Source organism: Anser brachyrhynchus (assembly GCF_964034855.1).
Source record: "Anser brachyrhynchus genome assembly, chromosome: 2".
Classification (NCBI taxonomy): Eukaryota; Metazoa; Chordata; class Aves; order Anseriformes; family Anatidae; genus Anser; species Anser brachyrhynchus.
This window is the reverse complement of record NC_137695.1, coordinates 65813484-66101841: the sequence shown is the minus strand read 5'-3', so window position 1 is coordinate 66101841 and position 288358 is coordinate 65813484. Positions and strand designations below refer to the sequence as shown.

General features: G+C 41.6%; 5 protein-coding genes and 6 long non-coding RNA genes across 54 annotated transcripts in view; 8 read left to right on the top strand and 3 right to left on the bottom strand.

Annotated features, from left to right (window-relative positions):
- Positions 1-9151, top strand: part of LOC308189735 (CLIP-associating protein 1-like) — a 107498-nt gene extending 98347 nt beyond the window's left edge. For 8 of the 18 annotated variants that reach the window (XR_013946545.1, XR_013946546.1, XR_013946547.1 and 5 more), the window contains 2 exons: positions 1-7401; positions 9016-9151. The exon at positions 1-7401 is cut by the window's left edge and continues 1652 nt beyond it. The gene's annotated coding sequence lies outside the window, so the exon portion shown is untranslated. The remainder of the gene's footprint in view (positions 7402-9015) is intronic. The other 10 variants (XR_013946555.1, XR_013946559.1, XR_013946560.1 and 7 more) reach the window with 6 other exon arrangements.
- Positions 1-19373, bottom strand: part of ADTRP (androgen dependent TFPI regulating protein) — a 33600-nt gene extending 14227 nt beyond the window's left edge. The window contains exons 1-3 of the mRNA XM_080580150.1: positions 16071-19373; positions 9027-9161; positions 7513-7614 (exon numbers count right to left, since the gene is read on the bottom strand). Coding sequence (XP_080436276.1) covers positions 7513-7614; positions 9027-9161; positions 16071-16223 — 390 coding nt within the window. The 5' untranslated portion in view covers positions 16224-19373. The remainder of the gene's footprint in view (positions 1-7512; positions 7615-9026; positions 9162-16070) is intronic.
- Positions 19374-73460: 54087 nt separating this feature from the next.
- Positions 73461-77044, bottom strand: LOC308190102. The gene is made up of 2 exons (XR_013946891.1): positions 76955-77044; positions 73461-76494 (listed from the first exon to the last, which is right to left on the bottom strand). It is a non-coding gene; the product is annotated as an uncharacterized lncRNA (long non-coding RNA).
- A 79-nt stretch (positions 77045-77123) lies between these two features.
- On the top strand, positions 77124-78866 carry LOC308190100. Of its 2 annotated transcripts, none has more exons than XR_013946888.1 (4): positions 77124-77212; positions 77635-77693; positions 77774-77887; positions 77993-78866. It is a non-coding gene; the product is annotated as an uncharacterized lncRNA (long non-coding RNA). The 2 variants fall into 2 exon arrangements; XR_013946889.1 differs by having other exon boundaries at positions 77142-77308.
- Positions 78867-88517: 9651 nt separating this feature from the next.
- On the top strand, positions 88518-212327 carry HIVEP1 (HIVEP zinc finger 1). Of its 6 annotated transcripts, none has more exons than XM_080581060.1 (11): positions 89198-89468; positions 91292-91438; positions 156881-156934; positions 173496-179431; positions 186001-186134; positions 187415-187590; positions 189529-189633; positions 198856-199373; positions 202221-203294; positions 206097-206203; positions 210039-212327. In XM_080581060.1, exons 2-10 carry the CDS (start codon positions 91399-91401, stop codon positions 206103-206105), a joined length of 8046 nt encoding a protein of 2681 aa, XP_080437186.1. In that variant the 5' UTR covers positions 89198-89468; positions 91292-91398; the 3' UTR covers positions 206106-206203; positions 210039-212327. The 6 variants fall into 6 exon arrangements, with proteins under 6 accessions (XP_080437182.1, XP_080437186.1, XP_080437185.1 ...); XM_080581059.1 differs by having other exon boundaries at positions 206097-209806; XM_080581056.1 differs by lacking the exons at positions 89198-89468; positions 206097-206203; positions 210039-212327 and adding an exon at positions 88518-88662 and having other exon boundaries at positions 202221-204329.
- LOC308190101 lies at positions 131157-143956 on the top strand. Its single transcript, XR_013946890.1, has 2 exons — positions 131157-142987; positions 143554-143956. It is a non-coding gene; the product is annotated as an uncharacterized lncRNA (long non-coding RNA).
- On the bottom strand, positions 204058-236470 carry LOC308190097 (uncharacterized protein; the record flags this gene model as incomplete). Of its 19 annotated transcripts, none has more annotated exons than XR_013946878.1 (4): positions 204058-204234; positions 230337-230429; positions 231268-235958; positions 236217-236355. XR_013946878.1 is itself a non-coding variant. In XM_080581062.1 (4 exons), 4 exons carry the CDS (start codon positions 236350-236352, stop codon positions 204164-204166), a joined length of 357 nt encoding a protein of 118 aa, XP_080437188.1. In that variant the 3' UTR covers positions 204058-204163. The 19 variants fall into 19 exon arrangements, 8 of the variants coding, with proteins under 8 accessions (XP_080437188.1, XP_080437187.1, XP_080437194.1 ...); XM_080581062.1 differs by having other exon boundaries at positions 235897-235958; positions 236222-236352; XM_080581061.1 differs by lacking the exon at positions 204058-204234 and adding an exon at positions 214163-215030 and having other exon boundaries at positions 235897-235958; positions 236222-236352.
- Positions 236351-240995, top strand: EDN1 (endothelin 1; the record flags this gene model as incomplete). Its single annotated transcript, XM_080581069.1, has 5 exons — positions 236351-236621; positions 236725-236866; positions 237819-237977; positions 238244-238351; positions 239700-240995. The coding sequence occupies 5 exons, from the start codon at positions 236351-236353 to the stop codon at positions 239836-239838; spliced, it is 819 nt and encodes a 272-aa protein (XP_080437195.1). The 3' UTR covers positions 239839-240995.
- Positions 240996-249634: 8639 nt separating this feature from the next.
- On the top strand, positions 249635-255549 carry LOC308188662. Of its 2 annotated transcripts, none has more exons than XR_013945673.1 (3): positions 249635-251091; positions 252732-252880; positions 254226-255549. It is a non-coding gene; the product is annotated as an uncharacterized lncRNA (long non-coding RNA). The 2 variants fall into 2 exon arrangements; XR_013945674.1 differs by having other exon boundaries at positions 254083-255549.
- Positions 255550-260343: 4794 nt separating this feature from the next.
- Positions 260344-265895, top strand: LOC308188660. Of its 2 annotated transcripts, none has more exons than XR_013945671.1 (3): positions 260344-260771; positions 262339-262469; positions 262605-265895. It is a non-coding gene; the product is annotated as an uncharacterized lncRNA (long non-coding RNA). The 2 variants fall into 2 exon arrangements; XR_013945672.1 differs by having other exon boundaries at positions 260352-260771; positions 262640-265895.
- A 10424-nt stretch (positions 265896-276319) lies between these two features.
- On the top strand, positions 276320-287832 carry LOC308188659. Its single transcript, XR_013945670.1, has 6 exons — positions 276320-276570; positions 276709-276777; positions 283637-283781; positions 285058-285252; positions 285801-285902; positions 286452-287832. It is a non-coding gene; the product is annotated as an uncharacterized lncRNA (long non-coding RNA).
- The last annotated feature ends 526 nt before the right edge of the window (positions 287833-288358 follow it).

The window sequence follows — 288358 nt, the reverse complement described above, 5'->3', positions numbered from 1 at the left end:
GCAAGTTTGTCCATTAGTGGCAAAATCACAGTGGAATTTCTACTGAAACAAGTATGTTTACAAGAACAGATGAGTTCCTCGTGATACATATTTATACAGCAGATATCAGAGGAATGCATGGTTTGCTACTGAGTGTGGAGCTTGCCCTTTGCCTACGACACGTGGTTAGCTTTCCAAATGACTTCCCTCTCATAGCCGATAGACGTTGGTTTTGACAGCATCATTAGTGATAGATGATGTATCATAGCTAATCTTATCTGCTGAAAGGCTTTAAAGACTTCTCACATCTTCATCAAAAAGATATATTTTTTTCTCTCTCATTATTTTTGCCATAGGTCTCTAGTTCATGGTTCATTAAGCATGCTTTCAACCCTTTTTTGAGTATGCTTTGTATTGTTAAACTGATATTTGACTAAAGAGTGCATTATTTGTATGGGGCCAAATTCAAACACAGAGTCTTGCCTCTTGCTTTAAAAAAAAAATTAATCATTAAGCTCAGATTGACACAGATCAAAATATTGGCAAAAATTGCTGGAAACAGTGACTCACTTTTTATTTCAATTAACAGTTTCTCAGTTTCACATATAAACAGTGAAACTGTCAAAAATAATTATCACAGAGGGAGAAAAAAATATTTCACTGCAAGATAAGGAAAACTGGGTAAAACAATGGTTGTGTGCACTGTTCTGGCTATCAATGAACTGAACTGAATAATAGAGCCTTTTTTTTCTCTTGGTAGGAAACCTGTTAGTACTTATTTTTCTGTTCTTTTAAATATTAATATACTTACTTGTCTAATAACCTCTGCTTGTTGAGAAAAGCTTTTAGTGTACAAATTTTGTGGGAATAGACACATTTTCAATGGCATTTTTTTATTTGTATAGTGGAAAGATGAAGGTTATGGGACTTTCAAAATTATCATTTTGTTAACTAATCAGATTTATCGTCTGAATCCTTTTTACTATCTTTTGACTGAAAAATCCTCTGTGGTTCTTTTTGTCACCGATGATTTTCAGCTTGGGTTTGGCTTCTTTGCTCTTATTCTGACACACTCAGGTGAATTTGAATTAATTATAAAATTGTGAAATTATTCATGTTTCTCATGAACTTTGGCATATCACTACAGGGAAAAAAGTTTCTTGAATGTATGCCGAACTCCATCTGAAATATTGGCATGTTAATTCATCTTTTCTGCAGAGAAAGATGAAATTATAACGTTTTCCTGTTTCTCTCTTTTTTGTTCCCTACCCTATGTTGTAAGTTGTTTCCTAGGATACATTTCAGGTTCATGCATTTAAACCGAGATAAACAGACCTCTCTGGATATTATTTCCGCTGTTGGGTGAGACCACATGGAATTTTTACTTCCCATACTTATTATTTTGAGTAATTTGCCTGTTTATTCAATGTTATATACTTGTTTTGTTGTTGAGAATATAAGTAAAAGCAAGTTTCCTAGGGCCAAGAAGACAGGGTTGGGTAGAGCTTTGTTCAGCTGCAGACTCCAGCCTATGCTGAGTTTTAATCACATGAATAATCTCCCCAGAGCTGCTGAGATCACTTGTATGCCTAACACATGCATTTCAGTTTGACTCAGTTTGACCCTGTTTGACTCCAGAGTCAAGGAAATGATGCCATGATTGACCATAGTTTTTTGTTTCTCATTTGTCTGCATTTACATACCCTCCGTGTCTGCTTTCCATTAATATGTGAGATTTTAGCAGGGGATTTTTCACAAACAGTTACCACTGGCCAAACTAAACTTCACTGGGCACAGTCAGACACCATCAAGAGCTTTTGAAAAAATGCCCATCTTTTTCAGACAAATTCTCCACAGAGCCTGTGTGCTGAAAAACTCTTATGGTAGATACCCATGTTTGTATCTTCTCCACAAGTATGTCACTGCCAGTAAAAAGCAAAAACCCGCTTCAATGTGGTCTTCTGAGATGCAAAAATCCAGTGTTCACTGATTGACTTTTGAAGTGTTTTACTCAGTTGTTCAGCTCATTTTTGGGAAAATTCCTATTGTCTCTTAAAATTTCCTTGGGTTATTATTATTATTTTTTTAATAAATATTTACAGTATGTTATCTGAAAATCATAAAACTAAATGGCTTACTGACACCATAGCTTCTATCTAGTTTTATGCTCCTCATAATTTTCTGGATCCCTGCGTGCTGTCACCCTTCTTGGCTTCATCTTGGGGTAAATTCCCTCTTTTAATTTATTTTGCTATTAAACTGTCTTCATTAAAATGCCTCCTTTAAAATTTTATTTTGTAGTTTGTCCTTATGCATTTTTTTCTTCCTCTCTAAACTTCCCCTTCTTTTTTTAGGGCGTGAGGGGTTTAAGCAGCATGGTTCACTTATTTATTTAAAAGGTACACTGTTTTGATTAAAATACTTAGCTATATAACTACTCTTCTCTCAGAGAAAAGCTGTCTCTATCACCTTTCTCTTATATTCTCAGACATCAGTGCATGTTCAGGAAATCACAAATTATTCAAAATTTTATAGATGGAGCAGGCTGTACAAGGAGCCCCATTACTGAGCAGGTGTGGTACCAAATTGGTTGGGAAGCTATTGCTCTATTTAAGTCCTGCAGCGCTCCACCAAACTTTCAGCTACTACTTGTGTCTGCCCTTTCCAATTCCACTTATGCTTGTATGTCTTAAAGGCATTATTTTTTCTGTGTTTTCATAGACGTGTAGGTAGTTTGGGAGTGTGATTGGGAAAACAGATGAAACATCAGAGCAACTGTACAATCAAAAGTATAGTGGCGTCAGAGGTAACATTTCCTGCATGCATGTATGCATTTCTGTAAAGAAGGTCCTGGCTGAATATCTGAATGCTTACTAACAAATGTTTTGTATTGGTGTAAAAGACAGAATTTTAATTACATTTCTCCCTGGCAGTAGATGCATAGTCTAGGAAGCTAAGGTTGCACTGCAGCTGGAAGCTGACATGGGACTGGAATGACACATCCTTCGCTGCGGAATACTTTTCTCCAGCTGTTCCTTCACAGAGTGGGTTATGGGGACAGCACCTGTGCGTGCTGGGGTAGCAGCAGCCAGGGAGGATTCCCTGCCATAATATTAGTCTGCGAAACATATATTTTCTCCCTGAGGAAATGGGCTTATGTCAACAAAAATGGAAACTTCAAAAAACATATGTAGTGCTGGGAAAAGCTAAGTATCTTTGCATTTAAAGTATATGGGGTGATTAATTTAATGTGCCATATCCCTCACATGCACATTCTTTTTCTTTGCCAAAAGCTGAATATAATTGGAAGCTTATGAATGTCCATAGTTGCCAGACAGCTTAAATTTGAGATACTGTGAAATACAAACAAATGGAAATGTTTCTCTCTTGTGTAAATATATAAGAATTATTAAGAGTTAAATACTGTTGTATAAAGAATTATTTGAGGTGATCATAGATGAAACTGTTCTTGTGTACATGCTTCAAGCAGGAGTCTGGTTGGAGTGGCCTGGACAAGCAGGTTTTACTCTATGCATTGATTTTGCACCCCTTTGGCTGGTTAGTGTTGCAGCAGCTTTCCAATGCAGTTATAGAAAGATATAATCCTTCATATAGGTGCCCTCATATATGAATAAGAGTGATTTGTATTCATACAACTTGTTTGCTTTTCTAGGTGGAGGTAAACCATACTGATACAACACCACATTTCTGTTGATGCAGTTGTGTCCACACTAGAAAGGCAATGGAAAAGGAAAAGCTAGATGGATATCAGAAAAGCAGCTTGTAGATTCCAAAAAGCTCCAAGATGAGGAAATGCATGGCACGTCTTGCTGGTGTTACTGTCAGGGCATCAGTGCCTTGCTTCAGTGAAGGTCAATTATACTTATCCACACAGGTTTTTCTTTGACTGTCCTGCTTCTTTGTTTTTTTTCTTTTTTTTTTCTCTTTTTTTTAACTTTCGGGTACTGCTTAGCTACTCTTCATCAGGGCAAAGTGCTCATATGCTTAAGAGGCTCAGACAATACTGCCTCTGTTGTCTTTGCTGAAAGGTAAGTCATTTTTCTTCTTTGCCTCTATTTGCCATTGTTTCTTTTTTATTCTTAGCTATTTAGTTTACTAGATCTTCAAGACAGGAATTGTTCATAATTATGTGTCAATAAAGTGCCTAGGACACTAAAATGGTGAATTATTTTTTTTTTCAAGGAGAGGGAGTAGTATGGCTACAGAATAACTTGGGAAAAAAAAAAAAAAAAGCTAGCTAAACCAAACTTAGCTATGGCCTAAAAATAAAGGAAAACGTAGTTTTTACAAGAAAATATGCATTTTACAGGAATTGTGCCTTGCAGACAGAAAATACAAACCTCGTTTATGAAAAGACAATTATACCATTACCATCTTGTGTATGCATCTGGGAGTTAATGTATCTTTTGTATCATGTATCTTTTCTTTTGCTATAGATTAAAATGCTTTGAGCAATCTCTTCTGATCCGCCATTGCTCATTTTTGTTCAGCATTCAATCTTGTCAGCCCCTTCAAAATGTAGTATTCCCCTCTATTGCCATTAAGTTGAATAATACATGAATATGATTTTATCCAAGCCACCTCCAGCAGTTAGTGGCCTTCTGGAGAGTATCCAGATGTTGCTTGAAAAGAGATGACTAGGAAAGAAATAAACAATTTTGCTTGACAAATGTACCAGTGCACCTTTGTCTCAGCCATCTCAGCCATTCAAAAAAAATATATTATTGTGTTGGAGATATAAGTAGGGTTTTTTTGTGTTTTTTTTTTTTTTCCTTCATCTGTGAATCTTAAAGTTTTGTATAAAGACAGCAAAACATAATTATCCCAGACAAGCAGAAAAGGAGACTGAGACACAACCTTTGTGGTAAACTCGGTAGAAAGGCAACAAGAGAAACCTAGGTATCTGCTCCTTTCAGCATTAGCCATCCTCTCTGTAGAACAGGGAATGTTTCAATTGAGGCTGCAAAAACATGCCTGAAATGTAATGCGCTAGATGACTCTGGACTACCTGGTGGGCAATGACAGCTTCCTACTTTGAGAGCAGCGAATGTGAGAAAAATAAGTGGCTAGTTCATTTTTGGAAGGAAAGTGCTGAAGCATCACTGTGAACTCAAGAGCTTCATATTCCTGAAGTGTTTTTGTATGCTTATTTTTTAGTTTTACTCTCTGGTTGCATAACAACATATGCTTTCCCTATTTAGAATGTTAAAATAGATCAAGGTAAAAAAAATTACTCCTGCTGCAAATGATATGGCACTGACGTATATTGCTGATACACTGATGTTTTTTCCACCAAAGCCAGATAGCTGCTGCCTCAATCTGCTATGAAATGTCTGTAATCTCAGAGCCATAAAGCATAGCAATGTGCAAGAAAATGAACCCCCCCAAAAAAGACATCTGCCTGGCAATCAATACTTGGAGATTGTCCCTTAGAGTGTCAGTAGCTCCCCATATCTTCACAGTGAATATTTTGGATTGGAAGAAAGAAATACCTCAGCTAAGACTGAAGATTTGAATGCTGTTGGGCTGGAAAGAAAGCTTTCTGCAATGCTAGAAGAAAACTTCATTCTAAAGTGCACTAAAGATTTATTTTCAAATCTTTATCATAGCATTATTAGAAGATTTGCCTTCAACAAAAACAGCTTTGCTACCCAGCAGTGAGGAGGAGGTGGTAGGACTACCAAATACTTTCATGGGACTGAGCAGGTCATTTCTGAGTGGCTGGTTGGTGCTGTGGCTGCACCCTGGCCCTTGCTTCAGAGCCGTGCAGCATAGCATGTTATAGCCTGGTAAGCTAGTGTACAGGTGATTTCTAAGGTGCTCTGCTGTGGAAAAGTGTCCCAAAACATATGGATAGTCCATGCAGGTAACAGTCTGAACTCATGGCAGGTATCTTGCACTCAGTAGCTACTGGAAGGAAAATTTCCCACCTAGGAACTGTCAAGCACAAGACGTATGCAGTGTATTAACAGCTTTAGAAATAAAATACTAGGTTGTGATAGAGGTTTGCTTTATGTGAAGTTTTCTCTCATCAAAATAATTTTGAGGAAGAATTGTTTTCCTTTTTTAACACCTGTTTTTGACATTTCTGAAATGGAAAAGCTTTTTGTTGTTGTCAAAATGACTCTGTTATGAAATGTAGATGTAGGTAGGGTAAGAAAGAAGTTATAATGAATACATTTTAGGAGTTTCTCTGAATACTTCTTCCTCAAGAAATTAAAATGTAAGTTCTAGCACCTCCTAACCTTCCCATGTCATAAACAAATGTGGAAACGGAAAGGGCAAATTCTCAGCTGTGCACCAGGGTTAAATAAAAAGCAAAGCCCATCTCCTCTCATCGTTATCCTGTGCCCTCCCCTTCCCCAGTTCATCTTCTGCTGTGAAGATTTTAAACTTTGACCAGTCACCGATATCAAACTCTGGACCTGAAAACAGTGTGATACTGAGGGCAAAAAGAATCTTTTCTGGGGGATGATGGTTTTAAGAAGGAGCAGTGCCTTTTTGCATCTGTTTGGAGGTTTGGATTGCTTAAGAGCCCCAGTGGAGATGTGTTGGTGAGCAGAGAGCAGGTGATAAGGTTAAAAGTGCACAATGACTGCAGTTTATCACCTGGATATCAGCAATGCGGACATACCTATGTGTTTTTGGATTCCAAAATAAGCTTATCTCAATCAAAGGTCTGTTAGAGACCTTTAACAAGTTTACCTTTCGAATGCCTTGGGAACTGCTGCAGTGAGTTGCAAAGTGTTGTACTTAAGAAATGAAATCTGGAGGGAAATAAGACTGGGACTTCTGTGTGCTTATTTCATACTTTATGGCTCCTCTGATTCAGTCTAGCACTGAACCTCTCCCTTCTCTCCCCCTTCCCATTAGACTTATGAAGCCTCCCTGACAATCCACCCACAGTTTCCATGTTACTGTCATCCTTCTTACACTTGACTGATGAGAAATATGTGATTATTCAACACATCATAAAAACAGCCAGAGCAAATGAAGGAGAAATCTGGAAAGTATTTATAGAAATCTGTAAACAATCATTTCAATTCAGCTATTCAAATCTGTGTACACATTAGCTTGTTAGCTGTTGAGCTGTCAGACGTTCTTTGGTTCTTTAACCATTTTTAAAAATTAAGAAGCACTTTGTTATACTCCCATCCACTTTGTATTTCATATATTTCTGTTTGCAGACATGATTTGTTTTTTGAGCTACAATAACCGAGAAATTGTTTTGTTTTTTTTTTTTCCCTGTGACTGCACAGCATTTCAATGGCTTCAGAGGTTTGACAAGCAATGATTCACTGACATTCCTGGTGTGCTAAAAGGCTTCTTGAGGGAACTTCAAGCATGCATCTGTTTGTTGTGTCAGCTCAACATCAAAGTCAGATAAGTAGGAAGGAGGAGGTGAGAAAGAAGAAGCTGTGAAACTTTTCCGGAAAGCTACCTAACACAATGGTGGGACACACATTGCAAAGTCTCTCTTCTGAGCAAGACGCAGGGGTGTTTCTTACTCACCATAGCATGATTTAACCAGAGCGGAATGACTCCATCAAGGCTTTTGGGGTAAACTAGCTCTCGGTTGTAGGTATACAGTGTCCAAAAGGATATAGACACAAACTGGAAACAAAATACAAAAAGAAAGATATTGCAAAATGAGAGAAATGTAATTGATGGGATTTGGATAATGCTTTCATTTCTGAGAAGGCAAATATCTCCTACATAGAAAATGTTGATATTGCCAGATAGTCTCCTGTATCTCACCTTACTACATAAAAAAAAAGGAATTTACGCTGAGGTGCCGTGTTCTGTATTGATATTATGAGAAAATGCTCCTTTATAAATTGCCAACACTGACATTTTCTGTGGAACACGTGATTAGCTTTAAACTTTTTTTTTTTTCTGATAGAGTTTTTGAATGGTCCAAAAGTTCACCTTTGAGGGATTGGCTGTCAAGCCACAGCATTTGTTCAGCTCAGTAACAAAGTAAAAACAGCCCTTGATAAGGCAGATCACCTAAAACTTATTTTATCTTCACAATCCATATGCCTAATTCCCGATTTGCAAATGCAAGTTTCATGGTGGGCACCCATCTTTTCCAATAGAGATTTTGTAGTGGGAGAAGCTAATGGGAGGAAACACACTCTGGTATCAGCTACTAACACCTGGAAGCTGATCTGCATTTTCATGGCCTGGCTTTGTGTTTGAGCACACTTTGTGCCTCCTGGAAATCAGGGGTTCGAGATGCTGGAGAAATGAGACCACCCTGTGCCTCTGTCCTGGTGAAGATGCCCGGGGGTTAGGATAGCAGCATGATGAATACTGCTGTGCAGTAAAGATAAATTACCAATCGCACTGTTTCCACCTCTGGCAGGATTTCTTTACTGAGCCAGCTGGCTGAGCTGCTTGTGGACCAGATTTAAGAAGTGCTTCTTAGCTCTTTGAGATTCAGAGGTGATTGCAGGCTTCACTCATAACCAGCAGCACCTACATGTTAAAGTAAACCATTGGTTCCAATGCCCAGCACCAGATGAGCAGCACTATCTGTGAGGGAGTGGGTGATCCATGATCTGATGAAGGCTATGACTATAATTATTGTCCTGTGAATCTGTTTCTCTCTAATGCATATTTAAAGTCATACTGGAGTCAGAGAAGGAGCTGTCAGCTTTTGCTGCATCCTAGGCACCGTCTCATATCCTCCTGGCTCCTGTTGCCCTTCAGAGAAATGCCCTAAGTGGATAACTCCAAAGCTGTTTGGGATATAAGATTAACAGAGAGTTTGTACTTCACCCTTTGGGGTCAATCTCTGTTCATTCAGGGACAACCACCCTGAAGTTTTTACAAGAGGCTTTGCTTTCAACCATGAATGCAAAAGGTTTACACAAAGATCTGAATACCGTCTCTTCTTTTAGATGGTTCCAATCCATTTTGAAAGGGTAAAAGAGTCTACAATCCTTATCTGTTTTACGTATTTGCATGTTTTGCTATACACATTTGTGCAAACATTATTTTTATTTACAGAGGTTACTTACTGTGGACACTGGGAAAGCCAGGACACTGAAAAGAAGGTCTCTGCTGGAAATTATGCACTTAGCACATCGCAGTTTCTTAATTAGTCTCAACACATCAGCCAGGAAGGACACCCCATAGAAGACAGCCTGCAAAACCTAAAGTAATTATATCTAATGAGGGAAACTCATCCAGCTTTAATTAGCATGTTCCTCAATGAACTCAGTTCTTGCTCTTCAGGGAGCTGTTTTGTTTGTGATCTGCAAGCCCACGTGAGGGAAATAGCTTTTGGCTAAATCCTTTTTTTTACTAACTGAAAGTGATTAAATAAAGTATTCTGGAAGATAACTTTAACAGTATCTTGTTTAATAGACTGAACAGAGATGTGTGATGTGATTCAGATGGGAGGGGTGTATGGATATGTTGAAAGCCAGCTTGTTCGTACTTTGTATGTTAATTGCTGTGTTCAATGTATCTGAGGAGGACAAAGAGAGAACAAAATTTGGAATATGATAGGAAATGCTTCCTGTAAGGGAACTGCTAGATAGCTTTTCCCATGGCTTAGTCGACATAGGGCCTTCTTTCTGAGGACTCACGGTGCAGCTGATCTTGGAATCGTACAAGCCAAGTAGTTCAAAATGCTCTAACACGAAAATTAATTGCAGAAGTTACCAAAACCAAAACCTCTTTTGCTGAACTCAGGGGGATTCAGAAAAGTTGTTTAAGTTTTTAGAAGGAGAGATACAGACTTTACTAACTAAAACTGAGTAAGTCAAACTATTTATAACTAATTAATTTTGGGGTGAGGAGGGGTCTTTAAAGCATTTGCAAGTTGTAAGTGTGGGGATGTTTGGGGAGGGTGCTAGGAGGATTTTGTAAATAATCAAGTGCACTATGACAAAATGGAACTTTGTGAATTTTGTATGAAATTATGCATGAAATTGTCTGAGTATTGTGGTTTAAACCAATGTTGCTTTTCTGATTACTTTGTTTTCTCTCATAACGCTACACAGCGAATCATGCAGAACCAGATGTGTCAGACACACAAGAGCCTACCAGAAAAACACTTCTTCTGCTATCTTGCATTCAGATAGCTGAGTCTAGTTTGGTTCTCATAACTCATAGGGTAGCCTCTTCTTTTTAAGGCTTGGTTGGTTCCAAGTGATGCAATATGGGAAATTCAGCCTACTGCAAATGCCGGATCAGACGTTGATACTTAACTGGAAAGAGGCTGTTACAGCTTTCAGGATGAGATCTCTTTTGCCATGATCTTACTCTGAATCAGATGTTTATTTTGAGAAAAGTATCTGAAATTGTGGTTTATTACTTCATTCATTCATTAATTTCTGAAGGAGCAGAGAAGAGTGGTGCTTGGGAGGGGACAGAATTAGTGCAATGCTTTTCCATCAGAAATCCCTTTTATTGAAATGTCTGAGGGAAGGCAGGGTCTGATTTCACCATGCTCATCTTTGTACAAGGGCTTCTGCAACCCTTTACAGAAAGTTTTAGAGACTGAGTCTTCTTGGGGAGCAAAACAACTGTAGATAGCATGACCAAAGCATCCCTGCAGTTAACTGCAAGTTGCCCCATCTATTTCCTAGCTTCCTGGCAAAGAGGAAGAATGTATCCTTCCTTCTCTATCCTTTCCACAGTACAGATGGTCATTGTGGTAGGCTGCAGCTGGGTGCCAGCAGGGTGGGCTGCTGGAGCATCCCCCCTGCCTTCATGCACCCATAGCAGTGCAGGTACAGACAAGACAACACAGGCTGTGTGCTTTCTACAGGGTCACTCAGGACAAGGTATCAGAGGTCATGCACCACCCAGTTCAGCTGTAAAACCTCAAAGTTTCTTCTCAGGAGCATGGGGTGAACAGCCACATTTTTACATAAAAATACACATATGGTTTTGTTCAATTCCAAGGCACCCAAACCAGCTCTTTTGTGGTTTTCTCTCCATTATCACAATTAGCCTCTGTAACTCCAGGCACAATTTCAGTCCCTGAGGATTCAAGCCTCCAAGTCATGGGTCTGGTTCAGAGAATTACACACTGGGGTGCAGTGTGCTTAGAGCCAAGCATGTGTTCAGCACAAGCACGTGCCCAAGTGCTTGGCCTCACCAGGACACTAAAACAAAGTCCTTGAAGAGCTAAGAAAAGAAAAAAAAAAAAAAAAAGGAAGAAAAAAGCTCTTGTTACACCCTGTAGAGCCAGTAGTAACTTTCTGTAAAAAGCATGAAAAATGTACATGAGGGTGGTGACAGTGTGGTGACACACAGTGACTAAATACCAATAAAGCAATGAGGGAGAGGCATGGTTCCCAGTGGATGGGGCTATTATTATCTTGTTCATGGTCAGCCTTACATTAATCATGGGACAGGGATAGGCTTCTTCCCTCCCATCCCTTCAAAATTAACTAAAACAAATGTCTCTGAAAAGAAACAGTCCCAAAACAGCCCCATTCTCAGTCATATGCAGGGGAGGACAATGTTATCTTCTGAATGGAAAATATTTTCTAAATATGTAACCTGACCCACTTCTCTGGCTGAGCATTAAGAAGAGCATCTCCTGAAGAAGTCGGAATTTAGTCTCGGCAGCTCATTTTTGTGCTGCTCATAGCTCTACCCATGTCCAGCAGCGTGGATTCAAAGGGTTTCAGTCACTGTGTGATCACCCTGTATTTTCAGGAGAAGAATAAGTTTCAGACCAAAAAAAAACCTATCTAGAATCATTCCTCTGGCAGGATGAACCACTGGTAGGCTTGAATCAGAACTCCCAGTCTGCATTCTTCCAAACTCAGGCTTATTCCTGTAAGAAAGGTATATCCAAATCTTGCAGTCCTTCACTAATGGGAAAATGTTGACATTATAAACAAACAAACAAACAAAATGAAAACCTTAAATTATTCCAGATGTCCTGTGAATTTCCCAAACAGCAGTGCTGGCTCTCACCAAGACATTGCAGATGATTGTAGACTATAAATCCACTGGCTGTAAATAAAGAGGATCCCCTAAAGTATTCCCACATGAACAGAAGGAAGACTGGAATCATTCAGAAAGCTAACAATTAACCCAAAGAGGAGAATATGGTTATGATTATCCCTTTTGGAGAGATGTTGTTTTCCTCTACAGACCCTGTACAACTTCACGGCACTAGGTGCTGTAGAAATGCTTCATTGACCAGTTTGATTTTTTTTGCAAACTAAGAATCATGGTGACAAAGGAAAACCTTAATTTTTATCTGTTGCACTGATCAAAGGGGTGTTTCTGTTTAACTAACCTGTCACGATTTGCTTTCACATCTGAGATCTAGCCATGTGTGTATATTGAATTCTCAAACTAGTACAAATAAATTGGGCTCCAAGCTCTTTATACTTTAAAGGGATATAAATCTAATATTCTGAGGGGGCTATTAGATATAACAGTCAACATTTAGTGTAGACAGCCATGTATTCACAGGACAACAACCTGGAAAATGTGTGTACTAAATGCTGGGTCTATTTGGAAGTAAGTAAAAAACAGCTTTCAGGAGAATTGAAAATATTTAAATTATATGAATTATATGAGACAAAAGCATAAGGAATAAAATGGGACAGGAATGCAATTAATAGTTTTTAAGGGTGCAGTGTTCACATTATGCAATGATTTACTAATAGATTTACAGCAGCAAGCAGATTTTTATGAGCTCAGCTATATAAGGCAATGAATGATTCAGCTTATGCTGTTTTGTATCACAGACAAATGAATACAAAATTCTTTTTATCCATTATTTCTGCTGGTTTAATAGTCAGTCAATGAACTTCTTTGGTAGAAAGTCCACATATCTTTTTTTTTTTTTTCCTACAAAAATATTTCCTTTCTGAATCTTGATTGCTGTGATCATTAAATAGACAAATGAATCTGAAGTAACATCAAAGCTGTCACCCTCTTGGGAAAATCACATGGTTAGCAAGGCGTTGAATGAGGTGCTAGAAGAGAATCATATCTAGAAGAAATTCCTCCAGCATCCCTTCAGCAATGCTAGGAGTCAAACTGCATTTCCATCCCCTGGAAAAACTGCATTTCCCAGTATTTCCATTTCAGATCAGAGTGAGCTTGCTACAACAGCTTTTTTCTGAATGGGATTTCTTGCCTTTTTAAAATGCAATTCCAAATTGTTAGGAGGAAATTTTTGGGAAAATTTCCAAGCGATTCAGCTGGCCAATGCGTGAAGCTAGGCAATCACGGTATGGCAGGAAACAGACAGAAGAGCCAGACCAGAGCTCTAAGTGCCTGGCTCTGGGAAAGCTTCAAGGGCATGGCCCGGCCTGGTGGCTCTACTGCATAGGCACAGTCCATCAGGAACCTTTGAAACACAGCCCAGCTGTGGGCTCCATCCCATGCAGCAGAGGGACTACCAGACTTGAAAGAGTAATCTTGCACCTTTCTGTGTCAGAGCACAGCAGTGTCTTCAGCTCAAATCATCTCCCTGTTGGCTGACACCTCCATTTTGGAGTTAGAACCAGATCAATAAGTGGTTAAAGAAGGGTGACAAAGGACTGGAGAAGTGCAACAAGGCATTTAATGAGACCTGAGCTGTTCAGCAGACTTGGAAATGAGCTGGACAACAGCAAACAACAGGCAAAAGTAAGTGTTGGTAAATGCAATGCAGTGCATTTCAGGAAAAAAAATATGTATATTTTGGAACAGTGGTTTCTAAATTAACTATGATGATTCAGGAAATAAATTTGGAGCTCACTCTGGATAGGTCTCACACTGATGGCTCCTTGCTCACTGTTTATCAAAAAAAGAAAGTAGAGAGTTAATATTTTTTAAGAAGAAACAAACAGACTAGGAAACACCTTAGGCCACTGTATAAATACATGCTGTGCTCATAGCTCAATCACTGCAGGCTGCCCTACTTACCCCTTCCTAAAACTAAAAAAATGATGGAGAAGGGCAACAAGGATGCTTTAATGAAAGGAGCATCCATTTGTAAAGAGAGATAAAAAAGACTGAGACTTTCAGCTTGGAGAAAAGAATAATTGGGGGAAGGAAATCTTGCAGAGGTCTCTAATGAGCAGCAAAGAGAAAGTGAACAGGGACGGACAATTAAATTGTAACACAGAAGTGAAGGGTCACCCTATTCAGCTGTCAGGAAGCAGGTTTACACCAACAAAATGAATTGTTCTTTCACACAAGGCACAATTGTGTTGTGGAACTCATTGCCACGGGATATGGAAGGTACCAGAAGTATAAAAAAGAAAGTTTATTCAGTTAGATAGATGAAAGGTAGTCTTTGAATAAGTACTAGTTCTCTCAGCCTGGATTTACCTTCTGTCTGGGTCAGTCTGGATGCCGTTGGAAGGCAAGCTCAGAGGGTAGAACTGTGGAAAGATTATTTTACACCTACACATACTCTTGTCTTGTGCAGCCTTTACCTGATCACTGTTCGTCACTAAGGGAAGCTGGATACTAGTTTCAGTGGATATTTCTGCTTCCCAAAATGCCAAGACAAAGGCCACTTGCTTTCTCCTCTTGATCTGCTGCTTTAGGGCTCTGTCATATACTGGGTGGTAGATCTCATTATAACTGTGCCTGGGGATGTGGGATGGAGGTGCTCTTTTGCCTGAGGGTATGGCTGGTGCTTTAGTGGAGACAGCTTTACCCAAAAACACAAGGAAGAGGAGCTAGACCTACAGGGAGCAGCCTGTCTTCCATTGGACTTGACTGTTAGTGTTTTAGTCTACTGACATATGTTCCAGCAGGAGGAACTGAATATTCTTAAGGTTGATGCATCCTTTCCATTCAACTGCCGGCATTTCAGAAAATAATAATTTCTGAAAACTTCACAAAAAGTCCAAGTGTTCTGTTATGAAGCTAATTAAGCAACAAACCACACATAAGCCATCCTGACTGCAGTGACATATATGCCCTCATGCTTCCACAGGGTGTCTACTGAGAAAAATCCCACGGGTCCCTGAAAACTGGGCTGGTGTTGGCCACCTCTTGTGCTATTCATTGCAAATATTTCCCAGAATCACAGAATGGTTGAGGTTGGAAGGGACCCAAATTTCCCAGATCCCTGAGGGTGTCTGAAAGCCAGGGACCCCTTAGACTTCCACTGAACATCACCATGGTGTGTCTCCTTCTGAGGAGTAAAAGATAAATACAGCCGTACCCAGGTCTCCCACTGGTCTTTAGCTCTGACAGTCACACACAATGGACAAAAGACCAAAGGGACCTTCATCCCTTGAGATTAGCAAGTGTCCCAGAAATTTGTTCCCTGAAGAAACCCTCTCACCATGCCCAGTCTTCCCCCTCCCCCCACTGCCACCACCCCAAGTCACTGATGTACCATTTGGACTGTGAACACGCTCTCCCCCTCAGACTATCTCACATCCTTTCATTTTGATTTCTTCTTCATGAAATGCTAGCGTAACAGGAGGACACATTATGGTCCACATTTTTCCCTGTAATTTTAGGAAATGTAGCAAAGAGTTGGTAACACTGTTAAAACACATAATTATGTCACAAGCATACCTCTGTGGACTAGAATTTGCTTTGCCTCATGCTCTAAACTGATTTTCAAACTAAGCATGTACTCTGACTGGCTAAATTAGCACTGTACTTTGCTTTGTTTTACCTTTTCTTGAATATACAGGTCACACACAACCTTTTAGAAATGGAAGACAAACTGCAAGCAGCATTATAATGTGTATTGCTGTTGCTTAACTGTTAATTAACAAACAGTTAGACAGCATGCATCAAAGTCACATATCTTGGCTGAACACGTTCTACCTTTGTGCCTCTGTTCTCACTGATAGCTCATCTCTTTTACAAAGAAGCAGCTAGCTCTGGAGTACATACCCTTTAAAAATCAGCAGCTTGCCAACCCGTATTCTTTCTGCATAAAACCTGTGAATACATTTCACTGCACAAGCATAGATACCTATTTAGTTTCCTTTGGGGTATAAACCTTTAAAGGAAGCAGTTTAACAGCAGCAAATCTACCAGCTGCATGTATCTTGAGGCACAGATGGCAGACAAACAAATAGACATATTGGTATCACTGTACAACACGATTTGCTTACCAGATTGAGGACTGTCAAATATTTCCACTGGCCACCATAAAGGAACACTTCAGATGGCCGTTCTTCTGTTCTTAGACATATGATTGAATAGATGACAAAAAAATACCAGACAAAAGCAAGGCAATGGTACATTGTGAGAGTAGAGATTTCCATGCTTTAGCTAAAAGCAAGTGATAATCAGTCCGAAAGAAGCTTTTCTCTTAAGGTCCTCGGTGGCTTTGCATGGGAAATGGCAGGACAGGAGAGTTTGCTTTGGAGCGGACTCGGGCCCCTTTGCCACTTCGCTCTCAATAGGAATATTCACAGCACTGTGACTTTGCTCCTGTTTTTTCCCTTTTTACTGCAAAGATAGGGGGGGGAGAAGAATAGGCTTATTCCCTGGATTTAAATGCCTTGCTCAAGATTAGTGAAGATTAGTTGCAGAATTACATAAGTTTTTTAGACTTTTTTTTTTTTTAAGAAGACGGGGGAGCTTTGCTACTTATTTTGTGTAACTGGCTGTTGTGCTCTAGGCAGTGAGTGAAAATAAGCAGCACTTTACTTGCTTGTAGCTAGCAGTGTAGGCACGTCTCTGGCTTTGAGAAGCCTTTGTGACTCTTTTCCCTTGTGCCGAAGGAAGAAGTGGGAAACACAGCGGTCTGTGAAAGAAGAAACTGAGCTGTTAATAGGCTGTGGAGGTGGAAAGGAAGCTGAGAGGATTAGTAGGCAAAGGTTCTCCGGGTTGAAAAACACTGTGAGTGTTGACATTTTTTATGGGAAAAGGCTCGGCCTCCGTGCTGCTGTGTGCAGCTGGAGTCCCTCACAAATGTGCGCAGCAGGGCTGCCAGAGCCTGAGTCACTCTGAAACTCCAGCAGGAATGGAGACATGGGGTGAGGGCTTTGGGTGACAAAATCTGAGCCCTGAACATGGCTTCTTGCTACAGCCTTCTTTTCTTGCTGTCTTCCATTTTCAGACAACCCCTCTTCCCTGATATGACTGGATGGGGCAAGGGTAAAGCAGAGCAAAAATAGTACTCATACCATGATCCTAAAATTAAGTTCCCATGGAAAAGCTCATTTTTCCCTCCCCTTCCACCCTGCCAGGCTGCCCTAATTAGCACTGGAAAATGCACACAGCTTTTCTCATCTGGGCCAGAGTCCCCGTAATTGCAGTGCTGTTGGCAATATTTGCCACCCAGGTGTTTTGCTGTGCCCAAGACTTGCCCACACCTTCCTGTGGCAGGACATGGCACTTGGGTGCTCCTCACACTCTACAGAGGCTGTCCCCCTGGGCAGGGCTCAGCTTCAGCCAAGCAGACTGCATGAAGTGATCTCTCTCTCTCTCTGTCTCTCTTTTTTCTTCTCCTCTTTTTCCCCTTGTAACTAGCCTGGAGGGAGCATTGAGCAATCTGCTGTGTTTTGGGTTGTTTTGGTTTTTCTCTTGGATCTTTTTTCCCCCCGATACTGGACATAAGGCTCCACGTGGGATGATTTCCTATGAACTCAGACAGTGACGTACGTGCGTGTCGGGAAACAGCCATCACATTAAAGCATTTAAACATTCTCCCGTGCTTCACTGACTTCTCCCCTAGTTCAGATTACCTGCATCCCAATTCCCCAGGCACTCCAGCCATCACAACCCAAATGGAATATTTCTGCCTTATGCAGGAAAAATAAAGATGTAGATAGTCTTGTGGTTGCTTAAGGATAGATGAGAAAATCCCTTGCCAAAAAAAAAATAGTGAAGAAAAAAACATGGGAATATGTTTTGGACTCTGACAACGTCATTGGCCTTTTCTGAGGAAATCCAGCAGAAAATAGTTTACAATTGCTTTCACGGGCTGTCTGAGGAGAGGAAGCACTGTCATGAGCTGCTTCCTCTGCTCCACCTGGTTAAGACTCATCCCTGTAACAAAAGGTAGGAGCAGAATAGGAGAATGGCATGGAAAGGCCATTTTTATTATCCATTTGCAATATCAATGACACCAGGCCTTCAGCACTTAACAAGTTATCTTCACACCAGTCTTTTTGATGGTTTTACTATAGAACAACTTTAAAAACAGGAAGGCATGTGGTTCTCCTCAGCAGGTGCCTGAGATCACAAAAATGAATTTAGATGCATGCAAAATGGCAAGGTATGTTTTTCTTTTTTGGAGGATTTTGGCCAGTAGGGCTGAGAAGGTGTGAAGTTTGGTGATAGTTTTGTGATGTGGACACCTGTCCCACAGACTGAAACCATCTGCTTTGTTTTCCCATATACAAGAAGCAGGATACATATCCTTCAGCTTAGCTAAGGGATGAAGTTCCGCTGTAGAAAAATCACAAAGAAAGGATGAGTGCCAGATAGGCCTGAAGTCTCTCATGCTATGCTTCATAGAGCCTATCTTATCTCACTGCCAGTGGGACGCAGAGAGCAAATACACTGGAAAAGGGATTTGCCTTCTCCCCATTGGTGTGAACATCTACTCAAGGTTCAGTGGTACAGGAAATTAAACCCAGAGCCTTTTTCATAAGGGATGAAGGGACCTTCCTTTCGCAAGGAAGGAAGAGGGACCACATCAGGACAAAGGCAGATGCACTGCTACAGATTAGGTGGGACGGGTTGGGGAAATCCATTTTCCATCTGCTTGATACCACACCCCAGCTCAAATGTGCTGCTCCCCTGCAGCTGCGCCACATTATTGCACCCTGTCAATGCTCCCAGACTGCTGTAGGTGCTCACCTGGTTGGAGCAGTGATAGTTGACTTTGTACTGAAGCAAATTCAGAGCTCTCACTTGGTCCATTAATGTGATTCAGCTGCAGCATGCTAACAAGTAACTGGAGTTGTAAATCACCTTATTCACACAAAATAGCCTCTGCTCATGCCCCCTTCTAGGAGAGAGAGTTTACCCCTCTTTGCCCTGAAATGGGCTCCACTGATTGGCATGGTATTTCTGGGCTACCAAGCAGTCCCCTTAAGCCCTTTATTACCATGCAGGGCCTGGTTAACACTTCCACCAGTCTAATGAGACTGAAAAAAAGGAGCGATGAACACTCATCCCCATGATGTGTGTGTGATTATGTATGCAAATGGCCTGCAAGGTGTAATGCACAGAAGAGGCTCTGCTCTGGGACCTGGAAGCTGCCCCTGATGCTAGAAACAAATATTCCTCCTTCCTCATGGGCTGGTAATTTATTTAAAGAACAATGAGGTGTCTGTCAAATATTTTCTGATATTTTTGTGCTGGCTTATTTTGCTTTCTGCCAGGGCTGCATCCATTAATGCAAAACAAGTAAGACCAAGGCAGAAAATTGCAGGCAGGTGACTGCAGTTAAGGACAGGTGGGAGGAAAGGATTCAAAACCAAGACTAGGAAAGTGGTTTGTGGTTTTTGCTGTTGTTGGTTTGTTTGTTGTTGTTGTTGTTGTTGTTGTTGTTGTTGTTGTTGTTGGGGGGGGGGGGGCGGAGGGGCATTGGGGGAGGTGGAGGTGGAGGTGGAGGTGGAGGGAAGGAAGGAAGATGAAAACAAAGCTTTGTCTTTGTGTCTAGCTTCTTTTTTTAGGTGGTGTGCTCTAAGAACCAGGGACTTACATGGAAATGGAACTTGTCTTAGGTGGATTTTATTACGTGATTTTATTACGTGAACAAGACATGATGAGGGGGGCAAGTACAATTTTGTCCAAACTTTCTGACACTTGTTTCTATCATTAATGCAGTTTTATTATCCTATGCCTGGATTTAATTGCTTAATTATTTTTTAATTTACTGCTGTCATAAGCTGACTTGTGTTAAGGGTGGTATTCCTTGAAAGCGGAACCCAGGGCTGTTCTTGTACAGCTTCTTCCGTATGTTATGTGAGCATGTCCAGCACTGATAGAACACGTCTCTGCTCAGTTCTGGTGTTGTTATGGATAATGCAGGGGCAGACACAGAAGAAGCATTTTCTGATGAGTATTAGCCAAGAAAGCTTTTTAGCATGTAGCAGGAGGCTGCGTGAGCCTTGTCCTTAAGGCTGTTTGTAATAATGGTTACAATAATGATTCTCTGACTGTCCCAATGTATGAAATGAAATTCAACAGACAAAATTGCAAGCCTGGTGTAGTCTCCTCCAACATTCTCAAATCTTGAGGCAAGCTCCCAAAACTCATGTGGTTAGTGTAATTCACAAGATTTAATTCTTTCCAATCTTATTTGTCTAAAACTTTGGTAGCTTCTAGGGGTCTGAGTTTTCTAGCTCTTCTTCACGGTTGTGTGAGTGACAAATGTAAAAATGCTCTACCTGCTAATAAAAGGCAAGGGCCTTGCCTAACTACATGGCAGTGTTAGCTGCAACCAATAAAAATATGCTGAGAGTTTGCTCCTTCTCAGAACTTCACTGAACACAGCCACTCCAACCTGCTGTTTACGGAAAGCAGAAAAGTTCAACTGTTGAAAGAAAGCTTATGCAACTTTCTGCATTGGCCTCTCATCTTTATCTTGCGTGAGATTTTATTTATATGTATATTTAAGGCCAAGACAGAAAGTGATTTATATCACAGAATCATCTAGGTTGGAAGAGACCTCCAAGATCACCTAGTCCAACCTCTGACCTAACACTAACAAGTCCTCCACTAAACCATATCACTAAGCTCTACATCTAAACGTCTTTTAAAGACCTCCAGGGATGGTGACTCAACCACTTCCCTGGGCAGCCCATTCCAATGCCTAACAACCCTTTTGGTAAAGAAGTTCTTCCTAATATCCAACCTAAACCTCCCCTGGCACAACTTTAGCCCATTTCCCCTCATCCTGTCACCAGGCACATGGGAGAATAGATCAACCCCCACCTCTCTACAGCCTCCTTTAAGGTACCTATAGAGAGCGATAAGGTTGCCCCTGGGCCTCCTCTTCTCCAGGCTGAACAACCCCAGCTCCCTCAGCTGCTCCTCATAAGACTTGTTCTCCAGACCCCTCACCAGCTTCATTGCCCTTCTCTGGACTCTCTCAAGCACCTCAATGTCCTTCTTGTAGCAAGGAGCCCAAAACTGAACACAGTACTCGAGGTGCGGCCTCACCAGAGCCGAGTACAGGGGGACAATCACTTCCCTAGTCCTGCTGGCCCCACTGTTTCTTATACAAGCCAGGATGCTGTTGGCCTTCTTGGCCACCTGAGCACACTGCTGGCTCATATTCAGCCAACTATCAACCAGTACTCCCAGGTCCTTCTCTGCCAGGCAGCTTTCTAACCACTCATCTCCCAGCCTGTAGCACTGCTTGGGGTTGTTGTGCCCCAGGACCCAGCACTTGGCCTTGTTGAACTTCATACAGTTGGCCTCAGCCCATCGGTCCAGCCTATCCAGATCCTCCTGCAGAGCCTTCCTTCCCTCGAGCAGATCGACACACGCACCTAACTTGGTGTCATCTGGAAACTTACTGAGGGTGCACTCAATCCCCTCATCCAGATCGTCAATAGAGATATTAAAGAGAACTGACCCCAGTACTGAGCCCTAGGGGACTCCACTAGTGACCGGCCTCCAACTGGATTTAATTTCATTCACCACGACTCTTTGGGCCCGGCCATCCAGCCAGTTTCTAACCCAACGAAGCATACACCTATCCAAGCCATGAGCAGCCAGTTTCTTGAGGAGAATATTGTGGGAAACGGTGTCAAAAGCCTTACGGAAGTCAAGGTAGACCACATCCATAGCCTTTCAGCCTTTCCCTCATCCACTAAGCATGTCACTTTGTCATAGAAGGAGATAAGGTCCGTCAAGTAGGACCTGCCTTTCATAAACCCATGCTGACTGGGCCTGATCGCCTGATTGCCCTGCAAGTGCCGCATGATGACACTCAAGACAATCTGCTCCATGAGCTTCCCTGGCACCAAGGTCAAACTAACAGGCTAATAGTTCCCCAGGTCTACCCTCTGGCCTTTCTTGTAGATGAGTGTGCCACTTGCTAACCACCAGTCAACTGGGACCTCCCCTGATAGCCAGGACTGCTGATATATGATGGAAAGTGGCTTGGCCAGTTCTTCCGCCAGTTCTCTCAGTACCCTTGGGTGGATCCCATCCAGCCCCATCGACTTGTGTACATCTGAGTGCTGTAGCAGGTCGCCAACCATTTTCTCATGGATTGTGTGGGCCACATTCTGCTCCCCATCCCCTTCCACCAGCTCAGGGTACTGGGTAACCAGAGAACAACTGGTCTTGTTGCTAAAGACCGAGGCAAAGAAGACATTAGTCAGACATCCTCAGCCTTTTCCTCATCTCTCAACACCACGTTTCCCCCCGTATCCAGTAAAGGATGGAGATTCTTCTCAGTCCTCCTTTTTGTGTTAATATATTTATAAAAACATTTTCTGTTATCTTTAACAGCAGTAGCCTAATTGAGCTCCAGATGAGCTTTGACCTTTCTAATTTTGTCCCTGCATATCCTTACAACATCCTTATAATCCCCCTGAGTGGCCCGCCCTTTCCAAAGATCATAAACTCTCTTTTTTTTTCCTAAGGTCTAGCCACAACTCTCTGTTCAGCCAGGCCGGTCTTCTTCTGCGCCAACTCGTCTTTGGACACATGGGGACTGACCGCTCCTGAGCCATTAAGATTTCCTTCCTGAGGAGTGCCCAGCCTTCCTGGACTCCTCTGCCCTTCAGAACTGCCTCCCAAGGGACTCTGCCAACCCGTGTCCTGAACAGGTCAGTCTGCCCTCCGGAAGTCCAAGACAGCAGTTTTACTGGTCCCCCTCCTGACTTCGCCAAAAATAGAGAACTCTACCATTTCGTGGTCACTCTGCCCAAGACAGCTCCCGACCACCACATCTCCCACCAGTCCTTCTCTGTTTGTGATCAGAAGGTCCAGTGGGGCACCTCCCCTGGTAGGCTCTCTAACCAGCTGCATCAGGAAACTATCTTCCACGCTCTCCAGAAACCTCCTAGACTGCTTTCTCTGAGCAGTATTGCATTTCCAGGATATGTCTGGGAAGTTGAAGTCCCCCACGAGAACAAGAGCTGACAATTTTGCAACTTTTGCCAGCTGCGTGTAGAATTCCTCTTCTGTCTCCTCATCCTGGTTTGGTGGTCTGTAACAGACCCCCACCAGGATGCTTGCCTTGCTGGCCTTCCCGCTGATCCTAACCCATAGGGACTCAACCTTATCATTCCCAGTCTCAGTCTCAAGTTCCACGACATCAAAACACTCTCTAATATAGAGAGCCACACCACCACCCCTTCTGTGCTGCCTGTCTCTTCTGAAGAGCCTATAGCCAGTCATTGCAGCACTCCAGTCATGGGAGTGGTCCCACCATATTTCAGTGATGGCAACCAAGTCATAGTTAGCCTGCTGCACAATGGCTTCCAGCTCCTCCTGTTTGTTGCTCATGGTGCATGCATTAGTGTAGATGCACTTCAGCTGGGCCATTGCCTTCTCCCTGAACCCTGACATTGTTCCCCCAGCACACCTTTAACGAGCCTTGTTTCATCCCTGTTCCCCTTCTTACCTAGTTTAAAGCCCTCTCAATGAGCCCTGCCAGCTCCTGGGCTAGGATCTATTTTCCCCTTAGAGACAGGTGGGACCCATCTGCAGTTAGCAGGCCAGGTGCTGAGTAAAGCGCACTGTGGTAAAAAAAAAAAAAAAAAAAAAAAATTCTGTGTTGGCACCAGCCTCTGAGCCATGTGTTTATCAGGTGGGCTTTCTGGGTCCTCTCTGTACCCCTCCCTGCCATAGTAGGGATGGAGGAAAACACGACCTGTACTCCTGCTCCATCTACTAATTGTCCCAGTCCCCTAAAGTCCTGTTTGATAGCCTTCAGACTTCTCTCTTCAGTAGCATCGCTGCCAGCCTGGACTATCAATAGAAGATAGTAGTCAGAGGGGCAAACCAGGTTAGGAAGCTTTCTGGCAATGTTCCTGACCCTGGTCACAGGGAGGCAGCAGACTTCCCTACGGGTAGGGTCAGGCCAACAAATAGGGCCCTCTGTTCCCCTGAGAAGGGAGTCGCCTACATCACCCTTCTTTCTTTCTTAGTGGAGGCAGTCTTGAGGCGTGGAGTTGACTTCCTTGCCCTAGGCATCCTCCTGGGTAGACTTTTCACTTTATCCTCACCCACCAGTCTCTTAAATTCCAGGGCCTCAAACCTGTTGTGTAAGGGCACCTGGGAAGGCAGGGCCAGTAGGGAGGGAGGTTGTCTGCGACGTCCTCCTCATCTCCTACGTCCCCTCCCTCTGCTCGACAGGGCAGGGGGTCTGCCACTGTTTGGGGTGTCTCACCCCGGTGCCTTTCCTTCAAGCCTTGCAGCGAGTTGCTCCACCAGTCTATCTCCCGCTCACACTCCCTGATGGCCCTCAACCTCTCCACCTCCTCCTTGAGCTCTGCCACCAGGCTGAGCAGGTCATCCACCTGCTCACACCTCACACACACGGTGCCTCTGCCGCCCTCAGATGGCAGCAACAGGCTCAGGCACTCCGTGCATCCAGAGACCTGAACTGAATCATCTTGACAGGCTTCTTCTGAATTGTTCTTAAAAAGTTGTTCAAAGTTCTCAAAGTCCAGAGGAATTTTTCAGTCCTTCAGCAATGATTGGTGTGCCAGTAGAAGCTGGGTGCAGGGGGTGGCAATAGCTGTTTAGATTTCAAAGTCAACACAGTACGCTGATTTCCACAGGCTTTTTGTACATTTAGTCAGGCTCCTCAATGAATGTCACTTTGACCATGAAACAAAACTTCCTGTATCACAATAACTTGACACATGTGACTCCTTTAAATTAATAAAATAATAAATAAATGAATAAAATAGCAGAACCTTTCCAGAAAACTACTTTTTTTTTTCTTTTCTTTCTTTTTTTTTTGTGGCACTAACAGACATGATTTAGTGATGGGACTCAGTAGGTCAGGTTGATGGTTGGGATTGAAGATCGTGAAGGTCTTTTCCAACATAGATGATTCTACTTTTAGAACCCATTTGACTGCAAAAATGCTTGCCTATCCCATTATCTCCATCTCATACTGGAAACGAGTTATTGTTTGCCTCATCACTGAACTCCAACAGCATCTTCTCTCTTGGCAAGATGAATACTGCTTATAAACAAAAGGCATGGTTTTCATTGATTTTCAGCAGCTTCCAAGAACCTGTATACTTGAAGAGATATACAATATTGTTTCTCAGTTTTTACCTTTTCCATTTTCTCTCAGAGATGAAAAATTAATCTTTGACTGTTTAGGAAGATTGTGCACAAACAGCTTAAAGTTCAGAGTGAAACAAACTGTTACATCACAGCACACTAGAGAAGAAATGCCAAGGTAATTTCTGTGTGTTAGGAACACAAGGTATAATGGCTAGTTCTCATTAGACTTTTCCTGCTAAATAATTGTGGTGTGTGAGCAAAGTGTGCTTAAGTTCTTTTTTTTTTTTTTTTCCTTGCCCTTTCTAGACGAGGACAAGAGTGTATCAATTGGTCTTGCAAATAAATATGCATTAAAAAATGTGCTGCATCTCAAAATTATTTGGGGATATTTGAGTGGGATTTATTCATCTACCTCTGAAATTCAGCAACTTCTAGGGAAGAAAACAATAGATTTCCAACAGTTTGATAAGAATTTATGACTGGACATAGAGAAAACCTTGCCTTATAAGTCACTGTTCCTTAGTGACTATACAAATATATAGCTTGTGTTGCTGACTTTGTGGTGTATGTGTAATCATAAATAACTATTTGAAGTACAAGGCAATAGAGAGTCACACAACAGTGACCCCATCAGTCAGTACTTGCTGAACAGGTGTAGCTTATGTGCAAATCTACCTTAAATATATATATATATATAGTTGCAAATGGATAATGGAAAAATGAAATAAAGGCCCATCTATAGCCTGTGCTTATGTAGTCCCTGAATCTGTCTCAGCCTTGAGTATTTACAGGGACTTCCTTCCCCAGGAACACTGATATCCTTAGTACATCAAATCCATGTTCAGTTCCTGTTTGTCCCCTAACAGTGAAAAGAAAAAAGTAAAATTTTTATTATGTCATAGGCAAGGGTAAAATAAAGATTAAAATGTTTTAATGATGCTAACAATGTGATGTCAACAATATTATGAAATTTAGTGGCTTGGTGGAGCTGCCTGCCTAGCGATGGGGACAAAAAGTGGGTTTCTTCCTGGTGTCTAACAGCAGTCACTTTCTTGTGGTGGTCTTCACATAAGATATCAACAGGCTCTGACACAGCCTGTAGCTTTGTATCCTACTTCTGTAATGAGAATCCAGCTGCCAGCCATTCCTTACTGAAACAGGGGTTAGTAAGAGGGCTGTGCAAGTACCAGCGGTACCTCAGTGTCTTAGCTACTGTTCTGCAACAGCAATGTGTGAATGGTGCTGTTGAAGAGCTGGTAAGTTGTTCCCTGCTACCCATCTCCTTCACCTGGAGATTTCCCCTCTGAGTTTTCTTGGTTCTTTGTTGAAGATGAGATAAGAAAAGATTGTGTTCTGAGCAAGTCTCTGTGCACATTCATGCCTGACTTCTCCAAGCTGAAGTGGTCTACACCTCCTCTCCATTTCTTATCCCGTTCACCAGGACTGACCCCCACTTAAAGATGCTGGGGTTGGGCTACTTCCCCTGGTTTCCTCTCAGCTCTCATTCATACACTTGCTCTCTGTAGTTTTTAATTTGCATAGATCTTACTGTCTGTGTGTCTTTTCCCTTTCCTACCTCCTCCAAATTCTGTGGTAAAACCCGTGTTATCTAAATAGCTGCGCTAGGTAGTAACAAGTTCTAACACAGGCACCCATCTGCAATCTGCATAGGCAAAGGCAATGGTGTAGATAACCAAGGTGACATTAAGAACACTTTGTCTCCTTCCTCAGCCCTGCTATCTCTGCTTGTAAGCTTTGGGAAAGAGAGACCAGCTGTATTACCTCTGTACCTGCTGTCAGGCCCTGCTTTATTCATGTGCTATATCAGGATCTTGAGGACTGGGTCAGGTTGGTGGTGGCTTCTCAAAGGCAGGTTGTCTGTTTAAAAGTTTTTTTAAGGTTATTGTATGTAGAAATGCACTTGGGTTCAGGGAAGAGATGGGAGAAAACAAACAAAAAAATCAACATTTTTCCGTCCTTTTTGACAAAATCCACCTTACCTTTCCTATTGTCCCTACTGGTATTGCTGTGTGAAGCACAGTGGCATGCTTCCTTACCTTACAGCTATTTTCAGTGCTGAGGAGAACTGCCTTCAGCTTTTGCAGCACTTCACTTGGTTTTTGGTTAGATAATCAGACATATCTGTGAGAAATCTGAGGTTGGAATAAGGCCATCTGCTACAAAACTCTTGCGCTGAGCCCTTCCTTCCCGCTGCCCTTTGAAAACATGTTTCATAAACACTAAATGCTGCACAATATTTGAGGGGCCTGAGCTTTCTCGGTCACATGCTTTAGCTTCTTAGTGAAAACCAAGGTGCTTGGTAGACCTGTCTGTGTCCTGGACCAGCTGCTGGAATGTGGCAGCATTTGCTGTAGTCATCTTGTTCATACACTTGGGAGCTCTCTTACATTCTTGCTTCCTGAAAGTGGGGGTGGAAGAGAAACCAAGAAACTTGCCCCTGCCAAATTCAAGATGCTGGTTATCAGCTCATTCTACTGTTTATTGCTTATGCAATTAAACAACTGCTCACATTTAGCAGTGAGCTTGAGTTCATCTGCAGCCTGCAGGACAGAGCTGCCAGCTTGTTTTCATCAGAAGTTTTCTTCTCTTGTTTAATTGTAAGGCTAAGGAGAGATCCATGGTTATGCTTTCTGCTTGCACGTTTTGAGACACTTTAAAAAGGGAAGGCATAGTCACTCTCACTTTGAAGAAGGAAACCTGAGATCCTGGATGAGCTGTGCAAGGGTTCTGGTCGCAAAGTATTAGGTGGAAATAGGTGAAAAGACAGCAGTTTGGAGTTGAGAGAATCCTGTATCTCAGAAAACCATGCCCCACAGCAGTGGCATTGCCTGCTTTTGTGTTTGCTGACCTTGAGTGCTGCTGCTGCTCCAGGTGGCTGTGAGTGGGGCTCTGACCAGTGATGATTCGTGCTGGTGCCTGAGGCAGAGTAGCAATGAGATCAAAAACCCTCAGAACTGGCTGAGACTCTTGCTGGTTACCATCAGCATCAGCTTCACACAAGCAGAGCTGAAATTTGGCTGGGATGCTCAGGCTGAAGCTTCTCGCAGCCAAGCATAGCAAGTGCAGGGCAGTGCCAGCTCCCGGCGGTGCTACTCTGTCCTAGAGAGGAGTGCTGGTGCCACCTAATGAGGTGCCAGTGAAACTTCCTTCTGTGTCCTGGGCTGCCAAGAGGAAGTGTCAGCCTCTGCGTCATTAGTGACAGCTTCATGCTGTTGAACGAGCCTTTGATCCCTTCCTCCTCTGTAAAACTGCATGATGGGTGGTAAATTAATCCCTGGAGCTCAGCCCAGCATGCATACAGAAAGCACAGTTGAAAAAGGAGGTGATCCTGCAATGACACTAAAAGCCAGGAGCTCGCCTGTGCTCTTGGGTTCAGTTTGTTGTTATTCCCCTGGCTTTGGTGGCAGAAGTATTCATTTACATAGAAGTACATAAGCACGGCCTGTTTCTTTCCTTTTGTCTGTGAAGGGGTTCATACAATAAACACGAATCAAGATGTTGCTGCTTTTCTGGTTAAATGTGCAGTCACTGTGGAATAAAACAATGTGGTTCAGTCTACTGTGGCTTCAAGGAAAGGTGATATATTGTCAGCTGAGTGGGCTCAGTGTTTTGAAATCAGACACTATTTTGTGCATGCTTCATGATGAAACCAGGAGCAGGGCGGAAGAGAATCCAGACTGTCTGAAAACTAACGAATAACCAAACTGCAAATGTCATTAGTTAAGGGAAAGGACCTAAAGCTCATACCAGAATGTTGGGGGACAAATTGCTATGTTAAAAGGATGGCCATTCCCAGCTTCGCTTATTTTGTTCTCTTATCTTTTTGTCTCTATCCTCTCCACTGGGATGCAAATTTCCAAGCTCAAAAGCTAATGTTATTATGTTATTTTAGGAAACTTAAAGGGGAGAGAAGTTTTGCTTTGTATGTGACCACAAAACAGAAAAATTTACGCTTACCATGTAAAAGGTTGTAAAAGTTGTGATCTGATAGCCAGTTTGGTGTTGGAGCTGAGGGAAACTGATGCTGTGCTAGAGGAAAGGCTTTGCTGAGAATACCAGTGGCCAGATCAAACCACTGTCTGCTGAAAATGTTGAGTTCAATCCTCCCTAGCAGTAGATAGGATGTGGCACATGACTGCGGCACATGCTGAGGATGCTTTGAATTGCTTTTTTTTTTTTTTTACTTTTTTTTTTTGCTTTTTATTAAGAAAGAAAAAAAAAAGAAAAAAAAAAAAGAGCGTAAAACATGCAGTTCAGGAAGGCCAAGTATCATGTGTGCATATTGCTGACTGTACTGAGCAGTGGTGAAGGTCTATGCTGAATGAAGTTGGGCCTCTCTGGTTCTTTGCAGATATTTCCTAAGCTCCTTGAACAGCATATCTTTGCTTTCCAAAACAGTTTTCCTGGTTTAGCAAATGCATACTCCTCACAAAGAGTGATCTATATACCCTGGAGTATATTTTCAAGTAAAGCTGCATTTCACTTATTCAGCCATAGAAGTTAGGCTGCGTATGCTCTCAGAAAGCTTTGTTCAAGGCAGAATAGCTACTCTAAAGATGGTGCCATGTGATAATGACTTTCAGACTGTCCAGAGCTGCATTCCTTCAAGCTTCTCCATCAGTGCAGTAATAAAGGCTCTGCAAACCACCTGGGCTGCATCTGTACTGTGTGGGAGGTAGAAACTGTGGTGCACTCCACAGCCCTGCTCCCCTAGCTGTCCAGATGAGCTTGCTGTTGTACTTCTCCCTTGCTGCATGCCTGAGTCTCTTTCCAGTGGAGCCAGGAAATGCAGTGTGACAGTGTGCATGCACACACAACAAAATGTGACGTTGTGCAACTAACAGGGGCTGAATCATGCAGGTGAAGGTTTCTACAAGCAGAGCAAAAAGCAATTAGGGAGGGTCCGCAAAGGATCAGAAGGGTCTGCGTTCAGGGCAGCTGAAGGGTCTGTGTTCAGGGCAGCTTGCAGATTTAGGATATGAAGTTACCAGAGGGATTTGCTAGTGTGGTTTTGCTTTGCTTTACTGTTGCAGAGGAGATGCTCTTGATCAGCACGAAGCTAGTGCATAAAATAAGCAGATCTTACATGCACCAAAAATGTCTTACACCTTCATGATATAGGAGCTTGTTTCCCAAAGACAGGACAGGCAAGGGCTTTTCTATAGATTGAGAATAATGTCCGTGCGGAGCAACTAGTTAACAAAAAACTGAGCCACATGTCATTAAAATCCCAAGCTCTTTCTTCCGCAAAACTCATTTTTGTGGCTCACCAGTGACTCCACAGCATTTGTTGCTTTGTTGGACTTGTAGAAGCCATTCCAGCAGTGACTCAAGCTTACAGGAGGGATAAGGTAGCAGCTTTCATTAGTATGCCTCATGCAGTGGGAGGAAGCAGACAAACTCTGAGAACAAAAGCCCTTGTTTAGATCTGAAACAGGAGCCTTCTGCTTCAATGTGGAGGTACTCCAAATATGTACAACATAAAATTGGGATATGCTGTTTACTTTTTTTGTCCTATTTTTTACTATATATATAGTGAAAATATGAAATAGAGCCAGGAAACACTGTGTGGAAACAGGAGAATATAGGTGAGTTCTTAGAGCTGACTCAAGAGTGCAATGGTCTGAGCATCTTTAAATGATGGATTTGAGGACTGCTGTCACAAATCTATCTAGCTGCATAAGTCTGTAGGACATGTGCAGACTTTTAAAAATGTATTTGAAATGTGTTTCTGCAGTGGAGGAAAAAAAAGCCCTCCTTCTGTCCAGTTCTTTCTAATTGGTCTCACAGAGTTCACCTTCGCTTTCACAATGAGTTTCAACGGTTAGTTTTGCATTTAGGCCATGGAGACAAGTCTGGCAGGCAAAAGAAGATGAAGGCAAGGAATGAAAAATATTCTGTGATCTACAGGAAGAAAGTATGCAGAAGAAAAGAGGCATAAAGGAATGGAAACAGGAAATGGCAACCAGCTTTCAGGAAGCTGGAGTATAATTCTTCAAACTGTTCTGCTTTTCAAATGCAGAAGATACCTGTGCAAATAGCTATTGGGAGCAGCAGTTCTGAGTGGCCTTGTTATCTTTGGGTGCTATCTCCTTAAAGGATGATAAGCTATGAAGTTTGCTGGTTTAGAATCAAAAAATGGTTTGAAGAAAGGAGGAGGGATTATGTCTTCTGGATTCCCTCTGTGTGTGTGTATCCATGTGATTTTGACCACCTGCTGAATGACCTTACATTGTTGCTTCATTTGTCTCAGAGCAGCTCCATGATGGAGGAAGGGATGTCTCTGAATTGTACTTCTGTATGAGGCCCTGATGTTGGTTGCTCTTCTGGCTCACTGGTTGCATTTAATGTGTGGGTTGCTTATTATATGCTTATGGCACTGCCTAACTCAGGGTGAACGGAAAAGTTGGGTAAGCCCAGTATATTTCCAGTGTGCTGCTTGGTACCTGTAGTGGTAACTGGTAGCTCTTTGACATTGATGAAAATCACAAAGCATCAGACTTATCCCCAAAACCAAGGTCCTAGTTAACCTCAAAAGCTGGTTTAAACTAAGATGGAGACACACAGAATGAGCAGAAAAGCAATGCACAGGAAATAGTTTTGAAGATGTCCCTGTTGAGCTTTTGCTGTCGCCAGCAAGTCTGCACAGAAACAGCTGGAAGTCCCGCTAAGGCCATACATCTCTTCTAGCTGGGGAGTTGCATTCATCAAAACATCTCTTGCTTGCATGAAACTGCAAGCTTCTCCATGGACAATACACTAGCCTCATGGAAAATCATAATTCATCACCTGGACTCTCCCCTCCTTTTCTTTGCTGCAGGCACGACACTCGGCCGAGTGCAGTCTCTTCTGCCTGGAGCATCCCTAGGGATGCTGTAGTTGTTGTGCAGACAGCCAAGTTGGTTGTGCAGACAGCCAAGTTGGTTGTGCAGCCAGCCAAGGCGATGACTGCAGCTGCCATTATGGGAAAACGGGCTTTTAAATGGGGAAGGCATGACAGGTCTTTTCCTTCCCCTTCTGTTTACTTTTTTTTTTTTTTTTAAATATGGGATTTTGAGTCTGGCATCTCTCTAAGCCATCATCTCCTGGTAGTTACCATTTTTATTCTGCAAATGATTGTTACTGGTTTAATGCTGCTTCTCATCTCTACCAACCTTCTTGTACTTTAGTCTGTCATATCCATCCCTGCTGCCTTCCCTTTTGGACAAACCACCACATGGCTCACCTTTTAAGAGAAATCAGGGCAGGCAGGACTGGTGGGCAGGGCTCTCACCCCCTCGCTTGGAGGGCAGTGAGGAGGAAACGCAGCCACAGTCAAGTTCTTTTTGGAGACAACCCAGTGGTGCCCAGTCCTGTGCCCTGCCACCGGGCTGCAGCTGTGCCTGGGTCAAACTGTGGGACTGCTTTTGGCAGAGGGACAAATAGTGTGGAGTTCCCCTGTGCAAAAAGGCAAATTGTTTCTTTATTTCAGCATGGGAAATGCAAGCCTTGTACTTTTCTTTTTTTTCCCCCTCCCGTTTCTCTATTTTGATTTAGGGCAGAGGAGAATCCCCAGACCTAATTAAAAAAATAAAAAAATAATAAAAAAAAAAGCACAAGCATTCCTTTCATTTTCACATATATGTCATGATTTGGATATTCCTGTGGTTCTACAATAGCCATTCTTGGATGCGTACAGGCTGAGGAAAGCCGGGAACAACTGGTACTGCTCAGTGCGAGGACTTGGATTCCCAGAGCCAGACCCTCCTCTGGGCTTTGTTTTTGCTTCCCCTGGGTGCTCCAAAGGGGCTGATGCCTGCAGTGGTCCATGGGCTTGTGCAACTGCTGCAAATCATCTCCTAAACCCACCCCCAGCCAACTCCAAGAACAGAGAAATGTGTGCTTTGGTTTTGTTTTGCTTCCCAAAGTGCAGCACAGTTGGCAGGCTGCTGGGTGAGGCACTCAGCCCCATAAATTGTGATGCTTGAGGGCAGCCCCACAGATGAGCCTGGCCAGGGCTGGTGATGTTCCTCCTCCTGAAGCCAGGACATTCCCTGTCACCATATGCTGGCGGTGGTTAAGGATAAGGCAATGTTTATTTAGAGACCATGCATCTTTGGGAATACAGATGAAAACCAAACTTTTTTTTTTCCCCTTCCTGCTTAAAAGTCCCCTGTTGCTTCACCCTCCCTCGTGACACTCCCACAACTCCTCTGCCAGCACCTCCCTCAAAACCACAACCCAGTGATTACTGCCGCTGCTCCCTGGGGATGCCCTTGCCGCGGGGTCCCGGGGGGGCCTCTCTGCTTGCCTGCTGCTTGGGTTTAGCGATGTTGCACTGGGGACACCCCACGTGGCTCCAGAGCGGGAGGGAATCAGCCGAGAGTGCATCAGCCCTCGCATGCAAGGCGCTGCAGTGTGTATATACTTGTGCCTATAGAAAAGAGTATTTAGCAGCAGAAACCCTCATTAACAGCAACGGGGCTTGCATGGTTTACAGCCCCAGGAAGCTATTTGATAGTTTACTCTTAATTTGCAGATCCTTGAAGCCCTTTTGCTGTACCTGGTGATTAGTTTTTTAGCAATAATCCAGTGCCATGAAAACAGAGGCCTCTCAATGGCTTGCATGAAAAGGCTCCTGAGTGAGCGGTATGATTCACAGGCCAAAAATAATATGCTGCATTTAAACAATGTTAGCTCTGTGATAAAAACTGACAAAAGCCAGTAAAATTTAAAGGGACCCTGTCAAAGCAGGTCTAAAAATAACTCCAGACAGCTGTGTTTTGGTGAGTGGGCGCATGTACTCACATGGTGCTGTCCCTCTGCTCTGCCAATTTTTGTTGTTGTTGTTGTTGCTGTTTTCCTGAAACAGGCTAGTGCAAAGTGGGAGCTTTGCCATCTGGTCACCCGGTGTGTGAACCAGCTCTGTCCCAGGAGAGAGGGCCCAGTGCTGGCACAGGAGAGGCCGAGTATAGTGTGTGCCACCTCCCCTCTGTGCTGGAAGCAATCTGCTGGTGTTTCCAACAGGGTGAAGGCTGGGCTCCGGACTGCTCAGCCCACTGTGCCAGCACCAGGGATGCCCAAGCAGCTGTCTTCTGCAGCAGACCACAGCCATGCACATGCAGATGCAGGGAGTGAAGGCAATATTTATTAGGAAGCCTCCTGGTGGGCTTGTCTTTGTAACACAGCTCCTGGATGTAAGACAGGGCTCATTTTGAAATTGGGATTCCCTTCAGAGCTAACAAACCACACTCCCTGCAACACAAACAGATGCAGCTCTTCCAGCTTGCACCTTGTCTGACCTTGCTTTGTTCTTCTTGTGAAATGAATACAGGCTTTGTATCTTTAAGTGGCACTGTTCTTCTTGCCTTGTCCTCCTCCTGGACATGTGGAGAAAAAAAAAAAAAAAAAAAAACAACATAAGGTGCATGTAAGTGTATGTACATGGTGCAGATGCTGCAAAGAGCAGAATCAGGCTTCAGTTGTTTTTTCCATCTGAAGCACAAACAGGAGTTGGAGGGCTGGGTATTTTTCAGTGTCATTTACAAACAAATTTTCCCAAGTCCCCATTCTTCAGTTGGAATTGGTACAAAAAGCAACTGCTGGGGAATCCCCACCCCGCAGAAACCTTGGTTAGGGACCTTTGCCATGTCCCCAGCAGCAGCTGCCGTTTGCTCTTCCCTCTCCCACATGCCCACCCCCTTTCCTGTCACCTTTTCTGCCTTCTTGATGTTTGCATCGGGGAACTCCCTGCCCCTGGATTGCTGGCTGTAGGTGGCTGAGCACCTCCTTCCCTTGTGGGCAGAAACTGCAAAACCCCAAAGCTCCTTAGACCTTCCCTGCTGGGCAAAGGAAAGAGTATGAGTGCAAGCAGCGTCTAAACTCCTCAGCTCTGCCCTTGGGTGAAGGAGGGAGGAGCCCTTCTACAATAATTTCTCAATTGTTTTTTCCAAGTGTGATTTCCTGCTGATTCAGAGAAACAACCCCAAATTGCACAGTTCTTGACCAAAATAATAGCAAAAAAAAAAAAAAAAAGCCCCAAAACCATCTCCCAGTATGCCTTATGCCTCAGAGCATTTCCATCCCTCTCTTCTTTTCTTGTGGTCATAGGTAAGGATCGTAACCCTGAAAAGTGAAGGAGAGGTTGTTTGGAAATGCAAACATTAATTCTGTTTGAGCATACTGAAACTGTACAACACCATCTTTTTGATATTGACAACATTTACTTTTTGGTATTATTTCCAAAATTAATTGTCAGTGAAACCTGGCATCTTGGTATGACTTTATGCTTCTTTGATTCTGTTGGAATGCTGTTTTCCAAGGGAACATATGCTTTTCATGTGGTTGTTTTCCTTTATTGATTACTTGTGATATCAGTGTTCTCTCGTGTGATGTGATTTGTGTATTTTGTTGTAACAACATAATGCAGTTGGTTACAAATTTGGCTAGTAATAGGATATTTATAGTGATGCTTGCTATCTAGCAGTTGGGGTTATTTTCTAGGGCATCCTTCCTTGGCTCTGGGCGTACAAGTGTAGTGGAGGACAGTAGTGTCCAAGGATGAAGAGGACATTTGCTACAAGGGAAAACAAAGGGAACTAGGAATATCAGCCAGCTTCTGATATTTCTCCAGGCTTATACTTAAAGGGGCAGGGGGGAAGGTAAGAAACCCTTCATTTTGATCTCAGTACTGGCACCGAACAGGCAATGCAGTTCAAAAGATTTTTCACCTTAAAGAAAGAGGAAATTTTCAAGATATTCTTCTGAAAATACTTAAATGGAAGACCCCCAGTCTACGGTCTTTCACATCCATTGATCTGATCCTAGGCAAGACAGACCAGAAAAAAGATCACTTTAAAGCACTTTGACTTTCAGTGTCAGCAAATTGTCCACAGCTAATCAGCATAGATTCACTATTTGTCTGAAGAATCAAGGGTCAGAGCAAGTGTTGTAGAGAACTTTTGTAAATAAATAAATAATTGCAACTTTTACAACAAACTACTGGAATACATCCACCTCTTCTGTTTATTTTCTCTAAATGGACATACTGGTGAGAGTGCTGTGGATTTTTAGATTAAATAAGAAAAGACAAATATCATAGCTGTCCCCCCAAAACCAAATTCTTACTTCATAATAAACATAGGCATTTTTCCTCCCCAATCATTAAAATACAGCAAGACACTGGCTGATTTGTGTGTTCAATCAAGACTAATCAGCACAGCTTGAATTTTGAATATTAAACGCTTGTGGAGTCTGCTCACAAATAATCTGCATGACAAATTATGCAGATAGTTATTTGATGAGTTATGTTAGACAACACATGCATCCAAAGGCTGGTGGACAATCTGCAATTGAAAGAAGAGAAAGATGTGAAGGAATACAGGATATAATTTCCTATGAATAGTTTATTCATTTCTGAGCATGATTCTGAGGTCTGTGGTTCTTAGTTTTTCAGCAATACCTTTTGATGTATGATGAGCATTTGGCGTGTTTTTTTATGTTGTTTTGTTTTGTTTTGTTTTTACACCAGATAATATTTATGAGGGAGCCAACTCCCTTTGAAGTTAAGGCACCAGAAGCTGCGAGATGCTGCTAGGTTGCAGAGCATCCTCCTAGGAGTGGTGTAGCTACAGCCTCTTTGGTCTCCCTGTGGGAGCACTGCAGCAGCTTGCACCTGGCAACATTATCTCACCTTGTGGCTGATTGCGGCCACGTGAGGTAGGCAGAGCTAGGAATGATGCCATCAGCAGCTTGGACCTCGAAGAATAAAGCCGGTGTCCCAAACTACTACATAGTGATGGTGGTTGATGAAGTGGAAATAATGAATGGGGAACCAGCTCGCTGGACCAGAGAGAGGTAATGGCCTGATTTAAGGAATCAAAGTGAGTCTGCAGGTGAGAGCCAGCAGAGTGCAGGACTCCAATTGGAGTGTGAAGTCAAATCAATTAAGTGGTGAACGACAGAGCAAGCATGAACAATGAAAGTGCTGTGTAAAACCTCAGAAAAAGACCCAAACAGTGTGATGTTGCACCCACAGCATGGGGTGGGTTAAAATGACATGTTTTAAAGTGTGGCTAAGGTGCTCTCACTGTGCTGCACAGATGGGGTGAGCTGTGTACTGATGGAGCAGGGCTGAGTGGTGTGCCCCCCTTGGAGGTACTGGCTGTTCCCTGCAGGGATGCGTCTTATCACCACTGAGATTTGCTTATAGGATATGTTGGTGCTCCCAGTGGAGGAAGGTGCCTCTTGCTACGATTCCCTTCGTTTGCTGCGCAAAGCTGGCTCTTGTTTTTTTTGCCTCCGCTCTTCGGCAGGTTGGCATTGTTCAAAAGGGGATATTTTCTGTTTGGTACCCAGGTATCACAGCCCATCTGGGGCATGAAATAACTTGAAACATGTGAGTTCAGACTCTCCAATGTATTTTATGGGGTTAAAGAGAAGACTAATGCTGTGTTTTGGACTTGGATTGCTTAGACAATAGACTGCATAGTTAAGTTAGAATTTCTAATTTTGGCACAATCTGTGTTTGTGGAAAAAGCCTGAAAACAGCCTGATGCAACAATCATGTGTATATGGTAGGAATGATAATATACATGATGTCTTTGCCAAAACGTTAATTTGAAGTCATTTTTGTCAAACTATATTTCACCCTAGATTTCTGTTAAGGGCAAATCCTAAAACCTTTGAAAATATCTTTGTAGAGGGACCCTGGTCCTCCCATTGCCATCATCCTCCTGTGACCTCCAAGAACAATGAGTCCCTTCTGACACTGTCATCACCTTCTTCCGTAGGAATGTGTTTATGATTTGCTACAAATTAGGCAATGATAGGAAAAGAAATGTAGAAAATGTCTCTCATTTTTTAGGAAATTCCAATATTAGCAGCTGGTTTTCATCCACAGCTCTGTCCCTTCCCTGTTTCATCTTTTGCAACTAAATCCCAACAGTGAAATTTAACCATAAATAAAAATGAAATCATAAACAAAAATGGAATCAATTCAATTATCCAATTTGATAAAGGTACAAGAAATGAAAAGTATAAGCTGGCACAAATCAAATGGATTGTGCTTGCTTTTTTCTTCATTAATAGTATTTTCAATTACTAACCTGAGCAGGTACATATAATTTGGGCCATTAGAGTCACACTGTATTGTCAATGAAGTCTTAAGTATGGTAACAATTGGGGTAAACAAAAATGTAATACAAGACAGGATCATCTAGGAGGTTCATGCATGGTTGTGCCTCAGTGCCAGGTCTCTCTGCTGGAGGTGAGAGGCCTTCAGCCCTGCAAGAAAAACATGCAGTTTTAGTTTCCAGCCGCCCAGCCACCCTCTCAAGTAAGAGTCACTTGCATCACAGGGCAGCTCACTGTGGTAGGTTTTTCAAAATGTCTCGTCCAGGAAACTGGAGATTTCATTCTCAGCCAGTTGAAGCCCATGAAGATCTCTCCTAATTATTTCAGCTGGTGCTGGAGAAGGGACATAACTGATCATGACAGGAAAATGAAAATGTTCTGGGGAATTCACAATAGTTTCCAAAAAGTACATAGCTGTACTTTTGTACATACAGTGAAGACGCCTTGCTAGATGAGGAAAAAAAAAATATGCGAAGCTTGTTACCACTGCAAGTCAGCAAAGTCCTGAAGTTAAGTTTTAATTAAAAAAAAAACACAAACCAAAAAAAAAAAAAAAAACCCACAAAAAAAAACAGGGTAGCTGCATGGATAACAAGAATGTTGCAGAACTGCGCTAGTGTGCGTTAGTTCATCATCCCCATTGCACTTTTTGATGGGATAAGGTGCTCAGAAAGTTGGTTGTGTTGTTCTTGGGTGTTTCAGAAGAGATGGATCCCTCAGTCTTAGTAATCCTCCTTCAAGGCCCATGCAAGGTGCACATGTATGAAGACATCCTTGTGAAAAGGTGAAGAGAGAAAGGGCTGAAGAGGGAAAATTCCTCTGGATTCAAAGAATTGTTGCTCACAGGAAGCAAAATGTATGGTTGCTCTTTTGTGGGGGAACTAAAAGGCTGTCCTGACCATGCAAGATCACCAACCACCTTGTCAGTACCTGCAGGCTTGCTTGATCTTCCCTTCCACAGGGACCTATCCATTACCTGGGCGATTTGTTTCTTGTCATAAGGATGGTTTGGGTAAAAATAAGGCACTTCATACATTTACACAAAGAAAACAAATGTTTCAAAAGGAATAATCTCAATTCCTGGAAGTATTCAAAAGCTGTCTAGACGCTGTCTGGAGCAAATGTCTCTAAGTAATTCTGCTTGAGCAAGGCAACCTCCTCCAGAGGTCCCTTCTGACCTCAACCATTCTGCGACTTTGTCACAAAGTGGGTTAAGGATGATACAAGTCTAAAGGCATAGTTCAAATTTGTGTCCTGTCACTGCCATCCTGCCCAAGTTTGTTGGTCTCTCTGCATGTGCTAGAGAGCCTATATGAAGATGTTTGTTCATGCTGCTTAACAGCTAGCTCTGTTTTGGATGGCTCCAGCTGGCTCTGCCCAAGACACACTACTCTTTCTGGGGTTACCCATGAGGCAGCATCTGCTTCTCTGCAGCAGGACAGCGGTTCATCCCCAGTGCCCTCTTCATAACAAAGGTATAGCCAGTTTCCAAAAGATTAATTTTGTCAAGAGAGTAATAATGAAGTGAAGAATGTCAGAGCCTTTTCAACACTTCAGGGTAATGAAAATTGAGCTCTTTGTTTTAGACCATGCTGTAATAATTGTGTGCGCTTTCTCTATTGATAAATGTCTCCATAACTCCAACTGCAACTTCTCATAATGGGTAATATCAGTGAAAAAGACTAAATACGTCTAGCGGCACACCAAAACAACAAAAATATCTCCCAAATGCAGCCTTTTCCAACCCAAAACTTAGAACACTAAAGGGAAAAACATGCCAGAATCCCCTTCAATCCTTTAAAATCCATCCTTTCTCTACAATTTCACCCATTCTGGAGCAATTACAGGAAGAACAGGATTTTGACTTTTTAAGCTTTTTTCAACCTTAGATTCTGTCTATCTAGCTCTCCTCTGATGCTTGCAGTGCACATGGTGCTCATTAAGCTGGAGGAAGATAACAGTGTGATGCTGCTTATATCTGACATGAGCAACAGCTGAGGTAGGTAGTTAATGGGTAGCTGCTGGTATTGGCTTCTTCAGTGTTTGTGATGCTCCATAAATTGCCAAAGGCCCAGGAGACATTGGAGTAGTCTTTTTTGAGGAGAGTGCAAGGCCAGCACTTTATTTTGGTAAGCCAAGGACTAATTGGAAAAAAAATAGTTTGAAGCCAGGATGAAAAGCTGAAACCCTACTAAAAGCACAGAGAGTTCTTGATTCTTAGTTTTGCAAAGAAGTTTTTCTCCAGAAGTCTGGCACTGCAGCATCCCGAGCTCTTTTGTAACTCTGTGTATCGCCCATTTCCTCTTCCCTAAAGGGAAAAAAAAATATATATATATAAAATCAAGCTGTCTCTTAAGGACAGTTGGGAGTTCAGTATCATTTTTGCTTTCTTGCTGGGGAAGTATGAGATGTGGCAACAGGGAACAATGTTGTATAATGACTAATGGGAAGGGAGATACTGTAATTTAGTGTCTTGCATGGCACACAAGCAGTTGTTTTAGATATGCTTTTTCCACATAGATGAATGTCAGCATTGCTAGTAGTTCTTTCTTCTACTGTTCTAATCAGCACTGTGACAAACGCATAACTGTATTCACAAGTGACTATATGTATAAGGATGGTAAACAATAGATGCACAGGCTTGAAAATAAAATTCAAAGAACCAATCATCCTTGTGATTGTTTTTGTTAAGAAACAGTCTTACGATGATGCCTGTGTTTTACAGAATGGGTGATGTGTTTTTTCCCAAGCTGGGGAGGGGATGAAGCTGCTCTGTTGCTGTTTTATTTCCCCTGGAAATGAGATGTGGAGTTTTCCACCTTGCAGATCAATAGCTCTTCAACATTTTCTTTTTTTCTTGTTTCCAAAATGAACAAGGCTACATTACTGCACAATGCCCTTGATTTGTGGATGTTGGGTCACTTTTTAATGGCAGCCAAGTGACCAGAGTCAGTATCTTGAAAAATATTCTCCATAGCTGGCATTTCCAAAACACTGCACATGGTATAAGGCGTCACACTTGGCACTACTTGTTGCCCTTTGCAAGCAGTTCATTTCTGTATGCAGGTAGGACTGTTGTCTAAGGGCTGTGCAAAGCTCCCTGGAAACCCCTGAGATTGCTGGGACAGGTGGGTCCGTCCATGATGTGGCAGCATCCATTGGTGGGCAGGGACTTGGCACACAAAGATGTGTGGGATGGGTCTGAGAAATAAGCAGGACTGCTTCACATGGACCCCACCAACTCCTCAGGCTTCTTCCGTAAGCTCTTCTCCTTAACCTTGCCCTGAGGCATAGCAGTACCTGCCTGACCCTGGGGCAGAGGAGGGCCAGACCATCCAGTGGTGCACCTAACATCAGCTTACTGCTAATGTCTGCTAGTAGGTATTTGGTATTTGTACCCCCTTCTCTCTTTTCTTTCTTTTTTTTTTTTTTTTTTTTTTTCCTAATGACATCCAAGGAATCAGGACAGCAGCAGATCTTGCCTATCGCTGCTGGGTACCAAAGCCATGAAGGAGGGAGAGTGGGGTGAAAGTCATGGGTCTGGGCTTCTCAAATATCTGGTGGCTTTGAGGACCCAAAAGGGAAGTGATATAAGGAGCAATGGTTTTGAGCAGACTCTGGGGTGTTTGAGGCTCATCAGGCAAGACTTGCAGCACTCCAAGTCACTGAAGTTTGTATTTCCAATCTTGGCTATGCTTTATGCTAGCCTTCACCCTGGATGAATGCTGCCTTTTATTCAGGACAAGTTGTCTTTTCAGCAGTGTTTAAATGTATTTTTAATGTGAATTATCATGTTTTATGGTACAGCCTCTGAAAAAGAAAGAGAGAATTTGAGAAAGCTTTTTGCTGGCAGTAAATTAGATTCAAGTTTCTGTGATAAGCTGTAATAGCTCTTCAGAGCAGATGTGTTTTATCAATTTAAGAACGCAGACTCAGAAAACATGTACTGCGTTTAGGCTTTTAAAAATATATTTTCATGTTAGCATGTACACAGTCAACAATAAATCTATAGAAGCCATTACTTTCAGTTAAACATGATGCAGATTGCACTGTGTCTATTATTTACATATAGGATGATAGAGGAGCTTTTTGAGTCACGTACTGCTTCTTATGAATGGCTACTGATAGGCTACTGAACCTGGTTCAGTCGAGGGAAAAAGCATCCTACAAGGCAGATAACCCTCCCACACGCTGTTGTATACACCCACAGAAGAAGGCTCTTACAGTTATTTGCAATCCAGTTCCCTGGCAGAGAAGCCTTTCCGGCTGCTGGGGTTGCTGCTACATGTGGTATGAGGCATATCACTGACACCCCCCTCTTCCTCCTCTTCCTCTTCCTCCTCCGAAATGTCTGGCTCTCACCCCTGGGGCAGGGAGCTGGTGCTAGCTGCCAGCCTGGGCTGAGCTGAACCCCCAGCAATGCCCCTTGTGCCAGCACCTCACTTCACTCCAAGGGACAGCCCTGCATGGTGCAAAGTTTGTAGGTGGTGCAGAAAACGTTGGGTAGATTGTCCAGCCCAGTAATGAGAGTCCACTGAGAACTCAATGCAGTCCCCATCTGCCAGGTGCTTCTGTGGCAGATCATGTTTGTCTAAAGTTTATTTATTATTTTTTTTTTAGAGGAACAGATCCACCTTTTCTGGGTGTTGTGTGGTAGGTATGGAATATGGCCCTCTCCATTGCCAGGTCACCTTCCTCCTTCACCAGAGCATCAATCTGTAAATGAGGTGTTTTTACTCACCTCATATATACACTATACAGCTACGTATCCTGATGAGCGCTGCCAAACAAAGTTTGTTAAATTTTTTTCTTGAAGATGATATCTCAGACAAGGCTGCTCATTTCTGCACAAACATACCTGTTTTTCAACCATGCTCTGAAAATTGTCAACAGAATTTTCATATTTTCACCAGAAAAACAGGCAAATGAAGGAAAGCTTTGCTAAATGATGCATTGATTTCTTCACTACTCTAGAATACAGGGCTCCAAAACAGAGGCCTTAAATCTTTAGGACATTGCAAATACAGACAGCGTGACTTCATATTTTCCAGTCCTTCTGGCAAACTAGTTTGCTAGAATTAGAGAACTAAGAGACTAGGACAGCAGCTACTTGAATTTTGTTTTCTAGCAAGGTTTTCCTAAGGAAGCAAGTCTTATGCTATTGTTTTGGCTGCCTGGCTTGGACCTTTCAGTGGTTGAATCCTTCAGTTACTTTTGAGAATATTTTTTATAGAGGAAAAATGTCTGAGACATGGTTAAATTCCCTCTGTCATGTGAAAGTTAGAGCCCAATAAAGTAAAAAGGCAAGATGCATGTCCTAGTTCAGGCAAAGCCTGCAACATGATCATATATGTTACTAACTGCACAAGTACCCACATGAGAGAGAGACTTTGAGTGTCTGAACCACAGGAAAAACTTCTCTGGAAGCTTGAAGTCAACCACAAGACACAGATCTGCAAGAAGCCAGAATTTGTTGGGTTGGAGTGTGTGAGGGACAAGCTTTCAAACCTCTGTTTCTCCTTGCCAGCACTATCTCTATATGGTTTGATTCCTTTCTGAAACTTGTTCTACAGCCCTAAGAATACTGCTCAGATCTCAGACATCCACAAAAGCTTTCCCAAGTAAGGTAGTGGATGCTGGTGGATGTGCACTTTCAGAGCACAGAGGGAATTTTCCAGAAACGCCTGCTGAGCTGAGATAAAGTGAAGCAAGTAGATATTTTCTGTCTTCATTGCCCCATTCAGTTGTCTTCGACCTGCAGAAAGGCCTCTAGGGTTCCCAGGATAGTTCCACCGATGTGACATTATGCTGGCAGTGGTTTTTTTCCTCCATTATTTGCATGTTTTTCCATTTTATTCTGTGGATGGACTGAAACATGTTTCCCATGGTTTGGGGTTTCCACCTCAGTTCCTTCTTTCATCACAGAGGAAATTCTCACCTTCTTCTTACAGCATGACATGATGTGGATTACGACTTTTTGTGAAAACTGTTTCCTAGTGCTATTCCACCTGGAGCTTCATGACAGTGACAAAACCTGATAGTTTCACTGTTACTTGTTTGCACAGAATGGAGCAGCTCCAACTGGAATTACCGAATCTGAAGTCAGAAGAGCCAGCAGCCCTGTGGTTCAGGCAATGCTGGGGAAGGCCTATATTAACATCCCCAGTCAGCATGATTTGGAATGGGAACCTGAAGTGGGTCTGCCTGCTGGAGTACCCTTACATCAGACATCCCCTTTGTGTTGAGAGTAATAAGTTTTAGATCAGGTTGGGTCAAGACCAGAGAAGCTGGTAAATGCCAATGTGGTGCTTAGGAGGAAGTGGCTGTGCCAAAGAAAGCCAAAGAAAACACAGCTTCACATTACCTCGTCTCTACTCCATCCATGTACTTCAGCTGCTGGGCTAAGTCATCCTGGGGCAGGTTTCCTTGACAGTCTGGGCTTCTTGTTTCCTCTATTTAGAGTCTGGTGCTCAGTGTTATTTCTTATTACGAGCTTCTGTAGGGTCTGTGACTATAGGCATCATTGTGAGCTAATTGTGAGACCAATTAGCTTTATTCCAAAATGAAGAATAACAGTGCTCGTAGAGCCTGTCAGTTGCCTGTGGAGTCCTAGCAGTTGTCTAACTAGGCTTGGAAGGAGATATTGTAGGAGTTGCAGAAAAAAAGTACTTGCTTCTTTCTGGGTTGAACAACCTTCTGGGTGGCCGCGAGTTGTGCTGGCAGGGAAATGTTACATTTTCCTCTTTCTCTTCACTCGTTTGGCCCCGAGAGATGAGAGCCAGAGGCTGCAGTTTCTGCAGCTGGTGATTCAGTTTCCCTGACTACTGTCCTTGACAGACAGGTGTATCTGCTGACTTACTTTGAAACATGGTGATGAGGTTCTTGTCCATCAACATGCTCTCTAGTACAGATTTGCAAAATTCCATTTTCTATTCAACATGAAGTTTGGAGCAGGAATTTAATTTTCCCTTACATGAAATTACTGTTTAAAACAAAACCACTGTGTACAGAACAAAATCCTGACTATGGGTTGCAGAAGGAGGAGGGGAAGACTAGTCATATGGACATAGTTGTACAACCGCATTAGCTCTACTTGCTGCCACAACCACATAAGGCTTCTTGTTCTCAAGCATTAAATTCCTTTCTAACATGTCTAGAAGATAAGAGCTCAGAGGTGTGGCTGAGTTACTTGAGAAGAAGAAAGCTAGAAAACTTCTTCTTAGAAAGGCTGGCTTTGTGCGTTATTCTGTACCCACCGCTCCAGAGAAGGCCATTTACTTATTAAATGCCTCCAGTATCGAAGACGGTACTGTTGCTACTGAAAGGTTTAGACTTGCGCCAGAGTTTGCATACAAACCCCTTGACTAGAACAAGTGACATGGTAAATTAAAAACAGCCAAACAAAATTCTTGGCAAAGCCACAAGTTGTTGTTTTTGTCTGGGAAAATTTAAGGACAAGTGACCTCAGGTGCAGGGGGGAGAGTGAGAGTTCCTCTTAGAAAAAGGAGTAGCAGATCTCTATAAGTTTTCATTGCAAATATGGTCAGAAGATGACTGAACACCAAGCAAAACAGAAGGATCTTTCTGGACATGTTTCCATTCTCAAGCTCTCCTACAACCACCTTTCTATTGAAAACTCCCTGAAAAATCTGGGTTATTTTATGGTGCTTAGCCTGACGCTACCCTGTCAGCTTGTATACGATACATTTGGCTTTGCAAAAGCATGGCTCAGCATGTGTGCATGCAGCGTCTCTCCTCCAGGAGTGCTCTGCAAACACAGGAGGTGTCGGGGCTGAAGGAGCCCTGGCTGCTGGGTGTTGCTGTGTCACTGCTGCACAAAAAGGTCCTCTGTTCTCACAAGTGGGAAAATACTTGTCTTGGTGCTGTTTGGGCCTTCTGTAGCTCAAAGACACTTGCAGTGTTATAAATAGCAGTGGTGGGGCTTCTAAAGAATGCAGGGCTGTGACTAATGATCTGTTTGAATAACGTGCCTTCTGCAGCAGATATATATTTTTATTTCCAGTGTACTTCCAGCATTTATAATTTTCCCATCCTGGAGTGCATGATGAATTTGGAAGGGAGAAACTTTGCTTTCTCTTTCTGTAAACTGGAATGACCCCAATACATTGGACCTGTTGCAGATCTCTGCCCAAATGCTTGGTGCATTTAGTAGCTTAGTGGGTAGTATTGGTGATAGGAGGACAGTTGGACTAGATGATCTTGTAGATCCTTTCCAACCTTGTGTTTCTACGATTCTATAATTCGAAAAAAAGGAGTCCAGATCATACATTATTCAGCAAATATTCTTGGTTTTGTTACATAATTTAGCATTTTTTCCTTCAGTTCATCCAAAATTTACGTCAAGGAAATTAATTTCAAGAGCTTTTCTCCTTCAAATCTTTGAATGACTGAGTGCCAATACAACTGCAGATTTCTGATTCATAAAAGCAGATAAAAGGTAACAGGAAGCATAACCTTCTTTGTGTCCAGCTAAAAGTTAATGGAATTTCATTGTTTCACTCTCCTATGGTTATAAAAGTGCTGCCTTATATTGCAGTCTGCAGAAGTGTAAATAGATGTGTATTTATACATGTAGATGGTCACATAACTTTACTGAGTAAAGCTCAGTGTGAAATAAAGTTAAAGAAGTAGCAAAATAGCAATTTTCGCTACCCTGCTTTAAAATGTCCAATGTGTGTATTACTGGAGACAAGAAAATAGGGCTTAATCAGTATTTGCTCCAGTGTATTGCAATAGGTAATGTTGGAATATCTCAAAATGTAATTGCTTTTTTGTTGTTGTTGTTGATTGGGATATGTTTTATCATGGCACAAGCTTGAGTAAAGAATGTACTATGGATGATATCTTAATTGGTATAGCTTGTAATCAATTTACCAGCTACTTTGATGTGTATGACTTCTGCTCCCCCTGGTCAGGCAAAGTGTAATCGGAGGAATAATACTGCAGTCTTCCTGTCTGAGCTGATTTACTGCTCTGGTAAGTCTATCACTAACAATAGAGCAACTGAAGCCAAGAGGAACTGTAAGGCAAAGCAGGGATTTACAGTAACCAGAAAGCAAGGGTTTAAAGGAGCCGGGAAAAGAGATAATTGCAAGTTGCAGAATAATTAAATCTTAATATCAGGTGTAAAACATTAAGGAGCTAACCTAGCAGTGTGCATCCATGCAGATTTGCACAAAACACTTGCTGGTTTCCTAAGGGCTTTGTTGGCATCACCTCAACAATCCCCAAACACAGTCTGAGCATAGATCTAATTCAGCAAGGACACACTTGGAGGCTGAGAACTCTCAGCATCTCGCAGTGTCAATCTTTCATTTAGGATTGATCTGAGTACTCAAACTTCTGTTAAACATGCTTTGTTAATAGTCCCATTTGGACAGACGAGAGTTTTATTTACAAGGCAGACACTCGTCCTGTGTTATGCACTTTCTGAGTTTGTGCATGTGCAACTCTGCAAGTTATATTGCCACTGGAGAGGGCCACTGGAGAATACCACGTTTAGTGGAGGGTTTTGAAACAGATGAGTTATTAGTAAGTTGGGGGGGAGAAGCAAGGAGCTCTTTTTTTGTAGCTTTTATTCTGCAGTATTAGAGCTGAATGCTAGTTTCTGATATCTGGTAGAGTGCTGCTTGAGGCTGCTGTTTTTTTCTGGTTTGGGTGATGCATGCTTGAATCTTCTGCTGAGCTTGTAAAAAAAAAAAAAAAAGCTTTTAAATGTGCCCCTGTTTTTCCACCTATCTTTGGGGTTTCTGCTATTCCACATATATAAAAGCAATGGTTTTTTAGCTTAAATCTTCAGTTAAGAAACAAAAAAGTTGTTGAGTTGCTGTTGCTATGCTGGGGTAATCTAGCTACTACAGATTTAGATGAATTTCAAAAATATTTACAGGCTGTTTGCCTTTGAGAGGCTTTCAGACAAAGAGCTGGAGAAAGAGAGAATAACAATGTGAAGATTTAAAGGCATAAAACCCATCTCCTTAGAAATGTTCTCCACTTTTAGAACTAAAAAAAAAGACTGTCAAAATAATATTTTTTTAGCTGGGGCTGCTGTGCCATGCCATGTCATGGCTTGGAAGACAGTGTGGGTGGGAAGTGAATGGCGTGGAAGGACAGGGTGCAGGACCAGGGCTCAGGACCAGGGCTCCTGTCCCCTTGGAGCTGGAGTGGGCCAGGCAAAAGCCTAAGTGCCCACACCTGCCATGGGGCCAAGCCCCTGCATCTGCACCTCACAGCTGATCTCCCGGAGCACTGAGTCCCTGAAGCTCCGTAGGAAGCTGCTTTGATTGAGCATGAGGCAATCCTGTGTTTGCTCAGCAGGGCTGAGATTATAGATCTATTTTTGTTGCTGCTAGGTGTCAATTCCCTATAAGCTATTGAGCAGGGCAGAAATAAATTTCTTCCAGGAAAAACAACTCTGTTGCACTTTCAGATGCATGAGAGCTGTGACCTGACCTCTGGTCCAGCATCACCCTGTTTTCCCAATGCTGGGTGTAAGCAGTAGAGCTGCTGAACTGAAACTTTCTCACTCAAGTGTATCAGGCCACGTACCAGCTGGTGATGCTCTATCCAAAACGTATCTGAAGGATTCTTTGTCCCTGAAATTATTAAATCTGTTAAATTAACCCCTTGGGCAGTACGCCATTTCAGTGTTTCTGGCCATTCAACAATTATCTAAATATATTAGCAAACTAGTTCTTAAATCAATGTTTCTTTGCCCCATCTTCACCTGGAATATATGAGTATGATTTTATCTGTTTTAAAGCAATGCTATTTTATACCAGCCAAAATAATGGCTCTTTCTTTCCAGCAAGTGTTCTTGAAAGCTTCATTAGATTGAGCTTACCTGGGATGTACATCCCAGAAAATTTCGACAATCATTCATGCTCTCTTAATCCAGAAACAAGGAGGGGTTTTATGGTTCTTGTACAAAGAAAGTTCTTTTGTTTTTATCTTCTCAGAGTGATTATTGCACTTGACTATCATGCAAGGATTTCATCTGACATCGAGTTTAGGTGTACCTGAATTCATTATACTGTCTAATTTATATTTGATATAAAATGACAATAGCTAGGAATTGTATTGACAGATCTTTATTGAAGATAATTACTCAACAGGAATCATCCTGAATGAATTAATCAGATTGAAAATTTGCTTCAATTTTACAGCACTCCAGCAAGAAGAAGTGTAGCTATACACATTTTCTTTGCTAAATTGTAGCTATAATTTTGTTTAAGACTCCTTGAATTCTTTCAGGTAAATTTGAGCTCCCCAGAGAAGCCTGTAACACCTAAGCTCAACTTCTGAGATTTGATTAATTCACAATTGAAGATGATATCGCTGCAGGCAGGTGTCTCAGTCATTTTCCTGCTATGGCAGGTTGTCACTTGTTCCAGGGAGATGGTTTGGTGGGAAGGCTGGGAGAAGCTACCACCTTCCTTGCTGGCATCAGGGAGCGGTTTTGTTCCCCATTTGTGCAGCAGGTTTCTCTCCTTCAGCCAAACCCTAGGGAAGAGCTCAAGGCCCAGGTTCCACCCCCCAGCCAATTTTCTCTGAAGTTGCTGACCTCCATAGGACTTAGCCATAGGCTCACATTTAAGCATGCACATAAGTTGCTTTGGGACTTCAGAAGCCTTATGCTCAGTACTTTGCACAATCAATCTATAGATGTATGAAATAGTGCTTCAGTGTGACTATGCACATTTTACCTCAATAGGTTGTAGTAATTTTTTCTCTCAGTTTTGATCTACCTCCACTTAAAAGAGTTGTCATAAGTGAAAACCTAAAAATATTCCTTCCATTTTCTTAAGTTATTAAAAATCACTTGGAAATGCAGGTCACATGTGTGATATAGTGGTTGATTCTATCTTCTGTTGTTTGGCTGGAAACAGGTATGTACGGAACTGGCTTTCCCGTAATTACCTTCTAATGAAGTTTTCTAGAAATGATATCTAGCCAGGATATAAAGCAGCAGGAAGGAGAAAAAAATCTAACAGTAAACCTTGGTAATGAAGGAAGAAAGATGAAAAATCGACAATGCATCTGAGGTATGGCTATGGTGTGCTCACACAGAGGAGGCATTCAGTGGTCACAGTAGCTTATATACGCTTGACCTAGTAAGTGGTGTAATTGCCACTCAGACATATTGAACTGGTATTCATTTTGTTCATATTTAAAAATGAGTTGAGTCATAAAAGTGAGAAATGAAGAATACTGAAGATAGAAACATACAAGTAGAAGGCAGACAAAGAGGGAACGATCATGCTGAGAAATTGTATTGGGTGTGTGCGCACCATGGATAAGTTAATTCTTTTGTAGACTATTAATTAAAGGTTTATTTCTTCATGTTGAAGCCTCATTGTCCTAATGTGTTTAGACAGAGAGGAAGAAAAGGAGAGGATGGGGTGGTCATAATTCACCATCAGGAGAAGGAAGCTGCTGAGTGTAATGCAGTCCATCCTTCCATATGTTCTCCCTCCCCTCTTCCACTAACACATTTTTGGATTCTCCTCTACATCTTGGAAATCATTTATTTTATTGTGCTTCAGCTGGTTTATTTGTATTCATTTTCCTCTTAGCCAAATGGGATTGTTTATTGGGAAGCATTACAGCACATCGCTGTGTATTCAAGTTATTTTAGTTTGTCTGTGTTTGCTTCCTTCAGGTTTCAAAGGTTACTAGCTGCTTGTTCTCAGTGTCTGAGCCAGCAGAATATTAGTACCCACCTTAACATCGATTTCTAGGACTTCATATGGCTCTTCAGACACATGTACCAAAGGCTGTTGTGATTTTCATGTAGCTCTACATATCCATTGTACCAGCCATGGGACATCCTTCATAGGTAACTGTGTGTGCAGAAACACTCTCTTTACAGAGAGGAGAAAAAGGTAGTCATTGCCTCAAAAGCTGTGCAGACACTTTTTCCTCATTCTTCGCCCCAGGAGGTGTAAAAGACAAAGCACTGCTGTGCTGGCAGTCTGTGCCAGGTCAGGAGGTAGCCGTTCTTCATGGTGGTATTCTGACCTGACCTCTCACTCCGTCTCACCCACAAGGCTGAGTCCAGACTCTGTTAATTAACATCAGCTAATTAGTGAGTGCAGTTCCATAGAGTCACATCTCAGCAATCCCTTTTCTCACTTTGCTTGTTTGCTTATATTTCTGGTGTCAGGTGAAGTACAGAGTGAAACAGCAACTGGGAATGCTGCTGGAGTGCAAATCCTACAAGGCAAAATGATACGATGAGGAGCCTCTGCAGAGGCACCATGTGCCCCAGCAAATGTCTTCAGTATTGGTGGAAATGGCAGTCATGAAAGCTGTACAGAGCTGGTCTCAGTGGGGATGCCTCTTCTTGAGGGGCTGACAAAGACAGCTGACAGATCCTCTAGACCCAATTCATCCCAACCCAAGGGGAAAGAGGGCTACACTGCACGTTGCTGAAAGAATGGTTGGAATGTGCCCATTGAAAAGGTCGTTTTTGGTATCCAGTCATACAGCAGTTGTTGCTAATGGAGGACAACGTGGTTAAAATCCTCTTGGAAAGTGCTTGTGGGTTTCTGTTTGGGAAGAGCCAGGCCAGCTGACCTCCTGCCAAGGCTGTGGCAGTATCTGGGGCAGAATGGCTAGCAGGTTGGGGCCATTGTCATTTGCACCTCTTTGTTACCATCCTATGCAAGCACTAAACTGCAGGTGCTGCCGTGGTTGCTCAAAGCTCTGGGAAAAAATATAAGAAATCATTGTCTGATTTTGGTGCTGTGCTTTGTTTCTTTGTTCAAGTGCAGATGGCCACACCAAGTGATCTTGAGACATCTTAAAAATAAAGGGACAAGTTCTCTGTTTCTCCACTGATTTGTATGAGAAGAGAATCAATCTCATTACTGCAAAAGGTGCTAACAGATTTGCGTCACCTTACATCAGATTTATTTTCACGTCCCTGTTATAACATTTCTTCCTCTGTGCTTTTATTTAAGAAGGATTTAATATGGTTTAGCAGGATTTCCAACATACTCTGATAAACCAACTAAAGATATTTCATGAACTTGCTCAGTCCTTTTAGGAGAAGAAATAAAAATATTGTGTAAGATTATGCTAAGGAATTTTCCATACATTTAGGCTAAACACAGGTGTAAAAACAAACAAAAAAAAAGAAGTCTGATGTGGGAAGCTGGCTCCCTACTTTTGCTCTCTTTCACAACTGTAGTTACAGACCTGTGAATTAGATGCAGGGGAAACTACATTTCTCAGTTGTGTTGATGAACTCAACCTCATGCATGAAAATACTTGGCTAGCAGTAAGACATGAGTTATTATATAAACCCCTTAAACCATCTAAAGGAAAAAGTAGAAACCTCATTGGAAAAAGGTGTATGTGTGTTGGCCAGCTGTTGTCCCACCAGGAACTGATTTCTTTCTACTAACAATTCGTGTTGCAAAAGATAATTTGGAAGCTGCTGAACTTTTATCCATGTAGATTTTGCAAATATAAGGTGAGGGCAAATGGCCCATAGTTCAGCAGGAGGTATTAGCCTACTCTGTGGAAGACAGGAGTTGATGGGGAATTCCCAGAAAGTGGTTGTTTTTTTTTGTTGTTGTTGTTTTTGTTGTTGTTGTTGTGGTGGTTTTTAAACAAAAAATAACAACAACAGAAAAACATAGTAGTCATTGTCTATTCAAGTATTTGACATCACACTGATATAGTGTAAGCCTGGCTTCAGCAGAACTTCAAACTAATAATTTTCTACATCTTTGGGTAAGGAAATGTAACATACCTTAGCCTAGTAGCATTGTATTTTAGAAGTATTTAAATGTATTTAATGTATTTAAAAATAAAAATAAAAATCAAATAAGCTTGAATATCTATTAAATCCTACAGAAACAGCAGAGAAAGGGGAAAACAAATACACAAAAACAAAAAGACCCCTACCAGAATAAAGCCTTAGAAAGCAGGAATATCACTGAATTAAGAAGGGAGCAAGGACTCCAGTATACCTAGTAGGCAAGAGCTAGGATGTTATTTTAACCATCAGAAAGTGAAAATTTTAGTGTATCAAGCCAATAAAAAGAAATTAAACTACAGCAGGAGAAATGTAAGGAAGAGTTCAGAAGAACTGTAATGGAAAAGGCAAATGGTACAGATATCTGGGGGAAAGAAGCACCGAAAAAAAAAAAAAGAAAAAAAAAGTTAGCAAGAAGTCCTTGATATATCAGGAGGACAGAACTCGGAAAAAAGTTAGATTTTGGATGGTTAGAAGGATCACTGCAGAAACATGAAAGTCACTGAGCCATTGAAAAGACACCTAATCAAGAGTGATTCTTTTCTTTCCTGAGGTTGGCCAGTGGTACTGTTCAAAACTACAGAGAAGAAAAGGTCTTGAAAGAACTGGAGAAACTAGACCATAGAAATTCTCCAGAGCTCTTAGGCTTGGTGAAAGATAAAAATGATAAAAGGACTGAGTTAGTAGAAAGAGCATTTATCTGACTTACATTATTTTGGACATCTCAGAGGTGTCACAGTGTCCTTGATGTTTGAAAGTCTCTTCTGGGAGGTAAGACAACTACAAACCACAAAGTTGTATTTGTGAGCTTACTAAATTAAATCATGAAAGATCACAGAACATCTTGAGGATATGGTAATTGCATAACATGATGAGCAAGTAATGATATTGTATTGTAAGAGGTGATCAACAGGAAAATCATAAATGGGAGTAAAAGGTAGGTGAAATGGTGGAGAATGAACTGAGCAGGTGGATTTGGTCTTGGAGAAGGCCTTTGCAAAATAGTTCTCACTTTTAGGATGTAGAAGCTGAGCTTTTCAAATTGTCTTTGTTTCTCTGTGTTTAAACTTCTGCTGATTTACCCCCACCAGCCTCAGCTAGTCTGGGGCAGGGAAGGCAATAAATAAATAAATAAATAAATAAATAAATAAATAAATAAATAAATAAATAAAAATGGCGCTGCAGTGATGGAATGTTTGCGGAAAGGCTGCAGAAAATTAGAACATTATGGTGGCATACAGACAGCAATACCATGCTGCTAGCTTTTCCTGGGCTTGGCATTTGGTGAAAAGAAGCTCAAGAGAACCTAGTGTACTTCAAAGGATGAATGGGAGTTTGTTGTTGTTGTTGTTTGTTTGTTTGTTTTATTTTATTTTTTTTAAATTTGTACTTGGAGGAGAAGACTAGCAGAAAACTGCGGTTTCCATTTTTCCCATCTTGCATGCTTGTAATAGTGTGTTGTGGTAAGTGAAAAAGGTTAAAATTGCAAATGATTTTAGAAGAATGTGAATGATGGATATGCCTTCACCAGTGTTACAACAATGAATTTTAGCTACCTCTTGTCTAAAAATACATAACATATAGATTTCAGGGAGAGAAGAAGAAAACAGTGAATTCTTGTCAAGAATAGAGATTCTTCTTCTTCAAGACATCTGACTGCCAGAGCATTAGAAAACAATTTCTGTAGCAGAAAATCATCCATTAACTGTCCTTTACAGAATTTGTCTCCTGTGGACACTACTTTTATCATAGTTATACAACTTTCATCAAAGGCATTTTGATGGCAATGTGAAGGCATTGGCTTTTTTCACATTTTATGTTTCCACTGAATTACAGTTTATGCTGCAAAGAAAGTATCGTGACAAAAAGTAGAGATTCAAATTGCACCCTTTACTTTTCTTGTTCAGTCTGTTCTGCAGCTCTGCCCAGGTTAAATTTGCAAGATTAAGCTCTGGGTTACTCATGCTTTATGACAAATCTGAGCCTAGGGTTGAGGTTTAGGGCTTTCATCCTTTCGCTAACATTCTTATCTTTCAAGGGCTGCGATAAAAAGCTGGACTTATCCAGGGTCCCCTACATCATTATCTATGTTTTAGGCAAGTCATTCTTTGGAGTGCGGGTAAAATTCTACATGACTTCAGCATGAGTTTGCCCCTTGTTTTTAGTAGAAAGAGCATTGGAATCAGTTTCTGTTCTGAAGCATTTTATCTTGTGGTTGAAAACTGGACTTTTGAATTGTATATATAGATTTGCTTAAATAGACATCATACTGTACTTTTGAAATGTTTTTCTGCAAATTCTTTAATTTACCATTTAAAGTAACCAACAAGTTAAATCTGTGAGATCTATAATTTCTTCATGTTGACACATAGAGGAGCAAGCTCATCCTGTGAAGTAAATCAAAGGTAATTTGTGTTTTAATTCTAGAAAGAACATAGCTGCCAACAAAGTCACTGGTGTTATCTTACAGTATGCTGGGCACACAGTGTTTCTCTGGACAGTTGTGAAGGTACTCTTTCTTGTCTTGACTTGCATAGAGCTATTCCAGGAACTGGAGGGATGAAGGCCAGGTACTGAGATCAGATAGTACTAAGGATGTGTAACTATTGCATAACCCATTGATTTCATAGAAAATAAAGGCCAATTAAGATAGTGAAGAACATCTGTGCTGGAAATGTCCTCTCATCTGATCTAGTTTTATGGTAATGCATAATTGGTTAACTTGCAGATTTTTTCCAATGCAGTTATGCCAAATTATCAATCAGAGGCATGTAGTTTTAGTTTAGTAGTATTCAGACAATGCATTCAAGGTGTACCAGCCCTGAGGAGTGTAGGACCATTTATTAAAAAAAAAAAAAAAAAAAAAGCAGTTCCTCATGGACCTTCTTTCATGTTCCTTAAAGAGGCAAAATCCTTTAAAATCCTTTATTTGCCCTAGCTGGAATAAGGGCAAACTGCCAACATAAGAAATATGGGGCTGGGTTATGTATATGCTACCAACCTCCCCTCACCCTCACCTGAAATGATCTAGTACATCAGCTCAGCTTTTCTGGTAGCAGAAACTTATGAGCTGGTTTTGTATTGCTTGACCTTGACATCAACAAATACCACTGCCCCTGGGAGGGGCAGTTAGAGGGAGAGAATAAGATAAAGGCCAGACCTAGAGGTGTGTAAGCTGAAGAAATACACCTTCAAATTTTCCGTCCTGCTCTGAGAACGCAACTCTTAATCCTCCTACAGCCACAAGAAAGCGTGGTCACCCTTCTCAGATAAAGCAGTTCCCACTGACCCATTATTTATTTCACAAGTTAGAAAGTTGTCAGCATTGCATAACAACCATCATCATGAATATTTGATGACCACAGCTCCCATAAGCATAACAAATCTGATATACTGCTAGCAGCCATTAAATATTCTGTTTACTCCATAAATGTACGATTTTAGAAACCTATTGAGAAACATTGTCCAAAGAGATTTGAAGCTGGTATTTATTATGAAGCTTAGTTTTGAATATAAATTATGTACTTCCCTGAGAGTCTAGTCAACAGTTATATCCTCAGTACATATTCTGACATTCAATGAATGCTTAGAACACAGCACCAATTTTGCTTCTGACTATTGTGCAATGAAATGCAATGGCTGTTCACTTTGCACTCTACTGGAATGCATCTGAAAGCCACATGAATGGGCCTATATTTTAATAGTCACTAGTAATTTATAAAGGTTGAATCATTTTATAGTGTGTTTTATGCAAGACATGGTTGTAATTGCATAGTTTTGCAATTTTCAATCCTTTTAAAACTTGAGCAGCTTTGTCTTTATGCAAGAAAATCTCCCTGGATTTGCAAGTGAACTTTGTGCTTTGCTATCTGTTTAATGCAGAAGAGATTTGATTTATCTGTGCCGAAATGTATGGCTCCAGTGACTTATACTGTGAATAATGTCCGCTCTTTTTCTGAAGTTTGGAGTTCCTTCTAGATAAATAAATAACTTTGTGACCTGATTTGGATTATAGTTATTTCTGTTACAAACCTCAGAAATCAGTTAATGATTACAATTAGAAAGCCAGACATTGATGAGTGTTCATTAGGGACTGGTACCCAGCTTGTGGGATATTTAAGTAAGATGCCCAACTGGGGCAGCAGGAAGGAGAAAGTCTGTCTCTCAGCAGTTCCTCCATAGAGAAGCTGTTGAGCTTTTTTTGAAAATCTAGCCATTTATTTTAAGAGAGATGTTGGGTACTAAATATTTCTGAAAATAATGTCCTAGTGTTGGACATTGAAGGGGAGGTAAGTGGGGAGGCATGGGAGTGTTCCCCAAAGAGGTTACCAAGGAAGAGGCAGTTGACTCTACTCATTCAAAATGCCTCTGCCAGGAAAGAAAGAAGGGTGGTTGTGGTAGGTGACTCCCTTCGCAGAGGAACAGAGGGCACCATTTGCAGACCAGACCTGAGCCATAGGGAAGAGTGCTGCCTACCTGGGGCCCGGGTCAGGGACATAACTAGAAAACTCCCGGAGCTGGTTCACCCCACTTATTACCCATTACTCATACTTCAGGTGGGCAGTGACGAAATAGCTCAGAGAAGCCTGCAAACTATGAAGAAAGATTTCAGGGGTTTAGGGCGAATAGTTCAAGGAGCGGGAAAACAAGTCGTGTTTTGTTCTATTCCTTCTGGGGAGCTGAAGGACAGAGAGCAGGCTAGGAAAACACACGTAATGAATAATTAGCTGAGCGGCTGGTGTCAAGATAGGAAGTTTGGGTTCTTTGGCCATTTTACTTGACCCCTGGCCTGTTGTCAATGGATGGAACTCACCTGTCTCAAAGGGGGAAATGAATCCTAGTGCAAGAGCTAGCAGCACTTGTTGAGAGAGCTTTAAACTAGCTATGACAGGGAAGGGGGTAAAACAGGGCTCACCAGAGAAGTGCCTAGGGGAACAATGCTGAAGCTGGGGGTGAGGCAGATGTCTCATCTGAAGTGCATCTACACCAATGCATGCAGCATGGGCAACAAACAGGAGGAGCTAGAAGCGATTGTGTGACAGGCTAACTACAACCTAGTTGCAATAACTGAAACATGGTGGGATCACTCCCATGACTGGAGTAATGTGATGGATGATGGCTACAAGGGATAGACAAGGTTGTGGTGTGGCTCTTTATATTAAAGAGTGTTTTGATGTTGAAGAGCTTGCGGTTGGGAATGATAAAGTTGAGTGTCTATGGATAAGGATCAGGGGGAAGGCCTGTAGGGGTGACATCTTGGTGAGGGTCTGTTATAGACTGCCTAATCAGGATGAAGAGGTGGATGAGGCATTCTATGAGCAGCTTGCAAAAGTTGCACGATCACCAGAACTTGTTCTCATGGGAGACTTCAACTTCCCTGATATATGCTGGAAGTATAATACTGCACAGAGGAACCAGTCTAGGAGGTTTCTAGAGTGTGTGGAAGATAGCTTCCTGACACAGCTGGTTCAAGAGCCTACCAGGGGAGGTGCCCCGCTAGACCTGCTCTTTACTAACAGAGAAGGACTAGTGGGAGATGTGAAATTTGGGGACTGTCTTGGGCAGAGTGACCATGAAATTGTAGAATTTTCTATCCTTGGTGATGTCAGAAGGGTTACTAGCAAAACTGTTGTCTTGAACTTCCGGAGGGCAGACTTTGACCTATTCAGAACACTTGTTGCAGGGGTCCCTTGGGAGTCACTCTTGAAGGGCAAAGGGGTCCAGGAAGCCTGGACGCTCCTCAAGAAGGAAATCTTCTTGAGAGGCACAGGAGCAGGCTGTTCCTGAGTCCCGTAAGGTGAGCCAGAGGGGAAGAAGACCGGCATGGATGAACTGGGAACTTTTATTGAGACTCCGGGAGAAAAAGAGTTTATGTCCACTGGAAGAAGGGACAGGCTACTTGGGGCAACTACAAGGAAGTTGCTAAGATATGCAGAGAGGAAGTTAGAAAGGCAAAAGCCCAGCTTGAACTCTGGCCACTGCAGTAAAAGAGAACAAGAAATCCTTTTACAAATATATTAACAGCAAGAGAAGAACCAAGGAAAATTTCCATCCTTTACTTGATGCAGCAGGGAATGTGATCACTGAGGATAAAGATTAGTCTGAGGTTCTCAACACCTTTACATCTGTCTTTAGTAGTCAGAACAGTTATCCCCAGGGTACTTTATGCCCTGACCTGGACGTCCCCAGTGATTCGGGTAGAGAATCGCCCCCTGTGATCCAGGAAGAGACAGTTAGTGACCTGCTCCTCCATCTGGAATGTCACAAGACCAGACGAGTTCCACCCTAGGGTGCTGAGGGAGCTGGCGGAGGTAATTGCCAAGCCTCTTTCCATGATCTATCAGCATTCCTGGTTATCTGGAGAGGTCCCAGAGGACTGGAGGTTTGCCGATGTGACTCCCATCTACAAGAAGGGCCGTAAGGAGGACCCGGGGAACTACAGGCTTGTCAGCCTGACCTTGGTTCCAGGGAAAGTTATGGAGCAAATCATCTTGGGTGAGATCACACAGCACTTGCGTGGCATCCAGGGGATCAGGCCCAGCCAGCATGGGTTCATGAAAGGCAGGTTGTGCTTGTCCAACATCATCTCCTTCTATGACCGTGTGACCAGACTGGTAGGTGAGGGAAAGGCTGTTGACGTGGTCTACTTAGACTTCTGCAAAGCTTTGAACACGGTCTCCCACAGTATTCTCCTGGGAAAACTGACTGCCTGTGGCCTAGACTGGTATACTCTTCTCTGGGTAAAGAACTGGCTGGAGGGTTGTGCCCAGCAGGTTGTGGTTAATGGAGTTAAGTCCAGCTGGTGTCCCGTTACAAGTGGTGTCCCCCAGGGGTCGGTACTGGAGCCTATCTTGTTTAATAGCTTTATCGATGACCTAGATGGGGGGATTGAGCATACCCTCAGTAAGTTTGCAGACGACACCAAGCTGGGAGGTAGTGTCGATCTGCCTGAGGGTAGGGTGGCCCTTCAGAGGGATCTGGATAGGCTGGACTGCTGGGCTGAGGCGAATGGGATGGCATTCAACAAGGCCAAGTGCCGAGTCCTGCACTTTGGCCACAATAACCCCATGCAACGCGATAGGCTTGGGGCAGAGTGGCTAGAACACTGTGAAGAGGAAAGGAACCTGGGAATGTTGATCAATAATGCTCGGCTGAACATGAGCCGGCAGTGTGCTCAGGTGGCCAAGAAGGCCAATGGTATCCTGGCCTATATTAGAAATAGCGTAGCCATAAGGAGCAGGGAGGTGATCATCCCCCTGTACTCAGCTTTGGTGAGGCCATTCCTCAAATACTGTGTTCAGTTTTGGGCCCCTCACTACAAGAAAGACTTTGAGGCCCTGGAGCACGTCCAGAGGAGGGCAACAAAACTGGTGAGGGGTCTGGAGCACAAGTCTTCTGAGGAGTGGCTGAGGGAGCTGGGATTGTTTAGTCTGGAGAAGAGGAGGCCCAGGGGAGACTTCTTGAACTTTACAACTTCCTGAAGGGAGGTTGTAATGAGGAGGGGGTCAGCCACATCTCTCAGATAACTAATTCTAGGACTTAAGGAAATGGCCACAAGTTGCACCTGGGGAGATTTAGATTAGATATCAGGAAAACCTTTTTCTCTTAAAGAGTGGTGAGGCACTGGAATGGCCTGCCCGGGGAGGTGGTGGAGTCACCATCCCTCATGGCGTTCAAGAAGCGCCTGGACAAGATGCTACGAGATATGATTTAGTAGCTTAGTGGCTACTAAGTAGCTTAGTAGCTACTTAGTAGCTACTTGGTTTAGTAGCTTATCGGTGATAGGAGGACAGTTGGACTAGATGATCTTGTAGATCCTTTCCAACCTTGTGTTTCTATGATTCTATGAAATCTGTCCCTAGAATGGAAATATTTTGCCTGGGAGTCTGGGGAAGCAGGGAATAAAAATGGACACCACAGAGCCAGGAGGCTGGAGCAGGCAGGGCTGGTTTTCCATGGGTTACCAAAGAGAGCAGCACACACAAACCCCCAGTTTAAAGGGGTCTACATTCCCATGTAGTTTAGCTGTGGTTCAGGATGGAGTTTTGTGTGGAAATTGTATTTTCTGCTGTATCTGTATTTTTTCTCCAATTGTACAAGACAGAAAGGGAAAATAATCTAGTGATACTTAATCTGCAACTTTTACCATGATAGATGAAAAACTTATACATCTAATGTTTCTGTATTTACAGACTCCACAGATTGCCAACTTTTCCAGAAACTTATATAAACTTTCTAACCACACTCCCTGCTTCACATACTTTTATAGACTTTTTTGACAGTATTTATGGTAGACATTCTTCAGCTAATATCTGAATTTCTACAGCTTTTATGTGAAGCCTAGTTTAGCTAACATGCAATTGGATGTATATATTCTAAAAGCCCTCAACAATGAGCAGAATTACCTGTACCTTATTCTTAGCACTCACTGAAAGAAATAAAAAACTCCATGGTTCAAATATGTCTGGCAAAAAGCAAAGCAATGGTGGCGATCTGGAGCCACCAAGTCACGTCTTCTCACAGGAATGCAAGCTTTTATTTTTTTGCCAGCAAAGATTATGTATCTGACATGAATATTTTAAATCTGCACCTTAAAAAATAAAATAAAATAAAATAAAAGTTTACACCACTTTAATGGACAGGAAAAGTTGATGTGAAATGTTCAGAAAAGAAAATTAAATATCAGTTGAACCTTTTAAAATGTTTTTCTTCTCCTTGCCAATGTGTATAATATCACTGTAGGAGTCTGAAATTAAACCATTTCCCTGTTGATTTGGGTTGGCTTTTTCCAGTTGGAAAGAAAGAAAGGAATACGTTTTTTTTTTTTTTTCCTAACATTGCAAACACTCCACAAGGATTCCCTTCAAAGAAATCTGATCAGTGATTTAACACAATATAAAATGTTATATAAAAGCACTAAGAAATATTCTCATGGAAGCCATTTGGGAAGAAAAAAGAGACAAAAACAAATGTTTCAGCCAACATTTCCAAAGGAAGATCTATCATTTTTATTATTATTTTAGACTTTTTTTTTTTCTCACTCCAGCATGTGAAGAATTGGCTTTTCATATGTGTCTTGTGCCAAACTGGGAATGAGGTGCCTGTCTGCTATTCAGCATTTGCAGTGGTGGAGTTCAGGATCCTGAGGGGAGGAAACAAGACTAAATGCAGGATTACAACCCTGGACTTCAGGAGGGCAGGATTTGGCCTCTTCAGTTTCTGCATGGAAGAATCCCATGGGAAATGGCCCTGGAGATGAGGGGTTCAGGTGAGCTGGTTGATTTTCAATGATCACCTCCTCCCAGCTCAAGAAAAGTCCATCCCAGTGAGCAGGAAATCAAGACAAGGTGGCAGGAGGCCTGCATGAATGAACAAGGAGCTCTTGACAAAATTCAAATGTAAAAGGAGGTGTACAGGTGATTGAAGCAGGAGCAGGTGATCCAGGAGGAATATATGGACACTGTCAGGGTGTGCAGAGATGGGATAAAAAAAGCCAAACCCCACCTGGAGTTGAACCTGGTGAGAGATATGAAGGGCAACAGGTTTCTCCATTTGCACAATCTAATGTGATCAGTGGCACAACTGGAGTGCCCTAATGGGTGAGACAAAATCCAACACTGAATAATCTCCTCATTAATGAGCTGGACGATGGGATATAGTACATCCTCTACAATGTTGCAGTTGAAGCAGAGCTGGGAAAAGTGATTGATAAGACAAAAGGTTTGTGTTGTCATGTGGAGGGATCTCAACAGGCTGGAGGAATGGGCTGACAAGAACATTGTGAAGTTCCAAAAAGTAAAATGTCCTTGGGTAAGAATAACCCCATGCACCAGCATGCGACGAAGACCAATCAGCTGGAGAGCAGCTTTGCAGAAAAGGTTGTAATGGTCCTGATGGACAAGTTGACCATGAATCAGTAAATATGCCCTTGGCACAAAGAAACCCAGCAGCATCCTGAGCTGCACCAGGAGGAATGTTACCAGCAGATCAAGGTGACCCTTCCCCTCTGTTCAGCCACGGTGAGGCCACCGCTGGAGTGTTGCTTCCAGTTCTGGCCTTTCCAGTACAAGGGAGATAAGGGCACCGCCATGGAAGGTGATAAAGAAACATTTCCTGTAGAGGGCTGTGAGAGCTGGGACTGTTCAGCCTGGAGAAGAAAAGGCTCAGGTGGAAAGTCATCACTGTGTGCAAACATCTGATGGAGGAAGTAAAGAAGACAGAGACAGGCTCTTTCCAGTGGTGCCTGAAGTCCAGGGTTGTAATCCTGCATTTAGTCTTGTTTCCTCTCCTCAGGATCCTGAACTCCACCACTGCAAATGCTGAATAGCAGACAGGCACCTCGTTCCCAGTTTGGCACAAGACACATATGAAAAGACTTAAGTCTAAGTAAGAGCTTTTCCACTCTGAGGGTGGTTGAATGCTGGGACAGGTGTCCACAGAGGCTTCATCCTTGGAGATGTTCAAAACCCAATTGGAGGTGGCATTGAGCAACCTGCCCTAGTTGTCCCAACTTTGAGCAGGGAGGCTAGACTGCATGATCTCCAGAGGCTCCTGCTCACCTCAACAATTTCGTGATTCAGTGACATCCAGCATAGCCAGGATGCAGAACAGCACAAGCTGTGAATGCAAAATATCCTCTCGTTTGCTGTTACATACAAAGGAGGGCTGGTGCTGCTCCACAAGTACCATGGGCTGCAGTAGTATCAAAACCTGAGTGCAAGAAGCTTTCCCACATTGTGGAGAGCAGAGGTGGATGTAGCTCCTTGAAAGAAGCACCCTGCTTCAGCACAGGGTAAATATTATTTCATCTAGTAAGATTCCTCTGGATAGCTTTATGCCGTTATGAAAAATAAAAAGTAAGAGGAAGTCTGCCAGCTAATTTTGGACAGTCACTACTGAGAGAGTTAAAACCACAAGGAATTTTATTGGCCTATTGTGGTACAAGTTAAATATAGGGGCATCAGGAATTTCCCTGCAGGCCAGATAAGTCCCACATAAAATATTTGAACTTTCTCTTATGGGATGTGCATGCCTGCAATGCTGAGCATTTCATCTGAGTAATAATATAATGAGGGCCCACTCGCCAATACTGCAGTAGTCCTGTGCAAGAGTAGCTAATTCCTTTTGTTTATGTATTTCATTCTGATAGCGCTATGGATGAGATCTGTGCACCGTCCTCCTTACTTCTGGTTGTGCACTTCTCTTCTCTGATCCTTCCCAGCACCATGGAACCAAATTTACACTAACTCCATTGTGTGGCATTACTTCAATAATTACAAGTCCATAGTTTGTTCTCTCATTACTTAGAACTGTGGGAGGTGTTTGTTTTGCTTGGCAATCAATGTAAAGATAAAAAATTGGGGGGGGGGGGGGGGCGGGGGGGAAGAAAAGGAAAAAAAGAGAGTGAAAAAGAGAAGAAAAGCTACCAGTTTCCAGGTAATCGATCTGTCCTGGAAGCAATCTTCTTTGGATAGATCACAAAACTTCACTCTGTGCAAACACCCAGAAATCCCCAGAGAAATAACTGTTACTGTTCCAGTGTAAACTACTACTCACATGTAAGTACTCATGGACAGCTTGCAGCCTGGAGAGGAAGGGAACAAAAGATGTCTGGTATGAAAGAGCAGGTCAATGGAATTATTCCTAGAAACTTTTGAGATGTTTTTAAAATGAGCTCACTGTGTTAATTACTGCTGCTTTTTCATGGTTGTGCATGCTGTTAGGGTAGAGGAGGAGCATGCTATGGCCAGACACTTGGGTTTTCTATGCTTTACAGCCCTGACCAAAGAGAGAGACTCTCCTGATTTTTTCATTGATTATTTAGGGTTTAATGGAGATCACAGATTCCCCTGAAAAAGATGTGTATTGCTCCAAATAGTACCTGTCTTGGTAGCAAGATACTAAGTGGATTATACGTATAATGTTTCCCAATGGAAAGAATATGCTTGTAACAGATACGACTTTTAAAACCTAATACTTGTGGGGGATAAAGGAAGGTATGAACAGTTCCCTTCAGCTTTCCTCCCTCCAACACGCAGATGTCAAAGTGAATGAAAGTTCCCAAGTAATTAGATACCACAAGGACACAGTGAAATTCCTAGAGAATATTGATTTTTAAGACATGAACATATTTTCTTGCTTACATTATATAGTACAGACTTCCCCTTTTCTCCAATAGCTTCAGTTCTGGCTGCAGAAAAGCATATTTTTGGAAGCATGTTTTTGTCTGCCTTGGCCCTAATGATGTCTGTGGGGTGACATGGCAGAGATGCCTAAGACAAGTGCTCTGTTTCAGGGTAGGCTGTGGGTCTTTGGTCCCCCCATGGGGCTGGGGAAATGAATGAATGACATGAACAAATAAGGAAAAACATAGCAAGCCAGCAACACCACCAACAAAAAGGACAGCATAGACATGTAGCTAAGCTTAAAATTTCTTCCAGAGGTGAATATAAGGAAAAAGTCATGTCAGTATATTTCCTTGTATAATAGGCTATATTTTCTGAAACACATCATTTAAAGTTTATGCTTATTCTCTTTTAATCTTCTTCCAATAAAATATGAAGTAAAAATAAATATCTTCAGCCTTTTCTTGTGCCTCCAGCTTTTGGTACTTAATGGAAAGGGAGTTTACAGTAATCATCTTGTACAACAAGGGAAAAGTTGTATTGTCTCAATCATGTCTTAGAGCTTTTCTGTTTCAGAAATATTACTCTGTAGCATTATCCTTTGCCTGCAGATATTAATAAGACTGTGTCATTCAGATCGGAGTATCAAATGAATTTACCAAACTAACTGCCCAGTAGAATTAATTGAACCTGTCTCACAGCCAAGTATCTTATCATCCATATGCAGCAGCTAAGTTGGGCAACTGCTGTAAAAACTGAAGCCACGTGCATGTGTTTGAAGGTGATAAATAGAAGTAATTGTTGTGCAAAAACATTTGATGCAGCATTCCTTCATGTACAGAATTCCTCAATCCTCAATTTATATTTCCTCTCCGCCTTAAATCAAATACTCTTACTGGGGGAAAATGGGTGATTAAGACAAACGAGCAAACTAGAAACAAGTCTGCCAGCAGCCTCCCAGCCATCGAGGCTGCCTGATGGCTGATTAGCACAAGGGAGCATGCTGCAAACTTCCCGCAAAGTACAAAGCAAACGACTCCTCTGAGCTCAGCTGTAGTGTATGCAAACAGAAATGGCTGCAGTATTGCTGGCTGTAGCATGAAAACTTCAGAGCTGAGAGAAGCAGGTACCTGTGCATGTGTTGAGGGAGATCGGGACAGAGGCTACCACCACAGTTCAGTTGGACAAGACAGGTTGAGAAAGGGAGGTGCAGGCTGTGTGACATTTTGCTGATGCTGTATCTGATCTGTTTGGTCTTTCTGCCTTTTTGCAAAATTGCAAGCCTCTGTTTTTGCAGTTAATTGTGTTCTTGAAAGTGACAGACCAGGAAATTCTGATTGCAATAGCCATTTAGAGGGCTGTTCTTGGTTAGATGCAGTCTACATCAATCAGCAAAGCTGTGCCATGAAAAGTCATTCGATTTCACAGAGGATTCTGATCTTGCAAAATCTGGTTCCTTTCCAGATTGGAATGAAATCTAAATTTTAATTTTTTCTATGAAAAGGAAATCCCTTGGGGTTGCTTCATTTCTGGCAGGCTGCTGGGGGAGGGAGGGTGCTGAAAACTGTGGTTCATGTGGCTCACAGGACCAGGGCTTGCAAGGTCTCCCACCTTCCTGCAGAGCTGGAAGGTTGTGGGCTGATGATTCAGCTCATCACTCCCCAGCAGTCTGCATGGTGAGCTCTGGAGAGCTTGGTGCTGTACTCTCAGTTCTGCTCTCTCTCCTCTCTGTGTGAGTTGGTCCAGTCTGCAGTACGCTTGCTTCTTGGCTTTGGGTTTCTAGACATGTTCTCAAAGTACTCCCAAAGCGAGCATCCCCTTCTGAGAAGTGAGACCTTGGCATCCAGCTCAGTAGGGGTTTTGGCATCTAGCACCAAATTCATGTGTGTAAAAACATTGTAGCTGGTTTGTCTTTGGTGCCAGCTCAAATCTTTGTTAGCGTTGAATTTGACCTCCATGTAACTGTTTGCTGTCACTGATGCAGGTCCTGAGCCTGATATCAAGTCTCAGAGACTCCCTAATGACCTAATCAAACCCTTTCCCAGAGCATCAGTTCTGTGGGTATTCTGGCAGATTGCCTCTTCAGGGACACATGATAGATGAAACTTATAGTGCGGTCTTTGCAAAAGGTTTCCAACCACATCCCCACACCCCCTTCCTGCCCCCTCAACACTATATATTTTAGGCAGCATGAGAGCAATACAGATCTAGACAAAATAATAAAATGTCTATGTGCCATAATATGCCTCAGTTTTCTCACCATGCCAAGATGTTCTTGAGTGCTTTCCTGGGCTATGCTCTCAGAAATACAGAGCCTCTTCTCCCTGGACCTCAGCCTGCACCATGGACCACAGCAGTTTTCCTTTCCCTTTTCTGAGTTCTACCCTTGCCTCTCTCCCTCTTCCAACATTACCATCAGACAGTCAGACTGATGCCACTTAGCACTATTTTCTTTAGCACACCTATCACACTGTCAAAATGTATTGAAAATATCAGTGACCCATCCAGTCCCTTACCTAAAATAGACCTGTACCTCTCTTTCACTTATATACATCCACACTTCATCCATCCGTCCATCCATCCATTGCCCAAGCACTAGCCCCAGGAAAGATCTCTAAATGCAAGAGGTCATGTAACAATCAACAGCTGGACATTTTCTGTAATCAGAGTCTCTTTGGAGCATTTGGTGTAGATGAGTCAACATTCTCCACTGGGGAGAAAATACTTCCTTCAGGCAGTTTCTGACCACAGACGACCATTAAGTGTTGTACTTGTGATTTACTCTGAGAATGAACATGCCAAGTTGAAGTGACTGCAAGAGAGAAAAAGGTTTCTAGGGATGTGAAACGTAGCCGTCGTTCTCTATTTGAAATGTGCCCGAGGACATTGGGTGTCCTGTTAGAATATTGTAGGAATGTAGACACTCTACATCTACCTCAAGAGCCAAATAATCATGCTTTTAAGGGCCTAGTCTGGGCAACTTCAGCTCCACCTGAGTTCAGAAAGAGTTGATGATGCTTAACATTTCTGAAGAATAGGCTTAACATGCACTGGGTTGTGTTGGTGTTTAGCCAAGAGCTTAGGAAGCACAGTCTTTTCCCTCCATCCACAGCTTTGGGGCAATCTGTTTTCTTGCAACAACACAGAACAATACTAAGAATATATTTTTTTTTTGAACGATGGCAGAAACTTGATGAAAATCTCCATATGTAGGTCTGGATACAGACCTGGATTGTTATTTTCTCTCTCTCTCTCTCTCTCCCTCTTCCTTCCTTCCTTCCTTCCTTCCTTCCTTCCTTCCTTCCTTCCTTCCTTCCTTCCTTCCTTCCTTCATTTGACTATCTAGAAACTTCTATAGGAGGAGACCAGAAGAGCTTAGCTTGTTTACTGAATCAAAACCCAGTCTGCAAGAGTTTATAGGTAGTAAACAGTGGGAAGATCATTGATGCTAAAGGACAATGTTGGCTAAGAAAAGATCAAGCTGGAAATTAGATGCTTCTAAATGGTGAGCATCTTTTTAAGGGAAATTATAGAAAGAATTGCCCACCCTCTTCTTTTTTAAAGAGAAAGCTTTATCACTTGCAAGTGGTTCAGATACAGTATGTCTACCAGGCACAGCAGGGAGCAAAAATCAGACACCCAGAAAATCTTTCCAGCTCTAAGGTCCTATAAGTATTCTTTCTGCACAAGCTTGTAATAATGAACTCATAGAAAGCTGCCAGAAAAAGGAATGCTGTTTGAGCTTAAGCCTGGTCATGGTGGATTCATTTGATAATTCAAGCAGATGATTTCAGGGTAATTATTATTATTATGTTGTTTGCTTAGCTGCAGCTGTGATTTCCTTTTCTCATAGTGTAGATGGAGCTTTACAGAATGTTTCTCAGCACCTTCTGTGATAATTGACAGCTATATGTAAACCCTACCTACTGTTTCAGATAGCACAACATGTTCTTAATTGCATGTTTCAGAACAGAAACTGATTGAAAAATGAAAAGACAAAGCAAAAAAGTCTTTAGAATTTGTTTCACCTGTTCACTTTTTGTAACTGCCCTTGGGTTTATTCTCCTCATCACATGCATGTGAACCCAACTGGTCTCTAATGGAAGCTTTGTGAAAAAGCTGAGAGAAGACCATGTTTCTCCAAAATTCAAGAGGTTGACATTGGTAGTATATGAGTATATGAGAGATTTTTGCTATCCAAAGGAATATTCTCTGTCTTGTTTCCTTTGCCTTAGTATCTCTGGAGATTATTTATCTTTAATAAGATCATGGTACCAAAAAATGCAGGGCTAGAGTGTGCAGCAGACTGGTACATAGGAATGTAATGGCTGTTTTATCTCAAGAAAAGGTCCCACGAGCTCACAACCTGCCCCCAGATGGTTGTTTGTAGGATGAACTCTGAAGACACACAGGCCCTCTGCAGAAGGTAGCTGTAGGAAAGAGAAGGGCAGGTAGTTACTTAAGATAGTAAGCTGTAGGAGATAAAGAAATTGTGTCCTCTAGCACAAGAAGGAGAGGCCTACAGGACCTGACAGCATTGGTCAAGACTCCATGCCCAAGCTAAATTGCTTCAGCAACAACTGCACAAGTTTACCTCAGTGCCATAGCTAATCATCAACCTAATTAACCACAATAGAGACTTTGCTGAAGTAGATTTGAGGAGAACTGTTAAATGTGTGAAAGTAACACAGGGAGGAGACCTGAGGAGACAGTGGAGATGATATAAAGATTTGGATGCAAAGTCCCTCCTCCACTAGGAGAATTATTGCAAAACTGGCTTGAAGGGAAGATGGAAGGACTTATTTTAAATCAGAAAGCAAAATAAAGGTTGAAACACCATCGCTAACCCAGTGGACCAACAATAATCAGCCAGATAATACTCTATGACACTGGGAAGGATTTTATGCAGATGATATCATTCTTTGTTTGAATGAGTGTTATTCATCTGCATCTAAAGCGTAAAACCATGAGGTAATGGAATACATTAATTTCTGTAAGCTTCCAGTGTCTTGAGGCCAGTGGTTGCCAACAGTTTTGAAGCAAGCCTCTTTGCTTTGGAACTTTGACTTTTTTCCTCCCGTCCCCAGTGGATAACTTCCACCTTTGTCACAGGTTCTCACTTCAGCCTCCAGCAGCCCAGTCTTTGCTGCTGCTTTCTCTCCTGTGTCTCAGCTTCCCATGCTCCTGCTGCTTTTTTGCTGCTGCCAGCTCCAGAAACAAGAGTGCAGACCCAGCACAGCTTATTTGGTTGGCTCCTGAGCTCTGCTGAGCCACACCTGCACTGAGAACATACCTCTCTGGTTGGGAAGGGAAGTCCTACACTGCCTGAACTGTTTCCCTAGCTCAACTGCCATGGTGAAAAGGAAGAAAAGGAAGGTGAATGCAGAGAATCTGAGTGGCTTTTTTTTTTTTTTTTTTTTATCACAAATTAAGCAAGTGTGTGGGAGCTCTTTGGTTCAGGTGGGGCCTCATTGCTTTCTCCAAGCTTCTCAGTTTTTGCTCATGGGGAAACCTCAGGGGATTTTCAGGGCCCCATGTAAATGACCTTGCAGAGCAAGCTATTAACGTTCACTGAGTATGTCCAATGGTAGGAACTTATGCTAAGGCAATAGTTTGAGCTGTAGCACTTCCATTAATGTCGAATTAGATTACACATCCTTTAGAGCAGATTCTTCTGCATCTAATGTAAGTATGAGCAGACAACTGATACTCAATACTTGGTTTATAGCAATGTTTTAGGGTTAGAAGGACAAAGATAGACGTGGCTATTTTTACAGTGGTGTAAATGCCAGGTCTCTAGCCCCAAGGTCTGGCCTGCCATTCCAGAGGACCAGAGCTCAAACCCTGTATCATGTGAGCTGTATGCAAGCTAGAGACTTTTTATTTGTGCAGCTGACATGCTAAGATACTTAAGGTGTCTGAGATGAGGTTAAGATGATTGTATGGACACAGCCAACAGGGGATCCCACTGAGGCCTGAGGCAAAAGGGATGAAAGCAGTCTGCTTCTGTAGTTCCTGCTGCAGGCTTTTTTGGACAGAGCAAATTACCAAACTCTTCAGAGCCCTCTTCTCTCCATCACTGATAATCCATCCACGTGCCAGCAGACAAGCACTTTGGAGTGAGAAGTTGTGGAAGAGGAGACTGGGAGACAGGTTTTAAGGGGATATATGAAGCTAAGAGGTAGTAAGATTGCAAGCTTTTTAAGGAGATGGTGCCCACCCAGTGGGAAAGGACGGTGAGAAAGGGGTCCGGGAGAGAAGAATCACCCTTGGTCCAACAATGTGGGGCTGACTGGAAAATCAGTCTGTCAGTGGGAAAGGGGAAAGAAAGGGGTCAGGATGAGATGATGCAGAAAATTGAGTTTTTTACAGAGGGACCTCCATGGGCGCAGACACTTTTTAGGAGCTCGGGAAGGAAAACTAGAAGAGCATGGGCCTCTTGTAGCACATATTTTTTGGTTCATACTTTCTGGTGGATAGCACTGAAACCCACAAGCAAAGTTTCTCTCTCACACACACAGGGATCCTGGCAGATATACAGGGCAATGGTCAGACACCAGTGGAAGGTGTCCTTTAGCTCAAGTCGCAGACATCTTCAAACCCACTGTGCAGTTTCCTGTGTGCTATTGACTGTGGCTCCGAGAGACAACAAAAATACATTTCTGGGCTTTCAGGGTGCTTTTATAACAGAAGGAAATAATAATTATATCATTGTCTTTTTTTCTTTTATTAATGTTTTAAAAAACCAAATTCCTAGTATTTGGGTTCTATTAGAATTAAGGTTGCATATGCAGCAAAATCCTCTCAGAGATGAGATTTGTGCCTTTCATTGGATGACCATACTTGCTTTTTCCCTGAGGGCTCTGCTGAAGGTGCAGGATGGATCTCTCCTGGAGCAGATCTGGGCTTTTTTCCTCTGCTTTTTTTGACATAGAAATCAGCAAATGTGTATTACATGAGACTAAGGATCAAGGAGGGAGACTACAGTCTGTCAGAGCCATGCCTTGCCTTGGAAAATAAAAATCTCTTCATGGTTCTGCTCTAAATCCTATATGATGCTAGTTGGGTTTTGACAGCTTATTTTAAAAAATATATTTCTTATATCCTACATTCCATACCTCATGTGCTGATGCTTATGCTTGCAACAAAAGTCAACCTAAGTTGTTCCCTGATCAAACAAAGTGCTGTATAATGCTAAAGATTCTGAAAAAAATAATAAGTAAAAAAAAATCAAATTGGGCATTTAAAATTAATGAACAAATGGGTACTTGTGATACTACAGTGGTGGGTGTTGTAGATATTAGCAATGCTGTCTCCACCACAGGGTTTGAAAGGCACCATTACTAAGACTTTGGTACCATGCCTTGAGCAATACGGTGAAAAAGAAATATTGAACAGGAACTCATTAATGGTGTAGACACAATGTTCTGGCTGCATCAGATCCTGTCTTAGGTTGCTAACCCCTCAGATCTGCTGGCAGAATAGCACTTCTAGCTGCTTCTCTGTTTGCAAAACTGGTCTGACTTGGTGGGGGGATTTGCCTGACTTTTATATATATATGTATATATTTATACCCAAAAAGAAACCACAAACCACAGGTCATTTGACAGAACTTGCGTTAGGAAATTACTGCAGATGGAACTGTTCTGGCAGATCAGAAAGTGTGATTATATGCCTGGCAGAGAAGGGGTGGTGAGCAGCTGGCAGGAGGACCAGGCAGTAGACTCTTGCTTGGGATGAGCTGTGATCAAAACACACCTGACTCCACCTCTGGAGTGCCACCCCCAGACGCATACCGTGCATGCTGTGGCTTCCCCCAGAGCCAAGTAACATGAAGTTGGTCTGCTGTACTCACTGCTCAGGACTGAGCCAAAGCAGAGTGGACAGTCTTTCTTGTAGGGTTTCCTGCCTACAGAGTGCTGAACTTTACAGTCTGAGTAATGTTTTCTGTGCAGGTTTTTGTGCCTAAGTACACATAGAGATACATGTTATGTAAAATATATGTGAATCATGTGTATGCGTGACTTTCCACAACAAACTTTTTCCTATCTTTTCTTTGCCATGCACCAGGAAATACTCAAGGGGGAGATGAATCAGTCCTATAGCATGACCAAAATCACAGTGAGTCTATCAAGTGGCCCGCACAGGGAACATTTAAATCCCATAGGTATTTGAGAGACACTTAGTAAATTCTGATGCTCTTTAAATATTAACAGCTGGTCTGGCCTTTTGGATGAATGATAGTTCGGAAAGCTTTCTGTGCAGATCCATGACTTAACAGTGTATCAGTTGAAGAGGAATGCTTCCTTTAATCGAATCATTGTGTAACATGTCTGATTCACTGTGTTACTAAGTTACTAAGTGTTGTGTCCCAAGTCTCTGGCTGCAGTAGATCAGCACAAGGCATCATTTTGGGGGTGGAAGTGATAAAGGGAATTTTTAAAATTATTGTCCACAAATCCACTGTGAACAAAACTGTTTTCCCAACCTAAAGTGAAGACTGAAGGCTTCTTTGATTTATGCTAACTGCTGGAGGCCCCAAGAACAGTATGAAAGGAGAAAGCAAAGGGGACAAGTGCAGCAACTCAGCATTGCCTGGTGGTGGGGATGTCCTAGTCCTAATCCTTACATCATCCTCAAATCTAGAAATTGCTCTGCTCACTTTGTGGTACCAAGTTAGGCAATTCCCTCAACATGAAACTGGATAGCTTTCAGACTGCTCAGGGTTGTCTCTGTTATTCCATCAGGCTGCAATGATGATATATGGACAGCTAGCAAACCCACTCCTCTGCTGTGGTGTGATATTTGTGTACAAAATGCTTGTTTTGATTAAGAAGGCTTTTCCAATGGAAAGGAGTTCTAATATTGTCAGAACTCTAATTTCTACCAATTTTAGGTCTTCTCTGCACTGAAGGAAAGATTGAAAGATCCATTTTGTGTAGACAAAAAGGTGCTAGGCTACAAGTGACATGGGTGTTGACTGTAGATCTTGAGGTGGCTTACAAGACCAAGAGGGCCTGGGACACATTACCAACACCTAAACCTTCCCTGAGGAAGCTAACTTTGTCTGTGAGGAGAAAAATAGTATATTCTCCTTTGAGAAAGAAAACTTGGTTTAAAAGTGGAAATGGTCTTCTGATAAACAGTACTACAAAGCTGGAGAGAGCTTTCTGTGACACGCTGGATGTGATAACCTGGAATAAAGGTCAGTCAGCTGAAGGGGTTATCCACACAGAAACAATTTATGTTATGTACAAGTTGTGCAATTGATTTTTGTAATCCCAGAAAAAAAAGTAGACTCTTCTGAATCATTGTCAGCCTGTGAAAAGCTTCCAAAGACCAAAACTGCTGCTGAAAAGCCATGGGGTGGCCAGCTTCCATCTTGGCATCCACTCTTAATATTCCATCTACCTAAAATTGCCATTAATAGTTAGAAAAGGCATTTTTCTTTTTCTGTTCCACACTGATGTGTGGAGTTACTGTGCACTATTAGCAACTAAATGCCGGTTTTCACTTCAGGAACAGATGAGGGCTGGATCCTGGCAGCTCATCTGTAACTGTGGAGATGGAAAAAGGTACAAGAAGCTGCCTGTTCATAAATGTATAAGAATGGTGTTCTTTTCATCAAGTTTTCTTTTTTGTTTGGTTGGTTGGTTTTTTGTTTTGTTTTGTTTTTTTCCCACTCCTCAGCTTTAGTCTCCTCTCCACCAGCAAGACCATGCTTATGTAGTGTGAAGAGGAGCCCTTGCTGCATCTCTTCAGCAGGTTGCTCTGTAGTTTCTGAAGCATTTTGGACCTCCTCTGATTACGCATGCTGAGGAACAGCCAGTGTCTACAGTTCAGAGCATGATAGCTGCTCCTGGTGGCTGGAGTTCAGTGTGAGTCTGGTTCATCTTCTCTGAAGTTGCTTCAGAAAGTGAAACTGCCCTTCTCCTCTCCCTGGATAATCCCTTTCTGCCAATGGTCATGAATCATCCTCGATGAATTCTTCCGTATAGATGGTTTTGAAGTTCTATTGAGTCATCTGTGCAATCCAGGATGGTTTGCTGTTTTTCTGGCTCCACACATATGCATTTTCCAGAACAACCCAGAGGGAATTGCCCTGTGCCATTGCTCACCAAATCTTGTAACTCTCATATGCAATACCCTGCACAGCTCTTCTTTGCCACCCCCATCTCTCTTTCCAAAGCTTAACACAGCTCTTGCAGTATTCTTGCTTTCCTGGTTTTAGTTGAGGTAGGTGACAAATGCATGTTTGCTTTGCAGTTATCTCTGCTGGTTGAAGATGTTGCCAACCCAGGTATTCATTATCGTTCCTGTGCCAGAGGTCACCATTCCCACTGACCTGCCAGCAGCTGGAAATATGTTTACATATGCTATTTGCTTCTTTAAAAATTAACTCATTTAACTTAAACCACTAACGAAGGCAGTCTAAACTAGCCCACATGCAGTGGAGCAGCTTGGGGAGTGTCCACACAACCACTTCTGCTGCCAGAGCTGGAGTAGTAAATTTCATGTGGGACACTAGTGCACTTAATTACATTAAAAAAAAAAGAAAAAAAAAAAAGAAAAAAAAAAGAAAAATGAATAGAGGATATTTATCCACAGACTTGAAATCCAGCTGACTTCTGCCTGTGCCATTGGTGAAGGTGATGCTAGGGCATGGATGGGATTTTAAATATTAGCAAATTCCAACACAAACCACATTAAAATTTAATTACACAAATCTGCAGTGAAGAGGAAAGAATAAATACAATATCTCAACTCTATTAAAGGATTTGCATTTGTATGGGAACATTTGCAAAACTAAATGTTTAAGAAAGATTGTTTCAGATGATTTGGCCAGGAATAATTATGACTTAAAAACAGACTATAAATACAGAGAAAAACAAATTAAGCTGGGACATGAGGTAGAGGAAGTCTGTAATGAAAGTAATTGTTTTATATTTAATATATTGTTTTCAGCAGCCCTGAAAGGTCTTGCTGCAGGATCATTGGGATCTAATCCTTGTCCCAGGAAACCCAACCGTTGCAAACCTGATCCTGTGTGTGTGCGTGCATGTCTGCGTGTAAGCTGCTTGTAACAACCCAGCCAATGGCAAGGGCAAGTTCTGGGAATGCAAATTTTTGTCAAAATTCAGGCCATTTCAGGATTCAGTGCAGGGTGCAGCCTGGTGTCCGATACTCATTAGTGAGAGCAGAGAGAAGGCGAACAGCACATGAATGATTTTTTCAGTAGATTTTTAACTTTGATGGACTACAGGTGCCACTGAAGACCACAAACAATAGAGAGCAGCTTGGAAAGGTTACCCCTGCGGACTGGAAAGATCAAAGGGAGAATTAATTTGAGGAAAACAGTTCTAGGAGTAAACATAACAGGTAGCAGCAGAATTAGAAAGCAGTAATGCAAATAAAAAGAAAGGGTGTAGGAAATATGCAGGAAGTGCAAGAGGAGTCTCTGTGGAATTATAATACTTTGGAGCAAGGCAATATAAAAAGTCCTTGAAGAGATTTTAAAGTAGGCCTTGATATAATTTTGAATGCAGGACATATTAATTGAAGCTTGGAGTTTGAACTGAAGTTGCAATCCCTTAGCTGTGTCTTTCTTTAACTTTTCAATCTTTTTCTTTCAGTGTGGCATAAGACACATTTTTAGAGTTAGGGACTATTCCAAGCCTTAGAGGATCTAAAATCATATGCCAGGTGTTTGGAAATGAAGAGAAAGTGTTTAAGAAACAGAGTATTAACATGATGACATTACATTATATGTTATACATACATACAGATATACAAGTACGTATATGTAAACAAGTGTGGTTTGCAACTTCTTTTACTCCTTCTGTTGGGGCCCCAAGGCCACTTACAGGCCTTAATACCCTGACCAGCCTCACCTGTGTTCTCCACCTACCTTAAACAACCCCTCAGACACCCTTTTAAGCTTAGCCTGAGACCATCAGCCCCTACCTGAGCTTTTTGGAGGAGTGCTGGTCTCTAGCTCAGCTGTGCCTGGCTGTGGAGTCCTTTCCTCCTGAGCTTTGTATGCAGATTGGTCTCCCAGCTTGAGCTTGGCTCTGCCTCATCATCACAGCTCTGCCTGGAATTTACTAGACCTGACCCATAGACTGGCTTCCTGGTTTGACCTTAGACCTGCCCTATCACTATGCTTTTGGCTTCTGACATGGGCTCTTGGCTGGACCTGGTTACCATCTCCGGGTCTGTCCTGCTCGGTTCACTCAGGTGGTGTGGGGCAGGCCATGGAATCACCTCAGCTCCTTGCCTCCTCTTCCCTTGAGGAGAAGACCTGCTCTTGCTGCTCTCTGACACTCTCTTAAAATATGTTTGTTAGTGTGTAGGGATGAGCTAGTGTGGCTGTCAGTACCTAAGCAATAGTAGATGGTGATTCCTGTCCCCTCTGCAGAAGCTTTCTAACTGAAGTTCTCTTTTTGCCTAATGAATAAGGAGTTGCTCCTTACTGGCTCCTCTTTCCCTGGAGGCAGCAAAGCGGCAAAGGATGACAGGTAAGGAACAGAAACTTCTGGTGACACTGCCGTAACATTTCCACTACTGAAGAAAATCTAGATAATGCTTTTATTTTCAGACATGAAGATTCATGGTTCAGTTTTGTCTAGAGGACTTTGCCCACAAATAAAGACAATCCCATATTCAGTGTTTCACCTCATTGGATTGAGCCTGCAAAGTACTTCTTATCTAGGTAAGAAGCATGTGCTAATGCGGTTTGTGTGAGTGTTTCCAGAGCCTAGTGTGTAGGTTGTAGTCACTGTCTTATCAATCAGACTGATGCTCTTTTATTTTATAGGTCAAGAGGAATAAGACTGAAACTGGATGGTGTTTCTGCAGTAGAATTCCAGAAACATCATTTTGACTTACTTTTGTGTGTGTGTGTGCATGTGACTGCATCCAGTCCATTCCACAATATTAAGGAATTGGTTTGGCCTCAGTATTACCAGGACTGGGTAGCAAGTCCCAAATCTGAAAACAAGGAACAGCTATCTGCACTTGCACATCCTCTCTGTGCTCCCATGGTGAGCTGCCTAAGAGGCATGTACCAGATGGTCAGCTAAGAGGGTGAGATGATAGAAAAGTTGGTGAAGGAAGCTTCAGTCCTTCTTCTTCCTAACCTGCACCTTCTCAAAAGATGCATTCGGATGGGGAGGAAATAAGGTGGAGCATATATCTCCTTATTCAACATGGATAGGAAGAAGGCCCTTTGAAGTTGGGAGAGTAGTGTGGGGAGGAAGAGGATAAAGAGACAAAACAAACAGCAACAGGATAAGTCCTGGGAATGGGTGAGTGGAATGAAGAAGTAATTAAAGTGTAAGTCAAAAGGATGTTTAAAATAACAAAAGCTTATAGGCAGCGTGCAGGAACAAAAGAGGAAATGTACAGTGGGTGCCATGAGTTTGGCTTCCATAAACCAGACTGAAGCTATCTTGTTTGCTTCATTCTACAATCCATAGCAATTCAGGGAAGTAATTCTGCATCTCTTGACTTCCGTGTGATTAAAATGTTCTTGGCATCTGCTTCGTTTTTAATGCGATTGGTTTTGTAACATAATTAGAATGGATTTTACAGCTTTGTGTACTTTTATTTAAGAAACAACAGAACTAGTACACAGTTATGTGTTTTTTTTTTGTTGTTTTTTTTTGTTTGTTTGTTTTGTTTTGTTTTTTTTTCCTAGAGAAGTATCTCTAAAGCATTATACCAGAATGGCACTACAGTATTGATAATAAGATCATGCATAGCAAGCGTTGCAGAACAGACTCTTAATTTCACCACACAATGCTTTTGACTCAACAAAAAGGCACAACCTGTGTTTTGTTAGCCCCACCGATCTCAGTGTGCAAGCTGTTCGTAGGATCAGATGTACAAAATGAAGGCTGATGTTGGTGGGTGGGGTGGGAGGTGTGTATATGGGTTATGTTAAAATTATGAGCTTTTATGACTCTGTAATATGAACTTATTTTTTTCTTCATTTGAAGCTTACTGGTGAGACCATAGTAAGACTGTTAGGTACACTATGGTTGAGTGGTCCCACTAAGCCAACGGGATTAACTTGTGCATTCAAATAATGCCTGTAAAATTTGATACAATAAGCACTTAAGCATATGCTCTCTCTTCCTGAAAGCATGCTTGCTGGCATTAGTACGACTTAACAGGCACACAAACCCTTTCCCGAAGATACACACAGGAAGAACTGTTCCACAAGGCATGCCCCTCTCCAGAGAGGGGTTCATACTCTGCTACATACTCTTCCCCCCTTCTCTGTATCCTAGTGCCCGAAGCCTTCATGGAGCTGAGTTTCTTCTTTGTAGGTTCCTCCCCTATCTGTGTGCCAGATCCTCCTCACCTGGCTAGGTCCTCTTATCTCAGCAGGCCTGGCATCCACGCTGGGTTTCTTCAGGTGAAGCACTGACCTGGGTGTTTGGCAACCATGCCAACCTCAGTGCTGTTATGAGGTGCCTGCATGCCACGTTTGAGGTTTCACAGGCTATCCAGCTGCTCCTACCGCCTCCAGTAGGATTTTGATAGCAATGGTATAATTTACATATCTAGCTATGCCAATTCAAACTCAGGGAGGATCTGATGTCTTAACTTCCACTTCTTGATTTACTATGACCATACCTGCAAGCCTAATTGTGCACCAGTGTCAGATTCTCCTCTCCGCTAACATGCACACATTTAATTCATCAGTATGATTGTTTCACTATTTGGTCAAAACACAATATGTGTTCTATTTTTGTGACATAGGAAAGGCCTTAGCACATGCTGTAAAGAGGGGCCTGGAGAATGATTCACCTCTGAAGGAAATGAAGTGCTGTTTTTTCTGTTGTAGCATGTCTTTAGCCAATAGATGAGCAGATTTGAGGTTTCCTATTGTAACCAAGAGTACATTTTGACATTGCATTTTAAGACATTGCACTGTTTGCATCAGAAATTGGTGGTCAGAAGGACTAGGAAAGTGATTGTTCCCCTGTACTCAGAGCTGGTGAGACCCCACCTCAAGTGCTGTGTTCAGTTTTGGGCCCCTTGCCACACACAAGATTTGGCTTGCTTGAACGTGTGCAGAGAAGAGGACCAAAAACTGGTGAGGAGAAAACAAGAGGTGTGAGGAGCAGCTGGGGGCCCTGGGGTTGCTCGGCACAGAGGGGAGGAGGCTGAGGGCAGAGCTCCCCGCTCTCCACAGCTGCCTGACAGGAGGTTGCAGCCAGGAGCAGCGTGTTGCTCTCCTTGCTCAGGTGACAAGCGACAGGACACAAGGTGACAGCCCCAAGCTGCACCGGGGGGGTTGGGCTGGGTGTCAGGAAGGATTTCCTCACAGAGAGGGAAGCCAGGCCTTGGAAGGGGCTGCCCAGGGCAGTGGTAGGGGCTCCATCCCTGGAGATATTTAAGAGATGTTTGGATGCAGTATTTGGGAAAATGTTTTAGTGGTGGACTTGGTAGTGTTAGGTTGATGGTTGGACTTGATGATCTTAAGGTCTTTTCCAACCTAAAAGATGCTATTCTAAAATATAGTCAGGTCTGAAAAGCTTTGTCCCCTCTTAGAGAAAAGGAGCTTTGCAGCCAGGATGTGACAAGCCTATAGCACAACCTCCTGAAAGGGGTACAACCGGACCTAAAGAAGTCCTGACAGAGGTGGCAAAGCCAGTCTGACCACTCTCTGTGTGACCAAGACCAGGGTATTTTTCTCAGTACGGCTTAGCACAGTGACAAGCCAGCCTTGAACTAGGTATCCTAGTTGTCATTGTTGCTCTGTATGCCCAGTTTCCCTCTGACTTTTATGCTACACAGGTAATCGTTCATCTGTGTGTGAAAAAGGGTATATGATGCAGTCATGCTGCTGTGATAGGATTTTGGAGAATGAGATTTAGGGCTCTTACAGCTTTGGCTTTGTGAAATTTTGGGACAGCTGCAAGACAGCAAATGCTGTGTTTTCAACTTGCATTTGTTTGCTAAAGCATGTTTTGAAACTTTATGCTCCTTAGCATTGGGGCCTGACACTTGTTAGCCTTTGTTTGTTTTTAAAAACAGATATAAAGACTTAACAAATTCACTGACCATAGCTGGAGAAACTGATTTCTCAAGAGATCCCTAAAGGGAAAGATTACATGGCAAGAAAGGTATCGAGATCACCCAAAGCAAAATCTGTACATTTAGTTATTGCTGTAGTCCTTCGGATTTAAGGGGGACCTGCTGAACTTAAATGATTAGAAATACCATAGCTTATAAAAGGTTCTACATGTCTGGCTTGTGATGCATCATTGTGAGTACTCTCTATATTACTTGAATCTCATTTCAGTCAGGAAAACAAGGCTAGAAGAACTTGAAGCTTCACTCTTGATCTGTGCTTACTTATTTGCATTATGCCTGGCAAAGCAAACATCCCAGTAATCAGAAATTTTAGCTTGAAATTTTCAATACAAAGTTGGCTTTTTTTTCCATATTTATGGCTTTCTTTTATTCACTTATGTACTTGAGAGTGTATGAGAGAAAATGTATACAGGGAAGAAAGTAAGGAAATGAATAAAATGTCATCAACCCTGCAAACTTTGAGTTGCTAAACTAATTTTATGTGCTCAGAATGTGATATTTAAAAAGAACTCTCTCATACATGTCTGTGGCAAACATAATGCTAGACTGCCGTAGAATGGCAAAAATACTTTCAGAGGAAACCACAGGGCGAAATGCTTTTCAGTCATTCAGATATGTTAACATGTTTATGGACAGATGTAAAGAAAAAGCATACCATAGTAAACATCTTGGCAAGGTGAACGTGTCTTAAGTGCATGTATGCCTTCTGTTCCTTTAATAGATAAAATAAAAGGCTTTGCAAAAAAATGCTGGTAAACCACATTCTATTTAAATGAACTGTTCAGAACCTAGAACTACTGGAAAAAAAAAAAAAAAAAAGAAAGATCAGAGCAAACCCGCGAGCTGATGTGAAGGGAGATGCAGTGGAAAATGTGAGCAACTTTATGAAAAAGTTCAGAGATGGCAAAAAACCTGTCTAGCTCAGTTGAGAGTAAAAATACATGGTTGGAAGAAAGTAAAATGGTTGCAAAAGTACAGAACCTGCTGAGCTATAGAGAAATAATTCTTTCTGAAAAGACAGAGGCAGTCCTCAGTGGAAAGCCAAAAGCTCTGGGACTTGCTTTTCATGGATGCATCTACTCTAACTTCAGAGCACCAGCCCAAGCTTAAACTTGTCTTGTGTGTTTGGTCACAAGACTGTGCTCAGGGCCTTGCGTGAGCTCCATCTCTGGGAGGAGGAAGGGAGGCTGAGCTGTCTCAGCCCTTTAATGTAACCCCAATGGTATCATATCCTGCATGGCACGTGACCCTGTGCCTTCTCCAGAATCTTCCATTGCCCATCTCAAAATTGTGTGTGACCATAGCTCCCTTCCAGAAGGGGCTGGTGTCACATCCCACAAAGCCCTGCCGTCATTGCCGTCACGGGGGGTTTGGCTAGGCAGGGTGTACAGCCAGTCTGCAGAATGCTGAGGAGGAGCCTTTTGCTCTTGGTCTCATCATGGTCCTCTGCAGGGAGGCCTGGGTCTCATGCACGTGGCTTGGGCATGGTGCTACAGCCTCAACAGAGCTTGTGGTACTGAAGGAGACCTCACAGGGACTCTGCGAGAAGGTGTCCTCCTCAGCAACTGCTTCGCTCCGTGGCTGATCTCAGGTTCTGTGACCAGATATATGAGACCTGGTGTGCTGGGAAGGAAGAAGAAAGGCTGAATAAATGTCCGCGAAAATGTCTGGTTAATAATACCTGAGAAGGTTTGAAGCTCTGTCAGTAAATTATGCCCTGTATCACTTCATTAAGCTGGAGCTGGACAGACTTGCCCAATTTCTTGATGGCCATCACACACAGCTGCGGTACACAGGAGAAGTAAGAAGTAAGATTGGGCCAAAATTCCTCACTGGAGCATTTTTCCACCGCATAATGCCAGTTTGTCCAAATGGGAAGGAACTGAATCAATATACAGGACAACAGAAAAGCAATGCCCCTTTCGGACACCCTGGGAGTGGAGATGGGGGACACTGCTGCCAGGCCCTGAGCAGGGAGGTGCTCAGAGCAGAAGGCATGTGGCCAGGCCCCTGCTGGCGTCCCTGCCTGCCCCCAGGAAAGCGCCTGGCTGCTGCTGACAAGGGCAAGGTGCAGGTATCTGGGGTGACAGTTACTGCTGGAGAAAAGTGGAAAAAATGACTGCCCCTGGCAGCAGCAGATGCTGCCCTATCTCTCCGGCCTTGCTGTAGGAGTGCAGCCCTGGAAATGCTCCAAGCACCAGCTTGTACCAGGTAAGCCACGATCCTCCAGTTCTTCTGACTGATTTGGGCTGAATGAGGAGCCTCAGAGCACAAGCTATTAGATGGCAATTCTCTTAACAAACCCTTTATGTTAATTCAATAAAGGCTGCTTATGTAATTTCCCTTCTCTGAGAAAATTTCAACTTTTATAGAGAAATGGTGGTCAGTCTTTTTTTCTTTCCTTTTCAGGACTTCAGAAGTTACCTCAAAAATTCCCTGAAGCCTTAATAATAAAGATTCTCCGTCATGTGTCGGGATGTAATGTACAATATAAAATTTTCACATTTGATGCTCAACACAGTTAAATTTACCACAGTGCTTCGCATTCAATATATACCAAGAATTCTAGCAAAATCACATACTGTTCAACTAGAGATTTATCACGGGGTGCTTAACAATGAATTATTTAAAAGTACCTAATGTATCATGGTTTCTTGAGAGCCTAATGTGTGCATGTGTATATATTTATACATAAAATACCTGTGAGCCATTATAGAATACCAGCTTCTGAGCGTAGGGGTTTCAAGTGTAAATCTAGAGGATGTTTAAAAATAGGTACCCTCCTGAAAATGCAGTGGAGTTTTAACAGGAAAAAAGCCTTAATCTTCACTGTTCAGATATACATGCAGTCATTTAAAAGGAATCTGTATCCTGTAGGGCTTCTTTTCGGTGAGATTTTTAAAAGTATCTAAATTCTGCCATGAAAGTTTTTTTCAACATGCTTACTGATGTGGCATTTTAGATGTTGCTGAAAACTTTTTAAAAAAGTTCTCTCATTTGCAGGTTTGAGAAGATTACTACATGCCTCCTACCAGCAAGCGTACATAGTACTTTTTCCCAACGTGCTGTGCTGAGTGGGTATGCACTTCCTTTTTACTGATGGAAAAACAGACAGAAAAAGATGAAGTGATCTGCCCAAGCTTACACGGCCAGGAAAAAAACAGCCCGTTATGCTGTCTTTTCAAAACTTTCCCAGGGCTGCTCTGGGGAGCAGATTTTCTGCCACCCTTGATATGAACTGGAGACTACTCTTTGGGTCCTACCCCTGCTCAGTCGGGGTGCACAGGCTGAGGAGCGGCAGCAGCTCATGGCTGCTTCTCTGGCCGCTTCTCCAGGTCATGGTGGGAACAACCTCATGGGGTCAGACTTCCAGTTCTGTGTTGTGTCCTCTGACCCAAATCACCTTTTTTATGTTCTAACTGGCACCATTTGATAAATATGAGGACCCCACTGTCCTCTTCTCCCTCATCAAGGAGCCGCTTCCTATTCGCCACCTCACTGGGTTGCTCTGGAAGGACACTCGTGCTTGTCTGCAGAGGAAGGGCACTGGTTATACCTCTATACATATCGGTGAGCAAAGAGGGATGGATTTTCACATTGCTGGATGGGATGCAGTTTTACTTCTTTCACAGTTTCCTGCTGTCTGTCGTTCCATCTTGCAGGCCAGAGCATCTGCGTTGAACTTACTCAGGACCTTGCAAACAGATGGATGGCCTGGGACTTCCTTTGGCACCTGCAACAGCTGTGGTGGGTCCTTGTTCTCAGGCTTCTTATGTGGAAGGGCAGTATCTGATTCTTCCTCCCTTATGACATGGTGACAACAACCTGAAGCTTTCCGGCAATGGGTAGAATAGGAAGGAACAAGATGGGTGAAGGACAGCTAAAGATGCCAAGAGGAGGTCCAGAGCTAATTTCAGAGGTCACTTGAGCTCAGGTTTGTGACTGGTCAGATCTGGTGGACTAGTTTCAGCTATCAGCACCTGGGGGGTCAAATTCATCATATCAGCGTGCTCAGGCTAATGGCAATTCTGTTCTTCAGCAAGTCAGAACCCTAATTCTGAAAGCCAGAGGGGGAAGATGAGGAAAGCCCCTCTCAAAGAGTTCATCTTTTTCTTCTCTGACAAGAGGCAGTGGAATGGAGTATTTTTCCTAAGGAAAAATACCTGATGTAGCTGGTTAGAGAGCCTACCAGGGGAAGTGCCCCGCTAGACCTTCTGTTCACAAACAGTGATGGACTGGTGGGAGATGTGGTCGTCGGGAGCTGTCTTGGGCAGAGTGACCATGAAATGGTTCAGTTCTCTATTCTTGGCGAAGTCAGGAAGGGGACCAGTAAAACCGCTGTCTTGGACTTCCGGAGGGCTGACTTTGAGCTGTTCAGGACACTGGTTGGCAGAGTCCCTTGGGGGAGGTTCTGAAGGGCAGAGGAGTCCAGGAAGGCTGGGCACTCTTCAAGAAGGAAATCTTAATGGCTCAGGAGTGGTCTGTCCCCACGTGCCCAAAGACGAGCCGACGCGGAACTAGACCGGCCTGGCTGAGCAGAGAGTTGTGGCTCGAGCTTAGGAGAAAAAGGAGGGTTTATAATCTTTGGAAAAGAGGGCGGGCTACTCAAGAGGACTATAAGGATGTTGCGAGGCTGTGCAGGGACAAAATTAGAAAGGCCAAAGCTCATCTGGAGCTCAATCTGGCTACTGCTGTTAAAGGTAACAGAAAATGTTTTTACAAATACATCAACACAAAAAGGAGGACTGAGGAGAATCTCCATCCTTTACTGGATGCGGGGGGAAACTTAGTTACAAAAGATGAGGAAAAGGCTGAGGTGCTCAATGCTTTCTTTGCCTCAGTCTTTAGCGGCAAGACCGGTTGTTCTCTGGATACCTGGTACCCTGAGCTGGTGGAAGGGGATGGGGAGCAGAATGTGGCCCTCGCTATCCATGAGGAAATGGTTGGCAACCTGCTACGACACTTGGATGTACGCAAGTCGATGGGGCCAGATGGGATCCACCCAAGGGTACTGAGCGAACTGGCGGAAGAGCTGGCCAAGCCACTTTCCATCATTTATTGGCAGTCCTGGCTATCAGGGGAGGTTCCAGTCGACTGGCGGCTAGCAAACGTGACACCCATCTACAAGAAGGGCCGGAGGGTAGACCTGGGGACCTATTGGCCTGTTAGTTTGACCTCAGTACCAGGGAAGCTCATGGAGCAGATTGTCTTGAGTGTCATCATGCGGCACTTGCAGGGCAACCAGGCGATCAGGCCCAGTCAGCATGGGTTTATGAAAGGTAGGTCCTGCTTGACAAACCTGATCTCCTTCTATGACCAAGTGACGTGCTTGGTGGATGAGGGGAAGGCTGTGGATGTGGTCTACCTTGACTTCAGTAAGGCTTTTGACACCGTTTCCCACAACATTCTCCTCGAGAAACTGGCTGCTCGTGGCTTGGACTGGCATATGCTTTGTTGGGTTAAAAACTGGCTGGATGGCTGGGCCCAAAGAGTTGTGGTGAATGGAGCCAAATCCAGTTGGAGGCCGGTTACTAGTGGAGTCCCCCAGGGCTCAGTGCTGGGGCCGGTCCTCTTTAATATCTTTATCGATGACCTGGATGAGGGGATCGAGTGCACCCTCAGTAAGTTTGCAGACAACACCAAGTTAGGTGCGTGTGTCGATCTGCTCGAGGGAAGGAAGGCTCTGCAGGAGGATCTGGATAGGCTGGACCGATGGGCTGAGGCCAACTGTATGAAGTTCAACAAGGCCAAGTGCCAGGTCCTGCACCTGGGGCGTAACAACCCCAAGCAGAGCTACAGGCTGGGAGATGAGTGGCTGGAAAGCTGCCTGGCGGAGAAGGACCTGGGAGTACTGGTTGATAGTCGGCTGAATATGAGCCAGCAGTGTGCTCAGGTGGCCAAGAAGGCCAACAGCATCCTGGCTTGCATAAGAAGCAGTGTGGCCAGCAGGTCTAAGGAGGTGATTGTCCCCCTGTACTCGGCTCTGGTGAGGCCGCACCTCGAGTACTGTGTTCAGTTTTGGGCCCCTCGCTACAAGAAGGACATGGAGGTGCTCGAGAGAGTCCAGAGAAGGGCAATGAAGCTGGTGAGGGGTCTGGAGAACAAGGCTTACGAGGAGCGGCTGAGGGAGCTGGGGTTGTTTAGCCTGGAAAAGAGGAGGCTCAGGGGAGACCTCATCGCTCTCTATAGGTACCTTAAAGGAGGCTGTAGCGAGGTGGGGGTTGGTCTATTCTCCCACGTGCCTGGTGATAGGACGAGGGGGAATGGGCTAAAGTTGTGCCAGGGGAGGTTTAGCTTGGATGTTAGGAAGAACTTCTTTACCAAAAGGGTTGTGAGGCATTGGAATGGGCTGCCCAGGGAGGTGGTTGAGTCGCCATCCCTGGAGGTCTTTAAAGGACGTTTAGATGTAGCCCTTAGTGATATGGTTTAGTGGAGGACTTGTTAGTGTTAGGACAGAGGTTGGACTAGATGATCTTGGAGGTCTCTTCCAATATAGACGATTCTGTGATGCTCTTTGAGGGTCCCATCCTCCCATGAATCTCTAATTAACAATGGCAAGGAACATCACCTCAGCCTTACTGTCCGGCTGCAGACTAGCCTAGCGGGTTGCAAATGGATTATCCTCTTGGCTTCTGCCTCCAGCAGGGAGCCCACCACTGCTGCAAGCCACACATGTTTTCAAGGTGGAGATTAAGGGACCTGAAGAGGGAAAAAAGGCTGAGACTGTGACCAAAAGCTCTGGTTTCATGTCTGTACCCCGCTCTGCAGTGAGTGACTGCCTCTCCCCACCTTGGTTTCTCCTGTGTGAAAGGCAGCACTCGTGAAAGCCTCCCATGATCAAATATAGCTTGAAAGAGGGCCCCCTGCAAAACTGGGGGCTCTCTGGAAATGGTGGTCAGCAGGGGCTGGTCTGGGTGCTACAAACTTCCAGGCGAAGAGGCTGCTGGGCGGCTGGAGGCCAGGGGAGTGCAGGCGTGGGAGCGGGAGGAGGCATTAAGTTATTTCGTTGGGGTTTTATACGCTGAGGGTGGTGTGCGCTGGGGCTGACGGAAAACTTGAGTGGTTCCGAAAAGCTGCCAACACCTTCCCCCCTCCCCCCCCAATAAAATAAAAATAAAAAAAGAAGGGGGGGGAGCACAGACACCCCCCCAAAGACACCCTCCTCTCGGCGCTGAGAGCCCCGCCCTCCCTGTCCCTCTCCGCACGGGGGGCCGTCCCCATCCCCCACCCCCCCCAGTCCCCATCCCCACCCCCGCATCGCTCCCCCGGGCCAAAAAAGGGGCAAGCCCGACGCGCCTCCCCCTCGGATTTCCTCCCCCGCCCACTGGCGGCGGCGGAGGGGCTCGGCGCCGGCATGGAAAGTTGGGGGGTGCGGGGGTGAGTACCCCGGAGGGGCGCGGGGGGTGACGCCCCGGTGGGGACGGGCGGGAGGGCGGGCGGACGGAGGGAGGGAGGGAGGAACCTCCGGGGTCCTCCGCGCTGCGTGGCCGTGCCGGTGCCCCGGGGGCCGGCAGGAGGCAGGGGGGAGCGCGACCGACGGCAGTGGGTTTTTTTTTGTGGTTTTTTTTTTTTTTTTGGGGGGGGGGGTAACTTTTGGGGTGGGGGGGTGAATGGTGAGGGGGCATCTGGTGCTTAATAGGGCTGCTCTTGGGGGGGGGTCCCCCATTATAGGGGCCGGGGGCGGTCCCCGCACCGGGAGGGGAGGGGAGGGGAGGGGAAGAAGTGGGGGGGACAGGGTGTTCGCCGCCCCTCCCCCAGCGGCCCGCGAGGAAACCCCCTCGGTGACCCCTCCCCCACCTCCGGGCTCGGGGGGGAGGGAGGGCAAAGGGGGGCGGGGCCGGGAGACCCGGTGACGTCACCCGCTTCCTGCAATAGAAAGTGAGGGAGGGTAACGCCCCCCCACCCCCCCGCGAGCATCCCCCCTTCCCCTCCCTTCCCCTCCCTGCCCCGGTCACGGCGCGGCTCTCCCCGAGGGGAGCCCGGGGGGGCGGAGCCTGGCGGGGGGGCCACGGCGCGAGGAGGAGGAGGAGGAGGAGGAGGAGGAGGCAGGCAGGCCGTGCGAGGCGGCGCCGCTGGGTCATGTTTGTGTTTGAGGCTGTCAAGTGAAGGAGGCTCCCGGCCTCCCCCCCCCCCACACACATCCCCCTCCCGCCGGCCTCCCCGCCGCCATCAGCCTCCGCCAGGTTTGCAGCGGGCCCCGGGAGCGGGAGGGGAAAGGAGGGAGGGAGAGGCACCGATAGGGGTTGGGGGGGTACTGGACGGGCTCTGCTTCCCACAACCCCCCGTGGGGCCCCCCGTGTTTGTTTTTTTTTTAAATTTAATTTCTATGGTGCTGTTGTGTCCTCCCTTCCCCCCTCCCCCCCCCCCCCCCCCAAGTGCCCGGCGTGTGCGCAGCGCTTTGTTCGGCGCGGCGTTGCGGAGGGGTTTTCCCAGGCTCCTCCCTCTCTCTTCATTCATGTTTTTTTTTCTTTTTTTTTTTCCTCCTTTCTCATTTCCTTTCCTCCCCTTCCCCTCCCCCCTCCCTATACCCCCCCATTCCCCCCTTCCCCTATATCCCCTCCACTTCTGCGCCCCCCCCTCCATCTCTGTCCCCCCCAAAGTTTGATCCTGGTTTTCCCCTCCTCGAAATGTCCCGGCGAGGAGCCCCTGGGGCAGAGCCGGCAGCCCCCAGCCCTCCTTTGTGCCAGCCTCTTCCCCTGCCTGGCTCCTCTTCCTGCTGCAACAGACAAAAGAAGCGTTAAAAATTAATGCTCGTGCTCCCCAGCGGCCTCTAGACCGAAGGGGTGGCGGCGAGAAGTCTGCTTGAAGGGGGTTTGAATTTCGTTTTTATAAAAAAACAAAAATAAAACAAACAAAAAAAAACTTCGCCTGGCTTAACGCCCCCCCTCCCCCCCCAAGTTAATGCTTAAATGCTAAAAATCCTACATGCTTCCTCCCTTAAGTAGCTCTCTGTAATCATCTTGTCCATATTAAGGGCCATTGAGGGGTTTGTAGAAATTCAGGGAAATTCTTCCGTGTGTTAATTAAGAAAATCTCACTATCCGAGGTGGTATTGCTATAAAAAGAAGTGATCGGCATTTCGATTTGTTTAGCTGGAACAGGGGGATTACACCACTTGTTTTCTCTTTCATAAGATCTGTGTAAGTAGTTTGCTATAGGTCTGGGGGGATTTTGGAAATTAAACAAACTGCTCTTTAAACTGGGAGTAAATCGTAAGAACATCTGAAAAGTGAGAAAGCTTTGTTAACGTTGAATAAGGTGTAATTTTGGGGATGCACATGTGGGTCGGTACCATTTCAGTACAAAATCTGGTGCGTTGGCTGTTGAAAAAATATTTAAAAAATTCCCCCATCTGTGGGGTTTGTGCATGCTTGGCCTTTGCTGGCTGCAGCCTCCCGCAAATGCGGGGACTGTTGCAGCTAGCTGGGAGGGTGGCAGGGCAGAAAGTGGCTATGCAACAGCTTGTAGCTGGGTCAGGGGCCCATGTGGTTCTGTTCTGTTCATGGTATTTTACCAGAAACCTCCCCTGAGGAGTTCCTCTGGACCTGCAAGCCCCAAGTGGGGGAACCCGAGGCTTCCTTGTGTTGTAGATAGGGTGGATTATTGTTGCTGCAGTCTGTGTTTGTCCTTCACTCTGCCTTCTCCCCGAGAGAAGAGCGTGTATTATCTTAAAGCCTGATGTCAAATTTTGTTTAGTTTTCCAGAATTATTTACATGGGGCACAAGTTTTTGGAAGACATTTTCTGGCTAGAAAACAGCTGACGAATGTGGAAAAGTATCTTAGTTTTCTCATGCCTCCTGAGTAATCCCAAAAGGAGTTTCACCCTCATTTAATTTTCTTACGGTAGTGGAACATCTTGCTCCATAAAGGGATGGATACAGAAATATTTCTTGGTCATCGCTAATTTCCATAACTGTTTTAGGGTGAAAGGGAGCTGATAAGTATCTTTGTTTTCCTTCTTAATGCTGTATACATCTCCTAACTTCTCTCTTTTATTTTTTTTAGCATGTGGATTAATTTACCCCTTTGACAAGTTTATGGCGCTGCCATCTCTCTGCTTGCTGTACTCTTCGTTTCTGAGAGGAAAAAGTGGTATAAGAGATTAGAGGAAAATGCCGCGGACAAAGCAGATACATCCAAGAAATCTGAGAGGTATGTAGCTCTCCACAGAGAGAAAAAGTGTTTGCGAAACTTGGTTGCGTTTCCAGTTATGAGGCTGAAGAAATGTGTACTTATGAAGTCTGTTTTGACCCCAAAATATCTTGCCAGCAAATTCTAGGAGTAATCCAGGATGCTTCTCTAATATTGAGAGAAATAAGTGGGATCTGTTCTTATTGCTGTAGTGTGTGTGCACGACTGTGTTCTTGATATCCTCCAGATTAGAGCAATAATAAGTAGCTTGAACTCTGAAAAAGCAAAAGATGACACAGTTTCCTTGCCAGAAAATTTACAGTTGAAATATACCGGGAGATTGGAAGTGTTTGCAATGTAAAATGCAGCCTGAGATCTGGCTGCCAGTCATTGTTTTTCTTGATAGTAATTGGTTTGGCTTGCTTTGGAGGGGATCAGTCTCTCCCGTGTGTGCCTTCCCACTATTTATCATCTCTGTCGTCCATGCTACCACAGGAATCACTCGGTATGACCTTGGTCTCCTCGCTGGCCTGCCTTCACGCAGCTGAGCTTACTGGCTGCAGAAGGGAGCAAGTGTGTAACGGACATGCTCCGCAAACTGACAGGCTGAGATGTCCAGGTGGCTCCTGGAACAAAATCCTGGCATGCTTAACAGAGCCCAGGATGGGCAGATGAATGTGAGCAATCCGATCCTTTGATTATTTGTTGCTGTCGTGGTCAAAGTGGCCCTGGGGGAATTAAATGAGGGGAAAAATATAGATTAGTTGAAAAGCAGACATGTATGTGGAAGGAAGACAAGCTTCCACCGTCGGCCTCGTATGTAGCTGTTGGGAGAACATGTTTCCACGTGCACCCCCCTCACGTGGCTGTCATCAGCTTTCTTAAGGTGAATTTCACTGCTGTGGTAGGCAGGGAAGCATCCCTTCAGAAAATAAAAGCAAGGACAGAACCACAAATGTCAACATAAACTTCTAATGGCAGGAACAGCATTTGAACTTTTTTTTAAAAAAAAAAAAAAAAAGCTCCAAAACCCAACAGTCATAAGCACGTGTTTCACTTAGTTTACAATTGAGAGGCTCTTAAGTGCTAGTGTATACAGCTGTATCAAAAACCATGGGGGTCTGTGAACTGTGTCACTGCTACCAGTAAGCATCTCTGCTGCAGAGGATGTTTTTGCAGTGCCTTCACTCAGGAAATGTGGAACAGGGTGATGGATAAACCTCCATCACGGATCAGGAGAGGGGAAAAAGCAGCAGTGGGCACCTTGCAGTGCCTTGCATTTAGGTGATGCCACTTACCATTCTAACTGAACTTAAAGCAATAAATTAGACCCCAAGTTTCAGTATTGCTGCTTACCAAGTTGCTGATGTAATTGATGTAATGTTTGCCAATCAAATATAAAAGTGATCTAATTTTAGTGCTCTGGTATCCACTCTTGTACTGCTTTGAACTTAATAGGAGTTAAGTCTACTGTAAAGCTTTTTTGTAGCTTTGTATTCATTTAACTGAAAACATTTAAAATAAATAATCTAATTAAACTCTTAATCGTGTAAGAAATAAATTACTTATTTTTTGCCTTGCATAATTTCCCCAGTCATTTAGCTTTTATCACCCCTCTAATAGCAGTTTTTATCAGTTTCTGTTTTTCTACAACTAGTAGAGGTTTTTGAATAAATTAAGGTGGGTTAAATGTTGGGAGGGGAAATAGAGGTATACAGTGAGCCCATAATTTGAAATGATATTGGAACCTCTTATTAACAGTTAAAAATGATTGTTGAAACTACATAGGTGCTGAGAACTTCAACGTGTTGTAAGCATTTATTGCTACCGTAGGTTATTAGAGGTGAAGTGATTTGAAAAATCAGTTTACTTCTCATTAGTGATGCCCTATTTCCATTTTTAGTCTTGATAATGAGGAAAACTGGATTTCAGTTTTAGTTATTTTATCAGTCTCTGAGAATACTCAGAAAATGCTGAAAACCTCGGGTTTTGATGGATTTTGAGGAGGCTGAAAGATTGTATAGCTCTGCTTTCTGGCAGTTTACATTTGTGTATGGAAGGTTAGACCAGACTTAAATTGGGAGTCTTAACCATTAAAACTTTTAAGTATACATTGTAGATGTGATGTTTAATTTATGCTGATTGGTACAGATAATAACTAGATCTGCAAAAAGAATACACGTCTGTGGTCTAAGGTGGAACTCAGCAAACTCTGAAATTTTATAACCTTTGGAAGACAAAGATGTAAGGTTAAGTAGCTTTTATTTTTAGGATAAAAGTTATGTTTACATTGTCTACACCTAATTATTACTATCTGAACTATGTACAAAGAACACGGTAACCTTACCTGGCTTCTCCCTTCCTTGTCTCAACCCCTCTGGTTGCCCCATCGCAGTCAAGTTGCCAGTAGCTTTACCATGTCTGGAGCCCATCAATGTTTATCTTTTCTAAGAGAGCGCTGCTGAACAACCCTTGACACTGTCTATCCACTCTGCTGTGCATCAGACGAGTTACTTGGTTTGTACTTGCAGTCCAAGTCTGCCTCGAGAGTAAGCAACCAAGTCCAAGAACCTAAAGTATGTACGCAAATTCTAAAACAAACGCAAACCCATGACTTTACTTCTCCCCACCCCGTAAAAAAGTTAATTTGTGATTTTCATCAGCACAGAAATAAGTTTTTTAAAGTTTTAATATTGCCTGTGCTTACTGTAAGCAGCTTTATTGTCTGGGGAAAATGAAATGGCATTGCTTAATACGTAGATCTAAATGTAAGAATTTGGCAAGTAACCTGAAGGCTCTTCTTTTTGTGTCATGGCTCTATTTTACTTATTTTGTACGCTTTTGAGAGAGCAGACAGTCTTTGACAAATTAGAAGTGTCCCTGAAGTGTTCCACAGTGAAGATCAAGTTTCTTTTTGTGTGTGTGTGTGTTTTTGTGTGTGCTGAGGTCCCCTACCCTCACCCCCTATCTTGTCTTTTGCTGTCTGTTTATAGATGAGTCAATACAGTATATAGTATAGTTAGTATACTAACTAATTTTACAGCAGGAAAAAACAAAACAACAACAACAAAAAAAAAACACAACAAACTGTTATCAAGAGGGCAGGATATAGGAAACATTTCTTTGTAAATAAATTAAAAAAGAAAATGAAATTAGTTGGCTCTTTGTTTTCATGACTGTGTGCTTGTCACATGGTTTTAATGCCTGACTGCGGCTGAACGAGCGTGTTATATCTGATGCCTTATGTCAATAAGGCATCTGCTGTGCTGTGCTCGTTTCATTATTTTGTTTAGACGTGTCAGTCTTCCCGGCTTCTTGCTGCAAATACATCCTCAAGTAAAAAATGTTAGCATCACCAGTGGACTGCCTTGGTAAGGGCTGTTGTGCATGGTATCAGACTTGCATGTCTCCTGACTAATTTAATAATAATTGTAGCCATCCCCAGAAGTGGCTAAAGTTGGAGATAAATTATGTTTTTGCGGGTCTCAAAAGGATATGATTTGAATGCATTCAAGTTCCAGAAAATACTTCGTAGTTTCAAAAACGAAGGCTAAAGGCATGCCTGGGAAAAGACTGGCATCTATCTGAGTTACCAGTCAGCTGTGCAACTGAAATGGAGCAAATAAGCAGGCGTTCCTGACCTTGTTTTAGTCTCTTAAAAAAAAATAATAAAAAAAAAGCTAATCTCAGACACATTATCATGTTGTTAACGAAAAGCATTGTCATCTCCCCCAGAAAAGGAGTGTGTTGTGAAAGAGGAAAACATCCATCTCATTCAGGAGGGAGGCTGGAGAAAGTACTGCTTGCCAGACATCCAGAGGTCATTGGTCCTAAATTTACTTTATTTGTTGTGTTAAGTTTTACATAACTTGTAAAAGACTATTTTGCATGCAGTCACACCATATATTTACATGGCCAGTTGATACACGGATGTAACAAAACATTTCACAGAAGCAGTAATGTATTCCCAGAAGTACAGTTACATTAGAGAATCATGCTTTTAGCAGAGCTGAGTGGGCTTGGTTTTGTTGTCAGATGGTTCTGAGGATATAGGAGGAAAAACAACTCATGTTTTTGTTTACTTAGGCATACCCAATTGCAGAGTTCAAATTGAAAACTTACTTATTATCTGTGCAGTGTTCAGCACAGTGCTCTGATGCACTAGTACAAAAATGTAACAAATATTTTTAACTTTGTCTTTTTCCTAGACAAGCTTCTCTTTATTTTTAGGAATATAAATTGTTGCTGTTTCTACTTTTTCTTCTCAATCAAATATTTCCATTCCAAACAAATGGTGGATGGGCCCATAAAGTTCAAGATCTGTTTTCAAAGGTTTTAACGCTTTGTAGTTGTTAAAGAAGTGCAGGTATAATATAAATTGTGTTGTTCAATAGCTTGATAGCTTTGCTGTAATCTGAAAAGTGTGCCTAAGTTGGCTGGAAAGCTGGATACGTTCTGGGTCCGATGATTTCCACAAGAATGAAGTATCTGATACTTCTTAAGTGTAATTTAGTAAAGGCTCTTGGAGTTGGTTTAAAATTTTAATGTGCTTTCAGTAATGAAATAGGCCTGTCTACATTGAAAACTGACAGGTTAACATTTCTCATTAGTGTTTGGTCATGTCATCTATAAAACCTGAGAAGTGATCATTGTGCTGTGCTTTAACTCATGATTTTCATCAAAGGATTTGCAAAGTCTTCATTTTTATTTTTTTAATATTTTTTTAAGACTCACTTCTGTAACTTGCGCTTGCTCAGTTCAAAAGAAATGTTCAGGCATTATATTTGACTTTTGGGCCATAGTGCTGTTTCTGACAGAAAAATGCTTTAGGGTATTTCTGAGGCTCCGTTGTTGTGGTGTTGGTACACCACAAGTGCTGGTGTGTTGTGCCCTGTAGCGTACCCATAGACATCCCTAAAGACACTGTAGAGAAAGTCCAGATAAGTATTTTGCTCAAACTTATGGAGCATGTGTGATGCAGGTGGAACAAGAAGTCAGAGCTTTGACTTGGTGACTTTATTATAGAAATCCCCATTCATTTGGCAGCAGTTATGGTTTCTGTGTGTTGGGTTGTTTCCAATACCTGAACAACTAAAAAGCCAAAATCTCCCTCATGAAGGTAGAAGGTACAGGTGGCTCTGTAGGTATGCTGTCAGCCAAAGTGCCAGAAGATCCTCCCACAATGCAATGCATAGACTTTGCATGTATCTCTTGTAGGCCACGGAAGTAGTCTCTCTGTGCCTCGTGTTTCTTGTCTGGGGTGTGGAATGATAATATTTCTCTATTTTTGCGGGGATTTGTTTTACCTGTTTGGAGTGTGAGAACTTCACGCTGACAGTTGTTTCCTACTGTGCTGTATAAATGTCCTTGCACCTTAGAGAGCTTCTTGGCTGCAACCCGTAAATTCTGTTGTAATGTGAATAATATACATCTTTACGTTTGAAAAACTGTCTGAAATACACTGCAGTGTATAAAGGCTGGATTTAAAGCTGTGGTTTGCCACCCTTTTTCCCCTTACCTGTCCTGTCCCCATCTCCCTGTTATATATCCCAAAATTTGATCATCTAAGTGTTTTTTTGACTGGGTCTAGTCCTATTTGCTGTGCAGGATGGTTGGGCCCCTTACATCAGTGGTCACAAGCAATGGAAAAATGTCTGCTGAGAGGGGATTGCAAGAGAGGAAAGAATGGTAGGGTGGATAAGACTGTACTGCCTTGAGAGAGCTGCGTTTTGTTCCTGCCTCTGCTTCCAAGCTTCTTGTGTGAGGCTGAGCAATTCTGTTAAACCAGATTTTTGCAGCCAACTGGTAATCGTGTTCTGCATTTTGCCAGAGCTGAGATGCCAAGGCACAAATTCTGAGTTTCTGCAACTGCAGTTGGTCCGCTTATTTCCAAGTTGTAGATGTAAAAGTGCTAAGTACCTTTAAAAAAAAAAATCATGGGCTAGGTGACCTGAGATTAGTCAAAACTTTTGGCAAATCTGTTAATCTCTCCATGCTTTTGTCTCTTGCCTGTAAACTGGAGATACAAGCACCGCATCAGCTTCTAAGGGTTCGAAAGATAAAGTTGTCAGTGTTGTGAAGCAGCTGCTCGGTGGCTAAACAACAGAAAAGATGATGAAGAAACTGGTAGTCTTGTATTTGGCGTGTGCTGTGAATAAGGCCCAGAGCCAAACTGACTTCGTTTGGGTAAACAACCTTACTTTTGGCATTCTGTGACTTCTTAGCACTTGGCTTCACCATCTTAACATTTAGAAGATGTTCTTAAATTTGGCTTCTTAGCTGTTAAAATAGTAAACTGGAGGGGGAAAAACAAAACAAAAAACCAGAAAACCCAAGAAAATCCATCTTATTGAACTGCAGCACTTCCCATGTGAGTCACCACCACAGTGGGACCACACCATGTGGGCTGTGTACCACAGTGATGTATCCCCCGTGGACCAGGCATGAGGGAGCAGAGGGAGAAACCTCTCCCATTGGTGAGCTTTGCTGCATTTGTTCCTGGTATGAGAGCTGTTAGGGCTCTTACAGTTTTTAAATGTTTATGCCGGTTTCTGTAATATCCTTCTTCTTGTGTGTAGCGTAATGTTGCAGAGTTTGGAGCTGCTGCTGAGAAAGCCCCTGCAGTGAGGAGGGAATACTCAGTGCAGGAAAAGCCTTCAGAGAGGAACATCTTTAAGGTCATAGTTTCCCAGGTGGTTTCAAGATCACTTTAGCTATGCTAACACCGAGGGCAGGGGGTGCCTATTATGCTGGATCAGATCCCCGATGCTGCGCACCCTGAAGCCTGGGAGGGAGGAGCATGAAGACAGGCTCAGCTCAAACCCCTTCTTGCACCCCAGTGGTTCTGTCGCTTGGGCTCACAAAAGCCTGTGCCAGTGTAAGGGTCGGAAAGCCATGGGGATGGAAATGGAGGGCCCAGAGTAGGTAGAGTTACAAGATTGCCTTTCTTTCTCCCCCCTTGCCCCCCCCCCCCCTTTTTTTTTTCAAAGCTTGTATGCCAGCTTGAACTTGTGAAACTCTGCTGGAAACCTGTATTTGCTGTGTATAAATGGTAAGCTTTTTGGGATTCTTAAATTACCCAAAAATAGGTATGTATTTTCATCAGGATAACATGAGATCTATTCCTTATTCCTATCTTGTTCCCCTTCAGAAACCCCTTCTACTGACAAAATTCAAAATTGGGAAGCAACAGAGCTTCTTAATGGAACGACTTAAAGAATTTTAGTAAACCAAGAGGAAACTGAACTTTTCTTAGTTAACACATCAATTAAAAACATAATAATAATAAAAAAATGCCCCTAAAATTTGGCATACAGCTTTTATTCAGAATGGACAAAGTATGGCTGAGATTGAAATTTAAAAACAAACAACATTTAAATGCAGCTGGCACTGTCATCTCTGAATATGTGTATATTATAGATTGCTGCTTATGCATGCTAAATATTAGGAGAAGGGGATAATGCAAAGTGAGCCTGCTTGATGCAGACAGTGGCAAGAATAGGTGATTTCAGAGGGTGTTAAAATAACATTAGGAAAAGGGATAAAAGAATGGTGTTCCAGGTAAAAGGATTGCAAAGACACACCTGCAAGGATGACTTTGATAAAAAGAATGGAGGAAGCAGCTTGGTTCTGCTCTCTTGATGGCAGAAAAGAACAAATTGCTTTTTAAGGAGTAGAAATCATATCATTGTGGTTAGAATCAGGCAGAAGCTGGAAGAAATTAGTGAAGGGTCAGGTTAAAAAAAAAAAAACACAACACAATTGAATTCCTACAGACATGAAAAAGCAGCCATGATCTGGGGCTTGAAGATATCTTATAAGCCAGTTAGATGTCTTTGCAAGTAAAGTGAAGTTGAAATAATGCAGATATATAATTGTGCCTCACCTTCACATTCTCTATCTTGTTTATTTTATTTGAGCAAAGAGTAAGAAATATTACAGAATTTGGCATTTGCTGAAGTATGAGCCACAGTATGTTAGGAATGTCTCGGGGGGAAAAAAAAGAGGTTATGAAAAGAGAAACAAAAAGTAAGATTTGTTCTTAAAAAAGTAAGCAGTTGTTCTTTCAAACATTTCTATTACAACAGACAGTTGGCTCTGGGATGAAACTGAGTCAAGTTTTTTGGGCTCAGGAATAGCTACATTTTATGAGAGTCAAGCTTTCTCAGAACATTCAGAAGGATGACTTTTTTTTAAATTCTTGCAACTCAGAATAGATTTTGGTTTGCATTGAGATGTAAGGTATCGGTTTTAACATTCTGAGTGGATGGTGAACTTCCCTAAAAAAAGAAAAAGCTGCTTCCAGTATGCAACTATTAGAAATTAAAATGTAAATAACAAAATCCTAGATAGGCTACAGAGGCTTAGTTATCAGAGCCTCCTCGCAGATTTATCATCATCGACATCTTAAATGTCTGCTAGGAAAAAGGCAAAGGTTTATGGTCTCGCATTTTCTCAAATTATCTTTCTAATACTTTAAAACTATGCAAGTTTATCTGTTGACACTCATGTCAGTATTTTCAAACTCTGTATGCATCAGTCCACCAGAGTTTGTGGTTGTGTGCTGTGTTACTGCACAGGCCTCTTTTACACAGCAAAATAAACTTTCCAAGAGCATTGTAAACGTTTAAAAATATCTTGCTACAGTGAATTCTTTGTAAGTAAAGAATTAACAAAGGAATTTGTAGCCTAGTAGTGCTTCCTTCAGACTTTACACTGAGCCTACTTTATGGTGCTCGAAAGGGATTGTAAGGTAAGTACATACCTGCTGCTGCAGGCAAGCATTGGCGGGCTGCATTCATTCCCTGTCCTTGGCAAAGGGAGAACGTGGGCAGTGCCTCCCTCAACTGCCTGTAGGTAAGTGGGTGACTTGCTGAAGAGGTGGGTGAAAACTGTTTTGTTCTAGCCACAGTCATTTGTTATCACCAAAACAGTCTGCATGTAGTCTGACTTCATGCATTCAGGAAGTTGAGAAAAAAAAAATAGCCCTCTGGTTTTGGGCTTTTTGTTTGTTTATTTTTTGTCTTGAAACGACTCCCTTTTGGTGCAGTAGGCATGTAGTTTGAGTTTCTTGTGATCAGACAATTTGATTTAAAATTGCAAACTGCTCTAAATATTTATGCAGGGAGACATAAACGAGACTTTCTAGAGCTACACATTTTCAAGGAGCTGGTTATACAAGTATGTGTTTCCTAGACTTGCTTATTCTTTGGTATGTTGGACTTCTATAGCAAGAATTTTAGCTCAGTAATGGCTTATGAGACTACGAAGAGAGAAATGCAGGCTCTCTGCTCAGTTGGAAAAGTAAGGTTTTCCTTTCTGTGTTAAAGGAGATGAATCAACTGGACTTTAAATTTCCATGTGAGATGAATTGGGCAAAGTGCGTGGTCTTTCCCTCCACTTGTTTAAATGTGTCATAACTCAGAATATTTACATTAAGAAGAAGGAGGGAAAAAAATTACGGCTGATGTTTGGAGCCTTCTGTGACGCATTTGTAGGGGAAGTGGGGAAGCTCTTATTTAGTAGGGTAGGCAGGACTGTTTGGTTTTGTACAAAAACTTTTAAAAGGTCCTTAAAGATTCTTTCAGAATGAGATTGCTCAGAGAACATGCTGATATAGCAATTTGCTTATGACCTTTGGTGACTGAAAAAGAAGTGTCTTTTTAATGATCCACAAGGTGTGAAAAGTGGAAGACAAAGTTGAAGAAGTCTTTGTACTTTTCAGTTTAATCTTTGATTTAAGGTTTTGTTGCATCTGGTTAATGAATTAAACTGCACTTAGCATCTTTGATATCCTGCAGAAGCAGCGAGCAGAGAATGTCTTAAAAAGGACCATGTGCTGGTAGGCTAAGATGCCCTGTGAACATTTTTTCCACAGATTCCTGCGTGTTTAAAAGATAAGTTCATGCTAAGTCCCATTTGTAAATCCCAGGGCAGACCACAGCGGGCTGAAATTGCAAAAGGTTTGGAAAGAGGTGCAGAGGGAAAAAGCAGTGGTTGAGGAGGATCCTGTGGCCTAACGTAGCTACAAAACAACAGTGTGTGTGTTCTTAGTTACCTATGAAATATGTGGCTCAAGTCCTGCCAGCAGTGGTAGTCATGGAATATCCAGAGCACACCGCATGATTTCCTCTGATTTTTGGCTTAATTTTGGGGGGCGGTGAAGCAGGAGAAGTTAATGTTGAGCAGTATTGTTTTTAAATACTGAGTGCTGCTAGGTCAGAGGGGAGATCACACACTTGTTCTTACCCTAAAGATTGTGATGCAGACACGATACGGAGCCAGGAAAAAGAAAGAAGTGTTTAGAAATGGCACAGTTTCTGGGGTAGTTTTCCTGTTCCATTACCTCTGTGGAATCTCTAGCAGTTGTGCCTTTTGAAGAGGAGCATGTCTTTCAGACAGTAGGTTTTACCGTTCTCCCCGCTTCAGGATTTCTTACAGAAAGAAGTATTTCTGTCCCAGTTTTATCAAGGAAACACGATGCTGTATGTAGTACTTATGTTTAAAAAAATGTACTCTATATTTTTTATTAGCAAAATACATATGTCAAAATGTTCCTGTAATTCTCAGTTGTCAAGAGGCAGAGCTAAGTATGTATGTTGTGATAGTTTAGTGCATTGAATCTTAGAAGAGAATTGTCTTCTTCAGTATGAGGACAATGCTTCTGTGACTGGGGTAGATTAGGAACTATGAAAATACTGAATGTTATTACAGGGATGATTTAATAATTTTCAGAGTAAATATTTATGCAGTGTACACAGTAAATTTGTCTCAAGTATTGCACACATTTGTCAAGGGGTGGGAGAATATGTATCCTTTTTCATGGTATTGATTTATGGAATGTTTCAGTAAGTTCTCCCCTGGTATTTTTTCTTTCTTTTAAACAAAGTATATTTCTGTGCCAATGAAATCATACATTTATTTTAGAACATTTTTAATGTATGTTAAGTCCAAATATATGTCCATCAGTATGTTTGAAAATAGTATTTTCTTTATGTGCTTTTTCCTCTTTTCCTCAAAATTCTGAAATATAATCTGAAATGGTGATGTACCTTCTGGAGATACCAGAGGAGTTGCTGTGTAGGCTGAGGACGATTGTACTTTTTGTCAGGCAGTCCCAAATACCTCTTCAACATAGTTTCCTGCCAGGATTGCTGCACAATCTGGCTGCTACCCCAAAGACATCCATTGCCACAAGGGTACCAAGAGCGAGCCAGTGTTTGTTGCTTGGCTGCTGAATGCAGATCTGCTTCCCTGCTGAAATGGTCAGTCTTCTGTCTCTTCAGCTCCTTAAGCAGGCCAGTCAGGCTTGCTCTGAAGCTCTGCAGTGCTTCAGAAAACCAGAAACTTTTGCTTGTCTCAGTGTATCATCTGCATATGCAGGAGTACTCTGGAGGCAGACCCTGAAGCTCCTGGATGGAACAGCTGGAATCTCCTGCTTGGGGCCTTTGCTGGAGGGATGCTGTCCCCTCGAACGGGAAGGCACCCTAGGTGGATCCAGGCATGTTCCAGGGCTCATGGGAAGCTTCACGGAATTCAAGGCGGGAAATGGCCTTGACACAAAACAGGTTTTAACTATCAATGTTTTTCTGGTATTGTAAGGCTGGTTTCTACCATCTTTTTTTTTTCAAAAAGAATAGTGCATTCCTCATCAAGACAATCATTTTAGCTTTTTTTTTTTCCTCATAGCTTTTTTTTAAGGTAATGTTTCTGTGTTTTTCCTCCTTCTGTGTGCTTTTTTCCTTCTCTTATTCTTTTTTTTCCCAAAGCAACTTCCAGTTCTCACTGTCCTTGGATAGTGCTTCTCTGCCATTCAGTCTGCTAGTATAACTATTATCAGCAGTGTAACGGGCATCTGAAATACAGGAAAATTCATAGTATCTTTTTATTCCTCCCTAATCTGTTCTGAAATTTCACAAACCTTTGATATTGCTGACATCTTATGTGTTATGGTTTGTTCACTGAACAAAGTTTTAGATATAAAGACATTTCTACAGAAGCAGAGTAAAGCCTCTACATGGCGAGGCTTTAAAAAATACAATTACTATGTTATGTTCTCAGAAATAACATTTTTACAGTGCAGTGAGAAAGCAGAACAAGAAATCGACTAGAGAAACATGGTGTATTAAGAGCCAGGGTTCAGGGGTTTGAAGAATGTGATATCTGTCTGTAACATGCTCAGAAAGCATTGCTAAGTAATGGATTTTCAGTGTATCTGGAAATTGACCCTATTATTTTAAGTAATATTTCTACATTCTCTTCAAAATAAAAGAGCAAGCCTGTGGATGGTTACATCTATAGTACATTTGTATAAACACACTTAGAACTGCTTGTAAGTGCATGAATATTGAAACATTTTCCCAACTTTTACAATAACTTTTGTACTTTTTTTTCCATCCTTTTCTTTTTGTAAAAGTTCTCAATTTCCCCATTTAGTTGTAGATTCACACTTTGGCATCTTTTCTTCTGAATGATCAGCCTCTATGCTTCAGCAAAAGGCTGACCATATTTGCACTCCAGCTTCTGTATACTGGCTTGAACTGTCAAAGGGAACTTCGGTAAAGAAAAGAGGGTGTGTGACAAGCAGACTGCTGTGCCACATGTGCCTTGCAGCTTCCTTTCTGTGCTCGTTTGTAGAATCAGGAGTGAAAGAGAGATTGGAACCTCCTTGGGTATTTTCTAGGGAATCTTAATATGCCACCCAGGGTCAGATATTAAAAGCTTAAAAATGCAGCTTACAAATTTCTGATTTTCAGTTTGGCTGGGAAATCATGATTTGCACCTCATGACCAGCAATAGTCACAGCTCACTGATGCTGGGCTTCTATAGCTGGACGTGATATTTATAAAAAGCTACTTAAAAATCTGTAGAAACAGGAAAGAGTCTGAAAGTTAAGTTCCTTTTGGCAGAAGAAAATGGGTTGAAAAGCATGTAATGGTCAGTGTTTTCCAGAGCTGAAAGTTTCTGGTTACCCACTTATTTTTGTGAGGGCATTCAGAACTGTAAAATGCTTTAAAATATACTGATGTCAGGGAAGGGGCACCAGAGGAAAAGTCTATTTTGGAATTAACAGAAAGGGTTATTGTAGGTGCACAATTATACACTAGTTACCTGCAAGTTAATTTGAATATTGCATTTCTAGTAAATGCTAACATAAAATGTGTCTCTTGAGCCAGTAGGATAACTAATGAGCTTTTTCCCCACCAGGCTTTAAACAGTAACTAAGATGATATTTTCCAGAAGAATGCCCAATAAACGGAGGGAAAGCTAGCAATCAGATTTGATTAACAGATCTGCATTATGTTATTTAAATGTTTATGTCCTGATTAGTATGTATGCTCCATTTAAATATGGTATTTTACCTCTGTTCCCGATGCCCCAAATTCCTCTCAAGTAATCTTTCAAGCGCTGAAGACTGTGGATGTGAGGTAGAAATGCGTGCCTGCCCCCACACCGGTCTTGGGAAGTGATGCCTGTGCAACTGATATTTTCACTTAGTTGTGGGATTATAGGGTTTCTTAATCAGATGGGGTAAAGGAAAAGGTGTCTGGGATTGGTGCTTTTGTTCTGTTTCGATCCAAATTCTGTGTAGTCTAGGATGGGCTTAAATTAAGTTTTAACTGAAGTACTGAGTTAGGGCTTTTGGTAACAAGGTAAATGTCTACTGCTCCTTATTTCTTTAAAGCCAAAGAAAGTTGAGCATGTGCAAAAGTTTGAGATTTTCTGATTTATGTTAAGAATTACTAACTTCTGATAGTATCTGCTCATTTAAATCTGTGTTTTCATTGTGATATTTGCTTCACAATGCATATGCAGAATAGTTACTATTTTTTATGTTGTCGATAATTCTTTCTTGTAAAAGCAATGGTAATAGTTGTTAGGTTCCATAGTGTAGTGGCTTGCTTTGCTGACCCACCTGTGTTGTGAAGTTGAGACTTTTGGCCATGCGAGTGTGTACATCTTTCTGGGTTGCAGATTCTGGCTTCAGGAGAGACTGACTGATTCAACGGAAGGGTTGGCCTGCCACGTAAGCGCACAATAAAAAATGAGCATCTGACAGCTCTGTGGCTTTAGTTAGTGGATTTGACACAAGCATATGGAAAATTCGTGCAACAGGGATACTGTATCAAAACAAATTCTGTAGACAGGCAAAACCAAAGCCTTTCCCTCCCTCCATCTCTCCACTGCTTTTCTGCCTTGTTTGCTTATCTTTTGCATTTGAATGATCACTCTTTAAAAATCAACATCTTACACAAGTGCTGAATGCTTCCTCATAGGATTTTAGGTAAAATGATTGAAGGGAAATTATCACAGGGAGATAACATCATGGAGGTGAGACGTGTTGGAAAAGCCATGGTTTCCCTTCCGCTCGCTGTCCCTGTCCAAAAGGAGAGAGAGCATACTGTGCTAACGTCTGGGAAAGAGAAGTCCTGTGTACAATAATCTGACTTTCTTCTGAATGTTATAGTTTACATGCATAGTCTTCCAATTGACACTTGATTTTATTTCTGTGCCCTCTAACTGCTCAAACTCTGACCCCCCCCCAGGTATATTTGTTGTTGCATGAGTTTTGACATGCTGGAGAAGGTTTTGAATTCCACCTTCCACCTGGGCATAGAGAGCAGAGAAGTTTGCACAGAAGGGCTCCTGCTGTTTTTGGTGAACTGGCAAAGGTTTTGAGAACTGTGAAGGTGTACGAAGAAAATACAGGCAAGCAACAAATAAAACAATCTTCTTTCATAGTGAGCAAGTCTATTACTGATCTTGCCAACTTTTGTTTTGCAGGCATTTTTTTCCCACCTCCCCTCATGCCTTAAGTGTCTTTAAAACTGTTAGACATGAGCAGTACCACAAATAAGTAATTTGCGATTGTCAATCTTTATGCATACGTAGTATCCAAACTACTCGATGCTCTGTCTATTGCATTGTTGGTACAGTACCATTCATACAGCCTGTTTTCTTCTGTCTCTGCTAGACGAAAAATGAAGAAAATAACTAGAACTGACTTAGGCATTAATCCTGTCATTTTTCTCTATCATCCTTGAAGAGGTCTGAAATAAAAATAGTTGAACAGTAACATTTTTCACCAACTCTCATCTGGGCTCCCATATTTTTTTTGTGTTTTGTTGTGCTTTCTTCAGCAGGCCTTTCAAAATAAGGCAGTACTTATACTTTGTCTACTGCAAAGGTGAGGAGCTGAGGTGTGTTGACATCTGATCTTCTAAAGCGTGAGGAACTGTTGTGTCCAAAGGCTTTGATGTATCTGGCCTTGGAATGGTCGTTCAGGGTCTTGATGGGGAATAAAGCCAGATCTTTTCTGGCTGTACTGGATAGCAGCATTCCCTGTTGACCTGTTGTTTCCAAGCAGAACCCTTTCCTTAAACTTTTGAGCTGTGTGGCTTCTTCACAAGAGTCTGTCTTTTTCTTCCCATTTGTGCTCCTCCAGTCCGCCTGTTGTGTGCTTGTGCCCAGTGCTCCTGGGTGTAGACTAATGGGGTACAGGTCTGCCTGCCTGAAGCGTATGTGGGTGCCCGTTGCCTTGCTGTGTACGCGTGGGACACGGCTGGGTGAGATGCACCACGTGATCCAAGAGCTGTTCAGCATGCTCTTCCTTCTTACCATTCTAGGGTTTTACTGCATTTCATTCGAGGGAGGCTCTTCATGGTGAATGAATTATTGAAATGAAGTGCCCGAAGGTACAGTTAGGCTTCAGTTCATGCTGGAAAGTAATTAACAGCTGGATGTTTCACCACCGAGAATTAATTCCCTTCAGTAGTACCCAAATCCTCCTCCGTGTCACTGCAACTACGTTTGTGCTTCTTCAGTTGAGTTGGGCTGTTGTAAGAGATGTGGCAAAGTCTTTTTTTTTTTTTTTTAAGGGAAAAGCTCGTGCTCTTTCTTCTGTTTGGTTTCTGAAGCAGGTCCTGGGGAGCCTGGCCTCAGTGAGCATGGCCTTTGGGTTCCTAATCTGGCTGCAGCCTCCACGAACCCTAACCTAGGAGCCACAAAACATGAATAACGGGGATTAGATTCTTATGGGAAGATAAAGGGAATAGGCTTCTGGCTGTCTAAAGGTAGGAAAGGTTTTTCACCATCACTGTTGCCATCTTTGCACACAGGAGCACTAAGGAATTTAGCATGCTGGTGTGGTGGAAGTCATCGTGGGCTTGTTCTTTATGTATGCCTGTGTGAGAAAAGCATGGTTACTAAATGAATTTTAAAATGCCTGTTTTGCTCCTTCTGCTTCATATGTGGGAACTGCATAGATATGTTGCTTAGTGTTTTGAAGTTGTACAAGGCTGAAGATGCTGCAGCATGGGTGAGTGAAACCATGCTATAGCTCTTTGTGTCATTTTGCTGACCAGCTGTTAGCAAACCATACAGGAGTCTGCTAGTGGGAAGGGTAAGGGGGTAACAGCTCTCCTGGTGTGCTGCTCCTTTGCCCCCTGGGTAAATCTCTGACTGACATGCAAATAGCTTTGCTTATTTTTGGCTCTGACAAATTATCCTAAATAATTGTTGTAATAACAGCATGGATTTTTTCCAATGGACATTTTTATGTAAAAAGCTGCGTTTTTTTCCAGAGCTGGATCCGACCACCCCACCCCTTTTCTCTCTTCAGAAACTACAGCTCAGATTGTTATATGGTAATGCTTTTCCAAGTCAAACTGTTTCATCCCATTCGTACTTCCTCACCACCACAGCAGCAAGGCTAGTGAAGTAATGCTCTGAAACTCATCATATATGAAATCCTTGATACAGTAACAAAAAAGTATTAGTTTGCCATTAAGTGGATAAATGTGTGCTGGAAAGAAAACCTTGTCCATACCTGTCTATAGCTGATGCTAATGTTAGTGCATGCAGCAGAGGGGGGGGGGGAGGGGGAAGAGGTGGGTAAATATTTCAGTTGAGTGTTCTTTGCTTCTTTCTGAGTATCCCTTTCCATTCATGCTCAATGCCATGGAAATGCTTTGAATGTATTTCCTTAGAGATAATTTCACTTTTTTTTTTTAAAGTCGTGAAAAATTACATATAGAGTATCTTATCCTAAAAAAAAAAAAATTTAAAAGAACTACTGGAAGTTACAAAAGCAGATTTGTGGCTTTTTATTAAATATTGGTTCATTTAATGTGTACTTCTGTCCCGTATTGAGCTGGAGCTTTTTTCTTTTTAAAAAACTATGCAGAGCAGAGAAGCATGTATTCATGTCAAGAGCATAATTCCTAGTTGTTTTCAGCAGGTGCTTAAACACATTCATAAGTTCCAGCTCATAACTGAGCAATTCACCTTCTACCCCCTGTATGTAAATTCATAGTGGAGGACACAATGACCAGTTTGAGTGTATAAATGATACATTTTTTCAGTGTGGAATTCCCATTGAGAGGCCAGGTCTAAAAATACTAAACGTTTCAACAAACAATTCCTGTGCACAGCGTGTTGAGTAATACAGCTACAAGGAAGGAGAGCGCTTCTACTGACAATTTCTCAGCTGAATGCAGGAGTCCAAGCTGAGCTAGTTTATATATAGTTTTTTAATATTGGTCATATGCTCTTACCAGAAATCCAAATGCATTTGAATCATGATGAAGATTAGTGACACAAAACGATTGTTTGGTGCAGGATGGAAGTTTCTTTTGTGTAGCACAGATGATGCAGTAACTTCCAGTTAATAACTTCAAAAATATTTTCTGGAATGCAAATGAGCAAGTTAAGGCATATAAACAAGTTGCCAGACTTATTTTCATGTAAGATGTGTGAATTATATGCTATTAAAACATGTGACTTGATTTACAGAAGTACGTTTGTATCAGTGCTATACTTTTTCAGTGAAGTATTTGAATAAATCAATATTTAAAAAACACCCACAAAGTATTCTCATTAAATAAAAGGGAAATTCAAAACGTAAGATGTAGGGGGGATAAAGGAAGTTTGCAGGACAGGCAAGAGTCATTCTAAAATAGAAAATCTTGTGTAAGGGAACGTGAAATGCTTCATTTTAGAAAGGTTTCAAAATGGCAGAAATTTGAGCGTCTGCTAAATTGAAATACCAGCTTTTATACTGAACTTCATATAATTATGAGTTCAGGTACTTGTCAGTGTTTGTATTCAATGGTAGCATAAGCGTATTTCTGCAGTGTTACTACCCTAAATTTTTCTTTTTCCTGCTGCTGTTGTACAGTGCTTTCTTTGGTAAAATCCTGGTCAAGTAACTCTGGAGTTTCTCGTCAAAGTGCCCTCTCTCCAAATTAAATCTCTGCAGAAGGAGGCACATGACATGGGAAAGTTGTTTACAAGGGACATTTCAACCAACTATGCATTTTCTTGTTGCTTGGTGGGAGAGGCAGGGTTTTCACTCATCTGAATCATTTCCTCATTTGGAAAAGAAATGGTTGAGAGTGCTGCTTTCACAACTGCTTTCACCAATGTCTTTCTTCACCTGAAGGCATTCTGATGTGTAATCTGTAATCTGCAACAGCCTGGGAGATTTTAGTAGCCTCTGAGGACTTCCAGAGGTTTTTTTCTCTATTTTGACATAGTCGATTCTGCTCCTAAAGTGTCTGAGTGACTCTTGTGGAATATCCTTTGGCACTCAAGTCAGGAGCTATGGGTCAAAGTCCACCCAGGTCTGATATTTCCAGACTGACAAATCCAGTTTAAAACCAACATCAGGTACTTAAACTAGCAGCTGTTATAGTCAGTAGCATGGGTAGCAGTATTTTTCACTCTGAGTATGTGTTTGCAAGTTGTCTAAGCTGCAATTAGTGCTTCAACTCTTTCTAAGCTTATTTCCAGCTATTTTTATTTCCAGCTTATTTCCAGCAGCTCATTCCACAGTCCATGACAACGGTCCAAATATTCCACAAAAATACATCCTTTGGGAACACAGAAAAAGGAAAATGTTTCCTCCTCCCCACTAAATCCTATATGTGATCAGTTCTGGCAACTGTTCATTCTGTTTGCCCATATCTCTTGTTAGTGACCAGTCTAAGTTGTATTTCTGTTTCCATAAGAATATATTTCAAATTTACAAAGAGATATTTGTTTCAAGGTCCTGTTAACCATGAGAACTCTTGTGGGTTTTGTATTTTTTTAATTATTATTCCTATCTGTAGGATTACATTTACTGTTTCTTCCATTTAGAATCCAATTTCTAAACGTTATTGGAATTGCATTATAATGGTTTCCATGAAATGTCAGGCTGACATTCATAAGAGACACATTTGTTTTTTATTTTTGGTTGCTTTTTCAACCAATGGCTTGTCTATACTAGGGGCGATTGCAGCTGTTGGGCTAGAGGCACTGGTGGCAATGCTGGGGATGGTCAGATACCTTCTCTGTAGCCTTTAATCATCATGGTAGTTAATGGTGTTCTGTTTAATCCTGGTAAAAACTTACTGAAAATACTCATAAGTTCTGCATACTGGCATTTCTTCTTTCATATTTTCATATTCTTCTTTCATATTTTCTCAAAAAATATGATGATAGGAATTTCTTTGTTCCTAAGGCAGACATAACATTGCTACAGACTCAGTGTTAATGTCCAAAGAGAAAACACTTCTGTTTTATGTCATTCCTGTGTACGCACCTATATACTTACATGCTTGTAGTATTCTCTGGAATTCCCCCAGGTTTCTGCAAGCAGCTTTACTATTAAACGTGTGCTTTCTGAACACTTTTCTCCATTTGGGTTATCTTCAATATTGTGGTGATAATTGAGGTCACACCTGGCAGCAGGACAACCCAGGTCATATATATGTGGGGGAAAGGGAGAGCGGGGTAGGGAACAGGAGCAATGCAAGGGGCTATGGAGGAATCAGCACTGCATAATTTACTTACCAGTATGGGAAATGTCTGTATCTACTTATAAATTAAACTTCCTTAGATCCTTCCCCAAACCTGATTTTTTTTTTTTTAATTTGCTTGAAATAAAGAAAGTGGAGATAGTGGAGAGAAATGTGGCATTGCTATGGGGCAGATTCTCATATGAGTATAGATATTCTGTTCTGGAGATATTTTTTTTTAGGTTATTGATATGCTTGAACAGCAGCCCTGAAAATACACAGGGGAAAAAAAGCTAAGAACAGGGACAGACAGTTGATGGTAAAACAAACGAAATGCAAACAAACAAACAAAAACACACAAAAAAAACTACAAGCCAACAAAACTGGATCCAGATGGAGGAAGTGGGATCTATATTGTTTAGCTATGGAAAGACTGTCCCCTGTTTATACCCGTTTCCCATTATTTTTAGCACAATGTGAGGAGCTCTGCTACATTTATGTATTAGAACCAAGAGTAAGAAAGTAGTAATGAGTCTGTTGTCAGTTTGTTGTGTTTTCTTTAATTTATAGCAGCATCACTGTGTTTTGCTGCCATGAAGGACAGAATATATCCTTTGTCCTTATTCAACATTAGCAGAGCCAACAATGATGCATGCAATTGGCAAAGACTTAACAACAAAGTCTCCATTCACTGTTGCAGAGTAGTTTGTTTTAGCTGTGTGCATGGTGCCTCTGTTACATAAGCCATTTGTGGTATAATTTGGAACATTACACAGAATAATATTGGGCATGGATATCCATCTGTTGTGCTGCTGCAATTGGAAAAAATACCTTATTGCACTCCGTTGTTTGGGATAGGCCTTCAAAAGCTTGCAGGACTGAAATATTATGACCCATTCCTTTAGCAGCATCATATAACAAGTGCTAACAGCAGTAATGCACAAGTGCAATAGATGTCCTACTTGCACAAATATATATGGTTTTACCCTCTCTAATGTCAACCTTGACAGTTGGATGTAGAGCGGATAGGTAGGAGAAAGCTTTTCCTGAAAATACTATGTGAGTTACCAGTCTCACGGTGTAATAGTGATGTTTCAGTGGGGCTGAAGGAGCTACAAAGCAAATAAGATTTTTGTCATTAAGCTCTGAAAAGTTAGTGCCATTCGGTGCTGTGTTTCCTGAAGGTAAATCCACCTGCCTTTTGTAATTAGCATTCTCTGTATGAGTATTCAAAATAATATGAAGTAGAACACTTTTGACTGCAATGGAAAGCAGTGCTAAGAAGGAAAAATGAGTACCTGAAGTACGTCAGAAGAGGATGATACTGAAAATATTGCCTTACCATCCTGAATGTTGTCTGACAAAGAAGTAAAATGCTATATACAACTCTCTTCAGTTAAAGTGATGGGTCTTTGCGTTGTGTTTTGGAGAGCTTTTTAAAAAATAAATGAAAGCAGACATTTTCCAGAGTCATATATTGCCTATGTTTTGTCTGAACTTTACTGGGGAGGCACTGGGTATGTTCTACTTGGCAAACAAATCTTTTTCTTGGCATTTGTTACTACTAGTCCTCAATGTGATCTTGCAATGTGACTAGAGATGCTGGAGAGACTTCAAGCAAAAACTAATTTGTGATTTTATTTATTTATTTATTTCAGCCAAGTGGTGGATTAATTTCTTCATCGCTGAGTAAACAGAAACAAAAATATACAGTGCTAACAACAAAGTATAGACTCAGACTATCATCGTGTATTGTGTTCTGCCTGTTTCTCCAGTATTTTTTGTCAAAGGTATTTATAGCTACAGAAACCTGAGGGTCCATTTCTCTGTAGGTGCTCTTTATAATACTCACTTTCAAAAGCAGAATTAAAGGAATAAAATTTTGGATCATGTTTCTGTTGATTTTTTTTTGAGCTCTTTTTTTCTTTGTTTTCTTGTCTTCAGTTATGTGGCAACCAATATACCAGCAGTGTGTTATTCTTTAAACTTATCTCGGATCAAGTCTTCCTGATGAGTAAGAGGACACACAATTCTTGTGTTTTACCTCTTAAGGACTCAGTTACATCATGTAGTAGAAGAGTTTTATTGAATCATGCATCACTTTGTCTTCTAGAGGTGTAACACTTCATAGCAACTATGTATGACATTAACATGCACTGTTAGTTTTACTTCAAGATCATATGTTGCAAATTAAATCAATGACAGACTTGGCCTTGGAAGAAGATACTTGTAAACTGTCTTCAGCTACTATCCTGTTCTACATTTAGTTACTTCTGGGAGCTCTGTCCATCACAGTGGTGAATTGTAAGTAAAATCTGAGAATCTAGTTCCACTGTCACTATAATTTTTCATATTCATAAATACATGTGGGTGGGAAATGTTGATAAACTTGTGTAGGTCATCTTCATGTATTTGGGGGCTTCTTTCAGTTGGCTGTAAGACTGAAAATACCCAGTTGGATCAGCTTAGTGGAAGGCAGCTTTCATTCCTTATAATGTATAACGAAGTCTTCTGTAGTTGGGCCATACAAAAAAAGAAAATAGGGCCTTTTTGCATTTGGAAGCTAATTTGAATTTAAAGGAGGTATGACTGTAAAATTCAGAGAACGTTCCAGCTCCATGGACAAGCTTATTCTGGGACAAAAAAAAGTGCTCTGTGTCTGTTCAGCTTTACCCATTTTTAAAACAGAATATTTAATCACAAATAGCTATTAGCTGTGTGTAGCTAGGCTTTGAGTGTGGAATTTGGTCTTACTTGGCTTCCTAAAGGGGCGATACCCAGGTATTATTGAAGTATCAGATTTCAGGCTGAGTATTTTTAGTCATCTTGTTTTGCAGGCACCTAAATTTACCGTAACTGAGAGAAAGGAAACAAGCTGTAGTTTGTGCTTTTGGTAACAATATGTATGTAATCAACACCTCCTGTTAAATGAATTAGTTGACTGTTTCTTTCATACATCAGTAGCAGGGAAGACTGCTGAGATAATCAGCAAGTATTGGCAAAGGGATTTGGCAACATGTATAAGCTAATATTTCCTTTAAATAGTTTTTATGTAGACTAGATCAAAATTTTGAATGAACCCCACTATGTGTCTAATTATTTTCCAGAAACTGAGTCAAGTCAAATATTATGATCTGTACAGTATTTAATTACTTTCTTAAACCTGAAGGAAGCACTTTGAATGGTTTTGTTTCCCCTTTACAATACAATCACAGTCTGCAGAATAAACTTTTAATTTTGAGTTAGAATTTAACATATTTGAATTTTTTTTTCCTAAGAGTTTTTCTGTACTGTCCATATAAATATGTTTTTCTTGAGTGGTGATAAGAATACATTCTTTATACAGATTTCTGTTGTGCTCGAAACACAGTAAGTACCTGGGGCCCAACCATGTGTTCAGAAGCTCTATAACAATTCAGAAATCGTTGTTTACAGTGCTTCCAGAATTCAGGTATAGAGAGCTGTGTCAGCCCAAAATATTTTTTTTCCTTGGTCGTGGCTACTGAACCTCAACAATATGATGTTCCAGAGTCCAGGCTTTTCTTTCAATGTAATTTATTGCCAGCTGGACTGAAAAACCGTTGGAGAGGAGCATGGGGCCATTCCCTGAGCAGTGAACCGCGAGGAAAGCGTGGCTGGCCACGAGGTGCTGGCTGCCATTCCCCTTCCAAAAGGGAAGGCAGCAGGTGAGGAGTTGAGGTTCAGGTCATGGGGATGCTGAGTGGTGTTGGACAGGAGCTGAGGACAGAGAGGGGCCCCTGGCCAGCAGAAGGCTTTGCTAGCCATGCAGTGTGGCTTTTGGGAGGATCCAAGACCTCTGTGCAGCTCTGACGTGTGCCAGTAGTTTGAATCATCTTGGCGTTACCTCAGCTTTACGTTGGGTGGTACAGGCAATTCTCGGTATGTTCTGGTGGTTTTGTGTTACCTCTCTGCTTTGTTGGAAAGCCAGTGATAACTCTTATTTTCTGGTCATCAACTGTACTTTCCTTCTGTAGGAGTTTTTTTTATCATCTGGTTAAGGATGACAGTATTGTTGTCAAATGTCCAGTAAAGAGAAGTTAAGATAATTTCTGCTCAGAATTGGGGAGATATGTTTTGCAAACATCATTTTCTAATACAATAATGTGCAAGTATTTTGCATTTGAAAAAAAAATAGACAGCAAAAGTGACTGTAGAAGAAGTTGTGATCACCGCAGCAGAAGCAATGGTGCACAGAAACTACTTGAAACTGTTGAGTCTGACTGTGTATGTGTGCTCTTCCCGTGTCTGAAGGCTGTCAAATTCTAGATGCCATCTTTCCTGGGAACTAACCAATGCTCTCTGGCATGATTTTAACTTCCCCTTATGTCTATATTTGAAAAAACATATGTGTAGTCCTTAAATGAATTTAGTGGTTAACAAACTATGGATTACAACCCACAAAACATATCTTCTGAAGTAAGTTTCATAATGGCTAATGGAAAACAAATACCAGAGCTACTAAAACAAGAGTAATGCTATACATGCATATATTTCACATATGAGAAAAGCTGAAGGAAAAATCCCTTTCTGAGTTGTTTTTTTGTTTGTTTGTTTGTTTGTTTTTAGCATGCTTCCTCCTGTTAGACTTAAATTCTAGAGATCTGGGGAAAGAACCTCTTCTTTGCTACACTAATATATTTTCCCTGGTAGGGCAGGACACTAGTGTATGGCAGCAACCTCTGTTTGCTTTCACTATGCCCCCTGTGTTCCCCATAGCATCTGCTGGAGGTTCTTGGAAAAGGTGAGGAGCAGACCTGGACTGGGAAGGAGTGTGCTGGTGTAGAGCAAATTTTTCCACCGTCTTCATCAGCAAATTGCCACACTTGCTTGCAGTTCTTTGTTGCCCAACTTGGGTAGCACTGAATGAGGGAGCTAATTCAGCTAGTAACTGCTAGCTTGAACACAGTGCAAAATTAGGGGGTTGATTACAAAAGGCTTATGTTAGTAGTATTCTTAACCTCAGGTGCTCAGTCTTGAGCCAGGGCTTTCAGAAGTTGGCTTAAACTATACTTTTTTTTTTATTTATTTAAAAGGAACTTGAAGTGCATTTATGTGCCTTCTTTCATCTGGTACCTGCACATTCACTTCTTTCACATTATTGTACTGCTGTGAAGGTTAGGAACTTGAGAAGTAAGGTTTCTGTAACCTTTTGATTCTTCTGTCAAATCCCTTAAGAAATTATCAAACATTGCCAAGGTTTATGAAGTAATTAAAGACTTACTAATACATTTTATAACTGCCTAATTCTCCAACTAGAAGAAGGAAAACCCAGTTGCAGAATAATGTGTAATCACAAGTATACCAGCTTACATTTTGAAAAACTTTTTTTTAAATTAACTCCTGTAAGCCTATACACATACTCTTAGTTCTAGTAGGATCAGTGGAAATTGTTAGATGGTCAGCACTCCTTTTGATCTAAACTGTACTTTTTTTTTCCCCTTGGTTATTATTTTCTCAGTACTTTGTTGATCCTAGTGCTGCACTTGGTATTTAGGAAATGGGAGGTAACTTCCATATTAGCTGCCTCTTTTTGATACAGCTGCTGCTGCAGAACATCTACCCATCTTGCCGAGTTCAAACTTTTTCTATTTTGTGTGTAATAAAACAGTTTCATGTATGCATGCATACCTAAATATATATTTTTATTCGTCTAAGAATATCTTAGCTGGTTGCTAATGTGGGAAGTTTGTGGTTTTCTAATATATAACTTTATACAAACCAGAAAGAACTGGCCTTTCTAATTTCAAAATGGATTGAAGCATGGCTCTTAGGTACTTTCCAAATGAGTATATCATGACATCTTGTGTAGCTAGCCAGTACAAATCTCACTCCATACCAGCTGTTGTTACCCTGTGAAGTACATCTCATGAAGCCAAAGGCCATGTCTGCCATGTATTTGTATAAGGTTTTGGCTACTTCAGAAGAACTGAGGATTGCTGTGACTAATAAAAGTATTACCACAGCTTAACATTTTGTGTGTTTTTCTTGGGCTTTGGAGCATGTGTGTGATATATGGATATACAGAAACTTTTTTCCATCAGGCAAAGCCCAGCATTATAACAATTCTATTTCACCTACATGGAACAACAAATGGAAATAAACTTTCCAGTTAAGGCACTTTGGGTGCTATCTGTACTAAAAATAAGGAGTGTTTGCCCAGTGACAGTTCTGATAAATTGGTTGTCAAAAGCTGTTGTATTTAAACTCAACAGTTGCTTTGCGTGAGATGCAACTTCAGAACAAGTTCCTGAAACTTAGTGGTGCATGTACTGTGGGCAAGGCTTTGGTAAATGGAAAGTATGATAGTAATGTAATAGCTGAGGTGTTCTGTGTTGTCTGAATTATTTCCTCAGAGGGCTTCAGTTCAAAAAACCATACAACTTTCTGTGTTGCCAGTAGAAGGAAAAGCCAAAGGAGTGTGTAGATATGATGACTGAGATCTTTACCAGGACTGCAGTCCTTTCAATTTTCACATAAACCTAGAATGGTTTTAATGGGGTCTCTGTAATCTTCTGGGCTTGTAGAACATGCTTCATTGCTGGACTCCTGATGCAGTCTGTGCTCTGGAAGGCGGGAGGAATGCATCAGGGTCCCCCTGCCTTTAAGGCATAATGGTTAGTACACAAAACTCAGCATAAAATAGGGACCTGCAGGCATCCAGATTATGTTGAGGCCCCTCCAAGCTCTACAGCAGTCCAAAGACAGGAGAACAAAAAATGGTTTTGAAGCCAGCTATATTGTTCCCTGGTCTACGCTTTGTCCCTTGGGGGCATGGTAGTTTGTGCCCCTGCTTTCTAAGACATCACTGCAATGCCTTTGTTCTTAACAGGTCTAGTTATGTGTTCTGCATCTTCCATAGCTCTGTCAGGCTTGCATCTTTTTTCCACCCTCTCTGTATGTGAAATATTTCTTGGTTTAGTCAGCTTTGATAGCAAAATCTGATGTTGCTATTATGGCTTATAGGTAAGTGAAGCTTGGAGACCTTTGCTTTTAAACGTTTGGAGGAAGCAGGCACCAGGAGTGTCCCCATTTTATTGGAGTTCAATGTGCTTGTCCTACCACTTTTCTTCACCCTGCAGCGTAGTGTAGGGAAATAAGAAGCAGCAATGAAGAAGAATAGCTAGTGGAAACCAGAAGAGGTTGGAAAGAGAAAAGAGCAGAGAAGAAGAAAGGGAAAATGAATAGATATATTTAAAATAAAATAAATAAAAGAAAGCAAAACTTAGTTGTTGGACAGGGAAAAGGAAGACAGGTTAGCCCCAAACTTCTAGCTGTAGATAAATCCCAGTGAAGTGAGAGATGGAACTCATTTGTTTGGGCATCTGGTGGGTGATGAATGCATGTACTCCAGCTGAGAGAGTTCCCTATTTTACTAGGAATGGTGTAAATAAGTAAAGGAGTTTTTAGTCCACACTGCTAGTAGTTTTTGTAGACAAAATATACATACGAGAGGGAAAAGCTGTGTGGTTAATTTAGTAGTAGGGTTCAGAGAGGCTAATGCCAGCAGACAACGTGCATTCTCTGCTGGTACAGCGAAGAGAAGTCAAAGGTGATGTTCCAGTAGATTTTTGCCCTTTTCTATTTGTATACCTCTTGGCATCAAACTGTGAACTGCTTTCTGTTCTCTCTGTAGCACGTTACATGGACTTTGGTTTTTTTTTTTCCTTGGCTCAGGTGACTCGCAGTACTCCACACAGCTGCGTCATTGTGTGCTGTTCTGCCCTACACTTGCTGCTGAGGGCCAGGTTGTACCTGACCTTTGTCCAGGATTACCAGAGACAGCATGACCGTAGCCTCTTTTCTTTCTGTATTTTGAATTAAAGGGACTGCTCCTCTCATGGGCCTATGTGGGCACTTGGTGCTGGGAAAAGGGTGAGGAGGTTTGCATACGTACAGAGTCACAGGGTTGAACTGGATCCCCAAGCAATGACCTGACTCACTCTAAAACAGCTGGCTAGGGCTTGGTCACTTCTGACAGCCACTAGCATCTTCATAATCTTCATATATAGATATATATTCTTCATCCTATATATATATAGTATATATGTATAGTATATATGAAATAGCCAAGACTGACTGACTCTCTCTTTCTCCCTCCCTCTCATCCTCCCTCACCTGGCCCCATGTGATATGTGTGTTCTGTTCAAGAGCATTTCTTTCTGTCAGAAAGCTTCTCTTACTGTTTTGGTAAAGTCTTTCATGTTATAATTTAATTAGTTTTTCTGCTGGCCCTGGATGATGAAAATAAAGAGTTTGTTTCCTCTTCGTATCATTTTTCTGGTCCATTGAAGAGTCATACCTTGGCTCTCTTCAGTCTTCTTTTGTTTAGGTTAGATATGTAATGTTTTCTTAGCTCTTCTCTGAATATCTTGTGATTTGTGCTCATCTTTATTGGACTGCAGCAATGAAACTTGACCAAAATTCTCCTGCTGACATGCCAGTAATGGTGAGTGCAGCAGAAGGCTTTCCTGGCAGACCTCCTTTGCTGTCTGTATGTTCTGACACCACGTTAGCTTTTTTGCAAGAGTGCGGTATTGTTGATGCACATCTACCATAATAATGTATTTTTATATAGGGCTGTAACCTCTAGGTCTCTTCCACAGAACTTCTGCTTAGCTGCAAGAATGGAGGTAGGGTGGTTGATAAAAGGTGGAAAATTGGTTGTGATTGTAGATCAGATCATGAAATGGAAGGGAGGATAACAATTACTTGGAAGGAAACTACTAGACTAAAAAGACCACAAAAATATTTCACTGAATTTATTATGAAGAAGGGGGGGGGGGGTGGAGACAAAGCTTGGAAGACTTTATAAATATTTTTTTTCCACAGTCACTAAATCACAGTATCACAGATTTCTAGGTTGGAAGAGACCTCAAGATCATCGAGTCCAACCTCCGACCTAACACTAAGTACTCCACTAAACCATATCGCTAAGCTCTACATCTAAACGTCTTTTAAAGACCTCCAGGGATGGTGACTCAACCACCTCCCTGGGCAGCCCGTTCCAATGCTTAATAACCCTTTTGGTAAAGAAGTACTTCCTAACATCCAACCTAAAACTCCCCTGTCGCAACTTTCGCCCATTCCCCCTCGTCCTGTCACCAGGCACGTAGGAGAACAGACCAACTCCCACCTCGCTACAGCCTCCTTTAAGGTAACTGTAGAGAGCGATAAGGTCGCCCCTGAGCCTCCTCTTCTCCAGGCTGAACAAGCCCAGCTCCCTCAGCCGCTCCTCGTAAGACTTGTTCTCCAGACCCCTCACCAGCTTGGTCGCCCTTCTCTGGACTCGCTCGAGCACGTCCATGTCCTTCCTGTAGCGAGGGGCCCAAAACTGAACACAGTACTCGAGGTGCGGCCTCACCAGAGCCGAGTACAGGGGCACAATCACTTCCCTAGACCTGCTGGCCACACTGCTTCTTATGCAGGCCAGGATGCTGTTGGCCTTCTTGGCCACCTGGGCACACTGCTGGCTCATATTCAGCCGACTATCAACCAATACTCCCAGGTCCCTCTCGGCCAGGCAGCTTTCCAGCCACTCATCTCCCAGCCTGTAGCTCTGCTTGGGGTTGTTGCGCCCCAGGTGCAGGACCCGGCACTTGGCCTTGTTGAACTTCATACAGTTGGCCTCAGCCCATCGGTCCAGCCTATCCAGATCCTCCTGCAGAGCCTTTCTGCCCTCGAGCAGATTGACACACGCACTTAGCTTGGTGTCATCTGCAAACTTGCTGAGGGTGCACTGGACGCCCTCATCCAGATCATCGATAAAGATATTAAAGAGGACCGGCCCCAGTACCGAGCCCTGGGGGACACCACTAGTGACCGGCCTCCAACCAGATTTGACTCCATTCACCACAACTCTCTGGGCCCGGCTATCCAGCCAGTTTCTAACCCAACAAAGCGTATGCCAGTCCAAGCCCCGGGCAGCCAGTTTCTTGAGGAGAATGTTGTGGGGAACTGTGTCAAAAGCCTTACTGAGGTCAAGGTAAACCACATCCACAGCCTTTCCCTCATCCACCAAGCGCGTCACTTGGTCATAGAAGGAGATCAGGTTCGTCAAGCAGGACCTGCCTTTCATAAACCCATGCTGACTGGGCCTGATTGCCTGCTTGCCCTGCAAGTGCCGCGTGATGACCCTCAAGACAATCTGCTCCATGAGCTTCCCTGGTACTGAGGTCAAACTGACAGGCCTATAGTTCCCCGGGTCTGCCCTGCGGCCCGTCTTATAGATGGGCGTCACATTGGCTAGCCACCAGTCAACTGGGACCTCCCCCGATAGCCAGGACTGCCGATAAATGATGGTAAGCGGCTCGGCCAGCTCCTCCGCCAGTTCTTTCAGTACCCTCGGGTGCATCCCATCCGGCCCCATCGACTTGCGCACATCCAAGCTCCGTAGCAGGTTGCCAACCATTTCCTCATGGATAGCGAAGGCCACATCCTGCTCCCCATCCCCTTCCACCAGCTCAAGGCACTGGGTATCCAGAGAACAACCGGTACTGCCGCTAAAGACTGAGGCAAAGGCGGCATTAAGCACCTCAGCCTTTTCCTCATCCTTAGTAACTAGGTTTCCCCCCGCATCCAGTAAAGGATGGAGATTCTCCTTAGTCCTCCGTTTCGCGTTGATATATTTGTAAAAGGATTTTTTGTTGTCTTTAACGGCAGTAGCCAGGTTGAGCTCCAGATGAGCTTTGGCCTTTCTAATTTTCTCCCTGCACAGCCTCGCTACATCCTTGTAGTCCTCCTGAGTGGCCCGCCCTTTTTTCCAAAGATTATAAACCCTCTTTTTTCTGCTAAGCACAAGCCGCAACTCTCTGTTGAGCCAGGCCGGTCTTCTTCCACGCTGGCTCGTCTTTGGACACGTGGGGACGGACCGCTCCTGTGCCATCACGATTTCCTTCTTGAGGAGCGCCCAGCCTTCCTGGACTCCTCTGCCCTTCAGAACCGCCTCCCAAGGGACTCGGCCAACCAGCGTCCTGAGCAGCTCAAAGTCAGCCCTCCGGAAGTCCAATACAGCAGTTTTACTGGTCCCCTTCCTGGCCTCGCCAAGAATAGAGAACTCTACCATTTCGTGGTCACTCTGCCCAAGACAGTTTCCGACCACCACATCTCCCACCAGTCCTTCTCTGTTTGTGAAGAGAAGGTCTAGCAGGGCACCACCCCTGGTAGGTTCGCTGACCAGCTGCGTCAGGAAGCTATCTCCCACGCTCTCCAGAAACCTCCTAGACTGCTTTCTCTGTGCCGTGTTGTGTTTCCAGGATATGTCCGGGAAGTTGAAGTCCCCCACGAGGACAAGCGCCGACGATTTTGCAACTTCTGTCAGTTGCCTATAAAACTCCTCATCCGTCTCCTCATCCTGGTTCGGCGGTCTATAACAGACCCCGACCAGGAAGCTAGCCTTGCTGGCCTTCCCACGGATCCTAACCCACAGGGATTCAACCTTATCATTCCCAGCCTGGAGTTCCACAACATCAAAAGATTCTCTAATGTAGAGAGCCACGCCACCACCATCTGATCCAGCAGGATTGATGCCACCAAATCTGATGCCAGCAGGATTTCAGGAATAAATGTGCTGCAGTTCTGCAGTTTAGCTTGTGTCTAAAGGATATATAACCTGACTGAGACTAGCAGATAGCCAAAATAATCTGTTTCAGTTGTATATATGTGACAGTACTATTATTAGTATTAGTGTTAGAAGTATGAATGTTAACATTTGCTTGCTTGCCTTGGTGTATGTCTGAAAGTTGTCACTTTACAGCCCAAGTAGCTTTTCTCTGTGACCTTTTCCTATTCTTTGTACAAAAAACTTCTGTTCAAGTAAGTTTTATATAAAGTGCTAGAGAAACTCACTTGTTTTTGTTTGTGCATATTTTCTTTTGAACAATAGTAAATTTGTAAGTTTGAAGAAGTGGTACTTCACAATTTTCTGTTGCTCTTTTGACCCACATCTGGAATGCCAAGGTTGCTGCTGTGTTGTGGTCCAAAGTGAGTACACGCCTGGATGTTTTGGGCTGTTTAGGCTGTGCCACACATTCATGTGCTCTTTCTTAAAAGAGAGGAAATCCTCACTCATTTAAACAATTTGCCTTCCAGATAGGACAAAAAGCTGTGGGTCTTTGTAGTGTGCTAAAAGCCTGCAAAATCTCACCACTGTATTTTTTCCAGTAATCCTAAGATTGTTCAGCTGCTTTTATTCAGTGTAGCACTTAATGTGAATATTTGAAAAAGGTGGCTAAAGTGGGGAACTTTTATTTCTTTCACATATACCTGTAGATTCAAACTCATTTCCATGTTCACGTTATTTATTTTGTGTGCATGTGTGGAGGAGTTTGTTCTGTGTGTGAGCACTCCCAGGAGGGATGTCAGCAATTTGTCTGAGTCAGCAGAAGTTGTCAGAAAATGGAAAAAATGGACAGAAGTGCAGCAACTACTGTGGTGAACAGTAGTTGCTGTTGAGGTTCACTTTGTATAGTGTGATCTTGATTATGGGCCTTAAGCCCATACTGAGAGGCATAATTCCATTGTTTCTGAACCTGCTTCTAAATGCTTTCTTTTGGAGATGCAACAGCTATACACACAACAAAATGAACACATGGTTCATTTTGAGGTTTCCTCATTAGCCTTAAGGGGACTTTCCTGAAACCTGCGGCCCATGTGCCTTCTTTCATCACAATGAAAGTTCCTAGTTGACCAGTGCTGGCTTAGGGACTGGTGGCTATGCTGGGCCTGGGGGCAGGAGGAGGAACTTGAGGGAAGGTTCTCAAACATGCCTAGCTCCCTGAAGGAAAGAGTGGGCTGAGACTTGCTCCCTTGTTGACTCCTGCCTTGATAATGAGGGAAAAACCCAACCATTACCAAATGGGCAAAGACTGAGTTGAAATCATGCAGGGATCTGGGAGCTCTAATTTCTCTTTTAGTGCTTCACTTCTGGCAATTTTGAAACGAAACTTCACATGTTGACAGGAAATACTTTGTCTAATTAGACGTTTTATTTCCTCTCTTTTTCCCGCAGAAAAAAAATCAGCTGAATTCCCGAAGTAGTACACTTGATCAATCTCTGATACTTGTATCCTTGAGCAAGTGTACTACTCTGAAAGCTTGTGCAGGGTGTCATGGGTTGTAGCTAAGGGGCAGTTGATTATAGATTTGTCTTGTACCATGTCTTTTAAGGCCTGCACATTGGTGAATGCATTATTTGTTCTTTAGCATGTTTTGTGATCGGTGCTGAAATTCAAGAGTTGCGCAGTTTTCAGAGATGCTGAGTAACTGCTGCTTCTCTCTTGTTTTAAATAATTCAAAAAGATGCTTATACAAAGCTGTGGGCACCCTACTGCATAATTAATACTACAACAAAACTACAGCAGTATTAAAATAAATTAGTCAAAAAGGAGCTCTACCTTTCTGCTACCTACAGAGAAAATTCTGTCCTACCTTCTTAGTGTCCTAGAAACATACTTCCAGGTCTCTCTAGGAGCAGTTTAAAATAGCTTGGCTGAAGTCCCTGCATTGAAATTTAAGAAAGCATAAAAAGAACAGGAATGAAGAGGACACGCCACTAGAGAGTTCAAAGGCTACTCCGAAAGGACCAGTGGATGTGAGCTGAGATTAAGGCTTTGATCTCAGTAAGACGGGGTCTGCATTCTTTGGTTTCAATAAAGGCGCAGTAGGATTTAAGCTGCATGCAGGCAGTGGGTGGGACGCAGTGAGATCAGGTGGGTGCTGGGTGTCACCCTGGTGAGTTACATAACCATCTTTTCCCAAATTGTTTGCAAATGAACCCAATATGATCTCCAGATCATAGCTGAATCATGAACTTTTTTTGGATATGTATACTGAATACTTTCAATACATAAGTTGAAAGTTAACAATGATTCCTTTGTGTAGTGGTCCCTTTTGAAGTAAAGAGCCCTGTATCTATAAGAAAACATTATACAGAGGAATAAATTCTGCTTTTAAGTCTGTATTTTGTATATAGATGGCTTCTGAATCTTTTCAGCACAGTATATGTTAACATGAAGATTTACGTATTTTACATATGAAAAGAAAATATAATTTTGAACTATTTATTTGAATATGCAAGTATACTGTCCTTGTTTGATGTTGTTTTCAAATAATCAGCAGAAAACTATAAGGCTTTGGCATTTCATGCTCTTCTCAGTAAGTTCTCCTTGAATGCTGATACTTGGTTCTGTCGTAGTTATTTGATAGTGAAGTTTCTCAGAAAGCTTTTACATCTGTATCTGCTGGTCTGGCGCTTTTCTTTTGTTTATGGGGTGGTGGTTTGTTTTTTTTTAAGTCCCCTTCTTAATGTCTGTCACAACATTTCCTACACGATTTCACATCTGGCTTCAGCTAGAAAACTGCTGATGGTTCTCATCTGTGCCTGAACATCCCAGTGTGTAGCCTGCAGCATGGTGGTGGTGCTGTGGCCTGGTGAGGAGCTGGTCTGAGAACATCAGCAGTGGCAATGGTCACCACTCCCAAACCCCATTTAGCACTGAGCTCAGGTGGAGGATCTGCAGCCGTGTCTGGCCCTTCGAAGGCGGTGTTGTCTCTGTCGAGGAATTGTTTGTTGGTCACTTGAGGCATCTTCTCACATTAGCAGCCTACTGGCCTGTCTTCTTCCAGCTGAGCCTCAAGGCTTATTGCACCAGCGCTCAGGAGACAGGTGCCTGCCACAGCTGTGTGCTGATGCTTTTGATCAGGCAGTGGCGATGTGTAGTAACAGGCTGCCCTTGATCATGCATTATATGCCTGACTTAATAAGGGCCCAGGCAGGGTCTAGTTCAGGAGAGTAATGTGTGCGGCTGCCACTTGGTGATGCGGTTGAAACCTCATCCCGGTGACGGTGAGAAAAGATACTGTTTGCTGGTTGCCCACAGTGGACCCATGACAACTGATTGTGATACACCAACAGTGTGTTGTAATGAATCCTGTGAGTCATGCCGTTACTTTTTGGAGTATTGGTTTCCTTTAACTTTGCACTGAAAGGGAGCACAAATGCCGCCACAGGGATTCGTCCCTTCTTCACCTCCATGTAGAAAGCAGCTCTGTGTGGTTTGGGCAGCAGGATGCTGTTGTTGTGTGAAAGAACCTTTTGTACACGTTCAGGCAAGGTTCATACAAGAACCTGAAAGATTTTTGGCCACCTAAGGGGCGAACACCACAGAAATCCTTCATGGATAGTCAGCATTAGCACAGGGTGAGCAGTCACTCTGTTGTCATCTTCCATGAAGTAACCAAAAAGTTGTGTAGTAAATATCTGTGGTTTTGATCAGCTGTGCAGAATATGTTGTGTAACAGACAGCCATGCTTAGGGGTCTGTATCTTCAGGATTGTGTTGAGTCATGCAGCTGATTATTTAAATGTATATAATAATTGACACACTTGAAAATTTGAATTTCATTGGGGGGGGTAGATTTAAACATATGAGTTATTTTTTACATAACACTGTAACGTGCTTACTAGTTTTGACAAAGAGTTCCCCCCCCCCCCCAACACAGAGATGGCAGATAATAATAAGCAACTAGACAAGGTTATACAACAAGGGAATATTTTAATCATCTTCGTTTTGGAGGAGACAGGCCAATGTGAGTTAGCTCTTAGACAGTCTACTGATACTTTGCTTCAGCAGACTGACAACATCTTGGAAAAGAAAATAAGTATTTGCTATTCCTGTCATAGACTTCTTTCAATCACTGCGACAGATGTTCCAAGCATGTTGTTCCTTTGTTAGGTTTCTCTACTAGTAAAAATACTGTGGTCTTAATATAGTTTAAACTTGGTGGGATACATTGTTGGAGTATGCTTCAAAATTGCTTTATACCTGGTTTAAATCAAACGGTAATGGGACAAAACTATGAGGGGGAAAAAATGGGAAAGACTACTTGAGATTTTTTCAAACCCAGGTAGGAATTTTTGTGCAATTATATTTATAGCAGTTCCAAGAAAGTACTATTTTTTTCTAACAATTTTTCTTCCAAGTGCAAGAAAGTGCTTTCTTTTTCTAAACAATCTTTCTTGCAGTCTGACTTAGGATGAAGACTACATAGCTTAGTGAGTTCCTATTTACAGGATTCATTGGTTAGAAATGGAAAATAGAAAAAATAGCTAAGTAGTTCTCTCTTCCTATATCTTCATTGTTGTCACTTATGACAGCTGTATGTTATGCATCAGAAAAACACAAATTTTGTTTTCCTTTTTTCAATTGAAGCAGAGTTTAGAATTCAGCAGCAGTCAAAGTAACTGAGAAGGGAGGGATAACCAACAAGCATATGAAATGTACTCATGTTTAATTTGGGGAACTCAAAAGGTGAAAGAACTGTGATCCTCACAACCCTTTTTCCCTCCGTCAATGAGGTGCAGTTCAAAGCTCTTCTCTGTTGTCTCTCCTGCTCACGCAGTATTGGAGACCACTGGGAGAGCTAACAAAATGTCGCAGGCTGTGTTCTGCTGGACAATAGTAAACAACTCCTCCTTATTACCCCCCTCACTTCACATCCGGATGACTGCTTGCTGTTCATGAGACCCGTTCTTGGAGACCACCACTGGGTAGCTGCTGCCACTGGCTCTGCCTGGAATTGGGTTACGGGGCTTTTCCAGTAACTGCTCTGGGTTCTTCTGTGATTGCAGGTGAAATTCCGGTCAGTGGCATTGATCAGGGAAATGTTCTCATTTAGCTACTGGCTCTCTGAAGGCTTTCTGCTCTCTCTTCATAACATCTGTCATCAGGACACGTGTACAGATTAAATTGCTAAATTGCGGCGTCTGGGATGAGGCACTCATTCGTTTTCCAAAAGCGATGAGTAGTTCAACAGTAGGGCACAGTTCAAGGTTTGTTTCATCACTTGGACTTTTGCTCCAGTGGAAGAGATTGAGATTTCAAGTTTAAAAAATGGGGATTGTCACTTTGTAAATGTGTTTTTGTTTCATTACTAGATAATTTTGTAATAGGCCATAACAAAATACTTGGAGAAGGAGGTAGGGGAAAACAGGTGCTGTGGTCTCCAATTCCAAATTACTGAAAATAGTTTTCATCCTTTGTTTTGTGCCCTTTCTTGGGGGAGGAGAGAGAAGCTCATGTGGTAGTTCCATGTTGTGAAGCTGGTGGCTGTAGAAACACATCTTGGTGGTCCTTCTGAGTCTTTACAGGAACAAGTAGTTTGTATGTGCTTTGTTGTGAAGCCCTTTGGGCTGTGCTATTATCTCATGTAGGGAGAATACTTCTTCTGGGTTTGTTTTACAAATTTTGAGCGAAGTTCATTCATACTATCTGTCTTTTTTCTTGGTTTCGAGCTTCTTTTGCAACAGTGAACAGAGGATTGTAGTTATTTACTTATTCATTTCTTCATGCTACTTATGGGCACTAAATCAATAGATGTAATTAAGCTGTGAGAACAGTGGGAAAGACTTTGAACATCTAATTTCTCCCCCTTTTTGCAGCATTGCTCTTCTGATTTAGCGGCAGTCCTGTTTCACTTGCCCCAGGAGGTGCTTTATGAAGTTCTTGGGGTAATTTTACTACTCACAGGCTGCTGAATGAACTTTTTTTTTTTTTTCAGGGTGATGGTGGCCTTCTCTTAAATGTTTTTATGAAAGAAAATTCTTTATGCAAGAAAATCATAACCTACCTCTTGGGTTTATTCACCCATCTGAAGAGCCTAGAGGGGTATGTTGGGGCGGTTACAGCATGGCAAGACCATTTTTTCCTGAAAGGTAAATTGTTCATTTAGGGACAGATGCCTGAGATTCTTCTTTAATTCTTTGTCCTTACCCATTTCTGACAACAAGGTTTGCAGCAAGGTGATGGTGCCTTTATCTTCGTATTGAGGAGTGCTAATTGCTGCAGATGAGGAGAAGAGGTAAAGTTTCTTGGGGGTGAATAGTAAAGCTGCTCCTGCCTGCCATAGCATTTGGATATAGCTAACAAGAAGGGGAGATACCATGATCTTAACATAACCTTCTGGCAGGGTGCTCTGCCATCTGTCTCGAGACTTGCAATAGGAGATTAGATTGCCTCTCACAAGCTTTCCTATCAATGCTGTCTCCCCAAAAGGCAAAAAGGAACAGAATAGTTACATAAAAATGTTTTCCTTCAAAATTCTCCAGTATAAAATTCATCTAAGACTCTGATTTAGCTAAGTCTAAAACTGGTGCAAACCATTTTCCAAGGTCCATTTTTCTGCCCGTATAAAGAACATAAATAAAGCAATAGTTTAGTATATGGGGCACAATATTCCTAAATAACAGCAAGGAGAGCCAAAAGCATTGATTCACTATTTGATAAGATTTCTTCCTTCAACAGGGGGTACAGTTTCTTTGTAAGAAATCAGCAGGTGAGAGCTCTGAGGAGAGGTGGTGAGCTGTGAATGAGAAACAGAAGCAGCTGTAGACATGAAACCTTGCTGCTGAACATTAATGAACTGTAACGTTTGTATTTAAGGTTTGGAACTCATTCTGTGTGCTCAGTTTGTCAAAAGTTTCTGGGGGCATCAAGGGCAGGCAGTGTCAGTTGTGCAACAGGCGAGGACCTCAGCCTGTGCCCCTAATAGCGACCTCACTTGAACTGAGAAACAGACGTCTTATCCACAGCCATTAATGACTGAGACGTGTTCATAGTCTACAGCGTTTTAAAGTTTGCTTCAAAAGGGTTCATCAGTGGATAAAACGTATGCACACGCTGCTCTGTGTGGTCCCTTCTGGCTTGCAGCTGCACATCAAGGGAGTTGCGGGGCTTGTAGAGGGGCAGGGCAGTCCTTCTGCTGTGTGCCAGCTTTCTTCCTCATGAAAGGTGCTCGTTCATAGGGATGTGTGGCATTGTGCAGCCTGTTGATCCTACAGGGAAAAAAAAAAAAAAAGAAAAGTTGGGTTTTATCCTCCTAATGGAAAGTGAAACTTATTTTCTGTTTGTATGCTCTGATTTAATCTGAAAGAAGGCAGAAGCAATATAAAAATTTAATGAGGGCAGTTCATTCTGTTGGTTCACAGTGGCTTGGATTTGGGGAAGAAAACTCGTTAATCAGCACAGTACTTAAGGACTCCCGTTTAAGAATGCTATGCTTCAGTGCTATGTTTCAGCAGATGCTTACGGGCTGCCCTGAATAGTAATGGGTTTAGGAACATGCTTGAGTGTTTTCCTGAAGGAAGACCTAAGTTATCTTGGCAAGTGTTGTATTATGGCTGCATTTACCTTTCCCATAAATCCCGGTACCAGAGGCAGAGTTCCCTTTCATCTCTTGAAAGGGAACCGGGTCCGTAGATTTTTCCACTTCTACTTGGCTGGCTTTCCAGGGCTCTGTTGCAGCAATCTGATCAGACCGGCAGAGGTGCCCGCGCTGATCCGATTGCACGATCAAAGTCCACGCTTTGCCTTTCATCCCCCTGTCCCCAGCCTTCCTATGGTTATTATTTATTTTAAGGCATCGAATGCAACGTTTCTCCATTTCACTCCCCCCCCCCCCCCCCCAGTTTCTATACTCCCCTCATCACTCTAACTGGAAGCAGAGCCAGACCAGCGAGATGCCAAGTGGCTGGGCTGTTTTTCATTTATTTTTTATATTTTTATATATGGTCTGGAGGGTGTGTCAGTGGGTTAATATCAGTGAGCCGGCACTCGGTTGGATGCCTGGTGCACCCTCCTCACGCCTCCGAGGCGGGCCGGACCGGGCCGGGCCACGTTGCCATGGCGCGGCGGCGGCGGGGGAGGGCACCCGGGATGGCGGCCGGCCCGCGGCCTCCGAGGCCGGCGCTGGCGGGAGCGGCTCTCAGGGAACGGGTTTGCAGCGGTTTTTACGCCTTTAATGATAATGCCGCTCTGATGAACGCTTCCTGACATCCGCCTTCCCCGAGCAGAGCCATCGGGTCAGATCCAGCCCTCGGCGGGGGGATCCCTGCTTGCATGGAGGGGGTGCCGGAGGGAGATGGTGGTGCCCGCTGCGGTGAGTTTGCTTTTGGTTCCCCCTTTGCTGTCGGTGCTCCCGGCAGTGGGGTGTCTACTGCCTGCTGGCCCCTGCTCCGAAAATGCTTCTGAGGAGAGAAGAAACCCTGCCCCAGCTGGTAATGATGTGGTGTCATGGTTCGTTGCCTGAAAACGAAATGCACAAGCAAGTTTAACGTAATAAAGGTATTTCATGGCAGCGCGGTGAGAAATGTGTTAGGATTTAAGAGAGTGCACTACTGGGAAATGAGCTTGCATTACACCCACAAAGCATTTACTGTACATTAGTTATAACCCTGTTGTTTTTGTTGTCTGCAATTGAATAATTTCTTCCATGACTGAAACTGCAGGTTAAGCATGTTTGCTTTGAAAGACAGTCTTCCAAATCGAGACTGCTTCCGCACTTACCATATTAACAAGCTCTTGTGAGGCACATTTTGTATGCTGTGAATATGAATTCCTGAGAGGTATCGGTGGGGGTTAATTCACTGTTACATAAACAGCCAGTGACAGTGTCTCATTGTACTGGAATTGCTCTAAAATAGTTATTAGCTTCCAGACTATTACTGGGGGGAAAGGCTCTGTTTGGTATACATGAGCAAAGGCATTTTGCTGTTTGCAAATATGATTTGTAGGAAAAGGCAAAAATGAACTAAGATAATTTTTAAGCACTAAAGTAAGGATGCTGCTTTAAAAATAGGGAAAGCGTAACGTTGGGCTGTAATGCAGCCTTAGTATTCAGTTTTACAACTTTGACCAGATCTTTATGTCCTAAGTTGTACAGGCAGGGATGAAGCAAAATCATGACCAAACTGATTTTCAGGGAGCTGAGTACTGTACGAAGACGTTTCCAAAGAGCATTGTTGTTTTCACTCGTGAAACGTGGTCTGCCTGGCGCAGGTATGTGTGCAGGCATCCTAAAGATGCAGAAGTTCTTGTACAGCAGAATAGCATCGCCTTGCCGAGATGCAGGTGCACGAGCAGCAGGGTGAATTGTAACCTCAGGTTTATCGAAGCAGCATTATGCGATAGTTGAAATGCTCTGGGCCACGCAGGGAATAGCAGAGAAATGTGTGCTGGGAGGCGCTGTGGCAGGGAAGCAGGGGTGCTTCAGCCCCATTGGGGGTGAGCAACCGTTTCTGATCGCCTTTTTTTTTTAAGCTTTGAAGCAGGAGGCAGCTAGCTAATTTCGTTGTTTGGTTGGCAAAATAGGCCTGCTACCTGTTGAAGGAGCCTGAAAAACTGATGCTGTCATCTTCGAATGAGAGCAACTGTGTTTACTCCCAGAGCTTCACATGCTTGGGTACAGGAACTTTGCTGGCATGTAGGTGTTTTCAAATGGCTGCGGAATAGCGTACAGCTGTTTTTTTCAAATACTGGAAATATTGCTTCTTCTGCATTTATGTGAGAAAGCACATCTTTTTGTTTGTTTAATTCAGCTTTTTCATTTGTCTGGTGCTCATTAATATTGGTAACTACTTTCTAAGGGATAAGGTGACTTATGTTTTGGTTGTTTCGGCTCTAGGGATTTAACACTTGTTTATTTTAAAAGGCAGCATTGCTTTGCATCACCAGCAGTTACTTATTTAGGCTTGTAAGGCAAACATATGACTTTGCGTTAACCTTTATTTCCCTCCTGCCTCCCCTGACCCCCAAGTATTTCAGACTGAAACTTGATAAGTTAATCGTAGTTACCTTGGCAAAACTAAAAACAAATGAAGATGGATGAAGGTTGACTTTAAAATTTTTTTTGGATAGGCTGGGCACATGCAGCTGAAAGAATTAATAGCTGCTGTTTTGTCAGCTCCCTTTGACAGTGTAGGATTTCAGCAAATACTTCCTCTGTGAAGGAAGTGACACATGCCCTGTCTTCTCCTTTCTGAAGCTTGCTGGATTTACAGGGGGTCTTTAGCACAGTTGTGTACATGTGCCTTTCAGATGTTTGTACATCCGTGGCACATAGCTAGTGTCAGCTAGTGTCTGGATCTTCATCTTGGTATACGTATGCTTGTCACAGGGAATTAAGTGTTTGTGCACAATTTAAAAATGGCAGACCTTTAGTACAGTCAATATCATTATGCAGGAATTAATGACATTTTCAATCGAGAAGAGTTTTTGCTCCTTTGTCTGTTATGTACTGTGATTTGATTATTAATCCCAGCAGTGCCGATGGCTTAGGAGATGCTAGATGGCAGGGCACTGTATGTCATAGAGAATCAGCTATTAATATCAGCTCATCCATTCATGGCTCATACTGTGAAAAAGCATTGAGAAGGCACCTATGACACAAGAGTGGGATTTATTTTGAGGGAGACTCCGCAAGAAAACCCAAGCCCAAGTTTTCCCATTAATATATTTGGAAATCTTTTCATAATATCAAATCTGAAAAGGTAAGTCCATGCAGCATATTTTACGAAATACGAACTTCAGCAAGCTGTCTTTCATCTAGAAAGTGGGTTACAACAGGGAGACTGAGAAGCAGGGAGGAATCTTTTGGACCTTCTCTTTGCCGGCATCATTCTGCTACCTGAGCCAGGGGAGGTTGAGCTGGTTTTAAAGCAACACGCAGGCTTCTTTCAGTGTGGTCCAGGGGTCTGCTAAGGTGCTTTATGGGTGCACCCTTCTGTCTGGGTCTTGACTCAGTGTATTATAAAGTGAATGGTCACAAACGAGCTTGTGCTGACCACAGTAAGATTTTATTCTGGTTGAGCATACCTTTACATATATGAGGTTTTTATGGCCACTGCAAGATAAATGTCTTTTTTTTTTCTTTATAATTAAGTTTTATCTTTAAAGATCATTCTCAAAAAGATAGAAATAGGTTGTTACCACACTTGGAAGTTATGAGCGTGATTGTCAGGAACGCATGGGAGTTGACTTGGATGAATGCTGTTTTCATTGGTGGTAGTTTTACAATTGGCTTCTGTGGGAAAATTAATTAAAAACCCATCACCAATGACTGAGTGCCTTTTGAAAATCCTCAGCTATGTTATTAAGATTTTTGACTTTGGAATTAATTGCTGCAGGTCAGAAGAAGAGGGTATTTTCTAACTGCCCTAATTTTGCACTGTGTGTGCAATAATTGCTTACACTGTATTTAGCAGACGTGCAGAAGTCAGGTGTTCTTGCAAAAAGGGCTTTGGGCAGCTTTCTTCGCATGGGTCGGATGTGAGACAATTTAATAGGGTCTGATTTTTAGAAAGTCCCTTGCTGAAAAGGAGGCCGTTTCAGGAGAACGGTGCTTGGGCACCTTGACTTACTGGCTGCTTTTGCAGCTATTGGGCCAGCTGTTTAGCAAGACCTGTCAGAGTGCATCAGGGCAGGGGAAGTTTGTGCCCCTGCCTTGGGTGCAATAGTGGTATGTGGTGAAACAGCAACAACTCATCTTCCTTTAAATCTTTGTGCCATTGGAAAAGGAAGCAGTAAATGAGAAGATGTTCAGGAAGGTATGTAACGGGTTAACTCAAGAGCATGTTTTATGTGAGCAGTTGGCAGCAAACTATCTAAATATCTCCGTAAGACTTCATCTCTGCAGCATCTGTGTTCCTTAGAAACACACAGTAATTCATCATTGCAATAAATCACTGAAGCATGAAAGCGTTGTTGCGGGTTGGAGCTGAGGCACATGGGAAGGCTGCAGTTGGCCAGCACTGAACCTCCATATTCCAAGACCATTCCTTAACCTTGAGCCCAGGCTTTTCCTCCTGTAAGTATTCCTTATGCTGTCTCACCCCACCTCACCGACCTCATCCTGCATGTTTTCCTCTGCCTGCCTGTCACTGAATTGTGCAAAACCAAGTGTCCCCTTCCCCGTTTTCCATCTAACAGGGGATTTTGTGCTACTGGTAGACACATTGCTGCTACCTGCTGCCATTGCACTGCTCCTGGATGCTTTCCAACACTGTCAGTCCTTGCTTTCATCTATGCCCTGGGATTCCACAGGAGCTGTGAAGAAGCAAACCTTTGTGTGAGATTTGGCTGCTTTACAGAGTCGCTTGCCACAGTGGAGTGGAAGTAATAACAAGGGAGTTCCCACAGATGGATGGATATTGTGGGGCTGTGCCAGGATGTTTGGTTTCCTAACAAAATTGTGAACCATTGGAATTCTGGTTCTCTTAAAATCCTTCGTAGCTTTACAGTTGGTCTGAGAACGGTCTGGATTTCAGTGAAGAAGTACAATTAACAAGTTAACAATTTTCTGGTACTCAGGCTTCCCGCTGCTCCAAAGATGCTCGAATTCAGAGCGTGGGCTTGTTGTTCAATGTCCTTTGGTGGTGGTGTCTTGGCGGAGGAGTAGTGTGCGTATCTCAGTTCTGAGGGTGGGGTTAGGGAAGGGATTTTGACTTCACCACATTTATTCCACAAAATACAGAGAGAGTTGTCTGGGTGCAAGTGTGAAGGACAGGAATACAAAGAAAAAGCCCTGTGTTTCAGGATCCTTAACTAGGTTTGTAGGTTTACAATGTATACAGTGCTGTTCATGCAAAAAGCAAAATATATGCCTATTAGAACCACTTAAAACTGGAGTATTTTCAGAGTGAATCCTCTGAACATTACCAAATTCATTAATTGATTTGAATGCACAACAGATGTTAAAATCTACACTTAATAAGCATGTACCAAACCATTCCTTGTGGGTATGTCAGATTATTGTAATAGATCTCAAATCTATTCCAACATCTGCAATTAAAACAAGCTGAAATTAGATTCATAGGTCATTGTTGACACTACTCTTAGAAGTGTGCCTCTTTTTCCTGTACAACTTCTTAAAATGTGAAAACTAAAATCTCTACTCACAACTTGCCATGCTTCTGTAATATGAAATTAAAATAAGTATTAACTTAGAGTATTTAATTGTTATAAATTTAAAACACTTTGTTTTGAATTTGACTTCGTACAGTCCACATGGCTTTTCTTTGTGTAGATTAAACAAGAGTGAAACAAAGCTTTAGATAATACATGTTTTTTCTTTTTTGGTTGGGAACCTGGGAAACTGTCCTGGAGAAATATGTCATAATGTAAAACTTGCTGAAACTCCTACTTTCTACAAACAGCTTAGCTTTTGGTAATGTATTTTCCGATGGAAAGAGGTTTTTGGTGCGTTTCCTCTAAGCAACATCCTCTTGTCAACACAGAAGCCTACAACTTTCCTGGCAAAGCAAGGCATCAGCCCAACCTAGGCCATTTTAAGCTATGGAAAATTTGCCAGCTACTACTGCCAAACAGTGCCAGCTGTGCCCTTTGGTAATATTAGTATGGGAGAATAGCTATTGGGTCACTAAATAAAATTTAAATTTATTTAGAGTTTTGAAACACCATGGTATCTTGATGATTATTGACTCCCATGATAATAAGGCTCTGTTCGGTTTGCACGTGTGCCTTGACAGTGCACTTCCCAACAATAACGTGTTTAAATTTACTTTGCACAGATTTTATGGATACATGTTACTTGGTTTGGGGATAATTCTGGGGATAATGTGCCATATAATGCATTTTATTCTCCAATACTAACATACCAACCTCTGATCTTAAAACCTAGTTTTTATATGGCAATTTTAAAGGACAGTATATGGTTTGACATGCTTCATCCACTTCTTGTTACACAGGATTTGCAGTATAATACTTAAAGCCCCTTTGATAATACAGCACAGTTCTTATTGGCTTCTACAAGGTATTCCCAAAGTAAGTTTATTAGTGTGGTTTATTGCAGCCTTCTGGGTTTTTCTGGCACTATGCCTTAAGGAAGCTTTTCTGTTGCACTGTTTGTTTTCAAGTGTTACTTAAAAATGCAAATCAGACATGATATATTTATAAAGCAAAATTTTGTGAACTTAATGTGACCAGCCATCTCAAATCTGAACTAGAAATATTGCAAATAAAATTTTGGTTTGCTTTGCTTAAGTCTCATTAATTTGTACAATAAGGGGGGGGGATATCATTTCTCATTGCATGTCTTTGGCAATCAATAGTATAACAAAAGTCTGAGGAGTTTTTCTCTCTTGTAGATCTTAAGTTCAACAACATTAAAGAGAAGTGTAGCATGGTTATTTTTAACATACATTTATTGGTCACACAAAACATGAATGTTTTATGGAGGTTGTATTTTTAAATCCTGCCAGCTTCATATTTGTTCTTTTTCCTATTAAAATGTTTAATTTCACTTGGACAACTGAACATTTTTTGTTCCACTTGAAGTAATGGCAAGGGCAAACAGGTGATGGGAGAGTGGCCTCCAAGAGCTTTCCTTACCCACGCAAAGCACAGGGCAGGTTTTTCAAAATGCAGTTTCTGCCTGGGTTATGCTCAAAGAAGGGTGCAAAGGAAAGGAGGAAAAAGCTACGCATAGCTAAAATTTCAGAGTATGTTTGATTACTAATCCCTGTACAGTCAGTTGTGCTTATTTTTAACCTGTCTCAAAACTCCTTAGCCTCAATTTCTACTCTGCCTGTCTGTAAGCCCTTGTACAGCCTGAAGGCAGCCCTTGAGTCTTTGTGGAAACAGAGCTCTTGCCCTGGACTTCACTCTACTGAAAAGCACAGAGTCGAGGTGGCATTGCAAGGAGCAGGTCAGTCAGTGATGTGTATTGTGCCTAGCTTTCTCCTAGCATGGTGTGTATTGTGCTGGACCTTTTGGCTGTAACAGCGTGCACCTTAGAGATGAAGTCAGGTTATCTTACAATACCTGCAAAGACAGGATGTTTATAAAATTTCACCACTTTGCTTTTGGGTAAAATGACTGAAAATAGTGTTTTGGATGAAAGAACGAATGGTACCTCAGCAGCCACAGTGACTTAGTGATGATGTATAGGACCTTGAGCAGAGAGATGGCTTTGGGGATTCAGCAATGCTTGTGAAAGAGTCACTATTTTAAATATTTAAATTACTTCAGACTCCTTGGGAAAAGGAGAAAGTGAGGTAACTCCCCCTTTCTCCTTTTCATAGCTCAGTAAGCAGGGTCCTGATGCTTAGCTGTCAGGCTGGGACACAACCAGCAGTAATTTCCCTGCACAGCCTTTGGACCTGTTGGATCATACTCCTACATCAGCACAGGGGGTGCTCTGGATTCCTTCATGTTTCTAAGTACACGGGTTGCCATCTTCCATTTCTACTTAGAAGCGATCAAAGATCTCTTGGATGCTGCCTGGCAGAGATCTGTTGATGATGGATGTGATTTGTATCTTCTCAGCATGAGTGTGCTGTGTCTTTTCCTGAACACGTACCCAAATGAAGGTTTCCATGCTTGTTGAATGCCTGTTAGGAGGGGGGGATGTATTTTAAAGAAACTGGGGCAAGTACACATCCTTGCCATAAGGCTCTTGAGGGCTGTGTATATGCTGCCTGGCTGATCTGTATTTGACTTCATCGATGGTTTTTCAAATGCAGAGTCCAATTTTCTATATCTTGCTGCAGTTTAATATGGTGTGTTGTCTCACTGCTGCCTGCCTTCCACACCCAACACAATGTCCCATTGGCTTTTCGTGGGCAAATACTCCTTTAATTGTTTGTGTCCTGCTCTTTGCCACTTTCTTTCTCTTGTAAAATGAGTTAAAGGCTTTCATTTAGGATAAATAGTCAGATAGCTGGTGCTGTTCTCTCTCTGTGAAATGACAGAAGGGGTGTTTGTTCCTGGTGGTGGGGCTTGCTGGCATAGCTAGCTTCCTTTTACATCTTCTAGAAGAATGTTCAGTAGAAACTTGATGACCGATGTAGGCGGAATAAGTTGCACGGGTGGAAATAGAGGAAGTTCTCATGAACATCAAGGTCTCTTGCAAGCCTGGAGCTCGGCCTACGTTCCCATACGTAGAGGGAGGGAAACACAGCCAAGAAGTTTATACTTTATTGGGATACTGAGCTGAGGGTCTCGGTGCACCACATTCAGAGCACTCGCATGGCTTTGCTTACAGGCCTAAGTTTGAAAAAAATCAATAAAAAAAAAATGTTCCAGCTAGAAATAAACTATTTTATGTATTAATTTTTTTAATTAAAAAAAAAAAAAAGTGCCTTGGAGTGCTTTGGGTGTATTGGGTAATTGTGTACTCAAGAAACGAAGTTATCTAAGTGAAGACACTCCTGTAACTCTAGCCTGGCAGGAAGACACCATAGAGAGCTCACTCATCACCAAAGAACCCCAGTAGCTGGGAAATGGGAGAAGTTATAGCTTTTGCTCTGTGCTTTGTCAAAGAGAGAAGCTGTCCTGGGCATCTCCACCTGGCCTCGGAGGCATCCCGGTTGTTATCCCATGGAGCTGCTCTTTCTCCTTGGTGTTGCGAGCCACAACCCCTTACCCCCGCAGAAGGGGTAAGGTGGGCATTTTCCACAGATCGGCACCCAGCTCCTGTTGCCAGCTGCAACAGCTCAGGTGAGCTCTTCCCGGAGGCAGGGTGGGAGGTGGAAGCAAAATTTGGGGCCGCAGCTCTGGCTGCCCTCCCAGTGCTGCCTGCGGAGGAGAGAGGAAGGGTGAGGATGGATGTAGGGGCAGCACCTGGAAGTGGTCTGTGCTTTGCATTCCTGGGTCAGTAAGGAAGACAAATAGCAAAAGACAGTAAGTAAATCTTAAGTAGGGACCAATGATGTCCTGCTTTAACTCCCACTTACCAGTGTGGTTTAGAGGAGTTTAAAAAAAAAAAAAAAAAAAAGGCAGCAGCCAGGGCAAAAAATAACAATAATTCCTAGGCCACACTGTATTTACTAAGTAGGGATGCTTTCAGTTATCTTCTTTTAGTTTATGAAACATATGAGCAGGCCCTAACAGCTTACATTGCTTGGGGTACATGTCAGATTTAAATGGATGTGGAACTTTTCCATGTATTTCTTGTGATTATTTCAATGGCAATTTGCTTTTACAGTGAAAACATTTCATGAGTTAAGTCTGGGATGTGCAGTGGAACAGCAAAGATATTTAATACTTCTCTTAATTTAGAAGAATGACCTTTTAGAGAAAAACACTATGCATGTCAAAAATATACTGATGAGTTAATTTCTTACGATGTCAATGTGTTAGTTGACTTCTGAGAACAACCTTGTAGATAATGAGTTTTATTTTTACCTTAGATCTGATTGTAGTGTCTCTCACAGATCACTTAATGGTTATAAATACATAGCAAAATTTGGAAGCAAAAAAAAGATAAGAAAAAAACAAACCACCAGCAACAAATAGACCACCCAGGGCTGTCTGACTAGCATGGGTAGATGTAATTTGAAATGTTATTGCAGTTTTAAGACCAGCTCACTTTCCCACCCCTCCACTCCCATCACCCCCAAAAACCTACCTTGCAATGCTATCTGGAGATGGTTTCTATTAGGGCCATTTAAAAGCAGAGGAAAGGTATGCTATGCTATGTGCGTTATCAACCTTGCATTGCATTAGAAAATATTAACTGTTTCCACAGACTAAGGCAACAACTTTGTCTGTAAAAATCCGCAAGAAATTTTGCGGAAACTTCAGTACTTTTCGGCTTCTGACTGCTTAAGTTGATTTATGTTGAGAAACTAATCTGGCTTGCTGTGCCAGTCAAAGTCAGCAACTTCAGTGGGTTTATTTGTGCAAACAGTGAGAAAGGTTCTATGTTTGATACGAATGCTTTTAGCCTTCTGGTCCTCAAGAATTATTTTCTTATAGTTAATTACGCATCCTTAAAAATGTATACATCTGTATGCATATGTGGATAGAGAGATGGCCCTTGGGTTTGCAAACTGCTGAGCCTCTCTTTGCCTATCAGTGGTTTTAGCGTTGGTTTGAGTCAGAGCAGCCTCCGAGATGTGAAGACAAACTTGGATTGGGAGACTTCTAAGCCAGGTCATGTAATAACGTAAGTTGAAGCATGTGCTACATACAGGCGTTGATTTCTGGAGCACCATTGCACCTCATTGTTCCCATGTGCTACTTTGCATGCCACTGCTGGGCTTGCTCGCAGCAGTGTCCGGGACGTAGTTTGCTTGGGCAGAGCCTGGGATTTTCAGGAGCCAGCTCAGCAAGGACAGTCTTGTGAATGGGTTTATATGGAATAAAACATGGCAGATCTCGGAGGAGCCTGCCAACAGAGATGACAACAACAACAAAGTCACTGCTGAAAATAGGAAAGCTCGCGTTGCTATTTTGATGGGCATTTTTTGCTTGGATCAGTGGGCAACAAGTTACTGTAATATTTTGGTGGTTACAGTCAGGTCACTCCAAAGCAGACGCAGCCAAGCATTTTTGGTAATATTGAGAACATGCTCCGAACTTTGCTACGGCAAACTTACTGTAAATCTGCAGTGACCTCTTTTTGGGTGGTAGTTTCTTAGAATAAGTGGCAAGTCTAAACTGTACTACGCACATGTGGTATTATTTCATATGAAACAAAACAAAGGATGTCAGTGTCTAAAGCAGCCAAAATTATTTTTAACACTTTTCTCACTTCTGTAAAGCAAAACCAGACTGATTTACCAGTATCCTAACAGTGCCCTTTGCAAAGTGATTTGGAGAGAGAATAGCAAGTGCTTCAGTGGGCAATTTTGCAAGAAATGGCTGTGGACCCTGGGGTTTTGTTTTGTTCTGTGGCTTTTTTTTTTTTTTAAACTTTCATGCCAGGCAATTAGTAGCTGGGCGGTGCTCTGAAAATCATGTTTGATCTCTGTCGAGAACATTATCTGTTTGCCCTTACCAGGGAATGTTTTTATAAATAATAGGAGTGTCGAGATTGTCCTGTATACACCTTCAGAACTTCGTGGCAAAAGCCCAAAAGCCAATATCTCATTGTGTTTAAAAGGATTTCTTTTCAATGTCATCTGACAGAATTGATCAATGAATTCATTTGCAGTGGGAACGCTAAATCTAAAACACATGTATTTAAAATATCTGCCTGAAAGCAGGGAGGAAATGAGAGTTGAGATAAATTGGTTAAACAAAGCCTTTGGGAAGTTCAGCTGCTAAGGCTTACATCTTGATATTGCACATAAGATTTATGAGTTTTCAATTTGTTCTTTTTTTTCCCCAGTAGTGCACAGTTTGACCTTCCCTAAAACATTTATTATTTTATATACCTGTATTATGTCAATTTTTTTCCACTTCTACATAAATAAAACTGCAGTGATCTTTTAGACTTTTCTCATCTAGAATCTTCAGCAGGCTCCTAAGTAATCTTATTGCCTTTTGAACTTTTTCTGTTTCTGCTCTTTTCCTTTCAAGATAAGGCAGCCAGCATAGAACATGGTTCTCACTCATAGCACTGCAGTAATTATATTATTATTGTCTATATCTTTTCTTAATGCAACCTGATATTTTGTTCATCTGCAAATGCCCCTTCCCAAAGCAATCAATCAAAACAACCACAAAAAACAGGTGATCCCTGTGCATTATGTGGCTGTTTTCAGAGAATCATCAAGAACTGTGGGTCAGTTCCTCAGTGCTGTGTACCAGAAGGCTATGAATTAATTATGTGAGTAGTTTAAACAGATAAAGGGATTTGACCTCTTTATTTCCTTCTATATTTCATGCTTTGATCATGGCTTTTTCGCTTAGCATACTTTTAGGACAGCCTTCTAGGTAAAAACATTTTTCTATAATTCACAATTTAGGTTTTTAATATACTAGTTGGGTCGCATTGCTCTTGCTGTCTTACGAGGAGATGACTCCCACGGTGTCATAAAGTAGACTATATTTAAATCATGGATTAAGTCAGGTATTTACACTGTTTGCATGCTCAGAACTATGTCCCTGTAATAATTTGAAAATGTTTTTTTTTCCCCATTTCAGTCGTGCTTTTAGAAGGGTTTTCTTTCCAGTGAGCACCATGAAGTTTGTCTCTGCTTTTCTGCTACATTTGGAGTAACAATTTCCAAATCTTTTGTTTACCATATTGTGTGAGCTAATGAAACTGCAGCCATCAAAATCTTCAAAATTATCTACCAGGAGTGCGAAAGCATAAATTTCATCCAGCTGATAATTAGTAATTAAGGTCAGATTCTGCTACTGAATTCTGTCTTGAGTTGATAATGAATACCTCCTAAGTATTTAATTTGAATAAAACTTAATTTCTGGAAGTTCTTAAAAATAAAACAGTCACAGTTTAATACACTTGGAAGCAATTACTAAATGGGATAAAACAAATGAAAACTAATGTATTTAAACTGCCAAACCATAAACTTCATCTGAGTTGATAGTAGTGTGTTTTGTTTTTTTGTTTTGTTTTGTTTTTTTTTTGGAGGGGAGGTATTACATGAAGCATGAATCCAAAAGCTGAGTAGCTGACTACATAAAAAATTGATTAATCCTGAGGCATACAATAAAAAATTTAAATTTGGTTTGTGATAATCAATTGTAACCGCAGAAAATGAGAAACTGGACAGAAAGACTGCCAAAGGTGAGAAGACAACTGGTTATCTGCTGTGAAAGTGTATTTTTGATTAATTTTTGCTACCTGTAAGATAGTGTCTAATGTTTTTTTCATAAGGGAAAAGAAATAGAAAATCATGTGTTCAGTGTTTTCTTACTTCCTGTGATTCCTGCTAAGTAGAGTCCTCAAAGCATAAGCTGGTCTATGATCTTCAGAGGAGGCAAAAAAGAAAAAGAATTTCAGAGTATAATTTCTGCAGTGCATATGCCATTTGTTGGCTTTATTTTACTTCACCGTTTTAGCCATACATGATTTTTGTCTCAGTTGTCCTTTCTCTGGCTGGAAATGTGGAAAGTTTGAGTGGAAAGTTATTTTAGCTGAACTATTTAAAAAAAAAAAAAAAAAAGGACCATATTTGGGAGACAGTGGGATTTGGCCAACCTCTTTTCAGTGGTTTGTGGGGACAGGACAAGGGGCAATGGACACAAAATGGATCACAGGAAGTTCCACACAAACATGCGAAAGAACCAAGAACCTCTTCACAGTGAGCGTGACGGAGCACTGGAACAGACTGCCCAGAGAGGTTGTGGAGTCTCCTTCTCTGGAGATATTCAAGGCCCGTCTGGATGCCTACCTGGGCAGCCTGCTCTAGGGAACCTGCTTTGGGAGGGGGGTGGGACCTGATGATCTCTTGAGGTCCAACCCCTACAATTCTGTGATTCTGTGACCATTTAAAAGCTTAATAGTTTTAGAAATTTGGGGTTGTTTCCTAAGGGATGAATTTTAGCGCTATTGAGAAAATGTCAAAACGGGCATATTAAAAAGAAAAACAAAGTATTTCCAGAATATTATAGTGGCTTTGAATTTTCATTGTTTCAGTCAAGTAGCACATTCTAATTTCTTCTCCCATTCACCATATTTTACAGAAGCCATTGTTTCAATGACAAAAATAATAATGTAAACGAGTTAAAAAGTCAGATGCAAGTCTTTCTATGTGGCACAGGGCTAACAATTGCAAAACCTTCTTGTTGAAGAACAAAAACTATGTGAATACTTGAAGTCCCTGGATGCACAATTGGGCGCAGGGCTCGCCAAGCTCCATCGTTTGCTTCCAGACACAGCGTGCTGTGGCTGCCTGCCACGTGTTCCTCACCGCCCCCTCATCTTCAATCAGACAACGCAACATGGAGCTTGAGTGCTAAGTGAAAAAGGCAAAAACACACAGGGCGGTGTTAAGATTGCATCACATTGTCGTTTTGTGGGTGTCTAAGAAGCAGATAGTTATTTATCTTCCTTAAACTTGCAGTAGGTAAAGAAAATTTCCCCAGTGTACCCAGGAAAAGGAGGGGAGGAGAGCTAGGTTTGTTTCAGTTTAGATTTTACTTGGTTTTACGATTTTTTTAAAAAATTGTAGTGCTTTGTTGTTCCACGGGAATAGGAACTGCACTTCATTTGGGATGATTTATAAAGTGGTGAAAACAGTAAATAATGTGAATGGACCTATAGTTTTTGCTTTGTTTTTCAAAATACTGGTTAGCATATTAATAAAGCGCTTAAATAGCTATGAAGTAATACTACTGTAATTTGCTTCCTATTCTTTATTTACTAAATGAAGCCTTCTTAGTTTCTTGTAATAAGTAGCTTTTTGTATAAAAATTAATGAACTAAATTTGCAGTGTCAGTGTTCCATTTTTTTTCCCCAAGAGCTTCTTTGTTGTTCAAGGGTATCTTGGAGATAACCAAAGAGGGAATGCCAAGAAGATAGTTCAGCCTACTTCCTTTTATTTCTTGGAGAGAGAAGGAGAGAGAAAACTTCTTGTTTTTTCTTCAGATTTAGTGCTGCTTAGAATCTAGGGCGCAAGGCAGATTTCTTTTATCACCACCAACGTATTCCCCTCAAGCCCCACAACCAAAAAACCCTCCAGGTTTCATGGGGCTTGGGGGGTCATGGTAGGGGACCTCTTGCTGTGTGGTGTGGGGCACTCTGCAAGACCAGCATGCAATTTCTGCTTTCATGAGTGAGTGGTGACTTCATAACAACTTGTTTCTAATGGTTCTTGAAGGTAGTAAAATAAAAAAGCTGCAGCATTGTTTGTAATTTCAGGATGTCCTGTTCTGCTGGAAATGTATTGGTGAACGCACGAACCATTTTTGTTTCCTTTCAGCACAAAACTCCTCCCTGATGTGTCTCATTTCCTCTACGTGTGTCTGCCAGATTGCCCCCTTCTCCCCCAAGTAGCAGCTTGGGATGTGTCTGGTGAAGTTGGATGATTTAGACTAATCTGCCCACAGCTTCCCTTCTGATTTTCATTTTCTTTGGTTAATTCCCTCTTCTTCCTCCTGCTTGACCTATATTTTTCCATTTGGAGCTGTTCTGCCCCTTGAAGCAGGTTGCTGAAGGAGCGCCCGAGGGCACTGCAGGTTGTGTCACTGCTCCCCGCGGGTCTGGGGGAGTTCCCATGCCTGGGCTTCCAGATCACCTCTGCTTTGCTACTGTCTGCATCCCCAAACCCAGGCATCCCATGCAGCGTTCCTGAACAGAATATCACATTTTCATCCTCAAAATTGCCATCTGCGGTCTAATTGTTTGCCCGGAGAAGCGAACATGAACTCCCCATGGCAAGTTTCTGTGGGTAAGCCTCTTAGAATGGCAAATACCATGTTTGTGGCTAGAGCGCCCTGCTAACAAGAGAGCATCGTATCTTTGTGCCTTCACTTAGGTTTTGTGTTTCAGGTACATGTGATCCTGCATCAGCTTGTAGCTTGACCAGCTTTCAAAGCATTTTGCTTTTTGCCAATCCAATATTTGTTGTTGTTTTTCCACTTTAAAGGTGCAGTTCATAACATTTCATGCAACATTTAAAGGAAAAAAAAGGGACAAAAATAGAAGATTACTTTGGAAAGACAAACTTTAGAAGTCCACAACTGAGCAAGATCTAGCGTAAGAAGTTAATTGTGGATTTTTTAGATGCTTTGTTTTTTCAGCAGTAAGACCCACTGATGTCATTCTGAGTGGACTTAAGTTTGATTCATACACTTCAGTGTGTAACATTAAGTCCTGTTAAACTCTTGGAAAAACAAGCAAGCAAAAAATTCGATATGTTAGTTTGAATAATGGAAAGCTTTAACTTTGCATTTAATGCATAGTAGTACTAAAGAGGGCTTTTGAATTTGAAGGCAATTGTGATTCTGCAGCAATGTTCAAAGTGGATTTACCAAATAGCTTAGAATTTAAAGTTGAGATGTTTTTTGGAGAAGCAGGTATTGACATGTCCTCAGAAAGCAACATTGAGGTTGAGCAGAAGAAAGGATGGAGCAGAGCCAACTGGATGTTGGTCTAGAAGAAGACCACAGGCTGTGTTAGAGCCAGCTCAGTTATAAGGAAGACTTATGAAGATGCTGGAGTTTGGTAAGGGATGGATGGGCAGTGCGACAGGGGGACAAACCACAGGCATGTTCTTTGAGCTGTCTGGTGAAGGCACAAAGAAATTTGGAGAGAGTGGCTTTTAAAGAAGATAGAGTATTGAGTAAGCCCTCTACATGCCGCCCCCCCCACAACCCCTCTTGTGTGTAAATTCATTGAGAGGCTGATACTTACATGTTTTGCAGTCTATACCTGTTCCGTAGTAGACAAATGCCGCCTGCCATTTTGTAGTTAATTTAAATGTGCATCTGTCAATTCTGGTTCTTCGGAGTGATCCAGGAAAGAGCACGAACAGTGAAGTGACAGCATTGCTGATTTGATGGAGTTATCCGTGGTAGTAAAGATGAAGTTGCAAAGCGAAATGCAAAACATTTAAAAATTAAATTAGGTTATAAAATGACAAATGAAATCCAGTGCAGATAAATGCAAAGTGATATCCATAGGAAAGATATTCTAACCTTTCATTTAAATTGAGTTGCTAGTTTACACTTAGGTATGAGATCTTGAGGTCATATATTTGTGTGGAGAAGTGAACTCTATACTTGCTAGCTGTCAAAAAGCAAATAAAACATTGCTAATGTTTATGGCAGCTGTAGAGGAAAACATACCTGTCGCAGTACATGTCTGTGGTGTGCCTTCATCTTGAACAGTGGGATTCATTCTGACGTCTTACTCCTAATTTTCTTTCCCTTCCTCACTTCTACCTCCACTGTGGAGGTCATATGAAAAGCTTTTTTTTTTTTTTTTTGAGCCTCATCAAATATATTTAGTTTTTTTTTTCTTTTTTTTTTCATAGCCACTGGTACTATTTATTTACTTAATATCTGATAATTATAACAACTTCAGAATCTAAAGTCCTCCTAAAGATCTAATCTTTTCCACCATTTCTATCAATCAGGGTTTCGGGATCTCGGTAAAGAGATCATTTTTAAGGTATGCTAAGCTTAAGAAAACTAAGGTGTTTTTAACAGGGTTGCTGGTGCTTCGGGCTCCCGAGTGCTGAGTTTATATCTTTGCATGATTTCTGCCTTGTAAACTCAGTAGTGCTTGAGGACCTCCAGAAGTAGAAGGAGAAATTAAAGAGCAGTTTGACCCTTCAGAGAACTTGAAGAAAGTCTCTGAGCTATTGTTTCAGATGATGAAACACAAGCTTTCTTGTTGCTCTGCTTGTTGAACCAGTTCTGTTCCTTGCTGGGTTTGGTAAGCACTCCCTCAGCAGCTGCAAAGCTGAGTATGAGGGCTTTTGGAGTACCAGAAGGCTTAATGGAAAATTGCTCCCTGTTTGGCTGGGGAGTGGCTGGCTCAACTAATTGCTTCTTTGGTATAGTCTGTATTTGAGACAGTATAGAAATTAAAGAAATCTTTTGTGCCTCGTGTTATTTTTACATATGTTTCTGGTGAGTGGAAAATTTGAAGAAAAAACACGCAGGGGTTTCACTGGCATTCATTTAATCTTTGTGTCAGGCTTTAAAAAAAAATAAAAATAAATGAAAAACACATTTTTTCTAGTTTTGGGGCACAAGATCAAAGGACAGTGAACCCACGGGGGGGAAAAAGGAGAGGGACCTGCCTCGGTACAGAAGGCCTGAAGATGCTCATGGCAGCACCTTGGAAAGGTGGTGAGCTAAAGCAACTTGTTGTCAGCTTTAAAATTTTACTTTAACTTTTAACCCCGATACTGGGGTAGGTATAGAAAAAAACATAAAGCTGAAATGAAGCCTGGAACAGTAAATACCCTAGAGGCTCTTAAATAGTTGTTAAGCAGATTGCAGTGATAGCAATCACCTTGTCCTAGGTGGATAGGTAGAATCTGAATGCGCAGAACAATGCACTAGACATCAGCATAGCAATGTTGTAATTATTTTGCTAGATGACTGATTAGAAGTCATGCAAATGTAAATGCAATCAGTACTGTTTCTAGTTCGTTACAGAAGTGAAACAATGTGTAAGTGAATTATCTCCTTGGTCAGGGCTCACGTGTGTCGCAGAAGTAAAAGCGGGTGGAAGGATGTCCAGCGCCAGCAAACCATTCCAAAGAGCTGCCAACCTCTGAATTCTTGGGCTAGACAGTTACTGAGGTGTCTCCTTCGTCCTATATCCTTTTGGAAGAAAATGACCATCCAAAAATCCTCCCAACCATGACCCTTGTGTGCTCAGCTTTTGATAAGTTTCAATGCTGCATAATAAAAAATGTCCTGAAAAGTTGGAAATTCCTCAGTAGTGACTCAGCTTGGGTTCCTGTGTGAAGCGTATATGTAATTTATGCGCATACACCCTGTCAGTCTCATCAGGAGTCCTTGCTGTGCTTAAGTAATATGTATGTGATGGCAAGGATAGAGCTGTTTGTATACATAATTTATATATATCCTCTATATCGAGTGCTTTATTGTATGTATATACAGTACAGTTGACCACTGGTGATACTAATTTAATCTCCGATTTACAGGTTGTATTTTCAAATATGCAAGCTTTTTTTTTTTCTGCTTGAAATTAAAAAGTAATAGGAGGATTTTTATCTTCTATTTTTAAGGGGGTTATGTAAAGAATCTGTCATCAGTTTTTCATTTTTAGATGCAAATAATTATATATGGCAGGGAATATGATGAGCATTCAATGTTAATATTAAAATGAAAATGTGTAAAATTTTCCTGAAAAACTGATGAAATAAGTCATCAGTGAAGGTTATAATGACTAGTAGAACACATTAAGATGTTTTAAGTCTCATTTGAAATGTTTTATAAAAAAGAAGTTCGTAGTTTTTAAAATGACAGCTGTCCCTGCAACTTCCCACTAGTTGCTAAGAGCATTAAACTCACATTTCCCAATTTTTAAGAGATCTTTATTTTCCCCTCTTTTACAGCTTCATGAGCAACCTTCAAACCCAGTACCATCTGACAAACTGGGATTTAATCGTTTCACCTTGCGTTTGTGGTGGGGTGGGATCAGCACTGCTATCAGTTGTCATGCTCAGCCTGTGTTCAGTAACCCACTGAGCCCTGGGGCTTTGATTCTCCAAGTCCCGAGCTGGAAAGGAGAAACCATGAAACAGAATGTGTGCCAGAAGGTGTCAGGTTCCCACACTGTAAAATTATAAAGATGTAGGGACTGCTTTTGCCTCATCTGATCTTTTCCTTTTAATCTTGAACGTTCCTCATTAAATGAGAAAAAAGAAACATTTGGGGACAGAAGAATGTTTTTTAATTAAAAGTAGATTTAAATTTGAATGTCATATAGGTTTTGTGAAATGTCTTTTTGCTGCTGTTTGCCAGCCTCACAGGTTTTAATTTTGCAGCAGGAAGGCAGCGATGGGAATTTGGGGCCATCAAAGGAATCCTTAGCGCAACTGGTTTATCTTCTGCCAGCTCTTCCACCTACTCACTCAGAGATGAGCTCATCCTTGCAGCCAGGACCGCTGCTGCCAGCCCTCCTTCCCACTCCAAGTGCAGGGCATGCTTCTCCTGCATTGGCAGGTGCCTCTGAGAGGCAGAAAAAACAGAGGGGCCTCCTGTTTTCTCCATCCCTTTTCCGTGTCCTTCATCCTACTGGCCTTGCCTGCAACAGTGTTCAATTTAGTGCACTCTCTCTTTTTTTTCTCCCTTTTATAATCAGCTAGTTAAGGGAAGTTCTAGGGTTCATCTCAGTTAACATTTAGGAATCATCTCAGTTACCTTTTGGACTAAATGATGACTGTGTTGCTGAGGGAAGTGCTCATGGGTATCCCTCTGTCATCCTGCAGAGAATCAGTCCAAGCTTGGTCCAACCTTCAGCTCCCACACCCCTGTGTGAGCGTTAGGGACATGAAAACCTGAAGGCTTCCCTTCGGGGGAGGTGGGAAATGGCTCCAGTTGCAGCTGGGTTCTGGCTACTCCATGAAGCACCTGAGCTCTTCTTCATGCTTAGCACCTGTCTGCAAGGTTCATATTGTGCTGTGTTTTTTTATTATTATTTTTATTTCATTATTGTTTTGTTAACCTGGTAGTATTCTAATGCTTTCAGAAGCAATGCTCATCCAGTGAGATGCAAAGCACTGACATACTGGAGTTTTACTCTGTTGGGTTCAATAGACAGAAGATGGAGATTTCCACACAGTACCTCAGCCTCATGCCCCTTGTCTGTAAGTTCACCTCCCCAAAACACAAGCATCCCACCCAGCATTCTGTTTTCAGTAACACTTCCCAATGCATGTAGTGAGATTGCATTACTGTACTTTAACTGAAGAATATTTTGTAACTGTGGTTTTCTTTTCTGCTAGTGATCTAGATGATCGATACAAGAAAAAATAATTAAATTGATGTCTTCCTTTGTGTCCACTGAAAAACATGAAAAGTGATCTTTAAAATTATCTTCAAATGCCTTATGATAAAGAAAGGTTGAGTGGTTTTCTTCAGAAAGCCACAAGAAACACTGCTGTCATATGAAGCTGTTTTGCTGGAGGTATTTTTAGGATGACCCAGGAGTAAGGCCTGGGAGTTCTCCCTTTAACTAAAGTGAAGAAAAGCAGATATTTTCCTTCCAGATGTTTTGGTTAAAAAAAAATGAATACAAAAACCTAGCCTTTCAGGCAAAAGAGAAATTCTTATTTTTTGAAGTTTTGATACAGTAGTCTAATTTTAGCAGATTTGTACCGTATTAAGTGCTAATCCTCCAGTTATCTGTAGAGAAGTATATCGATTTAAAAAAAACACACTTTTTTTATAGAGAAGTTATAAATTTTCATCAAGAAGCCTTTTTACAGTGATACAGATGCATGTAAACATGTACAATGAAATGTATTGGGCATTTTGCTTACGTTTAATGAGCATTTACCACCTCCCACCCTCCCGTAAACTCTCCTGGTGACTTAAAGTGGGAGTTTTGTTTGTTTGTTTTTAAAAACAACAAAACACACAAATGAAGCGGAAAATGGAAGATTACATTTGCTGCAGTTTAAACTGCTGTCAGAAGTTACTGGTTTCATATTTTTCAAACCTCATGCTTTTCAGTATTTGGGCTTTCCTTTCCAAAAATCCTAACCCCTTTTTTTTTCTTAGCTGATCATATAAGTAAGGCCTTTAAAATTTCTCATGTGTAAAATGAAAATTCCTAGTGCACTTCTAATACCTTAGCATGTTTATGTTTGTATATGTTGATGTCTTAAAAAAAACCAAACAACCCAAGGTCTTTTAAAACTACATTCTATTTGTGGTGTGTGCAGTTAAATCTGTGAGGTTATATCCTTGACGAATACCAAGAATAGAGAATGTAAAGTTGTTGAAAATTCTGGTTCGTTTTTGCATTTATTTTTCATTCACCACAGCACTACCTTCTCAAACTAACTATTGGTGTCCACTTAATGTTCTTCCACAGCAGGAGGCATGTAAAACAGCAAGCATCTTTTCCTGTGTGCAGATCTCCTTCCTCACATTCCTAGAAAGCATGGTTACGTTATATATTTAAAACCCCCAAGGAATTTGCTGATATTTCCATGCAGTGGACATCTGTTGGGAGAGCTGTATTGGACAATAGTGTGAAAAGCTTTAATACTTGAGTTTAAAACAGAAGTCATCCTGTTGCTGCAAACACTAATAAAAATGCAGCTCTACTTGTTTGAATGGGTTGTGATGGTGGTGGCAGGGCAATGCTCCTGAGCAAGTTGCATTCAGAGCTTGGGCACTTGGATTGCAATATTGCACAATCGGTGCAAAATAGTTGAAGTGTCTTGCTGCAGGGCAGTGGGCTGAATGCAGTCAGGACAGGCGGACAGCTGGAGACTGGAGAGGGTAGTGGTGCTCGTTCTGTGCTGTAGTTCACAGGTGCCTGCAGATACAGCCAGGCTTTCTTGGGAATTGCTGCATCTCATAGGTAGTCACAGACTTTTTTTTTTTCCCTCTCTCTTGTACCCATGTTGTTTCGCTACATCTTATATATATTACTATTATGCTGTATTACCTGTGCTTTGTTTTTTTGTGGTATGCACCTACTTCTGATAACCAAGAGTTGGTTCCATGATGTGCAAGGTGATGTGTGGCATCGTTGGTCTCCTCTACTTGGTGGATGCACCACGATTTCCTTTTGTTATTGTTCGCCTCTAGCGAGCACTTAATGAGAAGTGTCCTGCCTTAAGCAAGAGTGTGTCTTCACATGGTCATCGTTTGCTTCTAGATGTGTGCCACTCAGAAGGATGTCTGCTGGCAGTACTAGAATGTGTCTTACAAGAAGCCCACAGCTCAGCTAGGCACTGTTCTGTCATTGTATGAGCAATAAAAAGGGTGCTGTACCTGCAATGTACCAGAAATTTCCAGAAGTAATATTACTTTCTGTTATCCTAGTAAAAGTAAATAGTATTCTAGTGATACACAAATGTCTCCTTTGTAGAATTTCAGGTCAGGCAGTATCATCAGTACTGTGAGTTTAAAACTGAAAGGACGCTAAATCAAAGTTAAGTGAGTATTAGATCAGATAATGTTATTTCCTGACATTATTTTGAATTAACAGTGGACTTCGCAGCTTTCAGTTCCTCCTAGGTTTTGCAAGATGATCTTTGTATAAGGTATTTTTGTTTAAGAAGAGTTTTCAAAGGTGTTTACTCTTAGAGAATCTATAATACAATTATGAAAGAAAAGGTACATTATTTTAAATAATTTGCCTGAAAATGTTTCACCTAAGGCTAATTAAAAGAGACAAAAGGGAAGGAAATGACTAGATGATATAAATGCTCTGCTATTCAGCAAGTTATTTTTGGTATGCTCGTGAGTTTTCAGAAGAATGAAGGGAAGCTGCGTTTCGGTTTAGCTTCAGTGAGTTGCTCACTCACCTCCATGGTCTTCCCTCCTTCTCTGCAGCGTTTTGGGGTAACCCACTCCTTCCTTTGAGCCAACAGTGTTTTGGGGTAACCCAGTTCTTCCCTCGAGGCTAAAACCATCGTGAACCATTCTAGGAGGCAGCCATCAGTGTAGCCTCTGGAATTGTAAAACACAGACCAGATATAGCACTCATCCAGGTTTAGCACTGGGCTGTGAAAAATGCCTCGGTGTCCTAATGAGAAAGGGCAGCTACCTGGTAAGGATCATTACAGGAATGTTGTGCCCAATGAAGGTGCTAGCAGGTAGACCTCTGTTAGTACCTGTACTACATATATTATCAAAATTGGAAGTATCTGGTCTCAGTCAAGATTTAGCAACACAGTGCGGCAGCAGGGGCTTGCGAGGCATTGCCATGCATGATTACAACTGGGCAGACCTTGCCCAACTGGCCACCAAAGTCCCTTTCCTGGTGGTGTTCCCTCTCTGTTCAGGTCTTTGCTTGCTGTTCGGCAATCCACAGCCACTCCCTGAGTTACCAGAAGCAATATTCACATTTTGCTGTGCTCATGGTTCTTGAAACTCTTCTGCACAGATACCTCTACAGGTAGAAAGACACGTATGCAATTGATGTTACTCACTGGGGAAAAGATTTAAGGAGATTCAGGAAGTGTAAAAGATTTTCTGGCTGCGTACGAAGCATATGGTTACCTAGTTATTATTTTTGTTATCTGTGGTTCTTTGTTTGGGATTACAGTCTGACAGAGAAGCAGTTGGGAATTTCTGATAGAAACTCCTTTATTTTCTTATTTTTTTTCTTTTTTTCTGTTTTTAATTTAAATGAGAAATTGAGTTTAGGAGATCAAGATACTTTATCTTTCTGGCAATTTAATGTTGCATACTTCCAAAATACATAAGTAATTTTTCTCTATAAAATAGAATGATTGTGAATTTAAACACTTGAATTTATTTTACCATTTATGTGAAGTATGCAGGTAATTCTTTTAATAAGGAAATTGCATTTGTCTGTGTGCTTGTTTATAAATATTTTGGTGACAAATCTTTCACATCCTCTCAAGAGCTAAACACTGCCTCTTATATATTAGATATATTTCTAAACAGAGGGGATATGAATTTGATAGCCAGTCTGTGGTTTTGATTATTTGCTGCTTTTTGGTAAATCTGGGTTGATTCTTCAATGTTTACTTTTTCCTGTGTGTTCACATAGCTCATCCGGTATTGTGCCATTCTGTAAGTAGCTTATTCCATCACCTTTCTATAAAGAACTAATCTGTAGGAAAACAGTGTAAGATTGTTAGATGCTAATATCATTAGTGGCATGTGTTTATAAAGGATGCTTTGTTTTCTTTCTGCTAAAAAATGTCATTTACAACCCTATCTCAATAATAATAATAAAAAGTATAGATGCATACAATATTTTATCAGTAGCTTAATCCAGAAAGCTGTCCAACAATGAAGACTTGGAGTGATTTAAAGTGAGCCTGTGTAACAGGGTCAGTGATGAGCTAGCAAAGGGTTGTTCTCCTTCTGAGTCACTTACATTTTGTGGTTAGCAGCCAGTGAATCAGTACAGAAGAAGGTGCATATATAAAAAAAAAAAACAAACTTTGCTTTAAATACATATGTATGTCTTGCTAACTCCAGAGGAAAAAGGAAGACATTTGGCTTTTAAAGTTGTGGGGGTAGTCTTTCTCATCAGCAGCTCAGTTCGGTTTAGCTCTGGAAGCCCGGTCGGTAACCACGCATGTGGGTCAGTCTGTTGTGTTCTTTGCATGCAGGAGAGAAATTACCCAGCATCAGTGAGAAAAGGAGCCAGGTGCTAGGTTTGAGAGGCAGAAACACAGGACTGGAGGAAGCTGAATAGAACTCAGGCATAAATCATCTGAGAAGGGTCTAGTTAAGTTACAGTTCTTTAGTTCTACTGAGAATATAATGAAGTCTGAAATTGTTTTCCCAACTGTGAACAAATGATTCCAACATCCTTCAGTGGTTCAGCTCATAAATATTAGAAAAGTTGTTTAAAACCACTGATTTTGAGTCTGTTGAAGAAAGGACCATCTTCTAGAAACCTTGCATTGCCTCTGCACTGGTGAACAAAGAGGTGAAGCCTTTGCAGGCCCGTCTTCCTGCTCAGTATGGCAGCCAGGAAGCCTGGTATTTCCCAAACGGTACCAGTACAGTCAGAAAGTTTAGGGTGATTGCAGTTCTGTTCTGTTCTTTCAATTTAATTTTACAAAAACTGCACCCCCTAAAAAGTTTTCACGTGTATTTTGGGAAATGATCGATGATGTCTGAAAGCCATGTTCCAAGCTCAGGTCTTGGTCAGTCAGGCCATGGTGCAGCACAGGGCTTGGCCTGTCCTCATGCCACTGCTCCTTACTAACATGACCTCTTTTCCCTGATACACACCAAAGGACTGTTTGCTACCAAAAAGAAATGTGCCTCAAGTTTTCGTTTGTTCCAGCTGCCCATTATCTTGCTTCTTGCTCTACATGTAAACAGATATACACGGATTGAGGCTCACCCCCTCAGCCAGATCCGTGGTGCGACAGCAGTGGAAATGCAATTCCCTCTCTTGCACACATGAGCTTGGGGGCAGCAGGCGTTGTGCTAACAGCAGAGCAAGCTTAAAGGCTTAAGGCTGCTTTTTGCTCCTACTATGTGAGTATGAATGATGGGTAGTTTTGCAGAGGAATTAGCGTGGGGCTACTGCTCATTCCCTGCTACTCCCTTGTGGCAGCGTTGGCTCCGACACTTCATGTATCAAATCCTATTTGCTGTTTGTGTCGCCATGCTTAATGCTGCGTTGCCTTGTTCTAACAGCACTTTTCAAAAACGTATTAAAATACCCTGTTATGCACAATAATACCTATTCTGATGAATCCCCTGAATCCCCTGACTGCATAAATTATTATTGATGGTACAAAGCTACAGTGGGATTAGCTGTTGACTACAGATCTGATCCCATTGCTTTTCTCTCTGCAGTTCTGTGTAATTTAACATGTCAATAGCCTTGCTGGTAAAACATGATGAAATTTTATATGGCAGTATTGCTTATAATGTGCTGCGTATTTACGTGTGAATGGTATTACTCCTCAATATAAACAGATAGCTCAAGACAGACTTCAGTAAATGATTTTCTCAAAACTTGCATTTTTTTAATATATTTTAATAATGACTTCTCTTTCTTGCAGACAAAATTGAAGAAGCACAGAAACAACTTAATGGAACAGAAGACCAACAGAGAGGTAATAAACAAAACCAAAATGAAATAGCAAAAAGGAAAATTATGTTGCTATTGTGTAGGCTGATGCAAAGCCTTCCAGCATCAGTGAAGAGACTCCACTGGGCCACGGGCATTGGATGAGGCCCAGGGAATGTGTATCTGCAGATCAGGCGCTGTGATCTGTAACACCCTAGTTTTGCTGAGACACAAATGCTTTGTTTTAACCACTTGAGTAGCTGCATTAACCTTGATAAGGCTGCTAAAGCTGTAGCAATAGAGACTCTGCAAGTTATTGACTAAAGCCCTCTACTAACAGGTTGGTTCATAATATGATTTACCTAATCGTTAATAACCATATTTGGTTTATGACAAGCAACATATGATGATTTCTAACAGATGCTGAAAGGAGATTGATCCTCACAGGCTATTTTAAGAAACCGATGACCTGTGACAGATTAATTCAGTGTGTGTTAGGGCTTAGAAAGCTAGTGGAAAGTCATTGTATTTCAAGGCTGGCTGACTGCTGGAGTACCTGTTAGGTTTTATGTGATAAAGCTTGTCTGTTCATCCACAAAGGAGCACAGAGAGATGAGGGCTGGGCAGGGGACAACCCAAATAATCTCTGACCAGGCTATCCCCAGGCCCATCGCAACACCATGAACCATCAGGACGAGCTCCACAGGTCACCTTTTGGACTAAGAGGGGTTGCTGCCTGGGTGTGGGACACGTGAGGGGGTGCAAAGGAACAGCGTGGGGGCTCAAATCTGCGTGTCCAGCCACATATATGTATGTATGTGGTGTATAGGTATGCTCTGTGTGTGTGTGCACCTTCTGGGAATACATTTTAAGCTTCACTGCTGGTTGGAGCTGGAGGCATGGAGCAGCAGCTTCACCTCCCTCAGGCTACTGGATCCAGCATGATGCATTTTCCTCTATCGGTGCCACATTTCACTGCTTTGTGTTGTTTTCTGTAGGCATTCACTGCTCTTACAGTGACATGTCCTTCTGACTTGTGACACATCTGTGAACAGCACTGTAAATTGTTGATGCTCTGTCCTGGAATCAAAGTTTATTACCTTTTGAAACAATGAATTTCCAAACTTTCTGAACATTATAGAGTGTAAGAAATACCCTACTGGATATCAGCAGGATCCCTCTGTCCCAGCATTCTGCCTCCAGCATAGGCAATAGGACATACTGGTTAAGGACAGCACCTAAGCTTGTCCACTTTCTGCAGTCCATTCACCTTAGGCTGTCCACACACAATGGGATGTCTGCCTTATCCCTTTAGTATCTGGACACTTACGGACCTGTTACCATTATATTTTTCTTTCAGTGCTGTCTGCCTCTAGTATCCTTTGGCAGCAAATGGCAGAAATTTGCTACCAGTTGCATTAAAAAGTACGTTATTTTACTTCTTCCCCCCCCCCCATTTTCTGCTAGCTCTAATAGGTGTTCTCTGGTTCAAGCATTGTGCAATTTGTTAAATAGCAGTTCGATATTCACCTTACCCATTGATTTTGTGATTTCATAAACCTTGTCCATATCCCACTCGGCTTTCTTTTCTCCAGACTCATGTTTTGGTTTTCTCAAGGGAAGGTTTCATAGAAGGTGTCTTGAGTAGGCACCAAAACTATGATATTGCTCTGTACCTGAAAAAAGTGAAGGAGAAAAAAAAAAGTGGCTAGGTTGTAAAAGCAGCTCTTTAAACATTTACAGAGATTTTCCAACAAACTAGAACCTTTCCAACAAACTAGAACTTCTACTGAATAGTAGTGTGACATATTTTTGGTTAGTGGATCACAGGCAAGTGACATTGTCATCCAAACATAAAAACTTGGTGTGTAGAGTATTACTGTCTGCCCTTGTTCATGTTCGTCTTGCAGAAGTAATATTGCTCTGGATTATTTTTGTAATCGACATGTTCAAGCTGAAGATTAACCCCTATTTTCATGGGCTTTGTTCATACCTGTGCCTCACTACCATCTTTGTAGTCCTGCACAAATGAAGAGACCTTCCCCGGTGTGCACTGAAAAGTGGTCTGAAGTGCTCTGGAAAGGACTGAGTTGCTAAGATTTATATGGTGATAGCGCTCACCTTTCAGGGTTGCGGAAATCAGAAAGATCATAGCTTAAATTTTGGCTCCTAACCTAAGTTTGCATGGCTGGTAGTCGAAAACTACTTTTAACATACAAAATTGATACAGAAATAACTGAGATAGTAAGGCTACTCTTTCATTTTTCTTTTTGATGAGAAACATTCTTTTCTATTTTCTTTGGTTTCTTAAATGTCTAACAGGTTTCTTTGTAACGTGAAGTAAATTAAGTTATTTGTTTGAAGGCCAGGAACAAAAAAAAAAAAAAGGAAATACTTGTTTTGAGCTAAACAAGTAAATAAAAATGTGAACATGTTCACGTAAGGTATTTTAAATCACAATCCAGTGTCTACAGGTTCACCTGAAGTATGGTTGTATGTTTTTCTTATTTTTTCATTTCCTTTGCCTTTCAGTTCATCTAGATCAACTTAGATTTGTCTATGTCCTATCTGAAATGAATAGGGGATGTAATTTTGTGGAATTTATCGCAAGTTAACAACTGCCCTGTTAGTACTGAAGCTGGCGATGGCTTAGCATATTTGTAGGGAGGAATTTCCTATAAGTTTAATCATGCTGCATTTTCTGCTGACTAGTATTGTGCACTGATCAGTCATAACTTTATACATGTGTGGGATTTAAGTTGGATTTAATTGACTACAAGAAGATATGTATTTAACGCATCTCATTTTTCCATTAGCTGTAATAATCCAATTAAGTGCAAATTGAAACAGGTCTCTATTAAACACAGAGGAGACAATAAATGAGCAGACATTGTTTTGAAGTTTGCAGAATTCAGTTATGTAGTATGAAGTTGTAACTGGAAGATCTATTTTTTTTATTTTTTGGAGTGATAGTCCACAAATACATTCTGATTATGGATATAGAAATGGCCTGTCACTTGAGACCAGAAAGATATTCTTTAGAGGCCATGCTTAGCTCCATCCTCCTTCCTGCTTGGTGCAAGTATAAGATGGATAATTCTTTTACTGTCTTCTTAATTGTCCAGTTGCTTCTATGAATTTCCAGTAGGAGAAGCTTTGCTTTTCTAACTCTGGGTATTGTCGGTGTGACAGAGAAGGTGGTGTTCCCACTGAGTGCTCCGTGTGGTGTCCTTTAAAACTAGGTGAGCTTCAACGACAGAAAATTTCACCTTGAGAAGGCAGTGAAAGATTTTTCTGATGTGGGACCCTGGGTATGATGGGCTGTGGAATGCAGTTAGCTGAATCTGAGTGCTTTGGCTTTGATCTACCACTGGCCATACTCTTTAGAAATCCATCACAAGAAAGTCTCTCTGTCTTCTCCCTTCCAGACCGGTAAAATCAAGTCCTCTCAGATCCTTGTGGTTACCACAGAGGCTTCTGATTTGGTCATCCCCAGAACCAGTTCAGCCACTGAAGGCCAATATGAAGCACTGTAAGCATTTGTTTTCTTTTTATCTATTGCAGCAGTTCTCTGCTTATCACAGTAGTCCTAAGTTCAGCTCCACCAGCACTGCCGTGGTGTTCTTTTAGGACTAGTGGTACTAACCTGGTTGTCTCAGTACTTGGCACCAATGATGCTAAGACTGCTGAATCTCTCTGCTTCTCAAACTCTTCAGAGAACTAAAGCTGCTGACAAACTCGAGCAACACTGAGATTACCTATGAAAGGGGTTTCAGATCCTCTACAGAGTCTCTCCAGATTCTGGAACTCAACAAATTGTTGATGTGGAACCATCTCATGGCCTAGTGTATACTCTGTACACCCACCAATCCCAGGGGCTCTCTGTCTCTTAGGAGTACTGTTCTGGACATTATTTGGGATAACTGCTACTTGCCCAGTCACAGGAAAAAGAATCATTAATAAAGGCTAGATCACAGGGAATATGCTTCCTTGTTCAGCTTCTCAGTTGTGTCAATGGCTATGTCTTCCAAGTATAAAGACAGAGGTGGTCTGGGAATGTGTGTGTCTTCTTCAGCTTCATTGCAGTTTAGACTTGCAGGCTGTTGTGGTTGCTGGATATAAATTCATCCCTCTGAATAAGCAGCTGTTCTTGTTTGAATTTCTACTCTTTTTTTTTTCCTCCTGAGATGGGTAGACTTCCTATACCTATTCCTTCAATAGGCAAAGAGTAACAAATCCATCCTGGATTCAGAATTCCAGTCCCTCTAATGGCACATATGCATCTACCAGTCTCCTCTCCTGATCCTTTCCCAGAACTGGCAGGCATGTCCATGTCTAGCTTCAAGGAGAAGCCTGTTTTCAACCTATTTTACCAAGGGTCATGGACTTTGTATTACCATGTTTGCCTCAACAATTGCAGCCAACTTTATTCAGACAAAGCATGGGACTTCACGGTCTACACTCCATGGACCAGGGTATGTGTTGGCAGATAGCAGTTTCCAATCAGTGCACTATGTTGGCCCCCTCCAGTTCAGCAGTTCTGGTAGAGCAAGTACTTTTTTTGGAGAACCCACTTGAGTTGAATGGATCGGGTCTGTCTTTAAACTATGTTCAGGTTTATCTAGCACCTGTTTAAGTCTGTCATTTACCTATCAACCACGTTGCTATACTTTCTCACTCTATCACTTTCAGGTTTCTCAAAGAGCTTTTTCAGTTTTTTGCCTACTGCTGGAGATGCTGCACGGTAGAATTTGAACACAATGCTGTGTATTCTGAATCCTCCCTTTTTCACATCCTTAGCATAGCTGCTCATTTCTTGGTCAGTGAAAGTAGATTTCTAAGATGCTCTCACCTCTTCCAGAAGCCCAAGACATTGTGACAGCTCTGTCTTGATGACAGTGTTCCCTTCCAGAGTTACTGCAGGTTTTACCCTAAGGTGGTATTAGACTTTCAGCCAAATAAGTTTTCCTTCCAGGGTCTCATGCTTCAGTATTAGTAGTACCTTCTTTACTTGCATCCTTAGATAGCGAAGCATTGTTGACAGATCCAAGAGTTTTGTCTAATTTGGATGAGTGTTTGTTTAAATGGCAGCAGGTTCTGTCAGAATTTGCTGAGAAACCACCAAAACAGAACCATTCAAAGCCATGGTTTGGAGTCCAGGAAAGTCCAAGCAATTTCTGTGGTGGTGTTGAAACCTTTATTTCCAGCTTCTGTCTTGGGACTACGCAAAGTCTCCGTCTACACTTTCAGTGGCTACTAATCCATTTCTGGTTAAAAGGTCGATCTGGCATTTGGCTTAGTGGTTTGCTAGTCACTGTATGCAGGAATATGATTCTCCATTTGCTGGCTTATGTCCTCATATAACAGTGTGGAACCACCCATTGTGTGAATGTGCATTCGAACTGCCATGGAAAGAAAGAATAAGGAAAGAAGAGACTGCTTACCAGCAGCAAACATACTCTGAGATGCACAATCCACATGCACATATGTTCCCCTCCCACACTTTACAGTCCCTTCAAAGTAGCATATTGGCATGGAGGAGAGGCAAATGAAATCAAATGCCCTTTACCTTATTTGCCCATCTGCTATTTTTTTAAACATTTTTTTTCCAGTAATTTGAACTGCACTGAGTTAGGAAAGAAGTTTGGCATTGTAAATGGAAGCACAAGCCTTTAGTTCAGAAATGCAGGTTCTGCTGCAGATGGACTCTAGTCAAATTTTTGTATCTTCTAAGTCCTTCAGAACCCTTCCTGATCATCCCTCTTGTTAAATGAACGCATCTTATTGACAAAAGTAAGTATACCAGTGTTCTCTCTGGTTAATCAAAATGCTGTGTCCGTCTTACATTAAAGATTGGTGACCATTTTATGATGCCATGTCCCAGCTTACAGATGACTTAGTGGCCTACCATCTGGCCTCAAAGGAGCAGCCAGGTCCCTTCCCGTCTCTCCCTTCCCCGCAGGCACTCCTGATCCCTCTTCCTGCCATTGCAGTGCTCTCTGCCAAAAAGCAGGTGGGAACGCTGCATGCTGGTGATATACTCTGCTTCATAGTTCATCAGCTGTGGTCAAGACTATTCTTTCATCCCAGTATTCAAAGGAAATAGGAAATTGAATAAAAGGTGGATAGGTCAAACAAAAATCTGGAAATGCATAACTGAACAATTTAAGCATTTTGATTTGCTATCTTAGAGTGGTCTCCTTCACAGAGGTTTCTTTGAATTTCTCCTGTAGGTTTGCAAGCATGTGAGCTTTCTGGATTCTTTGCTACTGTGGTACCCATGTACTATCATTAGCCCAAAACACTTCCTTTCCATTTCATACTTACAGGAAACTGCCTTACTTTTTGGACAGGGAATATAACCAAGATCCAAAGTTTCATTTGATTCTTTTCATCTTTCTGTCCTTATCTTCAGCAACCATATGGGCTAGAAATACAGTTGCTCTAAATGGAAGTGTATAATCTTCAGAAATTGCAAGTTACAGCACTATCCTGTTTGCTACTTAATATTGGTGAGAGGATTAGTCAGCCTTTTTAGTTTTCTGTTGACATACACCAGAACTACCTACCTTTTACTTTCCAAACGTTCAAATTGACGGCTAGCAACGCTATTTCACACGATTGAGTTGTGCGTTTTCCTGATGTCTGATATCATAGTGTTTGTATCTCTATTAAAATGTGTCAATACATGTGTATGAGAGGTAATTTATTTAAATTGTTCTGTGTACATCAAGCTGTAAGGCTTTAATTCAAGACTGAATTATCTTCCTCAAATATTTACAGCAGCTCAGACAGCAGTGATAGGCTTAATACGGGAACTGTTGGTGTCTGTAGCTCATGTCATACAAGATGTCACGTTTTCATGAGGTCCCATCTATTCCCAAAATCTGCGATGTTTCCACATTAAGGGAACGTTGCATGCTGCTTATAATAACAAGGATGATTTGAAAGGTTCTTTCTGTCTTCAGGCACACTCAGCGCATTGTTTTGTATCCAAGAAGGACAGTGAAAAAACTCCACTGACTTGTGTGGTAGCAGGAATAGTCTCTGATATCATTTATCCTCAGTTTTCATTGGTTTTGTGTTCGATAGTTAAGTATGTTTTAATATCCCCATTGTGGCTGTGGGGGCAAACTGATAAAAATTGAGATGTTTATATGTTCTTTGCATGGAGAAACATAATTAGAATATGTGCTCAACCCAAGGAGTTTTCTGGCTCCTGTAATCTTCCTGGATTGTGAGTCAATGTCTATATCTGTTATTTCTATTTAATTTTTTTTTTGTTAGTACATTTGGTTTACAATACTAACAGCTGAAATCTGCTCAGTAAATCCACTGTTGGTACTAGACACAGAAAGAACTGGTATTGTTTTGACAGACAGACAAACAGATTTAGTTTTAAACTGAACATTTCATACGTTAGAGCTATTATGAGAACTTGGTTAAAACATTAATGTGATGTTAAAGTAACGGTATTTTGACTTTTCTTGACAAATATAGGAAATCTTTTGAGTAACAGTTCAGCAAAAGAGATTCCAGCCTGCAAGTATCATTTTCAAAGGGACATTGTAGAAATTAATATTCAAAATCAATGATTGGAAAATAAACTTCCTCATGGTAAGTGGAAAGTGTCTTTTCCAAAACATGGTGCAGTTTATCATTAAATGAGTAACCATGTTTTCAGACATCTTGAGGTTGACCCAGCTATAGTGAATAGAAAGATTTCTTGCAAGTTTCTAACATCTGAGGTCAGAACAAGCTCGTTTTATGGTGGAAGGATACTGAGCTAAAACACTATCTAATTAAATTGGCATAGCTATGTGCATGTTGTAAATGCACTAGGTTGCTAATTTTAGCAGAAGTGAACTGGGAGCAAGCCAGCTATGGAAATGCAACGTTTTTATTCTTTTTTATTACTCTTTTCTTGCTCTTGCATAGGAGTAATGACTGGCTTTTTTGCACTTTGCAGATAATCCTTCAGCTCAGGGAGTTGTTAAATTCTAAAGAGTCATCCTCTAAAGGGAAAATACATACAAACACACACACACAGTGAGTTAGATACAGTATACCACTGTCTGGTGGCTATATGCTAGAGGCTGACCTGATGGAGTCTTTCACAGGAATTTCCTAAAGGACTGTTACATGTGAGGGGGTAAAAAGAGAGAATATGCACATCTGTGGAAAAGGACAGGTGAAGATGGGGAAAGGAAAGAGCTCAGACCAGCTCAATGGGCTCGACATTAAAGACCTCTGAAGCAAGCCCACCCTGAGAGAGATCTTTTTGCCCACCTCAAGCATGCTAGAGCTTCCATGGTTAGGGTATTCCTGGTTTCTAGATTTCCAGCAAATTGACTTCTGCTTTTTGTCAAGCGCACAATGCCATTTAGTCCTAAAAGAAAGACCTGCTATGTAAGACTTTTACTACTCACTTTGCCAGAACTTCTATTCCTTTCTGCATTGTTAGATAGGTCTGAGCTCTTTGCTGCTCTTCGTTGTTTTATGCTACAGGCAGTATGGAAATTACTCCATTTGATCCCTGCTTTTCAAATAGAAGATGATGTTAAAGAAATACAGAGAATATGACTAAGGAGCTTGTTCTGTTTGAACACCGTTATATGCAAAGAGAGTGTAGTTAACATCTTGTTCCTTTCATTTCTGTTTTTTCCCTTCAGACTCATGTTTGGGGAGTTTAGGTTCAGTATTTCATCTGACCAGATAGCAGTTGCTGGTTGCTGATAACCTGTAAATTAGTTGCTGTTTCATGAGCTGTTCTGTAATTATGGTTTAATAGCCTTTCTTCTTCTGCATCCTAAGGGTAGAAGTTGCTCTTATGTTTTATTAGCCAAATCTTCATTTATCAATAAAAATTGATAATCCATAAATTGCAAGCAGATAATTTAATTGTGAAACTGTTCACAACATTAGTTTAGTGTTAAGGCTTCTGTTTAAGAAATTTAGTGTCATCAAATGGCTGGAATACAGAGCAGGACATTAACTGCGTAACACAGTAAATATTTATGAATTTTTCAGGATGTTGAAATGAAAACTGTAGTGCATGCCCTTCCCTGAACATTCGTGTATTGACATTTTGTGTGCATAGCTAAGCGTTAACCATGGGTCATGTGGTAGGCGATTGCTGTTCTTGTGTTTTTTTGTCTGTCTTTCAAAGAAGTGTTCGAGGTCTGTGAAACTTTTACAGTGATTCAGTCTCTGCTTTTATATATACGTATAATGCTGGGAAATCTCAATCAGCATCAAATGTCTTGTTTCATTTAATATGTTTCATGCTGGGCAGGAAATCAGGTCTTTTTAGGAAAAAAAAAAGCATGCATTTCACTTTGGTCAGAGATTTGTAGGTGTGCTGAAATGTTACATTTGATTCCTTTTCACATATGAATGTTGGCATTTCTCAACTGAGGCTCTGGTGTTACCTCAGTGGTCAGATGTTTATTGCTGTTTGGTCTTGATGGCCTTCCTCATTAAGCACACTGGCTAAAAATCACAGAATGGTTAGGGTTGGAAGGGACCTCTTGGAGGTCATGTGGTCCAAGCCCTCTGCTCAAGCAGGGCCACCCAGAGCAGGCTGGCCAGGACCACATCCAGGCAGCTGTTGAAGATCTCCAAGAAGGGAGACCCCACAGCCTCTCTGGGCAACCTGTGCTAGGGCAGTCACCCACATGGCACAGAAGTGCTGTCTGGTGTTTAGACAGGACCTCCTGTGCTCCAGTCTGTGCCCATGGCCTCTTGTCTTGGCACAGGGCACCACTGGAAAGAGCCTGACTCTTTTTTCATTGTGTCCTCCCTTCAGGTATTTATAGACATTCATTAAGATCCTCTCTGAACCTCATCTCCTGCAGGCTGGACAGTCCCCAGCTCTCTCATCCTCTCTTCATAGGAGAGGTGATTCAGATCATCTTGGTGGCCCTCCAGACTTACCAGTATGTTGGTTGTTTCTTTCTTTGCTCAAGCCAAGAAGCTAAATGCACAGTTGTTTTTAAGAAGACCTTGGGCTTGTTAGCATAGGGTGGTTATGTCCCTACACCCCTGACATCCACCTCTGTCAAGGTTATCTTGATGTAAGCAGCCACAGGACTTGAAAAGATGCTGTCATACAGACAGTCCCAGACTGTAATGTGTCATTTACTCTTTACCTATCCCAAGGCAAAAAAAAGAGTTGGCAGACTCTCATGTCTGGGATGAAACTGTATCGTAGCAGAACTTCCTGATACGTCGGAGCTGTGTGCCTTGGGGCAAAGGTGTCTTGCTTGCTTTATGCTGAGATGTTATTGCTCAATGTCTAGAGCTAATCGACTCTGCACTCAGTAATGGTTGCACAGGATTTCATTTAGTGTGTGAGGAGCAGCCCAGGGTACGCCTTTTTCCATGGCTGCACATTTAAACCTGTCATTTGCTTTACTTGCATTTACTTGCTAAGTTGTATCTGTTCTTGCTTCTCAAAGAAGAAACTTACATTTTTAATTAATGTATGGAACATATGTATGTCTGTTTAGCCTGGGTTTGGTCAGTCCTGAAAGTTATTCTCCCCTTTCAGCTTTAGTATAGCTTTGCAACTGAAGCACTAGTGAGAGAGGTGCTAGTATAAAATATAGGCAGGCCTAGTGTTTTGGGAAGATGTTATTCCAAGGCAAGAAAAACTCCTTTTCTCCAATGTTATCTTCAAAGTGACAATTCACTCGTGTTAATATAGATTTAGTGGAAACAGATTGTATAGTTTAAACATTACAGTTTGTACTAAACATTGCTAAGCAATGTTTGCCTGTTCTTAACTGTTGCTTACTTTGGTAGCCAACAACATGAGTATTTCTTGTACTATTAGACTGGCTTCTTCCCCACGAGGACAGTCAAGCAGTGTAGGATGTTGCTCACGGAGGCTGTGCCAACACTACCTTTGTAGGTTTCCAGGACCTCACCACATGAAGCCTTAAGCAACCTGGTTGCTTCCTTTAACTAACCCTGTTGTGAGCAGGAGGCTGGATTAGAGACCTTTGGAGGTCCCTTCCCACCTGAATAATCTCCTGAAATACTTGTTTTTAAATCTGGGGAAACTTACCTAGTGGTAGAGGCACCAGATTTCTTGGAGTTTATATCAATATACAATTTCTTTGAAATTATATTTAATATATGAACTTTGGATGCACTGATTGTATAGGCTTATCAGTCTGTGATGGTGGAGAGCACTAAAATTTAATTTTACTTTGCAAAAGTAAATACTGTCATTGAAGTTAATGGGACTACTGAAATGATTGCTGGTAACATATAATAGCATAGCTGCACCTTCCTTGGAGCTTGTGTTTGCAGGACATTCGCTACTTTAGTTAATAAGGCAAAATTATGCTAATGAAACAGCTTACTTGGAGTGCTCCAAATTCCTTGACTCGCATCCTGGCCTGTACTGTACCATCTTGAGAAGTCTGAAGTTAGGCACCCAAAATACATCTATTAAAGCTGTTGGTGATTGACTTTAAAATCCTCTCAATTTGTGCTTAAAATTAAGCATGGCACGTGGCTTAGTCTTGTTCAGCTTTTTCTGTTAACTGAGAACATTTTTATATATGCACAGTTTATGTGATCATGATTTTTATACACTTTGGAAAAACTATAATTTTAGGAAAATGTTTATGGCACTACTTAGCACGTAGGCGACAGTATGAAGCTAAAGATGTAATACAATAATAATAAAAAATGACAACTTAGTTATGCCCTGTTGCGTTTAATGTAAGTTCTGGTGTCCTTACACTTGCTAGTTAGACTTATGTCTTTATCTCATAATCATGTTCTGTTACTTATTCATGGAAAAAGACCCAGTAGGGTGATTTATGACTGCTTTGCAATAGTTTCAGTGAAATCAAAATTAAATAAGCATCAGATGTCAAATATAAGAATATTTTGAATATTTTAAGGCACCAGAAAGCTTAGCTTTTAATCAGAGTAAAATTCTTTGTAATGGTCTCTCTCTTTTGAAGAGTTGTCTGTCTTTGAACAACTACTGTTGTTAATTAATTGTCAGTAACATTTTAGCTGTATGTTTAAGACTTAATGTTTGAACACTTAGAAGTTTGATTTTGCTTGCAGTTTCCTGGGAGCTGAAGTACAGGTTTAGGATCCAAAGGTGAGGCACTTTCATTTGAAAATCTGGTCTTTGTATGCAGTGATTTTAAAAATTCTGCAGTATAAACTGAGCATGAAAGAGGATGAAAGTTCATTGGGCTGTAGGGCAGATAGTGGTTGCTGGCTAAATGTTTCACAGGGTCACACTGAGAAGGAAGGGAGCTTGGTGTTTTACTTCAGTTCTTTTCCTTTTTTAAAAATACAAGCATGTAGCTCTGTTGGAAGGGAGAGAAAGGGAGTGGGTGTTATGATAACACAGGCTTTGAGACAGGCAGTTCTGAAAGTTACTTAAACAAAACCATTGAGATCATTTTGTCAAGACACTGTCTAGTTCACCAGCAAATGCTAAAGAAAAAAAATTGCTTATACCTCTTCTTTATTTGCTGCATGAGTTACCTCACTAGATTACTATTGACACCATCACACTTGTGTTCTTTTGCTCTATTTCCTGTGCGTAGAGCAAAGTGCAGTAGAGAAATTGTGGTTGAACAAAACCATGTTTAGAAACATGGCATGTTTTGAGCGCAGAATTCCTATCGAAGCAAAGGAATTAAACAGAAAGTCCTGATAGGAAAGCAGACCAAAGCAAGAAAGAGATGCTCTGGTACCTGAAAAGTGAGTCATTGTGCACAGCAGCATTGTTACCTGTCCTCTTGGACTGGGTAACCTAATCCTATTTGATGTCGTACAGTTTATGGAAAAGATGCGTTTTAGCCCTCTGTTGGAAATGACAGCACTTGCCAACAAAAGTACCAATTCACCCAAGAGAAAGGAATTGCTGCATCAGTGTCACCATCTGAACAGGGAGAAGGGCTTTGTGACTGCACAGGGAGGCAAGAAAAGTGTGGAGTGGCAGAGAGAGGAAGACAAGGAAATCAACTTCTTTTTTTCATGTCAGGTTGTTTTATGTTCCCAAGCTTCAGCATGTTGGTATGGGTGTGCAGCCCTGACAAGGTATCACCCTCCTGAAGGTTTGTGTCTCCATTCCTGTTAACAGGAATGTTAACAATTATGGTACCCACGCTTTCCGCCGGTTTTGTTATTGCCACTAGAAATATTGATACAGCCGATCTCTGTGCAAACATCTAGCTGTAGGTTAACAACCATGTAATGGAATATCTTCAACATAATTTGGCAATACAAAAAGAAGACTTATACAAAAGGAACAAAAAACTAAAAATAAGTGAAAAGAAGTTGTCAGGGTTTCCTCTTGTTCCCCAAAATATGTTAGAAATTTGATTGCTAGAAAACCTGAGGTATTTCCATTAACAATAAGTATTTCTAAACTGTCAAGGAGTGAAATACAGCACAGCACTTATACTATGGTTAAGCCTTGTAAAGTCATCAAAAGAAAGTGTGTTTTGCAAGATTTTATACACAGGTATAGTGAAGAAAACCTGAGATTCCATTTCTGGAATTGCAAAAAGCATAGAGTCAGAAGTAGAAATAAGAAACTGGTTCTCATGATTTCCGTAGCCTGGAATTTTATAGGTGTAGATGCAGCATAATTAGTGGTTGTGAAGACCAAAGTAAATGACTATTTTTGTATAGGATGTAATGCATAACTTGCCTTTTTTCTATTTTTTTCTTTCATTTTCAAACAATTTTTATGGTTTGGCATGTGTCGAATGATATTTTTTAAAGTAAAGCTGTAAATAGATTCTATAAAATTCTGATCTTACTTTTGTAATGAATTCATGTTTTTAATTGCTTAGTCTGTAGATTAAAGATATAGCTTTTAGCGTTTTCAGGAGTTCCTCAAGCCACATCACATCTTTCAGCTGTGCTGGTTTCCAATCTCCAGTGTGGTGCAGTTTGAGTGTGCCTGTTGCTCCTCACTGGGTTGATGAAGCCTTGGAATGGTTGTTACCTAATGTTCGGAGGCATCAGGGAGAAGCACATCATTTGGTTGTTCAATTACTGCAGTATCAAACACCTTCGTCTTTCTGTGTATGTTTGTCTCCTTGGATGTTTGCGCTTCATGGCACTATTATCTTCCTAGCTGCATGTGATCTGCCCAGCACTTCCCCCAGTGCTCCAGTACAAACACTGACAGTGTGATAGGTGTGGAGGCGTGAATGTGATAGGATAAAAGCTGCAGTATGTTCATAAAAGGAACCAAATTACTTACACTCAATTAGTGTGACCATGGTTTTGAGAGATCACCAAACCATGGCTAAAAACACCCTTTTATATAATTACCTTGTTATTTTCTCTTTGGTTGGTGTAAAATGGAGTTTAGTTGTCATTGAAAAAAGTTGCAGTAGGCCGTGAATTTTAAAGAAACTGCCACTAATAATATTAGTGTGAGACACTGATTTAATTGGGAAGCAATGGAAAGTATAGAACATAATGATGGAAGGCAACTTTGCTTTGAATATGCTAAATGTAGGCTAATATGAATAGGTTTGGGTAATAAAGCAATAAATGCAAAGTTCATTTAATGGTTAAGTGGACAGTTACTACAGAAATTTCTTTCTGGGTGCATAAGATGAGCACAAGCTCCCCACAGCTAGGATTTCAGAGCCCTTGTTTCTGGAGAGGGATTCTAGTCTCTCTGTTATGAGATGACAGAATGCAACAAGGCAGCGTCTTACTCTTCATACTTAAATTTCTTCAGGTAGGGCTGGGAGAGCAATAGGTCTGGTTCTGCGGCACTTCCACATGTGCAATACACTGTGTACAACGTCTGATCTTTAACCTTTCAGTTTGCAAGGAAATCTTCTCAATAGCCTTTCGCCCTCTGTGAATGTATGTGTAAATAAAGTTGGCAATGAATTGAAAACAGGCTTTTGAACTTCCAAGTACCTGAGCTCTTGCCTTAGCGCACAGCTCAGTTGGGTTGTGCTCTGGCACCGGGCAGACATGTCATCTTCTTGCCCGTCTTTTCCCACTGGTCACTTTGTGTTCTCTTCTTCCAGATGAGCATTAAGTGTTGCCTCGCTTTCCTTTAAATGGAGCAGGAATTTCACCCTGGACTCATCAGCACCAGTATTTCTCATCAGATGCAGACGATGTGTTGGCATTCCTCTCACCACAGTGCAGAAAGCATCTGGTGTTTCTGTGAGAGGATTCTCCTTATGCCGCTGAAAGGGCTGTAGGAGTTGATCAGTACTGGGAAGCCTGAGCTTTCTCCATCTATCTCCTTGTGAAGCTGACTGTGAGAGTTTTGTCTGTGTATATGCTGTCCTAATTAGTCTTTTCTTACCTAGGAGTGCACATAAACCTCTGTTCCTGAGTACCTCTATATTTAGGTAACCATACTACGTGGAGTTTCTCAGCACTGCTTCCCAAAATGTGTGTGCAGCTGAACCTTTTTAGAGGCATCAGACTTCTTGTCACATCAGATCTTTCCTTTGTGTTGAATGTTGGCAATCAGACAAAATACGGTTTTGGCTAACAGCCAAACAGTTGTAAAGTTTGAGAAATTGGATTTACACCCACTTAATGTTTGGCTTCCTCTGAAGTCACTACCAGTTAGGCTATGATTGACTGTTTGTATGTTAGGAAGTACGTTTAAAATAGTTAATTGGCAGAGTGAATATGACACTGTTGAGGTAAACAAAGGTATATGTAAAAAAAAAAGTTTGTAAGTATCAACACTGAAATTCAGTCTGTCTGTATGTTTTGTTAGAGAAGTTTGGACTGTTTACAAATATAAGTACTCACTACAAAGTTATTCTGCTGAATAATATTCAAAATTGTTTGCTCTTCACTATGCTTCTGAAGGTCCCCATGCATACCTGCTTAAAACCAGCAACAAGTGTAGCTAGTAATGAAGTAATTCAAATTTATTTTGTTTCATGACGCACTAATAGAAGAATAATTTAAGTGTGACTGATTTTATTCCTCTGCAGTAGTTGCTTATCTGAAACGCTATTAAAGTTCAGTAACTGTAGCTCCCAAATACAGTATTTGACAGATGGTGTGGGTGGGTTGTGCCATTTCCATGATAAATCTACTTACAAATATAACCGTGCGGAAGTCATCTTCATTCCTTGACTAGTGTAACATATAGACAGAAAAGGTGACAACGCAACATGAAAATGGATTTGTGTCTTGGTTCTTCATTTTCCTGCTGTAATGATTTGAATTTTGGAACAAGTGCAAAAGAGAGATTTCTTTTTACTTTATCTAAAAAAGAGTTGCTATAAATACTAAAATATTCTTTCAGTAGCCTTTCTTTTCTTACACTTTCTTTGAAACTTTTCCTATAATGAATTACTTTTGTAATGTCTTAGTGCATCAGTTAGAAAGCATTATTTTTGCTAGATGGGAACAAACTGGATCTTTGCTAAGATACATTTGCTATTCAAAAAATACTGGAGGTGGGAGAGTTGGACAGTCCTGTTGCACCAGTGCTCACTGTGTGAACTACTCTTACAGCTGAAGCTTAGAGACAATAGAATGCTATAAATAAAAATATACTGCGTTATCCAGTTCTAATATTCTTTCTTACCCTCTTTGTGTTTTAACAGAAATCACAGATGCTAGTACTAGAGGAAACCCAGATACAATTAAGGGTGTGAAAAGAAAAAAGATTGTGACTGAAAACCATCTAAAAAAAATACCAAAATCGCCTTTGAGAAACCCCACAGAATCCAAGGTTAAACAAAATGTAGACCTTCCACCACTAAAAGTTCTTCCAGATGCCTCAGAACATGCCACAGCACAGGACCACGTACCTGTGCAAAATGGAAGTCAATGTACCAGACAAAACGGGGGAGTGCTTAGTAGTGAGATAAGTGCTGAAACAACCAAATCTGAGATACCGATGCAGACAAAGCCTTCATCGACACATCAGTCCCTAGACTTGAGTAAGCAGGCAGTAGAGGATTCTGATGCGAGCCAGTTGAGCTCACCAGAGAAGAAGTCTCTCTCCAACTCCTTACCAAGTAAAACAAAGACTGACAGTAATGAATGTATTACTTTTGTTGATGGTAGTACGTCATCCCCATGTACACGTACTGCATTCGATGTCTTGTTAAAAGCTATGGAGCCTGAACTGAACATCTTAGCACAAGAGTGCCCCCATTATGGGGTGCAGATAGAGAAACTGAGACCAAATAATAAAATTGTAAGCACCTCTCCAAGTCTCACGTCCAATACAATGAGCGTCCAAAATCAGTCTGCTTTGTCTCAGCATGAGTTTACAGCTGGACCTCGCTATTTCCCATGTACATTGAACAACGTGCATGTAGCAACAGCTGCCAAGAGTGGACAAACACAGGTCCAGTCGGTTTCTCGTTCACAAGACCTTGTTACTGAAACCAGCCATCAAAATCACCAGGTTGTTATGTGTCCAAATTTCACAGGTTCCGTGGTGCAACAGCAGAGTCAAGAAAATGCCAAGCTCCAGCAGACATACAGCATAGCAGTAACTTCCTCTGGTGTTCACACCTCATCTTCCACTGTAACTCAGGGTTTTCCTCAAAATCAGTTAGTAGCTAGTTCATCTTCACCTTTGTCAGTTAACACACCTAGTTCAACACACTTGTCTATAGGTCCCATGTATAATTCAGCCCAGATAGCATCAGTTGTAAACCATGGCGTAGAACAAATATGTAACCTCTTGAAAGACCAGAAACCTAAAAAGCTGGGGAAGTACGTCTGTGAGTATTGCAATCGGGCCTGTGCCAAGCCCAGTGTTCTCCAAAAGCACATCCGATCCCATACTGGAGAGCGACCGTATCCTTGCATTACATGTGGGTTTTCATTTAAAACTAAAAGTAATTTGTACAAGCACAAAAAATCCCATGCACATGCTGTCAAACTTGGACTTGTCCTACAGCCAGATGCTGGTGGTCTCTTCTTATCTCATGACTCAGACAAAGCACTTAGCATTCATTCAGATGTGGAAGAAAGTGGTGAAAGTGAAGATGAAGGCACTGCTGATGAAAGACAAGATGATCAAGAACTGGAACCTGCACAAATAGTGAAAGTAATTTCAAGTGCAGAAGCTGTATGGAAGGGAAGCCCTGTTCCACTAAGTAACCCAGATTGCATCCCAGGTGATTCATTACACAATACAGAACCACAAGTAAGGGCAGCTTTACCAAAAGTAGTGGTTCACGCTGTAAATGTTTCTCCGTTAAGGGCCGATAGCCCCAAAGTAACAGATCTAGCACCAGAGCTTGCTGCAGCACAGAGAAAAGGAGATTTTAAAGTGACAAATCTTCAGTCAAATTTAACACATACGGCCTCATTAAAGGAAAATGACATAAAACAAAATCAGAAAACAGAACTGGGCCTATTAGAGGAGCAGCTGGGATCTGCAGTAGGAGCTGTGCATGCTCAGCTTCAGAGACAACAGGCAACCGATTGTTCCCAGGAACAGCAAGGAAAATGCCTTCTGAGCCCTAGAAGTTTAGGTAGTACTGATTCTGGTTATTTCTCTCGTTCTGAAAGTGCTGATCAAACAATGAGCCCACCAGCTCCTTTCGTAAGAGGATTATTGCCCTCTGAAAAAGATTCAAATAAAAATTTGCCCTGTGTACCAAGAGCAAGTGGAATGGTAGCATCAGTGGTACAAACAGTTTGTACCGAGAAAAATTTGATTCTCTCTGGCCAAATGCGACCTCCCATGGCAACAAAAACCCTTGAGGAGCGTATCTCAAAGTTAATTTCTGATAATGAAGCTGTTGTGGATGACAAACAGTTAGATAGCGTGAAACCAAGAAGAACATCTCTTTCGAGAAGAGGAAGCATAGATTCACCAAAATCCTACATATTTAAGGATTCTTTCCAGTTTGATTTAAAGCCTATGGGAAGAAGAACTAGTTCAAGCTCTGATATACCAAAGTCTCCTTTCACACCCACTGAGAAATCAAAGCAAGTTTTTCTTCTCTCTGTACCATCCCTTGACTGTTTGCCTATAACACGAAGTAATTCCATGCCTACTACCAGTTATTCAGCAGTACCTCCAAATGTAATACCTCCTTCTCATCCACTTAGAGGAAGTCAGTCATTTGATGATAAAATCGGTTCTTTATACGATGATGTTTTTGTATCAGGGCCTGCTGCTCCACTGAACCAAGGTGGACATCCTCGGACCCTTGTTAGACAGGCAGCAATAGAAGATTCTTCTACTGGTGAAAGCCAAGTTCTTGGATCAGTGCGACCTGCAGAAGAAAGTTATCTGGGATGTAATTTATCAAATGAATCTTTATTGCTAAGGAACAAGTCCCTGGCACAGGGATCAAATTTAGAAAAAAATAAGAAGTCCCCTCAGGTGCGAGGAACAATGTTTGAGTGTGAAACCTGCAGAAACAGGTATAGGAAACTGGAAAACTTTGAAAACCACAAGAAATTTTACTGTTCAGAGTTGCATGGACCTAAAACTAAAGCTGCAATCCGAGAGCCTGAACATAAAACTGTTCCAAATAGTATACAACCTCAAATTCTGCACTACAGAGTCACTACTTCAACTGGCATCTGGGAACAGACTCCACAAATAAGGAAAAGAAGGAAAATGAAAAGTGTTGGAGATGATGATGACCCACAACAAAACGACACAAGCACACCATCAAAGAATGCAGAATGCCAAAGTAAGCCAGCAATTTCTTCCAGTCAGTCAAAACTCAGTGCAACAGTGGTAGGTTTGCAACAGCCAAGCAACCTTCTACTTCGAAGTTCACAAATTCAGCTTGTGGCTCGAGGCACAGATCTGACAACAGAGCCAAAGATGTCTCCGCTCATTGAAAAGCAGACAAGTTCAGTTATGCAAGAAAAGGTGGAGTTGAAAAGACAAGGGACTGGTATTTCAGTAATACAGCATACCAATTCACTGAGCAGAAATAGCTCATTTGAGAAATCGGAGTCATTTGAAAGAGTATCACCAGTTTCATCTCAAGAGCCCAACAAGGTTGCAAAACACCACTCTTTGAATGCAGTTGCAGTCCAAGAGGATAGACACTATCGTCTGAATACTTCCCAGCATCATCAGTCACTGTCATTAGAAGCACCTAGAGGGGAAGTTCAGGGAAGCCAAATAGTTTCTAATGATAGGAACACACCACTTCAGACATCAAGACTCGTTCGCCAGCATAACATCCAGGTTCCTGAAATACTGGTCACAGAAGAACCAGACAGGGAACAAGAAAACCAGTGCAGCGATCAGGAAAAGACAGAAAGATTTAATTGGCCACAGCGCAGTGAAACACTGTCAAAATTGCCAACAGAAAAACTTCCACCAAAGAAGAAGAGAATTCGCTTGGCCGAAATGGAGCACTCATCTGCTGAATCGAGCATTGACTCCACTCTTTCCAGAAGTCTAAGTCGAGAGAGTAGTTTGTCTCATGCCTCCAGTTTCTCGGTGTCTCTCGATAAAGATGAGATTTCAAAGGTGGACAATCCTTCTAAAGCAGAACTTATTAGTAAGTCGTCAGAATTCCTTATGATTCCCACTGGCTCTCATGTGCTGGGCATGCCTGGCCCACATTACAGGGAAATGAGGCGTGCTGCATCAGAGCAGATCAGCTGCACGCAGCCCTCGATGGAGGTTGTAGACTGCAGGAGTAAGTCTTTTGACTGTGGAAGCATATCTCCATCGAAACCTGCCTCACTCGTAGAGATAGCTGCTCCAAAACTGTCGTCTGGAAATGGAGTTACTGGACACGTGCCTCTGCTAGAAAGAAGGAGGGGACCATTTGTAAGACAAATATCTTTAAATATTGCTCCAGAAAATCATCCAGTTAAATTGACTTCTTCATTTCAGACAGTTCATACTACAGATGTGCCATTTCACAGGCTGCAGACCTCTAGCAAATCCTCAGTGGAGTTTCCTTTAAGTACTCAGCATTCTCAAACTCACTCCAGGCCTCACTCAGCAATTCAAAATTCTAATCCCATTAACCTGTCTTCAGTTCAGCAGCCTCTAGATCATGTTTTGAATAATCAAAGACAGCAATCTTCAATGCATCAGCCTTCCCAGACTTCTACTAAAACATCAACCCAAGGGGAACAAGTGAATTCATACACACTTTCTTGTCACCCTGATGAACAAAAGGATTGTTTTGCTCCGAAGTATCAACTCCAAGTTAAAACATTACATATAGGTCAGCCATACTCTTCTAAATTGCTAAAAAATAGTCTATCAAGTCAGACTGTCCCAAGTCAAGCTGGAGTGGACCAGAATGCGTCCTCCTTTGAGCTGCAGGCTAAACTGTCTGACAATATGTCTAATCCTTATTCTGTGCCTCCTCTAAAACAAATTGTCCCTAATAACTGCAGCAGTCAGATACATCAGATTCCTCCTTTTGTAGTTCCTGTCCGTATTTACAGTAGCATCCCATCCTATGGCTTTGCAACCGTTACACCCCTTCCTCAAATTTTAGTGACTCAGGATCAGGTAAACCAATCTATTTGCAAAACAAATGCTGTGAGAGTGCCAACGCTTGAAGGCAAAACTCAGCTGCCAAAATCTCACAAAGATCATCAGAGGACTTTGCCAAATTCATTTGAGTTTGAAAATTCAGTACCAGAAAGTGGAACCAGAAATTCTCCTTCGTCAAGCTCTTTGAATATTATTCAGAAAGTGCCAGTTAGTGGACTCTTCCCTCAACAAGAAGCTACACCTTCAAGTAAACGAATGCTTTCTCCAGCCAACAGTTTAGATATTGCCATGGAAAAACAACAAAAACGTGTTAAAGATGAGAGTGGAGCTGCTTGCATGACCGATGCCAGACCATTACATTCACTGAGCGTTCGATCTAATGACCTGGCTAATAAGCAAAAGAAACCAATCTTGGTGAGACAGGTTTGCACCACAGAGCCTCTTGAAAATCACCTCCTAGATCCTGATGGTGTTGCACAGAATGAAAAAAGCAGCAAAGCTAGTATTTCAGACATGCTGTTGCCTGACCGTCATTCATCTGAAACTGGGGTTTCAGAAACCCTGAGGGAGTCACCAGAATCTGAAGACATGAAGCCTTCAGCATCACCAGCGTTTGCAGTTAGAAAACCATCTGAACTGCCTCCAGTGAGTAATCAGAATTCTCTTTTAAAGGCTGTAGGCAGCAGTCAAGAAAGATCCCCAAGTAGCAGTCATGAGAGCAAGCAAATCAATAGCCAGAGTCAAGCAAAGCCTCTAACCATGCTGGCTGCAGTGAATACAGGAGAAATGCAGAGATTGTCATTTCCAAGCCTCAAGACCTCAACGAGCTTTACCTGGTGTTTTCTCCTGAAGAGGAAACCGTTACATCTGCTGCAAAACGATCAGAAAATTTCAGCCTACTCTACATGGACCATTAGTCCCAACAATCCTAATCCACTTGGTTTGTCAACAAAGGTAGCTCTTTCTCTCCTCAACTCAAAACAGAAAGTTGAAAAACCGCTATACACTCAAGCAAGAACTACTCATCCCAGGTCTGATGTACTGGTCTATTCAAGCAAGTGGAAGAACAGCTTAACCAAGGTACTTAACCTATGCCTGATATATACTGATCATTTATGGAGGATTTGCTTTGGTGATTGAGTTTGTTCATATTTTGGAGAATGTAATGTGCCTGACGTGTAATATATGCTCTTATTTATTTTAGTTATGCTGGATCAGGCTGCTAAAAAGATCTTAAGTAATTCCATTAAGAAACCTCTTCATAAGGATTTATCACTTTTCATGGAAATTAGTTCCCGGATTTAAATCTGCATATGAAATGTTTATTGTGACAGGATTGCGTTTTGCTATTTTTTAAATGCAAAGGGTATAACAAATAGTTCTGATAGAAATTTTTTTTAAACACCTAAAACAGGTTAATTCAAGATCATAGCTGCGTATTTTCCCTTAAAAATCTGCTGGTATTTTCTGTTATAAAAATATGCTTCTAGTGAACAGGTGTCCGTGGACAGCGTAAAGACATTTTTCACCATTGCTGATCATCTAACTGATGGAGGAGCAGTGCTCCACTTCCCTTTCTCCCACCTAGGTTAGTTGGTGGTGTGAAATAATGACAAAAATAGTGAAGTTTAAAAGAAAATTACAGCTTCCATAAAAACACTGGCAACTTCTTAGATTGATATGGCTACAAAGATGCCGTTAAATCTTGTGCAGTGGAATATGCTCAGGGTAACATTTGTGACACACATAAAACACAACATAACTCCAGAGTCAAATGTGGAAAAGAGCAAAGTAGTCACTTTTTGTTTCTTTAACCACCTTAGGGCTGCATGGATGTGATCAGGATTTACTAGACTGTGTGCTGATTTGCACTGAATTTGGCATTCCTAAGTAATTGGTGCGCCTCTGCAAATTGTTGAGTGTGACTCTTGGACCTATAGTATGGCAACAAGTGTCACTGTCTATTTAGTGGATCACATAGCTTTTGTTAACTCATCTGTTAAAGCCATAAAGCTTGCTGAGGAGAGCCTTGGTGTACAGTGTGATTTCACACTCTTCTTTGTCCTCTGCTGTGCCTGGGGTATGCTCATTGCCATGCTTCTCCTCTTAGCTGGCAAAAACAGAGGATTTCCATGGGGCACTAATTCTCCAGAATTGCTCAGAGGCTGTCTAGACTCACCTACTTTGGGGAGGTGAGAGCAATTGTTACTACTCTAATCTTGCAGTCTGCCATCTACAAAACTTTCTGGCCATCAGGCTGGGAATCAGGACCCATGGGGCGTGCATTCACTCTAGAGGAAGCATGCCACGGCTTCAGGAAAAGACATGCGTTCCTGCTGATGTTGAGTGATGAAAACTTGCTCTTCGAGGTCACAAGTGGATGTTTCTGTGCTTACTGAGTGTTTTGCTAAAATACAAAGCTGTCAATGGGGGAAAGAGCAATAAGATGAGAAACTCTATGTAAGAGGAAGAATTAGTTGCAGAATTACAGGGGGAGTTGAGAAGATATGCAGAAACCCCTATGGCCAAAAGCAATAGAGTTAAATCTATCTCTCTTGATATCATTGGGAGATTTTGCTAACATTCATATTGGTGTTCAAAGCTTAGTCGATAATGTCTCATGTGGGAAATACAGATTGCTGACTTGCTGATAGTACTGCAACTAAATTCAGTTACTGGTTCCATATTAGTGTGCCTCCTTTTACTTAAACTCATATTGCCTTTTCTAGTGTGCTTCCTCATATGTTTTTTGAGATGTTGTACTTAAATAGTGCTAAATCTTTAAATAAATAAATAAATAAAAATTGGAAGGTTTAGCTTTTTTCAGCGTACATGGTTGAGCAATTTGTTCTAAGGAAGGCAAGTCTCTCGTTACTTGTGTTGTTGACTCATGCTTGTTTTATTTTTAAAGAACCGTCTATTAGAAGAAATTCTTAAATAACAAAGTTACTGTGTGCCTCACGAAGAATAAATTTTGTCTACAAACAAGTTCTGTTTAGAATGCAAATAATGGATAACAATACTCTGGAAAATATTTTGACAGCACCCTTTTAAGCATTCTAGGAGTTCTTAAATGCAGTAATAGGCAGCTGTCAGGTACATTTACACTGCTTCTTCCACAAAAGAACTACACTTATTAATCTTTCTTCAGTCTTTCTTGCTGACATTTTGCATCAAACACACTAGCAAGGTCAAGATGAAGAGTTCTTAAGCTCTGCTTGGGGCTGATTTACAGATTTTCTTCAGAGCCATTATGAAGGAAGAACATACAGCGAGAAACCACCAATAAAAGTTTAATTGGCATCTTAGACTGTACAAACAAGGTTCGGGGTGGCAGAAATTAAAAATTTTAAAGGCCTGATAGGTAGGATATGACCTAGGATATGACCTGACACCCCCAAAGTTTGCCTTGTTTCCCTTTCAGTGTCTCAGACTTTCCAGGATAATGAGGATGCTGTTAGAAGATAACCTCTGTGTTACCACTTTCTAGTTAGACTTGATAGTGGAATGGCTCGTGCCCACTTGGAAACTTCTAGTTACTGTCATCACAAGAGCCATGCGGAATGAGAGCAAAACCTGAAATTGCTCATTATGTTCATGCCTGGTAATTCTCCCACTGGCATCTTCTGGTTGAGGTTGACAGTGGAACCAGAACATTGGTGGTCCTTTGGGAAGATAATATTCCATTAAAACAAACAAAAAAAGCAGCAAAGTAATTCTCTCTTACCTTCAAATGAATGTGATTGATTTCCTGCTTAAACGCTTGGCAGGGTCCTGAGTTCATTGGAGAACCACAGTTTAGATTGCAAGTCTTTGAGGGTTGTGACTGTCATTCAGAAGATGTTTGCTTGAGTGGTTTGCACATTTTAACCCTGACCTGAAAGAGAGCTCTAAGGGTCACTATAATACAGTTTATAAATAACTACAGAAATATGGTGTTGTTACCCCTCACCTCTTCTCTCACAGTCTCAGCCCTTTCCAGAGAGATGTGGAGCATTCTGCTAGGGGGCTTTAACTGCAGATCTCACAAAGGTAAACCATCCCTAGTTTTGCCCCCAGAACCAAGTCATGTTTACTGCGATCTCACATTGCTGCATAACTGCTACTAATCACTGTCACAAAAAGGTAATTCTTTCAACAATAGATGCCATGGGAAATGAAGAGATGTGAACAAAATGCAAACAATAAGTAATCTCGGGACTTTGTTTACTCTTCACAACTCACTGCTCAGAGTCAATAGGTGAAGTTGTCACGTTCCAGTGATTCAAAGAACAAACCACAAAGTGGGATTGTGGAAGAAGCTCCTGGAATGAACACAGCATGTTAAAATGTAACATGGGGTTCACCTGTATGGAAAAGGCTTATTTTATCTCCCTACTCCTTATTTTTTTTAATGGTTTGATTCGTTAATATTTTTTGCCAGTTTTTGTTGCCTGAAATCATTGGTGTTGCATCAGGAGCTCTGTCTCAAGCCTCTGCTTTGTTTTTTTGGCTTTTTTCTATGAGGTGAATCAGTAAAGTTTGAAGTATGCCAGCGTGAAGATCTCCAGGCATGAATAGGCTGAGGAATGGAAAGCTTCTACTAACTGAAAAGCTTTCCTTTCATGGATGATGGGCCACAACTGTCCAACTCACCAATGGAAAGTAGTTAAATTCAGAAGATTTTTATGTGTAAACTAGTAAAAGTTTAAAAAGTAAAAAAAGTGAAAGTAAAAAAGATATTAAAACCTTTTCCCTCAAGTGACTGGGTGCCAGTAGGAAAAATGTTTAATGGATATTGTCTGAAATTTATAACTTCAATGATTCAGGCTCTGAGCATTTTTTTTGTGTGTGGTGGGGTTCTTTTTGTTTGTTTGTTTTGTTTTGTTTTGTTTGTTTGCTTCCGAGGGGTGTTGTAAAGTACCAGAAGTATCTATTGAACTCTTGTCTCTGGACAGCCCTAACAGCAGTTTTGTTTTGTTTTGTTTTGTTTTCCCCAGTTAAAACTGATATAAATCTGATATAAATATCAGTAATTGGAGACAGTAGAGTGAAATTGGAGCAAAATAAGTAAAGTAGAAATGAATCATGGTCTATGTCTCTATAGTAGGAGAAAGAGAAGACTTAGAAGTGGAAGGTGTAAGCAATTGTGGAGAGGAAAATTCTACTGCACTGTCATTTTTTACCCTTCACCCTGATATGTGTGGGGTTTTGTTAGGTTTCAGGTGAGGTATGGTAAAGTATTTGCATGCAAGAAACCTATGCTGCTTAGAGACTGATCCCTCTTGAAGATTTACAGAGGGACCCAAATCTTATTCAGCATCAGTGTGGAATTTTCCATAAAATTAAGCATGTTTTCTTCATTATCAGTGAGCACTTCTGTAGATTTCTGTGACAAGCTCGATGTTTCTCTTAGAGCATTTCTGGAATGGCAGCATTTTGCATGTTTAAGACACTGAAATAGCTGCTAAAAGTAGCATATAATCAGTAAATTAAAGTACATCAGTGGGAGGTAGATAGTAATTTGAACATCTATGTTAGACTGTCTTATCTTCGTATTGTTTGTATTAAAAAAAAATAATAAATTAAATTAAAAAAAAAAAAAGCAAAGAAGGGGGTAGAATCCCAGAGCCTGTTCCTAGCTTTTGTACTCTAGGTACTTTTGTGAATATATAATATATAGTTTGGGTAACAACCTGGACCAGATACATCTGGAATCTTTCTTTTTCCCTTGTCTTTCCATTGTTGAAACATAAGTGTGGAAAGTAAACATAAGTTTAGCATCTAGAGATCAGGTACTTAAAGATTGCGTTATTTCAGATGCTGGGAATATTTATACAGTATTAGGATTATTGCATATATTCTTTTTTTTTTTCCAGTACTCTTTTCCTTGTTAAATTATAAATGTCACCTTGTTACTCTTTATTTACAGTGGAAACAAAAAGCAATTCCGATGTATATGATACAGGAACTAAAAGTTGAGTTACAATTGGATTGCTGTTACCGTAGCAAGCTCATCTTCTGCTATTTCATCCTAACCATCTTTTCCTCCACTTTGTACGAATACTGTTAAAACATGCAGGGTGAAATTTCTTTCTTCCTACACACAGGCAGAGTTGTCATGTGTGCTTTGGTAGGACTGCTCAGATGCTTGAAAATCCATCCCAAATCAGTCACATAACCATGTGAGAGCATATGGACTGGAGTGGTACATGCAGCCTGTGCAGATTGCCGAGGATTTGAACCTGATAGGAAGTCGCTTTTCCTCTGATCCATGTTAATTCCTTATCATCCCCATTCCTCCTCAGAGGGGAAGTAAATACAGTGGCAGAGATTGCAGGGAGGGCGATGGGCGAGAACCGGGTGCCAGAGCGATGTCACCTTTGATGCATGTAATGACCAGTGTAAATCATCAGTCATTTTAAGGCAGCCAGTGAAAGCCATTCCTCTTGCCAAGAATTCTCAAGCTTGCAGCATTAGGTTTTATAATGAGTAGAAAACATAAGGCCAGTCTTTTTTCTCCCATCATTTTATTCACTTATCAATATGAGCAAATGTGGTAATTATGCCAGCTATGTGGGTAGAACAGTTTATAAATACAGCAGTAATAATTGCTAGCTAATTGGATCTTTCCTTCATTGTTGCCCATTTTATAAATATCCCAGACTTGGAAGGAGTAGATTTTAATTGGTAAGTGTTGGGGGAACTCATCCTCTTTTTTTTTTTTAAACAAAAAAAAGGTTTCTTAATTAATAATAAAAGGAAGCTGAGAAAGGTACTTTTGTTCTGCTAGACCACTGGTACACTTTTTCTAGTAATTTGGCCTGGTAGCGGCGGATAGCTGTGGAGTCCTGCTCTGGAAGAGTTCTGGAGTCCCTGTTAGCAACCTCACCAAACTGGGAAGAGTCAATCCCCACACCACAACAGGAGTGTTTAATGAAAAATACTAGAAAACAGAAACATTACCTGTTAGTACGTCTCCTCAGCCTACCCCTTTTCCTCTTTGCTGGGCTGCAGGAAAGCAGCTCCTGGGACGAGGGAGCCCTTCGCTGCCCGTGCCCCTGGTAGGCAGCAGGCAGCTGGAGCTGGGAAGGCGCTACTTAAATGTCCAGGACTTGAGCCATGGGGAGAAAGCACTGCTAACTGTCTGTGCACAACTACTTCCTCCCTCCCTCTCTGTCAGGCTGTGCGGGATGGTGTCCGATGCTGCCACAGAGCCCTGCCTGCGTGGTCCGGTTGTTGCGTCTAGGGCAGTGGAGTTGGTCAGTCGCCTTTCAGGAAGCCGCTGGGTTTTATTGGAAGCGTCTTTTCTCTGTAATAGACCATGTGTGAGCTAAAAAACGTCACCTCTACCTTCCCAAAGGAAGGAAGAGACATCTCCTATGGTATATTCAAAGCATTCCTGGTTTCCTACAGTGCCATGATCTCCATATAGATTTGCCAGTCCACGAATATTCAGTGCATAGTAGAGAAGTTCAGTGCATATTAAAGAAGTTTAGCCAAAGATACTGTTTGATTCACGTATCTTAAAATTTTATATATATATATATATCACAATGGTGGCTTGTAAAAGGAATTATGTTTTTATTCCTAATACTTTGTATGTTTGAATGGTGTATGGAAGATACTAATTTTAATGATAGATGTATGTATATCTCATTTTCTTTCAGCAAGCATTAAATAGAAAAAAAATGACTGCATCTGAATTCAGCAATAAGGAAAACTCTGAATCAAGTACTGAGCATGATAAAGAAAATTCCTTTAACAAAACTGAACCAAGAAGAGTGAAAATATTTGATGGAGGGCAAGTATTTTACTTTGTGTACTAGATATTGTTGGAAAAATATTTTTTCTTGATTCTAGACTTTGCAGAGATGTTGTTTCCTGTTAGATTTATTTTAGACAACAGTTCCCATACTGTTGCCTGTGGATGTTGGTTTATGTTTCTGAGAAAAATGGAAAGTCACCAGAAGCATGGAGCCATGAGAGTTAAGGGGACATTATGAAATAAAGAACAATAGGCAGTGTGATTCATTTTTTTCCAAAGGGCAAACGTTAATCAGCAGTAAAGACAGCTAGATACAGCCACAGATGTAGCCTATTTTCCTGTATTTCTCTTATGTGATAAATAATATCTATTCTTCCATAAGCTTGTATAATTTTTGCCAGAGAGGATACAGTCTGGGGCAGTCCAGTTGCTGTCTGGAGGTTGCAGAAGTCCTGGTCTGAAAAGTTCTATGGAAATACTTAACTGAGAGTTCCCGTCTATGCACTGCAATATTTTTAAATCAGTTGCCTGGTGTGAGTAACAGTTGCTTTAGCCAGTGTTGTGCCGTGTACAACATCTAATAAAACAGAATTTTTAGTAGAAAAGTGTGCCAGTGACACTTCTAAAAGTTCTGAGCACAAATGGTATGTATTTTATTGTTCTAGTAATTGGTAATGGGCTCTAGGGCTTTCCATTGATGGATTTTTGTTTTGAGCCCAGTCTAGGCTAACAGTTAAGCTGTTACCAGCCACCCAGGTAAAACATTGCTATGTGCCTCAGCTTAGCTCCAGAAGTTGCAGGAACCAGGTCTCAGTTTGCTGTCCTAGAGTAGGGAGGTGAATGGTGGAAATCAGTCTAAGGGACTTTTTCCATCAAGAGACAGCCCCAATAGGTTGAGTCCTGAACACATTAACAGGAATGTTTAAAGACATCCCCAGTGTCATAACTGATGTTCCTTCTCTGCATCCAGCACAGAGCATCAAAGATGCTCCTTTTAAAGCTTTCTCGTGGTGCCCAAACTCACTTCCAAGAGCTGACATTTTTTCAAAGTATATTCCCATGTTGCAAAGAAGAAATTTGAAATCTTGAAATGCTTAGTATCAAATGGCACCTTTATTAAAAAAGATATACCATTAATCCTAAACAAGTCCATGATTATGAGTTTAAGAAATAAATGCACAACTAGAAAATAGTTTCGTTTTGTTGTTTTCATATTTTAAATATTTATTTTTTTTAATTTCATAGATTATGGTTTCTAACTAGATTTCTTTTTCCCTTTACACCTAATTCCCTTATTCTTATGATGCTGTTACTAGGTACAAGTCAAATGAAGACTATGTGTATGTTCGGGGGAGAGGAAGAGGGAAATACATCTGTGAGGAATGTGGAATACGTTGCAAGAAGCCCAGTATGCTGAAGAAGCATATTCGCACACATACAGATGTCCGTCCTTACCATTGCAATTACTGCAACTTCTCCTTCAAAACTAAAGGTAGGAGTTGGTTTCCAGTGTACATTTTTCCCCTTTTTTTCTTCAGTGTTAAAGCACAATTCTTTCCTTCTCAAATTTGGCTACCTATAAGCCAAAGAAGTTGCTTCGCTGTGGAGTTTTGTTGACTAATATTTCCAGGATTTGAAGTCTCTGGTCTCCTTCTTTTCCTTTGTCTTCTGTATGCTTATTCAGATAATCACATCTTTATATGAACAAACTGTGTGGCATGTCGTGGTAGGTAAGAAATTAGACCAGAAAAGGAAAATATGGGATTATGGTGAAAGTTATGTCCCATCCCGTGTAGGGATGTGAGCACAGTTTTAAGCCCCCACTGATGATCATTCAGACGTATGACATTGGCATATTTTGTACTCCTATTAGCACTCAATTGAAATGCTCCAGTCAAGAAATTGGCCTTTATTAAATTATTATATTAAAATGATTTCTGTCTTCTCAAAGGACAAAGTTCATTTTCCCCTTGATCTTATAAGACCCAAAGATGGACCCCTACTTTCTAAAGCCTGTTTACACAAGTACTTAAATGCATCCAAATTTAAATAGTAGGTGAAAGAGCCAGCATATGTTCATAGCCAAAATACTTTCAGTGAAAAATTGGAAGCAGTAAAATTTTTCTGAGCTTTGAACATCTTTTAGCTATAATTCCCCCCAGCTATAACCTCAGAAACATTTGTACTTTTAGTGGGCTTGAGACTACTCAGCAGTTAGGTGGAAAACTTTCAAGAAATAACACAGGATTGCAGAAAGTAGGATGGATATTTTTCAGATGTCTTCAAACCTAACACTGCTTCCTGACACCCTGGGGTGTCATATTGCTTTGTCGCACCATCTTTAAGATGAAATACTGGATTGTGAACCCAATAAATTCTGTTACAGTTTTTGCTGGGTAGGCTTGCTGGCCCAGTTCAGGTAATTAAGTTTTACCCATTTAAAAATCTCCCTTGCTTCAGTTGTAGAAGATGCTTGTACTTGATTCCTGTTCTACAGTTGCTGTCATGGCTGCTGCCATTACTAGCAAAGTTAGATGCAGAGCTGAGTGCTTGAAATTTGGTAAACCACCCTTCACGAAAGGACAATGTAGGCAATAATTTCATACAGGTGGGAATTTTGCTATTTGTGAATCAATAGCAATACCATATAGCTTCATAACAAGAAATTCAAAATTTGGGCTGAGGTCCTAACCTTATTTCAAAGTGGGAATTACATATTCCATAACTATGGAAGAGTCAGTATTTCACCCACTTCATTTGAATGTCTCAAAGAAACTGTTTTTGTAAGATAATATTAAGTGTAAAGTGAGTTGTTACTTATATACATTCAACATATTCATCAATTATAACTCCCTAATCGACTTTTAACTTTTTTCTTGATGATATCTGCCATACTTTCTTTCCAAAAGAAGTGGGAACAGTAGCTCATGGAGCCCCTCAGTAGTTATGCATTGATTTTTGAGATTGCGAGCGAATATTTTCAGGCTCTTATTATGAATAAAATTAATCTAGTTGTTTAGGTTGGCAGTGGAAATAATAGACACCATCACATACTAAAAGAGATGCAAGATATGAACTTTAGTTTCACATGGTAGTTTTCTGTCAATATAATTTTGAAGACTGAATCAGCCTTTATTTATATTTATCAGAAAGAATTGGGGGATATTTTACACGCATGCAAAATGCATCATTTTCTATGATTTCCACCCTATTCTATTTTATTTCAGTAAAGAACTGAGCCTGGGAACTAGTAGCATTCATGATGATGAATCTGCCATAGCCCTTGATAAACTTATATTGAGGGGCAAGGCTCTGTCAGGTGTGCAATTAAATTATACAGTTGGTTGTAAATGTAACTGAATGAGATATGGATGTGTGTATATTTGTATAGTCAAAGAGTATTTCATTTTTTTGTTTCTTTTTTCCTAAGGAAATCTGACAAAACATATGAAGTCAAAAGCACATAGCAAGAAATGCATGGATTTGGGAGTCTCAGTAGGCTTAATAGATGACCAAGATGGAGAAGAAGAATTTGGTAAGAATTTAAAATCTTTTCTTTACTGCATTGTGGTATCTATTTTATCGTCCCGGTTTCTTACCCTTTCTTTTCCAAAGCTATTTAATTCTTGTAGAGGGAAAAGATCCAGAGATAAAAATCTTAGAAGCTAGTCAAAGAGAGCAAGAAATATTGGAAAAACCTTCACCAAAATAAATGACAAGCATATGCTAAAGATATTTTGCTGCTGAATTTTTCGGTGTTACACAGTTTAACCTGATTGGTTTCACAGATAAATATGAGAAGATTGAAAGTACCAGAAGAACAGCTGTGTCTAGGGGGAAAAGAAAAGTGAAATGTAGTATTTTTTGAAAATAGTTGTGCATGAAATTGTCAAAGTTTTGAATACACATTTTGTAAATTTTATCGATAACACACCCCACAGAAATACATATATTTGCTGAGTTCTTTGCACAGGCTTTTCAAGGAGGCTGATTATCTTCAGGTATAGAGTGCTGTCCTTCACAAATAATTGGGCATAAATCAACAGATAGAGACCAGTTTTTCATCTTGACCTGTTCTACTCTTCCATTAGTGCCAAGAGTATTATCAAGATTACTTGTTAATAATTGAAATTCTGCACTTTCTGCACACCAAGACCACTCTACTGAAAAGGAGGTGAGATTGAGGACAGTCAAGGAGGGCCACACTGGGGTCATGTAGGCTTTGCTCAGCATGGTAGGAAAGATGTAGCTGCATCAGATGCAGTGAGATGTAAGACAGGTTTTTGTGTTAGGACTTTGGTTTGGGTCTCAATGTGTCTTGATGCAGTGGAGGCATTTTCTACTTCCTCACACTTCTCAGCAGGGATTTGAGTCCTGTTGCCTTGCCTTGTATTTTTCTTTTTTCAGTGGAATGGTTTATTAGATTGTGGATGATGTTTTGAGAAACGAAAGCAGTGGGGTCTTCATTTAGACAGTAAAGGGCAAGAAAGATGAATGCACTTGCTCCCATATGACAGCCGCTAGTAGAATAAGAGAATCATCTTGAATCTAATTCTAAATTATGTTGGGAATATGACTCAGCTAGGATGATTCAGTAGTGCACTACATACTAAGAAACTTGCCTTTTCTATTTTTAGTGTTGTTAGTTATATTCCTTTTTAGTAGGGTTAAAACCTTTTCCCCCTTTGCAATTGAGGTACCAAACAACACAAAAGATAGGCAGCAGGACAATTTACTATCCTTTCCTCACAGATAAACAGTGTTCATTAACATTTTTAGCATTTGCTTGACAGGAAAATTGTCATCACTTTTTTAAACATTATTCTGTAGCTTTCAACATTTTATTCAGTTTTATAAACCACTAAGTATGTCCATTTTCTAGGAATTGAAAATATTTTATTGATTAAGTTGGTATTCCCAGTTACATACATGTGCAGTTATAATGTAATGGTTATTGTTTAAAATGTTGATTTATCAGTAATACCTTGTAGAAATAAGCCATTTCAAACAGTTGTGGAAAGATTGTTCTTCTTTGTCTCTAGTACTATATAACTGAAAGTGTCCTTATATGTTGTGTAATGGTCTATTACAGGTGTATGTAACCATACCATACATATACTATATATTCCCTGAAATATGTTCTTTGTTTCAGTACGGTAGTTACTTAATAAATTAAAATATTATATTTTGGGGAAAAACAAACAAAAACAACAAACAGAAAAAAAAAACCACAAAAGACAAACATTTGCTAGGGTTTGCCACAAATCCATGAAATTATTCCAGAAATTCAATTTTAAGGCTGCAGTGTATTTTTTTTTCCAAACAAAACAGGGAACATTTTTTTTTTTTTTAACTGAGAACCCAGAAACAAACATCAACTTGGTGATGAAATCCGTATCTTTTCTAAATGATCTGGCTCAGGTACCCATAGCAAAACCAGCTGTGCAGCACAAAGCTCAACACGAAAAATCCCATCCAAGAAGCAGGGTAATTAAGCCCATGACAAACACGTGTCTGCCACAGCCAGCCCAGTGTAGCCTCTCTAGCTGCTGCACAACACAGTGCATTTACAATTATCCGTGGACATTCAATGAGTAGCCATACACTTCAAAAATATGATTTAATCTCTCAGCTCACCTAGCTGCATGGGAAGGTGTTTCTTATGATAATTCAGAAACTTGCTTGTTGGCCCATCTTTAAAGCAGAGTCAGGAGGAAAACAAAAAGTGCAAATTATTTGCATATGGGCTTTTTAAAATGTACATGGTTCTGCTGCGCTCTCTGAAATCCCATACATAGTAATCTTTTGGTTGCGTTTGAATGTAAGTGACTGTTTTTTGAGGCATGTAAGCAGTCTCCTTGCCTAGTGAAAAGGTGGGTTCAACCACCCTTTGGCTCCCCTTTCCCAGGGCAACCTGGCAGGGTTCGTCCCCACGGCACCCCCTCTCCTGCCAGGGCTGGGCTCAGGGAAGGAGTTCCCTGCCAGAGCCAGAGGTCTGCGAGGTCCAATGGCTTTCCTCAGCTGGAAAACAATGTGAGATGATGTGGAAAAAGATGCAGAAAATCTGATAAGAAATAATTGTGACCTCGGGGAAAAAAAATTCTTCTTTCCTGTAGGCTGTGCAAGGTTGGCTGGCTTCCTGACCCGCAGAATGTCTGTGTCTAGTTTCTTACCCAAATACTGATTATTCTTATGGCAATAGAAATGTCTACACCTTTCATTAAAATAACTAAGCTGTATATCTTCTGTCAAACTTTGAGTTAGAGAATTCCTTTCAGAGAGTTAGCAAGAAATTTAACAAAACCACCAACCTTTTACTTGCTAAGGAATTTGGCAATTCTACTTTTATGCATTTTTTTTTTAAGCACAGTCATGATTTGAATATATCAGATTGATATCAGAAGTTAGCTTTGCCCTCATGGTAGTACACATAATGAACATACGCATATTGAGTAAGGAGTGCAAAACTGTACAATCCTGAACACGGGCATGCACACACACACAACCTGTTTTTTCAGTAATATGAGAAACTGAAATTTTGTTGTGCTGTCTCATCTAGGGGAAAAAAAAAAAGAGATGCCCTCTAGCTGTCTGAGAATATATGTGATCGGAGCTTTTAACATAGCATTCTTTGTATGTGGACTTGTCATCATCTGGGTATTAGTAAATACTTTCTGGCCTGGCTTTTTGTGTTTAAAACTATTCCCTCATCCATTTATCTTTCATCTTCTGCTCTGTGGAATGTTCTTGTCACCAAAATACAGGGTTACAATGTAAGGAATGTTAATATCTGAATTAAATTGTCAGACAAGGTGAACTGTTTAGTGTGATGGACTGCAACTGGGGATATCCTATTTTGCTGTGTTAACATTTTGCTATGCAGTCTTAAAAATAGCAATTTGTCTTCAAATTAAAATAGTTATTAACTCTAAACTCATAATACTTCATATGTAAGCTAATGCATGAGTGGTAGGGTGTGCCTAAGTAAATGTGAAGATGAGAGTTATTAAATAATGAAGTCTGTAAATGGGGAGAACTTGTTTAAATTGTGTATAGAAAACAATATCCAGAAACATTCCAGATGTACCTATAAGAAGGCCTAATTATAAGTTTCATGTGTGTCTTATATAGATATATATGTACACATAGTATAAAACTCTCATTTTGTGCAATATTAAATAAACCCTTCTAAAGATACAGTGTTTCTAAGTTAATTAGCTATATATTATTATCATAGTGGATCTTAAATTAGTTTCCATGGCTCTTCATTAGCTTAATCATGACTCACTGTGTTTTCACTGCACCTGCGTATAAGAAGTAAAAATAAATGAAAATTCTTGCAATAATATCCTCCTTTTGTAAGTAGAATGGAAAGCTGGTTCTGTGTAACTCACGTGATTTTTTATTATTTACTTTTTTTTTAGTATCACTGCCTAGTCTTCAACTAGATGTATATTAAGTATGCTGGAGCCTTACACCTACAGCCTGGGAATAGACTAGCTAATGCTAGGGTGGATTTACAATATATAGGTTACCCTGGAAGATTTAGGCATGAATAATCTCTTTAACGAAACAGAGGTTACTCTTATTTTTTTAGGTTATTTTTACTTTATTTTCCGTACTCTTAGGAATGAAAGTCAAAAGCTCACTTTTTTTTTTTTCTCATTTCTGAGGAGCACTGGCTATTACCAGTCTGAATTTAACCCAGTAGATGTCACTGTGAGTCCTCTGTGGTGATGATGAGCAGTGGACAATAGCTGAAGCAAGACTGAAATCAGTCAAGTAAAGCCTGTGAAAGGACTTGAAAAGACAGGGAGACAATAAGTTTGGATATAGATGCTAACATTGTTTCACCCAGCAGTATTTTGTTTACCCTTACTTTTTTAAATTTGTTTGAATGGTTGTGGAACGGTCCATTGCAAGAGTAATTCAATAGGCAAAAAGCACATCTAAGGTTGTATTTGTTTAGAAAAACACAGAATGTGTTAATAACATACAGACCTTACTTTTAAGTTAATGGTTATATGATACCATACTCAAAATATTTCTGCCTTTATTGCCATATTATATATATATTTCTTAAATTTGATGGAGGAGAGAGAGAACAGATACATTGTTACTAAATGTTTTTATACAGATTTTATATTAATCCGTAACTGAAGATGCTTACACAATTTGAGTTGATAAGCACTGCTTTGAATTACTCACGTGCTAAGAGCCTATAAATTTAGTACAGAGAGAATCAATGATGGAAATAGGCAGTAGACAGCAGATACTTAGTAAAATGTCTTTAATCTGTATAAGCAGATCTAATAGTGACACCTATAGTTAGTCTAAGTACCCGTTTCCATTTGCTTAGAAACTCATAAAACTTAAGCAATCTGGAGTTATATTTTCAGGGCTTCATGGCAATGAAAGAACACGAACAAACATTTTTCTTTTCATTTTTTTTTGGAAAATCTGCCTAAATATGATCAAGTTATAAGCCATCAGACTTTATCATTGGATTTGGGGCAGAAACCACTAAGCCTATAGGACCAGGGCCTGATAAAACAGATCATGTAATGGACTAATAGGTCATAATATGTCAATTAAAATTACAAACTCTAAGTTTAGATTCTGAAGAACATTTCTACTGGTATTCTGCAATATAATAATAACTAGATGACCATTGTTAAAATCATGTACAATAAGGATTCATGTAGGAAAACCTTTGAAATAAAGAACTTTAAAGTACATAGAGAAAACCCTATATCAGGTACTTAATTCATAGCATTGCGAAAAAAGTAGCACATAGACTTATCAGCCACAGGCAGTTTGCTAATGGACATATTAGGATGCCGATAACTCCAGCTGATTCTATTGTGCTGAAGAACTTTAAGGGTTTTTCTTTCTTGCTTTGGGGTAAAATATTATAACAGAGCCTTAGCCAATTAGCTCATCAACACCGTAAACAAAATACCTACCTGATTAAAAATCTGAGGACTTAAGGACAAAATAAATGAAGCAATAAGATTTCTGGGTATGATTTTTATGTGTTTACATCACTACATAGGATTAAAAAAAAATAATTGTATTAAATATGATTATAGCTGGAATGCTAGCAAAATCCTTGATCAAAAATTGTGTCAGCCTTTCTAGTACACCTTTGTTTCCAGCTGTTACTAATTTTTTGAAGCATTTATGTCTATAGTCGAAAGTACCAAGTTTTCCTGTGAAGTCCAGAAAGAAAAGGGCTTAAAAGAAGAGATTGCAGCGGTTGACAGAGGATGAGAGACATTTCTTACTCTTCCATAAACACTCTTTATCAAAAATTGAGGCTGTCTTGAACAGTCTTTCTGCTAAGATGATAAGAGTTACAAATTTGAAAGAGAAGTAGCTTTCATAAAACAGAACAGCTTTTGGGTGTTTTTCAGACATGAGAATTACAGGTTGGGTTCATGTAGGACTTTGGATATGCATTTTCAGTAATGTTTGCAAGCTTCCTAAGCAAAGGTTGGAAATGAGAGAAGTGCAGCACAGCTAGGAAAGTGCTCCAGGAGCCCCACTGGGAGCTTGCTTTGCTGATAGCAGATGCCTTGCTGAATGATATGTGCAGAGTGACTTGAAGAGGCTTTGGATCAGGCATGTGTTGAAGGAAAAGAGCCTTCCCTATTACGTGTGAAACTTTTTTCCTTTCTTTTTTTTTCTTTCCTCTTAACTGAGAATTTTCACAGCACAAGCCATTTCCTTATATGCTAGTGGATTTGAATTTATGACTTACCCTTCACTCTAAAATATTCCACACTGATTTACAACCTCAAACAAAGTTGAACACAGAAGCAGTTCTGTTCCCTTTGGAAATTGAGTCATTTCTAGTTACATATATCAGCTACATAAGCATATGGTTGTAATTGTTCATAGTTTAAGATAGGAAGCAAAGAATTATTTTTTTCCCAATTAAAAGTGCAAGGCGATCTGTAGTAGGCTGAGCACAGTTACCAAAATGGAACTGGGCCAGAACTCCATGGTTAACAAGACGGTGCTTGGGAAAGAGTCTTTCGCTGTAATGAGTGGTCACAGCTTCGATACCTTCTTCGGGTAGACCCATAACCTGCCTGGTTCCGCTGCCACCCCAAACTCCAGAATCAGGTCCTCCCACAATTCCACCTATGCACAGTGAAGCTTAAAGGGATCGCTTGCAGAAAAGTTTGGGCACCTCTTGTTTCAGCAGACACACACGGGTATAGAAGGAAGAGCAGTCCATTTTGCATTGCCAGAGAAAGAAAACACAGATTTGGGTTTTCTTGGTTGTTTTTTTGTTTGTTTGTTTTTCATGTGATGTTTCCAAAACAGTGTGGGAGTAAGGGAACCACATTCATCGCTGTCACCTCACCCACAGTGCAGGCTCTGGCCCCAGGTAACCACACTTAAATAGAAGCTGGCAAACTCATAAAGGGTGGAGGTAAACAGGGAAACAATAGAGGGAAATGATATCCCACAGAGTACTGCCTTTAAGGAATCTGTGTCCCATGCATGGTTCCCCTTTTCCCTTTCCATGTTTTTTTTCTAGAAGGCACATGCAGAAAAAGATCTACATAAGCAATGTTTTGTAGTAAATCCTGTAGTGCTTTTAAATGTTGATTTTAAAAGGGTAGTTTCATATTATAAATCAGGGAATGTTTGAGCATGTATTTTCCCTTTAAAAATGTGGCATCAGTCTAGTCACTTCAGGTCGTTTCTTTTGCCAATGGAGAGAGTCGTTCATGATGGAAGTCAACTTCAGAAAATTCACAAGAAATCACAAGAAAATGTGATTCATGTAGAGAGAGGGAGAGAAAAGAAAAGAAGCAGTAGGATTTCCCAGAGGAAATATAGGTATGTGATGTTGGTAAAGAGAAGAGTACCCTACAATGAGATCAAAATAGAGAGGAAGTCCAGTCTGAAACCCAAGACTTTGTAACGCTCCATGCATTATTTTAGAAGTTGCAAGAAATGCATAGGTCACCCTTTAGATGTAACACATGGAGAAATTTTCAACATCTGTTGCAGAGGCACTGAGTTCCATTCAGAACTCAAACATATGTGGAGGTTCTAACATTTTAGATTTGTTTGCTTTGCAAATTACTGTTGAAGAAATGTATGAGAAAGAGAAATGACAGAAATACAGAGAAAAAACTGTTGAACAACTCTATGTGGTTTTGCTAATAACATCTTTAACAATCCTACTCCCAATATTTTGGGAATGGACTTTTCTGAATTAATTTTTCCACTAAAATGTATTTTGTTCTCTAACAGCTTGTCTGTAAATGAGAATTTTAAATGAAGACTATATAAAATCCTAAAAAATATTTTTGTTAGCACCATTCCAATGACCTAGAGGATTTAGCATATTTTTAATACCATTTCAGTTTCATGCCTGCTGTAGTAAATGTAGAAAATATATAGTTTCCATATTTAGTTAATTTACAAATTACTGTGTAGGCAAAGAGGGGCAAAGTCACTCAGAGGGATTTTTTCAAAGAAGCTATTAGTCTTGTTCCTAATTGCACTGCTCATTTGAAAGGCTTATAATGGTAGGTAGCTTATTGGGAGGTAGCTCAATTAAACCCATTTGTTTTACCTGGAGCTCAAGATACTTATTTTGGTTTTGATAGCATAGCAGCCTAATGTATTTGTCATACCTTCTCCTTCGTGTAAAAGTCTCATTTTTTTCAGGGTCATTCATTCTGATGGTAAGCTGCTGTGCAGATTTCCCTAGAAGAGGACATCTGAAATTTTAGCTAACCAGCTGCCACTGATTTTGCAGAGCCAAATGATTTTTATGCTGGTATTTTTGGGGGGAGCTTAGCAGACAGACCTTTAATCAAATACAAAATATTAGTGCATCCAAAGCATTTTGTCTTTTATAAAATGTGATCCCAGACAGTCTGGCTTGGAATCAGATACAGCAGATGAGATTTTGTCTCTTTACTAGAGAAGATTCTTTCTATCCAAGATATGATATAAAAGGAGGTAAAAAGCTGCAGTAGACCTGTATTTTGTAGAAAAATGTACCAATAGACAGCAGAAAGTATTTGATCCAGTTTGGCTTTAAGACGTGAATGAATGTGAGTATTTTTCTTATGAATAAAATTTCATGTGTTAGTAAGTTTTTATAGGATCATGGCTTTCTTGCCTCCTAGGACATCTTTGGTGACTTGCTCATAATCCTTTCAAAACATGAGCAAAGTGAAGAAATCTGGTAAGGTCTAATTTTGATCTCTTTTGCCTGTTAATGAGACAGATTCCTGACTAACAGCCTCCAGTCTTTCTGTTTGTATCTTTCAAAAATTTTTGCAGCAGTGATTCGTATTAGGTACAAGGACACCCACTTATGAGTCAGAACCAGCTAGAGAATATCCCACTGTGAAGGTTGGCAGACGAGCTTCGTATGTCGTCGCTAGGAACCTAATGAAGCAGGAATCTGCTTGCTTCTCCTCAAGCGAAAGAGTGAAGGGTGACTTCGAGCAAACGGCTATAAATGGCTTAAAACAGCCAAATCCAAAAGGTTGAAAACAACACAAAAACAGAAGATGAAAGATTATGTAACTGTAGAATTAAATACGTACACTGAAAATCGAAGTGAAAATCTTCTTGGTTGTTTTGATGCAATGGGAAGTGACTGAAAAATGCACATGCCTTAAGTTTTTTTGGTGTTTCTAATTACTCCCTTCTACCTCTTTCCTAATCTGTCTGCGACCTTCATTGGCTTAACTTCTAATTCTCACTTTTGCAGGTGAGAAACAAAGATTTGGCTGTGACCGGTCAGGGTTTGATGCAGAGGAGTCTGATGGTGCAGATGAAGATGAAAATGACAATGAAGATGATGATGAAGACAGCCAAGCCGAATCAGTCCTATCCACAACCCCCTCAGTGACAGCCAGCCCCCAGCATCACCCCTCTCGACACGGCCTGCAGGATGCCACAAGTGCTGATGAAGATACCAGACTGCCGGACTGCTTTGCTGGGGTTCACACAGACTCAATGGATAGCCTACCGAAAGCACTGCTGACGAAGATGACTGTCCTTAGCACAGTGCAGTCAATTAGCAGGACCTCCAGGTCGCCAGCAGAGTTCTCCCACCAGGAAGCACATGAGGGTAAAGCCCAGGAGAGAGGAGCAGGTCCCCACAATGCTAGTGCTGCGCTGGCAGATGTTGCTCCTACATCTCCAGGTCACCAGATGTCTGTGGATTACCCTGATCCAGAAGCAGCTATGGGCCACTCCTTAATATCAACTGCAGTTCTTACAAAGGTAGGAGTGTCCAACTCGGGGGGAGAGAATGGGATTTTAAAGATCATTTTGGAGACTTTTCAGAGATCAAAATGTTTGCCTTTCCCTGTATTCTTAGAGTTGTTGGCTGATGCTTTAAAAGAGTTGAAAGGAATTGAAGTACAGGCTGTAGAAACAATAGTGTCGTGGGAGCACTGGTTTTTAAAATTCTGTAATTTTGATACAAAGGATTAATTGGAACATGGTCATTTCAGCTGAAGTCTGGAACTGGTAGATTGTGTTACTAATGAGAAGGGATATAACAGATATGTGGAATGAACATATGGTTGTGGTTATGAAGTTTTCAGTGGAAAGTGATAGAATTCAGATGTCATTTCACTTTGAAATATGACAATAGAATCATTGGTAACTCCTAAGGGAAATTAATCTAGTCCCAGAGGTTTTTGCCTTATCACTGTAAAAAAAAAATTGTGCAGTTGCTTATCTCTCCTCCAAATATGGTTAAGCAGTAGAATTAGAAAGGATCACCATATGTTCGAGGAAGCTAGGAGATTGCCCTTGCACAATAGCAAAAGGAGAGACAAGCACAGATCCGAGATCTGAGTTCCCGATGCTATCAGTTTTCCCCAAACTGAAAGAATGTTTTGGTAAGAAAAGAATTGATTGCCCGTGCCTATTCTAGACATACAGCTCTTCAGAGCATGAGGAAAGATGAGGTCAGTCTATGTGCAAGACTGCAGGTGTATTCAGTAATGTTTGCAACCAGTGCTGGAAAGCACAGAGGGAAACCAAAGGAAACTGGCAGGTATTAGGCATTTTACAATTCAACAATATTTTAATGGACTTTAACGGGGACACTATAAATCATACACTTGATTGACTCTAATGATATCTCTTGAAAGTTTTGAATTTTTACTGCAACCATGAAGGCAGTAGGGCTTCCCAGAGTAATGTTCAGAAAAATGTGATGCAAAATATTCAATGGTTTAAAATACAGGAGTAATTACTGCATTCTCTGTGATGAATTTAGCATTTACAAGCAGTATATGCATGCAGTTACAGAAAAATAAGCAGCAGGAAATTTTCAAAAGCATAAACAGTAAGTAAAAATTTCATTATGGTTTAAGTAGTTAGTAGCTTGTTTGTTCTTTGAAAATCTCTTCTACTGAATTTATTTAAAAAATAAGAGAATGAACTGTGGACAAGGAAAAAAAGTAAAAATTATTGCTGCATTTCATTGTTTGACACATGTTCATTCCTACTGGTAAGAACTGTGAGTCCATGTAGTAAGTTTGAGTTGGAGCGATTTTTAAGTAGGACAGGGAATAAAATGTAATGGTCTCTGGTCACTGCAGCCAGCTTCCACAAAAGGTAGGAACATAATATTTGTGTTTTGTATTTTCAGTTGTTGCCAATAGATACCAAAAAGACATTTGATTGATTTTATTCTCTTGTCAGATAGAACCACTGAAGGCTTAAGAAAATGTTCACACGAATAAAAGTGTTAAAAGGCCTTTTTTAATATAGCTGTAATGATTCTCCACATTAACATATAGAAGGCATGTATATGCATATACAAGGCAGTAATTCCTTACCAGTCAGCCACCTCCTTTCCTAGACCAAATGAAAGTGGTATCTGTGGGTCGGATATTTAATCTACACTCTGCTCCTGTTGTGTGTATTTGTGGATCCAACCTCTTGCCATTGAGACAAGGGGTCAAGAAAGTTCAGGGAGGCTGTATGTTCCCTCAAAAACATCTGTACCAGCTTAATGAGGATTTCTTGTGAGATGTCATACAGTACTTAATCCTGAGATAGATTTTGACCTCCTTCTGACATGTGTCTTCCCATTTAGACTGTATGACACTGCATGGTCAATAGATTGTGTTCTCCTTTAACCAATACATTTCCTACTAGCAGTTTTCAAAAGCATTTCTGTTAGTATTTTGTTTTTGTGCCTGCTCTAGAGTGTTCTTCAGAGTTTGGTCAAAGCCACAGAATTACAGTTTAGGACTATATAAACCAAATTAAGATTGCACTACTCTTTATGTATTGCAATAGGCCTACAGCTAAAAGATATTGCAAGACTGCAATTGCAGTTTAAGACTTCTTGTGTTAGGTGTTTTTAGGAAAGGAGTTGCCAGCCTTGGTCAGTAACAGGGGCTGTATGAGAAGAAAAGGGAGCGTATAATACGATTATTGGTCCAGGTCTGTGCATGAAATCAAGGCAAGCTGGGGCAGCTATGGGATGTGGATCCTTCATCTCACTCCAGTATTCATCAGTCACATCAGCCTCGATGGATGCTGCAGTTGTCATCCTTCTCTTGTAATTTCTTATCACCTATTTTCCGGTTTAGAATAATACATGGATAAATGTGCTGTGATGCTGTCCCTGCCTTCCAGAGGCTGCAGTGCCCCCAGTAAAGGATCTTGGTGCATCAAAAATGCCACCCTATTTAACTGTCTTGCCTGAGGTGTTTTCCACAATAAACAGCTCTCCAATGCCTTCTCCCTCCTTTAAAAAAAAAAAAAGGGAAAAAAAAAGAAGAGAAAGAAAAAAAAAAAGCGAAACATGTACAGAGGATATTCAGCAATGTTCTTGAGTACTGGTGCTCAAGAGAAATGAGCCAGGGTAATCACAAGAGGAAAATTCAATTAGTGGGTGAGGAAGGAATTGAAAAAAGAAAGGAAGGAAATTAGTTCATTGTTCAAGCTGGGCAGCATTTACTCTGAACCAGTTTCTTGTTGTTTTTTTTCTAAAAGGGAGTGCGAGAGGGTGGGCAGCATGCCTAGCTACCTCACATTTCCATGTAACTGTAGGGGTAGTGGTGGCCAACCTGTTAACGCGTCTCTCTTGTCCTCTCCCAGAACACGCCCTCCACCAGCTCCCCCTCATCACCCACAGACCGGGGCGTGCAGACCACAGTGGCATCGCCCTACGCTGAAATCCCAGAAGAGAAGCCACCCAGGTGCCCGCCACGTGCTGCCGAGTTGAGGGCTCCCCAGACCCACCTCTTCAGCCACCTCCCGCTGCATTCGCAGCAGCAAGCCGAGGCGCCCTACAGCATGGTACCGGTAGGGGGGCTTCAGGTGGTCCCTGCTGGCCTGGCCACCTACTCCACCTTCGTGCCAATTCAGGCAGGGCCAGTACAGCTCACCATTCCCGCTGTCGGTGTAATCCACAGAACTACAAGCACCCTCTGCGAGGCGGGTTGCGCTACTTCTAGCACTGCCACGAATCCCGTCGGGGTTGCTGAAGTGAACAGCGTCGTGCCATGTATTCCCATCGGACAGATCAACGTGCCAGGCATCCAGGGTCTCAGCACGCCCAGCTTGCAGCCTCTTCCACCCCTCAGCATGGAGACGGTGAACGTCTTAGGCCTGACAAATACGAACATAGCCCCCCAGATGCGCCCTCCAGGAATTACTCTGAATGCTGTGGGCCTCCAGGTTTTGGCCGCCAGCGCTTCCCCGCAGGGCAACCCCAGCCCTCAGGCACACATCCCGGGCTTGCAGATACTGAACATCGCCTTGCCTGCCCTCATCCCCTCCGTCAGTCCGGTCAGCGCAGACGGGCAGGGAGCCTCTGAAATACCAGCCACAGGCAGCAAAGCCGGTGACGTTCCGCAAGAGCCGGCTCCTGCCAGCTTCCCCAACATCAGCCAGGTGGCCAGGGCTGCTTCTCCTCAGGTGGTCCCCAGTGGCCAGTGGTACAGCGGGAAGAGCCTTGCAGAGCCTGCCTCTGCGAGTGACTACGAAAGACTCAACAGGCCAGGGAAAGCAGATGCTGAAAAGACTGACCTCGCAAACCATGTCAAGCCAAAGTGCAACATCTCTTCGGTTCAGGTCAGAAGGGCTTCCCCGGCAGAGCCCTGCTTAAAGGTGAATTCTGACGTTTTGAGCAAGTCCCCGGTCCATCAAACTGTCTCTCCGGATAGACAGGTACACAGGCCGACAGCATTGCCCCGGAGGCAAAATACAGTGCAGTTTAGTGATGGCAGCAGTGACGATGAGGATAGACTTGTAATAGCAACCTAGTTTTTGTTTTCCATTATTATTATTTTTATAACACTTACAGGTTTCTTTGCAAACCTTCCTTTCCTTAAAGCACATTTTTCTGACACAAACTCATTACTAATCTTTGTGCAATCATGAACTCTTGACCAATAATTGTTGTTTCTTGTCAGCTCCAGCCATTTTTGTACATGTTGTATAGACAATTGTGCCTTTTTGGAGTTTTATGTTTAGAAACTTGTACAGATTGTTGAATATATATATATAAAATATATATATATAAAATATGTATATTAAAACCAGGTAGTTGCTTGTGTTTAGTAAGTAAACATCTTATGTCAGATAAATAAAGGATTAAATTATATGTTGCACTGTTAAATGTAAATTTTTATGGCTGTGGGACAAAGTTTCTGTGTACAGATCTAGTATGTAAAACTCCATATTTATTGTATCCATATTAGTCTTGGAAAAGGGTCTGTCCATCTTGTGTAAGACGGTAGCTTTACACTTCAAAGAGAAATACAGTATCTGTGTTATGAAATATGACAGTAAAATTTTGTTTACTGACTTTACCATTGCTTACGTTGTACCTTCTTGATGCAGCCTAGTAGGTGGAGAGGCGCTCGATTCGTTCATTTTAGTATCGTTCCAATTGCTTGCAGCTTGAAAGGATTTGGCGATGGTATATGCCCACATGATTTCATCTGCCATAAGAGAAAGAGTACGTTCTTCAGGCATTTGGAGGAAAACCTTCCATTTCAAAACATCCGGCAATGATGAATTGGGGAGGGAATCTCTCAACTTTTTGTACAGTGAGCATCCATCTGCCCCGTTTTTTCTTCTTCATAACTGAAATTTAAAAACTTCCCTGAGGGAAAATAGCAAGAGGGTCAAGATGAAATATTTTTCATTTGTAATCTTGAACTATAAAGCCATTTTTTATTGAAATTAAAATATTGTTAAGCAAGAAAATAATAATTTTGTGTGTTCTTAATTGCAAAACCTGCCAAGGTGTTGGTTAAAATGCCACTTGCTGTAGTAAGGATTTTGCATTACGAATTACTATCAGCTTCTGATAAGACTTCATTTCAGGTAGTCTTCATTTACAGCTAGACAAAGTTAATAGTTCCCTAAATATGGCTTTGTCTTACTCATTCGGGAAAAAAAAAATGAAATAGAGCTTTTACGCATACTATTAATGTGCCCTTATATCAACAAACTCATTATTATGGGCATACAAGGCATGGATGGATCCCAGAATAATGCAGCTGGAATTCTGTTTGCACACAGAGAATACAATTTGAAGTTACCATGAAATTTTTATTGTGTTCAGCTGCTCCAAGAGAGAAGTCTGACACGTTGTAGGGCCACACATCCATGGAAGTTTAATATTGACCTGGGATTCATGCTGTAATTTTCAAATCCAGTTGTTTTTTCTGCTATGCCCTAACATTGCATTCTTGCAGAAGTTTATAAAACCAATTTAACAAACAAGTTCCAGTAGAAAACTCGAAGATGTAACTTAAAAGCAGGATCACCTTTGTGAAAATAACAAGGATGAGCACACATAAAACAGCTGGAGGAAAAGGGTGGGAAGCAAAGCTTGAAAACATCAGGAATGAAGCTGAATGTGAGCTGGGCTGTGTTGTTCACAGATTAACTCCCATATCCAGCTCAAAGAGGTAATTCATACCTCGTATCACTCGTATTCAAGAACAGCAATATTCAAGATCCCACCTTACTTCGGCTTTTGTACTATACTCACATTGTACTCATTACATTATTCCATTACAGTGTGTTGTAAAACTGTAGGTGTGAGTTTATTAACTTTCAGAAAGAGCACTTCAGGACCAGAAAATCATTTATATTACTGTTATCATCTAATTGTACTAGTCCAGCAATTAGAAATGCACGTACTAGAAAGGAGAAATTACTCTTGTTTCAGACATCAATGTTCATATAATTCCTGATTGTGTGGAGCCTCAATGAGGCCTGAGCATCTGAACTACAAAGCACTCTCAGCTCACATTGAAGTTAGTGAGAGTTAAGAGTACTCTGCGCCACACAGCACTGGACTTCAAAGTTGTGAGTGTCTTGCGTGCAACCACTGTAAAATGTCACTGTGCTTTTGTATGTTATTTTTATACGTGCGTAGTGATGTCAATGTGTCTTGCATCATTATCATTTATACCAAACGTGTGAAATTACCTCAACCAGCCAAAGTTAAACAAACCCATTGCTGCATTACATATGCTTTGAGAGCCTGCAACTGACTTGTGCTAGTGAAACCAAGTGAAGGCTTACTGTTAAAGAACTCTAGAAATTTGCATTAGTTTTAGCTTCTTGAAAATGGACACGTACCTGCAAACTAGAACTATGCTGATTAATTTGAGCCTGTTTGTCTACAGCATGACCAAAAAAAGGTTTACAGCAATGTAAAACTATCTCCAAAAATTTTAATGCTATCACAAGAATTAGTATTTCTCTGAATTTTATAAGGAAGCAGTGAGAAAGAAATTGCTGTTCCACATGCCCTGAAGTCCTGATTTTACTAACCATTTAGAAACTCTGGAGATTTGCTATGTACACATCTTAAATATTTATTTGACTAGCAATTTTGTGTGCTCATGTTCTAAGTTTTAATTCCAGGAAATACTGTACTAGCACATAGAGGCAGACAAATTCAACCTGGTGAATCAGACTATCTTCATGTTTCTCTTTTCTTTCTAGGTGTTTTGAAGACATCAGGTCAAGAGATGGAAGCAATATCTTGAAGAATAGGAATGACAAGACAATGGATATGTCATAATGAGGAAAGTTATGACGTGTGTCGTTTGGTAAGTCAACAATAATAAAATAGAGGGAAAGGACCAAGAGACTTGGTACTAACTGATAGTAAGCAATCACCACACTTCACCAGGCAAAGCAGATGAGCCAGAATTTAGTTGTAGCAGGATCTCCGCTAACAATGAAGATGAGCAGGTAGCTGCGCATATCTCTCCTTTTTCAAATGGAGTGGGAGAATATCATACTTTTCTAGAAGATAGGTGTTTGTCCTCCTGAATATTGTACTGTTTCCCTTCCCTCAAATATGTTTGAAAATGAGCATTCATTGTCATGCCTCTACAGCATTGGGCAACAGGAAAAAAAAACACCAAAAAACTATGAGTATGACCAGACTGGAGAGAAGGCTACACTCCCTACCTCTCATCCATCAGTGCCTTTCCGCTTCGTTTTAATAATGTGTGTAACCAACATCTATACTGTACATCAGCACACAGAGGATTTGCATTGAGGATTTGCATGTCAACTGCATTGACACAAACCTGGGAATATTGTGTTAGCAATTATATTTTTGATCCAAATTAATTCTTTTTTCCATTTTAAATTGTACTGCATCTTTGTTTTCTTGTTTAGAGTCATTAGTGGTGGGAAACTTACACTCCCCTTGCTGCAGGGATCCTTCTGCTTGAGTCAGTAGCAAATAGCTCAGAGATTTGCCAATGCAGGATTAGGCTGCTCTTCAGATGGTGTAAATTATCACAGCTGAATTGGAGTAAATAGCACAGGGGCTGTTTACTCAGGGATCAGTTTTTAACGACTGTCAGACACCCTCTGGCAAATACAGCACAGCTGTTCAAACATGAAAAGGCCAGGGCAAGTGTTGCTTCTCTGTGCACCCAGGCACAGTCTGGCATCATCACACAACTTGTTCTCATCAAGGGGCTGTAAGCAGGTGCTACTTTAAGTCTGGGCACAAGTACAGCTACATTAAGGACATGGCATGGTGAGCTTCTGTGAGAGCCCTCCCTAGAAGAAGAATCAAGCAGTAGCGTATAGCTCTCCTCTTTCAGCTTGGACTGCAATTGAATTCTCATTGCAGGATGTGATGTTTGTTGGTAAGGTGGTTATCTGATTTTGAAGGCGACTTGCTCCTTTGCTGTCCATGTGACAGCATTGATTTTGGAATAGGTACTCTATTAAATGTGTCCACATTCTGCATTTGGGCTTAATAAGCTACAGCATGGCCTACCTATTACTTCTTAGGACAAGACCTAAAACAGAGACAACCACTTTTGTTGTTAACTGGCCTTAGATCTCTTGGTCTATGTAGCATTACATCCCCAGATATAAATCCCAGCCTCTGGGCCGTAGTTCAAATAAAATAAACTTGCTAGGTGCAGGGGTGCTGTGGCTGTGTCAATTACTTTTCTGGTTTACACTTTTGCACCTTTCACATTCTCAAAGAACTTGCTGTAGCTTTTGGGTTGATGTGAATTATGCCCTGAGGCCAGAGCAGCACACATTTGGCCTGTATCAGCCAGTCCCCCATCAGAAAGTCTGCAAGCAGCATTTTGCACCCACATGAATTCAAAGGCACATCACATGCATTTCATCTCTGATTGCATACTTCGGCTGAGCACCACCTGGCTGACCCCAAAAACAAACACATACTGTGTCTTACGCTCAACTAAACATGTTCTGTATTGGTTCTTAATAAACAGATCTATCTTGCCTTGACTATACTGACATGTATCTTAAACAGAACATAAAATGAATTTAATTATACTTCTTTTTCCAGAAGCCCTCATTTTTGCAAGATAATCTTCACCAAGGTTTTATAAACACTTCTGTTTAAACCTGTAAATAGGCTGTCAAACACATGTTTAGCATGGGGACGGTTTCATCAAAACAGAAGAAAAAAAAAAATCAGTTTTAGCATGAGTGACTTGCCATAAGCCAGGGAAATCAAATAATCTACAAGTAAGAGTACTTGCTCAAGATAGCCTTCAGCTGATTTATCCAAACAGGCCCCTGTTTTTGTTGCTTTTGAAAGATCTTCTGAGACCAGTAGCAGAGAATCCTTACATTGCTTTCAGGCTTTATAAAATGAACACTAGGTGTCATCCATTGTAGACTGTTGTGGTCAGTCTCTAGTTGTGAATGTTAAATTATGAATATCTTTAAAAAACATGGCTGGAATTGCCATGTCTTAAGGAATTTTCCTTTGCCTAGATGGGATCACCATATGTATGGATGGCCATTTTCAATTACATAAAAAATATCAGACACTTAGATCACATAGAAACCATTTATGGGTTTTATGTTAAAGGTGAGACCACTGTCAAAGGTTTGGATTGCTAACATAACATTGGATTGCTAACTCTATTGTTGGCTGAGGATAAAAACAGGCTACTTTAAAATACTTCAAACTGATTATTAGATAAATTTAAGTGGAATGTCAGTGGGTGGATGAGCAAACAGCAACAAGGATGTAACAGCATGTAATTATTTGATGTTCATGTTTTGTTCCAAAAGTGCTGAATCAAAAAAAAAATGGCAAAGATGTTACTGGTGTTTTCTTTGCTCCTCCACTTCTCTCTACACAGACCAGACTACTCAACATGTTAGGAGGTGGGTGGTTATTTGCAGATATTCCATGTTAGACCTGAGGAAACCATACTAGCTGAAAGATGATGAGGCTTTACATTCCTAAGTTTCAGTCATAGAAAGAAAGCTTGTCCTAAGATCAGTCAACTGGCTAGGCATGCTTAGTTTTCTTTGGTAGTAGTAGGCTTGTTTTCCCCAGTAAGGTCAAATGTTAAGACGTGTTTGGTTTTGTGGCTGTGCTCTGTTGTTTATTGGAAATCCATTACCATGCATGAGGCATTTATGCTGGCAATAGGCCAGCTGAAAGCTATTTGTAAATTCAAATACCTCTAGCATACCCTCTTTTTGTTAGGTTAGGTGGTTAAAACATCCTTCTTGTGCTTTAGAAGTTCCACCTAAAGCAGCTGCAGGGCATTTGACTGCAAGATTCTTTTGTGTTGGTCCCCAGATACCTTACAACTGGATTTCTCCTTTTAAGAAACAAAATGTTATATAGCAGAGGTGCCAGTTGCATCTTGTAGATAGCAGCTCTCTAATAAAAGGAAGCATGTGCAAGGCAGGGACCAGCAGGCAAGGGAGCAGCATTGCCATGTACATCCACCAACTCCCAGGAGCACAGGGCCACCGTGCACCAGCTGTGATTTTCCCCTTGGCAGGAAGTGCCAAGCATCATGCAAGTGCAGTGGCAGCCTTTTTCAGAACACTGCTAAAAGCCTTCCGAAAATCTGGCCCCGACATCTGGAAGTATGCAGCCACCAACTTCTTGTGGGGGGCTGAAGCACGTTAGTGCTGTGTAAGCTCTCCTTGTCAGCCAGGGTCTGCATAGTAAGGGAGATGGTGCCTGCAGTAAGTGGACACCCACTGAGCTACACCTCTTTTCCATGACCTAGCTTACCCAGCTGCAGGCACTTGCTGGCAGAAACGTAGCTGTGATACAAGAAAGGAGAGCGTATCCAGGCTGCAAGACAGCAAGCCGCGGGGGAGCGCTGCACCGGGACCAGGCACAGGAAGGCAGCATCGTGTGTTTCAGCCCCGTTGTGCGGTGTTAGGTGTGTCTCTCATTTGCAAAAACAATCCAGGAGCCAGAGCAGAAGCAAATGTTGAAAGAGTAGCTCTTTGCAAAACAGAAATCAATGTTTTAATCTGGACACCGGACAGTTTTGCTCCTCCAATAGCTCAAGTGGGCGGTTCAGAAGCCATTTTTGAGGCTTGGAGGTTTCAATTGTGTTTCTTTGTTTATTCCCTTACCTATAATCATCTATGACTCTCTCTTATTTACAGTGTTTCAGAGCAAGAGCTCACACACCTAATGCTGATTAATTCTGCTGGACTAGGTAAGTGGCTCCCCTGTGGATATCCTGTTCTCCTGTGAATCATCGTTCCTCCTGGATATGTCCTCCACCTCAGATCAAAGACCCAGGATGTATTAGGTATAAAGACATGAGACAGCGCAAACAGATTAGCAAAGATACACACAAAGAAATGCATCCCAGCTTCTCTCTCGTGTGCCCCTGAAAACTGGCGTGGTCAACACAATACTAAGCCCTTGTTATACAAGAAACAGTAGAAAGGAAAAAAAGAGACACTTCTGAAGTTTAGTTTATCCAGAGTTTTCTACAAATTACCTTTTCTAAGTATTTGCAGTTTTGTACTTAGTTCTTCCTCACACTTGGAAACTCTTTAGGCTAGATCCCCATCTGATGGAGAATGACATCTGCAAGCTTCAGCAGAGCAGCACTACCAGCATCAGCAGAGGAGTTGGTACTACTACCCATTTAAGTATTGAGCCTTGCCAACAAACTCACAAATTAAAGGAACATGAAAGCATGTGGTCTGTTTGTTTCAAGTTTATGCAGTCTGTTGTGTTCTTGATGGTTTTATTCTTTTTTTTTAAGCTATGCAAACAACTGAAAAAAATCTGTACCAGTGAAATGCCAAAATTTAAGGTTGTGAGGTCAGAGTAGATTATTTTAATAGTCTCTTCTACCTTCATAATCTTTGAACACAATTTTGAGCTGATAAGTCAGTTAAAGTCTCTATTTCAGCAGTGTGTTTTACCTAGAAGATTGCACAAATAATTATTCCTTTACAATTTTGAACCTCATTTTTTAATTGAATTTTGACCTCCCCTTTTATTGGGTGCCTTTTAATCCTTATGTTTAAGACTAAGAGTCGTGCTTGATTTAAGATGGCAGACAATGTGCTTGGATAGTGAGAAAGACTGGTTTTGTGGGAGCATTTGGACTATGTACTGTGTTTTTCTAAGAAGTTGTTCCTCCTGTTAGTGGAAATAGCTGTAATGAAGGACCAAAGGGCTGTCATTTTTCTGTCATTAAGTTCATATAAAAGGGTGATAAAATGTGCTGTTCTTACATCTTCAAGTGGATTGTGTCAGTCTTTTACTCCGATAATCAATTGTAATTAGCAATGCACTGAAAATGACTGAAAACATCATTTTCCACCACTGGAGAGAAAAAGTGGGGTTATTCAATCTGGAAGGTGGTTTGTAGGTGCCAATTAGGCGTGCCAGAGCATATGCTTGAACCTTCACTGTGGACATAGTATATCACAACCAAATTCCTCCCTGTCATTTCATCCAGGACAGTGGTGAACAAGATAAGGGCTGCTAGGTTTTTAATGGGTGCTATCCAGTTCCTTAAAGCAGTTCCAGCTCCAACTTCACCCTATTAGGATACACACTTACTGAGTTTATTTTGTGTTTAATGTTTGTGCAACAATGACAACTGACAGCCTCACACTGGAGTAATGACAAGACAGTAAAGCTGTCTGCATGGTGATGGTGACAAACGTGGAAAAATCAAGCTAAAGCCAACTTTGCCCATATCCCTGTTGAATATCTTGTGACTTTCTGGTACCAACAAAAAAGAGAGCCATCTGAGATGGGCTTGGACTTTAATGATTTGGAAGATGAGGGAGAATACTTTTAAAATAACTCATTTTCTGGCCCAAACAAGATAAAACCTGGTCTCAGTGTGGTCAGGAGCAGTCTCCTTCTGCCTGCGGGATGGCCGGGATTCCACACACGGATTTTTAAGGATGTAGCACGGACAATATCTGAGAACAGAATGTTTCTATTTCTGGCACAATGGGGGTTGCTATTAATGACATGGGAACGTGATTTTTTTTTTAACCTGGCATTGCTCCTTCAAGCAAATTAATGTCTGATACATTTGCATTTCTACGTGTCATTAACCCAGATGTCTACTGCAGGACCTAAAGCTTGTGTCTGTTGGCAAGACTAAATCCTACTAATGCACTTTTCCTAACACACTGAGGGAATTTGGAGTCTCTCCATTTGAAGCTGACTTTGTATTTTGACTAATTGCTTCTGGTAACAGTTAATAGCACTCTGTGAAAGTAATTCATCTGCTGACAGCAGATTGATGTAAGGACACAGTTCACATTTCCAAAGGGAACATCAGGAAACCCATTACCAACTTCATTAATCTGTTAATAATAAAATTAAAGTACAAATAAAATGTGACAAATTGGGTTCTGTTGTGAAAGTCACTTTAACAGGAGGTTCTGAATAAAGGTCAAAACAAACTCTGATTTCTGCTGTGTTTTAATAGTAGAATCAGAGGAGAGCATTGTAGAAACACTGTAATTAATCTGGCAATACTATAATTGTCCCCAAATGATACAGAAAGATTTTGACAAGTGATTTTTTTTTCTCCTTGAGAACATTTACAAAACCTGGAACATAAATCTTTGTCACACAACATTTAAGTGCTAATCCAATTACACAGGAAGCTTTCAACAACATAGGTACCTGACTTTCCCTGCCTATGCATTTCCAGCTGTTAATTCAGTTGAATCTCAAGTTTATCCAGCACGGGCAAAAAAAGAGAAGACTCCGTGTGCACATCTCCTGGCAACAGTCACAGAAGTGAGCCTGACAGCAGAAAAAGGCTTCATCAAAGAGTCAAGAGACCAGATCAGACACTCCTTTTCTTGCAAGAATAGTGTTGGATTGCCAGCAGCCCATGTGACAAATGAAAACAGTGTAAAACTGTGCACAATCAGCTCACTGTCTGTCACTCTTTTAAGGATAACTCCCAAGCCTGTCAGGGCCCTGCACATCTCTAATATCAGCCTTCCTAGCCACATCCTAGTTTACCACAACATCTTAGCCTAGCCTTGGCACCTGAGTAATCCTGCTAGGATCTTCAGCTCATACGGCAAAACAAAACTGCTAAGAACAAGAACAAGGTGTTAATGGGTTCTGTAGGAAAACCTCCAATTCATCTACACTCCTGCTCGCTACAGCTGAGCAATTGCCCCACAAGCAATCAGTTGCAGAGCATAATTTGGGGATGCAGCTGCAAGGAGTGGAGGGCTTCCTGCAGCCTGGCAGAGCGCAGTCTGCTGGGAGCACCTGAACTGAAGGCATGCTTATTAGGGAGCCCAGCTGGGCAAACAAATACATAAACGTGTTAATGTGAGGTATTTGAAGGGAATGGCTCATTAAGTCAGGCAGGGCGGCTGTATGGAAAACTGATAGCTCTATTTTAAAAATCAGCAGGCTGCCTTTTGGTTTATGCAAGTCAGAATGAGCCTGTATAGTCTTCCTCTCCTCTGGTTATTTGAGGATAATTTTGGACCTCATGGACAGCAGATTTCCAGCGTGAGAAGCACCATGTGGAGTTAGTCATGTCAGCAAAGAGGCTAGGGGAGGAGGGAGGACATGCTTCTCTCCTGGTCTCAGAGAGAAGTTTGCAGCAAAACACGGGATGTGTGAACAGAGTGGAGAGGAATTACCTGGTGTTGATGGGCTGGGGGCCTGGGAAAGGCAAGAAGCCCAGTGCAAATGCCCATCAGTGCAAAAACACTGATAGCTGGAAATCAGAGCTAAACTGGGCTTAGAGGCCAGGAAATGAGTGGGTTGTGTGATGGGCAGTTAAGCACCAAAGCAGAGTATGGGAGGGAGCCAAAAAGCAGCCTGCTCTGGACAGAGTTACCTTCCATTAGCACAGAGCTGTCAGAGGAAGGGTCAGGACAGGCTCACACAAACATGCAGATTTTTCACTACAACATGTAGTGAGAATCCTCGTGCTCAGGAGCACCAACCTGACTCTAGCTGCTTGCTTTATGCTCAGTTTCACATATAATATTTATTGGCCATCAGCGTCAAGTTAGCTCTCTAATCCATATTCTGGAGATTGGAGCGCTGGAAGTGCTGCTATCCATTATGCTTAGTTTGGATTCATGAAGAGCCAAGTTGTCTGTGCCTAGAGGAAGATTTTGGGCAAAGTGACAAACGGCAGATTTCATCTGCAGCTGCTTTGGGAGCTGGCAGTTGCCTGATTTGAATTTTGTTAGTTGAGGACTCTGCTGCCTTCCACCTGTGCAGTCAGAGCTCACAGAGCACTGCTCCTACTAACAGAGAGGTTATTCCCTACCTCCTCCTCTTCCCATTTCCTCTTGTTGTTCCTTTTCCTACTCTTCTGGAAAGGGTCTCTCTCATACAGAGTTTAATTCTTTAAAATCAGGGGACTTTTTACCAAATTTTAACCAAAAATCTCTCTCAGAAAGTTATCTCTGACCATGCAGAGACCTCCAGAAACGTATCCTAGGCATCTTAGAGCAAAGCTTTTTTGCTATAACATTTGTGAGAGTTAGTTCATCAGATACAGAGCCAAGCTGTTTTCTGGAGCACATGCTGCAGGGCCCTTCCCACTGAGGAGGTGGGGTGGCAGGGCCACCAGGACCAAAGCGGCCCCAATGCCAGCAGCACAGCATGACAAGAAACCTGGGGTCTGATGCAGATCAGCCCCTGTCTCACAGGGCATCCTCTCTATGTAATTCAATTGCCCTGTACTTCCCTTTCTTACATGTCATAGTGGACTAGCTCCTTCATTTCAGGTTTTGATACCCATGGAAGATTTCTACCTCTGTTGGTAATGGTTGGTAAGTGAACTCACAGCTGCTCAGGATATTTCCAATGGTTATAAGAACTGAGAAGACCATCTGCAAGGTTGTTTGCTACCTACTGGGTTGCTGGGTCATCATCACGGTCTTCCCCTGCTAGATCAGCTGCATCTCAAGGAGGTGAGCTTCATACTGCTGTTGCCTAGGCAGGTGATCCTGCAGCTGTCTGTCATAAAGGTGATGGTGCTTCTGGCTTTTCTTCTGTTCCTTTCTGTACAGCACATTCCTCTCATAATTGCTTTCTCTTTCTTCTCCTGGTTGTTGGGGTGCCTCTACTCTTTTGAACAGATCTGCCAAAACTTCTATAACACACAGGATGAGCTGTAACCAACCCAAAAGAAAAATGTCACCTATTTCTTTAATGGCTTCATTGCCACCTTCTTTCTCTTCTGCTTTGGACTGCAAATGTTGACCAAAAGGGATTTTTAATTTAGGTTTCTGTATCCTATCACCCTCTAAAATACATTTCTCTATAAAGTTAAAATATGCCAGTGAAAATCTCTGCTTCTGTGTTCAAATCCTCATTGTTTATGACCAACAGCACTGAACTTCATTTTTTGTTCTTTCTCAGACAGTGAATAGCAGAGCGCATGTGCCATTCTGCATGGAGGATTGGGATTAGTACAAACAAAGCAGAAAAAACATTATTTCATTTTGAAAAATTAGGAATCAGAATGTCTATTCAAAACGTTAATTGCTTTTTTTTTTTTTAAGCAGCGGCAGTGTCTCAGCACTGTGCCCACAATGCACTTACAATGTCCCTCTGCCTCTCAACAGTTGATCCACTCAAAGCCAAACACCTCCTGCTCTACAGATTTTTCTTTCAACTGTAACAGGGAGCAGCAAGGTGAGCACGGCACCAGGGCCAGGGGGTCAGGGCCTGGCCGATGGACAAGAGACACAGTCTCGCAGCCCCAAGCAGCGAGAGTAGGGCCATAACTAGGGGCAGCCCAGAGTCCAGATCTCCAGGCAAGCCCACAGTGGCCAGGCAGGTCCAAGCTCAAGCCAAGTCATTAGCCCATGGGTCAGGGTCTGGATCACTGTGGTCAGTGGCCAGGCAGGAGCACAGCTATGACCAGTGCAGATGGGGCTATGCACCAGAGCCTCAGCTGAAGATCACTGATCAAGGTAGGCACCTACATATGTACCTGGTGTGCCAGGCTCATCTATCAAAACCATCACATATAGCCTAAATGGTTGCTGTCTCCTTCAAAAGGCTCTTTTCAGTTCCCTGGGGTTTCTCACAGTAAACCCAAATAGTAGGAAACTGAAAAGAAAGATTTTAGCAACAAAATAGTAACCTGGCTAAGGAAGAGTAGAGGGAAGTAAAGGACATCTGTTGATAGTTTGGAAAACCAAGCTTTTATCAGAAGTCTTTAGAAAAGCCTAAATGAGGGTGGGTTTTTTGTGTTTTTTTTGTTGTTGTTGTTGTTTGTTTGTGTTTTTTTTTTTCTTCTTCTTCCCAGGAGGTGCTTAAGAGGAGACTTGCTCACTCTGCAAATAAATTAGATGAATGTTTCTAAGCGGAAAGGGCCCTTTCATCTGGCAAAGAGCAAAGAAGCAAAATGAAGAAGTTGGAAGCTTGTTGGACATGTGTGTTGCTACAAAGATAGAAGGCAAATGAAGGTATGTAGCTGATATGAGAACAGTTTAATATGGGATGTTCCCCGTTCCTCTTAGTCTTATGTCAGTATTTGGATATCTTCATGGCTCAATCAGAACTTCTGAGCTTGGTGCAGAATTTGTTGAGGGAGATGCTTTGGTCTGTTCTAAACAAAAGACAGAGGAGACAGTCATAGTTGTCCCCATGGCTATAAAATTGATGACCTTATGGGAATCAAGCTTACTTTAAAGATCATGGTCTCTGCCAGTCCTGGGGAGAAGGATGGGTACCACCTGAGGTGGATATGTTGGACACCAACCTGCTAATGCTCTTGTGGTACTCCATTTGTCACCAATATTCCTAGCTGAGTATTTTCAACACATTTTCAAGGAGCTAGTTTCTATCCCAAGCCTGAAGCCTGCAATGATTTATGTCCTTGACACACTACAAGGGATGCCACCAAGAGATTGGGGGGACGATCACCAAGTCAACTACAGGCCATACGATCAGGTGTATGTCAAGCCAAAGGGACAACTCACTGCTGTTAAGACCAAAACTCAGCAATGTGCATGAGTCTTTGAAGCTTCAGGGTCTAGAAGGATCAGAAAATTTACAGGAAAGAAAATACTATTGAGCCCTGTTTTGCAGTCACAGGCACTGTGGTCTCTTAACAAGAGTTAAAAACCTAGATTATTCCTTGATACTGGAGGCGTAAGGGAAGATCCGTTGCAAATATATTATAACTGCTGGAGGGATTCCTCTTTGCTCGTGGTGGGTTGCATCTCCCAGGCTTTGCAGGAGCCCTGGCCAAGCTCAACCAGGCAGCAACACAAGGCTGGGGCATGGGAACAGGCCTGCAAGGACAGGACCACCAGTGGGAGGCAGAGGCCTGAAATGCCGGCCTTGTTGTGCCTGGGTCATCAGAGCCAGGAGTGGGGCCTGGGGGTAGGAGGGAAGGTGGGACTGTGTGGGACAAGATCTCAGGGGCTGGCTGGCCTGGGTATTCCAGAGGGAAGGAAATGAAGTCCTTGCATATTCAGGGAAGTGGGACTTTATGACCCCTCTCTCTGTAAACAAGGTCACACTGGAGCTACATGTATGTTTATGTGTATGGGTTTCTGTTTCAGCTGTCTCCCTCTAAGGAGAAAGAAGGCCAGACAGGCCCTCAGGTTACTAAGTGCTTTGGCAGCCCAGCCTCTGCAAGAAATATAAAGCTGCGGGTCCAAAAATTAAGTCTTCGTCAGGACCATGAGACCATCCCTAAATAGGATTTACCCCCCTCCCCATCTTCTTACACTTGCCAGTCTTAAATTTGCTTAAGCTATAACAGTCTCTTTGCTCCTGATATTTTCTCATGTCTTCCCTAAGTAAGCCTATGTTTATGACATTAAATACATTCACTGTATATTAGTATCAAGCAATTGCTTTTAAAAGATCATCTTCCCTTGTTATTACCCTTTTATTTCCTCTGCTATTTTTCTTGGTGAGTTATGTGGGTAAGAAATTACTGCTATTTTGTCTGGAGGTTTCCCTGAGGAACCTTGTCAAAATGAACAGTCCTTTTACTAAGCTTTCCCATACAGAAAGAGCAAAAATAAAACAAAATAATTAAATAGCTTCTGAAAGAATTCAGTGTCTAAAACCTTGGGGAAAAATAACGGCTCCATCTATGCTGTTTTGAAAGCCTTTTTAGTAGCTCAGCATTTGTGTTCTGCATAGGGTCTTCCAGTGTCATCATCACCACCATCAGATCTGAGTACTTTCCAGGTGTGCAATTAAGTGACGGGACTAACAAGTGTTGCGTGTTTGTTCTCGCATCCTCTTCCCAATGGGTAAGACTGGTGTGGCTGGGAGCCTTGTTTTGGAAGTATATTGCTTTTGTTTGAGGCATATTTTTTTTTTTTGTATTTAGTATACTTGTTATCATCTGTTTCCATCAAAGAAGTTTAGTAGCACTTGGGGAACAAGCGTGACTCCTAGCTGCCCATTCTCCCGAGTGCTTTGTTCTTCAATATGAGATTGGGGAACAAAAAACTAAATGAACATTTGGAAAGTTTTTCTCAGGTTAGAAATAAGAGGCTGAATTTCACACCAGTGATGCACATAATCTGTGCCTGCAGACCAGCGTGATGAATAATGTCTTGTCTCTCTCTGGCATGCAAAAATATCCTGCATCCATACAAAGTTATCGTTACCACAGCCCAAAGCACAGCTGTAGCGCATGCTCTCTCTCTCTCTCTCTCTCTCTCTCTCTCTCTCTCTCGCTCTTTTTCCTTTTTTTACAAAGTGCATGAGGGTTCCTCTGCTTTGGAATTTGCCCTTCTCATTGGATCAAACAATCTGCAGCTGTTTAGTTTTCTGGCTCATCTGTTCCCCCATACTTCTCCAAGAGCAAGAATTAATGTGCCCAGTCCTACAAGACATCGATCTTGCTGGCACTGGTTCAGCAAACCACTTACACAAGTGTTTAAATTTTAACCAGGCATAGGAACTGAGCCACGGAGGTTAACAGGGCTGTAGCGGGGACCGTGGTGGGATCAACTTCCCTGACCTGCAGCCTGACCCAATGACATTCCACTGATTCCTATGCTGCCACAACTTGGGGGTGACCTCAGTGTGTTTGTTTATCCTGGAGTCAAACGGTATGTTGGGACTTTGCCTTAGCCTGCCTGGCCCAAAAGTTCACATCTCCACAGAGAAATCACTGGGAAAAGTAGATGGATTGGATCAACTCCATGATATCGTCCAATGGCAGCTGGCTATGAATCCTTTGAGGGACCTATGTCACGGATACCCTCCTGTGACAGCAGCACCCTCTTCCTTGCTGACCCACTGAGGGCTTTCTGCCTCCTGAAGGGGTTGTGTGATGCAGAGAGGAGAGGCTGGCACCGTGGTTTGAGTATTCAGGTTTCTGAACACCTGGACATGCACAATTCCCTCCAGTCCCATATTGTAGTGGTGAAAGGAGAGGCCACCACCCTGCCAATGCCTGCAATGGACAAGGGCTCTCACAGGTTCTTTGTTCTGTATAGAAGCAACAACAAAATTCGTCTTAGGCATGATCACTAACAAGCCTTCTGAGGCAGCCAAAATTGACCCATCCATTTTTGAGAGAGAGGGTGGGGGGAAACAATCTCCAGTGTTCCCAATTACTCTGTTCAATAGAAAAAATACTTCCGTGTAATGACCTCAGTAGGGAGTGAGCAGCTCCTTTTGTGTATTAAATTAAAATCTCTGGGGGAACATTAGGCCCTGTAATTTGTATTTCTCAGATGCAATTTAAGTCTTTCATAAAAAAAAAAAAAAAAAAAAAACATAATAACTGAACTCTGTGATACCCAGAAGATTCATTTTCATGTGAAGGATGAAAATAGCCAGCAACATGTTAACAAATTCCACAAGGAGAACAATGTAATGATAAAAATAATCTGATGTGGGCATGAATTCGAAAATGCAAACACAGTGCTTTATGGATCACCAAAAAGGAAAAGGTTGTCATAAACATTTTCTCTATATTAAGATAGAGGTGGGGAAAAACTCCCTAGCCTGTTCATTAAGGATGAAGTACATGAGTAGTTTCCAAAGAACAGAGGCCCAAAATGATGCATCTCCATATCTTGTTTAGAAAAAAAATCCCATGTACTAGGAAGACTACTTGCATAAGTTGTCATCACTTATGCTGTATTATATTGACTGAGGAAAAGAGAGGTCTGCCCAAGCAACAACTTTCACGTACTGGCAGCTGTGGAGAAGGATGTAGATTCCTGCACTGACAACTGGTGCTGGATCAGATCTCATGCTTTGATGAGCATGTGTCATTCCCAAAGTTACGAAGCTTTTCCAAGAATTGCCTGTGAGTGTAGGAGAGCAGCAAACTCCAAGGTGTTTCCTCTACCTCTCCCTGGGAGAGCACTGGGTTGTAAGACAGCATCAGCAGAAATGGACCTTGGACAGAGCGTGTTTCTGGTGGGAAGAGCAGCATTCCTCCCACTCCAGCTGGAAACCTTATCTAACCTCTTTGTTTATTAACACACAGTCATGCATGCTTCTGCAATGGTTCATCTCCTAGGAAGAAGTAGAGCCTTTGGTAGGATGCTCAGTGGGTGACTGTGGGCAGCCACGATCTGAGTACAAGCCACAAGCTGCTTGCCCAGTTCAAGAAGCTGCTGGAAGTAAAGAGGGAGAGAGAGGAAGATGAGAAAATGCAGGAAAATACATCAAATTATTTACAAGCACCAATCAAAATAATAGATACAGTCTTTGTACTGTATTGTAATTCAAGTGACCATAAGCACCTGGCAGTCTCAGAGAAGGATAGAGGGCCAGTATATTAGTGACTTTGCCTATACTAATTTCTATGATGATTTTAAACACAAACACTGCTTTATCATGATTCATCATCTGCACTTGAAACATTTGCTACTGGGACTCTCAGTTTTTGTACTTCCTATGTACTTACTGCGATTAAATTAAATGAAAAGATGCCTATCGATCCCATGAAAAACATATTTTGTTGCATACAAATGATGTTTTTGTCTATTTTTTATTTAATCACCTATAAATAAGCAAACTAGGACCAAGTCGATGGTACACTTGCAGTCCATGTAGTACTCATTTTCAGCACGCAGTCAAAAAAGACTGAGCTAAGTTTCCTAAGCCCTGTTAGTAAGAAACACTGCTGAGGGACTGAGGCAGAGTGCAGTCATAGTGGTCTATGAAAAGCAGAACAGAAGATCAGGCCTCTGTTACGTATTTTTTCCTGATGGAGAATCAGGAGGACAGAGATTACAAGGAGATAATGCTGGTGAATGATGCAGCTGTACTAGAAAAATTTCATGGAGAAAAACATGGGCTACAGCCTGCAGATACAGATTATTCTGTTGAGATAAGTTAAAGCAGAAAACAACAACAAATACTGGGAAGACCTAGCTAAAAAACATGGCTCAAGTTATGTGGTTAATCCTTTAAAGAGAGACCATGAATCACCATCATCTGTTCCTAAAGTCCTCGTGTCACAAAGTGAGTGAAATTATTTTTCTCACCAACATCTGCCAAACCACTTTTTTTTTTTTTTCCCAGAAAGCAGTCTGGAAAACCCCAGAGGAGATGTTACAGACGTACCCATAGGCAGGAGAGAAGCCAGCTCCCATTTGCTCAGGACAGACCAGCTGAAGCCAGCAGAGGAAGAAGGGGCAGATTGTTGTCATGCTGGTAATTAATTTTTATTTTCATTGCAAGGGATATTTGCCATTTCCTTCTGTTTTCTTCTTTCTGTTTTCTAACCGTGGATACCTTAATGCTGAGTTTCTACAAGGCATGAATGCAGGGCTGGTAAGCAGACTGTTCCTGCTGCAATTCTCTCTGCAAGCTTGAAAGAGCCAGGGGGAGAGCACCAAGCCCCAAAACCAAGGAGGAGATGAATCAGCAGAGAAAAAGGCCAGTGTGTTATATAGGAATTTCTTTGTGAGCAAGAATATTAAAAGAATGAAAATCAATTCACAATGAATTCAGGAGGCTCTCTGTACATATTTTAACTGCTTGGTATTATCCCATTGAAGAGGCACTCCAGCCTCACTAATGTACGTTGTTACACAAGCAAAGCACTCCAGCATTGATTTTTCTTTTACAAAGGATTATGAATCAACGTGATTTAAGCAACTGAGAATAATGACCAGCCTGTAAGTTGAGCCAAGCACAGGAACTTTCTGGAGTGAAGCAGTTTGTATCAGCTCTTTTAATTACATTTGAAGACATATACTGTCCATTAATATTTGACCTCTAATTATGTTTTTAAGAGGTGGCTCTATTGAAAACCAGTTATATCATGAAGATGTGTGCAGAAGCTTAAACCAAAGCAATTTTTTTTCTTCTTATGCAGCCTTTTTAGGACCAATGGTCTAAATTAAAAAGCAAGAAACCCTTGCCCTGGCTTGCATTTGGAGGTACTGAAAGGATGTGATTGCCAAGTGGTGGCTGTGAGGTGTGGCAACCACAGCAGGCTCCACTCTGCCTGCATCCTGGAGTATCCCAGAGCATCCTGAAGCTGGCAGCCCCCTAAAGGCACTGCTTTCTTGTCAGCGGGACTGAGCAAAAGCTGTTTCAAGGCATCCAGCACCTGCGTGTTGTGCAATACTTCTTAGGCAAGAGGCAGGGAGGAAACCTCCTTCTGCAGATCCCCAAGAGCATAAATACAATCCATAGCTATGGTGTAAGCATTTAGGGCTGGAAACATGAAAGAAATTGCTTGGCCTTGCACTTCCCACTGCGGCAATCAGTAGTTATTTGCTGTCTGTGATGGGTGCCAAATGCAGTGACCTTCTGGAGAGCAGAGCCAGGCAGGGCCCTCCTGGGGGTCGCGGCGGCTGCAGTTCTCTCTCCAGGGCTCCCCTACCTGCCCCAAGCTGAGAAAAAACAGAATTTCTTCTCTGTTTGTCACCCCTTCCCTTGAAGCTCCCTGGTCTCCAAGCTGTCCAGATGTGCTGATATCATCCAGCAGGCCTTGCATAACTTCCCCCTTGAAAAAAAAAAAAAAAAAAAAGTCCTGCAGTAGCAGTTCCTATGGAATTTTATTATTTTAAAAAGAACCTCTGAAGCACTCAAAACCAAACTAACAGTTGTTCAGAGACCAATTGTTTCCCCTGAATTCATTGAGTTTCTGTGTGAGCATGGACGTTCGGGATATAAATATGAACACTTCTAAAACCGATGCTCAGAAAATATCCATGCCAGAAACAATATTCTGATGAAGCTGAAAACTGAATTTAGCTTTTAGGTCCCTGTTATCCCTCTGGACAGGAGAGAAAAGATCACTGGTTTATTGCTCTGCTACTAATGGCACTAAATAGCTTTAGATGTAACATAAGGAAATCTTGTGTGTTAGATTTAGGGCCACATTATGGGCCCTAAAGCCAGAGCTTGCATTAAGGAACCACAGTGCCATATTCTCTCCTGTGCTTCCTACCTGGCCTCTGTAGAGTTCACTGTGTTACTGCTGGCTTACACCAATGCAGAAAAAAGGGAAAACACTGCCACTATGAGAGGGACAACTGCAGGGCTTTGGCAGGAGTCTATACAGTGCAGAAGGACCTTCCATGACAGAAACTAAGGATCATAATGAAATTATCATGCAGCAGATTTGAAATGAGCTAAATGATATTTCTTTAACACCAAATACACGTTAACCATAGAAACTTGCCATGAGATGCTGTGAACGCTAAAGGCTCATCTGTATTCAAAGAACTAGATAATTTCTAAGAATAGGAATGTGTGGAGGGCCACTCCATGACACCCTTCCTGAAACAAGGAATATGGGTGAGAACAGGATGCACAAGGGATTTGAATGGATGCACACAGGGTTGCAGTGTAGACCTGGAACCTGGGAGAGGGTGAGCAAGGTGAGCCAACCTTCTTGGGCAGGAATGGGCCCCAAATTCCATGTCTCTTCTGGCTCTTGGATTTCCCAACTGCTGGTTGACACAAACCCTTTGGGATGCCCCTGGGCTACCTCCATGGCAGCTCAGCTCTTACTGTTTTGTTTTGTTTTGTTTTTGTTTGTTTGTTATTTAACTTCAGTGGATAACCTTCAAAGATTTGCCAGACTTTCTCTTTTGGTTTGGTTTGGTTTTAATACAAACTGCTCAGGATGGCAGGATTTACCTTGCTTAATTTAACTGTATTACAAGAGACTATATTACAATTTTTCATACACAGACATCCTCAAGAATTATTCATTCAGGCTATTTCACCTCCTGCCTGGAAGCAGAAGAAAGCATCTTACCTTAGGACCTCCTGGTGCATATTTTTCCATCTTTTATTTGGTCTTATTTTCCTATTAGACAAATCACTGGACAGCATGACAAGTGTGGAGAGGCTGTTTCCCTCACACTGTACATCTGGATGCAAATCCTTTCCTTATATATCACATGTGATATTTCATTAAGCCTGAACCTTGGTCTTACAGCAGATCTGCAGTATAATTGCCATGGATCTGTACCTTCTTTCTTCACAGGTTTGCAACGGAGTGTGAGAACTGGCTATTGCCTCTGCTCACGTAGAAAGCGACTGTGTGAGAGCTTAATCTGTTCAGAAACTGTGACCCTGGCAGCAATTTATTTCTAGAAAGAAACTGCACAAACTTTCTGGGCTGTGCAGGGAAATATCTGTGCCTTTTCAAGTCTGGCAGGGATGTCCTTGTAGAGGGGTGTGGGATGAGCTATGGAGATAACACCGCTCCTCACTCATTTTTTCATACAGCAATTGTGAGAGAGGGACAGAAAGGACTTCTGCAATTTAATTATGCTTAAGCCATCTTGCCTGAGACAAAAACTTAAGTATATCCTTAACTTTAAAGGCGGTGTTAATGCCCAAGAACCTCAGGTAACCATAAGCCTTGTAATAACTTAAGCAAGATGTTGCACAATTTTCAGAGTAGTCCTTGCTTTTCCTCCAGACATGGGTTTGAAGATGAACTGCAGGAGGAAGTGTATCGATCTGTCTGTGTAAAGACCTAAGCCCAAAAGGATAAGTATGGACTAATTGTTCCTTGCCTGCAGCAGTGTAAAATGGTTTTAAAGAGCCCCCTTTTTTCAGGCACTGATGAGAGAGGAAGCCCGGCAGACAGCAGGATCTGGCTGGAGACAGGCTGTGTTACCCGTCTTTGGGAGGGTACACTGGCTAAAGCCGACTGACCCTCCCTATGGACATGCAATTACGTGGGTTGCTTCCTTCAGGGCCTCAAAATGGCGAGAGCTGAAACAGGGCCTGTTACAAGCATGCTTGCACAGCATTTAGTGGCCATTCTGTGGTGGGTTCTTTAGGAGGTTCTGCTTCTCCCTCACACCCTGTGTCCTTCAGGTATTTTATCTTAGTTGTGTGACCATCTCCACAGCCATCTCCTCCCCAGGGCCCTCTCCAGTTCTGTCCTTTTCCTTCTCGTCCCATCCACACCCCCGCTATATCTGATTTCAGTTAATAGCTGTGTTTTTTGTTTGTTTGTTTGTTTTATTTTCTTCTCCTTTTAGAATTGTATAATGCTTTGGGTCTGCAGGCTGTGGTGAGGGATGAAGTAGTTAAAACAAGGGCAAAGAAGCCAGAGATGCTCCTCATTATTTATGATAAAAGAGCAAGTTTGGGTTTAGTCCTGAAAATCTTCCAAATCTCAAGCCTAGAACCTGCATCAAGCAGAAACTTGCTTCTTGTCTGCTCTGACTGAAGCTATGTGTAGTGCTAGGTACAGCCCAGTGGGAGGAAGGAGCCAGGCCAGCCAACGAGTTACTCATCCCACCACAAAAGCTGCTGGAGAAAAAACAACAAAAGGCAATTTGATGAGACTGGGAGTCAGGGGGAGGAGAAGGAATAGGTTATTTCAGAAGGATTAAAAGGTCAAAGGCCTCAACATGGAGAAGTCAGCCCCAAACCACCTCAAGCTGTTAGCATGGGATCAGCTGAAAAACAAATCCAAGGGCTAATTCTTTAGCCTGCTGAGGAGAGCAGTGTGTGTCAGGGAAGATGTTCACCCACTGGGCATGTCCTCCTTTAGGGATGAACTGGTGTGATGACCCCATGCTGATGTCCCTCCGGCTGCGACACAGCCTCCTCCTTAGTCCCAGGTCTGGCCCCCCCCCCCCCCCCCCCCCGCATGTAAATACACAGAAACAGGTAGGGGCAAGGAGGAAGCCCAAGGGCAAATTCTTCCTTCCCCTGACCAAATACAGGGAACTGTCATTTCTCTCAGGAGGAGGGGATAGCGGCGAAGAAAATAGCACATCATCCACAACAGCATCTGTCTTCCCAGGCAGGAGCCAGGGAGCTATGTTATTCCATCATGAGGGGGATGTATATGAACATACCGTGAGTGGTAGGTGGGGAATCTCAGCTGTGTCAGGGCTGATTTTGACTTTGCATGATTATGAGTATCTAATAGTTTGCTTCAAAATACAGGATATGTTCTGCTTCCTAGTCGCATGGTGGAAAAGGAAGAGAAATGATGAAGGGTTCTGCTGTGACCATCCCAGGGCTGTGATTCTCCCTGGCTGTTATCCCTCACCTCAAAGATGTAAAGAGAAATAGCCTAAGCAGCTTTCTCCACACCCAGCAAACTCAGTGTACCCTTCCATTTCCAATCCCTTACATTGCCCTTCCTCATAGTCAAGGATAGGGAACAGTTCTACACCATCTGCAGGCTTCCTGTGCTCAACAGCTGTTTCCAGAAGTTGCTCCTGTGCCCCCCCAGATAACCAAAATAAGCTGCAGAGCAGGAAAGAAAAAGGCACCCACTCCCACCCACGAGGCTGCCCGTTTCATTTTTCTCTTCTCCAGCCTGAAGGGTATAATCTTAGTTACCTCTCCTTACAGACTCCAGCTCTCTAGTTGACAGGGCTTTTCAGCAACCCCAAATCAAAGTAGCTGATGTCCGTCTTTGTGATTAGGGGCCTGACCCACAGCTGGCTTTAAAGGAAGGGGTCTCAGTGAGCTCTGGATGAAGTCCTGAACTGCAGACTCTAGTGTCTGATGCTGTGTGGCATCTCTCTGATCCTTGCTGTACTTCCTTTGCCTAAAGCACGTATTATGTTCTGGCAGACCCCTGGTGAAGAGGGTGAAGAACTGCTCTGCTAGCCTGGGACAGGTAGGGTGGTGATGGGGCTGCAGGCACCACCTTGCTGGTCAAAAACCAGCCTCCTGAGGCTGCTTCTCCCTGGACCGTGGTACTAAACCTGAGAGCAAGGCACCACCTAGAGGCATGCCGTCTGTAGTAAGGCTGGAAGAGAGAAGTGCAGGCAGGCTCCAGCTCTCTTCTGTGAGAAAAACAGTGTAGTGTGGTGTCCATCAGAAACTAAAAGCATCAGAGTTCTCGTTTTCTTGCTCCTTATTTTGTTAAAACAAGTTGATTGGTTCAAACAGTAAGCGCAAACCTGGAAGCACTCTGAGAGACTGAGCTGTGGTCAGATAGACTGGGAGGGAAAACTCAGCCAACAGCAAAAACAGTCCTGTGGGAGTCTTTAATTGGGATATAACCCAGACAAGATGCTCTTGATTTACTAGTAACTTGGTTTAGGCATTTTTTGAGGAAGTCCCCGCCTCAATGTTTATGAATTAAACAAAAGCAGTTTTTGCAATTGCTGGTTTTCATCACCCAGTATATCACAGCCTTTTAATCTTAAGTAGCTGGAGCAGTCTCTCCAGGCCAGAAAGGACTAGGATCAGAGCACTCCTGAGGCCAGCAGGTATTTCTCTCTTCTCTTCATGCAAGTCATTTCCTTTGGCACTTGGACACTGAGCTGAGGTATCTATTCCCTGCTCTGAACCACCTGGGTTCCTGTCCTTGTGTTCAGATCCACTTCCCAGAACCTGGGGAGCAAGTTCCTTCAGAAAATAAATCCATCTCCCTTAGCTTTCTACCTCCTTCTCATTTTCTTCTTTACAGGTTATCCTTCTCCTTTTTGCAACATCTCCTTCCACTATAAACCTATTACTGGCCTCTCCTATAAGTGGCAATTTAAAAAATATAGCTAAGCTTTCGAAAGCAGAGTTGCATTTGTTTTGTGCCACAGAGTATGCATCATGAAGTTTATTGAGTCTCTGAAAACTGTACTAGTATAAAGTAGATCTCCATAACTGTAATTATCACAACTGGAGACTAGCCCTGGATCTATTTGCACTGAGATTTGGCATTTTCCTACATTAAGTCTCCTTGTTCAGTCACGTACTTGGAAGAAGCTTGTTTTGAAAACCACTTCAGCATGTGCTTAAAGATGTTCAAGTCAGTGGAATTGGCCATGCACTGCTGAGCACACGTTAGGAGTTCAAATGAGCCCAGCAGTGGGGACCTTGCAATTTTGGGAGCTGCATAGATTTTCTGCAGAAACTGTCTCTCCTGTATGGACCGCAAAACACATTTTTCTCGTGTACCATTTTAGGCTTGATCCCCTGAGATTTTCAGTTTACCTGTCTCTTTCCTGGTTCATGTTGCTCTGGGACTAAGCCAAATGCCGGTGTTACACTGCAAAAAGGATGAAGCACCCTGCAGTTTATTCATTGTTTGTATGCATTTCCCATGCAGTGGGCCTACACGTCTGCTTCAGGACTCTTACAGGACAGCAGTTTAGGCTGCATGCAACTAATCAGTGCCTATTTTTTTTTTTTATTTTATTATTTTTAGCTGCAGCCTGCTTTGTGTGCTGTGGGTCACCGTAAATCCTGCTCGGGAGCCCAGCCGGCTCCGCTGGCACCACTGCCCTCTTTAGGAGAGGCTCTGCTCTACTCCCTTTGCTGCAGCTGCAGGTTTTGGAAATGGGCAGTGCTACCGTGTTTGCTCATTTCTGAGAATTTCCCGTTTGACAAGTGCAAGGTCCTGGATGCCAGCTGATTTATTCCAACTGCATTTCTACCGGTTTCATTTCCATACGGTACTCGTGTGTACAGTGGCACAGGCAGAGCAAACTTTCTTGTGGCTGAAGCTTGCTTCCAGTAAAAACCTCTCTACTGCTGGTGTTGGAAATCCCACCTTCTCCTTTCAAGGGATATCTTACGCAACCCTGTACAAGCTGCAGGGAAAACTTTTATGATGTTACTTTCATGAAAGATATGAGTGATGTTTATGGAGAGAGAAGCGACAGAAGGAAAAACTATGAATAGTGACTACACCAGAAGAGTCCTTCGGTGCCCTGCCTTGTCCTTTTCTTGTAATGAGGGCAAAAGAAGAAAACGAAACACATCTGCCAATTAACACATAGTGTAATTTCCCTAGAAAAAGGAAGTAGAGGTTTCTGCTTTGCCTAATCCTGAACAAGTTTCCTGTGAAGATAAGTGGGTTTTTGACTGGGGTCACTTTGTCTTGCTGCTTTTGACTTCTATTTTGCCAGTGAAACAAGCAAGCTGGAAACAAATACACAATGCTTTAAGCTGTGTCATTTAGCCTAGTTCAAAGAGTAAGTATCAGAAAAGGAAGCAAGGAATTTTATTTCTTTTTTGTTGTTGTTATGCAAAACAGTACATCTTCAAATTTAGTGCCAGCTCATCTTCTGAGAAAAGTTACAGTTCTGCTCACTGGTGGCTGGAGAATTTTTAAAAATTTGATGCCAAGAGAAAATCTTCTTGAAAAATGAGGTCTTTGAATCATGCCTCTGCTGTTCCTTATGCCTGGCTTGAACATTCTCTAGATTCTCTAGATTTCATTGTTCTAGGGAATAATGTGATTTTTTTAAGGCATTTTACAAGCTAGAAACACAACTATATGGTCAAGTCACAACAGATATGTACTGAAAATAAAATTCTAACTTTTGCTCCAGTTAGATTTGGGCCTTCCTTATTACTTTTTCCTCCTAAACTAAAATTAAACTGCTTCCGCTTCATTTCAGCTGGTTTGAAAAACAAACAAACAAAAACCAGCTTTTTCAGAAAGAGTATTTTCACGGGGGGGGGGGGGGTAGAAAAGAAATATATTTGCAAAAATTTGAGCAAAGCTGCTCTGCTGTGCCAGCTGCTGGCTAGAACTCTGTGATTTATACATGTCTCATTTTCACAAGACTCATCCTAAACCTGTGTAGGATACAGTTGTTCCTGTCTGTGTCTATTGAAATCAAAAACAGTATTAGTTTTACAGCATAATTCTGCTAGGAAAGGTGGAATATGTTTGTCTTTAAGAAGATGTCAGTAAAAACTGTAAAGGGGTGATAAATGTTGGGAAGATGACACAAGGGAGCAATTTTTAAGGCAATAGCTGAACACCTATAGGAAACAGGAATTTGCATGCTGCCTTTTGCGAAGGCAAATAAATCTGCTTGGAGCATATTCTGCAACAGCGGAAAGGTCTGGCTGCAGTCATGAAGCCTGCAGAGGCATTCCCAGTGCTATCAATTCAGGTTCTGCTGGTGAAAAGCTCCTAATAGAGATGTGCCTCAAGGATGCTGACCAAAAGCAGCCAGAAAAGCTGGCCTCATCCTTGTATACCGTATGTCATATGGGGCAAATGTTGTTACAGGAAATGAGAGTTGTATATTGCTGCTTCCCTGCCAGTGATTTCTTACCTTTCACATTTCCCAGGGACTTTGTTGTGTGCTGGTGACCATGCCAATGTTTCTGGCTGCATGCAAACATGAGAACTGGCTCGTTCTTGCAACCTGGAATATATAAGCAAAGAAAAGCAAAGCTATACCTTTGGCTAAGGCTGGATCTAAACTCACAGTGTTTCCTAATATGTGCTTGTTTGCCTCACAAAGCAGGCAGAATAATTGGCAAGGCTGCTCACCTAACCCCGGGCTTAAAACAGAGGTGTCAAAGCAGCCACAGAGGAGCTACATGCTGTAGCAAAAGGGCTGCACTGCAAAGAAAGTTCAACATCATTCTTGGAACAATGCATTTGCTAATTACCTTAATTTCAGCAAAGCTTTTATGCACAAAGGAAAGGGTAGAGCCAGCTAGATCTCAAAAATCTACTAAATTGAGCCTTTGGAGACAATCCCATGTGAAGGTGGAGAAAAGCTACATAATAGGTGGGGAAAAAACAGCAAACACATGTGAAAAGAAACATAAAAAGCCAATTAAATTAATGAATTCAAAGAATTACCTTCAAGTGAGCTGCATGAAACAAAGATCTCATAAATGCTTTCTGAGCAAAGCAACCCCAAATCCAAGAGATCGACTAATCAAAACAGTGAAAAACTGTGTTTTGACAAGCAAACCTCTGCATACTGGAGGGGGCAGAATACAGGTTTGTGGAACTCGGTTCATTTCTCCATCCCTCCAGGCTCTCAAGGGAGCCTGGATAGGTCACTGATTTGGACTTATCCCCAGCTACCTCTAAATGTTAAGCAGAGTGTGATGCCTATATTTAGGGCTGTCAGCATCTGAGGCCCCTTTGCACAATCAAAGGAAAGCCAGTGGTTTTCTAGAGGGCAACTCAGACACCAGGTGAGCTAAGATGCCCATCTAATTCAGAAACTGGAGCAGAGTACCTACTGTTAGATAGGATGAGTACTGGTCTCCTTGCTTCAACTCCAAACTCAGAGAGTGGGGATGACATCATCAATTCTTTGCTGAGAAGATGGGAAACTTGCATTTGTTAAAGATGGTGAAACTCTGAAATGCTCTGAGGATTATCCATCAGATAGTTGTGCACTGCTGTTAGTTATTTGCTTAGAAAGATTTTCCAATTTGATGCTTTGGTTTCGACTTCCTCATAAGACAGACTTGCCAAGAGAGAAGTAAACAAACTTGATAAAGCACATTTCCAACTAACCGTTATTTGCAAACAAGTATTCTGTCATATGTCATTGCATTCATAGAAGAAGTTGTATATGGAACAAAATCTGGTTTTGCACAAGTGACAATTTCCGTTCTGTATTTTCCTTTTCTCCACTAAAGTCCTTCTGTTATATTCTTTGAACAAACCTCTTGTATTTACGGATGATAATCCTTATTACAGTTAAACTCTTGCTTGTGTGCCCCATTCTTAAGAGGCTGATTATTGAAACATATAACTTTCTAGCATCTTTTCACAATTCTAGAAGACAAGATTCATGCTGCTTGTATTTTGACTTGGAATGGACCTGCAGACCATGCAGAAATGCTTTCTTAAGAAACAAACAAACAACAAACAGATACAGAATCCAAGCATAGCTATGAGAATACATAACCATCCTACTGGATCAGGCTATCCAGCTCACCATTTTGTGTCTGACATGGCCAGTGGGGATGTGTCTGCAAGAGCAAAACATGTTAAACGTCAGAGCGGGGGGGGGGGGAGGAAGTCAAGCACCACAGTAGATCCAGTTTATAATGAAAAAGGGCGTGGGCCTCAAGTCCTTCGGGGGACTCTGCATGTAATCACACCTGAGGCCTGGCTGAGAGGGCTTTGGTTGCCGGCCCTGTCTTACGCCCACAGAGCTTAACCTTTTGCCTTGTTCCTGCCATTCTACTCGCTACTCCTGCCTGAGAGCAAATGGGGAATAAAGGATTGAAACAAAAGGAGCTCCTACAGCTTGCTGAAACACAGGACAGCCAAACACCTTCAATACCCCTGTGACTTGCTTCAGTGAGAAGTGGACACTTTCTTTCACAACATCCAGAGGCAGGTTGTGAAAGTAGGGGGGAAGCTCCTGTTAACTCTCGCCTAAAAGTTCCACAGATCCTTTATTCCAAGATTATTTAAAACTTCTTCCCACCTGATGTTTCCCCTCTTCTAAAAATTGGCTTGGCTTCCAGCAAAACATTTCCCTGACGCTTCCAGGTCTTTGTTGTGGAAAGTACAGGCAGGAGGAAGGTTTCACAACAGTCTCTCTGAAACCTGAATCCTTGCAGACCATGTTTTTTGCATTTCTGGTAACAACAGTTTAAGCCCTGGGAGAAACTGTGCCCTTTGCTCAGTAAAGTTGATTTTCTCCTCTGTTTGAGCTCTATGCTGATTGGATTTCTGATACAACCAAGTTTTAGCTGCTTGCTTTCCTTTCCTCACCAATCCTTCACCCACCTTTACCACAGAGACAGTACCAGTGGTAACCAAAAGGAGTAGAGAACAGAGAAAAACCTGCCACAGAAACATTTTCCTCTTCCTTAGAAGCCAGGGCTCTAACAGCACATAGTTGAAATGGTTTCTAGTCACCGACACCTAGAGCCAGGACATGTACGGTCAGGAAGAACTTTATTTTCTTATCTGTGGACAGGCCTTTTGTACCAAGTGTCATATAGCTGCCACCCTCCTCACCAGTTTAAATAGGATTTAGTATGCAGAATGAGTTTTGGAAGGAAAACGACCATTGGTGGGATCAGGGAGGGGAGAGGATTCTGGTACATGTTTCAAACAGGTGGGACTATGGTTTCTGGGTTAGTGGCTAACTCTCTACCTCTCCTCAGCGCTTTACAGGGTCCACAAGCGTAATGTGAGGTGGGCATCTATGTCCTTTGAGAAACCTCACTAGTTGCAGATGGGGAGAAATGAGGAAAGTTAGTTCACCAGAAATTATGCTTCTGCCCAAGAACCCCAATAGCAGAAGTATCTGTGAAGGGAATTAGATACTTTGTAGGCTGGGTAGTCACAAAGGAGAATAAGGTCATTTCCAAGAAACCCAAATTAGTTAGCTCTTAGTTGCATGTTATGTAAGGAAAGGGAAGAGTCCCCTTCCCCCTCCTCTTGTGTAAGAAGGGGCGGAAGAGGACTGGATGGCCCGTAAGGGGAGAGAAAGGTGCAAGAGAAGCAGTCAGCGAAGGGACAAGTTATGCAACTTTCACTTAATTGAGAATTGTCTTTCAAATCTGCAGAAAACAGCACATTGCTCCCCTTGTTCCCTGGACAGAAAGGCACAGTTTTACAATCTCCTTTTATTGTTTTCCTGATAAGCAGGCATTTCACTTGCCTGATACTATACAAAATGTCCTTTAGTAAATTCAGTCAGTGCCATGGCCTTTTCCAGCTGGAACGTTAAACCAGATCCTGGCTGGCCAGCTAAGTTTTTACCCCATAACAGAATGTTGTAGCTGTGGCTGGCCAAGGTACCTGAGCTAGAAAGGGAAAAAGTCAGCTTCAACTCCTGCTTCTACCCTTGCCCAAAAGGGGAGCAGTGCAATTATAGTGCAAGCTTCGAGACCTTTTCTTATTTTGTAAGAACCCTCTATGACCTATACAGACTCCTACTGTAAACAGCTATAAAGTTAGCAAATCTTCCTTCTTTGGCAAAACTCCCAAAGAGTACTTCTGCCTGGTACCTCTCTGTGTCCAAGGAATGGTCAGAGGTTACCTCTTCCAGGGGAAACCCAACTCCTGGCATGGTAATCTCTGCTGCCTGAAATGACCCATCTGGGCCACTGGCAATTGAACACAAATTTGCTTTTGCATTACTCTGACAAGCAACAGGATTGTTTGATTCCAGTTCAGCTCAAGACCTGAAAGCAGAGCTATCAGAAATCACTGAATTAGGGGACATGGATCTCTGACAACAATAATACTTGTGAATCTTAAAAAAAAAAAAAAAATGAAAAAAAGAACAGCACCTTCTGAGGTCCCTATGATTACCATGTTTATTCTTTGTTACTCAATGAAAACGTGCCATTTTTGCCACCTAACAAAATACTAACAAGACATTATCACAAAGATGAAAATACCTTACATTGGTATGAGTCATTTTGGCTTTATGTGAACATCTTACAGAAAGGAACCTCAGAAAAAATTTAAGTGCTGGCATGTTCTTAAGTGATAGGCCTTCTGTATTTTATACAGAAATGATAGCTATCTTTCAACCCACACAAATGCATTTCTTTTTCTTTTTTTAAGCATCAAGCAACCAAAAAACCTCCATCTGATTACTATCCAAACTTTTGGATACCAATAAAGTTTATTATTTCAGTGGGCTATGATTAGTTTTTATTTGTATCTAGGTGACCTCTGCTGGTAGATTCTTATCATTACTGTAATCGTATCATTCTTATCATAACTGTAATAATACTGTAATAATAATTATTATTAGGAAAAAAATCTTCACTAGAAGAGTTGCGAAGTATTGGAACAGGCTGCCCAGGGAAGTGGTTGTAGAGTCACCATCCCTGGAGGTCTTCAAAAAACGTGTAGATGTAGGGCTTAGTGACAGTTTAATGGCAGTGCTAGGTTAAAGGTTGGACTAGATGACCTTAGAGCTCTTTTCCAACCTGAATGATTCTATGATTCTAATTCACAGGTAAGGGTATAAATGCATTGATATTCTGGTAAGTACTGCCCTACATTCACAAGAAAACATACAATCCCTGCTCTGAAAAATAGACTCCCATGCTGGAAAGGTGTAAAAAAAACCACAACAACCCCAACCACAAAACAAACAGAAACAAAAATAAAACAAAACAAAACAGAAGGCAGTTTTTAGAGAACCATTTACAAATATCTAAGAACATCTCAGGATAGGGTCACTGGCGTTTATTCAACATAATTGCCTAAATGCCAGCTATTGCTCAGAAAGCCCCTGAATTTCATCCTGCTAAAAGCAAGAAGGTTATACCAAGGAAAGGGTTAGTCTCCATTTGCATTCTTTCCTTGTACGCTTTCTCATCCCAACTGCTAACAGCTATTGTATACCAGCTAAATGGACCTTTATTCTGACTCAGCATGGCTGCTGACAGTCTGTCCCGTATGCTACAGCAGCACAGGATAATATTATACTTAATAAAAATGGCCATTCACCTGAGGTACCACAATGCAACTCGCAGCTAACAGCCTTGGTCTTTGTGATACCCAAGGTCATTTCTATTATTACAGCACAGTGCAAGGAAATGCCACAAATACCGAGAGGGCCATATCTGTTTATCATAGGTGAAATTGGCACGCTTTGCAGTAGCACGGCTCCACGTTGGAGCACAGGCTTTGAGTTCATACGAGTTTATAATGAGGGGCTGGCTCTGGCAGCCCAGACAGAGCTCAGCGTGTGGTGCACGTGTGTGTATTTACGATGACATTGCTGCGCCCGTTCCTCGAACACTCAGCTGCCACACTGACAGCAACGGTGCCTCAAGACAAGGCATCGGATGCAGATGCGCTGGAAAAAACTTGTCTTGGCCATGTCCTGCACATGGCGGGAGCCAGGGGTGCAGGCCTGGCATGGGGCTCACCTCTTCCTCGCCCCACATCCTTCGTGTAACGTGCCCGGTCCCCTACACGGGCTTGGCTTTGCCTGTCACGATAGAAACGATAAGTTAGACAACAGTCTGCGTCACGGCTGCCGCCAACCCGACCCCGCACACCCCAATGGGGCCTGAGGGGGCCGGGGCCGGGCCAAGCCCCGGGATCCGCCGCGACACCTCCGCCATGCCGCGGCCGCCCATTACGGCCCAGTACAGCCCAGTATGGCCCAATACAGCCCACTACTGCCCGGCCCAGCCCAGCCCAGCCCAGCCCGGCGCCCCCCGCCCCGCTCTGCCGCCCCCCCGACCTCACGCTCTGAAGTTTGCAGGCGATTTCCTCCCCGGGCCGGCCTTATCTCGGGCCGCACGTTGCCGCGCGGTGACTAATAGCGGCACAACATTGTCTCGGGATAAAATAGAGCCGGGGCTGTTTACCCGCTCCATGGGGGTTCGCTATAAAAGGGCGCCGGGGACCGCCGCGCCAGCCAGACGCGCCGGGCAGCCCCAAGCCGCCGCCTGCCCCCGCCGCCAGCGGGAGCCAGCGCCCTCTGTCCTGCGGCGGCTACAGCCTTCTCCCTCCGTCTCCTTCCCTCTTCTTTTTTTTTTTTTTTTTAAAAAAAAAGGGTTTAGCTTGAGTTTTGCTCCCGCTATGGATTACTCGCACGTCGTCCTCCCGCTGCTCTTCGTGCTATGCCCGGGGCTGCTGCTAGCAGGTAGGTGCCGCCTCGGGGCGCACCGGGTGGGAGAGGGTCATGGGGCTGGGCACTAAACCGGGCTGAACCGAACCGCGCTGAGCCTCTGCCTCTGCTTCCTTAGCCCCCGGAGCTGAGGTGGGTTCCGCTCGACCGCCCCCCGCCGCCCTGCACCGCCGCGCCCGGCGCTGCTCCTGCTCGTCGCTGCTGGACGAGGAGTGCGTCTACTTCTGCCACCTGGACATCATCTGGATCAACACCCCCGAGTGAGTGGGCCGCCGGGGCTCTGCTGCCTGGGGGGCGGGGGGGGGGAGAAAAGATAAAGGGGGTGGGGGTGTTCATGGGGGACTGAGGAACCTCAAGATCCCCCGCGGAAAGAAGGGAGCGAAAGGAGCATTTCTTTGCATGGGGTCTCCTACTGCTTCCCCCCTACACCCCGTTTTTCTGCTGCGTTTAGTAGCAAGACTGTTCACTTGGAGAAAGTATTTGAGCACCTAGAGTGAGGAGAGAGCACCTCATAGCCCTAATGCATCTGTACTCTCAAAATCTAGGTGTTTCCTTTGGGTGCTGCCCTGCAAGGGCTGCAGGTTGCTTTTCACAGTGAATCAGAAACAGACAAAACGCCAAAAGTATGTTTTACAACTCTGATTTTACATGGCCATTTTTCTGAGATGTTACGAGGCTGAAAGGTTTACTTTGACACAGGGTGTCTTCTCACCAGCTCTCGCTGCACTCTGCTGCAGACTAATGCATCTCGCATGTTAATAGCAATAGGTGCAGAGTCCGTTTCTGCAGACTCCTTCCCAAAAGGTAGCAAGCTAGAGCCTCACCTAACACTGCAAACACTGACTTTGGCGATCTGTTCTACTACTGGAATTCCTCTGAGGATATGTGCCTCACTTTTATTGCTTCTCTCAGTATTGGCAGTTACCAAAGTTCAAAGAGATGAGGCTCTATTGGTTTCTATTGCACAGAGAGGCATAGCAGCTTTATGAAATCACAATTAAAAGGTCATTAGCCTTGCCAGTAGCCATGTTAATAACTATGTTGCAGGTTCATCAGAAGCATTTGCATGGAAATTATGACCAGCAAGGCATTCCCAATCCCACAACCTTTACTCACACAATCAATCCCATCGATAAGATTGCCCAAAATACCCTGCTGTTCTGAAACCACAAAATTATTTGAATGACTTTCATGTTGTCTCTTTGATCGTAGGAAGACCGTTCCTTATGGTCTTGGAGGCCCTTCTCGATCCAGAAGATCTCTCAAGGACATGGTGCCTGAGATGCTCACTGAAGCCAGCAGCAGATGCCAATGTGCCAACCAGAAAGACAAGAAATGTCTGAACTTCTGCCAGACAGGAAAAGATCTCTGGTGCGTTTATTGTTGCTACTCTTTAAAAGGCAGCACATGTGAAAGGGCTGGATTGTGGTAGACTTACTCATTTTGGCACTTGCTGAGTGAATAATCTTCCCAAAGCCTTGCCTCCTACCTGGGTGCTCATGCTGCTATGATACATACTATGGTTTGGCCCAGATAGATCACTTATTACATGCCTTGAGAAGTGGTTGATGAGGTGCCTCACCTTGTGGACTGCAGACTTGTTTTTTTTAACAGCTGCACCTTTTCACTTTTAACAGGGCTCAGTCCACAGTGGAGAAAACCTTGCGTCATCGCAACAAAGGTGGCAATTGCATTGGACCCAAATGCATGAACCAACAGTTTGTTGACAGCAGGAAGATTAAGAGGTGAGTTTCTTCTCATCCAGCTGTAGTTCCCTAGAATAGCAATAGAGAGCACTATTCACCTCCCTTTGGGTCAACGCAGGCTTGGCTGCTGATTTCAACTTGAGAGCTTTGAGGGAATCAGTGAGGATATTTTCAGGGCTTTTGTTCATGCTGTGGAACCTTAGCTTGTGAAGACAAGGGTACTGAGCTCTGCCTAGCCTCATCCATTTGCTTGTGGGGAGCAGATTTGGTTGTAGGTTTAAAGATACCCCAGTTTTCAGAAGAGTATAAAATTGTATTCTGGTAGAAATAGCAGAACCTGATACATTAGTGTGTACAGGCATTATCGCAATTACTTAAAAATAATACATCCCAACTATTCTAAAACTAAGTTGAGTCTGAATACCTTTTATTAGATTCTTTGCCTCATCTCACTGGGGGAAAATCCAGATTTGAATATATAGTTTCTTCTGACTGGTGTGGCTGCTTATCCCTTATGTTGTCTGATTAAAACTATGTATGATGAGTACAGGATGCTAGCAATAGAAATGACTGTAGAGAGGCTGAGAAAAGGGAAAATAAATATTAAATGAATATTTGAGCCCAATTTGACTTCTGAAACTGAGAGTAAATTCTAGGACTGCACTTTGAAATTCATACAGAAAAAGTTGAGTGGCAATAGGCAGCAGTATCCCTTTCCAAGCAGTTCAAAGAGGACTTGCAAAGAGGACCTTGGACTTGCTGCACCCATGAACCCCACAGATGCCAGAAATCAGCTTTGGCATTGAGCATCAGTACAGCTACAACACCTCTGGCGTTCAGTCTTCATCTATATGCCCATGTGAATGTGCAGCATACAGAAGTTCACCCATGCAAACGTAGGCTCTCAAGTGCTGTTTTCAAAAGCAAAACAGGGTCTGTGGGAGCAGGTAGCCTGATGATTTTGAGTGAGACTTTGGCCCTGGAGTTGTTAAATCATTTCTGAAGATGGGACTTACTTCTTACTTCTGGTATGGGTCCCATTCATTGAGTCCAGATCTATTGTACCTAGAAGAAAAGAAACAGTCAAAAAGAGTAACGCTGAAGACCTCTTGGTTGGATATATGCTATTTAAGGAAGTCAAGGGCATGTAAAGTTGAGTGAATATTTCAACGTATTTTAATGTTTGGATTGAAATTCTGAATGACATATTTTGAGTGGCTTAGGTTAGCATAATTCTGGCAGTTGTATAGCAGTCACTGGTTTCTGAGGATCCTGTGGCAGAAATTGAGGCTGAGGTTTAGTTAATCAAACCACTGAATGTCTGCACACTGGAGATGCATCTTCATTATTCATGTAATAATAAGGGTATATTTCTTATTTTTTGCAGGCTGGAGGCCATTGGTAACAGTATCAAAGCTTCCTTCAGTATTGCAAAGCTGAAGGCTGAGCTCCAGAAAGGGTGGAAGCTGAAACATAACAGGGCAAACAAAAGGCAAAGCATCTGGGAAAGCCTGAAAACATCCTAGTGGGAAGATCACCCCAATCTTTCTCCATCACATTTGCTGCCAAGGCATCATCAAAACTCTCCTTTGACTTTTAACATTCCACTACGGCAAAGGGCCTCTCTGTCCAAGTGTTTGTGCAGCAGAGCAAAACACTGAGGAAATCCCATATATGGAGGTATAAAAGCAAAAGATTTCATCCTTCTGGAATTCAGGCGGATGGGTAGAGGGGGAGAGAGGAAATCCACATGTAACATGTTAAAAGCTGTCTCTATGAAGAAATAGTTGAATATTACTTCTGGAATGTTACTCGTCAATTGAGCAGCTTTCAGGGTCTACATCAAATGCATTTTGCAAGGAAGACCTTGCAGATGTGCTTAAAAAGGACAGAAAGCAAGATCCAAATGGACAACTTCAAAGCAAAAACTCTATTTCTTGACTAAAATGCAAAAATGAAAGCCACAGTGCTCCTTTAACCAGGACTTACTGCATATATACAAGTCTACCTCGCATGCTGTTTGTTGCACACCTGCTAGAGTATTTTTACACCTTCTTATTGCCTTTAGTAATCAGTAGCAACCCTTTGCCTTTTTTTCAGAAGTCTAGTTTACTTGTACAACTAGAGTTATCTGAATGTGGGTTAGACGCCGTGCTTGTTTGCATAGTTAGAGTTCTTTGGTTTTGGATACCAAAGGACTGTTCAACAGAAAATAAGCATTAGAGGACACTACTAGGTTTCCCATAACAATGATATCTGGATAACAAGTTCTAATACTAGAGGTTGTTGCGTCTTACACGCCACCAAAACAGCACTGGAGCAGAGCTGTAACAGATACTGTTGTTGGGTTCATTCAGTGCCTTGTTTAGTATAAATGCGTAGAGACAAAGGGTTGTCTTAAATTATGTCAAAAGGCTAATATTGGGTGAATGTTTATATCAGTGAATTTGTTCACATTGATGAATTTGCTGACAGGTTTTATTGAATTTTACGTGCTTAATTTTTAGGTGTTATGTATTTATATTCACACAAGTTCTTCATTATATTTACCATGGTGAATACACATTGAAGTAGGCCATATTGGTCTATGCATGTTTTATGTATTTCTGTGTGAAATTGGGAAATGCTTTATGCCTATCGAGGTAAATATCTTCAGAAATAAATATTTTTAATTACTGTCTTGGCTTGTTTTTCGTGTGCCCTGCTTTTTCCCTAGGCCCATGGTGATGGAGGCAGACTGCCACACATACAAGGCTGACCTAAATGAGGGGTATGCCCGTGATTGCTTTTCTGACAAATTATCAAGATTCCAGCACTGACAGTTTAGACCAGGGCTGTGCCAGATGTGAGACGACAGACGTTACTTGTTCTAGCTTAATGCTTCCACACTGAAATTTCTTGACAAAATTTGAAATTGGCCAAATGAGATTAGACTAGAGGAACACTCTGTCATATGGCTAATGTTGTTTTTCATCCAATATTACAAATTCCAGTGTTGGATATATTGTATAATTAAAATATGGCCAATAAGGGTTGGATATTGATGAACTAGAGGAGAAAGATGAGCACACTGGATACTTTGTGGGCTATATTGGGCTCAGCAGGTTTATGCTAGTTATTACCATGCTATCCCAGAAGTCTCGGCCATTAAAGATGGAGACCTTAGTGAGACCTGGCCCCAACCCAGGAAAGAGCCAAAGCAGTAGTAAAACATTGCATATCTCCACATGTTTTGGGTTATATGGGAAAACAAAACAAAAGAGTTAGTTCATACTTGCTGGATAAAAATGAGGGTTTTGTGCATGTGTGTGGAGGGGTGTTTTGTTTTTAAACATTTACAAGCAGATGAAAGGTGTGAGACACAAAAGCTGGTTATAGCAGCAGTTAAAAACTGCTGAAATAGTTCTGTATTTCTTGTTGATGTTCACTTGCTTGTAGAGTGCTTCATACCACAACACCAGAAGGCTAAATGCAGCCGTTATACTGTTTCCTCCATGCCATTCTGCTGCATTTTGGGCAGCAATTGAGTCGAGAGGTGGCAGTGTTGGCAGCCCAGCTCTGTATTAACTGTGCCTTACCCTGGTTTGCATTAGTAAGCTGGACCAAAAACCAGAATTTAATAGTCTGTTTGTCTCAAAGAATAAGCAAAAGGGAGCATGAAGTATTTTATCTGAAGGCTTGCTCACATACAAGTAACAGGATCTGTCCCAAAGGTTTGATCCTTCTCAACCTGAGCTGCATGGCAGAAAGAGCCTCAATAACAGGGCCTCAACCCGCAGTTAAAAGAAAGAAAAAAAGAGGCATGGTATGTGCTGGGATTTATGGCACGGAATATGGAGCAGTGTAAAAGTACATTATGATTCATAATAAACTGCACAAAAAAATGTTCTACCTGAAGCCAATGGAAACATTGTGCTGACTGCGAAGGCAAGGCTGCAAAATCGGGGCTCTCATTATTTTAACTAGAACTATTCTCAATTTTTCTCTCACAAAGTAAACCTTTCATGGACACTGTCTATTTTCAAGTAAGTGATAGATTTCTCTAATTCAGGATGAAATCTGAGAAGGACAAATGACAACATACAGAGAAGAGGGCTTTCCACAGTGGCCATACCATAACAGTCCCAAAATACACCTGAAATTATAGCTCAGATTAAGAGCAAGGAATGGCCCAGTTCCCAAACTGTTACCAAGTTGTATCTCCCTCTTCTCATTTTTCCTGGGTTCAGCATGATCGTTTCTGAAACTGCAAAAAGCTTCACGGCAAAAGACTATTTCTCTCCTTCCAAATTTAAGCTTGCTGTACTTATTTTCATTCAATGCTATGTGTAATCTTACTTGCTCGGCCAGTTTATTTTCATTTTCTCTGGATAAAGGTTGTTTTGACTGCATACCAAAACAAGGTATACAATAAAACAAAGCTTCGACATGTGAGTCAGGCTTGAAGTCAGGAAAATAATACAATGCCACTGAAATTCTTTCCATCTTATCTACATAATTCTGACCTAATTTTTCCAGAAATGGCAACTCTAATCTGTACCATGTTATCATGAACTGCCTCAAAATAATTCACACAGGATGCCCTAATGTTGCCTATAGAAGTTAGCAAATACCAGCTTCTTTGTTCATTTCCTTACATTAGGATAAATTTAGCCACTACAACACATTTCTATATTTACAAACAGAATGAGCTGGACAAACCACTGTCTGAATGCTATCTGATGTTTACTTGCTTCACACTTAACTGTTTGCCTCTATGTATAAAAACTATATCAATTTCAACTTCATCTGCATTGTGGTGTTATTATTAGGTTCCTTGGGTAGAAATCCAGCTTTCATTCTCGACTGGTAACTTTATTTAATTTAGTGTTTTTCCTTTGTGACCTAGGAAACAAAAGGACAGAGTTTTTGATTAATTAGATGAGAATGCTTGGAAGCTGCGATGAGTGTAAGTATGTGAAAAGACAGAATGCCTCAGATAAAGTACAAAGATACTGGCTGGATCATTTTTCCTGAAGTAAACATCATGCAAACGAGATTTTGGAAGCCTAGCCAGAATTGGTATTCATGTTTTATTTTAGTTTACATCTCTGATCAAATCTGAACTAGGTGAAAAATGATAGGGGAGCCTATTTTTCTATTTCTCAATATGGTTAAACTATCAGCTGTTGTGTCTTCATAGCATGCCTGGGACAAGCTCCTATACTCTGATCAGGTCAAGGAGACCTGATTCTATCTGAAGTCCACCAGGTCAGTCAGTCAGCCAACAGTTCTCTCAGTTTGGAGGCATCATTTACTCCAGTGAAAATGAGGGCAGAACTTGACCCAGAAGGGCTTTCTTCTTTCTGATATCACCACGATGGGGCCAAATGGACACTGATTTGTTGATGCTAGTACAGCACTCCAGTGACTCTTGTTGTAGCTGTTGTTCTGCCCTACTTTTTTTTTTTTTTTTTCCACAAGCATTTGCTAGCAACAAATTTGATAAATATCACTTTGGGGCAGTTTGTCTTTGGCTCAAGAAAGCCGTGTGTAGGAACAGAAGAGCTCCATGGAGGTTGTGGTTTCATCAACTTCTCCAGCTATTCTGGGGGCTGCAGAACTGATCTGAGTTCACCAACTGTAATTCAAGCTCACACTGTTGTTGTGTTTTTCCCCCCATGGAAATAAAAATAACAAAAACAAACAAACAAAAAACACCAACAAACACAACCAACGTACAACTAACTTTTTTTCTAGCTGAAGGAAAAATGTAATGTTATATGCCCGTCATTAGAAACAAATCCAGCCTCTATTCTGGCAAGAAGAAAGCAGCACTGTATTTTGGCCATGTATACTGGATTTACATTTTCCGCTGCTTTCTCCATCTGTTTTCACAGACATGATTCAATCAAGTATAAGGTAAAGTGTCCATCATGAAAAATAAGGCAATGACTGCAGGACGTGCTTGTGAAGGCAGCCACATGCATTAAATATTCTGATAACTAGAGCTGCTCCTCTGGTCATCTTTCTCATATTCATATCAGTCCTGTTGGTTGTTTAAAGATACCTGTTTTTCTTCTGTTTCTTATTCTCATCTTCTCTTATTTCTAACAGAGACATAAAGCAGTGATAAAAAATATACAGCAAACTAAACTGGACAGAAAAATTGGGCAAATGGTTCCTGTTGTATTCTTAGCAGAAATGCACAGGCCTTCACATTGTGTATTTGCATGCAGAAGGGGTTTTTAAGTAGCTGAGACCTATGACAAGTGATTTAATCCACAACCAGGCTCAGACAAAGAGTTAAACTTTGTGACCACCAGCTTCAGCAACCCTAGTCATGTAAATGTGCACAGAGGTGTCAGGTGCTTTGCAGGACCAAACTCCCTCCTTGAGGAAGTAGGGACTTCTCCTTTACTTTCTCATGTCCTGAACTTGCTCACCCACTTTGGTGAGCCTCCCTTGAACAGTATAAGCAACTACAAAACAGGAACCATGATATCATGTGCAGGAGAGGCACCTTGAGGGTGCCCTCTGGGTACCTGATGTTTGATGAGACTGTATGTCTCATCTCACTGCTAGAGAGACATCTCTTTCCTCTTACATGGGCTACCCAGCACATCCGTCAGGCTGCTGACTTCATTATGTGGCAAGGCAAGCAGGGATCAAAGAGTCCATGCTGCTGAAAAGTGATTATCCCTTGGCTGGAGGGAGGGATGTGGGCTGCATGGGGCAAACTGTGCACAATGCACAATACCAGTGCATGCAAACTTTTCAGTGGATGGGACAGCAGGTAGCTGCAAATCACATCAGCAGCCTTGCTTGGTCCCCTGGAAATGTAAACCACCCCTTCCAGGTAGCCATGAATTCACCCTGTATAATGCCAGTTGCGCTTCTTTGCCATGGCAGCTTCTCGTTAGATATGTATGGTCTCAAAATGGTCCCACTGGCTTTGTCAGTATCTTATGGCAGATATTTCTGAGAAAACATCTCAGCTGGGATGGTTTTCCTCTGGCTGCAGTTTCCCTACAGATGAACTGAGCTTGGAGGAACTCCACTGACTTCACCAGCCCAGTGGTTTTCTGGGTTAAAAGTCATGAAGATACAGCATATGACCATAAAATACACAGATGCTTCTTCAGACGCTCCTTTGTCCATGTTTCTCCCATGTTTTCACAAGAAGAATCTTTTCATCCTTTTTCCAAAAAATTATACTCCTGTGTCTTTCTAAAATCTTATGGCATTTGTTGAGGACTTGGCCTGCTGTTTTTCCTCCCAAGTGTCTGCTAACCATTATGTCATTCTCAGTACACATCCAGCAGGACACTTTGCAGCTATGTTCTTTACAGCAGTTTCCAAACAATGTGCACTAGAGCTAGTAATGTAACTGTACTTGACCCCAAGTCTGCTTCGTCATAAGCACAAGAATATCTTTTACCTGGCTGAAACATGAGGTGCCTGCAAATGCACCTGAGGTGCCTGCAAATGCCCTGAATTGGCAATGGATTATGAATTGGCAATGGATTATGGATTGCAGGTTCCAGTGTTGACCCTTTAGGCAAGTCACAAAGTTGGCTAGATATCACCATACAGTAAAATATCACCATACAGTAAAAATTTGTTCTTTGAACAAATTTTTCTGCTGAGTAATTATTTTGCTCCACAAATATTTCTAAAAATGTCTATACATGCACAGGGGTCAACTTTCTAAGCAAACTGCAACCCTTCCTTCTCCACCCCTTTATTTTTCTTCTCTCAAGCATTTCTGTGTTATTCCTGTGACCAAACACAGCTTTTGTGAGCTTTTTGTGAACTGTTTCTGGATGAAGCTCTGATCATGGTTGTTTGTCCAGCCTGTGATCCATGAACATCTGAAGAGCCATGCAATGTGATTAAGGGATGCAAATTCATACATGCTTTACAGCAACCTGCATATGTGAAATTCCTGGAACAGTTTGTACTTCCACTGGGAATTTTTTAGTGGTCCATATTAAATAAAAAGTAAACCTCTGTGTCATACATGGAAAGCAGGTTTGAAAAAAGGTTGCAAAACCAAGCTGTCAGCATAGGCAAGCGTACAATTGAATCCAGACACATAGCAAATAAGAAAGATATCATTCTGATAAAAAAAAAATGTGATTGTATAGCTGTATTATCAGGTATTGCAAAGTGTGTTTGTGACAGGATGGGTAAATATATCGGGGAAAACTTGAAGTGCTTACTGGTACTATGTATCTTGTACTTGTAATCATGGATGTGAGCACATAGTGAAAGTCTTTCTGATGTTGTACAACACAATTTGGATCTGCTTCCTGTTGTCAGAAAAGTCCAGGCTCAGGGGCTCTCTGCCTTGATCTTCGTCTTTTCTTGTCCCCTTTTAATCTAGTAGACTCTGGTCAGTACAAGCAAATTCTCTGGGTGCCCTCACAAAGGATGCTTTAGCTGTTGTTCACAACACCCTGCCCAGCCACTGTTGAGCAGAGTGGTTGCTTTTACATAGACTTCTGGTCTGTTCAAATAAACTCTTATTTTTTATTTATTTATTTGTTTGTTTATTTATTTATTTATTATGAGGTCTACAAGGAGAGAATATGTTTGCCCCCAGTTTCTCTCTCTGGACAGCACAGTTGCAGGGCTCTGAATGGTTTATAGGCTAATTAAAAACAGCCCACAGGTTTGTGTTTTTCTGTGTGTTTTGTTTTGTTTTGTTTTTGTCTTTTAGCTGCATTCCAGTTTGTTTAGCTGCTCTGTGGGGATTTGACAGGGGCTTTGTTAAGGAGATAGACAAGCTATGGCCTGGGTGACTTTAGCATGCTAAGAAATGCCTCATTTTCACCTGAAAGCCTCACAAAATTAGATCAGGTATCAGAAAGACTGGCAAAACATCTGAGGACATGAAATATGCTGCAGATAACTGACCGGTACATCCTCTCCGGGTTTAGCTACAGTAGCTTTGGAGGGGAGCTGATGCAGAACTGCCCTTCTCTCTCCACCTGACGAGCTCAAACAGCTGATAAATTACCAGAACTAATTGTTGCCCTGACAGGTCTTTGATGCCTGAAAGAGTCAATTTGTAAATGATGAGCTCCTTTTAAATACCACAGCTGATGGAGCTGTTGAGAAAGTTACAAAATCAATAATCCCTGTGTTCTGGGGATCCTTTAGTTTTCTACCATTTATTCAGGAGACAGCTCAAAGTGTCTGCAAGTGCTCATTTCTATTTCTTCCCAGTGCCCTGCACAGAAGAAGTCAGGCATTTCCACAGGAGTGAGGAGTGAGTACAAGGAGAGAGTGAGCATCTGAAAAGCTGTTAAGTCCAGGTGGATAGGGCAATCTCTAGACCATACCACTTGTGATAGTATCTCCAGAAAGAGGATGTTCTTACAACTAAGAGCAGAAAGGCAAGGTGGGTTTTGTGGTTTCACAAATATGAAGGAACAAGCCAATATTTAGCCATATGGAGTCCCTGTAAGCAAGAGCTCTCTTTTTTTTTTTTTTTTTAAATTTATTTGCAGAAAAATTATACCTTATTATAGAAAGATACTGAAGTTCAGAGGAGAGCTGTGCACTCAGCTCTCACAAAGCTCAATAATCAGAGCTTACTGGGCTTCTAGCAAGGGGCAGCACCTACACAGAAATGGTCTTCCCCTTCAGCAGGCCTTTCCCGAGCAAGGCCTGCAGGTCCTAGAGGGTGATGGCCGTCTCCAGTGGTGTCAATGCGGAGAGAGGCTGACTTCCAACAGCCCTGCTCGCAAAGAGTGTTAGCACCATGCTGCAGGGTCACCTGGGACCCCATTTTCCTTGGGCCATTGGAAGCAAAGAACAATTTAGAAAAATAATAGTAGTTGGATTTGAAGGAAAGTCCTTGGCCTATGCTTGCTGATGTTTGCTCATTCTCCTTTTGTGATAACAAAGCAAGAACACTCCAGCAGGGCCTGGCTGACTGCTGGGAACAAGGTTTGCAGGCCTGGACCCATCGTCATTACCACTGACAAATTTTTGAAAACACAGACTCATTGCCATGAGTCTATCTTGTAACTGGGAATTTTATTTGCATGCAATCCTGTCTTTCAATACAATCACTTTTCCTGTGTCTGATTATTCTGATGAGAGAGCCCTCATTAGAAATAGGGGACAAAACAACCCAAGTGCAGGCATGAACAATAGGAGGTGCTGACTGATGCTTCACTTTTCATTCTGCCCTGAAATCTTGTACACAAATGTGAGGTTTTTGTAATGTGGCTCAATGTGGTTACTCCAAAGTCATCTGGGGCCTGGCCACCAAGGCTTGGCCTCACCACAGACAAAGAGATGCTTTCTGAGGGAGATTCCCCTCTGATGTCCCACAGACAGAGGAACACTTGGGCTGAATCAGGGCACCCCTTACAGAAAGAAGTAACTGAGATGAGCTGAATCCTTTGCCTTATGCATTTCCAATCACACTGATAGGGGCCAAGGGTCACTTTCCCTGTGCAAGCCAAACTTTATTGAATGTATTATGAATTAAGAAAGAGCTGCCTATACAAAGTTTCTGCAAAGACAGGGGACTTATATAAAAGTGACAGAAATGGCATAAGCACATGCTTATATAGTGAGATCCAGCACTCACCTCTAGCTTAGTTCTTCAGCGACTTACAACTTTGGAAGTTCTCTGAATCATCAGCCTGGGTAATGTGCAGATGATCCATAGGGAAATCTTTCTTCAGGCCATAAGATGGCCTTAGGAGTGGAAAATAAATGTGAAAAAGTTATTTAATTAATATTGATTGGAGTTAGATGTATTGGGAAGTCTTGCATTAGAGGGAGAAATTAAGCTTTTTGTAATGAAAAAGCACTTGGGGACTCCTCTTCATCACCAGCTTATGTAGCAAACAGACAGAAAGCTTGTGTAAGTTGACAGCACCAGTGGGGAAGAGGTAGTTTCCTAACCAAAACTAAACAAAATATGGTTTCTGAAGCTAGGTCTGCAGGACAGCTTTAATCGCTGTTCTCTCTAGAAAACTAGATCTTAAAGATGCAACAAGACAGAGGCAGGAACAATGCTAGAGTGAAACAGGACTTGTTGCAAGTTATTTTCTGACCCTAAGGGTCCCAAGAAACTCTTAACAAGGAACTACATTTGAAAATGGAATTAGGGCAACAGGAATGCACCAAATGAGCAGAGCAGGGTGAACAGCTGAAAGTCCTTTACATGGTATTTATTTAGTGGCAATTCAATACCAAGCAATTTATTCTCAAGCTGCTATTCACCCTGAAGAACAAATATGTTTCTCAGCTGGTTAAAACAGCTGACACAATTTCAAGTCAGTTTGTATCCACTTAATAACCAATAAAGGAGGAGCAAAGGAGAACTACAATCAGACTAATTTAAAGAGAAATGGTTAAGTGCAAAGTGTCTGAGGGATCTTCTCCAAGGAAATGGAATTACTCTTAAGACATGTATTTATGATAAGAGAGGTAGGTATAGGCCAGGAGGACAGGCTAGAAAATAGGATAGCAGGGTAAATATGGGGAAGTTTTCTACTGACAATGCGGTGGGACAGCAGGAAAAAACTTTGTGCCTAGATTGAGCCTATCTAATTTACATAGCTGGCAGATGTACCTGAGTTGAGAAGAATGACTTTCTGGCGGCATGTGGCATTTCCACTGACCTGGTAAAGTTGCCTAGGAGAATATATCCCTTTATCGCAATGAAGTAACGTTTGAGGAATGCAATTGTATTAAGCAGGTGGAAATGTATTTGGGCCCATTTTATTCAATATCTAACTTTCTTATGTGAATTCTGAATTTCCCACAGAGGGAAAAAAAAAAAAGGCAGGGTAGCTATTTTTTTCAGTTGTTTTCCCATAGAAAAATTATAATCTTCCAATATGTTCTAAGCAAGAACTAAGAGTTATATGCACTGTATAACTACTATGCAATAAACTGAAGGTAGAGTGAAGCAAATAGTATAAACAAAACTCTTGGCAAGAGAAACTCATCCTCTTAAGCTGTGTTTCTAGGACAGGCTTAATTACAGTGAATTACTTCTAGAACATTACATCCTGAAGAGGCAACAAGACAGAGGAAAGAAAAAAATGAGAAGCCAGTCTAATGAGAATTTGATTCCAATGTAATTCTGAATAAGGCTAGCTCCTGCAGCCTGGCCCATAACCTTCACATAGCTGGGCTGACTCAAGGGGATGAAATGGCTGGCTTTGATTACTGTAATGAGGGAGAGAGGAAAAAAAAAAATATCTTTCTCTTTCCTAGCTTTGTCAGATTTTTGCAGAGCCTGCCACATCCGGGAGATGTTATTTTCAACTGTACGTTTCTAGGACAATCTTTAGTTGGGAAATCTTCCACCCTGTAGAAAAGGGGAAGGGTAAAATAACAAAAGGAATCAGTTCAAAACTAAGATAACTGCAAAATGGTACTTTCAGTGTGGTTAGAAAAGATGAAGAAACAGCTTTAAAGCTGTTGCTCTCAATAGCATTGGAGTACATGCCAGGATCTCAGTGAAGATCAGTTCTCACAGTACTCACTCCCAGTTTGAAGAAACCTTATGAATTCACGCTACACATGGCAGCAATCAGAAAATCAGATCATTTAGGCAGCACCAACATTCCTTGAGAGAACTACTTTAAGCCGAACTTGTCAATGTGAGTTTGGTTGGTGAGAAAGTTGAAGTCAGGATGGGTCAGCTGAAGTTTCCAGAGTGGTGTCAAACATGAGGACTGAGCAGGTCCAGGCCCACCATGCTCTGCCCTGAAATATCTAGGTGATGTCACTGGAAAGTTATGCTAGTGTTGAGCCAGGTGAGTACTCAGTGAAATCTGATGAAGTGACTATGTGCTGATGATAGAGAACAAAGTTGTGAGATGGGGCCACCTTGATTTGAATTGATTTCTCATTAATGTTTGATAACAGAGGGTACTGATAACAGCTGCAAAAAATATTGCAATGGCAAAGAAATGTTCTCATCGTGTCTCTAATATTCTCAGATATTAAAACCTGTGATGCATGTCTACTATTATTTTAGATAAGCTGAAATGTGTTTCTCTTCACTGGTTGCGACAGTCAAGATACAGATAACATACATTGATATTGACCTTTCACTGCAGGTGAAAACAAGGGAAAGGACCATACTCTTTTCTTGCGCTCTTATAAACAAGTGCACGTAAACAGAAGTGATAACATTTTTTGACTTGTCTCCTAATCCAGAGACCTGCATACAACTGCAAAGACAGAGCTTGCTTAGCTTATCTCCTGTTTGTTTACTGAATGGTTTACCTGGTAGAGGTGGTACTCTCAAGTTCACAGGGACCCATGTTTGAGTTTTTCCGGATTGTGGTGATACAAAGAGCTCTGATGAGGCACAGCGAAATGTGGTGCACATTTTTGATGACTATTATTGAAAAGACTGGGGAAATGCCTGTAAAACTGAATGAAAAATAATTGTAAGGGTGATACTTTCCTGAAGTGAGTTTTCTGGTTAGGCATCGTCCTCTACCAACTCCCAGATTTGCAATGGCACCACCTATCTTTGCTAAAGGAAACAGAGGGCTAAAATCATGGTCAGTCTTCATGTCTGACCTATGCAATTTCCAAAATGTTTATGTAAAAGAGCAAAAGGGAAATGTGGACAAGGAGGGCATGGGACTTGCATACTAAGATACCAGAAGTGTTATAAGAAGTCCAGGGTACCAGATATATGCTGGCTGTAAATTATGGGACTAAAGAACTACATTTCACAGAAAATATATCATTCTGGAAATTTTTCAGAAAATTGATTTCTTTTGAGATTCTCAGTGATTCCTACTTCCAACCCCCTGTATTTATTTATACAATAAAAGAATAGCTGAGAGCCAGAGGTGCAAATTTTGCCCTGTCTTACACAAGCCCTGCATTTGTTGTACTCTTCAAGTCACATTGACCTAAGTGGAACTTTGGCCAGTGCCAGGAAGTGTTAGAGATGACTTCACAAATGTGCTCAAAGAATTCATTGACCCAAGGTGAAAACAAAGTCTTGGGGAGATCTAGATAGACCCAACCCCACTGTTTGTATCTCGTGGTGAAGTGCACAATTGCAAAGAATTTATGTCACTTTTTTCTAGCTTCTGATAGCAACCCTTCAATTTGTCTGAGTGACAACATCATTTTTTCAGTGCTGATAATTTTCTGCTTCCCACTTTACTCATTTATCTTTCAAGAGCTGAATTTGCTGATATATTCATAATAGTTTGTCATTCAGTTCCAGATACGAAGTGATGACAGGAACAGTTAGTTAAATTGAAAGGCAGACTTGAGTCTGCAACAGCGGACATTAAATGCTTGCAGTGACACCTTGGAAATTATAAGCCAAAAAAAATAATTGTTAAATATATCTATTTTAAAATCTGATTCAGACCAATTTGTGTGGGAAATTTGGTTTCAAACTTTCATTCTATTCCTCCAGGGTTTCACTGGCTTGCATCAAAGAAGATGTATTTCCTTATGTAAATTTGCGTTCAAACGCAGATGAAAACTGATGTGAAAAGCTGAGTGAACTGAAATGCTGCTGTGTTGCATCTCCAGCACAAGATGCTATTATGGGAAACAGAACTGGTGAGAAAAGAATGCTATCATAAAAGAAAGATTTCAGTACCACAGCCCTTAATTCTGAAAAAAGTAATGCTGACATAAGACTTAAAAATATTTTCCATTGTGAATCAGGTGCCCTGGCCAAGTCTGGAAAGATCTGAATTCTTTTTATATTTTAAAATGAAAAAATGTATTGTTATCAGGACTGAACATAAAAATAGATGCATTTTATTTAATGTGTCAGCACCCACTTCTTTTATAACTATGCAGTATTCTGTGTTTTTTTTCTGACTTGTTAACTAAGTTTCCAGTGCAAATGAGTTACAACTCAAGAACTTGATATTCAAGGTTGCTAAAATTTTGCAATTTCATAGTATATGAATGCACCATCTGTTCTTCCTAATAAGTAGCTATTTTAAAATTATATTTCGTATGGTTTTTACCACTCTTTGACGAAGAGCCTAGGAAACAGTTTAGTAAACTCTGACACACTAGACAGAAATAACTTCAAAAGTATTTTGATTGTTTCCTTCCAAATAAAGGAGTATTCAGTCACATTTTGTTATTCATTCATAAGATGTGTTATTTAGCAGATACTTACATATTTCCAAACTATTGAACTTATTTCCAATAGTTTGTTTAACAGAACTGGTTCATGATTTTCAAGTTAAATCCTTTTTATTAGGTACTGAATTCTTTCAGAACTAAAAATGATGTCTCAAAGTTTAGTTGTCAATGCATTTTTTTTTTCTGAAGTGGATGAAACAGGCCTTTTTCTTTCAGGAACTTCCCCTCTGTCATTTCTTTTCTCTGCGTTCTTTTGCTTCTACTTTCCTCCATTTTCAGTAATGAAATTATTAAATATGGGGAGAGGGAAGCAAAAGAGAAATAATGGTTTAACACAGAAAAGGGAGAACAGTTTTCATCCTGGCTTGCTGTTAAAAACAGACCAGTCTGTTACAATGATCCTCTCTCTGTTGTTGCAATTACTAATGTAGCAACAAAAAGCTTTTTAAGAATAAATGGGAAAAAGCCACTTAATTGTTACTGTGCTTCAAGGGCTCTACTCCTATTTTAGGTGGTCTTGATAATTTTGCTTAAGTAGACTGTGAAGTTCGATTTGGAATAGCTATGCAAAATTAAGCTTTCCACCCAACAGAAAAAATCTCAGGTTTGTGAGAACTGAGAAATATTAAGGGTTCAGTCTTGCTTCCCGCATTTCTCAGCTGGCTGCATCTCTTGTAACCTCTGGGAGGATATCGTCTCTGCTCTGCTGAAGTCTTTGTACTGTGCCCTGCACATCTGATTTGGACTGAGACAGTGAACACATGAAAGCTGTATCCCACTCTGCAAATGCTCTTGCCCGCAGGCCCTCGGGAATGCCCACATCTGACAAAAGCTGCAGGCAGTCCGCCACACCAGCAGTGGGATCTGCTGAGATTGCCATTCAGGGACATCAGAGGACTGAGATCTGTGTGGAGAAATAAATCAAAAGAGCTCAGAGAACTGGAGAACTGAAGCAGGGATGCAGTGTACCCATCTGCTGATTGAGTTGCATTACTACTGGGACTTGGAAATGAAACACTTAGGAAAATTGGGGCATGGAGCATTTATCACTCTTTCTCCAGCTTGTCTGGAATATGTCATTTCCTACTTAGCCTCCCATTTCACAGCTGTGACTTTTTCATCATGCTCTTTTCAAAAGGAAAAAGACTTAACCACCCTCCAGCCCCAAGTGGCCCCCTCTAGCTGGTCTCTCTCTCTCTTCCAGCTGCCCATCTCTTGGTTTTAATGAACTGAAGCCATAACAAAGTCTGAACAACACAAGGGTAATTCAGTACTGAATTTCTTTCAGCAGTACTAATTCTTTTGGCCTTTACAGAGGCATTGAACCAGAAACACACCTCAAATGGGCAGAGGGTAAAAAATGCAAACAAACAAGCTGGGGAAACAAACTGTAAGGTTAAGAAAAGATAACCTAAGCATGTTCTTGGGAAAGTAGAGTGTTTTCTTCCAGCTCAATGCACTCATGGCCAGACAGGTCAGGACTGCTGGTACCGGGTAGCTCACCTATAAAAACAAATATTCCCCTACTATTGAGTGCTACGCTGTTAGCACACAATGCCTTTTCATTTTTTAAGGCTCTTTCCACAACAAGTAAAAATCAGCCTGGTTAATTAACATGTGCATGTCTTTTGTCCTGATTTGTGTTTTGTGTGCCAACATACCCATAAGAAAGCAGGACCTCCAAGAGGGTGTAAGAGCATGTAAGAGAGGGAGAGAGGAGATGAGCGTGTAAAAATGTGTAACAGACAACTCAGTGTGTGTATGTGTGAGACAAAGAGCAAGAAGTTTTTTCTCATCATCAATGTTATGTTAGAAGATTTCTTATTTTTTAAAGAACAGCCAGAATGACACATAATGAAGAAATGAGGGTAACAAGGCATTTCTTTTGTATAACTGATTTCACTGATCTTTTTAAGTCATACTGCTTGTGCATGAGTTAGTCTGAAAATGAGGAGAAATAATAGATAAGACCACAACTCAGAAGCTTCTGGAAAGTGATACACAGGGTGGTCAATTTCCCTACCTTCTGGAAGTTAGACAAGGCAAGCCTGACATGTGTGTGCATCTTATCTGCAGAAAAGATGCCACCAAACACAGAACAAGCTGAGACTTTGCTGCAATGCACTGCCCCGTGAGTGTGCGGCAGCTCTTGGCTCCCAGCAAAGCCAAACACAAGGGGGAAGCTAAAAACTGCCATCTCTTACAGATACTAGTCATAAAATGCAGTGACTTTCAGCTGATTGCTGGCCCAGCACTGTGTTGTTCAAACCAGACCATCTTTTGGCAGTCCTGTTGCAAGCTGATGGTTTCTAGGATAGGGTCTGGACTCAGATTTCTAAAGGTGAATGTATGTCACAAATGTATGTATGTCATAAATTTAGGTTGATTTCACTGCTGTCCAAAAGAGCAAGCAATGCAATGAACAGCTTTAACATAGACCCACAACACACACAGCTTATGGCTATGGGGTGGTATCTGTGACTTTCCTGATCCAATAGGAAGCTGGGCTGAGAAACCACATTGGATGCTGAGCCTTTATTTGCTGCTGTTACTGCAGGGTATTATCTTTAATCTGCTCACAAGTTTTTGGAGAGAAAGTGTCTCGTTGCCAAGAGAAGCCTCTGTAATCTGCAGAAAATAAAGTGTGAGATGTTCTTGCCTGGGATCATCAACCCAGTCTACTTAATCTGACGAAGAACTATTGGGTTAACAGTTTAATTCATTCTCAGTTCAGCCTGGATCTGACATGGCACCCTGTAAGGAAATTATTTCTAATACCACTGTTTTGTTTCCATTGCACTCCTTACTGCCAAAAGAGGACTTTTCTGGATGTACAGACACAAATTATTGTACGTACATCAGCAGTTTTTTTGGAAAACACCACAACTCTTCACTGGCGATAAAAATCTATGAACTCTCCCACAGGTTTTTTAGGTGAGTCACAAAACCTAGGGAGCTTGAGAGCCAGTCTACATGCAAAATTGGAGGAATAAAATCTTTTTATAACAGTGCAAGTCTACAGCTGAAAAAGGACTCTAGGTTTAGATGCAAGAGGGCTCATTTACACTACATACAGCATGTCTAAAAGGCACACACTGACCAAGAGAAAACAAGCAACACTGTACAATAGGATAGAAGCTGTTATTGCAAAATGAAATGTAGGATTTTGGTGCACTTGACATTGGTATAAAAAAGTCAAACAGAATGTGGATAATCACTGATGCAAAACAGCCTCTATGGACATACTAAGCAAACTAAACTGTCAGTTAAAATAGCTTTTTTTCTTGCAGTGAATGTTTTTTTTTGTTGATAAAGGTGCATATGCTGGAACTGTGACCCCTGCAACATTCCAGTTTTACATGTTGTGTGCTGACTTAGGCCTGCCCAAGCAGGATGAAAAATACAGTTTCTCATATCCAGCCTCAGTTTTCTGCACGGTTGGTTCAGGCAGATGACACCACAAAACTGGTAAGGGTCATAGCAGGGGGAAACTCAGGCACATTTCTCTTCACTGTTTCTCCAGGGTGCATTTGATGTGTATGTCCCAAGCGAGTACAGACTGAAACACAAGGCCTGGTTGAAAGCCCAGCTCTTTCCTCACCTCTTGCTGTCTGAAGCAAGGCTGATGAAATTACTCAGCCGTGCCAATCAGTTGAGCCAGGAGCCTGCTTACCATAAGGACAGCCAAACACAGATATGAGATCTGTCTGGAAGACAACTCCTTACAGCTTCCTCCAGTCAGAAGGCTCAAACCTTAAAATCTTCTTGCTAGGGGAAGTGAGGAGGAGTACTTTTTGATTTTATTTCCCCTCCTATACAACAGTGACCTGATTCTCCATAACAAAATAATTATACTTTGTTGAAATGCTGCCCTGCAGTGAAAGGCAACACCATCAGGAAGATGTGCAGAGCACATACCTAAACACAAGGTCATGCAGAAATACATTTTGTATTTATACATAGTTACATGTGTATATATATGCATTTGTATGCAAAAACTGTTTGTATTGGACCTGGCATTGGTTCACTGAAGGAAAAAGTTCTGTGTCTCAGAACGTTTCTTGCAGTTCTTCTTTAGATTACACCTGGATCAGGACTCAGAGTTTCCCAGCTGTAGCACAAACCTACTAGTGACCAGAGGGCTTTTAAAATATTTAAGGCAGTGTAGCTGAAGTACAGAAATACATCTAGGATCCATATTATTTGCTTTGTTTTTGAAAAGAAAATTAAGGCTTGTTCATCAGAAATGTATTTTGCTCTTTCTGTCAGTCAGCCCAAAAGCAACAATAAGGTTATTTAAAATTTTCCTTGTTTGGGCGTCATCTGTTTGCCAAGGATTCAACCATGTCTCCCTGGCTTGTACATAGTAACAGAGGGGATTCACATGGAAGCACTTAAACTAACTTCATATTTGTTTAGCTTCTGCAACCAGACAATATCACAAGCCCTAAGTATTTATTAGGAACACTGATATGAATATGGTCATTATCCCTCTTGAAGGCACTATTCTTAGTTATTCTTAGTTATTCAGTTACTTTTGCTCTGTAGAAAACTCAGCATAATTTGAACATCAGCTAAGCACATACCTAGCCCACACCGTAAGATGTCACTTGTGCCCTGCAACACAGACACGGTAAGAATGCATATACCTTCTGTTCCAGGCTGGGTTTGTCCTAGCAGAAAATAAGGGCATGAGAAAAAAGGTAGAGGAGAAAAAGAAAGGAGCTGGAACAAGGTGCTGAATAGGAGAACAGAGTTTTGCATAGTTTACACCCTTCCAGGGCCTCCTGACTGCTTTTTTAACTTGCTACTTTTTTTCTCTGAATTGTTGCTATTTCAGCATGAAAGCTCAGCCTGGGCCCTATTAACGTCATTGAGAAATCTTGGCTCTGCTTAAACTTCAAATTCTTCACCAGAGGAATTCCATTCATCTGCAGAAATGACAAAATGTCATCCCCAATCAAGGATACATGTTTCAACAAATGTTAGCAGGAGCATTATCCAATGTAAGAAAGAGAGCCTTGCACACCTTTCTTGTTACTTCATTCTGTTGTGCTGTTTCTAAGAAAACTGTTAACTTTCAATATTGAGCTCAGGTAGTTTGTTGCATGCAGCTGAAAAAATTGCTGCATGTGGTCTTCTAAAAGAAAGCAGCAAATACGTTGCTGGTTTTCCTGCTTTGCCAGAAATTGAGACTTTTCACCACCTAACAGTCAATTCCAATAAATATCATGACAATTTCCTTTCTGCATATATCTAAGACATCAGGGACCTATTCAAAGCTTTCCAGTACTGTTTCATCCCCAGACTACCCTCAGTCTTCTTCTGAATCATACCAGCTATCAAACCCCTCTGTTAATCTCTTTCCAGGTAGTTTGACACTTCCTCCAGTAATTCCCTTCTTCCCCATAGTACCTCAAGACTTACAACAAAGAAATTTCTTCTATTTCCCTTGGGGATGCCTCCCTTCCAGGAAGTTCCCCCGGAAATGCTTTCTTAGCTGGTACAAAACAAACAAACAAACTAAACTAAACACAACCTAGTGGTACAAAAAGAGGGAAGCAGAGGTGTTATTCTTCTGTTTCTGACTTGCAGTGCAAGATGTAGTTGTGGTCAAGTGACTCAGGCATAATTTTGTAAAATCTTCTTTTAGCTAACTTCTGCCTTACAATAATAAAAAAATGAAATAAATTTATTTGTAAAGCACACAACAGCCTTCCAGACAATTTAGTGACCTGGGAAATATTTGTGACTGTCATGTATGACCTCAGCAAAATGCCTTGGGGAAAGCTACCCAAAGCTATTATGCCAGGGCTTGTATAGGTAAAGAGCCATCTCTTTTCTCTGTGTGAGGTCTGAAATGTGTTGACTCAAATGCAGTGATGCAACAGCCTTGAGGAGGAGCAGAAAGCATCCTGCCTGCCTGTGCCTCCCCATTCTCAAAGGGATCACATTCCACTTGGAGATCTGAATCCAGAAAGGCACATAGATACCCTCAGAGTAATGGGGGGGGGGGGGGGGAGGGGGAGCTGGTGGAGGTTGGGGGAGGGCATAGTATAGTAGGTAGGACAGCCTGAAGTTTTATCTTAGCCTTTTGGCATACACCCATCATAATAACTGTTTTGTTTGTTTTTTGTTTGTTTGTTTTTGTTTGTTTGTTTTCCATCTGTGCTGGTTCCAAACTAACACAGATTAGATATATATATAGCTGATTATCTGTCATTGCAATTCATGGCTTATTCTGAATGGGACTTGGTAGCTTATCTGCTGCAGTAAGATCTGCTTAACAGAGTGCTGTAAAGCAATTTTTTCCAGTTCATCTTTTTAGGAGAAACTTGGTATATATTGATAAAACATGATTACATGAGTTGGCATTTAGCTTAGACCCTAACACAGCCAGAGGGCTTCCCTGTAAACCACTGCAGTTTTGTTGGCTCTATGCACAGATCATTCTCAAGGCAAGTAATGAAATATCGGTAATAACAAGAAGCTGGTAACTCAGTCTGAGTTATATTTTATCTGAAAGATTACTGTAAAAGAAGAACATAAACTGTCTCGTATAGTTAGTCCAATCACTCATGTGGTCAGCAGCAAATGTTCATGTAAAGAGATTAAAACAGGCCAGCATACAGATATCTGCCTTGCAAGATACTTCTACCCTCAATGAATTCAGTTTATGGCTAAAGAGCAGGATGTATCTTCCAAGGATTTGGCTTTAGTGAACTACTTTATACTTTTGGCTGTCACAAATTCACAAATTCTGGCATGGCAAGGAGTGCTAGAACTTGGTTATGCTTCTGTGGGAAAAACAAACAAACAAACAAACCAAAACAAACAAACAAACAACAACAACAACAAAAAAACTTTCTGTTTGTCATAAAACTTCTGTTGGGTAAATTGATGTAATATCTGATAGTGTGTCAGGTACAAGCACACCAAGAAGCCTCATTATGGTAATTTAAACATAATTGACCATTTTCCCATATTCTACACACACATCTCCAGTTTAGTTGTCAATTTTTTTTGCAATTTACTGAGTGCATGGTGGGTGCTATAAGTCAATTCATTAGTGTGTACACATGCAGCCGTGTGTGCTACAGTGACTCACAGGTGGAATAACAATCAAACCCAATCATATGGCAAATGGGGTGTAAAACAGAGATGAACAACAGCTGTTCATTTGTACAAAGCCTTTACCTACATGAACCCCCCTATGCCAAGCTGCTATGTCACTGTGCTTGGAGCCTGGTTGCAATGGATGACTCTTGTTTCCTGGGAATGGGAGGCAACAGGGTAGAGTTTACACCTGGGAGATTCTGGAAAAGAGATTGAAGGCGAGCTTGCTGAGGTGAGTGCTCTGCTCTGAAAAAGTATAATTTCTTGTCCTTAGATAACGCTACCCTCAAATGCTCTGGTAGATAACTTATCAAGTATGATAGATATGCCCAGCTAATCATAGCTAGTACAAAGTTTTGTACCAATCATAGTTGGTACAAAGTACAAATATTATATGCTGCTGAGCCATCTCCATTAATTATTATTCACTAACAACTTAGGAGAGGTAGGGTAGGGAGTTGAATGAGAGCCTAGTACAGTGGAAAATACACACTGATGAGCCCTATCCTGACAGACTTAAGTCTGAACATCTAGATGTACATCTTTTTGTTTGTGCAATGCTCTTCTCCCCATTGAGAGGGAAGGAGTGCCAACCTTCCTTAGGTGCTGTTTCTAGGGCCTGTGAAGATGAGACACACACTCAGTAGACCTTTCACTGGTATTATCAGGATATTTCACAGCGGAGCTCATGAAAGAGTTTTGTGTTGGAACAAAGTGAGCACTGCTCTGAGACTGTGTGCTCTCAGGCTAAGTTCTTCCTTGCTGCAGACAAGGAGTGGTGCTGACAAGGTTGTTTTCTGGGCTGCTGAAATGCAGAGTTCTGCCAGTTTGCATAAGAGAAGACCAGCCAGGTCCCTGTCATCACAAACAAGCCAAGCAGTAAATGTTTAATCTCAACAGGGCCCTACAGCATCCACATGCAACGGACAGTTAGAGGCTTCAAAATACTTTCCTAATGTCCTCTGACAAATTAAGACCTATGGTAAAGACTGTGAGCCAGAACAAATAATGTGGCATGTAAAGGGAGAAGAAGAGACCCACAGGATGCCCATGTCCAGGAACAATGATGCAGTAGGAAAATCGTTACTTAAAAGTAACAACAGCCCAAGGAAGCAGCTTGTATCTCACACGTGAGAGACGAAGGCAATCTTCCTTTCCCCAAAGGATCAAGTCAAGAGGATCTTGGCCCTGGATCAAGTGTTTGGCTTAACCCAGACTTCATGAACAAGACATGCTACAAGATTTAACGCTACTTACGTCTACAATACATGCTGCCATGTCAGTATCACACTGAGGACCTCAACACATCTTTTCCCAGTACTTATTTTCAGCATTTCTCTAGTATCCTGCTGAAAGCACTTTTGATTTGAGTACTGGAGATGTAGCAAACCTGGCAGGGCTCAGACTGCCTGGACAATAGGTGAGCAAACAAACCAGCCCTCACAAAGCCACTTCTGTTGGCATTGCATAATCCTAGGAAGCTAATCCAGAGCTAAGCTGACCAATGTGCTGGATCTCTGTCTTCACAGCAGTGCTGTAGGTCTTTGCAGGGCAGTATTTAGTGTCCAACATGGTTTAGCTATATGGCAGCTATACATTCCCAGTCTGTCCCCCTCCCTTTGAACAGGAAAGCTGCCCATGGATTTAGCATTTGGTGGTCATGGCTAATCTTTTCTGCAGTGGATGATCAATACACAGTGCCTAGGAGGCTGTGAAGGGGAAAACTCAAAAGTGCCCCATGAAGGTGTCCCCACCTCACTAGTAGCCCTAGATGATCTACCCTTTTGTTTCCCTTTCAGAAGGGTGATTCTGGAAATGAAGCTTTGCCATGTGCTTATCCCAGGAGGACCTTGCAGCAAGATGCTGACATCCACAATGACCTCCTTTCCACGGTCTTTCCACGTTTTGAGCTTTATCTTCATTGTAATCTGTAAGTGTTCCCTATTTTATTTTCCTTTTTCTGACTTCAGGGATACCTACCATCACACTCCGTGTCTTTACACACAGGAAAAACTAGCTCTGAGAGGAATGAGATTTGTAACTATGCCTCTTCTATTTTCAATAGCTTTTTTTTTTTTTTTTTTGACCAAAATCAACAAGGACAAAAAATCTGCTGACATCTGGAGAAGTTTGACTGCAGAGTTGGATCTTCATCTCCTACTGGATTGTTTCACTGAGCCCAATGTTTCCATGAGGCTGAAGTTAGGGCAGCTCTACTAGCTCACACCCTCTGTATATCAGATTTACACAATAATAGCTTACAAGCTGGCAAGTGATGATCTTCATTGCAACTGAATTAAATCTGGAGTTTATTAGCATTCTAAATAATTTTATAGGCAATTTCACCTATTTGCCTTTTAAGACGGGTTTTCTTTGCTGTCCATGTACATATCTATTTGAGAACACCTTTATTTCTTAAATGCAGAATCAAAGGCTAGATTTTAAGTTTAAGTGAGCCTTAATGTGGCTGCAAACTCTTCTGACTAAATTTCTCTCTTCAGACAGTGTTTAAATGAACAAGAAAATTAAATCCTTTCAGTCTGGCATCTTCTGCAGTTAAATGCCTCTTCGAAAATTGTACTCTTCCTAATCACAAGACATTTCTATTGCACATGTCAGGAAATAGCCCAGTGGAAGACATCTCATTTTACTTTGTACAGATTTAGCCCTATGCTTACATCTGGATGTTTTGATGACAGAGACAGAATATACAGGCAAAATGTACTACTGTGTCATCTATATGTTGCTGCTTATGACAGTGAAGGATTGTGGATTCAGTATACTTATATAAATATTAAAGAAAAAGTTCAGAGGCTGTTCTAACTTACCATGAAGTCATGCATAGTTACAGCTGCTTCAGAGCATGGGGCTCACTGTGTTGAACCACAGCTACTCTTTCTCTGTCCTGAACTGAGAGGAGGACAGAATATACCATGCTCAGGCGGAGTGAAAGCAAAGCAGAGGGAGATATGGCAGAATCAAAATTCCCCATTGTTTTGCCTTGTTCTGTCCCAGCATGTCCTCATTAACAGCTGATGTTATTTTGTACAGGGCAAGTACAATAAAATGAACCAAGGCTTTCCAAAGTAAGGGAGAATCTGAGTACCATGAAAGGATGTTTCACTGAATCAGCTGCAGACTTCTTCATGCTAAATGCTAAAGCTGCTAAATACCTCTGCATGCCAGGGCTGAAAAAAAAATGTTATTTCATTCAAAGGTCTATCCAGCAATTGGTACTTGCAGCAAACAATACTTGTCCAACAACATTTCTTGGGACATGGTTTGGCATCCCTTCACATGCTTCATATCTCAGCTGCAGAGAAGCTGAGGATCCACAGACTGCACATCAGGAGGCATTTCTCCATGAAGCTGATTCCAGCTTGTAAGGCAGCTCTCTCCTGAGGAGAGAGATGGCATTTTAAAAGAGTGGGGCTTCAGATAACTCATTAGGAGTCTGCATTGTTAATTCTCATTCTTATATTTCTGGGAGCCTGATTTGGGATTAGAACATCATTAAGGTAGGTGCTATATAACAATATATATTCAGGAATACCTATTTACAGCTAGATGCATGAGACAGAATAAAAGGAAGGGAAGAACAGGTCCATGGCCCCCAGACTTGAACCCCAACCTACCTCTCCTACACCTAAGCTCACAGCACTGCCTCTCCAATGTCAGCTAAAACAACATTCCCATGAGGCACCCCACATCTACAGGGGCAATTTTGTGTTGGAAATAGCTAAGTGTGGCGATGGTTTTCCCAGGACTCATGTGCCATCTGTTGTATAGCCCTGCTCCCGCTGTGTCTCAGCCAGCCAGTTCTGATGAGTAAGTTAACCTGGGGAATGGTATGTACTGTATGCCTAACCACAGTCCTCTTCTGCATCAACACCTTTGACTGATACAATATCCATGAAGAGGAGAGATGCAGTCATAGTTGATACATGTCTTTGTAAAGATACTCAACAAGGATAGTTGGAGGAAAGTCACTATCCTTAAAGGATATCCTTAGGATATCCTTTGTAAAGACACTCAACAAGGAAGCTGGAGGAAATTCACAAGTATTACTCTCTGGTTTTGAGTATGAAGAGAGAAAACAAGTAACCCCTTCTGTGCTGCATTCATGGTCCATCTAGCTTATCGTGGAGTCCCTGCCCATTAACTTCAGCCTTGGCTACAGCACTCCCAGATGACAGTGATGGGCCTGCAAGAGGCTCAAGGACAGAAAGTAAGGGATGGACAACAAACATCAACATTCCACATCTGGCATCAAACCCATGCCTAATTCAACTCCTACTGAGGCCTCTCTGCCTGCTCTTTGGAAGATATCTGTCCGTGACTACTCCACTACAGACTGTTTGAAGGTAAATAGTCAGTAATGTGCAGCTCACTATGTTGACATCTCTCCAGAAGTCTCAAAAAGCAAGGCAGTTTTAACCACATGATATTTCTGGGGAGTATGTACCTTTATTGACATTGAACACAGAGAGAAACCACGGCACAGTGAAAACAGTCACACAATATGTATTTTAAAGGAAGACTGTTTGCCATGATGCTGACTGAAACACACCTTAATTTGCCTGCGATTGACCCAGACCTGTGTAAAATTCTCATAATGATATATTTTTCAAATTATTCTGGAACCAAAAGGTCAGAAGGAGAAGCTGACCACTCAAAAAGCCTGAATGAAAGCTGGAAACCTTTGAAGACAAAAACTGTCTTTCAAAGTCTCTTCACTTTGAAGTGAAAAGGACCTCCTGATCAAGAAATCTTTCTCTGGCCATTTCTAAAAATCTGGCTCCTATTACTTTATAGAAGGGACATTCGCACCTTAGCTGTAAAAGAAGAGTGACATCCTCAGACCACTGGATCCTCCAGAATGTCTCTTCAAGGTGCATGGACTGAGAATAAGTAACGCTTCACTCCATATACATATGGACCCAAGGCTACATTAAATCACAAGTATGACCTTTTTTTATCTTGGCTGCCTGCTTTTTCACATTTTACAGTGACTTTTATTAAAAAAAAAAGTCACAAAACCTGACACATGATCAGTTGTAAATAACTGAGAATTGTTCTGCATAATTACTTTAGAAATATTACTCCTAATAAAAAAAAAAGGGCCCCAGAGAGTCTACAAAATTGATGATATGCTTTCACAGATTCTCTGTAACATATTTAGTATTACACATTCTCTCAAATGCCTTTTTAGTGTACTTTATCCTGACCTGTCAGTTTTGACAATTTACTGGTTCATCCCAAGATCTTTCTTCCACATTTAAATACATATGTGAATTTCCTGGATAAAGACAAATCACTATTAGATCATCATCTATCTCCACATCATGAAAGTAAATTCCGTGACAATGCTAAGCCAGCATTACACGTCCACAAGCCATTAATTCAAAAAGCTTTGAAAAGGTCATTTTTTTAAGCTAATAGTGTAAAACTCACATACTAAAACACTCAGACAGAAAGTTTAGGAAGTGTCTTTTGCAACTTAATTTAAATCCCCTGTAGACTGAAATGTCTGGATAAAGCTCACAAAAGATTAAAGACACTAGAGGACCTGACTTTCTAACCCATTGCATTTTCTATCCTAGTGCAAATCCACACAAATCTTTACCTCTTTGAAGTCACTAGCAAATCTCTTGGTCTTTTCAATGGGACTTACAACTTCAGTTCTGGTAATTACATCAGCCTGCCACTATGGAACCTCACTCCTGGGAAATGTTAATAATATAAAGCTGGCCACTGTCAGATCCTCTTTGTGCTAAAGCTATTGAATTTAAGTAGGTTTTTCTCTGCTTTGTTGAAGACACAAAGATGTTACTGGCTTCACAGATGCACAAATTGTCTCAGAAAGGGACAGTTTGATCTTTTTAACAACAGTTTGAACCCTGATGATACGTTTCAGAGAGCTGGTCATGGCTAGGCAGCCAGGTCTCCCCAGCTTTCAGAGGTGGTTGCTTCAATGGATCTTCCTTCTCCGAGGCAAGGCTATCTTCCACCTGTACTCTCTCTCAGCACATGCCTGTCGTAATCCTCTTCTGAAAATTGCTCTTACCGGCTCCATAGCTTTCCTCTCTCTTCCCCAGGACCTGTGCTGGTGCATGGCAGCTCATTGAACATGTCAGCCTGTGCCCTTCCTTTGCCCTTCACAGACTGCCTCCTCCTGCCACAGTCATGGGAATGCTTCTCCTCTTGCTGTTGACTCTGATGGATCAGAAATACATGAAATAAAAATATGGCTGGATAAGAAAGTAGGTCACCTTTTATCAGAAGCCTTGGCATGCTGATAAATCTTTCTTCTGTGAACCTCCTCAAGTTAATATGTTGCAGGGGCAGGTTGTACTGGCTTAGGAGCTAATGTCTGTCCAGGGTTACTTTCCATCACTTACTGCTCTGTGTCCACATCTTGAAAGACATCTTCTCATGGCAGCTTGAAGGGCAAAGAAAAGGAAGTAGAAGATGCAAACTGAGCTGCAAGGAACACACACTGTTGAGTCTGCTTGTTTTGCTGGTTAAGCTTCCAGTCAAAACACTACATTAATGTGCAAAGCATTGTGCTTTATTTATTTTTTGTTTGTTTATTTGTCTGTTATACTTTTCCATCAATTCAGATATAGACAAAAATGTGCAAAAAAAATATCAAATAACATGAAACAAAATGGTTGACTAAAGATCTGGGTTTTATGGTGGATCACAAGAAAGATCAATTGCAAATACTGAACTCCACAGCATCTGTATCACCAAATGCTTGTCTGAGGTGGAGTTCACTCTAATCCCATTGCTGAAAATTGCCCAAAGGCTCTCTTTTTCAGTAGCAATGTGTTTTCCTAATCAAAACTGCAAGATTTTATGGCCTGGCAGGTTGCTAAAGCAAAAAGCTTCTTGTGCGCTGCAGGCTGCTGTTCCTATTGCTGTTGTCATTTCTTTTCTCTATGGGATGGGGCGGGGGGGTGGAACTGTTGACAGAACAGATGATAAGTAAAAACCTAGATGATGATCTGGGTGTTGACAGATAAGATCAATGCATTTGTTGTCTCAGCCCAGGCGCTGTTTATCCATTACAATGGTGGGCTAATTTCACTGGCAGTCTATGTTAATGCCCTTCCATAAACGAAGACTTAGAAGTTATTACAACTCCACCTGAAAGCCAGTACTGCTCCTCCCTTCCCTTCTTTCTCCCACCAGACCTCCCTCTCCCCACCAGGTGAATGTCAGCTGAAATACCAGAGACAGCGACTGCATGCTCAAATGTTTGTTTTGACCTAGGTGGATTTGCTCAGAGTATTAATATAGTACAAGTTGAATTAGATCCTCTGTTTGTGAGATTTAATGCATATCACTCCCTAGGCATCAGGAAAAGCATACAGTGATAAACCAGTATAATTTGAGTCTGGAATTAACTCTCAGTTACATATTAGATCCTGTGTTACTCCAACACCTTTGATGACATTACAGTGGATGTAGACTTGTGCTGTTGAAGGTAAAATCTGGCCTGTTTTCTTCTCTCTAATCACAAATGCAGTCTTTTGGGAGCAGCAAATCATTTGCATGTCCGCATGACAAAGAATTATTGCAAAAAAGAGATAATTAAAAGCATAACTTCATAGATCTTGAGTAACTTATTTAGTTTTGTACCCAGGTGATGAATGAGGGCTTTGCAAAGAGGGAACCAGTGTTTTCTTACTTGTGACCAGAAAGGATTTGCTGAATTCTGTCAGATCTCTTTTCCCTCTTACCGCTATCTTCTTTGACAAATGCTTGTAATTTCTTTACTTTTCCAAAGATATCCCCCTGAAATCGTCAGAGATAAAGCCTGTTCCTCAGGTGCCTCCCTCACACCTCTGTATTCATCAAATGGCTCTGAGATTTATGCCCTTGACAATAATCCCAGAAAGACACTCACTTCTTAGTCTCAGCATCAGAAATACATCTGAAGCAACTTCCAGTCCCATCAGTGGTGACATTGATTAAGAAACTGCTGCTGGAAAGTGATGAATATTTAGAGGTATTTTTTGTAACCATTGCAAATCATAATTAGGGCTGAATGGAAAATATAAGTAGCTTGCTGAGAAGATGAATTTGCATTTGTTTAATGAATTCCATGCTTCTTTCTAATGTTTTTGTGTTGCACAAACACCTAAGTGATAAGGATTTTCTTACCCACACAAGTCTAGGCTTGGTAAATCATACTCAGCATTGCTCCTGGTGTCCAAAGTGGCTGAGGGGGAGTCAGGAAATGCGTTTTTCCCCCTGGTGCTCAATCCTGCTAGAGGGAACTGAGTTTCCAGAGCACAGACTTGCTCAGGGCACACTGTGGTGCCAAACGCCAGAAAAAATACAGCAGTGAGTTATGTGTACTATAGCAGCCCTTTGGGCTCCCCTAAACTGTGTTTCTGGGTGATCACCCTAACAGGGAAGATGCAGCTCTCCTCCATTAGCTCCAGTATCACTTCTTGAGAACATCTCTCTAAGCAGAGCGCCCTAATGTTACAGTCATATGGGAATTATGTCCTTTAACTTGTGCTGTCCTGTTTTAGAGCCGATGAGGCATAGTTGCTGCTTGTAAAATATTTTAAGCTCCTAGGATAAGAGATAATGAATGTTTGTTACTGCACGATTATCATTAATACTTTCTTTTTTATTTGGAGAATGATTTTGCTGTAACTTCTAGTAAACCATTTCTCTTCCGTTTTTGAAAAAAAAAATTATGATCGAGTCTGTCTATGCTAAACATTGTAACAGCTGTTTTTTTGTTTGTTTGTTTGTATTTTTGGTTAATAAACATTGTTAACCGGAAATTTAAACTTTTATTTGTTGGAATGAGTCAGAACTTTAAAGCAGAAACTAGCTTTGAAGTGGGGCCCAAAGTAAGGAAAAAAAAAAACACACAACAAAACCTTTAATGTTTTATCTGCAGGTTTGCTGACCAAACCCATCTGCTTTATTTGACGAATGATAAAGACTGGCAGGTGCTCTAATAAGCTGGCTTTGGCTGCACTTGCAGATCATCCTTCTGAAACTTGCAGCAGTGCTGTCCTCCAAATAGCTGAAAGACATGATTGACCCCAATGTCAAATGTCTCAGTGGATGTGTGCATGACCATTCTTGCAAGCATGTGTAACCTCCCATCCCCTACAGCTTCCTGACCCCTGCTCTTCTTTGCCCTACATGTGCACACACCTTGCCACCACATTTTGTGTCCAGACTTTCCTGCAACAACATTGATTCCTACTGGGAAGCAGAGTCCAGTTCCACCTGTGGCACTGGTTCCTACTTATGGCTGACCCCATCAGATAAAGAAAACTTCATGAGTCTAACGGATATCATCCAGAAAAGCAACTCACAAAAAGCAGAGGCTTTTGGCAAAGCCAAAAGAGGACAGGAAATCATCTGTAATAGTACACGTCTGAGAGAAAACTTACAAAATAGCCCATGTCACTCTCAGGCTTGTAGAAACGGGGAAAAAGGAACTGGCCAACGCCCTTGTCCATGTGTGCTGTTACGATTTACGTGACAGAGCTTTTTCACTGAAAAGACAAGATTTATGGGAAGAGGTAAAATAAAATTGTGGATCCCCAAGAACAACTGAGATTGGAAGAGACCTCCAAAGGTCCTCTGCTCTGCTCAAAGTAGGCCCAATTTCAACTTTAGTGTAGTTACTATCAATACCTTCCTGTGAGACAGATATAAAGATGCACGATCTGGTGTTCTGCAGGCACCAGCTGGGAATATCTTTTCTCTCTTGTAGTCTAAGGGGACAGCATAATCAGATTAAAATTAGAGCAATTTTTCCCAACTTGCATGTAGCTTTTCAGTGTCTGTTTTTGACTCAAAGAAGGACGTCTGTACCCAGATAATTGTTTGTTTTTCCAACTGTGTCAGCCAGTCTGATAAAAAATATTACATCCTCCTGTAAACCTTTCTTGTATTCTTAGACTCTCCCAGAAAGAACATTATCTTCAGTGACAGTTTTGACTCAGCAGTGACCAGAGAATTTTTGTCCCTGAGACTCTGTGCATTTTATCTTGGAGAAGCTACTGAAGTTATTGGAATAAGCAGACTAATCCAAGATTCAGTAATGTTATCTAAAGTTTAAAATGGTGCATAAATTAAAAGAGAATTTGAAGTAAAATGGCCTGTGCAAAAGATTTTTTGGTTGGATGTAGCTGAAATTTATTTGTGCCATTTATCCACAGCTTTTTCTGTTGGGGTAGTAAAATTTCACACTGTTTGTTGCTGAAGTTGACAACATGTTTGGTTTGCCATTCCAAGTGAAAGGGGAAAATATTAGGAGAGCAGACTAAAAGAAACAGGGTTGGACAGAGATGTAAATGGTAAGATGTGCTGTGCCCAAATTCACTTATCTTAATTATGGTAAATTATTAAAGGACATTACCTCATTCTAATCCCTACACTAACATCCTTCTCTTGAAAGTAACAGCTAAGCTGCTGACAAAAGAGCAATGCAATTATCTTTAAATTAGGCTTTACAACCAAAAATAAAAATAGGAAAACTTTGTCAGTTTTTCATTTTTACTGGTAATATTATGGGAAGCCCAGAGCAGACTTTTCTTTATGTAGTTCTGCCATTCCTGACATGGCTAGGCACACACACCAGATTTTTCACAGGAGTGTAATCTTGCTGTATTGAATCAAGTCAGAAACTTAAAAAAAACTTCATCTGTATCACCCTGACCCTCACTACGTTTTCAAATTCTTAGGGAAAGAAAAAAAAAAAAAAGGTGAGCTGTTCAGACTGCCCTGTAAGGAATGCAGATTCCATCAGTATTCATTTGCATCTGTCAGTGGAAATGACCCCTAAAAAATGTTCTCTAATTGCTGGAGCTTCACTTGTTGCACTGACTATATTTCTTCCTGGTGGCGTATTATTGTTGGTTATGATTTACAACAGGAGATCCCTTCAATGTGAGCACAGTCTAACCTTGAAGGAGTTCACAGTTTGACCACAGACAAATGAAGGACAGAAGATAGGACTTGTTACCACCAATTACAGATGGTTACCTGAGGCACAGAGGGACATTAATATCTTGAGGAGCAGCTTGTGGCTGATTGGAAAAATGGCACCATTAAATGGGCTTCTGTCATGGAAGGAGAATATGCTAGCCCAGAAATCCCAAACTCTCAAGCTCTGACCTGCTCTTCAAGCTTGGAGTAGACACAGGAGCATCCTTGCTCCTGGAGAGAATTTGATGTGTAGGCCAAAGTTACCCCTCAGCCACAGACCTTCCCTCAGGACAATAACTCTTGAAATATCCCATCACAAAAGCATGAACACCATCAAGAAAAGGGTTTTAGGGGCTACAGCAGGCCTATAGAGCAGGCAACCTGCAAGTTTGTGAGAGGATTGTTATATAGGGCATTACTGATCACGCCACTGTGTACCCCCCTGCTTCACAGCAATAGCTCCTTGTAGCCTCTCTTCCTTCATCTCCTTTTGCCCTACCTCCTCCCATATTTTGCTGACAGGGAGGTCTGGACTGAAGAAGTAGGAAATAAAGTGTTGTTTGCCAGAGTAATGCTGGAGAACTTAGTGACTTACCCCTTGGACATTAGAGCTCACAATTTTAAATGCTAAGGGACAAGTAAAAATAAGCAAGGGGATGGAATTTCTTCCCTTGTTTTTTCCTCCCAAATATTAAATTTAAGTATGCCAAACAAGTGGAAAACTGTAATGCAAGCACACACAGGGTCCTGAAGGACAAAGGAAAACAAAACACGTTGCTGTTCCTGGAAAACTTATGTCTGAGGTCTGGCCAGATCACCCTAACAACTTCCACCAAGGCTTTTGAACAGTCACACTCGATGTCTAGAAAATTCATCAGCTGAAAAGAGAAGACAAGTCCTATGCAGGAAAAATAATAACCCTCAGGCAAACAAGGCAAGTAATGCAGAAATGACTGGCTGAAATCCCACTGCAATGCAAGCCTGATTATAATGTTATGGCTTTAAAATCCATGAGTTTGATCATAGACTGCATTTGCTCCAACAGTGTTCGTGTTCTTACCTTCAGGTTTTGACTTAAAAATCTACCACAGACTGTTGCTCTTTCCTGGTGAAAAAGCTACAGCAGCAATGGCTTGCTGTGAGCAGGAGGTGTAGGCACAATGCACAGCCACTGTCCATTTGCAGCATTTATTTGAGCTAATCCAGCATGGGCTGCAGGGTGTATCTTGCTGACAGTCCTGACATAGGAATAAAAAGAAAGTGCTGTCAGTGGTGAGCTGAGCATTGCATGTTCCTCAGCCAGGCATAGAGTACCATAAAAAGGGTTACTACTGGAGTCATGTAAGGTTAGTATGTCACATGTATGTGGAAACAGCTATATGCTCATGTCCAAAGTATTCCTGTAACAGTATTTCCTACAGGCTTACTGATACAGAGACATACTCACACCTCTAACCTAGGGCATATGGGATGTCCCACTGAATTCAGGGGGATGGTTTATAAGCCTCATGTGTTGATAAGGTCAGAGACAAACCAGCCTAGAAGATCCTACCACAGGCTTTAACTGAGTTTCATTACATAGTTGGGCACTTTTATCCTGACAGGCAAAATGGTCTTGAAGGAAGGAAACAATGACTAAGCACAGACTTCCACAGGAAGAGATGCCCAGACCTCTATGTACGAGCTGCAGTTCTATTTTTTTCTTTCCTTAAAGTACCTTTAAGTCAGAACAACAAAGTTGTTCCATATATGGATTCAAACTTTAAACTCTCTCCTGGTGGTGGCTGCATTTCCATAACTGACCTGCTAAACAAAGGAATTTTAATATGTTCCTCAATAGGTTCTGAGTTGTGTTTTCAAACTGCAGAACTGTGTTACCAGCCTTTTGTGAGCTGGACTCATCTTTCATCTCACAATGGGAGTGCAATAAACTTTGTATCTGTTGAGTTGGTGAGATACTGTTCTACGTTATATAAAACTTGTGTTTTACGAGAATAAAGTTGGATAATACAGCTGCAGCTCACAAGAAGAAGGTGATGTATTATGTAAACTTTGATCCAAACAAATAGACAAAGCAAATAAACCTATTTCTCTTTTATTTAGAAGGCAAACTGCAGAACGAAGGTAGCAGTGACAATAGGATAAAGGTAGCAGAGATCAGGTGCCTGCTAAATCATACCTTGTCAACCAAAAAGGCCTGTGAGAGACTACATTTGAGTTACAAGAATTGGATGTACATTTGCACTCATATATAGAGGAGTAATATGAAAGGTGGTGAGGTCCATGTACTTTGATGTCTAATGGAACCCTGATTAAAAAAAAAAAAAAAAGAGAGAGAGAGAGAGAGAGAGATATGCAAATCTGAAATGTTATACTCCAAAGTAACCTCTTACTATTGGATTTGAGACTCCTGTTGTGTAATTCTGGCTGTAATTACATAGGAACAGTATTTGTGGTAGCGTCAGGACATCTATTACCTGCATCAAGTCTTGAACAAACATGTAGGTGTTCTCTAACTTACTCTATCCACATAATACCAGTTATTTGATTTTATTGGGTGCTATGGGCACCCAACAATTTTGAAAAACTGTGTTTTGAATGCCCTCTAGTGGCTATTGCCACTGCACCTTGCATTGCTCCAAAAATCTTAGTGGTCCCTGAGGCCTTTGGAGTTGGACTGGACAGCTGTAGTGGGCTGGCAAGGGTCAGCGACAAGTCAGCCATGTAACTAAAAGGACTGAGAGGTTCTCAGGCTTGACTTTGCTTAAAGAAGCTGTAGCTTGCTTATAACAATGTTTAGTAATTCGTTTAATATTTGCAGTCATTAACAGCTTTCTTTGAATGTAATTTGTCACAGGGGAGCATAAACTCTCCCACTGTCTCCCGGAGGAGGAGAGAGGAAAATACTATCTACTGTGTTTGAATACATCCAGTCACGGTATTTACCCCTACACCCCCTTATGTTATTTGCCTTGCAGCAATTCTCTTTGGATTTTGTACAGCTCCAATTTAAAGCTTATGCCAGCAAATTAGCATTTTTGGTGCAAGAAACATTCTCAGCAAAAATTGCTTCTCTGGGCTATACTTGTGTGCAAAGTCAGACCCAGCCTGGCATTGTGCTACAAGCTGGGTGTCTTTACTGAGAAACCAAACTCTCTGGGGGAAATGCAGTCAAAAACAATACACTGGCAGGGTCCTTGAAGCTCTTCGGAGGTGGCCTTATCAACTCCTTCCAGCAGCAGATGGAAAATTAGTCTATATATTTTAATCATTAACAACAGTGATAAAAGTTTACAAGATATCTTTAAGTTAATGTAAGACTTTTCTTCCTTAATAAAGTTTATAAACTATACTTCTGTTTTTCCACATGCTTTTTGATCTAAAGTCTATCTTAATTCAGTAATCAACAACAAGCAAAAGGGTGTGTTAACATATTCCACTTGCTAGCATTGCTACAGGCTAGAAAACACTCGAACTTTGAGAAAAGAAGCAAAACCAAAACAGTATAGTAAGATCAAAGCAAAATCTCTGATGATTTTTCTTTCACAGAGAGTTTCCTTCATTTCCTCCTCATATTTTCAGAGATGGTTCTGCTCTTGAGGTCACCCTCAGCAATTGTAGGAGAAGGATGACATGGAAACATTGATATGAGTATTAAAGTGATCCCAACAATGGATCAGATCTGAGGACAAAATTTCTGCTTCAATCAACTTTAACTGTTCCACTGCACTTGTTTTACATGTGGAAACTTCAGATGTGAAGCCAGAGCAGCAGAAGTAGCTCTGCAAGTAAGGCATCTACGATACGCATTGAAGAGGAGGACTTTGTTATGGTTTTGGCTTTTTCTTCTTTCAGCTACCACATGGCAATTGAAATAAGCCAGAGATGGAAGGACAGACACCTTCCCAGCTGTGACTGTCACTTAGCAAAGTGGTGACTCATCCTGCAAAGGAGTGATTTCCATCCAAACCAGTTGTTTATATGCATCTGCACTGTGTGTAACCTTTCTGAAACTAAAAGTCCACAGGCAGAAGTAGTTATCAAGCCAGGGGATCCTAAGTGAGTGAGTATCATGCATTAGTCACAAACGGTCCATTCTGATTTTGTTGGAAAATAGGAAACAGTAAAGTAAATGTTATAAATATAGACAGAATTTTTAAAGTAGAAGCAATTGATGCTACTTTTATCTGGGATGTTGTATTGGAGATAGGAAATCAGAGGAGTTCTTGTAGCTCTGCTATCAGGCTGGCACAAAGGCAAGTCATTGTACTTTTGTGCATCAGACAGGGAGCACTGTTCTAAAAATGTTTATAATGAAATTGTCTCCTTTTGGAAAAGACATGGAAATCCTCTGAGGGGAAGGGTAGTATCTAAATATTAAAGCTTATTATGATTATAGAGTAATCTGAAGGAAGGACTTGGGCTGCTGTCCTAGAAAACACAAAACATGCCATTGGTCCCAGGTTTCTGATTTAAATGCTTTTTGTTTAAATGTCAAACACTTAAAGTACATATGAGTTGTTTTGAATAAGCCCCAAATTCAAAGAAGAAACACACTGCAGAATCCAGCACTTTGTTCAAACTATTCTAGAAGAGAGTCAGTTAAAATTCATTAGGTAGGCTGCTAATTACCAAGTGCCCATTTAACTCCAGCTGCAAAACAATGACTACTGAGTAGCAAATGTAGCCCACGTGTGGGTCTTCAGCAGCACCCAGCACAGGTGACTCACATCATGCTACACTACATTAAAGTCTTTATATAAGTGTGGATGCTGCTGGGTGTTTCTAGTAGTGTTTTGTTTTGGTTTGTTTTGTTTTTAATTTATTTATTTATTAAAAAAAGAAAAAAGCTCTGCCTGGAAATGTAGGGTTGGCCAGCTGCAATGGTGGGATGTGTTGGAAGCAACTGATGCCTCTCAGAGTTGTGTTGTTGTTTTTTGTTTGCTTGGTTTGTTTTTAAAATAAATTCTTCACTGTAAGGGTAGTGAGGTACTGGAAGAAGTTGCCCAGGGAAGAGTTGTGGATGCCCCATTCCTGGAGGTGTTCAAGATCAGGTTGGATGGGGCCTTGGCCAACCTGATCTATTGCAGGGGTTGTGTGTGTGTGTGCCTAAAAAACTAGGTGATCTCTAAGGTCCCTTCTAACTCAAGCCGTTCTATTTTTCCTGAGAGGCTGTGTGTTATGCCTTTCAGGTGTGTGCAAGCCTCCCTCCCTATGGTCCCTGAAGGGTCAGAAAGGTTGCTGGCGCATCTCTGACTAAGGTGTGTTAGTTGGCATAGGCTGGGGTGGAGACTGGAGATAGTGGAGTTACTATTTTCGTGCTGTGAATGGGAAACTGAGGTGATATGCCCTAGCATTGGATTTGCACAGGGTTCTGGTGCTCCAGTAATGGAAGAGACTGCTGGGATCCCTGTACTAACATGTTGCGTGGTCCTCATGATTTCACTTGCAGGTCCACAGGCCTGTGTCTGCAAGCTGAAGCTGGTGGTCAATTCTATTTTATAAAGATCTGATATGGTTATTTGGGTTCTGCAAAGCTGAAAATGCAGGTTTTTTCTAAACAAAGCTTTGAGCCTTGTGTGCTTTGGGGACCACAAGAGACCTATGAGATACAGAGAAAGTGTAACTTAAATCTATATCCTTTCCTACTTTTGTTAGGTGTTTCCTGTGTTATTTAGATTAATGAAAATGGTATTTTCATCTTCGTTTTGTTTTCTATTCCTATCACTTGTATCTTTGATTCATGTATATTGCAAGGCAATGTTGTTTCAGTCAATTATAAATTTAAAAAAAAAAAATCCCACATCCATCTACCACACAATTCATCCCAAAGGTCTTTTCTAGAATCTCATTGTCTTCCTGCATATTGTGGTGAGATTTTGATTTCCTTATTAAAACTTAGTTTGTTGGTAACTACCGTCTATCTTTAACTTTTAAAATTTCTTGCTCAGTTATGCTTTATTTCAGTGTTCATTTTAACTGCAGACTGAGGTTACCTGACAGTCATTGCTTGACTTGTCTTGGCACCTACACAAAGGCCCCGCCTATGGCTGAGGCTTGAGGGAAAAGACAGTACAGCCTGATTCCACTGCGATTGACTCGTGAAAATGGTACTGCCATTGTTTTGCAGGATTTGACAAAACATGAGCTACATGAAGGGGAAAGAGACATGAGATATAAAATCAGGATTTTTTTCTGCTTTTTTTATGTCTGGTAACAGTATGGGGAGAAGAAAATGGGACATAGGGAAATGGGGGAAGTATTATGCTGCATTGCAGAGTCTGTTTCCTCCTATGTCTCAAATGCTTATATTCTCATTTTCAGGTACCTACAGTAATTTCAAAATAAAGAATTGTGGTAAAATACACTCACAATCAAAATACTACGTCAGTCAAGTCCATTCTGTGACAGATGCATCCTAGAGGCTATTTGTGGGCTCTTTTCCTTTTGTTCTAGCAAGTATTTCATTCTATGACCAGTTCTTCCCTTGTCTGGGTTCAGTATCTGTTGGTATTAGCTGTTGACTGCCACCAAACTGAGTTAACTTCAGATTAACCTATCCTACAAGGCCTTACTCTACTTTTTGGAGACTCAGTAAAGATGTCTCCTCACTTTTGGAACCTCTAGTATTTCTGTTCTCTCATACAGAGTTCTTTTAAAGAAAAAGTAGTAGGTGTACTGAAAGCATTAGATGCTGCAAAGTATTTTATAATTCTTAAGGCAGCTTGAGGCACTCTTTTCTTAGTCTCTCAGCCCTTAAAATATCTCTTGTTTATGTTTTAAGCTTTACTTCCCTGTGACGGCAAGGCATCCATTTTTTTTTTTTAGTCTTGAAGTGCAGTTAGTGCTCTAAAAATAATGCTAATTTTCAATTTTTCTAATGAAAAATAAGTCTATAAACATTGTGTGACCTGGTAGGATCGTGACAGTCGGTGAGACTGGTCATTTGTTACTTAGCCAAAATATCTCCAAGTGCATATGGATCTTTCAAATCTACACAGCCCTTGTCTATGAGTATTTTTCATGTTTTTTGCACTGTGTGATGGGTGAAAGAGAAAGTTTAGGAAAAGTTATTGCTTCATGCAATATCTTAATATACATCTACCACCCACTGTGCGTATCTAATGCACTATCTACCACCTAGTAGAGACTGATATTGCACCATAACAAAATTCAGCAGCAGTTTAGAAGAAAATAACTTCACCTTGTGAATAGGCCTAAATCTCCATGTCTCCGTGTTTGGCAAATCCACTGAAGTCCTACTTCCCCTGCCAGCTCTGAGATGTTCAGTGTTAAATTTATACTTACGATTACTGGACTGATTCATTCAGATCATCTTTCCAGGGGTGATGCAAGGCATAATTTTTTTTCCTCAAGTCAATTCCATTTCCTAGGCCTTAACTGAGTTCCACACGATAGTGTCTGTATGACTGAAAAGATGCTGCATGCAACTGGCAAAAATGAAATTAGTCTATGCAAACCAATCCATGCTATTAGACTTACTGTTTATGCTTACAGCTGCCCTTATAATCCATAGGTGTCAGTTGTTCTAAAATTAAGTATAACACTTTGCTCCAGGTAGCAACTTGATGTAAAAGGCTTGGCAGATGATTAGTTAATAATATTGCTTAATCTGTTTCGGTAATTTAAATATTGTCAGCAGCTGAAAGTGCCTATTGCAAAATAGCTGCTCTAAGGATGCTTAATCTCTTTGTAAAGTGCTTTTGAAATCTACTGATGAAAGTTAGGTGGTATTACCATTATTGTTGTTGTCATAAATCTGGGTGTATACTACAAAATATTTTCTATGAGTACTCATTTGAATTTGGATTTTAAATAGCCTGCTCTAGCCAACTTGTATTTCTTTCAAGCTTGTCTTCATGAATTTTGCTGGCAGGAAAGTGTACAGGGTATATGCATTAAGCTTGAATTCTGCAAGCATTAGCACTGTGAGGTTGATAGCTGAGATATTGCTGTTTTTTTTTTGTTGTTGTTGTTGTGAAGCAGCTAATGCCGTGCAGAGTATGATCAGTCTTTACACAGGGATGTATAGGTAACAAAATAGGGGTGGATAAACCCATCTGTTGAGCTTTCCAGTCAGAAACAAACCCAAGTCTATCTCCTACATTAAAGGTAGGTAAACTCTGCCTGCCAATATTTGTTAGACTGCACCACTGATGGCTAAGGCCTGTTATTCTTCCTGGAGCACAGCACATGAAATGTCAGGTCTCCCCTGCAGTTTGTGTCCTCTGACTGGGATCACTGTACATTTGGTGAAGAATATTTCAAGTACTGCACATGCAAGCAGGACAAAACATCATAATTAGTCACATATTTGAAATCTTTTTTTTATGTATCCAAGTCTGTGTGAAGAAACCACAAAGGCTTGGTCAGATCCAAATAGCCATGTTTACTGAATATACACATAGGAGTCCTGGAAATTTGTGCTGATATTCTAGCTGGTTTCTGGCACCTCCTCCAAAAGAAAAAAAGGAACTGTGGAGGACAGTACAAGAGTAAGGAAGTGTTATGCACAGGTTTAGTGGCTTTTTTCTTAAAACCCGTAACAGGAGGATACCAATGTCACTTAGCAATATTTTGAAGTTGCTATACGTTTCCAGAATGATTGTTATGAGACACCTTGCATGTACCCAGAGGGTGTGACTTTGTTTTTAATGGAAAAGGTTGTTCTGCCTGTTTTTTTCTGCTACAGAAGACCCAGTACATTCTCTGGGACAAGCAGTTTTCCTTCTCTGGTAACAGCTGTCCTGAACTAAACAGTTCTAAATGGGCAGGGATACTGTGAAAAATAAGACAGGTTGAACTGGATATGTATGGTTGGGTGCAAGTCTCAGTTCATGGCTGGATCCAGGAGTGGGTCTTTCTGAGGCTGCTGAGAGTACCTCATTGACAGGTAAGCTTTTACCTTTGCTTTGTGTGATATTCTTTAGTGATAGGTATGAGGAATCAAATTATATCCTTGCACTACAACAGTATTTGCATAAACAGCAGGATTAGCTTACAGTTTGACAATTTGACAACGTAATGCCTTACTGTAATTGTAGCAGTTGAACTGTCCCAGGTAACCTGTGTTACTATGTTATTTGGGAATGTGCTGAGGGTTAAGGAAGATGCTTGTGAAGTAATTGCGAACAACTAATTATCTTAAGCAGAAGAATCATCTCGGTGGTGCTACAGATACAGGATTACTTCTTGAACCACTTCATGTTGTCCCATGACTCCAGGTTGGGTCCTGAGGGTTAGTAACCATTTTTCAAAGGTCTGTGACTGCCTGGAGGACAGCATGGCAATGCACAGGATGCAAAGCAAATCCACATATGTCTGACTTATGTGCAAGTTTACTGCTAAGCTTTGCTGTGGGGATGTACGTGGTAACAGGGCTCAGCCCCTTCTCTTTGTGAAGCAGCCCAGCAAAGTAGCTAACACTTGCCTAAGCGGGGCCAAGCTGACCTTGCTCCCCATGCAGCCCAGAAATCCTGTGCAGCCTGGCTGGATGGTGGTATGAGGAAGAGGCTTGGGTTGCACTGAGTAATACTTCCTTGGGGAAGGCTCTGTTTATCCACCATAATGCATCACTAATGGAGGCAGGAGGGATATCGTGCCTGTAGCCCATACCCCACCCTGAGAATTGCCCCTGCCTCCCAGGCTCTTTTTTCCACAGGCGCTTTTGGAGCCTGCTGGTAATGAAAATTTGATGTTAAGTCAAAATGAGAGGAACAACAAAGTAAAGAGGATGCCTTAGTGCTTACTTTCCTCTCAGTGGCTCTTCTGGGCTGCGGTTGACTGTGGAAGAGCCCTACTTCATTCCAGGGAACCGAATGATGTTTATGTGAGAGGAAAGATAAATGTGCTAGTAGAGGATTAAAGCTTTAATAGTCATAGATGCTCTATAATGAACTACCAACACTAATTGACTAGTTTCTGCTGTTTTGACAATCACCAGGTGTTCTGCAGTAGCATGATTTGCACCTGCCTGTGTTATTTCAGTAGTGCAGAGTCTTTCCTCCCCACCAAGCTACATCTTGCTCTGTAAATCTCTCCTGAAAAGGATGGGAGCACTTGATGCTTGGCATGTTGTCATGTTTCAACGAGGCCAAATGCAAGGTCCTGCACCCAGGCTGGGACAATCCCCAGACACACACTGGGGGATGAGTGGATTGAGAGCAGCCCTGCAGAGAAGGAGTCAGGGGTGTACTGGTGGATGAAAAGTTGGACATGAGCTGGCAATGCTCCCTTGAAGCCCAGAAAGCTAATGTATCCTGGGCTGCATCAAAAGCAGTGTGGCCAGCAGGGCAAGGGGGGTGATTTGTCTCCATCTGCTCTGCTCTCGTGAGACCCCACCTGGAGTGCTGCATTCAGCTCTGGGGTTCCCAGCATAGGAAGGACAGGGACCCATTAGAGCTGATCCAGCAGAAGGCCACAAAAATTATCAGAGGGCTGGAATGCCTCTCCTATTCAGAAAGGCTGAGTGTTGGTGGTGTTCAGTCTAGAGAAGTCTCCAGGAGGCGTTATAGAATCCTTTCAATGTATAGAGAGGGCTTATAAGATACTTTATACCAGAGCCTGAGGTGACAGGATAAGTGGCAATAACTTTAAACTGAAAGAGGGTAGATTTAGATTGCATCTAAGTGTAAGGCCACTCCTGCTGTGCAGGGGAGACTGCCCAAGCTGGATGTTTGGGAGACCTGGAGTGCACATGTGCCAGGCACGCTCCCTGCAGACCTGTACCTTGGCCTGGTTTAATCTCTCTTCTGGGAAGCAATGCACTCCCTCCAAGATGAATGTGCATGCTGAGCTCATGCTAGCAGTGGGCGTGCAGACCTGTTGGTCTCTTCAGTATTCAGAGTTCGCAGCAGGTGTAGTGGCTTGCTGTTACTGCTACTGACTGGGTTTCAGGATTGACTGTGGCTCACGTTCAGGAGAATGGTGGTCTCTGAAAGTCTCTTTTGTTCAGAAAATTAACAGAATTATCCTTTTGTTCTGGTGCTGACTTCTGCCTGCCAGACCTTAAGTGCTTCTGATGCTTTCTGGGGGGCTTTCTCCCTTCTATTGCCAGTTCTGTTAAATATCACAACTCTGTTCCAAGGTGCTGGTCAATGCAGGGACATAGATAAGAAAAAAATGAGGAAAGCAGCTGACCTTGAATTTGGGTTTGGTTGTTTGTGTAGCTATAACAGTCCTGTCTTGCAAATTTCATCACCTGATTTGTTTTTCCTTGTGCCTAATCCTCCTGCTCCAAGCCTGATTCTTTCCCCTTTCATGGTAGACCCCTGTATTTCAGTATACCAGCACCCATACCATCAAAGGTTGGAGAATGAAATCAGAGGAAGCAGCAGTCATTCCTGGTATACTTTTTTTTTAAGTCACTGTTCCTAGAAGCTGAGGGTGCGGTCAGACAGTGGAGTGAGGCCAGCGTTGTGCCTTGCTGTCAGCGCGGGAGCTGTCTGCCCCCATCCCTCCCAGCCCCAGCAATGTTGCGCCAGCTTTGGTGCGTCTGTTTGCACAGACTTGTTCAGCCTTCTAGTCTGTATATGGGTTGTTTTCCCCCCTTCCTGGGTTAGCTTCCTACTGGGTTGCTGGCTTGAATTGGTTTATCAATGTAAGCTGTGTGCCAGTGGGAGAGAGGGATCAGGGAGGGGAGATGGGTTGGGGCGGACCTGCTCTCCTGCAGCATCTGTGAGCCTCTATCAACCCTGCCGAGCATCGCACCACACCCTCAGACAGAAAAGCAAGGGACACTTCAGCTATTCCCAAGATAGATGCCTAGATAGTAACAAGAGACAATAAGAGCTGTGTACTGCTTGCAAGCATTTTTTCGCAGATAGCTGCAATTCGGATATCATTCTGAAGAACAATGCTAGTTCTAGCTGTTACTGACACAGACGTATCTAAGTGCTTTTTCTTTTTTTTTTGTATTTCACCTCGATCGATAGAGTTTATCTGTATTAACTGCATCTTATCATAAGCACAGTGGCCATTTTGTAACTGCTGGTAATTACACTTCAGAAATATGATACTAGGATTGGCACATCTGTTAAAATTACTGCTTCTCCCAACATTGCATTTCAAAAATGTGTATTTTTCTGTTTTTGAAATCAGATTAATCTGTTCTTGAGTCTTGACATTAAACTCAGATGCACATGGTCTCAGATGTATTTTGAAGAAATAAGCCTTTCTATTAAAAGCTCAGGTTATCCTTTTGCCATCTTCCTTTCTAAGTTGGATCAAATCTACAGTTTCAAAGGTATGGGTCTAAGTTAGCTTAAACTGAACTTCTATAAGTGATCACAGCAATAATTGGGAATATGGTTGTATCACAGTCTAAGTCTGCCTAGGTTTTGAGATGTTAAATCCACAGATGTGACTAGTTCCTATTAAAATGTGTGAGCTGCAGCAACTCAGTCAATAAAAATGGGAGCCTCTCTAGTATCTGCACTGGCATTTTGAAGGCTAGACATGCTTTCTTGCTCAGCCTTTATTCAGGAAGCATTTAAATAAGTAATCCTATTCAGCAGAGCATTTAATTTGAGTGCCAAGTGAAAAAGGTCCACTAGAGTTGAGTATGAAAGATTTCAAAGTGCAGATCAAAATGTTCTCCAGCTCTCAGCCACATTAAGGCCACTTGTAGGGTAAAACCTAAGGCCAGATTTGTTTATCTAGTTCAATCTTAATAACTAAAGCTGAGGTCTTAAGACCGAAGCATTTATAGAATTTTCTTCCCATTTTCACAGATGGTCTAGTTTTCACAGGTGCTGAGTACTTCTGTTCCTGGTAGAACTGAGTGGCACAGACATCCTGCAGCAGAACAAAAAAAGGCTTTATAGCATATTCCTGGCAGTCAGCTACCATTGTGTATGGGCAGTTAGCCACCTCTCTTACAGTGTTTCCAGAGGGCTATGGGACAATATGATGAAGCTTGTTAATGAAGGGCTAAAGTCATGCTCTGGTCTTTTTGAAAGCATGCCTGAATTGTCCATAATCTTCTGTTTATCAGCTATTGCTGAAGTTCATTTATTTATAACCATGACAAATAACCCTTATGTACATTCCTCCAGTGATTTATTGTGCAATTGTTTTGCATTCCTCAAATGTAAAATAAACCATTGGAGTAAGACATGATGCAAGATATTTGTTTGTAAGAAACAAATGGACAATTCCTTGAAATGAACAATGTAAAACATAAACCAGCTGCTCATACACTACTGATAAGATTCTAGCTGAAAAGTTATGGTACTGATGAGTTTACCCTGAGATGTAAGTTTTATTGCGGGAGAGATGATGACAATGCCGCTTGGTCACATTGTCACTTAGCTTTCCAATAATTCATAGTCCTGCCTTAAAAATTGGGCTGTTGCTGGGCAGCCTTGTTCTAGGGCCTGCCTCTCTCTTTGACTTTTAGCTGTAGAAAGTGGTTTGTGCAACCTGATCTGGTTTCCATTATGGAAAAAGGGGGCTGGCTCAGGCATTCTGTGTGGTGTCAATGGTCGTGTTTGTCTGATCTCTACTTCTCCATCCCCCAGTCTTATAACAGCTCACACACCAAGAAGGTGAGCTACAATTGAGATACCATAGGAAAGACACGGAAGTCATGCATGTCCTGAAACCTTTGGAGGAGACGAGAAGACTGGGACTGCATAAAGAGTCCCTGTTATGCAGGGAGGTGGTGTTTCTCTATTGGCTTCACTGACATCATCTGTCCCAATTAAACTCATGAGGCAAGAAAACACCCTAAAGTTTCTTGTTTATTTTTTATATGAATAAGCACATTGCATTCCCCCATAAATTAATAGATGCCCAGTGTGCTACTCAAAGGGATTAATCTAAGACAAAGTTGGGACTTTCACAAATATTAGTTTTGAAGATCCTTGAGGTAACATGACTCCCTTAGCTAAATGTATGTCAATTAATATGTTGTAGGAACTTTTACAAAATATTATATGGCTTGTACTGTTATATGCTCTACTGGATAATCCAAGTCCTGACCATCAGAATAAGCACATGAGTGAGCATGTGATGCTGGTTGCATTACTGTTGATTTTTACCACTGTTTTATTCAGCTCCAGCTGGATCCTGCTATCACCCTGCAGCAGAAAACAGGCATGCTAGGAAACCTGCTGAGGTTGTTGGGATCTTCCAATGATCCAGGGTGGGCCTTGAATTAAGCTTTACTTGCTTGGTTACATGTGCTCTATGGGGAGCTCACCCTGCATTCTTTTCCCTTGAGTGGGCTATTTTCGGAGGTATTTCTTCTACTTGTTTGCAGGACCTTAATCCTTGTAACCTATGCCTCTGACAGATCAGGCTGGCTGAGATTGACCAGTAGATTCAAGAGCTACTAGAGAAGGACACACCTACATCTCTGCAGGTAAATACAGATACACACCTATGTGAAAATACATGTGAACAAGCACATTATGATCACACCTGTTTTTTGTAGAAGCCAGTTGAAAGGATCTGTTTTCCTGAATGCTGAGAGCCCACCCTTGCTATTGAGAGTAGGCTCATTCTTTCAAGATCCAGAAACTTTCAAGATCCAGAAAGTCTGTAGTGAAAGTGTCTCTTAGATAAGCTTAATATTGATTAACATTAATGTAATCAATCTTCATCTCAGCCAGTGCTGAAACAATGTACAGCTCTAACATTACTGGAAATTTGTGAAATAAGCATGCTGTTTCTCAGTTGTTTTGTTCTTTTTAATATCAATTGTTTAGAAAAGAAAACTTTTCTGAAAAAGGAAATAAAGAGCATTTCTCCATCCCTACCATTGCTGCAATAACAGGAAAGAAAATTCACATATACAGAGCTCAGCAGATAAGAGCTGAATTGTAGGATTTTTGTTGTTGTTTGTTTTTTAAATAGCTGGTGGGCAAGTGATCCAAAAGAAAACCAAATTGCTTGCCTTTCTAATTCACAGTGAACTGAGCCCTGAGTCTCCTGGGATCTACACAGGCACTGGGATGGAGAGCCCCATGGACAGGAGCTTTAGGAGACCCCTCTCCTGAACCAGCAAAATGACTTCAAGCCGAGCAGCTCACAGCCATGGGTAGGCAGCTGTAGGACCATCAGCATAAGGTGACCCAGCCACTCAGGGAATGCAAGGGTGGCTGTCTATGCCTCTTTCAGGAGCTTCTGTAGCAGGGTCTATGGCTTTTCAAATAAAATGTCACACTATCAGATGAAGGAAGTAATCCAGGTAGTCTGTATGCTCTTTGCCTTGACAGTAAGGTCAGCTGGTGGTAGTCTTTGCGCATGTGGCAAAATTCAGCAGCATTTCAAACTCTGGAACTGGAGCTGCAGGAGCTGCCTTGCAAAGCCTGTGGGATGGAGGTTAGTGCAGTGGGAAGCTGAGGGCACTGCTACAGCATTTGAGGGTTTGGGTCAAACACAGTGGCTAAATAGTTCCCCGAATGTTATAAGCAGTGAAATAATCAGTAGGCTTGGCTATTTAAATGTCTTTTTGGGGTGGTGGTAGTGCTCAGAGTGGGTTTTCACTATCTGTAGACTCACATTTCTCAGATGGTTTCAGGCTACTTGCAGAGTTGGGTGCTCTTTTGATGTGTGCTGTGTTCACATTTTCCAGATTGTTTATAAATTTTGGATGAGAAAAATGAGGGTTTAAGGTGCTGCAGCCATGTTTCTATGGCACACCAAGGATGATGCTCCACAGCTCACCTTGTCAGGAGGTCTACAGTACTTCGCTGTTCCCCTTCAGTTTTCTGCATTGTGTTGCTTCTCTAACACTTTCCATGTAGTTTCTTAGGTTAGTATGTAATGTTTTGTTCCACATTCATGTTTGCAGATCTTGTAATAATATCAGTGGATTTAATTTAATCCCTCCTTTTCACCTAGTTTGAGAGCTAATCCCACTTTCTGGCAGCCTGTTATTGCATGCTAAAGCTGGCGCTGCAATGCATATGTTTTCTTAGTTGGCGCTTGCTCTATGGCTGGTGTGATTTGGTATATGTGTATGATACTGTGTCAGTAAAAGAACTGGAAGAATCCATCTCCAGTAGTAAAAACTGAAGTGTTTTAAACAACAGAAATACATGCTGACTACTATGTCTTTTCTCAGGTTTGGGCTCAAGACACAAGCGCTCATTTCTGGGTTTGTAATGGCGGGGGGAGGATGTGGACTACGCTTCTGTAAATAAGGGCCTGTGGGAACTCAGGATTCCTGCTCTGAAGAATTTACTATTTAAGAAATAATGTGCTTCCATAGTGCATATGTCTCACCCAAAAGTCCAATCACGCAACTCTTGTTAAGGACAGAAATTAAGCTTGTTAAGGTAGCCTTATTAAACCATTTACACATTGTTGCCTTTAGGCTGGGCTGCATTGCAGACATGTTTGCAGGCTTAAATGCTTTGAATCAGTTTGCCTGTCTTGACATAGCAGAAAAAGCATACTGTTGGTTTGATTTTTTTTTTTCTAATGGGGTGGTGGTCAAATACTTTCAATAGCATCAAGTCAGGCCGGGATTCCCATATGAGTTTTTCTATTGCTTAAAATGCTAAAGTAGAAAATTTGTCCATATTAGTGACGGACATTATTATTATATTAGTGATGGCTTGCTGTCACTGGCCCTGATGCTTGCTTCTCTCCACTTGCCCACTGTGCTCCCAATTCCCTCCACAACATCCTCTATCTGTTGTACTTCCTACTTGGGAATGTACCTCTTACCTATCTTCGTTTACATAAATTATTTCAGAGAGGAAAAGTGTTTTATAAAAATAAACAAGAGCTACTTAAATATGAATATAAAGCAACAAACAGTTTTATCACTAATGACAATGATGCAGTAAATTTTTGTCTGCTTGTGAA

Excerpts from the sequence above, each read along its gene's own strand:
- HIVEP1 (XM_080581056.1), top strand. The coding sequence starts at position 91,399 with ATGCCGCGGACAAAGCAGATACATCCAAGAAATCTGAGAG. Across the intron at positions 91,439-156,880 it reads ACATCCAAGAAATCTGAGAG|ACAAAATTGAAGAAGCACAG; the intron begins GTATGTAGCTCT and ends TCTTTCTTGCAG. Across the intron at positions 186,135-187,414 it reads GTGAAAATATTTGATGGAGG|GTACAAGTCAAATGAAGACT; the intron begins GCAAGTATTTTA and ends TGCTGTTACTAG.